The sequence below is a fragment of the Pipistrellus kuhlii genome, unplaced genomic scaffold, assembly GCF_014108245.1.
Source record: "Pipistrellus kuhlii isolate mPipKuh1 unplaced genomic scaffold, mPipKuh1.p scaffold_m20_p_17, whole genome shotgun sequence".
Lineage (NCBI taxonomy): Eukaryota > Metazoa > Chordata > Mammalia > Chiroptera > Vespertilionidae > Pipistrellus > Pipistrellus kuhlii.
Window position 1 is genome coordinate 10,575,174 of NW_023425482.1, and position 274,616 is coordinate 10,849,789.

Below are 274,616 nucleotides of genomic sequence, written 5' to 3' on the forward strand. Positions count from 1 at the left end.
CCCGTCATGGTCTGGGCTGGGGGCCCTCAAGCCCCGCTCCCCATCCTGGCACCAGGCCAGAGAACCTGAGGCTCCGCCCCCTGCCCGGCGGGGCTTGACAAGGGTGGGACTGGCCGGGTCTGGATCTAGCCCAATGGGGGGAGGGGGCGGCTGGGTCTGGGTCTCACATGATTTTGAGCTGCATGTGAGTAGGCAGAGACTTGACTCTGGGTCCCGTGGTGTGCCCCACTCTGACAGGAGGAAGGTTTTCATATACATTTTACTAATTTTCTTTCATCTCTGACACTTCTATTATAGAGAAAGGCAAATAGCTATATTAAATTATTCCCTCCTTATCGAAACCGCTTTGGCTCAATGGATAGAGCGTCAGCTTGGGAACTGAAAAGTCCCGGGTTCGATTCCGGTCAAGGGCATGTACCTTGGTTGCGGGCACATCCCCAGTAGGGGGTGTGCAAGAGGCAGCTGATCGATGACTCTCTCTCATCGATGTTTCTAACTCTCTATCTCTCTCCCTTCCTCTCTGTAAAAATCAATAAAATATATTTTAAAAAAAATTATTCCCTCCAATTACTCCCCTTTTAATGTGCACAAATTTTGTGCACTGGGCCACTAGGTCTAACATAAAACCACATTCTCATTAAGCAGTTACTCCCTGGCCTCTGGTAAACACCAATTTAAACCCCCCCCCCCCCCCCCCCCCCCCCATTTTGCCTACTCTGGACGTTTTATATGAATGACATCACTTACTATAGGGTTTCCAAGGTTCATCCACGTAGGAGCGTGTCCGTACTTCATTCCTTTTTATGGGTGGATAACAGTCCATTGTCTATTTATACCACTTTTAAGGGTCCGGCCGTTCGTTGATGGACATGTGGGTTATGTGTCCACATGAGCCGTACATGGCACCCATGTTCCGTGTGGGGCTCTAGGATGTGCACAGAGCACCAGCCAGCGGTTCCCTCCCACCGTCCCGCCATTCACACGCCCCCTCGCAGGTAACCGCCCCTGCGGCCTCTGTGATCCCAGACGGCTTGTGCCTGCTCTGAACTTTTACATAAACGGAATCAGACAGCAAACCCTCGTCTTGTCTGGCTCCTTTCACACAGCGTAACGTCTACCCAGCGAGCCCACGTCACTGCACGCCAGCCGGCTCCTTCTCTCCGCAGGATCCCATCCTGTGGGCGTGTCGCCCTGCGTGGCCTCCTGCTCCTGTTGACGGAGGCGCTTGCGTCGCTCCGCTGTGTGACTAGCCCGCGGTCTGTTGATTCATTCTCTTCTCAGTGGACTTCTGGGCCGGTTCCACTCCTTGGCTGCTGTGAGTAACGCGGCCGTAAACATTCCTGTGTCCCTCGGTGGCCGCGTGAGCTCCGTTCCCTCGGGCGCACGCTCGATCAGGAGAGGCTGTGCAGGGTCCCAGGGTGGGCGGAGGCTTCGCTTTAGGGGATCCGCTTTCCAAAGCAGCTGAGCCGATTTCTACTCCCTCCGCCACCCCCACCTCGGAGTGTGTGCCAGCTGATTCTCGGGGCCCAGGTGCAGAGCTTTCAGCTCCGCGGGGCTGTCCCTGTGGCTGAGGCTGGGCAGGAACACCCGCCTTGGGAGGGTTATCCCAGCCTGGCAGGGAAGCCTGGCAGCACCAGCCACTGTCTCCCCCCGAGGCAGGCAGCTTAGGTGGAAAGTGGTCCCAGGAAACACAGGAAAGTGCGTGCGGACGGCAGGGAGGCAGAGGAACCAGGGGGCAGTATTCCCACCCCAGCCCTGCCTGTCACTGTGGGAGAGGCTCATTCCAGGTGACGGCAGACCGCAGCGAGGAGGCAGAGACCTGCATGTCTCCCTGCCTCCTGTCGTCTCAAGCACCATGCTCTGCAGTCCTGACTCCTAGGCTTCTCTTGAATCTCTGTCTGTGCAACTGGTCCCTGCCCCAGCCACTCACCCAGCTTAGGGGAGGCCTTCCCATAGGCCTGGCTATCAGCCTGTCCTGGTCCCCTTGTTGACCTTGACCAAGAGACCCAGCCTTCTCCCGCCTTCCTCCCCATTCTCTTTTTGGACACATGGAGTCTGCCTCTTGGGAACATCCGGGGGAGGGAGATACATGGGTGAAACTTGGCGAGCCCTTCAGGAACCAGCCTGGAGCTCCTAGGACATGCGGAATCTCGGGCCCACAGAGACCTCCAGAACCAGCGCCTGCATGTTCGAGTGCCCAGGCGGAGAGAAGGTGTGTCCACCTGAGAGTGAGCAGCACCTGGGACATTTTTAGTTGTTACTCCTGGGGGCGGGTCCTACTGGCATCACGCGGCCGAGGTCAGAGGTCAGGAATGCTGCTCAGCACCCCACGATGCCCAGGATGCCCCCCACAAATGCCAGCAGTGCTGAGGATGAGGAGCCCTGGACACCCAGCAGGTGACTGGACTCTGCTGTGGCCCTGACTCCGGCCTGGGCTGTGCCCCATTCTGCCCACCCCCCACTCTTCCCGCAAGACCCTCGGGAAGCCACACAGAAAGGCCAGAGGTCAATGAGTCACTTACAGTTTATTTTTGCCTGAAAGTATTTCACATCTCTGAACACAGCTACGTGACAGTAGTATAACCATCAGGAAAAGCAACAGTGCGAAGGGGAAAGGTGGCATGTCTCAGGTCTTTTTTTTTTTCTTTTTAAATTTTTTAAATTTTTTTCTTTTTTTTTTTTTGCTTCTGCTTCTTTCTGCACCAGAGTGCTATAAAGTATGGGACCACGGGGAGAGGATAAAACCAAACAACAGAAAACAACAACAACAAAACAAAACACAAAACGGAACACTCACACGCACACGAAATAAAACCTGGCACGTAAAATGAATTAAGACTGAAACCCAATTTCTTTTTTATCCTTTTTTAAAAAAATGAGGGCATAGTCGGGGGGTAATAAAGTCTACCTAGCAAAGTATAAAAAGACAAAAGCATGGTTTCCATTGAATAAGATTAAATATATATAAAACAATTACATTGACTGGGGGTTAGGTCTGGAGGTGCTGGAGGGGGCGTATTTGTGCTAAAACAACAGAAAAAGGGGGCTTTGGGGAGAGGGGACCCCAGGTAAACTGTAAAGGGGCTGATCTGTACAGTGAAGGCTTGTTAAGAAAAAGCCGCCTGTTTATAAAAGAAAGGAGGTTGGCTGTCCGGGGGGTGAGACAAGGGTCTGTGCAGTGGTCACATTCAGGGGGGCTGGGCAGTCAGGCTGGCGGAGGCGACGTCTCGCTCTCCTCCCGAGACCATGCAGGGAGGCGCATGCACGAGGAGACCACGGGCACGGGAGGGTGGGAGGGAGGCCACAGGTGCAGAGTCTCAGTCAGGGACGGGACAGGGGGGAACGGGGAGAGGGAGAGGGCGGGCAGCTCCTCTCCGGGGGTGGGGGGACGGCAGGTTAGCACCCCCCTCCAAATGTGTAAAAGGGGCTGAGAGAAAGCCAGAGCCTTGGAGGAGCAAGACCACAATGTGGGGACCCCACTTTTCCTCCCCCAGCCTGAACCCCGCCCCGGGGGTGGGGGGGGGAAGGTGGAGACATCTGGGAAACGCACAGGGGTAGGCGGACGGATGGACGGACAGACGGACGGACGGAGGAGAGAGCATTAGCATACAGAGTCCATTACTACAAAGCAATCAATTTTCCAAGAAGGTTCTTTTTTTTGTTTGTTTCCTTTAAAAAAATAACAATAACACTACCACTACCCTGACAGCCAACTGGTTTGTACAGTCCTGCACGCCAGGGCGGGAGGGCGGGCGGCGGCAGGTGGGCGGGCGGGACAGAGACTTCATAAATAAGAGGCAGGTCCCAGACCTGCAGTTTGTCAACATTTCTTAAATAGGCGCATTATTTAAATCTTATGTACAACGAGAACCACTTTGCATAGCGATGGCGAGGACACAGGATGGGGTGGTGGGACTGGGCCTTCTGGTCCCAGGGGCGGGTGAGTTCTCCGCGGGACCTCTGAGGAGAAGCTCCTTCGCGGCCCGGAGGCCCCTGGATACGTGACGGTGGCCTCAGAGTTGCCTTCCCCCACACGGCATTAAACACAAAGGCAAAGAAAATCCACAAAGGGTCCCCCAGCCCCAACCCCCCTCCCACACCCTCCCCGACCCGCTGATGCTCCTCTGGTTGCTACAAAGTCCGTTTAGATCAGGTCAAGGTTCCAATTATGAAGCTAAGAGAATTAGACGGGGGCTGGGCGTGCTCATGACCCTCCCCTCCCCCTCCCCCAGCGCCCTCTGCCCCCAGAAAGACCCCCATCTATCGCACAGCCAGGAGCCGGTGGGACCCAGGCCTGGCGCTCTACGGCAATTAGTCAAGAGTTGTGTGTCGCGGCTGCAGACTCCCTCCTGCGCGCAGCTTCACCAGGCCTCCGTGTAGCGGACGTCCACCTCCTTCAGGTTGGGGAGCTTGGCCTGCGGAGAGGCAAGAAGGATCCGGTCCCTTCCGGAGCCTGGCCCTGCCCTCCCCACTTTGCTGCTCCCTGGAGGTCAGAGCGGCGTGACTTCAGAGGGAACAGAGCAAGTGGGGTGTCCCCGGCCCCAGAGGGGCTGTGGATCCCCTGCCGGCCACATGACCTTGGACAACCCCCTCCTAAACCTCCAGGAGCCTCAGTTTCCTCATCTGTGGAGCCAATCTGAATCCAGTCCCAGGCTCACGGGACGATGGAACAGGTGGCCCCTCCTGACAAGCCTGCCCGGCGCAGAGGCTGCAGACCCGCCTCCTGCCTTGACTCCCCCTTCCCACTCTCCGGGGCCAGGGAGCTCTTCTGTCACAGACACCTCCTCACGGCTCCCCTCCTGTGCTCCCTCGATGCCTGGGGCTGCAGTCACAGGACAGCACTGTCAACAATACTTAAGCCAACCTTTCAAAATTAGCAGACTGCACAGGACAAACTAGATTTCCAGGTTTTCTTAAAAAACAGGGAGATCTGGAGGTACTGGGTTGTGCACTCATGGCCTCCCCGAGTCCCGGAAACACAAAAGCTGGGAGGCACCAGGTGTCTCCCGAATGTTTGAAAACAAAAGCGACTTCCTCCCACGGCTTACTATAGCCCCTGCAACTCGGTCTGGGAGACCCTAAAGCAGCGCAGGGCTGAGGGCCCTAGCGTTGGCATTCCTGACAAGGGCCCGAGCGAGCTGAGTCTGAGTCTGAGTCCCGTGGGTGGGACCCAGGCTGGCTCCGCTCTGGCCCACCCTGTACCTCCTCCCCTCCCTGCGTGCCCCTCAGGACCCTGTGGATGGCCCTCTTTTCCGGCCGGCCTGGCTAACTGGCTTCTCAGGACTCCCTTTTGTGAAAGTCCTTCTACCCCGTGAGTGCAGCAGCCTGTCCCTCCCTGCTGCCCCTAAGTCCTGTCCTGTCTGTTAGCTGTGCTTCCTCCTGCCACTCTCAGTATCCCAACCCCCGCACGGGTCTGGCACACAAAGGCGTCTGGAGGCGAGGCCAGTGATCAAGGCCAGCTGCAGGTACGGCTGGGTCGGAGATGGGAGATGACAGGGGAGGCCCTGCCGAAGGGGGCCTCAGCCTCGGTCCCAGCAGCCTCCTGCCAGCGCCCTGGCTCTCTCGGCGGCCCTGCCTGCTCTTTCTGGGGTAGCTGGTACCGAGCCCAGGATAACGGGGTGGCAGGAGGCTGCTGAGGCCCAGGGCCTCCGACTCCCTACTCCCTACTCCCGAACAAAATTCCACTACCCCGATTCTCTTTCTTTCCCCAGTTTCATCTCTCCAATCTGGCTGCCGCCAGCTTTTACTGTGTGGCTGCACCAGCCTGTGAATGTTCCCCCTGCTTCTCCTCTTGCTCATACTCCCTCTCAAAAATATCTATTTTCCATGCAGCAGCCAGAACAAGCTTTAAGCAGCTCACGGCCCTGTCGGAGCCTCTGAAGCTGTCTCCTGCACGTGGATGGGATCCAGAGTCCTCTCGTGACCTACGTGGGCTTACTAGGTCCTGTTCTCTTTCTCACTTTCTAGTCACGTTTGCCACAAAGCCAGCTCCTGTGACCCTTCCGCCGTAGGACCTTCGCATGAGGCTTCCTCTGGCCTCCACACCCCTGGCGCCTCCCCCCTGGGGTCTCAGCTCAAGGACTGTCCCCACCATCCCCTGCCACACAGGCCCTCCCTGTTTTCACTCCATCAATTCCCTGCTGGCCTGCTCCTTATCAGTTCTTTCCATCGCCATTCTTTTCTCTCCAGGCTTATCGGCTGGGCCATACCCTTTTTTCCTTCATGAGGGCAAAGCACCGCTATCTAGATGCTGGCCAGAGGGAAGAGGAGGGAGGAGGAAGGAAGGAATTACCTTCAGATCTTCATAGGTGTCGGCTGAGAGCTTGGTGCTGTTCATGTTTAAACTGCAGAGACTCTTCATGGCTGTAAAAGGACAGACAGACATTAGGTCAGTAAGACCCCATGGGGCAGCTGCAGGTAAGAGATGTTTCCGGCATGTGCTGGTCTGAATTAGGCCCATGTTCTCTCCCTGCCCTCTGAACTGCCACCCCTCTGGTCTCCCGTCTTGTCCTTCTTCTGCCTGGACCAGAGTTGTTTTGCCCCAGACAAGCCCCGATGGAATGGGGCTGGCTCTCCCCAAGGGAACCCCAGAAGCTGGCCCAAGCCCTTGGTTCTCCAGAGCAACCCTCAAGCTTCAGTTTGCGTCACGAGGTACTCAGGGAGCCTGTCAAAGATCTGAATGTCCGATCCACTCCCAGAGATGTGAGGCGAGGGGCCAGAGCGGGGCCAGGGATCTGCACTGTTACCCAGGCCCCATCACACTGATACAGGCAATAATGCCATTTGCAGAGTGGCGCCAAATCTCCTCCCCTCTGCCTCCCATTGACCCTGCCGCTGCCCCACCCCCTCCTGAGCACCCCCACAACAACCCTGTAGAACTCATGGCCACTGTCCAGCACTCCTCCCTCTTGGCTGATTCCTACGTATGTCTTTCACACCCAGACCCAATCACCTCCCAGGGAAGCCTTCCTTGGTCCCTCCCTTCGGGGACCAAGGCGAGGGGCCGGGCCTCTCACGTACACCGATGGGCCTAAAATGGGAAATGCAGGTCCCCAGGCTCAGCACCCCCAGGCTCCTCATCAGTAGATGAGGACTGGGCTCAGAAAGTGCATTGTGAGGTTCCCTGAGTGTTGTGTGGCTCTTTGTATGAGGGCAGCGCCTCTCAAACGTCAGTGTGCCAGGACTCGCCCAGGCGTTTATTTATTTATTTTATTTATTTATTTATATTTTTTAAAATATATTTTATTGATTTTATACAGAGAGGAAGGGAGGGAGATAGAGAGTTAGAAACATCGATGAGAGAGAGTCATCGATCAGCTGCCTCTTGCACACCCCCTACTGGGTATATGCCCGCAACTAAGGTACATGCCCTTGACCGAAATCGAACCCGGGACCCTTCAGTCCCCAAGCCGACGCTCTATCCATTGAGCCAAACCGGTCCCGGCTCGCCCAGGCATTTATAAAAGCGCAATTTCTGAGCCAGCAGGGCTGGGGCGGGGCCCAAGAACCTGCCTTTCTGACCAGCTCAGGGGCTGACTCAGGTGGACTGGGAGCACAGCAGCAATGCCCTGGAACACTTTCCTTCAACATAACCCCCTGGGGCTATGACAGCATCAAGAGGGTGAGGGCTGGGCCTTACTCATCTTTACTTTTTCCCCTAAAATTTAAGTTCACGAGGGCAGGGAAATCCCCCTCTTCCCCCCCCCCCCCCGCCCCCATTTTGTTCCTAGCACCTAGAATGGTGCCTGGCACATGTAGGTGCTCAATAAATGCTTGTGCTACAGAGCACAGTGCATGGTGTCAAGTGGAATGAATGAATGAGTGAATGAATGAGTGAATGTAAGGGGGCCCACCAGCCCTGGCAGCCCCTCAGTACTCACAGCTGAGGGCCAACAGGCCGGCATCGGTGACAGGCGTCTCGCACAGGTTCAGCACCTGGAGCATGGTGAGGTGTTCCGACAGGAGGCGCAGGCCGGCGTCTCCAAACTGTGGGGCACAGAACCTCTCAGCCCTGGAGACCAACTCTGGCCCCCAAGGCAGCCCAGGAAATAACCCGAGGTTGGGGCAGCTGTGGAGGTAGGTGATGGGGACAGAGCCCAGCTCTGGGGCCCACAGCCCTCCCAGCCTCGGGGTCTGGGCTGTTCTCACTTTTCTCCAAAGACACAAATGCCTCTTCTGACCTCAGTTCCAATCCAGCTTTTGCTGGTGGGACAAGGGCCTGACCAGGGCCCTCCCTGCAAACTGGTTTGGCCCCCGTCAATGGGGGGCTGTGAATGGGCGTGAAGTGGCCTTTTCCTGGACAGGACAGGGGGTGGGCTAAGGAGGGGAATGTTGGGCCTGGAAGGCAGACTGATGGGTGTGCCAATTTTCATTCTGTACAATGTGGCGATGGCGGGGCTGGCAGGCTACCGGTGTGGACTGGAGACCACTTGTGCTGATCCACGCTAAGTGCTTACCAGTGCCATTGATGCTAGGCCCGGCAGCAAGTGTCGTGCTGCGGCCATTATTACTAGGAAAAGGCCTACAGGTACCCACACGCACAGGAGACCCTGCCCCTCAGCTCTGCCTGGCATGCCCTTGCCAAGGGCCTCAGCAACTCCAACTGTGAAATGGGCCACTAGGCTTCATGAGGTCCTGCACCTCCTCTGCCTCTGGGAAGTGGCTGCTGAGCCAGGGAGGGGGCATGGTAATCAAGTAGCTGGGCCATGGGCTCTGGGCAGAAAGGCCAGCCATGGAGGAGGGTACAGGGTATGAAGGAGGATATAGGGGGCAGGGACAGAGGGCACAAAAGCAGGGAGCAGGGTGCATGGAGGAGAAAGCAAGGCATTGGCACAGGGTGCATAGAGAATGCAGGGCATGGGCGCAGGGTGCAGCGGGGAGAACGCAGGCGTGGGCACAGGTGGCTGTGTGTACCTGAGTGGACCACAGGTTCAGCTGCTTGAGAGAAGGCAGTTTGATGAGGTGCTCAGCGCAGGCACTGGTGACATTGGTGAAGGCCAAGCTGAGGTTCTCCAGGTTCCCGAAGGAGCCAGAGCTCAGCAACCGAGCCAAGTCTGCGTCCTGCAAACAGATGGGCAGGTGGGGCCTCAGAGGCGGCCGGGAACTCCCTGTGGCCCTGAGCCATCCACCTCCTGCCCCCAGCTCCTTCCCCTGCTCCACAGAGAGCGGTTTCTGGGGGTAGCAAATCCCCAGGAGCGGAGGTGAGCATGGCCTGGCGGGCTGGGAGAGTCAGGGAGGGAGGGCTGTCCCTGTGGGTGGCAGTTGCCAGACGGAGGAAAGAGCCTTCAGTGCTGTGACTCACACCTGAGTCAGCACTGGGGTGTTCTAAGGCCACGTCCTCCGCACAGGTGTGTATGTGTGCAGACACACTTCCCTCCCGGGCAACGGCCCAGACCCGCTTGCCACGTGCTAACACAATGGCCCCCTCTCGACTCTCAGAACTGTGGAGGTTGACGAATACCTGAGGCCCAGACTGTGAGGTTGTTGAGGGTAATATCCATCCCCCCTTCCATGTTTGCAATAGAATGCTTGAGTTTTAGCTGCCACCTGGCAGTCCTGAATTAAAGCTGACTTTCAGCTGCTGGGGCCATGTGCGAAACCCAGACAATGATACACAAATTGATGTGTCAAGTGGGACTTCTATGAAGGGTCATGTTCATCTTTGCCTCTTCCTTCTTCCTGCTGGCCAGAATACAGACAAGTGGCTGGAGCTGGAGCAGCCTTTTAAGAATGGTGGGGCATCGGGATATAAGAAACTAAGATCCTTTGCAAAACGGGGATGGTAAGAGGGCCAACTAAGTGGATTGTTGTGAGGATAAAAGAACTTAATGGCACAGTATCTGTAATAATAAAAGCATAATATGCTAATTAGATCGGACATCCTTCCAGACCACTTTCCAGACAAAGCTGGGGCTGTGAGGGAAGCCCAGATCCCGGGTGCCAGGGGGAAGCCAGAGCCAGCAGCCAGGGGAAGGAAGGCCTACTCTTGCATGAATTTCATGCATCAGGCCTCTAGTCTGGTTTAAAAATGCTCAATGTATATTAGCTATTACCATTATTATTGGTAATAACGTAACATGTTTACATAAGTAAGCGATTATTTTTTGCATAATGTTTGGTTTCCTGTAACCTGGGTTCCCCTAAAAAAGCTGGCTGTTTAAGTCCTATGGGTCCTGGTTCACCTCCTCCCACCACGTCCAACAGACACAACCTGCCATCCCAGCAGGGAGGACCAGGCCGCCTCCTCCCTCCACCCGGCCCCACAGAGAGAACAAATCCTACTCACTGTGGACTTGGAGGGCAGTGTTAGCCTGGTGGGCCCGCCTTTCCTTTGCTGCAACAGAAACCACGCTGATTATGACCCATTCTCTCTCGAGCTTCCTCCCTGCGTCCTGCCTCTCTTATGCTCCCAGGGGCAGACCCGAGACAAGGTTTGAGCAAAGGCTGTTTATTCAAAAGGTGCTCCCAGAATCAGGGAGTTGGGAAGGGAGTCCATAAAGGCCCCTAATGGAAGGTGCTGCTATCAACCCAGCTGCCCCGGGGACCTCTGGGAAGCGGTGGAGGAGCCACGCCCCAGAGCCACCCCTCCTGAGCAGTGAGAGAAGGCCTTTGCATACCCTCTCCCACCAGTCACTGGCTGAGGGCTCCTCCAGGGGACAAGGGGGCATGACCACCCCTCCACTTCTGCTCTGCAGTGCAAACATGTGGACTGAGAGCTGTTTGGCCAAGAGATGTGCTGGCATTTGAAAGCCAAGGCCCAGTCCCTGAAGTGGGAGGTGGAGATGGGGTGGGGACCGGTGAGCAGATAGTGACTGCCATGCATGGCTCTGGGGATGAGACAGGAGGTTGTTGGGCCAGGATCTGAATATGCTGTGTGCCTTTGGGCACTGTCTTGACCTCTCTGTGCTCTCTGATGATCTGGAGAGTGGTGGGTGCTAATCATGATCTTTGGGTCTAGAGGGGGATCTGATGAGACAAGAGATCCCCACAGGTGCAGAGGTCCCTGTGCTCTGCCCCCTGCACCCCGCGATGTTGCTGGCCGGCCTAGCTATGGGCTCACCAGCTCCTTCAGCTCCCGCTGCCGGTCGCACAGCTGCTCATACATGCGCTTCCCCACACCGGTACTCTCCAGGGTTGAGATGATCTGCAGCTGGGTGTCGTTGTTGTCGATGATGTTGTACTCCAGCATCAAGCACAGGATCTGCCGAGAGATAGGGAGCATGTTACCATCGGCTGCAGCTCCGGACGGGCCCTCCCTGGAGGGGCAGAGGCAAGCAGCGAGCCCCAAAAGCCCAGTGTGCCCTGAAAAGGGGGCGTCTCTCAATAAGCTCAATACACCCCTTCTGCCCTAAGGGCCTTATTTTGAAAGTCAACAGCCCGCTCTCGCGCTGTGTGACACTGGAAATCGCCTGCCCCAGCTTCCCACCTGCACAATGGGTGCTGGTGTCCGCCCAGCTGAGCGCACAGCAGCAGGCTTTTAGTAAATGCACATGAAACAATGCACACCAGGCCCAAGCACAGGACACCTCTTTCTATCCCTGGATCCTGCCCCCGTGCTGAGCACACAGCAGGTGCTCAGACATGCACCCTGAGCTGGAGCCTGGGGACCTGTGCCTCGGGCAGCTGCACACCCACTTCCCCTCCCAGGCCCCCCTGCCCGGACCCACAGGCTGCAGTCCTGCCTGAGACCCCTTTCCTCTTTCACTCGCCCAGGAGAGCCAGCCCGGCCCTCAGGCCACTGCTCCTGCTCTTCCCTCTCCCCACACAAGGCACTCAGGACTAAGCTCCAAGCTCCTCACCAGGACCTGCGGGCATCAGGCTCTTCCCGCGTGTCCGCCCGTATCCCGAGCCCCTTGCCTGGGCTCATTCTGTTCTAGGGCCTGGCCTCCCCTCTTCTCCCACCGAGCCTCCTGCTGCGGGCCTTGGTGGGAGAAGAGGGGAGGAAGGCTCCGCTCCTGCCTCTTGCTAACTCCTCTTTGGTCCTCAAGTCTCACCATCCCTCCCCCTTGCCTGGGACGCTCTTCCTCTGAGTGAAGTCTAACCCCGTCCCCTTGACTGCAGCCCCGCCTTGGGGACTGACTACAGGGGTGTGAGTGGCAGTGATGCCGCCTGACTTCTGAGGCTGAGCTGGGAAGCGGCATGGCTCTGGCTGGCCTCTCTCTGTGCAGTGGCTCTGGGGACTTTGGGGGAGACAGAGGAGCAGGGAGGTGACATGGGGGCTGTGACTGGTGCGTGCTCCTTGGTGAGCAGGGCCCGGGAGCTGGGCCGGTGGAGTCCTATTAGGCCAGAGGCCTTGGAGGTGAGCCAGCCCCTGATCTGACTGTGACCCCATGAGAGGCGCAGAGTGAGAACAGCTGAGTCCAGTCACCCCAAGCTCAGTGAGCAATAGAAAGGTAATTATTGTTCGAGCCCCACTTGAGTTGGTTTGTTTCGCAGCAACGAACGGGGCAGACACTCCTGAGCCTCTGGGCGATGCCCAGCACAGGTGAAAGGAAGAAACAGGTGGACCAGGCCTTCTGCTCGCGGAGCTCCGAAGGCTGGGACTGCACCTGCTGGGCCTGCCCCTGTGTCCCCAGCTCCCGGAGTAGGTCCGTGCTCAGAGCTCCATCCACAAGGACAGGGCGGGATGGCTCCTCACCTCCACCATGGTCTGGTTGCCCCTCAGCGCCAGGAGCATGCAGGGTCCCAGCTTGTTTTCCGCCAGGGAGAGCAGGAATTTTTTGGTCTTGTAACAGGAGCCCATAAGGATGTGCACCTGTGGGGAGAGACGGCCCGGGTGAAGGGGCTGTGGCCTGAGGTGCCTGCTTCCGTGTGGGAAGGTTTGTGAAACGAGAAGACACTGATCAGACCACGTCCTGTCTGGACAGAGAGATCCAACCTGATCACCAGCCCCCCAGGGGCTTTCAAAAGACCCCTTCCTGGAACATGCTCCCACGTGGGTGAACCTCGAGGACACACAAGGACAAGCCGAGGGTTCCCCTCCCAGGAGGGACCCAGAGCAGTTAGAGACAGAAACGGATGGCAGGCCGGACTGGATGGGGCAGCAGCCCAGTGGGAAGATGGAAGCTCTGGAGAAGGATGGTGGTGACAGCTGCAGAACAGTGTGAATGCCTTCATGCCACTCAACAGTGCTCCTAAACATGGTCTAACAGCCAACTTCTGCTGACTTTCGGCCCTCTGGGTCAGCACTGGTGAACCTGGCGGAAGCCCCCGGGCAGCCCTCGCTCAGGGTGCCCGGCCTCACGGGACAGGGATGGTACAGAGCCCCACCTCCCCTTCCTAAGTCCTCTGGAAGCCCCAAAGGTACTGTGCATCATCACCTGCCCCAGGAATGCAATTGGCAAATTCTGCTCCACCCTGGGTTAGAGGCGGAGCAGCCATTAAGGAAACGGGTGCTTCTTTCTGGTTCCTGGAGACGGGGCCTAAGGGCTGGGCCCCAACACTCGTTTGCTCTCCCTGACTTCACACAACAGTCAGTGCCCATCATGGTTGGAAACGGTGGCCTAATCAAAGGGACAACCTTCTTTGCGTGTGTATCTGTGGAAATGACACCTTGCCATCCCAGGGGCTGCCTGCTTCCTTCCTTCTCAAGTATATTTTTTCCGCTCCATCATTAACAGCTCTGCCAGCTCCCTGAAGTCTCTCTCACACAGGGGTGGGGACCACGGGGTGTTGTCATGGTGAAGCTGTGACGTCAGAGGAGCCGCAGGGAGAGGTGAGAGGAGGTGCAGGCAGGCAGGGCCAGCACTTCCAGGATGCACAGGGCACTCCAAAGGGATGTAAGGAATGGAGAGAGTGCGTAAGAAAAATGACCTAAAGATAAGCCCTTTTCTAGAAAGTTCCAGGGGTGGCACCTGGCGGAGTTGTCACTGCAGGATCTCAGCTGGGCTCACTGTGAGCCTCATGAGCACTCGCCTGCGGAACTGTCGCCCAGCAGACATGGGACTAACCAGAGCCCTCCCTTCTGAGCACTGCTGCGCCCTGCCCCTGACCCCACTATCACACCCGATCCCCCGGGAAACCCCAAAAGACTACACCATACTCCCTGTTTCACAGACAATGAAGCTGAAGCCAGAGAGGCAGGTTAGTAGCCAAGGTCATCACGCTAATGCGTAGCAGCACTGCCTTCCAACCTGGCCTGGCTGACACTCTCACTGTCTCAGGCTTGGGAACAACTGAGGTGGCCAGTCACCCGAAGGAGCATCTGGCCTGGGAGATGGAGCCTGTGCTCCTCTCAGGAGCTGAACACTCTGCCACTTGGAGGGGCCGGCTCTGACAGCCTGGGCCTGGGTTAGGAGAGGACGAGAAGTCGGAAGGCCTGTGTGACCTCTGCACCTCTGAGCCTATCTCCACATGGATGTGACTAAGGGCTAGGGTTGCTGTGAGGATTAGGAGGCATGCATGTGAGGTGTCTGGCACAGTGCACAAAGGCACCAGTCACCACGGTGCAGTTCACGGTCTGGTGACCTCACACCCCGTCTCCTTCAGCTCCCAACCTGGGCCTCCACTGCAGGATGCGATGAGCTGGCGGACTTCGGTGCCTCCTACAACCCCCTGTGCTCAGGCCCTGGACTTAACATGGCAACCACGATGAACGCATGGGCCTGGGCTGCTAACCTCGTCTTCAGCCCCCTCGGCTGTAAATGGGGTAACAGCGTCACCTCGCACCACTGAGTGAGATGAGTGGGGCAGAGTTCAGGCCCCTAGCTGGTGCCGGCTTGGGCAGGAAAGGAGTGACAGCTGCTCCCCTGCCCCATTTTCACCAGCCTCATGCTAGCCTGGAAACCCCGGGGTGGCCCAGTGGCTCGGGCAGCTCTGCTTCACCGTGAAAGGTGACCCCCACATACCATGCTGGCGAACAGCTCCCCATCGTCGTCGCAGGCCACCCCTCCGGGGCTGTAGAGCTGAAACCAGCCGTCCTTGCCGGCCCGCACGCTCAGCAGGCAGGAGTGCACCTGTGGGAGGGAAGGCACAGGGTCAGTGCCACGCAGACCAACCCTAATGCTGAACCGCAATCTACACGCACGGGAAGGGCTTGGGCAAGTCCTGCAGTGACACTGTTCGGTCAGTGACCCGGCCTTCAACTAAATCCCAATCAGGCTCAGGACTGCTTTTGGATCAGGGCTTAGAATCATGGTGCTTTGGAACTAGATCTTTTCTAGATCCTTCTGGACCTAGGCTTTACAGCATGGCCTGAGGAGAGTATATTCAGGCTCCATCAATAGCTTGCTCTCTCCTCTGCAGCCGGAAACCGGTGTGCACAGAGGAGACAGACCACTCCACATTCGGAAACTCATGCACATGGAGGAGTGGCCTCAGCTTCTCTGGGTAGGGCCAGCACCCTGCTGTCTCCGCAGCCCTGTTTGGCCTAGTGTGCCTACTGCAGAGCTGATTACTGCACAGGCTCTACAGCCAGATTCCCTGGGTTCGAATCCTGCTCAGCCTGTACCAATTGCACGACCCTGGGGATGGAACTCAACCTCAGTTTTCTCACCTCCGAAAGGGGGTAATTTTGATGTAAAATGAGGATAAATAGAACCTACTGGCAGGGTTATGAGGATTAAGTGAGAACACGTGTGTCTGAGACAGGGTGAGCATGTTTATGTACAGGGCAAGGAGCCTTTGTCAACTGCTATGAATGCCCATGGGTGACAAGGAGGCCCTGGATGGAGCCTGTTGGAGCCCTGACGGCCGGGCTGGGAGGAGAAAGGAGGCCTTACCTCTTGTCGTGGGTCCTCGGCGAACCTCTGAATCACGTACTTCAGTTCCCTGGAAGAGACAGGTGGGGACAGTCATGCCCAGGGTCCGGGCTTAGGTGGACGAGGACGGGTCTGAGGGGAGCCAGCCCAGAGGAGCTGGCGGGAGGAGGAAACTCCTGGATGGGCCTGGACGGGTGTGGAAGAACTTCCCAGAGGAGCCTGGCTGCCTCCCAGAATGCGGGTGACGGAGGGAGGGCTGGCCGCTGGGATGACCTTGGGACAGAGGACACTCGCGCTAGAAGAAGGTAACGAGGGTGCTGCCCAAATACTCACTTGGTGAACTTCTCGTGCGCGAGGGCTCTGCAACAAAAACAAAGGGAGAGTGTGGTTAGCAGGGAGCTTCTGGAGCAGGGCAACCATCCAGAGTTCTTCCTCTGGGGATGGTAGGCCCTATGACTGACTCAAAGAATGGACAGGAAGCTGGAAGGAAGCTCCGACATATTGTCCCTACTTGAAGCTGCAAAGCAAAGCCTGCTTTGATGAGTGAGCAGACTGAGCCCCACGCCCCCCAGCCACTCCAGACCCTCCCTGTGAGCAGGAAGGCGCTGGCTGGATGCGTGTGGCTTGTGTGTCTGCACGTGGACACCAGGACCCAGGGGTGATCGTTAGGTGTTCGCACTAATTAAGGTGCGCACCAGGGCGGCGTTTGGGGATATTCTCCAGGCGAATTGCATCATGGGCCCACTGTCAAGTGTGTCCCTTGGGCTGCGGGGCCAGTGGATGCAGCCAATGACGCCACTGCTCTTGGAGACCAGCGGCTCTCAGGAGTCAGATTTCTCTGGTCTCAGGTCCCGGGGGCCCCTGGGGACCAGCCCAGCCAGCAAATGGGGCAATTACTGAGTGTAATGTCCCCCTCAGAGAGCCACATTTCATAAACACGGGCTCGCTAATCGGCTCCAGAGAGCCCGGTTGCCTCTGGAGGCCTGGCTCCTCCCCGCCGATTGAAAGAGACCTGGAGGCATTTCAGAGGCTGGTTATTCAACACTTCTCCTCTCAGGCCATCACCCTCAGCAGTTGTCTCCCCATTTTGCTGTGATAAATTCATTACAAGGAGTGGGGCAAGAGCCGGCTAGAGAGGCAGAGGGTCTGTTTCTGGACAACTCACTGCGGACATAATGGACATAAGAGAGCTTTTGGCATGTCACTGTATGACATGTAAAGTGACTCCACATGCTTTTTTATGTTTTTACCATGGCCTCAGAGAGACGAGGCAGGTATTACTGTTCCCATCTGATGCATAATCAAGATCATTAACTTTATTGCATGAAGGCACGGTGGGGACAGCTTTTTGCACTCTCAACTCAGTGAATCCTAACAATGCAATGAGGGGATCTCCCCATTTTCCAGGGGGGCCTCTCCAAGGGTCTGGAAGCTGAGAACCACAGCTCCATCTCCGCTGTCGTCCTCGGTGTTCCCAGAGGGCCTGTGGGAACAGGACTGGCCCGCTTAGGGACTCAGCGGATGGCACAGGGTTTCCTTACAGGCGGGCGGCGGGCGTGGGACTTACTCTTTGGGGAATGGAATGGGTTGAAGCAAGCTGGCCAGAGACGGTCTCCAGTCATCGTAGTCAGACCTAAAATGAAAAGGAGTGAGGTCAGGCTTGGTCTGGAAGGGCGAGGTTCGCAGCATGCTGTCATGGATGGCCACAGACCGGGCGAGAGTCTGGCAGAGGCTCAGATGGCACCAACTCTGCTCTGACATCTCAGTGAGCAGGGAGCTGGGACAGCAGCTGGTGGCTACAGCATGGCTGTGAAGCCTGGTGGACAGAACTGGTCCAGGGGCCTCTTTATGGCAGTCGAAGGGGCTGGCCATCCGCTCACCAGAATCTCCTCCCTCCTGGCTTGGGACTCAGGCCACGGGGTCACTGTACCATCTTTTGAACTATCAGGGGTGTTATGGGTTGAAATGTACCCTCTACACATTCATATGGTGAAGTCCTAATGCCCCAGGTCCTCAGAACCCAACTGTATTGGGAGACAGGGCCCTTAAAGAAGTGACTAAGAAATGAGGTCACAGGGTAGGTCCCTTATAAGAGGACGTGAGGACACAGACACTCGGGATGACCATCGACAGGCCAAGGAAAGAGGTCTCAGAGGAAACCAACCCTGCCCACACCTGGATTTCACAGCTCCAGCCTCCAGAACTGGGAGAAAATAAATACCTGTTGTTTAAGCCGCCAGTCTGTGTAATTTTGTTATGGAAGCTTGGGCAGACTAATACAGACTAATACAAGGGTGATTAGGTTGGGAATACAAAGTCATTCTCATCTTTGATTAACCAGAACTGACTGATTCACAAAAAGTAAAAATTATAGTCTATTTATTTGTTGTTTGGGTCAACCCTCCTGAAATATTGGATACTACTAGTCTGTGTCCAGATAACAACTTAAAAAACAGTTATTGCTAATAGCGATTATAACACCAATGGTAGTAGTAATAATAATAATACTGAAAAAATAAGAACAGCTACGACTTTGTCAATACATTGGACACGCACTTTGCATGTGCCAAAAGCTTTACCTCTGTTCGTTAACTCTTCACAAAATTATGATTATATGTAATTTATATATATTTATACAATTAATATGCTGTTATTATAGAGCAGTGTTTCCCAAACTTCTCTCATGATGAGAATCACCTGGTGGAGTTGTTAAAATACAGATTCCTGAATCCCAACTAAGAAGTGCTAAACTAGAATTTTTGGGAACATATAGGTAAAATTGTAGAGTTAACTTAGTGCTCTGTCTTAGAGGCTGCTCCCCTCCCACAGGAACAGCTTCTTAAAGAAGCGGCTCCTTCTGCCAACTCCCAGAGAAGCTGGGAGGGTCAGGAAACGTGGAGAACGGCAGCGCCTCAGCCTGAGGACAGATAGGCCTTCCCAGGCCCCAGAGCGTTTGCACTGCCAGGTTCTGACCCCATAACTCCTTCATGTTAACTTTAGTGTTTCTCAACCTTCTTTTCATCTGGTACCCTCTGTCTCCTGTCAAGCACCCCCCCCCCCCCCCCCCGCATCCCCCTCCCTAAGGAGCGCTCTCCCCCCCCACCCATAATCCTGACCTGAGGACATAATTTTTATTGATTTGAGAGAGAGATATTTCGATTGGTTGCCTCCTGTATTTGACCAGACAGGGAACCAAATCGGCAACCCTTTGGTGTATGGGACAACGCTCCAATCAACTGAGCCACCCAGTCAGGGCCCAAGGAGCTTTCTTGATGAATCCTCCCCTTTGTTCTCCAACACACTGTGTATGTTTATGTGGTATTTGTTCACCTGAGCTTTAGACCAAAGAAGAGTGAGAACTGGTATTTGCCCCCACCACCAAGGGATGGTTTCACTAACTCCCAAGAGCTTTCCCACCCCACCTTCTCCAAACACATGGTGATCAAGTGTCCACCTTCGGAACCCAGCCACACCCTGCAGGACTCGGAGGAAAGACTCAAACGCCGGACATGCAGGGGAGAATTCCTCCAAAAGCCTGTTTGCCTGAGCTGTGGCCCACAGTGCTGCTGGCTGGGGGGGTTACCAAGCGCCTACCAGGCTGTGTGCTGGGCAGGAACTTACTTGCTTAATCCTCACATCAGGCACTAAAGGATGAGGGAGAATCACATCTGCTTTACAGGTGAGAGAACGAGACCCTGAGCACCTCAGTGACCATCTGAGTTCAGGCAAAAAGGAAGCACGGGGCAAGGGTTCCGTGGATCCCAGTGCCCAAGGCTGGGCATACGCTCTGTGCCACCCATGGGTGGCTGGGCACAGGTGCTCAGAGGCCTGTCAGATGCACATCAGGACATAGAGCCTCCTTCTGGGGGAAGGGTCACATTTTTGCAGGAATCCCTTCCCTCGCAACACCCACCTGCCACTGACTGACTCTTGGTTTCCAGAAAACTTAAAGTAATAGCAAACATTGTGGATATACACATGGATCGGGCCAGGTGTTCCTCCCAGAGGCCTGGCCCCAGGCCACAGATAAGAAAACTGAGTCCCAGTGAGCTCAAGACCCTAGTCCCTGCATCTACCTGTGAAGAAAGGCATTTCCCATTATCAAAAAGGCACTCACTAGTTTTCCTTCTTTCTTTAAAATAATGAAATATGTTCTTTGCAAAATGCCATCAATGCAGAAAACTCGAAGGCCACGTTAATCCCTCGTCATCAGTGTGGGTGTGGTGCCAGTGTGTGGGCACACGCTGGGCTCCATCAGGGCGATGACACAGCCTGGCCCAGGGCTCACTTTGGAATGGAAAGGGATGTTGACAAGCCTGTCCCCTGTTCCCAGGTGCTAAGCTCAGTGGGAGGCGGAGGCCAGGGGTCTGGAAGGAAGCCCTCTCCCTCCTTCGTCTCTCCAGCCTGGAGCTTGGCCTCCTTATGGCTCACACGGGATCAGGAAAGAGTATAAGAGGAGGAAGAAAGGAGGAGGCAGACACTTCTTTCCTCGCCCCTGCCCAGCCCAGCCCAGCTCCAAGTCTGCTCCAAAGTCCGGGTCCGACCAGCTTGAGCATGTGCAATGGGTATGCTGGGCAGAGACTGGGAGGCTAGGTGCCCGGGGGCTGGCCAGGACCAAGGACTGGAGAGCAAAGCACCTGCCATGAGCATCTGGAGAGCAGCACCAGCCTCAGGCTTGGTGAGTTGGGCAGGCCGGAGATGGGAGGGAGAGCAGCAGGGCTATGAGCAGCCTGACCACCCACTCCCAGAAGTAGACAAGACAGTGAGGCCTTCCGACAGCTTCAGGCTCCAGGCACCCAACATTCACTCATGTTAATGGGGCCAGGCTAGCTCTAGATCCCCACTTACAGATGAGACAGGATTTCTAAGCTCTCAACCAACCCCCCTTCCCTGCACCGAACTCCTGGCGTCTCTTCTCAGCGGAGCTGCAGCATCTGGCTGGGGCGGTTCACGGAGCGGATTATGCTGGGTGATGTACCACGTTTCCCATGACCCCTCCTGGCACCTGCCTTCTACTTCTAGTTACACCTTCCGTCATTAGGAAACACCCCCCCCCCTTTATTTTTTCCCAACAGCCCCCAACGGCTGGGGCATCTCCCAGCTGACCTCTGGACTGCCAGGCATCTTTTAAAACCCAGGTTTTTGCAAAAATAACTATCCCGAGTTGAGCTGATCAAAAAGCGCAGACCTGTGCCCCTCTCCCTCACAATGGCTGCTCCCTGCTCTTCCTGTCTGTGGCCTCCGTGTGGCCAGCAGTTTCCCACTCCTTCTCACCGGCGGGCGGTGTCATTGCCTTCAGCAGCTGCTGCCACTAGATTCAGAGGGAGCAGCTGGGACCCCGGCATCTAGCAGAGCCTGGCCAGCTGAGGTGAGCAATAAATGCTCAATAAAGGAGTGCATAAACAGATGGATAAATACATGAATCGTATGCAGGTGCCCAGCCGGCTAAGAGCTGGACTCCAAACCACCAAAGACCCAGCTGCTCTGTCAGCTCACGAGTCCATGTTCTCTGTCAGACCACCCAGCCTGGGCCTCACAAGGGGATATTTTCAGGAGCAACCTTGACCTGCATGGGGAATAGTCCTCCTTTTCAAGGGTCTCCAGGGAACTTTTTGAGGCTTACGTTCCTTTCAGAGGTGTGAAATTCTAACCATGTGTGGGCTTTCCTACACATAACCAAGGCCGGGGCCTGTGTTATGTGTGAGTGAGGGGTAGTGGGGGAGGGAGAGGCGTGATACTCACACTTGGGGACCAGCAGTGCCTGGTCTGATGAATAGGGCTGACAAACTGGGCCAAGGTGCTAAGCCTGGCTTCCTTTGCCCCCACCATGCCCTCTTAAGACCTCTCAGTTCCAATTAGAGCCTCCTCTTTCATTTCTTACACGTAACTCTCATTCAGGGAGCACCTCTATTGGTAACAGCAGTCCTCTTTTATCAAGAACCAGCCGGCAAGGTCCCATGCCACTAAATTCTTAGAGCAGCTCCCGGAGAAAGATACCCATTTCACAGACCAGTACAATGAGGGCAAGAGGAGCCAAGAATGCTGCACAATCACCAGCAGATTGCCATGCATGCATTCCCTAAGTCCCCAGACGCATGCTTCTTGCCATCAATGAGCCTTGAATGCCACATTGGTATTTTTTTCCCTTTCAAAGTGTCGTTAAATCAACGATGCATCTTACTCTCAATAGTGTCTTAAAATAGAGGAAACCCAGCTGGACTCAGGAAGTGTAGTAACGCCCATCTGCCTGGTGTCTACACTTGCAAGGCGCCCAGAGCCATGCCCTCCACCCGTCTACTGCCCCGCGGCAGCTGTGACTCGGAGAAGAAGAGCTACTTGCCCAGGTCACAAGCTAATGCTGATATCTCTGTGGCCCTTGAGCCCAGCACACTGGCTCTGAACCTGCGCTCTTTCCCATGTTTCCCATGCTGTCGTGCTCTGGGGTGCTAGGGCGTGGGGGGGCCCAGCATGTCCCAGGCCCTCCAGGGGACCAGTGACTCAAGCAGGCAGCAGAGATGGAGAAGGCAAGCTGCTCGGGAAAAGTAAGCAAGCCCACCCTGAGTTCTGAACCCCCTCCCGCCCCATAGTAACCCTGTCTTGTGGAGACAGAAGGCGGAGGTAAGGCTGTTCTGTGCATCGGTCAGAACACCTCCGGCTCCCAGCGGGCAGCCCCTGACCGGGCCCCTGACCCCCGCCGCGCCTTGGCAGCTGGGCCATGCGGGCAGGCAGGAGGTCTGGAAGCAGATCAGGAAGAACAGAGTCCTCATTCATGAGCATGTTTACAAAAAAGGAAAAAAAATGTGTGTGAACTGCATGATGAAACTCAAACCCTTAGTGCTTAATGTGAGCCAGGGCCCGAGCCAGCAGAAGGCCTGGGAGTCCAGGTGCCTGTGGCAGCCAGCCAGAGGCAGGCCGGGCAGAGAGCAGGGCCATCTCTGGCCTGGGGGCCCTGCCTCAACCGGGCGAGGAGGATACGAGGGCCGTGACCGGCGAGTCTCTCGGAGGGCGGAACACACTCCTGCAAGAAAGTGGGGCATGTTCTAGGACAGTGGTCAGCAAACTCCTTAGTCAACAGAGCCAAATATCAACAGTACAACGACTGAAATTTCTTTGGAGAGCCAAATTTTTTAAACTTAAACTTCTTCTAATGCCACTTCTTCAAAATAGACTGGTCCAGGCCATGGTATTTTGTGGAAGAGCCACACTCAACGGGCCAAAGAGCTGCAGTTTGCCGATCACGGTTCCAGGAGATCTCTGAGCAGAATCTGGAAATTTCCTTCGACGTGTGTGTGTGTGTGTGTGTGTGTGTGTGTGTGTGTGTGTATTGTCGCTAGATGTGGCTGTGCCCTCACTGGCCCCTTCGGCTAGGACCACAGTGAGGCTGGAGCTGAGCTCAGGAGGCCTCACTCTCCTCTCTCAGGGCCTAGATAGGAGAGGAAGTGTCTGCGATGCAGCATCCACAGTCTCCTTTCCAACCACACGGAGCCTGATGTGTGTAGGTATGTACATGTGTGTGTGCATGTGTGTGCGTGTATTCACCTTCACAGACACAACAAGCCCTGCTTGGAGAGCTCGGGACACCTCCTAGGCCCCCCAGACTAGCTCTTGGCTCAGCAGGCATGGCAGGCTGCTTCCACCCTCTGGGCCCTGTGCACCCTCCAGGCAGCAATACGTTCACCAGAGGCTGAACCTGTGCTGCAGAGCCTGCAGCTGCCCTTAGAGACCCCGTCAGCCCTGACGAGCCCCCAGAGCCAGGGGCCTGGTGCCCAGACTTCAGACAGGTGCCATATGCCCTCCCCCAACCCCTTTGAAAAGCCCACCATCCCACTGACTGCACCTGGCAATGCCAACCTCTGGACTTGGTCCTGAGGGGCCGAGCTCTGTTCTGAGGGTCAGGGCTGTGGGAACGAGCAGTGAGGCATCTGCTGGATTCTCCCGCCAAGCTGGGCATGGGACCACAGAGCCAGGCCAGGTCCCTTCACCTGGGGACCGAGGAACTAGGGGCATGAATTTGAGAGGAGTCTGTGTGGTGGAACTAGAAAGACTCATAAGGGTCAAAGATACAGATCCCCACTGTAGAGTCACAGTGCTGAGGCTCAGGGAGGGTAGGGAGAGACCTGAAACATCCAGCACAGACCTGGTCCCTGGCTCCATCTGAGCTTTTCCCACCAGCCAGGACTGCACAGGGCCTGATCTGCAGGTGCCTCCCTGCCTGCTCATGAGAGCTCACGAGGAAGAGTGTGGTCCTCAGCACAACCCCAGGGGCGCTTCCCAAAGATATGCCCTTTACAGAAGACTGCTATGTATGCACACACACAACCATACCGACACCCACAGCCCCCCCACCCCCTAAAAAAAGCAGACAACTACACTGAGCACACAAGCATGCACAGATCACACAACACAAACACACGCTGGCTCATGGACACACCTGCATTAACACAGAGAAACACACACTGTAACTCGTGTACAAACACTCATACCCACATGTGTGCATTCAAAACCACTCATGCATAAAAGCAGCACAGTGACTAGATACACCCACACTGTACACTTAAATACACACAGTGAGCCCAACCTCATCGACTGCTCAGGCAATCACACAAATGCTGTCGCACTACACACCCAAAGCCATTCCCATATATAAAGACACACAAACTCAGAATGAGCGCACACCTTACACAATGTGCAGAGGTTCAGACTTACAGTCACACTTGGCACCCAGGTGCTCACGCACATGTATGTTTGTGCACGTACCTATTCATGTGCCCAGACACTCCAGCATACATGTATACATACCTAAAATGTGTTCCCTCATACTTTGCATATGTGCATCTACCCTCATACTTTGCATACTATGTGCACTCACGCTCATGTGTACCCACACCCCAACTCAAGTGTGCACACTAAGCATGCCCACACCTTGCACGCCTCGAGTCAGTAAATACAAACGACAAAAAGTCAAGTCCCCTCCCTCATCCCACCGGTGACACGTAGAAGGGACACTCACAGCAGCTTGAGGATTTCCACGTAGCAGCCGAGCGTGCGGTCAGCCTGGGGACCCAGCTCGATGCTCATGGTGCTGCAGGCAGGGCTGACCATGAGGCAGTCGATGAGGTTGGGCTCACTGTCGTTGCCCGCGCTGGCCGTCAGCGCCGGCTTGGCAGTGCTGGTGTGCTCCACCTCCACGTGGATCTCACTGGAGGCCACGACCACCGACTTGAGCCGTGCCTCGGACAGCGTGGCTTCCTGAGACACCAGGTCCGGGCTGGGGTGCAGAAGGCGCAGAGGTAAGGTGGGCTTCCGGTCGCAGGGCTGCTGGCAGCCGTTCCGGATCTCCTTCAGGCTTGGGGAATTGTCGCGGCTGTGGGGAGAGAGGAGAGGGTATGAGAGTGCAGGTGGTGTCACGTGGCCCTGGAGCCCTAACAGCTGTGAGCTACAAGACCAGCGAGCACTTCTGACCAGACAGCTCCAGCGAGCTCAGTGCCCCTGAGCCCCCACGGCCCCATCATGGGCCAGGAGAGAAAGCTCAGCCTCCACTCCTCACCTGGGAACCCTCTTCAAGGGGATCTCAAACCCCAGAATACCAAACTCCTGGGGCCTGCAGGTCCCTCCTATCTGCAGCAGGCCCCCTTGCAGCACCTTCAAACACCATGTGCAATGTGTTAACTGAGAAAGGGCTCTATGCATCACTGATGTAATTTGTTTGGAAAATGCTGGGCCAAACACAATGAAATCGGTGCCTTGAAGCGGGTGAAGCACCTCTTCCCTGGCAGCTTCCAAGCATGACCAGGAGGCACGCCTGATGGAAGGTAACTCCAGCAACGGGTTTCCATTGGTTCCCCTGGGCTGGCACAGTGCTAAGTGCAACCACAAAGACTGTGTCTGGCAATACAATCTCCATGTTACAGGTGAGAAAAGCGCCAGAGGTCAAATGACCTATGCTTGACCACAGGGCTTCTAAGTGGAAGGTGCTGGGATTTGACACCATGGTGGCTTCCAAGATCCCATATAATCCCGTGCAGGTCCTCCTTCTCCCTGAAGTTTTCTCTGATTTCTTCCACCTGCCACACCCACCCTGTCTTTGAATTAGAGCTTTCCATCCCTGGCTGGACACCAGTGTCCCTTGAGGCACATCTAAACATCCCGAAGCCCAATCAGATCAGAACTCCTTGAGCTTTTAGGCAGACTCAGAGCACAACGGTATGGTCACAAACAACCCGTGCAGTCCCTGCCTGAATGTGCCATGCGCCTGTGCCCCATACTTCCAAAGATGCATGTCCTCTTCGTGCACAAGGACTGGACTGAGCGCAGAACTCGAACCCGACACACACGGAGGGCCTGCACTTATCCAGCACGTGCCATGAGCCAGGCCTGAGCTGAGCCCACCAAGGATGCTTGATAAATGCACTGTAAACTTTGCTGGGGGAAAACAAACGCCATGGGCTGAAGTCCGAAAATTCTATGGTTGTTGGAAAACTGTGTGTGGTCTGTGTGGGGAGGGCAGCGTAACTATCTCTATGGGTTCAGGGCTAATTTGCTGCTCAAATGCGCAACACTCCATTTCCCTTGGTTTGCCTTTGCCGGGATTTAGGAGAAGATTTTCAAGGCTGTTGGCACAGAGGGTGATTTTCCAGTGAGCCATGCTAACCTGGGTCAAGTTGTCTGCTCTGTATGAGTACATCACGTACCACTGGGAGCACCGCGGATGGGCCCTGAGCACATCACGGAGTTTTATCTTCCAGGGACTGGCCCACAGGGTGGGATGGACCTGAGCCCGGAAAAGGTCTCCCAGGATTGTGACCCTTGGGTGGTTTCCTGGGGGAACTAATGACATCACTTGGAACCCAAACCACAGTGGGCTCTGAGGGGGTACGTGCGTTCTAATAACCCTGTGCCTCCACCCTGGGCACCTGGTTATAACCACCGTTCGTGACTCCTCCAAGGTCATGCTTGCCCCTCTCGTCCAAATTCCCCTCGTGCAGCCGCTGCCAGAGGGGAATTTGGAAGCTGACATCTCATCAAGCCCCTTCTTAACTGAAAGCCCATTAGCAATGCCAATGCTCCCTGAATAAAAACTCTGCAACTGAAATGCAGGCACAGCTCTGCCACTCAACAAGTGGTCCCCGGCCAGCAGCATCCGCATTACTGGGAGCCTGCTAGACAAGCTGAGTCTCAGGCCTGCCCCACGCCTGCTGCATCTGCACCTGCACTTGACACACAACTCCCAGGAGCAGCTCAGCACAGGAGGTTTGAGCAGCCAGCAGTCCATGGCCGGCCCCCTTCCCCAACATCATCTTTTGCTTCTCTTCCTTTCCCTTTCTCTGCTGCAGTCACAGTTCCCTTCTCTTCCTTCTCTGCTGTGGCCCTTCATCTTTAGGGTGGAGCAGGTCACCGGAGGAGCTAGCCAAGCAAGCAGATTCCTGGGCTCGAGCCCAAGGTGGGACATCAAGGCATCTGCTTTTTAAAGAAGCAGTTCATGGGATCCTGAAGCAGGTGGTTAACCACAGGTAGACAATGACTAATGACGACTTCACCTGCTCTGCCAGGCCTTTGCACGCTCTGTTCTCTCTGACTGCATCACCTCACCCTGCCTCTTACTTAGTTAACAGCTGGGAGGTCTCAACTTAAATATCACCTGCTGAAGGATCCCTTCCTCACCTCTCCTGGCGCGCGCACACATATACACACACACAGTGACCACTTCATGCTCTTCCTGCTTCCTGGGGTGGCCTGAGTTTGAAAAGCACGCAGATCAGATTGGGTCCAGAGCCAGGGCAGCGAGGTCAGGGTGAGCACCACTCATAGGGATGCTGGGACGTGCACTACCCTCTGGCCCTCTTCTTTACGTGATATAACATGTTGCAGGGTATACAAAGGCACTTGGGAATGGTCAGCATGGCATGTTCATGTTCGGATCTCAAGGGCACTGTCACCTTTTTCTGAACAAGGTGGACATGCTCCCCTTTAAATGTCAGGACCTGGGGCTGAGGACATTAAAAATAGCCGTCCTCCCTTAAGCCCTGCCATACAACACACCCCCTTACTGAGGTTCTTTTGCGGCCCTTTCCCCAAGAACTCCAGTACAGTGTTCGCTTAGAAGCCCATGGGCAGGTTTTCAGGGACAGAGGGTCTCCACTGCCTTTTCCTTAAGGGCTGAAATACATTCCTGCTGGATCCCGACACACTTGGTGCCCCTGGAGTGGTGCTGTGTGCCACCTGATCAACTAGACCAGGTGGCAGCAGCCAATGCCATTATCTGCCCTGCACATCGTACCCTCTCCAGTGACCTCAGAGGTCACTGTGAAAAGTTCTACACAAATGGATGGCATTTGCGTCATTGCACCCCAAGAGTGATCCTCACTTACGGAAGCCTGGGAGCTGGTAAATAACTGCAGTGGTGGCATCACCCCCAGAGGAGTAACTCTGAGGCTGTTCCCCGAAGTCTCCCAGGATGTCCAGTGGGGAATGCACAGGAGCCTGCAGTGGTCACCTGCTTACTAACACAGGTCTGGTTTCTACTATCTGTCCTCTCGCCAGTGCTTCCTGGGGTTCACAAACACTTGCACACATTCGCACAGGGGACACACAACTCCCCATGCACACCCCCACATGTGCGCACACATTCTCCCTCACACACGTACATGCATTCACACGCATGCTCCAATGTGTCACGCATGCCAGGTGGTGAGAAATATTCAGAATAAAACACTTGCTCCCAATGCCCAGTCAACACAACAGCCTTCAGATGCCGGTACTGAATCTCAGTGTTTGTTTTTCCAGCAAATCCCGGTTCTGGGCTCTGGAATCAGTGAGCACATGGGATCTGGCAAACTCCCTGGAGGCTGGCCTGGTGAAAGCCACTCCACCTCCCTGGGGTGGTCAGGTATGTACAGGCCACCGTCCTTGGTGACCCGCCCTCTCACTGTCCCCACCCTGAGGTGGTAACCCCAGCCCTTCCCGTGGCGACGGTGACTGACCTGTTGATGAACTCTTCATAGCAGGAGTAGATGGCAGCCAGGCACACGGCCACCAGGTTGGGCAGGACCCGGGGGTGAGGGCAGTGCCCTGTGGGGCCGTGCATGCTGGAAGAGAGCAGAGGGCAGGGTGAGAGGCGGCTGCAGGAGTGGTACCATGGCTGAGAGGCGGGGGGAGGCCAGGCACAGTTTGAGGCGGTCATGGGGGAGCACGCTGAGCCTTTTGCTGGGGAGCTGGCAATACCGGGATTGGGTTCTGGTTCTGCCATGTGCAGGCAGCAGAGAACCAAGGTCCAGCTGTGAGCTCTGGATCCCTGTGCCTGGGTTCAATCCAGCTGAGCGGTCTTGGCATATTGCTTAACTCTCCACTCTGTTTACTTAGCTATAAAGTGGGGACTACAGTCCCCTCTTTACTGGGTAACAACAAGAACCCAATTTTCGAAATCATGGGAAGACTTTGCATAAAGTGGCCATGCGGCCTGGTCAGGCACATTTATACCAGGGGGGGGGGGGGGGGTGTCCTGAAATCTTTATTCATAACACCTCACTTCACTCTCAGAAGAGTCCTGCTTTGGAAGAAAAATTAGAATGGTCACCCTGACCTGGCATGGGGTCTGAAACACAGTTGCTAAGGCCTCGGTAGATGCAGCAACTGTTTTTAATCATGGGTATCTCTGTGCCTCAGTTTTTTAACCTGTAAAATGGGACAGTTTGGGTCCTGGAGATAATACCTGTAACATTCCTGGAAAGTCACTGTGGCCACTGGGACTAACCTAAAAATCTCTGCAAATCTTAGCTGGATGCTTTAAAGGGACCCTGGAGTCACCCCTACTCTGGCAGAGGGAATGTCATTTGCGTTTTGAAATGCTTTGTGATGGCAGGTGAGTATATTTAGGAAGAATGCAACTTCAGAACTGGCTTACCCAGGATATTTTGATTTTCTTAAAAAATAAGAAGAGTCATGACAGTGGCCACTAATGGTCCCATCACATTTATGCCTTATTCTTAGTGTTTGCGTATTAGGTCACCAAAGCCCTCAACTGGATGGAGTGGGTATTGCGGTTCTCATTTACAGATTAGGAAACTGAGGCACAGAGAAAAATATTTAAGAATCAAAGCAAAACCCCAGAAGGGGGTAGGAATCAGAATACTTGGCTTCCCTTTAGCCAAGTTTGGGAGGAAGCTGTTCAAGTCCCCAGAGGGGCCGCAGGGGGTCATTTCCTACATGCCGGGCAGCGCAGCCCAGGGATGTGGGACCATGGAAACGCTCCTATTCCTCAGGACATTCCCACTTCCTGAGTTCCCACTGAGCAGCAGGCACACTAGGGGCTTCCGCATGCATCGTCCTATTTGATCACACAATCCCCGTGTGGAGGACACGGGATCATTGAGCAATTGGCTCAATGCCGCGCAGTAAGCGCGCGCCTGAGACCAGGTGGTCAGGAGGATCCAGGAGACCCTCGCAGAAGAGGAGACGCTCCCAGGGAGGGCCTGGTTCTGGACTGAAGGACAGCTGGCTCACAGGCCGGGGGAGGGGTCGGCTGGGAGACCCACCTCTGAATGAACTTCTTCACCACTTCCATCCCTGCGTTGAGCTCGTTCAAGGCAAGGATGTACTCCTGAGTAAACAGCCTTAGTCGCGGGCACTTCCCAAAGTCCTGCGAAGAACAGAGGATAGGATTGGGACTCGCTGAAGAAGAGGCAGGAGACCAGCAGGGGCAGTAGGAACCACTCTGCCTGGAGCCACTGGTGCAGAAAGCAGCTAGGAAATACCAGCCACCATCCCTTTCTAGAAAGCACATATATTCACATTTTTTCTTCAAAAACTTGTCCCCGTGACACTCATGCTTACACCTGTGATGGCTGACAATAGAGAACACGCCTGTCCTGTGATAGGCAGGTTACCAGCATGGGTAGTCACCCGTGTGGTGGGCAGGGTCAGCATGCCGCAGTCATGGTCGGCAAACAGCCACAGGGCCTCCCTGTGCAGGGCCACGAGGGACTGCAGACACGGAGCCAGGCCTCCCAGCACGCCCGGGAGGCAGCAGATGAGATGTCTCTCCTGCGGCCCCTGCCGGTTCTGTGCCTGCTTCCTCTGGGTTCCCACCCGACGCCACTCAGAACAGCAGAGTCAGGAGGTGCCCAATCTGGGGCCATCCATTTGGGGGTCGCTTTGGGACTTCTTGGGGTTAGGAAGGAGGCAAATGTGGTGTTCAGACATCCTCAGTGAGGAGACAGCTTCTCCTGTGTGAGAGGACAGAGGCGGCCCGGACACCAGGTGTGGCCCCCGGTGGGGAGGGTTGCAGTCCAGGGCTCCTCGGGGGGCTCCCTCTCCTCTTGGCTGACCCTAACCACCCACTGCGCTCCACACTAAACTTAAGAGTGACTGATGACTTTGGCTAAAAAAAGCCACCCTCAAAAGGCACATGGGATCCAAAAGGCAGATCACGCAGAAGGATGAGGTCAAAAAAGCTGATGGGACAAGTAAGTGTGTGTGTGGAATGGGGAGTGTGGGAGAGGTGTGTGTGTGAGAGACATAAGTGTGAGGAGATGTGTGTGTGAGAGACATAAGTGTGAGAAGAGGTGTGTGTGTGTGTGAGAGACATAAGTGTGAGAAGAGGTGTGTGTGTGAGAGAGATATAAGTGTGAGAGGAAGTGTGGGAGAGATGTGGGGTGTGAAAGAGATAAGTGTGAGAGAAGGTGTATGTGAGAGATATGGGGTGTGAGAGAAGGTGTGTGTGAGAGACATGAGATATGAGAGGGTGCGTGTGTGAGAGACGTGGGGTGTGAGAGGAGGTGTGTGTAAGAGACGTGAGTGTAGGAGTGGTCTGTGTGTGTGAGAGACGTGGGGTGTGAGAGGAGGTGTGTGTAAGAGACGTGAGTGTAGGAGTGGTCTGTGTGTGTGAGAGACGTGGAGTGTGAGTGGGGGTGTGTATGAGAGATGTGAGTGTAGGAGTGGTCTGTGTGTGTGAGAGACGTGGAGTGTGAGTGGGGGTGTGTATGAGAGATGTGAGTGTAGGAGTGGTCTGTGTGTGTGAGAGACGTGGGGTGTGAGAGAAGATGTGTGTGAGAGACGTGGAGTGTGAGAGGGGATGTGTGTGAGAGGAGGTGTGTGTAAGAGATGTGGAGTGTGAGAGGGGATGTGTGTGAGACATGAGGGTAGGAGTGGTCTGTGTGTGGGGGAGAGGAGGCCTGGTGGGAAGGTCTGTGTGCTGGGTGGTGAGTGGGAGCAGAGGGAAGGTGGCTGATACATGGGGCACAGGCTGGAGTAAGGAGGAGGAAGATGGGGAGGAGGAGGAGAAGGAGAGGGAGAGGAGGATGGGGAGGAGGAATAATCTGTTCAAGCTCAGCCCTGGGATTGGGGGGAAGGACACTCTGTCTCCACCAACCAGCTCAGGCCATGGGTGCCTGTCTTATCTCAGCTGAAGCCTAATTAAGGGGCACTGAGCACAGACACAGGGACCCTCCTACTTCAATGATGTTATTAGAGACGGACATCGTCTCAGCTCCCCAAGTGCCGCAAGTAACGTGGTGGGTGACGGGTGAGCTTGGAGAGGAAAGGCTGTCGGCTCCTGGACTCGTCAGGAGACAGCGGGAGAGAGGAGGTCAGCCAGGAGAGGCCTGGGGTCTGCAGTTAGGGATCCAGAGGCTTTGTTACTCCACGGCTAAAGCTGTGAGCTGCGTTTTGAACAGTTGGGAGGGGCAATCTGTGGTCACAAGACAGAGAGCAACTGGTGGTCTCCAAATGCATCTGTCCCTCCTAATGCCCCACTTTGTGAAACCCAATGAATAGCAAGCAACCTGAATCAGGGCTCTAATCTAAAACAAAGCCAGGAGACTTTCCTTAAGGACCCAACTGGTCCCCAGGACATTATGGGAGCTAAACAGAATGTCCCCCAGAGCCCGACCGTGCACAGGAGCATCTCTAGAGCTGCGACTGCTTCACCTGAGTCAGGGTCCTCAGGACAATCTGGGGCTCATCTGATGACACCCTGTCCACCAGGGCTGAGCCTTTACTTCAGGAGGGCAGCAGAAGCCATGGAGAAATACACGTGTATGCATACACTCATCCCTTATATGCATAGACATTCACACATATGGGCACACACATATACACAAATGTGTATACACATGCATGCACACACAAAGCACTGAGGTGGAAGATGAGGTCCATGCATGATCACAACGCTGAGCTTGATTGTGCTTTCAAGGTGAGAAAGATCCCTGAGACCCTGGAAATGGGTGACAGGAAAGCTGTGTGGCTTCTGGCTGCCGGTCCTCCCTGTGTCCCCACCGTAAAAAAGGGTTAAAAGAACCGATTTCTAAACGCTTCTACCTCTAAGGTTTTGTGATGCTATGTAAACTGCTTCAATTCAACCCTGCAAAGTAACTACTGCTATCTTTGCTATTAGATTTCTGGATAGCCAAGGCCATTTCCTTGGAAATGAACACTACAAATGGGTCTGGTGGCCTTTTGAAATGTGGATGCAGGCCCTGGCCTGTGTGGCTCAGTTGGCTGGGTATCATCCCATGCACTAAAAGGTTGCCAGTTCAATTCCCAGTCAGGCCTAGGTTGTGGGCTTGAACCAATCAATGCTATACTCTCACATCAATATTTCTCTCTCTCTTTCTAAAAATAAACAAACAAACCCCACCTCAACCCCCCCCCCCAAAAAAAAACCCCAAAAAAAACCCCCCAAAAAAACACCACACCAATAAACGATTCTTTAAAAAAACAAAAAAGAAAGTGAAGGACATTTTTCCTCTTTGGAAAAGTCAAATATGCTCCCCTTGGAAAGTAGGTCCGATCACTCCATGGTCCACTGGGGACCACAGTCACATCTTCTTGCCTCCTCTGCCAGAACAAGAACACTCCAATGAGCAGTGTGTGCACACAGGGACCATGGTCATTCTAGGAGACACAGTTTAACAAACTGTTCAGGATCTACAGGGGAACACACCAAAGGACTGCTTCCATTGGAATCGAGTGTTCATTTCTGTTCCATGAGTAATACTCTGAGACTCTTAACCTCTCTAAGATTCAGTTTGCTTATCTATGAAATTGGGCACATGATATATTTGCAGAAGATGTACCCCCAGAATAGAGGAAGCTCTGAAACTCCAGAACACCCCTGTGCAGTATGATGTCCCCCATTTCCCCAAATGCGCCCGTAATAAAACACACTGTACACAGAGAAGTCACACTATGCTGACAGGTATGTGGCTGGTGGCAGAGGAGGCACACTCACTAACTAACCAGTGACTAGACTCCCCACATCAGCTCAGAGGCCCAGCTCCAAAATGGTGCATGGGCCTACGACCAATTACTACTGCAGGAGAGTTACATGGTGACATGGAAGGTCTGCCGCGCTCTCTGCACCTGGTGTCAGCGGCAATCACTGCTTCTCACACACCTGTGCTGCAGGAGGGGTGCTCCCCTGTTCCGTCCTCAGTTCTCTCCCAACTTAGTGTGTCATTAGTAGTCGCTTTATAGCAGTTTCAGACTCCAGAGTCTCTTAGGGAAGTTCTTTAAAAGTGAAGCAAGAATTTGTGCCTGAGGGCTCTGATGCCTGCCAGGCCACAACAGAGCTATAAATTCTGGATCTGCCCTGTAGCTGTTCTGATTTTTATCCAGAAAATTATTACATGGTCAACACTCCAGGCCCATAAAATTAGCCAAATATAAGGGAGATGTTGTATGGTTAAGCTATGGGAGGCTGCCTGAATTTTGAAATTTTCCCCTTTGAAATCAGATGTCCTCAAAGAACCCTTATTAAAGTCTATTGACTACCATGAAATATGCAGAAGTGCTTATGTGCCTGGGGAGGTCTGGGCTGGCCCCAGTATGCCCTTGGTAAGGCTCTGTCACCGGTAAGTTGTGAAACTGCAGAACCTTTGCTTTGGACTCTGAAAGGGTGCTGCCCTCTTCTCACACCACATCTCTGATTTAAAATCAACAATCAGAGACCCTTTCCTCCTGAGGTAGCTGAAGCCAGAGTGCCTTTGAAACTATTAAAGCCCAAATCAAGGCAGAACAAAAAGATGAGTTTCTTTAGTCCTGGAGAAAGAATCAAATAGACTATCCTTCTCCTCTGTGCTCAGAAAATAAGAAATGCACTTATCTTAAACCAAGAAAGATCTCAGAAACAAGCAACAATTTAATTATGGTGAATCACCAGATTCAAACAGAATTCGTAATGGACCAACACGGTTCAACTGGTCACCACTGGGTAGAGAGTCTTAAGCCACCTCTGGGCCTGTGGGAAGAGTGCTGCATTTGATGAATGATGTCCGCCACCATGCATTGCCATTCCTGATTGGGGGAGGGGGTCATGTAATCTCCATTAGGGCATGTTGTGGAGGTGGAAAGCTACTTCACAAAGTAAACTGTTGGCAGGTTTTTTTTCAGAATTGTTTTCAACATGCTAAATCCTGACAGGGCCGGGCAGCAGTCACAGGCACCTCACAACATGGCTGATCTGCGCAGTGATGACAGAGATGGCTCTGGGTCATCGAGGTGAACCGCAGTTTGGGCTGGGAGCTGGCACACTGGACACAGGCCCTCACTTTAGTCTGCCTGCTCCTCAGCGCCAGAAGCCCTCACGGCTGCTCACAGGTTCCCTAAGGGACCTTCTGGTCTCAGCCCCTCATCTGTAAAGGAAGGTCATGGACCGTCACAAGGGTGAATGACAATACATTTAGGGTCACACTCTAAGGCTCTAAGGGGGTGTGATAAATGTTAGTTATGCTTTTGCCTCAGTTTCCCAGGTGTAATGTGGAGGAGATAATGATACCTGTTGTCTTCACTGGACCAATCAGAGATGAATGGGGCCACACAGACTTTGAGCACCTGGTCCATTGTAAGTGTGCAATTCTGCCACTGTTTTGTTTGTTTAAATATATTTTAGTTGATTCAAAGAGGAAGGGGAGAGAGAGATAGAAACATCAATGATGAGAGAGAATCATTGATTAGCTGCTTCATGCATGGCCCCCACTGGGGGATCGAGCTCACAACCTGGGAATGTGCCCTTGACCAGAATCAAACCTGGGACCCTTCAGTTCGCATAGGGTAATGCTCTATCCACTGAGCAAAACTGGCTATGGCTGGGCTGCCACTGTTTTTTTTTTATTTTTTTAAATCCTCACCAGAGGATATTTTTTCCCATTGATTTTCAGACAGTATGAAAGGGAGGGCAGAAGGGAGAGAGAGAAACATCAGTGTGAGAGAGACACATTGATTGGCTGCCTCCCACACATGCCCTGACCAATCCTGGAGATCGAACTTGCAACTGAAGTACATGCCCTTGATTGGGAACTGAACCCGCTACTCTTTGGTCTCCACTGAGCCACCCACTGAGCAAAACCAGCCAGGGTGTGTTTTTTTTTAAACTAACTAAAGCTCATACTTTATTCAGAGTTCTTCCGTTTTTCCCTAATGTCTTTTCTGTTTCAGGGTCCCATACAGGGCACATTACATGTAGTTGTCGTGTCTCCTTGGTTTCTCTGCAAGGGACAGTTCTCCGCCTGTCCTGTTTGTACTGACTGCACAGCTTTGAGGAGCACTGTCAGGGGTTTGCAGCATGTCCCTCAACTGGGACTGGTCTGACATTTTCCTCTTGATCAGACTGGGGTTGTGGGTTTGAGAGGCAGACTCCAGAGGTAAAGGCCCAACCATCACCGTTCCTATCACAGTTGGCTGACCTCAGTCACCTGTGGAGTCTGTCAGGTTTCCCCACAGTACGATCACTCTGTCCCCTCTCCATCCTGTATGCTCTGGAGGGTCCTCACTAGGAACAGCCCCCAGTGAAGGAGGGAGGCATTCTGCTCCTTCCTTGAGAGTGGAGTATCTCACAGACACCATATGGGACTGTACACGGGAGACCATCTCTTCTCCTCGAGCCATGCTATTTCTGTTATTCTTACCTCCTGTGAAGAGATTCTTCCTGTCGCCGGAACAGAAAAACAAAGAACCAAAGGGGACAGGCCACATGCAAACCCAACTTCAACAGAATCCCGGCCCCAGTCCCTGCTGTCAGGGCGGCCAATCCCAACCCAAAATCTTTGTGGAAGTGAAAGGCCGGGAAGGTGTGCCCACCCCCTGGCTCTGTGGTCGGTGCTGGGAGACTCACCATGTTATGCTTGAGGATTCTCTGGACCACGGGCGTGAACACCTCGATGACCACCATGGACCGGGGCCGCTCTCTGCAGTGCTGGGGAGACAGGAGGACATGGTTGGCGCTGAGCCTGCGGCCCCTGGCCCAGGAGCTCAGCACGGGGCCTGGGCTCCCTGCTGAACAGTGTTGCATAGCTCTTTGTTCATATTTTTGGAGGAAGAAAAGTGGGTGAGGAAGGAAGTTTAGTTTGCTTTTTATTCTGATATTGAAGTCTGAGTGTGTACCAGGTGGTGCGGGAAGGCGCGGTTCTGACTTGGCCCTTGCTTAGTGCGGTGAGACTGCAGCACTAAGACCCAGTGCAGGGCCTGGCACAGGAGCTCCACGTAACCACTGCAAGAACACTAGGGGTGTGGCTTTTCCATTGCCGGCTTTGACAACCTGCAGCAGTTTGCAGGCCAAATGCAGCTCTGAGTGTTCCGGGCATGGTGCTTTGATTTCAAACGGAAACTGAAGGCTTCGGGTGGAGCAGACCAGAGCCCACCCCTGCGGCACACGCTCAGCCTGCCTGGGCCTGAAGGTGCTGTTTCCCAGCCCTGGAGGAAGACGCCGTTCTTGGGATATTATTATAGAAATCAGGGCTTTCCTGGGGAATTAAGATCACTAACTTCCCTCAGCTCTTGAGGTCCCAGTTTGGAAGTCTGGCAGGAGAGACTGCCCGGCGTGTCCGGAGCTGGCCAGAGTGGACCTGGTGGGGTGGCTCTGTTCCCCTCAAGCTCTCTTCTCTGGAGGGCTGCCTGGTAGGTGAGGCATTGAGGCTATGCCTTTACCCTCCTCACCCTCCGGGGGAAAACAGCCAGAAGGCTTACAGGCCCCCCCTGGGCTGGGACCCCTTGCTCCAGGTGGGAGGGCAGCCTTCTGTTTTTAGAATCAATGGGGAGTCCTACCAGGTAGTGCCCAAAGCAGGGTTTGGTCTCATCACTGTTTTTAATCTGCGCTACCATTTACTCCATTGTGCTAGAACAAGTCTGTAAACCATGCGATCTGGGAGAAACCATACAGCTGAAAGGAGACAAAAGGCAGATCTGGATTAAACTGGACCAAATATCAAGAGAAGAGAGGACACCAGCTGTGACAGGTGAGAAGCCCACGCACTGGGTTATCTGACCCATCCTCTCAGGGGCAGGGAGGCCCATCCCATCTGCAGTCTCACCAAGCTGTTGCGGGGCCTGGATATAGCACAGGAGCCTGACGCCTGTGTGCAAGCATGCTCTTGTGCGCGCGCGCGCACACACACACGCACACACACACACGTATCACTGCAGAGTCGGGCACTCATTCACTTGGACCCCCCTTACCTGCTTGGACTGGAGGGCACACACTGGCACGTGCCCACATTAAGAAATGTACCCTGGGCATTTCCGGCCAGCAGTCTGGGCCCACCCTCTGCTCTGTGGGTCGCTGAAAAAGGTCTCCTGATGGAGAGATAGGGCCAAAAAGGATGACACAATCCTGTCTCTCTAAACCTCGTGTCACCTGACAAACACAGAGAGAGCGCACACTCCCTGAGTAAGGGCAGTAGGTGTACCCCAGTGTCCTTTCCTTCAGAACCATCAGGCCTCCCAAGGTCCGCTCTGCCAGGCCACGTGGGAGGAAAGGAACGCAGCGAGGTGAGTCACTAGGAGAGACCAGGGCAGGGCTGAGAAGCAGCAGACCTAGGCCCTCGCCTTTCCAAGGACATTAAATTATGACACAAAAAAATCACACAGCAAAGAACAAAAGCAGATTGTGTTCAGCCCCAGGCCGCTGCAGTGAGCTGGCAGGATGAGGGATGCCTGGTCCCCAGCGTGCCCTGGACATGTTCCGAGTAAATCCCACTGCGAGGCTGGCGCTGTGTCCCTGGGAGCGGGTGCCCTGCTCCGCGGCTCCTCTCAGCTAACCTGGCATCCCCTGACTGCTTTCCCTGCTCAGGAAAGCCCTACGGCCATGCCCCCACTGTGGGCCAGCTGGTGCTCAGAGGAGCCCTGGCTAAAAATAACCCAGCTGACGTCAGGAGCCCAGAAAATCTGCTGCAAACTTCTCCCAAGACAGCCACAAAGACATTCCAAGGAAAAGCTGGACACTCCTCCCGGACCCTGTGCCTCGATTATCACCTGTGTGACCGAGAGGGGGCTGCAATCCTAAGAACAGGGTACCTGGCTTGCCTTCCAGTTGTGTCCAAGGCAGGGCCCTGGGTTTTGAACAAACTGTGCCAAGCCAACCCCCAGCGCGCACACAGGGAGGCAGGCTGGTCCTGCAGACGCAGCCCACTTCTGCCATGCCATACCTTGCAAAAGAATTCACAGAGATCTGGTGGCGGATGGTTGTTTTCCAGCAAAGGGGCGATTGCCTGAAAGACAATGAACCAGCGTCAGTCGGAATCTCTAGAAGGAAGCGCACGGCGGGTGAGTCTACACAAGAGAGATGACTCATGATGGAAACCACAACCTCCCTATCACCCTCTCAGCAAAAAAACGCTCACTCTCTAACCTACATGCCGGGACTCCTAAACTGGGGGCACGTGGATCTCTTAGAGAAGGTGATACAAGCTCTGGGATGCCCCCCAGAAACATGCACATACAATGATGCATGTATCTTTAGGGTTTTGTGACCTGCTGGCATCCCCTTGGATTACAGTCCCTGACAATGAGGCAGGATTGTGGCTTCGAGCCAGGTTTTGGGGCAGAGTCCTGGGTGCGAGTCCTGATCCAGGTGCTCACTGCAGTGTAACCATTAGAGCGAGTTACTTCCTGTCTCTGAGCTCCCGGGCTCCCACCTGCAGAGTGGAGCAGAGCTGCTGTGAGGGTGAGAGGTCACATGTGCACCGCTGACATTTGGGCTGGTTGTTCCTACGGTGGCAGCTGCCCTGTGCACTGGGATGTCTAGCAGCATCCTTGTCCTCGACCCACTAGATGCCAGGAGTGACTCCTCAGGCAGTGGTGACAATAAAAACATCTCCAGAGATCTTTGCTTTATATTCAGGAAAAGTTGTGTTATTTACTGCCCCTTGAGTTCATTTCTCAGGAGCCTTCGTAAGCCAGCTGGACAGTAATTGCTGGTTCCAGTGCCATTCCTGTGCAAGGGTCACCTGGACAGCATGGTGTTTGATTCTCCATTTTTCTGTCCCTTTCATAATTCGTTTTAATGAGTTTGCTAAACTTCACATTCAAATAAATTTTTTGGACAATTAAAAGGTATGTCCTGACATTGCCAAAGATACAATGTTCACAGGAACTGGTCCCAGCTGAGAACCTCTGGTGCAAGTGCCTCTCGCAGAGCCTGCAACAGGCCAGTTCTCAGGAAATGTTACTAATGGTTAACAGCCACGTGCTTGCCGCACGGGGCACATTAGGAAACAGGAGGATCCTGGACCCAGCAATGGGAATGCCAGGCTGTGTGACAACTCAACTCAACTTCTCTGGGCATTAGACTCTAGTCCATAAAATGGGGGAAATGAGTGGCACTGCTTCACAGGGTTGCTGAGGGAATCTGATGAGAGAAAACTCTAGAAGCTTTGGAGTCTCAGGGTTGGTATAAGCCCACTGCCTGGAGCTCAGCATGTCACTGACACCATCCGCACAGCAGGAAGGGGTGACGATTTTGCCTGACTCCCCAGGGAGGCTCCGTGATGACATGGCCTCTCCACAGCTCAGACTCTGCCTGCTTGTTTCAGGGGGTCTCCCTGACCTGCCCCCTACAGTGATGCCCTTGGATATGGGTAGGGACCCTGAAGGAAGGACTTCTGCTTGTCTGGGACCATGAGGGAAAGAAAAGTATAACTGGCCCCAAGGAGAAGGGGACCGTGGCCCAGTCACATAGGTGAGAGCCCTTGGGTGAGGAAGGAGCCCCTGACAGGGAGGCCATGTCCTGCAGCACCAAGGATCAGGCCCATAGGAGCTGAAGACGAGGCTGGAGTCTTGTTTGTCCAGGGCTGTGCATGTGCCTATTCAGATTTAACTGCTATGAAATCAACAATTTTAACTGAAATAAAATGTAGAATGCATTCCTCAGTTGCACTAACCACACTTCAGTAGCCTCATGAGGCTGGTGGGTGCCAGTCTTGATGGTGTAGACAGAGAACATTTGCACACTGAACATTCTCCTGGACAGTGAGTCAGTGTCAGACACCGTGGGGGGGGGGGGGGGAGAGGGGTTCTGCTGTCCCCTCCAACGTGCTGGCTGGGAGGAGTGAGGTCATAGCAGAGACAGTAGGACAGGGAGCCTCTGCCTGGCCCATGGCTCTGCCACATGCAGGGTGCACCTCCTGGGTTGAGCCCCTTTAATCACATTGAGCCCCTCTTTCATGGGAATGAGGTAAGGAATAGAGGAGCGGGAACAAATTAAGCACCCATAGGTGTGGGTTCGGTGCTTCCATAGCAATTCTCTCATTTGACTGCCAAACTCAGTGAGGTCAAGCAGTAGTTACTTCCTTTTACACAGATAAAGAGACAAACTGTCAGGGAGGTTACAAAGCCTGCCCTAATCACAGATTGATAATTTTACAACATATAATTAATAAAAACGCTTATTTTTGTGTAGAATCTTTCTATGAGCTAAGCATAATAGGTGTATATTAGCTCATTTAACACTTTCAGCAGGCCCTATAGGAAAGGCCCAGTTGTCATACCCATTTCATAGACGGGAAGACTAAGGCTTAGAGCGTCAAGTTAACTGGAAGCTATCTGAATGGCTGCCTGGTTAATTAACAATATTCTTGAGCCAGTAGAAAGAATGGGGGTAGGCCAGTGGTCCTCAACTAGTGTGACTTTGCCCGCCAGGGGACATCAGCACGTGGTGACACTTTTTATTGTCACCACAGGGGAGTGCTACTGGCATCTAGAGGGCAGTGGCCAGGCGTGCTGCTCAACATCCTACAGTGCAAACAGGATATTCCTCACCACAAAGGATGACCCATCCCCAATGTCACCCCTGCTAAGAGTGAGAAACCCTGAGGTAGTGATGCACGAAAAGACTTGAGAGAATTTCTAGGATATTTGTTAAGGGAGAAAAAAAAAAAAAATGCAGAACAACACACCCAACATGACATCATCAATGTTAAAAACAAAAAGCAGCCAAAACCGGTTTGGCTCAGTGGATAGAGCACATGTGTCAAACACAAGGCCCGCGGGCCAAATCCGTCCCGCCAGGCCTTGCAATGTGGCCCGCACCGCGCTGTCATCACTGCACTCCGCTGCGTTTCCATCACAATGACAGTTTATGACTGTTCAGTAAACCATTCGGCCCGCGATTTAGGCTGGATTTTAGATTTTGGCCCCTTCTCTGATTGAGTTCGACACCCCTAGGATAGAGCTTCAGACTGCGGACTAAAAGGTCCCAGGTTTGATTCCGGTAAGGGCATGTACATTGGTTGTGGGCACATCCTGGTAGGGGGTGTGCAGGAGGCAGCTGGTCGATGTTTCTCTCTCATTGATATTTATAGCTCTCTATCCCTCTCTCTTCCTCTCTGTAAAAACCAATAAAATATATTTAAAAAACAAAACAAACAAATAAAACAAAAAGTAAAACCACAACCATATTTGTCTGTGTGACTCTGTCACCATTGGAAACCTCTAGGGCTATCTCTGAAGAGGATGCTGGGATGGGGTAAGTTTTTTTTTTTTTTTTTTTACTGTTAAAATATACTAATGAAATACTTGCAAAATCAAAGACAATTTTAATGAAATTAAATAAAATTTCAAGTTCTTCCATTACTCACCCAAGGTCACAGCTAGTATGGGGTGGGCCCTAGGTCTGCACTTGGCTCTGAACTTGAACCCACATTTGGCTTTAAACCCACTTTCTTCACCAGCCTGGGGGAAGGCAGCTGGCATTTGGCCTCCAGGTCCACATTCACCCAGTGACACTCCAGCTGTTACCAACCAACAGTTACCTATTGCACGGATGCCTGACTGACTGACTGAATAAAGCCAACTCAAGTTACTTGTAAAAGTACTCATAAAAAAATAAGTTCATAAAAAAATACCAGCCCCGTTGGGAGAAGACTAATTGCCAGTAAGCCAAATCAGATAGTGCAATTGCTGAAATGAAAGGAGCTGCAGAGGGCTTCATGGTAATGGACCCAACATCGGGAATGAAGAATGCTGAACGGAGGGCTGAGGGCCAGACCCTCAGATCAGATTCTTCCCTGTTCTCAGGCATCCCCGCTGAGCAGGAGAGCTCCAGCCAGGCCCAATTAAGGGGTCAGCCCAGCCAAATTAGCTGGCTAAATGCAGCCTGCATTTCTCGGACCAAAATGTCTTTCCCAGGCTTGTCCTAAGTCCAAAGCCCTTGCCCCTCCTTTCCAGGGCCAAGGCACATAGTGAGACCCACAGGTGTCAGAAGAGAGGAAGATGCCAACTGCTTGCCTGGCATATACTAATACATTTCTACCTGTTTCTCCGCTAGCCAGTCTCACCACTTTCCTTTGCATGGACTGGGCCACTGCCTGGACTGCCTTTCCTGGGAGATGCCTACCATTCTAAGACTCCGTCTGCTCACCTCCTCCTGGAAGACTCTGCCACCTTCCTCCCAGCACCCTCCCTGTCCTCTGTGCTCCTCTAACACCCGAACAAATTTGAACCTCTGACCAATACGTGATTATCTGTTGACCCGCCAGGTCCTCCTAGCTCATAATAAATCCCTCAATGGTAGCTTCATATCTATGGATTAGAGACTAGTGTCTGGCATATACTTGTATTCACATGTCAACAAATGTTTGTTAAATTATATTGTTAGTTAATAGTATACCAGAGAAAGGGGGTGGTGGGTGACTGGGGTGCCCAGGTGCATGCTCCCTGGTCTGGCCAGAGATGGAAATGGGTGGTCAGGGTGGAACATGGGAGAAACCTCTGTATTTTTAGCAAATACTCACTGAGGACCTACTATGTACCAGACACTGTATTGGTGCTCCACAGAAATTGCTGCTTTTACTCTCAGCAATAAAAGGCCTAGGGCTTATCTCCTTTGGTGCTGATAGGACCCAGCTGGGGCAAAGAGGATGACTGTCCAGACTGGGCTCATGAGGGCCAAGTAGTTGGGTATTCAAAGTCCTAATTCAACTCAGAGGGGTATGGTGCTGGGATGTTGCCCTTGTTTCAAAGGCTGCAGCCATGGGACCTCTTGGGCAGGTGAGTGTTCTGGGCCTGTCCCAGGCACACAAACCTCTGCCCTCACTTCCATTTCAAGTTCTGCCTCCCTGCTTTCCACTTCCTTATGCTTTATGCTTTGGTGATGTTGATGTTTCAAAAAGATACCACGTTGTTTTAAATCTCTGTTTACATTTTATTTCCTCTCTCTGGAATGCCTTTACTCTGTTTTGCCACCTGGCAAACTCCTATTGATCCTTCAAAACCCAGCTCAGACATCACTGTCTCCAGGAAGTTCTCTGGCTTCTTTCCCAGGTGATTTTGCCACTCTACTCTCTACACAACATGCCTCTATTTTTGCAGTGATCTCATTTGTCTTCCTACAATAGATGATGAATCCTTGGGAGCAGGGGGCTGTCTTAGTTATCTGTGGATTCATCATATGCTTTGCACCCAGTAGTTGAAATTTCATTTCTTCCCTCTCTCTAGTGAGAGTCATATTTCATAGCTTAACATCATCAAGGAAGATATTTTACCCCTGAGATGCTTACATCATAGACAAGTCCCAGAAAATATCATCTCACTTTTCGTACCAGAGGAAATTAAAACAGTTTCTATTTGTGGGTTAATTAGGAGACATGGCCTGTGCAAAAAAGAGACCGGCTACATTTCCACCAAGGGTTTTGCCTCTGAATATGTTACATGGTTTCTGCTATCTCCTGCCTTCAACCCCCTCTGCAGACTCAGGCCAGAGGAGGCGATTAAGGCACATTTGCTACAAACCTCAGAGACTGATAATTATATCCCCCCAAAATCAATTGGACCCTGAAATGTGCAAAAGCAGGAGCGAGACATGTCTGGCTTGAGAAAGAGACAGCTGAGCCAGGTCGCTGTGTTAGTGGGAAATGCTGGCGCCTTCAGAATTAACCCAAACTGGGAAAGAATTGTGGGCACCGGGAGAGGGATGGCGAGAGACTTACCACAATGATGTTTTCATGCTCCTGGGTCGTCAAGTTTGTGTTCTAAAGGATGGAACACAGAAAGCAGGAGGAAAACAAAAGAAAACAAACAAATATTAATAAAGTGGAACATTTGTATCCCGAAGGACCACACAGTTTCAACTGTTTTCAGCTTCTTAGTGCACTGCTGACGCCCGTTCTTTATTACACAGATCAGAAGCCCCTCACAGGCAGGGCTGGGACAGGAGGAAAGTACACCTTAGGGCAGGGGAATCAGGTTCCGAGTCCCTGTTCGCAGCCTGTGAGTCATGTGATGCGGACAGACCGCTTATGAGTGAGACTCAGTTTCTTCTTCAGTACATGGGATCCTCTTTGGGCTACAGGGACAGGATATATGCCACTTGGAAGCCAGAAGACAGGTTCATAATAAACACATGAAGAACACTTTTCAGTATTGACTCTCTGCTGGAGTCTACTAGGAGTGGCATATATATTATCTCAGAGGTTCTCCAAACTAGGTTCCTAGGGAACATTAGTGTTCTGTGCGTTGGCCCAAGATGTGTTAGCTAAATTTCAATTCTAACAGTTAATTTTCAAAAAATAATATTAAGTTGAAGGGATTAAACTTGCTTAATTTTTAGGCTTTCCCCTCAATCTGGATATTTCTTTCACAATTGGTAGCTGTACTGCCATCCTGTGAGCATGCAAATAAGGAAAGAAATGAATATGCAATAAATGAGAAACCATGAGAAAACTCAGAAATGGCCACTATTGTCTTTTTTGCTAGCTTCCGAGCACGTTCTGCTTTGTCTATCTTGATAGACACAGGCTCTCTTGGGTGTTAATTCACATTTTCTAACAGAATCACGTATGCTCTCATAAGATGCCTCATCACTGGACAGGAATGGCAAGATCGACTGTTCTAGGTTCTAGAAAGAGCCCACGACACCTACCGCCTGGACAGGTCCAAGCAGCGCTGGGATATCTAATGAGCTTACACCCGCTGAAGCAAAAGAAAAGCTAGCACACTGTGAATCTGCTTTTGTCCAGCTGCCGAGGGATGAAGGTGGACACAGAACTATGGTCATTGTCTGAGCTCCACGAGTCTCCTGGTTCCCATGGAGACAGCCTGATCCGAGATGCTTAGAACCAGGGAACATTTGGGAGGATGTTTTATGGATTCCAACGCCTTTTTCTTTTTGTGGATGTTGGAGTTTGAGCAGCCCATTGAGGGTAGATGATTAAACTTCAGTCATCGTTCAGCTCCGGGTAGATGAAAGCCCGGCTTTGGTCTGGGCTTTGTTTTTTCTTCCCTAAGACTAACTTCCTGTCAGTTTGCTATTGCCTCAGGCACTGTGTGAGAGCTTTGTAATACTCATGCCACCCATTTCTCTTTCTCGTGTCCATTCTCCTACTATTTCCTACTGTCCCAACAAATGAGCTACCTGAGTGAGACTCAAAGAGGTATGGCTGCTCACCAGGAACACAGCTAATAGTTGGTGGAGTGTGGAAATGTAAAAGTGAGCTCTAAATGCCTGATAGTGATTGTCACAGAGCGTGTGCCGAAAAGGTGCTAGTGTCACTCGGAGAGGTGGAAGCCTTACTGGAGGAGGTGCCACCGGGCTGCAGTCCTAGCTCTGTCCCTTACCAATGGCCGTGTCCCCTGGCATGTAAGCACATGAAACATCTGAGATGGGAAAGAAACCCCACCAAGCAGGTGGCCACAATGTCATCGGCCACCTCTGCCATCATCTTGACGATGAGCCTGACTTTATGCTGGTGGACAAGAATGGTGGGTAGAAGGGGTGGGCCATGCGGTCTTGCAGTAAGAACTACACAGCCCTAAGCTGGAATGGCATGTCCAGCCCCACTGCACGCTTGGCAGGCTGGTGTCTCTGGACCTCAGTTTCCTCAACTGTGAATGGAGACAGCAGGCTCTCCTCTCAGGGAGAAGGCATTAAAGGAGATGTTGAGTGCTGGCACCTGGCACCTGCCCAGCACAGAGCAGCTGCTTCCAAAAGATAAGCTGCCTTCCCTTCCCCACTGAGAAGCAGCCCCTGGCCTGCTACCCTTCTCCTGCTCAGGACGGAAGCCTGGACTTGAGATTGGGCACATGGCACCTGGCCTCCAGTTCCAGACCTTGACCCTCAATCCTTTCAGGGCCTGAGTTGTTATGCCTCTGTGGAACACAGCTGGTGTCCCACCCGAAGACACATCCTCTGCTCTTCTGCTTGCAACCGTCACTTCTTCTTGCCCCTACGCCCTCCCAGGATGAGGGACCCTCTCAAGGCAGTAGACAGGTAAGGCCTGGGCCAGTTTCCTGGACCGGCAGGCAGTGACCAGGCCAGGCCTGCAGAAAGAAGGCCAGTCTAGGCAGCAGGGAGCATGTGTGCAAGTCAAGAAGACTGTAGGCACTGCCCAGGGAACCAGGGCGTCAGAAGACAGGGACCACCCTGAAGAGGGGGGATGGGGGGGCACATAGAAAGAAGGGGACAGAAGCATCACTCTGGTGGCCATGCATAGTTTAAATCAGGACTCATCAACTCTATAGTGTCCCCAGAGGACCAGGCAGGCAAATAAACAAGAGTATTAATATTTGTGAAGTGCTTAGAATAGCGCCTGGACAGAGTAAACAGAAGTGTGTTTCCTAGCGCCCCTTGCCTTCTAACAAACAATGTGCCCAGCTCTCTGACTGAGTCTCCCGTGTCTGTCCCCTCCCAGGACGTAAGCTCCAGGAGGGCAGGGGCTTGTCTTCACTCAAATGCCCAGAATGGCGCCTGGCCCACAGCACACACTCAGAGCGCTGGCCGACTGGCAAAGCAGACGGCTCAGGTGGGTGGTGCTAAGCATCACCAGCTCTAAATAGCTGCCAAATTTCCTGATTGTTTTTAAAGAGAACTTAAAAATTCTCATTTTGGTGTATAATCTCCTGATTTTAAAAATCCTGTGCACGTTAAACAACGTATAGCTGTAGGCTGTGGGGGTGATTAGGGCAGAAAACCATTTGCTTGGACCACTGGAGCTGAGGTGGGCCAGTGCTGGGGGAGATGGAGACCGGCAGGGACTCACCAGCCCAGTACCATGGGGACAGGAAGCAAGGAGTGTGTGTGTGTGTGTGTGTGTGTGTGTGTGTGTGTGTGCGCGTGTGTGTTGTGGGGGGTTGGGGGGTGGGAGAGAAGGGGGAAGGGGGACTTTCCCAATGTGCTTCTGTGCTCCTTCTTAGAAATGAACTAGAGAATTCTGAAGTCAGCTATTACCACCACCACCAGCCCAGCCTCAGGACCACAACCATACCACCCTCTCTCCCCATCCCCAGTTCAGTCGTGGGGCATGGCAGGGGAGTGACAACTGTCCCTTCATCCCTGCCACAGCCTAGGACAGATCAGCTGGAAGCACTGGGCAAACCTTCTCAATACTTTTGGATGGCTGGGGGGAACCCCTCACTTCCTTAAAGCAACAGAAGATAAACTCAAATCCAATTCTGGTAGAGGGTTGGTATGCAAGCAAGTAAAAGGAAACAAAATAATTTAAATGGGGGTTCGGGAGGCACACAATCCAGCAGGGAGAAGTGTCTTACCTCTGAGAGCAGTTTTGAGACAATTTCCAGTGGGGCTTGGTTGATGGAGTCATCTTGCAGGGGGGATGTCAGGGCCATGTCCACCAGAGTTCGGATCTCCTTCAAGACAACCTCCCAGCGGCTTGGGTTACTCAGGACTTTCTTATATTTGTAAATCTTTTTCTGGTCAGGAGAAAAAGATACAAACCTGTTATTGATATGCTGAGGGAAGAAGATACAAGATGATCAAAGAATCAGTTAGGATGCAAAAGGCCCCAAGAAACTGTAGTGAGGGCCACGCTCTGCCCTGAGAAAGTGACAGGAAACAGGCAGTCTTGAGTCACCGGTGCATCTGCAGACATCCAGGCCTCCAGAACACAGAAGAGTAATTTCTATACTATTTCCAGTGACTTTAAAAAAGAAAAAGGGATTTCTCTTTGGATATTGAGCCCAAAACCTGCCAAACGCAATAGGAGTGGAAACATTCGTGGGTCCACAAAGGGACGTTCTTTGAGTTGGAAGCACTGCTTCTGCTCGTCCGATCCCAAGGGGTGCCCCTGAGGAGTGGGGTACAGCTAAGAAACAAGACGGATAGGGTGGGGGCAAAGAACTCCACTCCAGCCAAGTGGGCAGGGAGCCCACAATGGCCCCCAGGAAACGAAGGCCATCTTCGGCTCCCTCCTGGAGAGGCAGAGGGAGACAGGAGGGAGCATTCTCACCTTCCTTCAGGCGCTAATTGGAGGCTGAAGCCAAGGGCTGCTGCCTCCCTGGACTTGAGGCAGAGTTAGTTCCGCCTCTCTGACATCATGGAAACAGGAGCCCTCCCTCTGAAGGCGGAGGTCCCAGCCAAATCCCGCCCCTTCCCTGTCCCAGCTTGCTGGGGAGCCTCTGTCTAACTGGATGAACTCCTTCAATAGAAGCCCTGCTCCATGGGGAAAACCTCCTTCAGTGTCACTGTGCCAGCTGCCAGCTGGGTGACATGCCCCAAAGTCTGAGTTAGGAAAGGAAGCAAAAGAGATCAGAGTCCCCCATTGGCCCCTGAAGCTGACCACTTAGCTTCTGAGTTAAGAATGACAAGGTGAGCCCTAGCCCTAGCCCTAGCCAGATTGACTCAGTGGATAGAGTTTCAGCCTGTGAACTGAAGGGTTCTGGGTTCGATTCTGGTCAAGGGCACATGCCCAGGTTTTGGGCTCAATCTCCAGTGCAGGAGGCAGTCAATCAATGATGTTTCTGTCTCTCTCTCCCTTCCTCTCTGGAAAAAAAGAAAAGAATGACAAGGTAATTTTGGAACCCAACCCCTTACAGAAAGTATTTGGGAACACAGTCCATATCAAACCGAGTAGTAACTTGTGCTGAGCACTGTGGTTCCACCACAGTTTCAGTCCGGAGTCGGGCACACCTGACTCTTTCTATAAAGTCCTTCACTCACTGAGCCTCAGCTTCCTCTTTTGTAAGTTAGGCATGAAAATACCTTGCAGCCACTTGAACCATGCAACCTTAATAAATCCTGGACCCATATGGTCGAGTCTCTGTATGGAATTACTTTAGAGAACATTGTCCAAATTAGGACAGCCACCGTAACAAAAAGGGGAATCCGGATACTTAACCAGTCTCTTTTGTAAAACTTTAAAAGGATGAAATATACAACCTACAGCAACACAGCAAGTATCCCATTTTCTTCACACTCCATGATTTCGGGAGCTTCTCACTTGTTAATCATATCCCTATCACCACCAGCATAACCCACACAGTAAACTCACAAAGTTTACTGCCCCCTCAGCACCCAGATCTTTCCTGTGTTAAACCAGCTTAGCTTCTCTCTCCTACACACAGCATTCATCCCCCCTGTCCCCATCTCCTTCTCTTTGTCTCTGCCTTACCATTCTCTGCCCGGTCCCCATCAAGAAACAGAAAGGGCCAGAGGGCCAGAAGGGCAGAGGAAGACGGCATAGTTTTTATCAGGGTGGGAGAGGAAAAGCCCAGGAACATTTCCTTGCCAGTCATTTTGGACCCGAAGAGGCGGGGGAAGGGTGGTGGAGGAGAGAGAGACATGGGTATTTGGTGAGCAGTATATTTGTCCTTGATGAGGATGGTGAAATCCATGACGTTAATACAAGATGCACAATTTCTCTGAGGCTTTCCTAGACTGTAACCAGCTCAGTCCTAATTTCCATCAGCCGAGCCTCCCTGACTGATCTAAGCAAACACAGTGCCCGAAGCCTAATGCAGTGGAGACACTTCCCAAGGCAGAACCCAATCCATCCCAGGAGACAAATGCTCCTTTGAGTCCGGGACATTGCGGTTTCGCTCTGTAGCCAGAGAACTGCTTAATTTTTAAATGACCATTTAAACATGCCATATATTAAGCCCCAACAGAAAACCACAATGATGCACACCCGTGTCTTTCCACAGTAGATTCTAGGTTTAAACACGGTCTGAGCTTTAAGTGCATTCTCTTCTGATCACCTGCAAGCTATTTACTTTTGAAAGAATAAAGACTTCATCATTTTTTTTTTTAAATGATGAATGCTTATTGTAAGAAATTTAAACCATGCCGAAAGCACAAAGGGAGGATAAGTGAAAAAAGGCCTCAAAAATCCCACATCTTAGAATACAACCACCATTAATCTTTGGCGAGCATTATTCCAGCCAACCCTCATTTAAATCTAACTGCCTGCAGCCAGCCTGTGAGGTAGGTGGTCGTGAGTACAGTCCCCCACTGGCCACTCAGACATCACTGAGGTGCAGGGGCAGCAAGGCCCTGGCAGAGGGTTCAATGGGCGCCACCAGCCTCAGTGCAGTTTCCAAGGAGCCCCTCGTGGCTGCACTCAGCCCCGGTGCTCACTGACAGCCCCTCCTTACAGCGGGGAGGTCGACAGCTCTTCCACGAGTGTCTCTGGAACCCAAACCCTTGCTTAAGAGGCACCCCCAGAACAGTAGTCACAGAAGCTGTATTCAAACCAGAAAGTCCCAGGGGCTTTAACAAGGGCTAAGATTTAATGAGCACATACTATACGCCAGGCACTGTGCTGGGCACGTATAGGCGTCATCTCATTCCCTCTTCACAGTAACCCCAGGAGCTGGGGACCTGCCACAGGCAAAGCAGCCCTGGGAGCAAACGCAAAGACAAGGCCCAGGTGCAAATGGTTTATTTATCTGAGAGGCACTAGATACATCAGAGCATGATGGGGAAGAGAGACTGGGGGGAGAAGGCAGTAAATTAGCAGGGCATCATCAAGCATTATGACCAGACAACTGGCAACATTACCCACTGGGGAAAGGTGCTGAATCCACTAGGATCCCTAGGAGACGGTTAGATCGTGCATTAGAGATGACCCACCCAAGCAGCAACGAAGCTGTAGCACTTATCCACTAGTTTCCTGGACACCCCAGTGGCTGCCCTGTGCCCAGTGCCCTGTGCCGCAGTCGAAGTGCTTCCACGGCCAGAAACACTCATGCTCCTAACAGAGTTCACAGTGAGCATCCTTCAGAGCAGTGATGCTAAGGGGAGTCAGAGGGAGTGCTTGTAGCTTCTTCTATAGGACTCTAGCAACCTGCTCACACACAGGGTTACCATCATGGCCAGAGAGGTGACATGACTTGCCTAGGGTCACGCAGCTAGGAAGGGCAATTCAAGAGTCAAAATCGGCTTTGGTAGACTTCAGATGCCCCCTCTTTCTGGCACATCAGCCAGGGCTGGCACAGATGGTGGAAAGGGACAGATTCATCCAGGGTCACTGTGAAGAAGGGGTCAAGAATGATGGTGGCATGGGGTGAAGGCCAGAAAGTGCATGAGGCTCTGAGAGCCAGGGCCCAGGTGACCAAGGAACGGAGGAGCTGCAGGAAGGCTGACCAAGAAGCAGAGGAGCTGTGGGAAAGCAGGAGGACAGTAAGGCTGTAATGTCATGGTCATGGGTATGGGCAGGCCACTGGTCCCCAAAGAGGCTTTGAACATCAGGACAGGCTGCCACAAGCAGAGGGAGGCCTGTCCAGCACCACACAAGCCCAGTCACTGCCTTGGGTGACAAATTAGTTCATCTTAGGAACTCTGGTGAGCTCATCTGGTAGTGAATCACAGGGCTGGGATGGGGACACCTCCTAATGCTAGCTTCCAGGCTCTCAGGAGCCTAGCTCTCAGCTTTGCTGTATGGTCCTCCCACCGAGCCCGCTTCCCCAAAGGGGTGGGTTACCTCTTGTTACCCAGAGTGAATGGGCTGCTGGGATCCTTTGACAGGGGACTTCAAACTGTCTCCTGCTTGTTTTTGTGCTAAGAAGCCAAGAATGATCTTAAATTATTTAAGGGTTATGAAAACAAATGCAACAGAAACCAAATGTAGCCCACAAAGCCCCAAATATTTATTATCTGGCCCTTCAGAGAAAAAGTTTGCTAAGCCCCAGCTGAAAAGGTCAAACCCCAGCCTAGCGGTAAATGCATAGTGCTGCTCAACATTATGAGCCATTGGGGAAACACAGGTCCAAACCATAAAGGGACACTACTTCACTCCCAGCAGGCTGTTATTAACCAGAAAGACAGACGATACCAAGTGCTGGCGAGGAGGTGGAGAGACCAGGATCCTTGTGCAGTGCTGGTAGGAATGTAAATTAGCTCAGCATCACGGGAAAAAAGTTTGACAGCTGCTTAAATCATTAATCATGAATTTATCATGTGACCCAGCAATTCCATTCCTAGAAATCTACTCAAAAGAACTAGAAAGAGACTTTATATAAGACATGCATGAGTGTACACAGCAGCCTTATTCCCAAGCTGGAAACAACCCACATGTCCATCAACTGAGGAATGGATAAGCCAGATGTGGTCTATCCAGACAATGGAATAGTATTTGGTAGTAAAAAGGATGGAATTACTCATTCATGCTACAATATGGATGAACCTCACAAATGTCATGCTAAAGGAAAGAAGCCAGATACAAAAGACATACATAGATTCCTTTTATATGAAATGTCTGAAAGGACAAATTCACAGAGACAGAAAGTGGAATGGTCATTGCTGGGGAAAGGTGGAAGGCATGGAGATTAGGCTGCAAACAGACTTGAGCACTTCCAGGAGGATAGAGATGCTCTAAAACTGGATTGTAGCGATGGCTGCACACCTCCATAAATTTGCTAAAATCACTGAATCACACACTTAATCCAGGTGAATTCTATTGTATGCAAATTATACCTCAATTAAAGTATGTAAAGAAAATTCCAGCCTAGGCAGGCAGAGAGGGCACCAGACAAAGCTAGGGCAGTACGGTTTAGTGGTTGAGCACAAAGATTTTGCCATCAGCAGACTTAAATTCAATTCTACACTTTACTTCATCTATTCATCCATCCATCCATCCATCCATCCATCCACCCATCCATCCACCCATCCATCCATCCATCCACTCAACTACCTACCCATTCACCCATCCATTCACACTTACCCATTCATTCATCCACCACCTACCTACCCACCGATCCATCCATCCACTCATCTATCATCCATCCATCCATCTGTCCAACCATTCAAGCAACAAAAATTACAGGGAACCATCGACTATAATGTGCCAAGCACTGTGTTAAGTACTAAAGTGAACAAAACAGGCCGGTACTCATGGATTTTAATCTATTATTTGTACCTACTTTCCTCATCTGCAATGTGATATGAGAATAACCAAAATCAAAGGCATGCCATTCTACTTCATGAAATAATATATATAAAGCATCCAGTACCAATCCTGGCTAAACAGCAGCTCTCATTGTTAACACGTACCATGTCCTAGGAATGAATGGTCTAACGCAGGCAGGACTCAGGAGGCTCCCGGCATCTGTGACTAAGCCCTACCAGCTCCTGAGACAACAGCCAGCAGGAAGAGCCTGCTGCCTCCCAGGAGGAAGAGTCACTCCATTGCAGTTCTCACCCTCTTGTCAGGGAGGGAATGTTACCTTGGCAACATCGGTCATCTCTCCGGCAACAGCTCCTACAGCAGGCAACCAGACACCCGGGTTCTTTGGCCTGGGAGGGCAGAGCCTGCTGGCTCCTCCGGAGGAGACGAGCTGTCACTAGGAATGTTTCCCCCCAGGGAAGGCGTGACTCAGAATGTGCTGGAAGCATGCCTCCCAATGACCGGCTGCTGCTCCGCTGCTTGCCGCAGCCTCCCAGGCTCAGCTCACACCAGCACGCATGCTCCCACCCCATCATTAAAGGAAGGGCTGCATGGCGCTCCTGGAGCTGCAGAGAAAAACGAGCCCGGGAGGAACCGACTGGCTTTTAGGATTTCTTTACACCGAGATCCCAAAGCTTTGCTGCCACCAACCCCATGTGGCTACTTATATTTAACTTAATTAAAGTGATCTATGACTAAACATTAGTGCCTCAGTCCAACTAGCCATGTTTTAGCTGCTCAACAGCCACATGTGGCCAGGAGCTGCCATGGTGGATGGTGACACTTTCATCACCACAGAAGTTCTCTGGAGCGGTGCTGTCTTCAAGTGTCGGGGTCCCCTCTGTCATCTCGCCCACAGAGGACCAGCAATATGCTCATTACTTCCTCCCATTACTCAGGCAATGCTATTTGCTGGGGCCAGTATGTGAGCTGCACTCTGTCCATCTGCCCAGCCCTCCGTGCCCTCCAGGTGTACAGGCTGCTGTCCCAAATGTCCCTTGCTCAACTAGGGAGAATGACCGGTTGGCGATTCTCTGGATTTCCTTGATTCCTGCTCACATCTTCAAGGCTCTGATATTGCCAGGTAACTCACCATCCCGCCAACCCAGGGAGGGGGCAACATTTTTGGCTTTCTCTATAGTCCTCCTGAAGGGCTTCCCCTAAATCCTTTTGGCATAAAAGATAATCACTTTGTCTTCAGATACAACCTAGGCCTGTGAGCGGTCCATGTGTGTCAGCCCCAAACTGCCCACCTGGCCCTCAGGTCTTAATCATCGACCTCAGAGAAGCTCAGAGACTCTCAGCTTACCTTGTTGCCTCCCCACAGAACCCCTAATTTACCCAGTACAATTTCTCAACTATCACCTGCTGGCCTAACCAATGGACAGAGGCACTAATCAATGATTACCCTCTGAAGACTTGGGGTTTTCAAGATAAGCATAGGGACACTTGCTCTGGACACTTGACTCTATGGAGGGAAAAGAGGGGGAGAAGGAAACATCACAGAATGAGACCCAGCCCACCTGTCAGCTGGAGCATATGGCACAGCTCAGTTCACTCTAAGAAAGCCACTGATTACAGTAACAATGACGACCACTCATCCAGTGTTCACCGTGGTCCAGGCACAACCATAATGGATGCTGACAAGTGACACAAGAGCACAACTGTTAACACTTTTGGAGGGCTCTCCATAAGCAGGGCCCAATGCTAAGCACTTTGTACAAAATAATTTTCATAATCTCACAATGTGACTCACAATAAGAATGGTATAGTTAGCCCCATTTTACAGAAAAGAAAACTGAGGCTCAGAGAGTTTAAGTCATGCAGCAAGAGCCAGAGCTAGAATGAGGTCCCAGATCTAGTTTTCAATCCTGAGCACCCAAGTACTATGCCAGTCTGAGAGGCACACCGGAGTGCTTTCTCTGCCCCAAAAATGCTGCTGCCTCTTTCTGAAACAGCAAGAAGTCCTTTAATTGGAAAGTTGAACTCCAAATATGTATATTGAACCAAAAAAGATCCCAAATAGCCACAGCAATTTTAAGAAAGAAGAACAAAGTTGGAGGAATCAGAATACTAGATATCAAGTTATACTACAAAAAAAAAGCCATTATACTCAAAACAGCCTGGTCCTGGCACAAGAATAGGCCATACAGATAAATGGAACAGAATAGAGAACTCAGAAATTGACCCAGGCCATTATGTTCACTTAATATTTGATAAGGAAGCAAGAGCATACAATGGAGTAAAGACAGACTCTTCAATAAATGATGTTGGGAAAATTGGACAGGTACATGAAAAAAATGAAACTAGACTACCAACTTACATCATACACAATAATAAACTCAAAATGGATAAAAGACTTAAATGTAAGTCGTGAAACCATAAAAATCTTAGAAGAAACTATAGGCAGCAAAATCTGAGACATCTCTCATAGTAATATGTTTACTGATACATCTCACAGGGCAAAGGAAACTAAGGAGAAAATAAATGGGATACATCAAAATAAAAAGCTTCTGCACAGTAAAAGGAACCATCAGCAAGATGAAAAGGGAGCCCAGAGAATGGAGAACATATCTGCCTATGATACATCTGACAAAAGATTAATTTCCAAAATATACAGGGAGCTCATACAACTTAACAAAAGGAAGACAAACAATCCAATTAAAAAATGGACAAAGAATGGTAATAGATACTTCTCCAAAGTGGACATACAGAAGGCTAAGAGACATATGAAAAATGCTCAAAGTCACTAATCATTGGAGAGATGCAAATCAAAATGACAATGAGGTACTATCTCACACCTGTCAGAATGGCTACCATCAACAAATCAACAAGTGAATGACAAGTGCTGGCAAGGATGGGGGAGGGGAGGGAAAGGAACCCTGATGCACTGCTGGTGGGAATGCAGACTGGTGCAGACAAACAAAACAAACAAACAAACAAACAAATTGAAGAATTGAGCTTTGCCTCCCTGGCTGCCCAACTGTGGAGAACAATATGGAGTTTCCTCAAAAAATTAAATATGAAACTGCCATTTGACCCAGTGATCCCACTTCTAGGAATATATCCTAAGAAACCAGAAATACCAACCAGAAAGAATGTATGCACCCCTATGTTCATAGCAGCACAATTTACAATAGCTAAGATCTGGAAACAGCCTAAGTGCCCATCAGCAGATGAGTGGCTAAAAAAGTTGTGGCACATTTACACAATGGAATACTACACAGCTGTAAAAAGAACTCTTACCATCTGCCACACATTGATGGACCTGGAGAGCATTATGCTAAGTGAAATAAGCCAGACAGAGAAGGATAAGTATCACGTTATTTCACTCATATGCAGAATCTAATGAACAAAATAAACTGATAAACAAAATAGATCCAGAGACATAGAAGCATGGAACAGACTTTCGAACCCTAGAGGGAAGATGTGGGAAGGTGAGTGGGAGGGAACAGATCAACCAAAGAACTTGTATGCATATAATATATGCGTAATCCATGGACATAGGCAATAGGGTGGTAAAGCCTGGGCGGGGCAGGCTAGAAGAGGTCAATGAGGGAAAAAGAGGGACATAGTAATACTTTCAAGAATAAAGATTACTACTAAAACAAAACAAACAAACAAATTGAAAAATTGAGCTTTGCCTCCCTGGCTGCCCAGTGACAGTTCCAGACTGGCTGCAGCTGGGTGTCCACATGACATCTACCTGGAGAGCCTGGTCCTGGGGAGACAGGTAATTTGTCTGAAAGAGGGGAAAGTGCCTGAGCACTCAGCTCCCCAAGTGCCCACTAGAGGCGATATCACTGCAGTCATTACCACTTCCAAGGAAACAGCAGGAACTCAGCAGTGTCCATCTCTGGGCATCAGCTGGTTGCCCAGACAACTGTGCATCTGGCTGGTAACATGAACCGGCCTTGGTACCAGTCCCTCAGCTGGATGCCACATTCTACCTGGCACTTAGGGCCTGCTGCACCCTTGGCAAAATCGAATCACCACATGGTTCTGTTAGACCACATTTAAAAATTATATGTGATCGTTTTTCTCACTGACTTTCTGGGCTCCTTGGGGCCTTGTCTGCTTCTTTACTGTTTTGTGCAGTGACTGGAACTACTTAGTGCATAAGGAAGGTGCTTTCAGTGTTTGTAAAAGGGAGGAGAATAAAAATCAATAATAATGGCTAACATGTATGAAGTACTTGTGCTGTGTTAGGCACCGCACCAAGTCCTTTAGCCCTCCCAGCGCTCCTCAAAAGCTCCTGTGGACAGGAACCATGGCAGGGAGGGATGAAGGGAAGAGGAGCGAGATTCCAGCTCAGAGTCGGGGGGTGGGGGCCTGGGAGTCTTCATTATAAATAATGTCCGGATAAGAACGATTGGTCAGAATCCCATTTTCTTAGAAAGAGGTGGAGGGCAGCTGAGATCTTATTATTTTTGACTTTTCAGTGTTCTAGTAGATTATCTGTTTTTTGAAATAATACATGTTTATTGATAAACGAGGATGGTACAGAACAGGGGTAGGGAAGAGATAAAGGGCACAGGAACTATCATGTGAGCTTACAACCTGCACATTTGTATACTAGTGACTATCATGTCATAGATTCTCTTTCTGTGCGTACACACATACACAACCTGCATATTTATATGCTGGTGACCATCATGTCATAGATTCTCTTTCTGTGAGTACACACACACACACACACACACACACACACACACACACATATACGCACACCAGTATAAAAGTGTACATACATTTATTTAGCCCCTCTCATACATGTTGGCTTTCTTTAACTGCACCCCGGAATCCATGCTAACACTATGACATATATTGGGGTTCCACACACTTTTTCTCTGAAGGGCTAGGTAATAAATATTCCAGGCCTTTCCAGCCGCGCCCCGCTGTTGTGGCATGAACGGGTGGGGCCAGGTCCCCATAAAACCCTTCTTTAGAAAAGCAGGTGGTGGGCTAGACAGTTAGCTGACCCCTAGTACCTACCAGTTCAGATCTTTCTCCGTAGTCATATAGAGTATAATCAAACACAAGTGGACAGAGATTGATTTTGTCCTCAGCTTTGTGTCTTTGTTCTTCCTGCTTTACAAAATGGCCTCACATTATACCCAGGTCTCTGAATCTCTTTTTCTCTAAACCTGGTGGAAGTCCATCTGTATCAATTAATGTAGATTTCCCACGCTGTGTTTCTATAAAACACCTTAAATACCGTCTGGGCAACGGGAGCATATACATTTAGAAAATGAAAACAAAGCAAAAAGGAAACCTACCCCTGCCCTCAGCCTCTGTGCAAACCCTCTCAAAGGTCTTCCTGGCAGTCAGACGCTGAGGCCTTTAGATGCTGTGACCAAGATACTTCAGTGACCAGGTGCTCCCCTCCTGGGGAGCTCTTTCTCAGGGGTCATGTCTGCTGAGTTAGCCCATTAGCCCAGCACATACCTCCAGGGTCCCCAAGGACATGCACAGCCCACATGTCCTCCACAGTCTTTCAAACATCCAGAGACTTGCCCTGCCTCGCCTTAATGATCCATGCGACACAGTCACTCCACACCCAAGGCGTGGTGGAAATCCCACATTCAAAGCATCCTGTTTAAGAAGATCCTGTTATTTTCCAGTGAGGTACAGGGTTGGGAGCCCGTTCAGAACCCAAACCCAATACTGAAGACTGCAGTGCAGACCTCTCATTAATCATTAATAGGAAATACCATTTTCTGAAGAATCGTCCCCCTCCTAGTCCCCGAGTCATAGCAACCCACCAAATAAATTAAAAACACACAAATACTGTACCAGGGGCTGCTCTTCCTCTGCCATGTGGGAGGCATCAGCTCCTAGAGAGCTTCGCTGTCCTGAGCTGCAGACACCAGCTCAGGGCTGTCTCTTCTGGGCCAGATAAAAGGAAATCTCTATCCCAAATAAGGAGTTCCCGCTCGGCCTCAAGACGGTAGCACAGCGTATCAACGGGAGCCTCGGCTGTTTACTTGACTAAGAACTTTATCTAGTGCTTCCAGTACTTCCAAGGACATCCGACCTGTTCATCCCTGTGCTAGGGGAGCCTCCGTTCCTCGTTGGGCTGTCTCCTCTTGGCTGCAGCCATGGCTCCTCTACAAAGGGCCTTGGAAGAAGATCCAGTCCCCTGGCAAATTCATTTACAGCTGATCCCCAACGTGAGTGTTAGCACGGATTTGGGGTGCAGTTAAAGAGAGCCAACATGTAGGAGAGGGGCTAATCTGCGGTAAGGCGTACTCCGCCTTCCCGGGTGGGCCCAGGGATGGAAGAGATGCTCACAGAGTAATCTAAAAGCTACAGGTGCAACCAGCCACCTCTGCTTGACCACAGATCCAGAGGGACCCAGCAACAGGGCCTGCTGGACACGGAAGGAGGCTCAGGCCTGGGTTTGAATTCTGGCTCAGAAACATGGGAAAATTTAGTCTAAGAGTCAGTTTTCTCATCTATAAAATGGGAATACAATCGCCACCTCTCAGGGACATTGTATGGCCTAAATAAGATAACACAGATGAAAACCAATAGGAGCCCTATGAAGGTCTATTGCTCTTTCTTCAAACTATAATATTACAGTGTTCTTCATCTGGGCTGTGTATCAGAATCACCCCAGGGGCATGTAAAACACAGCTTGCTGCACTCTCCTCCCCTACCTTCAAGTTTATGAAACTAAGATTTATGTTTCTAGCAGGTTCCCAGATCCTGCAGAACCCATGTTGGAAACCACTCTCATTTCAGAACCCCTGGATCTATTATGGCGAGAGGCCTGGGAGAAGATGGGGACCATCCTGGATTGAAAGCTTAATGCAGATGTTGACAAAGGCTTCAAGAGTCAATAGATAGCCAAAACCGGTTTTGCTCAGTGGATAGAGCATTGGCCTGCGAACTGAAGGATCTCAGGTTCGATTCCGGTTAAAGGCATGCACCTTGATTGCGGGCACATCCACAGTAGGGGGTATGCAGGAGGCAGCTGATCAATGTTTCTCTCTCATTGATGTTTCTAACTCTCTATCCCTCTCTCTTCCTCTCTGTAAAAAAAAAATCAATAAGACATATATATATATATATTTTTTTTTAATTTTTAATTTAAAAAAATTTTTTTTAAATAGTCAATAGATAGATGTCAAAGGGCAGCTCAGGCTGAGATGGCCCCTGACCTTCCACGTGTGCTTTCTGGATCCCATGTGCTCACTCACTCCCAGACATCTGCTCTGGCCCAGAAATCAGATTTAGCTCATTCTGCCAAAGGGTCTTTTCCAAGCACCTGCCTGGCCCAGCCAGCCCGCACCCAAAACAAAACACCAGGCCTTACTGCCGCCATAGTCAGAAGGCTTAGTCAGAGGGAGCGTCAGGTCCCTCTAGAGGGGCTCTCTCTCCATTTCAGGGCTTTTGTAAAAGTAACAATTGGTTCTAAGAAGGCACCAGGGTCCCCTGGGAAGCAAGACTATGGTGGTTCTGCCTTTGTCTCCTGGTTGATTAGTGACTCTCCCAAATACCTTTCCACCCGGAGACTTGAGCTGGCTGCCCCACTGGGGATTTTCTCATCACTGGGTGCAGCGAGGACCTAACTCCTCTGTGGGGACAGGCACTGCTCTTTTTGGAGTCTCTGTTTGGCTTCGTCGCCAAGCCAACAGGAGGCAGGAGCCTCAGGACAAACACAGAAGGGCAGGCCACCTTCCCCTCCAAGGCTGGATCCCTGTCACGGCCCCACCCAAACACTGACCGCACCCCCATCTTAGGGGTGCACTGCCCACCACCCAGCTCCAAAAGGGACCCACTGCAGACTTATGTAGAAGAACAAAAGGTCTTGCTAGTCAAGATACTGCCTCATATTTAGGTTTTAAAGACTTCTTTAAAGAGAAAGAGAGAAAAAAATTCTGCCTTAAAGGGCAGAAAACAAGTTCACCCACAAACTGTTTACGTGAAAAAACTTCCTTGTATGGTTCATGACTCATCAGCCCCCACCAAGGCATGCGTGGGATGACACGCGAAAGCTCTGTCTGGAAAAAAAGCAACTACCCACAATGCACTTCTCTCCTGGCCGTTTGAAGAGCTGGCTGTCACACACCACTCCTGAGGCCCAGGAAGTCCTTCACACAGGAGGTGTGGGGGTGTCTGGGATATCCCCGAGCCCAATGCTGGCTTTCTGGTGCAGGCTGGAGAAGCCCTGGCTGGGGAAGGGGGGTGCAGGGAAAGGTTTGGGTCCCAATATCAGGGCACAGGCCCAGTTCCTCCGCTGTGTCTTGAGGCAGCTCATTCCTCCCCCCACCCTCCACTCCTGGCATCCTGGCTTCAAGTTCTTAACCTTTCAAATGGGGATGGTTAGAGGGACCCAAAGGGTGAGGATAAGGCAGCAAGGTGGTAGGTGTTCAATAAATGTCTGTCCTTTTTCTCAGAAACTTACGTTTCCCCATTTGGACAACAGTTTTTTTGTTTTATTGAATTCAGAGAGGAGGGGGAAAGAGAGAGAGACAGAAACACCAATGATGAGAGAGAATCATTGATTGGCTGCCTCCTGCACACCCTACACTGGGGATCGAGCCCAAAACCTGGGATGTGCCCTGACAGGGAATCAAACCATGACCTCCTGGTTCTTAGGTCGATGCTCAACCACTGAGCCGCCCCGGGTGGATTGGACAACAGTTTTACCGAAAGATCTAAAGTCCCATCCAGCTTGACCCCTGTCTGAATGGAACACTACAAAAGTGCAAAAAAGAAAGGAGCTCTGGTCAGTGTGGCTGGTTTGATTCCTGGTCAGGGCACATGACTGGGTTGCACATTCAATCCCTGGTAGGGGGCATGCAGGAGGCAGCCGATCAATGTTTCACACTCACAGCATGTTTTTCCCCTCTCCCTCTCCTTTCCTCTCTCTCTAAAAATCAATAAAAATTATTATTATTATTTTTTTTTAAAGAAACAAAGGAGACCTGTACTGGTTGTTATGGAAAGCTCGCCACTATATGTAATTCAAGGGTGAAGAAGCAAGAACCACAACAGTGTGGGAAATAACACCTTAGGAAAGGCCCCGTAGGATGCTTACAGGTCTGCCTTTGGGAAAATGGACTTGGGGGAGAAGCTTTGTACATCTTTCTGTACTTCTCAGAATTACCACATACATGCATAACTTTTTTACTTAAATGTTAACAGAGGATGCCTGGGGGAGGGAAGAGGGGTGACTGGAATGGGGGCATGAGGGAATTTTCTGTGATGATGGGAATTTGGGTGGTAGTGACACAGGTGAATACAATAGTCAAAACTCACCACACCCAACAGTTAAGATGTGTGCACGTTGTTACATGTAAATTATAGATTGATGTTTTAACACTAAAGTTTTAACAGAGGTTTATGGACAGTGGGAATTTTTAAAGTTCTCTTTGTCTTTTATACTATATTAAAAGAAAACCTTAACAAATGTAACTTTTTTTTAAATACCTGTGCCTTGCCATCCTAATACATGGCTGGTGTGTAAATTAGGATCATCACTTTGGAAAACCACTGGGCAGCATTCATTAAAAGGGATCCTCTGCCAGCCCAAGGGTCTATGCTCAGTAGGATGTGGATATATGTTCACCAGAAGGCATGTTTCTAATGGTTCTATTGGTAATAGCCAACTGGAAATATCTATCCATAACAGAATGAACAAATTAACAACCTAACCTATTCATTAAACAGAACACCATACAGGGAAGTGAATGAATAAATGTTTGCTACACACAACAGCATGGATAAATATTATAAACTTAATTTTGAGCCAAAGGAGTCCAGCATAAGAGTTCAGCCTGTATTATTCTATAATATTTGTACAAGGTTCAGACACATGAACACTAATCTGTGTAGCTAGAGGCAGGATCGTGGTTTCCTGTAGTGGGGGTTGGGTTGGGGGCCTAGGGACCAGAGAGTGAGGGAGCTCCTTGGAAGTGCTCTGTGTCTTAATCTGGGTGCTAGTTATCAATTCTGTGAGAATTCACCTAGCACTACTCTTTTGATCTGTGCACTCTTCTCTATGCATGCTATCCTTTAATGAAAATTTATTTTAAAAAAACACAGATAAAAATGTCCCATGTCTATTGCAGAGCGGGGGAAGTGGCGATTGCTGCAAAGGCTTGATGCTTGCCTCTGCCTCTGTGGGGACTCCATGCCTACACCCCCATTTCTCCAGGTCCACGGTGGTGCCACCTCCCATCAGCAGGAGGAGGCTGGACATACCTCGCTGCTTCTAGCTGTGCACCATGGACAAGCCCTTTGCCTCTCTGCTCCTCCTTCAAGATGAGTATCACTGAACTTTGACAAGGTTGCAAGAGACCACACATGAGAGCCCCCAGCATAGCACCGGGCATTAGTAGTAGTAACTGTTCTCTTCATCTGCAGTCAAGTAAGCCCACGAGAGCGTGAGCTCTGCTCCCCAGGCTGCCGGCCCTCTGCCACTTGTTAGTTTCAATCCCTGAAGCCTGCCTTGTTATTAGTTACAGGGTCCCTGATGATGCCCGGAAGGCCATGAGCTGTGGTGGGGAGTGGCTCAAGACGGTGGCCTTCCCAGGGGACCGGCAGCCTGGGCCCCCATGGCCTCCACTGGGTCCCATGAGCATCAGTGCTGATGGGGCCTGGCTGGACTCACCTCTGTGAGGCCTCCGCTTTCAGGCTCAGTGCCACCACCGGCTGTACCTCCTGCCGAGGCCCCTCCAGAAGTCTTGGACTGTGGCGGGCCCCCTGCCTCTGGGGTAAGGCCCTTCTTTCACAGGGCTCCACAGAATCCCTTGATCCCTTCTGAGGGGGTCACAAAGCCGTCTTTCACCAATCACCAGAAATTAATCTCAATGGGATTCCTGCCTTTCCACCTGGATGAAGCCAACCTGTGGCTGGGCCACCAAGAGCATTGAGGCCACCTCTCGTCTGTCCATCCTTTCTTGCTTCCCCTACTTTATCATCCTCCTCAGAGGCAGGACAGCTGACACTCATGACCACAGGACCAGGAGGTCACGAAAGCAGGGATGGTGGCAACTCTCACTCCCTCTATCAACTTCCTCTATCAGGTGCTGTGCTGAGAAAAGGTCTGTCTCAAGGAAAAGGAGTACAGTGATTGATTAGTGATGCCTGCCATGGGGTCCCTGGGGTGGAGGTGGGGGTGGCATGGATGCTATACATGTGCCCTTTCTCTAGAGCTGTTTCTGGAACCTTTCTACACAAAGGGAAACAGGGTCCTTAATAGTTAAAGAACAGGATTAATTAACATTGACCTAATACTTACATGGCAGGTGATGTCCTAAGTTCTTTACAACTATTAACCCATTTAATCATCACAAGAACATAATGAGCTTGGTCTTACTGTGAACCCCATTTTATTTAAGAGGAAAAGGAGGAACATAATTGGTCCAGGGTCGAGTTACCAGTATTTGTGGTGGAGCTGGGATTTGAACCCAGGCTGTGTGGTCCAGAGCCCTCACCATTAGGCATTACAAAAATTATTCTTTGGGAGCAAACTGGCACTATGTGGTAAGAGCCACCAGAAACTACCCCATCTCTGCCCATTGCTCACTGTTCTGGAAATAAATCTGCCCTAAAAATCTCCCAAAAGCCCTTGCTGGTTCGGTTCAGTGGACAGAGCAACAGCCAACTGATCAATGATTCTCTCTCGTTGATGTTTCTATCTCTCCCTCTTCATTCCTCTCTGAAATCAATATATATATATATATATATATATATATATATATATATATATATACACTTTTTTTTTTAATCTTTCAAAATAAGTAAAAGCTTCGATACAGGGTGGGATAGTCATGTCTGCATTATGTCTAATGAGAAAAATGGGAACAGCCCAAGTGCTCAACAAGGGCGAGTCCATGGAGGCTTGTGCTAAGGTGGACGGAACCTGGAAGGACATCTGAAAGAGTGAAGTCAAGCCTTCGGGTGGGGACTGGCAGGAACAGAGCGGTGTTGCCTTGATGTGGTTGTAAAGATGTTTTCAGGACTGTGTAAAAGGCAGCGGGGGAGCGGGAGACAGACAGAGGAAGGCTGTGGGCAGAGAGGGGCGAGGCCACCACGGAAGTGGTAGAAGGGGCCACCGTCTTCCTTCCAGGCACAGGGACATCCTGGCCACAGCACTGAGCCCAGCCAGGAGCTCACAGGAGGGCCAAGGGAAGTTAGAAGCAGGGCTAGGCCCGGCACACTGAGCCTTGATGCTGGAATCTGGGGACACCAACGACGCGGTGTGTTTGGGCAGATGTGGAAGCAGGGTGGTAAGCTTGACCCTCCCAGGTGGGGGACAGGTGGTTTGACAGTGTGCCACATGCACAATGGGTTAGGGCAATCAGCCCTCATCCAGGAAAAGCAGGGGATCGCCAAGTCAGATGTTAATTCACATAATCCCCAAGATGACATCTGTGAGACTTAGGGAAAAAATATAAAGCCCCCCTGTAATGTCTCCCCAAGCAAAAACACCCAGGCCCTAAACACGCAAATCACAAGAAAGGAAAGGCACCAAGGGGCTGGTCAGGGTATGAGGAACATCTGGTGTGTGCACATGTGGGCGCTCACACACGTATGCAGGTGGGAGCCGTGTTACCAGAGGTTAAGGTCTCAGGTTCTGGAATCAGTTGAACTTGTATTCAGACCCATGTTGTGTCTGGCTGGTGTGGCTCAGTAGCTGAGTCTCAACCCAGGTGGTCACGGATCGATTCCTGGTCAGGGCACAATGCCCGGGTTGTGGGCTAGATCCCCAGTAGGGGGTGAGCAGGAGGCAGCCGATCAATGATTCTTTCTCATCACTGATGTTTCTATCTCTCCATTTCCCTTCCTGTTTCTGAAATCAATAAAAACATATTTAAAAAACAAACAAACCCAAGCTCTGCCATGTAATAGCTGTGTGGCCTTGGGGTGTATGGCTTAACCTCTCAGCTTGTCTTCACACGTGTGAAATGGGGAAATGATTTCAGAAATTTAGTTTGCGTGTATATGGTCCCTCTTTAGGGTTTTGAGGATTCAACAGGGAGGCACCTTCTTGGCACACGAGTGAGCGCCCGTCAAGGCTGGTGATAGCCACCTCTGGCTTGTGCTGAGGGAGGGCTCCTGCAGACTCAGGGCATGTGCCCGGGGACATGTGCTCAGAGGGGCTTGCAGTTGGGTAGAGACAATTGTCTAGAGACCACAATTACATGACTAGAAGGAAAGGCCTTGGCTCAAGAAGGGATAGAGGGATAGGCCCATGAGGAAGGTAGGAGTTGGGGGTGACAGTACCCAGAGGGTCCCACCCTTCCTCCAATAGCTCCCCTCAGGGGAGGACATCAGCCTTTTGCTTTCTTGAATCCTGACACCAGCTGGGGCCCCTCCCCCTGCTGAATGGGAGTGAGGGGTCCAGCCCTCCTGAGGGGGTGGCCCGATGAGAAAGAACCTAGGCTGCCAGGCCCAAGGTCTTCGCCTCTGAGCGCTTGGTTCTTCACCTGCCCACTGGGGATGCTGATGGTTTCTGTGCCTCAGTGGGAGCTCAGGGCATAGGATGGGCTCACCCAGGGCCTGATGTGGGAACTAGATTGTGACATCCCGAGGAGCCAGCTGTCCTTGGCGATGTCCTCTGTCTCCTTAGATTCTTGGTCCCCTCATCTACGAGATGGGCAGCAAAGACGTTGCAGAGCTGTTATAAGACTGAGGTAGCTGACATGCCCGCAGTGCTCAAACCTGGTGAACACCCACAGCTGCCCTGAGCAGGGTCTCCTCAGGGTAGATTCCACCTTCTCAGTTCTTTCAGATGCCACAAGGGTCACAGGAGGGGCTGGGAAGGGGTTGGTCCCACCCACCAATGCCGCATAGGAGACCCACCAATAAGGATTCAACAGGGAGGCACCTTTCAAAATACTTCACAAGTAACAAAGCACCCAATGAGCAAGGTCCTAGTATTATCCCCATTTCACAGAGGAGAAAACCGAGGCCCAAATAAACACACTTCATACCCGATGCACTCTTAAAACAGTCGCGCGTGCGCACGCACTCGCACACACCTCACATTCTTTCACTCTCCTACTGGGTACAGAGGAAGGATGAGCTGGATTGGGGAGAGGGGACCACACCGGAGGCTGTGCTGCCCCAGGGACTTGGGAAACCCTGCTGGGGAGGAAGAGGCAGTGTGGCCCAGGCAGATGGCCAGGAGGGATGCAAACCTGGCTGGGGTTTTCCCAGAACCAAGGGCATTCCTCTGCCGGCAGCCTTGGGCCAGCCTTGTCTCACACAGTCTGCTCCTCTGCCCCCAGCACCCAGCCTCCGCCCCTGGGACTGTTCTCTGTGACCCAGCTCCCCCAGGGGATGAGATCTGTTTAGCTTTCATGACTTCTGGGCAATGGCTGAAGAAGCCCTTGACCAGGACAAGGCTGTTTTTCAGAACTGGAGGCACCAGAGGTGCTGAGGAGGCAGGCCATCAAAGCAGGTGCATCTTGCTATTTAGGGTTCCTCCATGGGCCTGGTACTGTCTCCTCCCAGCTGGTAGTCTGGTGGCCTCAAATCTTAGACAAAGAATTTGTCTTCCCACAGCTTTGTACACACACATCCAGCTCTCACAGCCTTGCACTCACTCTTGGTCTCATCACACAAACCAGGCTGTTCCCTCACGGTCTTTATACATGGATAGGCCTGCCCTTCATGGCCTTGCACACAGACAACCTGTCCCCTCATGGCCCTGTGTACATACAGAAATGCCTGCCCTTCATGGCCTTGTATACAGACAGGCCTGTCCCCTCGTGGCCCTGTGTACATACAGACATGCCTGCCCTCATGGCCTTGTATACAGACAGGCCTGTCCCCTCGTGGCCCTGTGTACATATAGACAGGCCTGCCTCTCATGGCCTTGTTCACAGACAGGCCTGTCCCCTCATGGCCCTGTGTACATATAGACAGGCCTGCCTCTCATGGCCTTGTTCAGACAGGCCTGTCCCCTCACAGCCCTGTGTATACATCGGCCTGTCCGCTTATGGCCTTGCACACAGATAGGCCTGTCTCCACAGGACCTGGCCTCCAAGGTACAGCTCTGAGTCAGAAATAAGGCCTCATTAACGCTGTACAACTGTTTATGCTTCCATACCCTCAGGAATTGGCCTCAGGGGCTAAACCACCCAAACTAAACAGGGCTGGCCTCCCCAAGGAACTTCAGGACACAGTGCCCTGCTCCACTGCATGCTGGGAGGGCTGGAGCTGCCATCACGCTGCCCAGAGTAACCTCATCCCACCCTCCTTCCTTGCACCAGAGATGGTGGTTACCCTGCAGAGCTCTGAGGTGGGAGGGTGGAAAGCTAAGAGGAAGAAAAGAACTGCTCAGAAGGGAGAGGGGTGCATAGATAAGGGGGTTCTGGGAACTGGGACATTGTGGGTCATATACCACTTCCTCTTCAGGCTGGCCTTGGGCAAGTGACACAAATGTCCTCACACTGAGACAAGATGATGCTCAAAGCATAGTGCCCCAAGCTGAGAAAACGCCCCGAATGGCCTGTGACTGTAGGTGAAGATAGGTGATGGCAGGTGAACATACTGGAATTCAGAGCTGCAGCCATTAAGACAGAAGGGTTTACCAGTACAGGGCAAGAATATTATATGGCTACTAGGGGCCTGGTGCACAAAATTCATGCACTGGGGGTGGGGGTCCCTCAGCCCAACCTGCCCCCTCTCGCATACTGGGAGCCCTCAGGGGATGTCCTACTAATGGCTTAGGCCCACTCCCCCCGGCTTCCCTTTGTGGGAGGCAACCAGGCTGATCAGGGGAAGGCACCAGCCCCATCACCCTGCTGCTGCAGCCACTGCCAGTCCCCAAGGTATTTTCATCAATACGGACTCTAGACCCTTCACCAGGAAAAAATGACAACTTTCTTTAGGCATTTACAAAATGCATCTTTCATAGGATATGAATTTCTTTATTATTATTTTTAATCCTCACCTGAGAAGAATGTGGAAGAGAAAGGGAAAAACAGAAAGAAACATCAAAGTGAGAGGAACACTTTGATTGGTTGCCTCCTGCATGAGCCCTAATCTGGGCCCTGGCCAGGGAGGACACTGCAACTTAGGTACATGCCTTTGATCAGAACGGAACCCAGATCAGAACAGAACCCAGATCCTGCTGTTGGCAGGCTGAGGCATTATCCACTGAGTCAAACCGGCTAGGGCAGGATATGACATTTCTTAGCCCTCCAGCAGCAGACCTTCGTTTTTTTCTCCAAAAGTGTGGTGGAAAAACCCTAGATCATCTTTTTGGATTTCTATTACCCAAGTTATTAAGAATATTACCAGTGGCATACCAGGAAGCTTAGCCAATGTGCAGTCAGAAAAGGTGTTTCCTCTATAGTTCACACCAATCTTGGGCTGGGCCCTGCCCAGGCCTAAAGCCTCTGGCCAAAGCTTTAGGTCTGGGCAGGGGCCCTCCAGCTCTCACTGATCACAGGCTCTGCCCCAGCCCAGGCCTGCCCAGGCCAAAAGCCTCTTCGGCAGGAGCAGACCCCCAGCTCCCTGCTATCAGAGCGGACCCCCCGCTCCCTGAGATCAGGAATGGACCCCCATCTCCCTGCGATTGATCGCAGGTGGTCCACTCCTGCCCAGGCCTTACCTCACAGTGACCTGGGTGCCAGGATGTTTCTGGATGCCACCTTTTCGGGGTTAATTTGCATAGTCACTCTGATTATCGATAGCTATGGGTGTAGTGAAGGTACGGTCAATTTATATGTTTGTCTATTATTAGGTAAGATTTTCTTTATTCCCAACACAGTGTGAGGTAGATGCCACAGAAGTGTTTCTCAACCTTTTTGTGTTATTGTCCCCTTAATGAGCCCTTTTGGACATTCCCACACTCTATATGCCCTCCTGCCTTTGAAATTAAATACGAAAAAATAAGATTTTGTTGAACAGAGCTGAACTTTGGAGGGCCCCATGCTACTGTAGTAACTTAAGGTTTTAAAGCCCCAAACAACCAGTTCTGGCTTCCTTGGGGGCAATGCCACCCCTTGTTGACAATGCCCTAGAGATACCAGTACTTCTTGATAAAAAAAACTTACCAATGGGAACACAGTAGTTAAGAAGTAACATTCTTTACACATGGAAGAATATATGCTCTATGTGAACTGCAGCTACAACATGCAAATGCATATTGGTGTAGGGAGAAAAAAAACAAAACAAAATTTTGGGAAATTTAAAAACTCAAGCTGAAGTTGCAGGATTTCTAAAGTCCTTAATTTTGATGTTCTATTGATTTTACTTTTTAAAGATATAGAAAAGGAAGAACAAAAAAAAACCAACCCAAAAATGGTTGATTGTGAAAACGAAGGAGAGAGTGGCTGCATGCAGAGAAGTAGGTCACATCCTAAGTGGCTGCAGAGTCCAAAGCTCAGACTCAGCCCCGCTGGGTAAGCAGAAGGCTGGACAGACCGACAGATCTGCACTGAAATCTGCTGTGTGACTATGGGCAGATCACTACACCTCTCTGAGCCTTGGATCCTTCATTTGCTGAATGACAGCAGCACCCAGAAAAGCACCCAGCCATGCTTGGCACATTGTAGGAACTCAGTAACTGCATCTGAATTAATGAATACTTGCTAGAATCTATGCAGACCACAAGGCAAGTATGCTACAGAACCTGGATTTGAACCCAGGTCTCCAAGTTCATTTGGCTAGCCAGCAGTGCCTCCAAAACACCTGTTTCTTTGCCATTTTAAAAGGAAGGAGAACTTGCCTCTTCCAATCTCACCAAAACTGGTGGCAAAGAGCCACAGGGATAAAATCAAGTTGTTGACACTGAGAGACACTGCCACCTGGTGGCAGCATACCTAAAGTAGTGAAGGGAGGGGAGATGGGGGGAGCAGGGGCAACTGTCAGAGGGAACAACCAGTATCTTACGCATGCTCAAGACACACTCAGACACTTACACAGTGAGAACTGAAGTCATTATCTACCACCACCTGCCAGGAAGGGCCACATTGCCAGATGCTTGCTGGTTCCCTGACACTTTGACTTGGGTTTCCTGGATACTTACTTCTTTTTATTTAAAAAAAAAAAAATAATTTAACTGATAAAATTTAACAACCATAAACAAACCAAGCACCATTAATTGAGAGCAGAACTTCATGGGCACTGCTAGAAGCCTGTACTCATTTAATCAATTATCTGAACCTCACATGTCATCCTTGACGGCTGAATGTGTCCATTTCAAGCTGCCACTTTCAGATCATCTTTCTAGCCAGTCAGTCTCCTGAAATCTGGCTTTCTATGCCCACCACCTCATTCATCTCTTGTAGCTGCATAACATTCGCAAATTTCACAAGCTCTGCCCTTTAGATGTTGACATAAGTCACTGCTGAAAAATATTCTGAGCAGGGCAGGGCAGAAAGCAGAGCTCTGTGAAATACACTAAAGACAGCCGCTCCCTCAACATTGATCTTGGCCACCTTTTCAATGAGGTGTTTTCCCAGCCTGTCAGGTAGGCTGGCTGTCTCTAAGTACGCTGTGCCCTGTCCTGAGCTAACAGAAAGCAAGGCAACCACTCAGTGAGGACTTACATGGAAAACACGCAGAGAATTAAAGAAGGGGAGACTGGCCGTTAAATGGCTTCCTCCTTCAGGGAACCCCCCAATCCCAACCCCCATCTTCCCTCCCTCTCACCTGTTCTGGCAATTAACTCCTAAGCTCCCCCCCACACACACACACACACACCCGCCGCCCCAGCATGCCCTGCCTGTCCTGGGACTGTGCGAAGGGCCAGGTCTTAGGGACACTCTCCCTGGGAAGTCGAGCTCTCAGCAGTACCTGTTGACTCTGTGAGCAGGCATGTACCACCTTTCCTTTTCAGCTACCACTCAGGTGCTTTCCACCTACATTCAGGCGCCTACAGGTACGGGAAAATGTGGGCTTGAGCCCTGCCTCACGGCCCCTAACTATGGGAGCTGGGCTCCGGCCTAGCCTCACCTTTCCCATACATGAAATGGAAGCAGTGATAGTAACTAGCCATATAAGGCTGAGGCAAGGGTGAAATGGACAGGATGGGCTTAGCTGCGAGTTCCTAGCACACAGTTGGTGCTCAATAAAATGCCAGTCCTTTCCCTAAGCAGCCCCAACGTGGAGATATGCTCAGCCTCTGAGGCTGCCCTATAGGCAACCAAGCGAGAGGACCTGCAGCTGTCCGGGGAACCGAGAGGAGGGGCCCTCTTTGGGACCAGGAATGTAATTTTCCGGGGTTGTATTTCCGTCCTCAGCCTCGCTGTGACGACAGCCCCTCAGAAGCACGAGAGGAATTCTGAGTGTTCGTTCCCTTGGTCATTCCAAGATGGCATATGGCCTTCAACCCTGCACCAGGCCAGCCACTCACCCTGTGGCTCTCCAGCTTACAGTACAACTGAAGCTCAGGGCATGCACCGGCCATTCCAGCCATTCCCTGCTGCCTCCGCCCTTGTGGCCATCACAGCTTGTTCTAAACTGAAAGATCAGAAGACGGGAGGGCCAGGGAGGCAGGGCACGAGGGGAAGCTGCCTGAGCCAATGCAGAACGGCAGGGCGGCAGGGCATGGACTCCCCAGAGCTTTGGGAGGACCTTCTTTGGCCGTTCAGGTCCCTGGGTCTTGAAAATGACCAGGAGAGGAGGAATTTCACTTATGTGCTGGAAGGTTCTGGGCTACTCTATGCAGAGACTGAACTGGGAAATCAGGCCAAAGAACCAGGCAACGGAAGTGAAGAATTCCTTATGGAAACGCAATTGGGCTTTTGAACCTCTGATAAATTTCACTTTGGTGCCACTTTTGGAAGTTCCTTTCAAGACAGAATCTTGAGGCCGGAAGTCCTGCCTTCCCCGGCCCTGTTCTGAGAACATCCCTTTGTAAGGCAATGAGCAAAGCCCAGGGCCCATGGGGCAGGGCTGGTACTCCTGTGCTGCAGGGGGAAAGGCATCAGAAGGCAGAGGGGCGGAGGAGAGCAGAGATCTCCGCCTTCATGCCTCTGGGTACAGACCAACATTGAGCCATGCCCAGAATAGAGGCGGCCGCCCCAAATGAGCAGCTGTGCCAGGACTTACCTTCCACTGCAGAGAATGGAACCACTGGTCCCGCAGGTAGCTGTTGGCAGCCTGCAACGATAAGAACAGGACAGCAAGGTCCGGTCACACACTTGTAGCATTTCAGAGCGTTTTTCAGGCCAGCACACAAGCCCAGCCTGTCTGTCCAACATGGTCTGCCCTGTGGTCCTAACAACCAAGCTGAACCCTTTGGGTACAAAACCACAATAGAAGTGATAAGCGGGTGACTTTTCTGAAATAAGACCTCACTGCCATTGTATGCTATTTTACTGGGTAGGAGTGACCTCAGACACTGGTGGCCGGGAGAGCTTTAACTGCACGTGTATCCTGACTTATTTAGGATCACGGGAGGGGCCCAGATGAAGGGGAAAGCACCATGGTGGTGGGATGATGATGGTGGGAGCTGTCTGGGTACCTCCTTTGTATCAAGCACTGCTCAGGCACCTGGAGATTATTATCCACATATTTCATCCTCAGCCTGCTCAACAGTTCTGCAAGGTGAGTGACACATGCCCATTTCACAGAGGGAAAACTGAGACCCTAAGATCTTACATCAGCTAAATATTATACATTCAAACCCAAGCAGCCTGTCTTCCAAGCCTGTGGGCTGAACCACTGTACCTCCTGCCAACTGTAGAAAGTCACAGGAGAAAGCAGCCAGCCAGCTTTGAACTCGGGCAGACCTGAGTTAGAAATCTCTGTGTGGAAAGCAAAACCTTCTTTTATCCACACCACTCTAGTCCAGAGACCCTAGGCAGCTCAGCCTCAATTTTCTCATCTGTAAAGACCCACAGACCCACAGAAATGTCAGGAAGACTGGGACCAATTCTTATAAAGCATCTAGAAGCATGCTGGGCACACAGCAGGTGGTCAAACAGAAATGCAGCCACTGTTGTTATTATCATCACCATCACAGACTCTTCTCAAATTAAATGCTGCCTGAAGATGGCCCTGTGAACTCTAGGATGTATTGTTGCTGCTCTCCAACCCAGTTCTAGCAGGTTTGCTGATGGTGAAAGCAGCATTTGTGGCATAGTTAACGCACTCCAGACCCAGACTAAGCCTTATGTGTGGACTAGCTTATTCAGTCCTTGCAAGTCTATCCTGAGAAACTGGTACTGTCAGTAGCTCATTCCTATGGTACAGATGAGGAGACTGAGGCTCACAGGCAGCCAGTGTGGGGCCAGGACTAGTAGGCCGGTGGTTGGATTCATGCTGTGGATCACGGTACTATGGCAGCCCAAGTTCTCCACTGACACCCCCAAAGGCAGAAAGGCAGCATCCAATCCCACAAGACCCCACAGCTCTGCACCAAGTGACCCTGACCCTGATGGTTAAGGGACTCTCGCAAAGGTCAGGGCCTCCCTCTAAAAGTCCACCTTTTGCCCGTACAGCATGTACAACTTTGGGTCTCTGTCAAGGAGTTCCAGGTCTCCCCACCTCCTCACCCTAATCACCATGGAAACATCAGCTCTCTGTCAGGGCAGAATTTGGGGAAATCTCTGGGCTTGAGTAAATGAACCAGTTTATTTATTCAAGCAATGGGGAATCAGGCTCAGAGACTCATTCATACCGCACCTGGAGGTAAGGTGAGCTGAATCTGCCCTGCATGGGAAGCAGACTGGGGCTCACTTGTGTGATGCAGGGACTTCTGCAGTAACTGAGTCTCCAACAGAGACTGGGTCAAGTCTGGGATCTACAATGGTCTATTGGTGTGACTGGAGCAAGTCCCCTGATGACATAGAGGCTGTGACAAAGGCTGATGGTGAAAGCAGAGTCTGCTGCAAGGAACAGCAGTATCCCGAAAGATCCGTGCTGGGTCACCTCCTGTCAGTGCTGACCTAGCTCTGTGCTCTCATGACAACTCTTGTTCATTAGGATGATAGAATACATCCCATGCTCGGGGACAGAGGCGCCAAGATCCCGCGCATGAGAAAATCTTTGTAAAACACTTACTTAGTGCAGTGCCCAGCCTGTGCAAACACACTACAGAGAGCAGCGATCAGTATCAGTGACAGCTGTGGCCAGTGATGTGCTGATAAATGTGTAACAACAGGCTCCCCGGGATAAAAAACACAACACACTACAGTGATCACAGCTTCTGCCGACTTCCATGCTGTGAGTGATGCCACCGTGGCTGATTCTGTCCCAGACCAGAACTGGAAAGAGGCACACGATGGGCTCTCAGGAGCCGGTATCAGATGGTACGAGTGGCTCTAGCATGCTCCCGGTCCAGTCATTTCTCTGCTTTTTAACAGTGGCCAGAGAAGGGAGCAGAGAAGGTGAGGAAGGCCAAATAAAGAATCCTCCAAAGACTGTCTGCATCCTAATCCCCTATGAATATGACATCTTAGGGGGCCAAGGAGCTTTGCGAATGTGATTTAGTTAATCTTGAGATGGGGAGGACATTCTGGATTATCTGAGTGAGCCATGAGGGTCCTTATGAGAGGGAGGCAAAAGGTCAGATAGTCACAGATGGAAGGAGAGGCTGGAGTGATGTGGCCACGAACCAAGGGATGTGGGTGGCTGCTAGAAGCTGGAAACGGCAAAGGAACGGATTCTCCTCTAGAGCTTCCAGAAGAACCAGCCCTGACAACACCTTGATGTTAGCCCACTGGGACACATGTTAAACTTCTGGCCTCCAGAACTGCGAACAATAAATTTGTGTTGCTTTTATCTACTAAATTTGAGGTCATCTGTCACAGCAGCAGCAGGAAATGAACCTGGGAGGTATGATCAAATTAGTTTAGTGTTGATGTGGGTCATTCCATTGCTTCTGAGGGTCCACAGAAGGCCAGGGCAATGCCCAGAAGGTGTCACTGGCTGGACTAAATGACCAAGTGAAGACAAAAAGAGAGAATTGGAGAGGAAGATGGAGAAGAAGGAGAAGGAAAGGGACCCTCGTCCCTCCCTCTTCTGTGCCACTGGCCCCACCATCTAGCACCTGCAACTGCCTGCACTGTGCTCGTTTGTTACACTGTTAGTGTGCAACCAACCCTGATGGTACCTGGTACTGCTAATCAGTGCTAGGAATTTGGGAGCTCACAGTCCACTCATCAGTCATTCATTCAGCAGGTCTCGCTTGGTCACCTGATAGCCAGATGGTGTGTGCTCTACCAGTCAAGCTCTCAGCTGACCCACCGTGGACAGGCAGCATGAGTGAGAAATAATTCTTTGCCGTCTTAAGCCACTTAGAATTTGGGGCTGCTTGTCCCTGTAGCATAACCTGGCTTGTTTTGTTTTGTTGTATGGCTTTCACACAGAGTGTACATCCCACCAACACTCCGCCTTCACCCCTCCCTCACTGCCTACTGAATTATTTACACTTCAGGTCCCACCTGAAATGCCATTCTCCAGAATACCTGTCTTCATGGTGACTTGACCCTCCCCATCCTTGACCCATCGGGTGAAAGCACCTCATCTAACATATCACACTATCTTGAGGTTGCTTGTTTCGTTCTTCTTCCTCTCCAGACTGTGGGTTCTGTGAGGTCAAGGACCATGTCTGATTTATTCACAAAACCCAGAGAAATCTTTGTTAAATGAAAGAATGGTTAGATAGATACATGGGTGGGTGGATGACTGGATGGATAAATAAATGGATGGGTGGGTGGATGGATGAATGAATGGATAAATCATCGTTATACCTATTCTGCTTATTTAAAAAATGTCACATGTAATATAATTTCAAACAAACTATTCATTCTTGATATCCCAAGCCAAATTTGACTAAGGCTCTAGAAATAATCATGGCAGCCCTTTCTCTGCACACCTACTGTGCATCAGGTACAGTGCTAAGTATTTCCCATGTAGTATTGATAATCCTCATGACATCCAGGGTCCAGTTCAGACAATTTAGATGCCCAGAGAGGTGATTCCTGCTGCCCAAGGTTACACAGGTAGAGCACATAGAGCTGGGCTGGGACTCAGGTCTGTCTGACCCGATAGCCCACTCTCTCTACTGTTCACCCCAACATGAGAGAGAGTGCCGCACCTCAGCTCCATTGGGCTCCAGGAACTGGGCTAGGAAATCTGAATCCATTACGCTGATGACGAGGGAGGAAGAAGGATTTGGCACCTGTTCCAATCAACAGGAGGCCCCGCCTGGCAAACAAGAGGGTGGGCACATAACTTTCCTCCAGACGTAGCAAGGGGTGCAGCCACTGCATCCTCACGCTACTTCCTCTTTCTCCGAAGGAGTCAGAGGTTGCAACAAGGGTGGGCTGTGAACTGCTTCTTCCTTCGGGCTGTCTGGTTTTAAAGAGACAGAAGCTGCTGGGGGACATCCAGAAGGGCTGTGCCGGTATCTCGGAGGGTCTGCCAAGACAGGGAGAGAGGACGGGGCTGTGCCTGGCCTGGAGGAGAGGTGTGTTTCTGCACAGAGTCCCAACACTGCAGTGTGGGCGGGTGGGCTGGGACGACCCAGACCTCCGGGACCCAAGTCTCCACTCAGAGTCCTGAGGGTCACTCAGGGGAGACCGACTTAAGCATGGGAAAGAGGTTCTAGGAGAGGCAGGCCTGCGCAGACCAGTGCCAACTGCTCCTAGTGATAAATCTTTCGAATACTGAAAGGGCCCCGTTCCAGGCAAATTCTGCTTAATTTCCTCTTCGAAAGTTGCCAAGTTCCCTCTCATTGTTGTATTGTCTCAAGAGGTGAGAAAAACAGCCAAGGGTGCACGGGGTAGCTGTTGCCAAGTCCTCCTTCCCCGGCCCAACTTCTTAGGGAAAAAACAGCACGTGATCGCCAGGCCGGAAAGGTCTTTCTCTCCAGCTTCCAGTAAGGAGGGAACCGCCCTGCCCCTGCCCCTGCCCCTGCCCCTGCTGCCAGTGTTTGGGGTAAACAGTTGCCCGGCCTCCTAGGGACTTTCCGGAAAGTCTGGGCGAGGAGTGGGTGTCGGAAGCCCTTCGGGAAGGAAGCAGACGCTCTCGGGGAAGAAGGTTCTCTTTGGTCTTGGCGGCCCGCAACCTTGCTTTCAGAGCACTGGGCCCTGGCCACTTCTCACGGAAACCCAACTGCGAGGCAGAAATCCCCAAAGATGGTCTGCCCCGCACAGCTCTAATGCCAGCCACCACCACCCCGCCCCGAGGGGGGGCGCACCCCACGGGCACTGTCACAGCACCGGTTATGTGCTTAAGCAGCTCCTCCTCACAGCGGAAAGCAGCAGAAAGGGCACCAGGAGAGAAGATAAACAGGTGCCTTCTGCACCGGGGATCCTAATGACATGACATTAGGGAGCTCACGCTGAAAATCAGAGCATCCAGGAGCACACCGACTGGACCCAGGCTGGGAGGCTGGCGCCTTTGTGTGGGACTCAGCCTGCTGGCAGACGGCGTGGCATCTCCAAGCTGGGGAGGAGGCGCATTTGCCCAAGAGCGTCTCTTAACCTTCCCTGAACTCAGATAGGTCAGCTCCCCGAGGTCCGAGGGAGACATGGAGAAAAGCATCAGAGAGACAGACAGGAAAAACGGGCACGCATGGATATGAAGAGCCTGATAAAGGGGAGCAGAGGTGGGGGGGGAGGGGGGAAGGAAAGGGGGATAAAAGCCAGGTAGGCGAGGGTAGGGACCCTGTGAGCCCCTGACATCGCCGCTATGCAGAGCTGTTGTACCACATGTAGCAGGAGGGACCCTCGGGGTTACAGGGGTGCTGTGACCTTGCAGACCCGCCTGCATGCTGAGGCTAGTCTCCCCAGGAGCGACCCGGAGCATGGAGCATGAGCCCAAAGGAAAAGTCTTCGAGCCAGCCTGCCACCAAAACTGTGGGTGGCGATGGCAACGTTCCTGATCTGCCCTGTCCAATACAGTGGCCACTGACTCCATGTGGTTATTGAGCATTCACAATGTATCTAGTGGATCAAGGAGCTGCATTCTTAACTTGATTTAATTAAGTTTAAATGCAGAGGCTCCTGTGTGGTGAGTGGCATCTGAAGGGACAGCGCTGCTCAAGGCATTGTCATCCTCTGATGACCCGAGCACCCCCATGAGGCTCTCCAGGCCAGCCTTGCCCTGAGCACCCCTGGCTGCTTCTGGCATCCCTTCCACCTGAAGCAGGGAAGACTGCTCTGTCACACCATGGCTCTGGGCCCTGTCATTTAAATGGACCCACTGATAGCCACAACGCAGGTGAGGAGGGCTTGGCCTGTACCTTGGGCCCACCACCCTGGGGCTCCAGGGCCTCCCAGGCTCCCAGCCTCCCCATAACCATTTGGACTCCTCCACCTGAAGCCTATCTTCAAGATGACTCAGAACCCGTTTATATAACATGACGGCCACACACCACCCATGAATCTCGGGAGAGAAGGCAGGAGGGTGGCAATAAAAAGGAAGCAAGGTAGCATGGAAATGACAGCGAGAGAGACCAAGGCAGGCAACGGCGAGGTGCACCCACCTGGGCTCCCCTGGGTGGCGGGGTGGAGGCTGTGTCTGCTTCCCCGTCCTAGCCGAGTCCAGCTCTGGATCCCAGGAGCTGCTGGCCGCCTCCTCCTCCTCCCTCTGCTCTCCTGCTCTAGCCTCTGGCCACTGGGCTGCACGGACTGTACTGTCCACCACAGCAGGGGGCAGTGAGCAGGGGCAGTGAGCAGCCACAGGCCCGCCCGTCTGTCAGCACAGTGGGAGAGCTCTGCATGAGGCCACTGCCGGGTGCAGCCTCAGCCAGGCAAGTCATTACAGCCGGCCTGCAGCCACGACCTCAGTTAAAGGGATATTCCAGGCATTGCACAGTGACCCACACCCCTCCAGACCTCACTGCCCTTCTATGCCCAGGGCAAGTGACACTCAGGGTACTTCCTTGGGAGAGGGGGGTATGTTGCCCCTTCCAGCTCCAGAAGCAATGATGCCCCTGTTGCTCCTACTGACACAGAGACCACTACACCAGGGCACTGGGTCAGGGCCTCCTTTCTCTAGCTAGACTATTTATAGGTTTTCCCCTCTCCAGCCTCCCTCTTACACTCACATATCAGCCCCCTCTGCCATGCAACAGGACTGATCCCTCTATTGGCCCCTTACTCCTTAGGGGCTTTCAATGGCTCCCTATTGTCCCCAGATTATAGCCACAGCTTCTTCATTCAGTTAGTAAGACTTATATGATCTGGCTGTGACCAAACAGCTGTAGACACATACATAGGGCTCTGAACCCTACTCTTCCCCTCTCTTACAAGGCAGCTAGTACCCCCTTGCCCTAAATTCATTCTTTGCTGAATTCCCTCTGCCCAGCACATGTGCCCCCCACCCTGGCACAGTCCTACTCATCCCTCAGTGGCCAGCTCTAATGTCACCATCCAGGAAGTTTTCTCTGGAACCCAAGGCTGAGTCACTCCCTACTCTGGGATCCTAGCCCTCCGGGAAGTGCCTCTATTTTAGCAGTTATATCTACAGCCATTTGTTTATGGATCGATCTCCCCAGAGGGCCTCAGAGTTCTTCAAGGATGGGGCCAAGAGGCTTACTGGCCTTCCTCTCCCTCCCCTCGCACGGGGGCCGGCCAGCTCAGCGCTCTGATTCAAACGGGATTCCCAGCACCCATCTCCTCCCAGCTCTCCACGGAACCTGCTGTGGCCTCCCTCCTCTGCCACCGCTGCTCCTCCCAGCCAAGGGGGCTGGAACTGACCCCCTTTCCTAGACTCTGCAGAAAGGCAAGCATGGCTTTGGTGTCCGCAAAGAGATAATAGTAAAGGACAGAATTTTTCTAAGGATGTCCAACTGTTCACTCATCTGTTGAGTTCAGCATTCCTCAGGGGCCTAACTGCATGGTGCCTTTTGGCTCCACTACTGCTTCACAACCTAGTGGTCACTCATGAATCGGGTTTTAGGGAGCATCTCTTTAGGCTCAGAGCTGGTCTCATTGGAGGGACAGAGTTGGAAAGAAAAGGCCCCTAAAAGAAAGGCCGAGGCAGACTGTTCTCCCAAAGAAGAGAGAGTGCCCTCTTTATAAATGAGGGGCGGCTGACTTGAAAACTGGGTATAGCTCTCTTTGAAATTATATAGAACACATCACATGTATGTCACATGCATGTACAGCAGCAGCCATGTTATCTTTTTTTTTGCCATAAGTTCCTTTTTGGTAACTCACCTCCCAGTCCACGAGTTTCAGTAGGGCTTTCAGAGTACACAGCTGCCTGTGGTCAAGGGTGGGTGTGTAATCCAGGCATGGCATTCCCTGGGGAGCATGGGGCTATACCAGAAAGATGCTGGAGGGAAATGGGCTTGCACATTTTTAAGGATGACAAGCTCCGAGAATGTAACTTGAGACTGCCAAAATTCCACCTTTCCCTCCATGGAGAGACACTGCCTGACAATGAAGCCAACAGAATGAGGCAGTGCCAGGAGAGGGACAGAGACATGGAGTATTAATGATACTATTTAACTCCTGGATGCAGCTATGCCTGAAGCCCTCTCTTAGACATCCCAGTTACTTTAAAACAGTTATAGCATCATCAACTTCTCTTTTTCCTCAGATAATTTGAATACTGTTTGCATCATTTCCAACCAACAGTCCTGACCAACACACACAGAATGCTCACTTTTCCAAGGGCACAGCTTATACTTCTATGAGTCTCAAAATACTTAGATCAACAAGAAACAAGAAACCACCTCAGTCAAAGTAGAACAAAAGGTGACATCTGCTGCTCACTTGCTTCTGATAGCCTTTTAAGGCCTAACAACTGCCTGTGTGCCTCAGTTTCCTCATCTGTAAAATGGAGATCAGCAAACCTATTTTTCAGGTTTATTAAGAGAAATGAAAGTACAATGCATAAAGCTTCTAGACTGGGGCAAGCAGGTAGCTGGAGCTCAAACTGCGTGCATTCCCTCTTTCATCCCCCAGTAAGCCCTGGTTTATAATTTTCTTTATTTGGAGGGAAAAAAAAATGCCTTAAACAACCTTCTCTTCTGATAGTTGGCCATCTCCTTCCAAGGGAAAAGAGAAGGGCGAGTGAGTGGGGCTGGGAGAGGAAAGTGCTTGTTCATGTTTATTTCTCCTACCTGCAGTAAGACAGTTCCCCCAGGAATTGTGAGCTGTAAACAGTACTTCGGGGCATTCTCCCAGGACAGCAGCTGAACGTCTTCAATAGCGCTGTAGGAGACGGAGTTTTCCATGTACCCAGTTGGCTGCAGCAAAAACAAAAAAGAGAAAGACATGCATTGGTTACAAGATCAGGCACAACGTCTGCGCCTCAGAAGAAGGTTCTGGAAAACATCCCCACTGTGGCAACAAGCAAACCTAGCTGGTTCAGACACCTGGAACCTCTAGGGACAAAGGAACTCCGTCTTTCCTCACTGGCAGCGTCCAGCTGGAGGGCAGGAGCCATTGGGGAAACTGCTCGTGTGTTTGTCTGGGTGTAGTTGGAACCAGACTGGGGGCACGTTGGGGGCAAGGCCTGTGCATTGTTCCTCTTGGCACAGCAGGGCACAGCACAGCGGAGCCACCACCCTCTCCTACCCAGAGAGCAGGCACAGCCCACCACTGGTCTCCCTGCCTCCTCTTTTCCCACAGATATGCCTTCTCCACTCAGTACCCAGGGCCACGTGTCACGTGGGAAAATCAATCCCCCTACTCTCCTGCTCAGCATCCTTCTGCGGCTCCCAGTGGTCCGACCACGAAATCGATGTTCCCATCCTCCACTGACAAGCCCGCAGGTCTGGTCTCACTTCCTCCTCCAAACCCACTCTGCGTCTTCTCTCCCTTTCCCGGCTCCCACATTGGCCTGCTGCCAGCACCACACTCTCACCCGCTCATTATCCCAGAAAGCCCGCGCCCACCCTGTCACTCTCCTCTTCTACTCGCCAAGTCTCAGCTCAACAGGCTTCTGGGGAGAGCCTGCCGACCCGATCACACCCTGGCCTGAGCCCTCCATGCTCACCGCCCGGGTTAACTACTGTGGACTGTTATTGTCTGTATTGTCTGATATTGTCTGAACTGCCAGGCTGCAGTTCAGGCCCGAGTCTGTCTTGGTGCCTGCTCTCACTCCCCAGGGCCTGGCACATGGCAAGCACGCAACAACTTGTGTTTATAGAAAAAATGATAAAGAGCATCATCAGTCCTGGCATGAGGGTGGGACAAGAGAAAATCACAGTCACTCACTGCTCTCTGAGTGAGTTCTCTATCACAGAGAGAAGGCACCAGGGTCAGGTGGGTGAACTAGCACTGGGTCCTTGCGATATTCTTGTTCCTCTGGCCCCTCAGAAGCCAGACTTCAGCACAGTCAGAGGTGAGGATAGCACAGCTGAAAATAACAGCTCCCAAACGCTGACATGCACCAAGCACCCCTGGGCACAGGGCAAGTGCTGTCTCCTTTAATCCTCACAGTAGTCCCTGGAGCAGGTGCAGGGCATCCCCATTGCACAGATGAGAAAGCTGAGGCTGAGGCAGACATATGATTTGCCAAAGGCCACCCAGCTGGGGAGGGGCATGGCCAGCTTTGAACTAAGCTGCTGACTTGGAATTGGCACCCTGCCTACTAAGCCATACTGCAACAAAGGGTCAGATGCAATTTAAAATGTGTGACCTAACAAATTAATTTTATTAGGAGGATTAAGGACCTCCATGAGGTTTTTAAATCTCAATTTCTGTCTGACAAAGTTGAGCTATGGTGGTGGTAATGAAGGAGAAGGCTGAAGGCTCAAGCTGCCTCATATCTCCGATTATCAGTCACCAGGCTCTGGAAGTAAGAATGATTGGTCAATTGACTTGCTCATTCATTTGTTCACTCATCCATTCATTCGTTCGTCTGACAGATATTGAGCACCTATGATGTTTCAGGCCCCAAATGGGGTGCTAGGAATACAGCAGCGAACGAGACAGGAGCCCAGTGGGGCAAAGAGACAACAAGCCAACAAAATTCCCAAGTATAATAAATAAACTATTGAGGAGCAACAGTGCTGCACCAAGAATCAAAATAGGATATGGGAACTCTGTACTGTCTTTGTAACCTTTTAAAATATTTTAAACTATTCTAAAATAAAATGTTTAGCAAGAAAACTTAACTGCTATCACTACCTCTGTTGTCACTATTATCATCATCATCAACATCGACAGAGCCTAGACAGAGCCCAAGAGGTCGGCCAGGGCAATGGGACAGATCGGGATCCAAAGCCCCCACACGTGGCTCTCTGGTGGAGGCACGAGCTGCTGCTGACCAATGACACCCTTCATCGGAGGTACTTTCACACTCTTGGGAGGACTTTACAGGTAACTGGTAATCCCCTGGTAATCTGAACCCGGCGGTCAGAGCCGCAGTGGACCGGATTCCTGTGCGGAGTGAAGGCTGAGTTAGACTCAAAAAAAAAAAAAAAATCATTTCTCTTGGGGAAGCTGGGAAATGCAGTTCTAAGAGGTACTTTGAGGCAAATAAGAAGATTAAAAGTTATTTCTACATGTAAAAACAATGCAAGAGGTACTGGGGTTCCGTTAAAGGATATCTCAGAATTAGCAAAACTGCAGGGATGGAAATCAAACCTGCAGTGGCCAGTGGCTGAGACAGTGGAGGAGACTTTACAGAGGGGCATGAGGGGATGTTTGGGGTGACTGGAATATTCTAGATCTCAATTGTGGTGGTGGTTACTTAACTGTATATGTTTGTCAAAACTCATAGATCTGCGCACTAAAATGGTACATTTCCCTGAATGTAAATCACAACTAAGAAAGGCAATGAGTGAATATTCAAGATAACTTGTAAGATGATTAATAGAATGAAATCTTTCATATAAAACCACTCATTAGCACTTGGGTATATTACCTTCCCGGTTATTTTTCATATGTAATATTTTTTTACAGAGTCCTAGTCATGCAGGATATATAATTTTGCACATTCCATGTTCTGAATAATCTCCAGAACGTCACCTTAATGACTATAAAATATCCGGCCACCATTTATCACCACTCCCCATCCTCCCCTATGGGAAGTGCGGTGGTTTCATTTTCTGCTGCTCTAAACAACTCCACAGTGAACATCCTTATGAAACATGTTTTTCTCCCTATATTTAGGATTTTTTTTTTTTAAGGCCAGATTCCCAGAAATGGAATTAATGGGACAAAGGGTAAGAGCATATTTCAGATCATTGCCAAATTGCTCTCATTAAAGAGATATTAACGAGAACTGGGAGCCCTGGCGAGGACTGGGGGCTTCATCCTGGGCCCCAGCTTGAGTGGGCCCTGCTAGCGCTACTTGACAGGCTGAGTTCAGTGTGACCACCTGGTAGCTGAGTGCCTGCAAGGTGACCGCAGCGCCAGGGAGCTGGAGTGGCAGAACTCCGCAAGTCAGGGTCCTGGCTCCGGGGACACTGCTCTCCCACAGGAGCCAGGAACAGGTCGGGGTGCCTTTGTCCTTTTGCTCTCAGGATCTGATGAGGGGCATTTTTGGGGTCTTGATATCTGTCAGAGCAGGAAGAGAATACCCTCTCTCTGCTTTTGTTTCTGAGATGAGCTTCTTCCCTGGGATCCCCTCAATCACTGGGTCTGGGCTACAGAAAGCAGGACCTAGAGGGGCTTCATCAGGTCCCCCAACAACCGCACAAAGCCTTCAGAGTTGACATTCCAACCTTCTTGGACTTCCCATGAGTCAGATGGACATGGAGTGGGGTCACCAAAGGCCCCTGAAACTGTCCCCTCCCCCAGTCTTCACTTCCCCTGCCTTTCTGGGGAGCCAGCTCTTCCTGTCCAAACCCGCCTGCTGGTTTCCATGGGGATTTCTCTAAAAGTGAATATGAATCATGACGTCAGAGGCCCCCAAGCTGAGGCTGCAGGCTGACTCAAGGCACATGCAAACAAGATGCTGGCACGCTTCCCAGGGAGGAGAGACTCTGGACCCCAAAAGGAAAAGCTGGTCTGGAAACCCCCTCCAAGCACTCGCTCTGGGGCGGGAGGCTGGGAAACCCTGGTCAGCTGGGGACCTGGCTGAGACCAGTGGGCTGTATCACGGGAGGGTTGCCACCCCGGCAGCCTGCTGAGTGTGCCTTACTATGGACACGTCTCCTCTCTTCACAAGTGGAAGTCACCTGAGCCATCACGCAGGGGGACCCACACTGCACAGACTGGCTCCACGAGGCCCGGCCTCATATGCATGAGGAAAGATGTGCTCCTGGCCCCACACACGAGGCCCCACACGTGAACCCCGGCCTCAAATGAGAAATGTCTGTCAGGTCAGAGGGCAGGGAGCCCCTGCCAGCCCCCCCTTGGACAGTCAACAGCAGCAATGACAGGAATAACAATGACGATGCCATGACCTCGGTGATGGTACAAGGGTGTGGCTCGTACCGGGGGAGTGGGTTTCAGCCCTCACCTCCCCCGGCTGCTTTTTAAAAAACTGAAATAAAAATCACGTGACATAAAATTAAACATTAACCCTTTAAAAATTCAGAGGCATTTAGTGCCTTCACAATGCTGTCAACCTTGCCCCAATTTAGTTCTCAGACACTTTCATCACCACGAAAGGAAACCCATATCTATGAAGGGACCTATCCCTGTGACCCCTGCCCCATCACCAGTCCCTGGTGGCCACAGTCCGCTGTCTGTCACTATGGACTTGCCTGTTCCGGAGATTTCCTCTCTATGGAATCAATCATAACGTGGTCCTTTCTATCTGACACCTTTCATTCAGTGTTTTCAGATTCATCCGCATGGCCACACATATCCGTACATCGTTTCTTTTCAGGGCTGATAATGTTCCGCTGAGTGGCCATCATGCCATGTATTACTTACCCATCCATCAGTTGATGGACACATGGGTTGTTTCTACCCTTTGGTGATTGAGAACACCTGCTGCATACTTTTTCAATGACAAGGAAGGACAGGGCTCTTCAAACACCCTTCAGAAAGTCCCTCCGACACCATGTGGCCAACACCACGCTGAGGCTGAGGGACTTGTAGTATTACCTCCTTTACCTGTACAACGCGCTGCGGGCACTGTATTTACCCCTGTTTATTCACATGTTAGAGAAGAAGACAGGGCACCACGGAGAGGTGCTGACGTGTCACAGGCCCTACTTTTTAGAGATAGATCTGGGGCTCAATCTGACAATCCTGAGCCTGAGATCTCCCTTCCCACGTTCTGCCAAACTCCAACGTGTGTACCTGTGCGCATGCACCCCACAAGTGCATTGTAGGCAATAGAGGACAGAGAGGACAGAGCCAGACCTGGCACAGTGTGGGGATGGGGGGTCCTCAGAATCTGCCTATCCACTGCCACTCAGCCACAGGTGACCCCAGACCACATACAACTCCATCCGGCCTCAAGGCAGAACCCACACATGCTCATTTGGGAAAGGCCTGTCAAACTATTTTGAGTGTTCTCTTTAATCCCTCAAAAGAAAGTCATATAGCAAAAGCAAGGTAGCAGGTAAATTCCATCTGCTGTGAAATGGGCCAGTCTGGGCCCAGTCCCAGAGCAAACCTCCTCAGATGCCTTTCACACTTCTCTTCCCCTTGTTTCCGTAAGCCAAAGACACTGAGCATAGGTTCACCTTCTCTGGTTGCCCAGAGCCCTGGTTGTCATTGCCACCTCCCACCCTCCCACTGGTGAGAGGTGCAGCCCAGCAATGCTCCTGGCGCGGCCAGGATGGAGAGCTGCTCACTGCTGCACTTACGGGTCTCTGGCGGGGAGACTGTTCTATGCTGCGTCTCCACTCATGAGTGACTGCTCCCTATGCTGCCAACGCACCTTCCCCTCAGAAGGTCACTGCTCCCTGTTGTGGCCTGTGACACCAGAGTGCCACCCTTGTGAGAATTATGTGTCAAGTAAAAATAACTTGGGTTTTGAGCAAGAAAAATCTCTTATGATAAAAATACATGCTTCTTGTGTTTTATGTTTTGTTTGAGCTTATCTTGGGGTGCGGTGATTACTCTAAGTTCTTCATAGCATAATAAGTGACAGCAACCCACAGGCAGCTACAGAGCACTTGCCATGTGGCTAATGCAACAGTCCCTCAGGACTGAATTCATGCAGCCACTCAACAAGAGGAACCTCTCCATGTGCAGCCAATGCCAGGGCCTGGGGACAAGACAGGGAAGGGGAGGGACATGTCTGTATAGTCCAGGGGCTGACGGGTAGAGGAGGAGACAGATGACCCAGGAAGATAAGAGGTTAGAGGACAGAGGCTGTGTCCTCAGAGCATGGGCACCTGGAAGGGGCCTGGATGGAGGCCCACTGGAGCACCTGCTGGCTCCCTTCGCCCACCCCCTGCCTCTGCATGGCCAGTCCTACCTCCACTCGCGCCCCCCCCCCCCCATCACCCACAGCCCATCCGGAGGCAGGTATTGCTATCAACCCTCAACAGACCAGAAATGGAGGCTCTGAGCTGGCAGCACCTTGACCAACTGCACACAGAGCTTTTCAGGTCAGACTAGAAAGTAAAGGCAGACCCTCAGATGCCATGTCCTGGCTCTGTCTATAACAGCCCAAAGGGGTTGAAAGTCAGGGGTCTGCACCTGACTTTCAACCACTGTCATCACACCATCCTCCAGCAAAACTGCTGACCACGCTGGTGACCCCTGGGCGGGCGGGACAGTGCTAAGAGAGGCAGCAGGAGCTTCTGGAGGCCTGCTGCTGTCCTAGGTCTTGATTCCGAGGGTAGTGACACAGCGTGTTCTCGCTGTTACAATGCATCAAGTGTGCACTTTCCAGTGTGTACGTCAGGCTTCAATAAAAAGATGTTAAAACCGTCAGAAGTTCTAGAGTCAAATCCAGCTCCACCACTTGCTGGCTGTGTGGCCTTAGGAATCACTTGGCCTCTGAGCCCATTTTCTCCCGTGTAAAAGTGAGATCATATTCACACTCACTAGGGTGGGCGTTGCTTTTAAAAAGACATTACCAAGTGTTGAAAAAGACCGGAATCCTCACCCTGGCTAGTGTGACTCAGTTGGCTGAGCACTGACCCATGCACCGAAAGGTCACCTGTTTGATTCCCAGTCAGGGCACATGCCCAGGTTGCAGGAGGCAGCCAATAGATGGTTTGGTTTTGTTTTCTCTTTCTCCCTCTCCCTTCTGCTTTCTCTAAAATCAAATAAATGTTTTTAAAAAGAAACTGGAGCCCAGCCAGTGATGCTCAGTGGTTGAGCATCAACCTATGAACCAGGAGGTCATGGTTCGATTCCGGTCAGGGCGCATGCCTGGGTTTCGAGCCCAGTGCCCAATAGATGATTCTCTTTCATCATTGATATTTCTGTCTCCCTCTCCTTTCCTCTCTGAAATCAATAAAAATATATATTTAAAAAATTAAATCATCATTAAAAAACCAAGGGAATCCTATACACTGCTGGTAGGAATGTGAAATGCAACCACTGTTTCCATGTGGGGAATTTTACAGTATGTGAATTAGATGCAATAAAAAAGGTATCAGTGTACCTATCTTAAGCGTGTTTGTGGAGAGTACTTAAATATGTAAGGCTCAGCACCTGGTAAGAACTTGATAATAAGTAACTGCTCTCCTGCGGTCACCCCAAGAGAGTGGGTGGCCTGGAAGAAGGCCAGGAGGGGGCTGCCTGCAGGTAGGAACCCGATGTAAGAGTTCAAATCCCAGCACGAAGCCAGGTGCTAAGTAGGAGCTCATTATACGCATGTGATTATTTTGAAAAAGCCACAAGAAGGAAGGGGCTTTCACACACTCTCAACGTTCCTCCATCACCCCACAGATTACTCCGAAAAGTCAGGTCAGAGAGGACTGCACTGGTTTGGAGTCATCCCAGGAGTTGACTACCCAGTACTAAGTGACCCATGACAAGAAAGGTCAAGCATTCCAGGAGCTTGGGGCCACACTCTGGCTTGCCCACCTCCTCTTGTCCCATCTCAACCAACCAAGCCCTGCCAACAGTCCCAGGCTGTTCTGGGATGGTCAGGAGGCAAGTTCTGGCTCATTAATCATGAGTCCAGCCATGGCAGCTGCCCCCTTTTATGGCCAAATGGCTCAAGAGGTTTAATAATAGAGCGAAGGGCTGAAGTTTCCACATGCAGACCCTTCCAGCCCCAGTCACCATCGCGGGCATGGGAGGATGAAACTCTGGGTCCCCAGTGTGCGGCGCTGGGCGTCTGTGCCTCCAGGCACTTCCACCATCGGAACAGCTGACTGGGGCTCTAAGAGCCATGACACAGACAGTACACTCCACCCACTGAGTCAGCAAATATTTCTAAGGACCCCAGCAGCCCACACGGATCAGGCAAATCCCACGTGCCAGGCCCCCGGGTAAGCAGTGCACAGGCACGCTCTCACTGCTTCCTCATAAGGAGCCAGGAAGCCCTGAGCTAGTCGAGGAAGAAAGGGAGGCTTGGGGCAGTTAAACAGTGAGTCCATCTACAGCTGGTCAGCAGGAAGACCATGCCATTGATGCAGAAGCCAGCTCACTATCCACTGGACCCTGTTCCCCACCTGTTCTGTAAGATACTGGCCTGCGAACCCCAAGATGACCAGGGTCTCAGGGGCCAGTGTGGGCCTGGTGGGGAGGGGTGAGGAGGGAGGGAACAGAAACTTTTAAATGAAAGGACAGCATGATGTAACACTGAGGTGTGGGTACAAAGGGCAAGGAGGGAAAGGAGAGGAGAACACTCTGGTACTTGGAGAAAGGCCTCCCAGAAGCAACCTTTGACCTGGGTTTTCAGAGGACAGGGGAGTGCCAGGCATTCCCAGGGCAGGGAAGGGAAAGCACACTGTGTAGGACCCTGGTGTGAGAACAGGGTGTTGCTAGATGAGACTGGAGTGCAAAGACTCTCCAGGAAGGCCTCACACCTGGGCAAAGCCCTCAACTGCCCAACCTTCTCAAATTCTTGGATTCTCTCTCCTTTCCTATCTTTTTTTTTTTTTTTAATTGAGATATACTATATAAACATATGGTACATAACATGCAGATGTCTTAAGCATTCAGCTGAATTTAATCTTTGCATATGCACAGATCTGTGTAACCACTACCCAGGTCAAGAGTGGACCGTCTCCAACACCACGAAGGCTCCCTGTGCCCCTCCCCAGCCTGTGCTGCCTGGAGGTGCCTGCTGTTTGGACATCCACCACTATGGGTCGGGTCCTGACCTCTTTACAAGTGGAAGCACACAGCAGCCATACCTTTGTGTCTGGCTCTTGTTTGGCATAGCATCTGTGAGGTGCATATGTCGGTAGCCACTCTTCTTTTAATTTTAGAGCAGTATTCCTTCCTTTCTACCACTGTTGTTTATGGGCCTTTGGTTGCTTCCAGTTTGGGGCCATTGTGTATAAAGCTGCTGTGAACATTTCTGTACTTATTTTTGGAGAGGGAGGACCAAGCACTCTTTTGGTTAAGTACCCAGGAGTAGGATTTTCCTGGGCCACGGGGTGAAATTGCTTACATTTAAGCCCAAGAGACACACATTTGTAAGAAATTCCAAGGAACTTTTATATAAAAATGAGCTCCTTTTTTAGGACCCACTCTTTCTCAGATACCTAGGCCTTTAGGAGAGCAAGGATTTCTGAGTTTGGGGGAAGCAATCAGGCCAGCGGGAGAGCTCAATTTTCTCAAAAGGTGGGTGCATTTTTCACCCAGGGGACGTTTGAGACCCACAAGAGAGGCAGCACCATTCTCAAAACTGGACTCAGAGAAAAGATGATGGCAAAACAGAAACCTTTTTCCTGGCTAATATGACAGAAGGGGACATCTCTGTTCCCCTTTGTGTTCAGCCTCCTTGCCATGCTCAGCACAGACGCTTCTACAAAAGGAAAGGGCGTGTTTGCTCAAGATTAGAGCTCCGAGTTAAAGGCTGGGAACAGCAACTATATTTTTGTTAGTATCAGTACTAATTTAACTCTAAGATCACATGCCCATGTCATGCGGGCCTGCATCCATTAGGTGTTCCAGACGTAAGGACACCAGCAGGGATCTAATGGCACATTTTCAGGTCTTTAAAAACATGCTAGTCAATGGTATAATTCAGCTGGGGGGAAAGTGCTGACCTATGACAGCCTACAAAGAAGGGCACCTGCCTCTGGGGGTTCACAGGTCAAGGTACACCTTAACCCTGTACCTTCTCAGGCACTGTTGTCAGCTGCCTGTGTGCCACGAACTCCTGAAACAGACTGTGTGATTTAAACTATCACCTCAGCCCATGTCCAGAGTACCTGTCTTTTTTTTTTTTTTAATCTTCAGCAGGCTGGGTATGGCCTGGGGGCCATAGCTTTCAAACTGCTGATTTAAACCATTCAAGAGGAATATAAATATGTGATGGATGAATGGATGAACAGATGGTTGAGAAAAAATAAGTGGACTGTTTCCTTGTTTTCTTTCTAAGGAGTTATTAGCATAGAGCATTCAAAAGAAGTTTCAATGGATGGGTAGGTGAATGGATAAATTTGCTATATGTCTAGGAAATACCAGGAGGGAGGGAGGAAAAGAATGAAACATTGTTTTAGTCCAACACTTATAAGGAAACAGGTTCAGAGAGGCGTGGTAACTCCCCAGGGTCACCCAGCTAGGTGTGGCAGACAGGAGACTGGATCCCAGAACTCTCTGAGATCGGAAGCCCAGCTGTAATGCTTCCTGAGGCGGGAACTAGACCTCAGGGTGGCTGAGTATCCTGGTGGTGAGTAAACAAGAGCTTTGGACTAATCACTCACCAGGCCCTGTGCTCCAAGGATGCTCTCTGCAACGGTCCCTCAGTGTCCATCCAGCCTTCACCAACCACTTCTCCCCGCAGACCCAAGTAGGATCCAGCACCTCATGGGATCACAGAAGCCCCAGGCAAATGCCTATCTATCATCACATAAGCTGTCACACGTGGCAATTGTCTTTTCATTTATATATATTTTAAAATATATATGTATATTTTACTGATATTTTACAGAGAAGAAGGGAGAGGGATAGAGAGTTAGAAACTTTGATGAGAGAGAAACAACAATGAGCTTCCTCCTGCACACTCCCTACTGGGTATGTATGTGACTACAACCAAGGTACTATTGTACAATACATGCCCTTGACTGGAATTGAATCTGGGACCCTTGAGTCCACAGGCCGATGCTCTATCCACTGAGCCAAACCGGTTAGGGCTTCACTAATATTTTTCATTGAAGAGATTCATTTGGTGCCTGGAGTTCACTCCACTCTCAAAGATAGACTGAGGGAGGAAAGGAGGAAGGGAGGAGGACTATTTGCATGAAGCCTAAATAAGCCTCAGCTTCTCTTCATTAGAGCATGCTAAGGTGTGCCCCACTGCTCTGCCCATTTTACAGATGAATTGATGAGACACCAAGAAGCACAGTCACTTACAAAGTAGCAGTGGAGCCCAGGCTGGAATCCTGATTGTCCGACTCTCATTCTTACTGCTAACCCTGCAGTAATGGTAACAACAGTGCTGATACCAACGAAAACCACTGAGCAAGCACTTGGCTGTGGAAAAGGGAGGAAGAAGGAAGAACGCAGAAAGGGGAAGGAGAGCTCCAGGGAATGCAGAGTGCAAGGTGTTACCAGGTTTTCCAGTCCCACAACCAGCCTCTGGCATTGGTCCGGCCAACCCAGAGCCCACTCGGGAATGTGCTGAGGCCGCCCAGAGTCTGTGTCTGTCAGCACAATGAACAAGTAGACGAAGAAAAAATCCTTAATTAAAAACAAAGTCAGTACACAGTATAAGTGCGTGGCTGGCTGCTGGCCTGAACACGCTGCAAGACCGAAGTGGCCACAGACAGGCAGGGCCGGGAGCATGAACCCTGCGGCACAGGCCTGGCCCAGCCCAGACACAGGTCCGGCACTGTTGAGCCCTCCTCTCCCGGTTGATTCATTATTTCCAGAAGGTGCCGCCCTGCACTAATTACACCAAATGGATGTGGCCATATATGGTCAGAGCGTCAAGGCTGGCCTTTCACAAGCCACTTACGAGGGGATGTGGTCAGTTCAAGGCTCCAGGGGCCACGTGGAGGTCACAGATAGCAGCAGTTTGTGCCTTGAGCCTGTTTTCAACTACTGCCATCTCTTCTATGAGACACAGAATTGGGGGTTCTGATCTGATACGGGACAAGAACTTGGGAAGGTAAATTTTCTTCTTGCAGAGAAATGCCAGTGTTCCTGAAGGTCTGGGCTACAGTCAGTGCCAGCCTCTGTTGAGGCAGGCATATATCTTAAGTTTCCACAACCCAAGGATGTTCTTTCTCCTCTAGAACCCCTGTACACGGATGTCACTCCCACCAGTAACTTAATTCAACTCAACAAGCATGTATTGAGCGCCTACTGTGTACTATCAGCACCACAATGATTAGAAGAGACACCAATGGGGATCCAGCCTCACCAACAACCTAGACAAAATAGTTAATATCTAGGGAAGATATCCAAACTCACTAAAACTGCATTCTCCTGAAGTCAAATTAAAACCACCATGTAATCATTACCAGAATGGCCTAAAAACATTTAAACGTATTAATTAAAATATAAATGTATATATTAAATCGACACCTTACACACATTAGGGTGGCCACAATCAGAACAAAAACAAAGGTCACAAAATAACAAGGAATGAAGAATTTGGAACCCTTGTGCACTGCTGGTCAGAATACAAATGTTGCAACTGTTATGGAAAACCGATGGAGGTGCCTCAATAAATTAAACACAGAAGTGCCATATGATCCAGCAATTCCATTTCTCGGTATATATCCCAAAGGAATGGAAAGTAGTGACTTGTGCAGATATCTATGCATCTGTGTTCATAGCAACATTATTCATAATAGCTAAAGTATCCATCGATGGGTGAATGAATACACAAAATATGGCACATACAGACAGTGGAGTATTATTCAGTCATTAAAAGGGAAGGACAGCCGAAACCGGTTTAGCTCAATGGATAGAGCGTCAGCTTGGGGACTGAAGGGACCCGGGTTCGATTCCGGTCAAGGGCATGTACCTTGGTTGCGGGCATATCCCCAGTAGGGGGTGTGCAAGAGGCAACTGATCGATGACTCTCTCTCATCGATGTTTCTAACTCTCTATCCCTCTCCCTTCCTCTCTGTAAAATATCAATTAAAAAAATATATTTAAAAAAAAAAGGGGGGCGGGGGGAAGGACAGTCTAATACATGCTACAAAATGAGTGAACCATGACAACATCATGCTAACTGAAATAAAAAAAGGCAAATACTGTATGATTCCACTTATATGAGGTAATTAGAGTAGTCAGATTCATGAAGACAAAGTAGAATGGTGAGTGCCAGGGGCTGGAAGGAAGTGGGGGGGGGGGGGTTATTATTTAATGGGGACAGTTTCATTTTGGAAGATGAAAAGGGTTCTGGAGATGGCTGGCTGGTGATGGTTTGCACCCTAATGTGTAGTACTTAATGCCACTGACCTGTTTATAAAAATTATGAAAATGGTAAATTCTATGCTGGTGTATTTTACCACAATAAAAAAACACTGGAGAAAAAATAGCAGTATCCAGTGAGGCGCAGATGTGGAGAAAGCTGAGCGCTCCTACATTGCTAGTGGGTGCGTGGCCTGGTGCAGCACTCAGGAAAGGGACCCAGGCAGCACCTGCTGAAGCTGACTGTACCCCTGCCCTCTCCAGCCCACCATCTCCGCTCTAGACGTCCCCAACAGGAAAGCGTACCCTTAGTCACCATGTCCCAACATTCACAGCAGCCTCCACACTGCCCATTGACAGTAAAATGCATAAACTATGGTGTGATCACCCAATGGGAAACTGCATAACAGGGAGAGTGAACAAACTACAAGTCTACATAACAATATGATGAGTTTCACTGACAAAGGACTGTATACTCATGGGTCCATTTATTTATTTAATAATTTTGTTGTCGTTAATTCTCATCCGAGGATATTTCTTTCCCATTGAATTTTTAGAGAGAAGGGGCGAGGGGACAAGAGGAGGAAAACATTGATGTGAGAGAGACATATTGTACCCTGACTGGGGCCAGAGACCGAATCTACAACCCAGGTGAAGTGGTGGCTGGTAGGGGACAAAGGAGGTTCTTGGGGTCTTAATCTGGGAAAAGGTTACAAGGACATATTCAATTTGTGCAAATTCACCGAGCATATACTTAGGATGTGTGCATTTCTGTAGGTGTTTTATTCAATTCAACAAAGTTTTCTTTGAAAAGATGACATTCCTCAGGATCAATGGTCACAGATCTACAGACACAGACCATGGCGGGTGCTCGCAGAATTATGCAGTGATTTTTGGCACCTTGCACGCCTGCATCATCAGATAGACAGAGCTCACATGTGCCAGGCTATGGGTATGCCAGGGTGTGTGAAACCCATCCCTGCCCACAAGCACAGCCTGTAAATGGAAAATACAGTATGTCTGTATATACATGTACAAGCATGTAAAAAGATGCTATTGCTATGAATATAAATTTGTTGAAAAGCAAGACTGAGTGCAGAATATCTTTATGGCATTTTACATATTTTTCAAAGTGTCATGGTAAAGGCTTGGGAGTCAGAAACCCTGAATTCATACCCCAGCTCTGCTTCTTACAGGCTATGGGCCCCAGGCTAGACAGGAAATTAGGTTTCTGGAACCTCAGTTTCCTTATTGGTGAAATGGGGATGGTAATAGAACCCAATTGATGGGTCACTCTAATACGGAATGAGAGGATGCCTATAGTTCACTCAGTATAGTGTCTAGCACATGGTGACTAATGTCAGCACATGCAGCACTGAAGACCTACTGTGTGCCATGAATGAACAACATCCCTGCTTCTCATGGAATTTCCTTTGTAGTGAGGGAGACAAACAGAAAACAGGATAAATAAAAAAAATACATAGAAAGTGAAAAGATAAGTTCAAGTAAAATAAATAAGAGGAGGTAGAGCAAAGGAAGTTGGGTTTTGGTATGGCCCAGTAACTTCACGGGAAAGTGGAGTATAATTTAACCACCACACAGAGCTAACACTGGGGAAATATAGGTGATACTCCCCAGGGTAAATTACCCCTGGCCTGAAATGAGACCCCGGTGCTGACATAATGGGACCAAGTTAACAAGCCCCTCAGAGCAAAGGAACCGCATTCATAGGAGAGAGAGAGAGAGAGAGAGAGAGAGAGAGAGAGAGAGAGAGAGAGAGAGAGAGAGAGAGAGAGAGAGAGGGAGAGAAAGAGAGAAAGGCAGGGACAGGAAGGCATCTATCCTAAAAGATAAACTAGTTTCTTTTCCTGGTCAGAAAACAAACACCACACAAACTGTGTTTCCCTCCTGCCTTCCTCACAGAGAGCTCTGAGCCGACAAACAAAGCCCAGGGTATACGCCCATCTCTGGGGACCCAGAGGGCTGCTCCGTGAGATCTTAATCGCCTCATTCCACAGGGTAGCTCAGCTCCGAGAAGCCAGCCGCAGTCCTCTTGGAGGCAGGCGGGGTATAAGCTTAGACAAATAAACACAATGGTTCTTGGGAAGCAAGTGCTGGCAACCATCACCAGGGCCTTTCAAATAAGAAGTGGGAAATCCCTGATGGTTCTTGGCTTAGATCTTGCCTGGGGGCTGTCGGCTTCCTTGGAACCAGGGAATTCTTTCAGGCTGGGTGTTCACACACAGACCACAGGCCTGGTGATCTTTCTCCAAGGACGCTGGGCTGAAGGACCAGAACCACCCCTAAGGCCCATGCAAGCTCTTGCTCACCATCCAGAGGCGGGGCATCTAGAATCGCCATTAAAATTCTGCTCCTGAAAACACTCCACACAAAAACCCACGCGTGAATGGTTAGAGCTGCTTCATTTCTAACTGCCAATAACTGGGAGGAAGCAACCAAGATGTCCTTCAGTAGGTGAATGGATAGATAAGGGTCGTTACCTCCAGACAGTGGAATATTATTCAGTGCTACAAAGAAATGAGCAATGAAACCATGAAAAACTAGAGAAACCTTAAATGCACGTTACTAAGCAAAGAAGCCAATCTGAAAAGGCTACTGTGTGATTCAAGCTATGACATTCTGAAAAAGGCAAACCTATGGAGACCGTGAAAGAGCAACGGTTGCTAGGGGTTAGAGGGTGGGAGAGATGAACAGGTGGAGCACAGAAGGTTTTTAGGGCATGGAAGCTATTTTGTACATGACTGTAATGGTGGATACATGCCATTATACATTTGCCCACACCTATGGGATATACAATACCAATACAATACCAGGTAAGCGGTGGGCATTGGGAGATAATGATGCATCTTTGTAGTTCATCGACTGTAATAAATGTAACACATGCTTGGTGAGGATGCTGTTATGGGAGCGGCTATGCATGGTGGGGAGTAAGGGTCTATGGAAAGCTTTGTGCCTTCCCCTCAATTTTGATGTGAACCTAAAACTGCTCTAGAAAAATAAAGTTAACAACAACAAACATCTGCTCCCCCAAGGCAGGAGAGGAGGAACACAGGCTCAATCACTTCAGGGAGCCAGCCATGACGGAGGAAAGTTCTGGAATGTCCCAGCTCTGCACCTCACTAATCAGTCAGCTGTAGACGGCTGCCCCACCTCTGGGCGCCTCGGTGTTGTCCCGGTCAAACAGGCGATAATTGTGATGGCTTTGACAATCTTGGTGGAAGCTTGGGTGGGAAGCCAAGTAGAGGCTCTGGGCGCCCAGAGGCGAAGCGAGCCTCCATGTCCAGGTGCCCAGGTGTGCACCGTGACATACATTAACCACCTCACTGCTCCTACCCACAGGCAACCCACTTTTTGAAATTCTGCTGCCAAACAAAATCTACCCATGACGTAATATGCAGAAGTGAGAGTGAAAATATTTACCATCTAATACAGCCTAGGAGCAGGCAGATCAGAATGGACGCCCGATGTACGGAGCTGGTCAGCCTCCAGGTACATCCCTCAGGGCCCTGCTCATGGCAACAAACCATGCACGTCCCTTCTCCGTGAACAAAAGACTCTCTGTCCCTGTCCACCAGCACTCCAGATCAGCGCCACGTAAATGGTACTGCCAAACTGAACTGAATAGATCGCACTGGAAACAAAAACAACCAACCACCCCTACAGAATTTATCTCACGAAGCCTGTTCTTTACACTTTTCAAAATCAGGAAAATAGCTCATGGGTCCCAGTATTTTGTGTGAAACCGAATAATTGTGGAAACCCCCAGGTTTGAATCCAGAGATCTCTCCTGTTTGACTTCTCTACCAGCTTGTCTCCTTTACCCAGCTTTACTAGTACATACCTACACAGATACCTCCTCACTCACTTGTCAAGCATGTGATCTAAGAAAATACATAGTCCAAAGTATCTTTCCTAAAGGACCTCGTAGTTAAATGGTGAGTCAAACATGCCTATAGAATGTTAGGATTTCAAGTGTATGATTCCTACAAATGTGGAGACATGGAAGTCCTGGGGAAGGTGGACTGTTGTTGGGTCATTCTGGAAGCTTTCAGAGTATGTGATGATTGAGTTGGGTTTTGAAGGGTGAATAGGAGTTCACCAAGCAGAAAGACAGAGGTTGAGGGACATTAATCAGAAAACTGTTTAGATCCAGATAATGGAGAACCTTCAATGCAACACTGTAATCTTAGATTTCCATTGGATAACTGAGGACAGTGCGGGCTCACAGGGATTCAGTTCCCCCAGTACACAAGACATTGTGAGTAAGCCAAACACAAGACATCGTGTGTGAGCAGGCCTTATAAGAGTGACTCAGGGTCTGCTCCCCCAAGGGTCACTGTTGCTCGGCGTCTTTACAACGAGGGGAGCCTAGAACAACCATCCCTTTCCATTACCAATATTTCTATTATCAGACATACAACAAGCCATCATCTCAAGCAAGGAAAAGCCACATTACAGCTCCATTGGCTCTTACTTCTCAGGGACACTGGCCACAGTGTGATTTCTGCCATGTCTACAGCAAGCATTTCTAAACCTTGTGTTATTAAAATGGAGGTATAAATGTTGCTTTTTCGACTTCAGCATCCCATTTATCCAATGGGCTCCAAAATCCCACCTCTAAGCAAGCCTAGCTGAGTTAGGACCTAAACCCGGAAGGCTGGGTGTGAGGCAACACCACTCTCTACAAGTAGTTGTTCAGACCCAAACACAACCCAAATCCCTTCTGGGAAAAAGATACCGTGTTTCCCCGAAAATAAGACATCCTCTGAAAATAAGACCTAGCGCATGGAAAGATAAGACATCCCTGAAAATAAGACCTAGCGCAACTTTGGGAGAAAAAATTAATATAAGACACTGTCTTATTTTCGGGGGAACAGGGTAGCACACATGATGACATGACAAAGCTCAGTAGTCGGCAAGAGGAAGCAATGAAGTCTGAGTGTGAGCATGCCACTCATTTATTCCGTGGATCACTTATTCACCCAACACTCACTCACTGGCAGTGCCCTGTACTCTGTCCTCCAGGCTCTCATGGAGAATGGGGGACATGGATGGCCCGAGACAAGGCAAGGGGCTGCAAGAAGATACTGACTGGCTCTCTCTGGTGACAAAGAAGAGAAACACTGATTCTGCTCAAAATGGGTTCTGGAGAAACGAGCAGGAGTTTGCTGGGCCACAGAAATGGAAAGGCATCCAGGGCAAGAGGAAAAACATGTTTGGGGAATGGTGGGAAGTGGGTGTGCACAGGGGAGAAGGTTGGGCGATGAGATCAGAGGGCTAGACTGGTTTGGGAAGAGCGGGGAAGGCCAAACTACAGGTGTGGGTTTTATCCTGTGGCTTTGGTCAGGCCGAGGGCAGGCTGGGGATCTGGGCACAGGAAGAGGACGGGTGGGGTGCTCCTCCAGTCAGGGCCTTGCAAAGGGACTGCCAAAGTCCAGGGAAGAAGACTAAGAGGTGCTATGTCATAGGGCGACCACAAATTCTGTGGTTTGACTTCTCTGAAAACTGGGATGAATTTGTACTGAACATGGATGAACCTCAGAAACATGCCAGACACAAAGGACTTCAAATTGTATGATTGCATTTCCATGAAACATTCAGAATAGGTAAATCCTTATAAACAAAGGAAATTAGTGGGCTGGGCAGGGGGACAGGGAATGACTGTTAATGGGCATGGGATGGTCCCTAGAGGTGATAAGAATATTTTGCAACTAGAGATCACAGTTGTATAACTCTGTAAAAGTACTAAAGTATTCTAATTATAGACTTTAAAATGGCTAAGTCTCCATCAGGTGAATTTCATCTCAATAAAGAAAAAATTCAAAATAAATGTAATGAATTCTGAGAATTTCAGACTTGAGGATGAGGTAAATGGAGTGGCTGGCTTGAAGTGTCTGTTCTTCCTTAACCAGGGGCCGGGGCTGTGAGAGATCACCCTCTTGTGCAGTGTCCGGGCCCAACAAGACTCCACCACAGCCAGCAAATGGCAGCATCCCTTCCCTGCACAGGGTGGGGGAGAGGAACCGGTGTCTCAGGGGACTCCTTCAGAGGCCATTTCACGAGCTGAAAATCATCTCCTGGCATCTAGTCATGTGTTGATAAATCAGATGATGGATGATACTGGGCTGGTCTGTACAGAATGCAACAGTTTATTTCCAAGATCACTGGCCTCCCCTGTAGGATAAGCCATGCCATTGTGTGTTGCTGCAATCAATCGATGTAGACATGCTCTTAACAACCAATCTATGGCCTCATCAATTTCCATGGAAAACTCTATGACCATTTCAGGTAAAAACAGCGTCATTCTTCTGGCACAGAGAAGGATGATTTTACACACACACACACACACACACACACACACTGGTACTCAGCTTGAAATAAATAATCTAAAACCTAGATTAAGAGTCTGTTTCCTAAACTTCAAAACTCACAGTTTATTCATTCATCAAATATTTATTGAGTGCTTCCTGTACACTATGAAAGGGCGCCCAGCATGTTCTAGGTGTTGGGGACACGACATCAAACAAAACATAGCTCCTCGCCTTCGTGGAGGGCTTACACTCTGGCGACTGCCTGCGGGGCACCACCACCTCGATGCCCTCCAGGTTCCTCAGATCACCACCCCAGATGAACCCACCCAATGGGTTCTCCCTGCTGTCTTCCCAAGTCTGGTTTGTGACCACCACATCTACCGGTTGGCTGCACACAAAGCCTCATTGTTTAGTCATATTCAAGAGCCTTAACCTCTGAATTCAGTTAGTCACTAGGGTCAGATCCAGTTGCTACTTGCCTCTTCAATGCATCGTGCTCTGCTACGCCCTCTGTTCTAGTTTCAACTCCTCTCATTTTCCTTCTAGAATATTGCAGAGGCCTCCTGTCTGGATTTCCTGCTTCCAGTCTTACTCTCTTCCCCTCTCAGTTTTCTTCCTGGAACACAACTCACTTGTTTAGTTCCTCTGCTCAATGACTGCTTTGCCTTCAGAGGAAAATCCAGCCCCTGTGCCCTTTATACAGGCTTCCATGAGGGTTCTCAGAGGCTCTGGTCTTTTCCAGAGCCCATGTGAGAACAGTGCACCCTGAATGAACTACCTGTGCAAATACAGAGGCTAGAGAAGAGCTTGGGTCCAAAGAAGAAGTACCCCCGTAAGCTTAATTTGGGGGTAACAGTGAAAGGAGGGGATGCTGAGACAATGGGCCTTCTCTGGGGACTCTACTGCTCCCTCCATATCTCTGACCCAACTGGCAAGCTCCCCTGACAACTCCCATTGAGTGCCCGACCCTCTCTCTGCCCAGAGACAAGTATTCCCAATGATTTATTTTTAAAAAGCAAAATTGGGCACTGATTGAGAAAGAATTCAGATTTAGCTCAGGACAGTTGCTCCACAAACAACAAGAATAGACTGGTGGCCGATCGCAGTCCGGGTCAAAGAACAGAGCCGCCTTTGCTGCCCGCCTGGGACCACAGCTGTATGAGGCCCACAGCCTGACCTTGGGGCCGTACTCGTGACATGGGGGGACATTCACACAGGCACGAGGCCCAGGCCTCTCCCAACGCTGCCTGCTGTCAGTGGGGAGACAAAGGGGCCAGGCAGCCCAGATGTTGGCAGGATCCCATTTGCAGCCCCAGCAACAATCCCCTCTTTCACCGCCTGGTCAGGCAGCCAAGGTCAAAGGCAATGCCAGCCAGAGCTTACCCTCTGAGAGCCAAGACTCTTTAGAAAATTTCAAATAATTTTATATAGAAATGTCTCCTTTTTCCTTGCTTTAAACAGACCATTCAGAATATCTGCCTTTCTCTGGATGGCACAATCATCATTCGAAGCATCCGTTACTGCACACTGCCACCATCAGGAGCTCCTGCGGCAGTGGAAAGCCACTGGCCCTGCAGGAATCGTCCCCATCGGCTGTGCATTTTGTATCTTTACTTTCTTCCCATCATTTCCCCCTCGTCCCCTTTAGGTGGCCAGGTGTTCCTGCTCGCCAAGGATAGCATGTCAGTTCAGGAAAGCCCCCTCCCTCTTTCTGATTCGCTGCTCCTAATTCCCTGGAAACCCAAGCAGCACACCTGCCAGGGTTGTGCCCGGGAGCAAATGAATAAAACCAGGAACTTAAGTTTGTGGCAGCTGCCACCTCTCAGAAAGCTTCCTCCTGGGGTTCTGGGCTGTTTGGGGTCAGTTGGAAAATGGCCTTGAAGTAAGTGGGGTGTCCTGTTTACTGGCAACAAGGTCCACCACTAACTCCAAGAGCAGAGGCCCCTGCAACTGACAAGCAGGACTTTCATTCTAAGAGGAACACGTCTTGGTCCCCACCTCTGGCCCTGCCTGCCTTTCTCAAGCCCAGTCTGATAAGTGTACTTATTTTTCATTATTATTTTTAATCCCCCCTTCCAGGATATGTTTTTTTAAGAAGAGAGAGGAAAAGAGAGTGAGAGAGACAGAGAGAAAGAAACTGAGCATACCCCCCAACCTGACATCGAATTTGCAACCTAGGCATGTGCCATGACCAGGAATCCAATCCATAACCTTTTGGTATATGGGACAACACTCCAACCAACTAAGTCACCTGGCCAGGGATGATAAGTGACTTTTCAAAGGATCGCCTTGGATTCTTTGGATCAGGGAGATGGTGCTGAGCTAGCAAGCTGGTAAACAAACTTACAGGAGGGAATTCTGAGGGCACTGAGCCGAGTGCTCCACAAACCCTTACATGGGGAACGGCCTCTCGGTTTCCAGGCCCTCCAGGCGGGAGGCAGAGAACTGGAGTGAAAGGCCCTGGGCTGTGGTGACCAGATTCCCTGGGTTCAAACCCCAGCTATGCCACTTTGGAGCTGCTTGATGTGAGGCAAGTGGTTCCATCACTCTATGCCTCAGTTTCCCCATCTGTATCCACTTCAAGGTGTTATTGTGAGGATTAAAGAAGACACTGTTACTAAAACTGCTAAGCTCAGCAATTCCTCTGCTAGGTATTTAGGCAAAAATAAATAAACAAACAAACAAACAAATAAATAAAAAGGAAACAGAGACTTAAACATAAATGTTCACAGCAGCTTCCTCAGAGTAGTCAAAAGGTGGAAACAACCTGAACATTCATCGATAAGACACCAAATGTGGTCTAGTCATAAAAAGGAATGAGGCACTGACACACGCTACAACACAGATGAATCCGGAAGACATGCTGAGTAAAAGAAGCAGTCACAAAGACCACACAGTGTAGGACTCCAGCTGTAGGAAGTGTCATGAATAGGTATCATTGGGACAGAGCACGGACTGGTGGACACAGACTGGCTGGAGGCAGGGAACAAGGAAAGATGACGAGTGGCTGCTAATAGACATCAATTTCCTTCCCGGTGTGTGTGTGTGTGTGTGTGTGTGTGTGTGTGTGTGTGTGTGAAAATGTTCCGGAACTAGATACAGGTGGTGGTGGCCCAACATTGTGAATATATTAAATACCACTGAAATCTTCACTTAACATGGTTAATTTCTTATGTGAATTTTATCTGAATTTATAGCCAGTGTGCTCAATGGTTAGAACATTGACCTGCACACCGAAGGTTGCACGTTTGATTCCTAGTCAAAGGCACATACCTGGGTTGCACGTTCTATTCTCGGCTCTGATGGGGGCACCTGTGGGAGATTAATAACAACAACAAAAGGTCTTAACTCAGTACCCGGCACACAGGCTCTGATGCCAGGACACCTGGGCACCTCCCTTCGCTAAGCCTCGGCTTCCTCATCTATGCACGAATGGATTTGATGTTGGCCATGCCCTCGTGGGGTTGCAGAGGTGATGAAATGCATATGCTGAACACGATGTCTGGGGCACGAGTAAAAATCCTCAGTGCATGATGGTGAGGGTAGAGATGAGAACCCCTGCCGGCTAGTGGGTTTAGACAGGTGGAAAGGGGTGGGGAAAGGTGCAGCAGCTGCAAAGACTGGGTGTGGGAGCTGAAAAAGCAGGTGCATCTGGGGGTAGGTGAGAAGGCCCCTCCCAGGTCCCCACCCTTCCTTGATTTATAAGGATCCTAAGAAAAGGAACTCTGTGGAGCTCAGACACTGGTTCACTTCTACAGGAAACATCTGCTCCTCAGCAAGACAACCTGGGCATAGCTACACTAACTTAGTGCTTTGCAAACCTGTCGTGTCTTCTTTTCTTTTCTTTTTTTTAAGTGGAGAACACTTTTTTCAAATGAAATCTTTGTTTGGAGTCCCGACACTCATGTAAAACCTAAGGCGGTGCCACTCAGGTGCTTAGGAGGCCTAGGCCAAGACCCTCCACCTCTCCGTGTCTGCTCTGGTTCAGGGACAATTTCCTTCCATCTTCCTCGTGAGACCCAAGAGCTAGCAGGTTTCTGCTGACTCCTCTAAGTAGAAGACTCAAGGTGCATCATTTTCACTAAGGGACTTAATTGCTTTTGAGTTAGAAACGGCCCTCCAATGACTACAGGGCTGCTGGGGGGCAAGGAGCAGGGAAGGGGTTAGTGGGGTGGCTCAAGTGAGCAAAGTGAGGTCCAAAGGGTGCAAGGTAGAGGGTGGATGTGGAGGTCTCTGGGCCCCTGAGAGCTGTCTGGTGGGCAAGGAGGCCCAGCCACTGCCCTCATCTCGTTTGTCCTCCACCAGCCCTTCATCCTTGTTAAGAGGTGACCCCTGCAATAGCTGTATAAGGCAGGCGATACCATCCCCATTTCCTGGCAGAGTAAATGGAGGCACAGAGAGGTGAGGGTGGTTCCCCATGGGCAGCTAGAATTCCTATCTAGGGATTCTAGCAAGGCAAAAAAAGGCTCAGGAGAGGGATGCTGCTTTCCTGAGCTGACGGGGCTGAGCAAATCGGAACAGTTGTCTACTAACTCTTAACCAGGAGCTCCTTCTACCTATCCCACCATCCAGCACAGAGAAAAGACACAACCGCAAAAGTCAGCTGACACCATGTGATGGGGCCTCGCAGGCCAGGGCAAGCGTGGATGACTCCAGGGCAGCAGGTGGCTTGAGCATGCCTCAGCTATCATCCCTCCCTGAGGACCAGTGGGGAGGGAGGTCTGGCTTGCATGCAATGGCATCTCTCTACAGCCAGTGCAGGCAAGGAGCAGGTGTTGCTGCTTCCAAGTCATGGTCCCCGGGGATGGCAACCAACCATGCCTGCTCACAGCCTTTTGTGACGTCTCCCACATGGGAAAGCCCAAGGTGTCCACATCCAGCTGGTCAGGAAAGATGCCCTGAAAAATACCCATCCATGAAAATTTCACACCTTCCGGGCTAAAGGGATCAGGAGAAGGAAGGGGGAAATCCACAAGATCTAATGTGGGTTCCAAGATGAGATTCTTTTTTGGACAAAAGAAGAAGGAAGAGAGGAAAGCAGGAAGGTAAGGAAGGAAGGGAAGAAGGGGTAGACAAATACACGTGGAGAACTGTCTCTCTTTTATTCCCCTCACTGAGGTTTACAATTCACAGTAATATATTAGAGGCACTGAAAAATCCTGCAACCAAGAAACCTACCTATACCTAGAAAAGGTAACATCTACATCACAGAACCTTTGGTTTTTGTTTTGTCACTGAGACTATGGTTATTCTTCCTTCTTGCTAGTGTACCTTTTAACATCACAGAAAAACTCATTTTAGGAAATGCCAGGCTAAGACATTTCTGGCACCATCGGAAGGCAGAGGCTGAGGTGAGTGTGGCAAGCTTCTTTATTTGGGAAGAAGGCCTTCTCAACTGCAAGGAAAGGTCGCTGCCCCTCTTAAAGAATTCTGGTGACAGCACCTTAGTTCTTGGGAAAAGTCCGAATCCCTCAGGATGGCATTTGAGGCTCTCGACAACTGGGTGCTGGGCTCCCTTTCAATCTCACCTCCTGTGCCTCTCCTCTCCCTTCACAGGGGAGGACTTGACTGGTCTCTTAGCTCTCCAAGCTCAGGATCCACTGTGCCTCTCACATCCCTTCAGAAAAAGCCCTGGTAACAATCACCTAAGCTCACCAGGCAGGGGAAAGTTTTCAGAGAAGAAAAATCATACATTTATTCCCCAAAAGTGTACAAGAAAGAGGAGGTGTGGTGAAGGAGGGAGGCAGCTTGGGAATTGTGAGTTTAGTGTCATAGTGCCCAGTTCACAAATTTGAACTGTCCTGGCCTATGAAGGGAACCCACAGGCTTGTTGTCAGGTCGGACTGAAGGCACATGCTGCATCCTATCTTGGTGCTCTGCAGAGTCCAACGAGTGGCTTTTCTTGCTCCTTCTCTGCACTCATGTAACTCTAAACACTATGGCCTGTTATGGCCTGTTATTCCCAGCATGGGGCTGAGCACATAAAACATTCCCCTCCTTTCCTTTCTGAAGACAGGCATGGTCAAGGCATTGTGTGGACAATGTGAAGGCTACATGCTAAGGAAGACCCAGAACTCACAGGACTCAGAGCTGAGATAGTCACCGAAGAGGCGGGACTCAAGTAAGCTGTACCCACTGTGACAGAGTCCCCAGGGAGAGCAGGGAAAAGACCTTACTAGTGATGTCTTTCTGAATGAAGTGGTGGTGGTAGTGAGAGTGGTGATGGTGATGGGGTGGTGATGGTGACAGTAGTGATGAAGAGGTGATAATGGTGGTGATAATGATGGTCCTGATGATGACAGCAGTGATAATGGTAGTATTGGTAGTGGTAGTGATGGTGATGGTGGTATGATGGTAGTGATAATGATGGTGGCAGTGGTGATAATGGTCATGGTGGTGGCAGTGATGATGATCACAGCCTCAGTGGAGAACAGCCTCCACTGTGGCCAAGTGCTTCTTAAACTTCACCAAACTTAACCCCTGCTATGACCTTTCCATTTTACAGTGGAGAATGCTAAAGCAGAGGTGTTGGGATATCTCAAAGCCCGTGGCTAGTAAGTCATGGGAGTGGGATCCATAATTTGATCTGCTCTTAACCACTGTCCCACACTAAGCTTAGTTCACATGGCTCTACAGCACACTGCAGGCTATGACATCAGGCATTGGTAACAGGCTGCTGGGGTCTGAATCCTGGCTCTGCCTCTCACTGGCTGTGTGTCCCTGAACAAGTTACTGAACCTCACTGTGCCTTGATTTCCTCATCCAGAATGCACCTAATAATACTGCATTTCATCAATTCAAAGATGCACAGTTAAATCTTTCTTAAAGTTGATTAGGTAAATAAACCTCTGGCCACATTCTTTCCTTTCTAGAGGTACGTAAGAAAATGGAATATCTTACAAGCAATGGGGGCCTCGAATCTAATGAAAGACTGTAGGGTTGTTATGGAGACTAGGTGAGATAATATATATGGAGTGTCCCAGGCATGAAGTGGGCTTTTACAAGCATTTCTTCTTATTCCAAAACATTTTAGAGTTCAGCCAGTCCACAAAATTTATGCAAGTGTTCATTAAGGGATCAATATGTTCAAACCTAAACCAGAACCTGTGCCAGAAACACGCCCCTCCCCTGAGAGACCATTACAGATCCCTACCCACACGCAGCCCTGTGAGAACCCAGGCTCACATGGCTAGGAAGGGCCAGAGGCAGGGCTTCAGCTCAGAACTGCTAACTGCTCTCACAAGGCTCCAAGCACGCTCTCACGCTGGCAGCAATTCAAGTACCCGGGGGGGGGGTGGGGGGGTAAAGGAGGGAGCAGTGTGGCATGTGCCGGCCCAGGCTGCAGCCTCCAGGGTGTCGTCTTGGTGTTTACTCTGCACTAATGGATGAGGTCAGCCTCCGGGTGGGACCTTCTTTCCTGGGGCCCAGCTCATCACTCTGGAGACCCGCTGGCTATGACTAGGGGAGAGTTTTCTGTTCCCGCAGCCTTGTATTGCCCCTGCTCTAAGCCTCCTAGAGTAGTTGGGCCAGCAATAGCTTTGGGCGAGGGCAAGGGAGTCAGTGCCAGGGTCAACTCAGTCCAAACTGGCTTCTCGGGAATGCTCTGAGCCTGGCACAGCTTCAGAGGTGGCCTGGAGACCCCCGTTCCATCACTGCACAACTTGGGCTAAACTGCCTAAATTTTCTGTGCCTCAGTTTCCTCTTCTATAAAATGGGATGATATAACAGGCCTCTCGGTATCTTTGTTGTGAAAGGTAAAGTGTTTAGCAAGTGGGTGGCATGTAGTAAGTGCTCAGTTAGTCTTTGTTATTATACTAGAGAACCAGTGCACTAATTCATGCACCAGTGGAGTCCCTCAGCCTGGGCTGATGGGTCAGGCCAAAACCGGCTCTTTGGCATCCCTCGAGGGGTCCCAGATTGTGAGAGGGCACAGGCCAGGCTGAGGGACCCCACTGGTGCACCATCAGGGCCGGGGAGGGACGTGGGAGGTTGTCCAGCTGGGGAAGGACCGCAGAGGGCTCCAGGGTGTGTCTGGCCCATCTTCCCCAGTCCCAAGCTAACCTATCAGTCAGAATATCTACCCCTTGGTGGGCAGTGCACATCATAGGGAGTGGTTGAGTGGCCTTAGGATACCATTAGCATATTATGTTTTGATTGATTAAATGGATGACTGGATAACCAGACACTTAGCATATTAGGCTTTTATTATATAGGATTATAAACAATTCTTCTTCAGTACATTCCAGAAGCAGCAGGATGTGATTCCTTGAACTCCATAAAATGAGGACTATGAATATTCCTCTCTAAGGACAAAATGAGACAGAAATGGGAACGATCCCAGAGATGACAACACCCTTTACAACTGTTCCTCCAGAAACCACTTAATGAACACCTACTGTGTGCCGGGCCCTGGGGACAACCAGGGCACAACACAGTCTTTGCCCACATGACCTCACATTTGGTCCTTTCTAATACTCAGTATTGGTGGCCTAAGCGCCACTGAAGTGTGACTGTTTACTCATGTGTCTGTCTCTCCCCTGGGTCTATGAACCCCTGAGAGCAGGACGGTGACCTGTCCCCAGAGGTCACCTATGTACTCCTGGCACCAAACACAGTCTCTGGCATATCAAACCTATTCACAGTTGGGAGGAAAAAATGAGCAAAGGTGAGGGACTATTTGAGGTCAAAATCAAAGCCTCTTTCTTACAGAACCACCACAGTCTTTCCCTGTCCCTACATTTCAGTGACTGAGAATTTCCCAATTTGTCCCATTTGAAAGTCTCCAGCAGCTTCCCAGTTTTTGCCAAACCACCTCCTTTTCCTGATGGATTACACAGACACCATGAGCCCAGGGCAGGGCCCACCCAGTCCATCTGGGCCAACAGTGCCTAGGGCCAAGCCTGGCGCACCCTCCCCCCTCCCGCCTCCAGGTCCTTCTGCTGTCAGAGGATAGACTTGGGAGCTGAGAAGGTTGTCAGGGCCAGGTAATGGGCAGCCTGGGATGGGACAGAAAGTGACAGGCTGGGTGGAGAGGGCGTCGAGGGGGCAGCTGGCAGTCTGGACAAAGGGGTTGAGGCGTTACAGGAAGACCTGCAGATGAAGGAAGATTTGCAGCCTGCAGCAGGAGGCTAAGCAGGGAAAGTAAGGCAGGTGGGCTCCTCAGGCTCTCGGCTGGGCAGCCCAGCAGTGTCAACCCTCTAGACCAGTGGGGTCCGACCGACCTTTCTGTGATGATAGAAATGTTTTCTACCTGCGCCATCTAATACATGGGCCCCCTGTGGCTACTCAGCACTTGAAATGCAGCTATGACTGAGGAACTGATTTTTTAAGTTGACTTAATTTTCATGTAAAATAGCCACATGTAGCTAGTAACTACTGTACTAGACAGCACAGATGTAGATCCTAGAGGTCAAAACTAGGATGTGGAGGTGAAGCTGCAGCCAGGGAATTAGCAGAGAATGGAGGGAAAAGAAAAGCCTGTCAGGGTCCTGCTCTCAGACACACGGTCGCCTGTTTTCTCAAGAGGCTCAGAACACTCGCTCGATTCACAACCCTGAACTCTGGGCCAAGCACTACATCAAGTGCTTTACTTACATTAACGCACTTTGGCTGGCACAACCCCCAGGGAGGTGAGCATGATTAGAGTGCCAACTTTACAGAAGAACAGACTGAGTTTGTGTTGCTTGAGGGGCACAGGATTTGAACTTGGGCTTGAGTATTTCAGAGCTTCAACCACTATCTTGTATTGTCCCAGTCTCTGCCCCCAGCACTGCCATCAGAGACACACAGGTGCTCCCTGGACAGGGCTGCCGGCCTGCCTCCCTCCTATAGCAGGAGGGGTGGGCAAGTTCCTGTCTATGCATCTGAAAAATGGGGTGCAGAGTAATTTGGGGGAGGGGGCTGGATGGTGAAGGCCTCTCTCTGGGGGTATCCACAGTTCCTCTCGGATAGCCCATTAGCTGCAGGAAAAGAAAGGATTGGCCAAAACAGGAGAGAAATCCCATCCACAATATGCCTCCTTCAACTGAAAGTGAATTTCTGATTCCCCATCTCCCCCCGAGTCCTCACTCCTGCCAGGAGAGAAAAGCCTCGGCCTCCCATTGGATGTGGGAGGCAGGTCTGTTTCTCTGACTTCTGGGAGCTGACCCCACTGAACCTCCTCATCTCCCTCCTCGCACTTCTGGAGCTCCCAACCCACAAAGCTATTTTTAATAAAATTAACAAATATATTATGCTTACTTAAAGAAACACACCCTCTTTTCAATTACGAAATTTGAGTCCTGGCAGCCCCATTCAGACGTCTAAGCCAACACTCAGATCCTTCACTGCTGCTTCCCCAACCCGGGAGGATGAAGAGGCAGGTGCAGCTTCCCAAGAAAGCGCTTGCCCTGTGGCTTCATTCTAAATCCTGGCTGTTCCTAGGGAGTGAAAAGACTTTTTTTTTTTTTTTTTACTTCTCTTTATAGCTCTGACATAAGGACAAGAGGTCATTTCATTTTATTCTTTTATATGTATTTTTCTGACTCTTGAAACTTGGATGGGAGGTGGGGTCACTGGCCATGCTTGGTGTGCCCAGGACTTGGGGCTTTCCAGAGAGAGAGCCTCCCAGTGCTGGGAGAGGGGAGTCCCAGGCAGATGAGGACAAGCTGGTCACCAACCTCCATCAATGGTGAGGCTGATTCTCCCAGCAGGATCATTTCACTTTCCATGAAAAACCAGAGCGATTTCACAACCACCGCCAGGGACCCTGGGCACCTCTGGCTGTGGGACTGTTAGCCACTAGGCAAGCAAGGGCCACTAAGGAAGAAGTGTGGAGCAGAAATCAGACAGAATCGGGTTTGAGATACCAACTTGAACACAGCGCTGGCACCCTGAGCAAGTTTTCCCTATCTGTAAAATAAGGACAGCAAGACTCCCCTCCCAGGGTAGTTGTGGGGAGAACAAATTAAAAATATCTGCATACAATAGGTGATCAACCAACACTGGTTCCTGCCTCTTCTTTGCTGTCACTATTAAAGGGCCTGAAGACCAAGCAACTGTTCTGAATAATCCCAAAAAGAACTCAAAATATCTTTTAGTTAACATTCCACATTCTAACTTCACCCCATGAAACTTGTGTATGTGTGTGTGTGGGGGGGGGCGGGGTAAGGGGGGGCTCTTCCATGACTGGCCTCCCAAATTCTACCTTGAAATGGGAGTTCATCCCATGGCCCAACATCCACAGGAAGGGGGGGGGGGGGGGGCCTCTTCCAGGACTGGCCTCCCAAATCCTACCTTGAAATGGGAGTTCATCCCATGGCCCAACATCCACAGGAAGGGGGGGGGCTCGGCTCTTCCAGGACTGGTCTCCCAAATCCTACCTTGAAATGGGAGTTTGTCCCATGGCCCAACATCCACAGGAAGAGTGGATGAGGGCTGTGTGCTGCTCCAAGCAGGGTCAGGGCAGACACCGCAGCCCAGTGAGAGGCCAGTTTGATGGACAGAAATGGGAAGTTCAAATGGTGCGCTCAAGGTCTACAGAGCCTTGGGAAGAAATGCAATAAAGCCCCGGGCAGAGAAGGAGGAGAACTGGCCCAAGGACTGGCCAAAGCACTACATCAAAGTGTCCTGGGCTGGTGCCCAGGGTCAGGGCCAAGGACATCCTGGTGAGTGAGTCCACCAAGAGTCTGATGGAGGAATGCTCTTCCCAACACCCTTCCTCCCACAAAATGAAGGCTGAGGGGGACTGGGTGCAGAGTATCAGAGAAGAGGTCTTCCAAGTTCAAGTCCACCTACCGGTAAAGAAGAGGCTGGGAATTTTCCTGGGCATCGAGGGAAGGCTCAAGCCTCGGGAAGCACTCCTGGCTTGGGGGGTAGAGGTAGGGAGGGGGGCAGGGCTGCCATGCAGTCACCAGTTGAGGCAGGGTGTGACCAGCCAAGGCGACGAATGGGGCCCGTGCCAGCCTAAGTTCTGCTAAGTTCTGTGGTTTTCCAAGGAGGGGCCTAGGTGAGCCCACACCTCTCTGGATGGCTTTTTCTTTCTTTAATGGATCCTATTTTATAGAACAGTTTCAGATTTACAGGAAAATGAGGATGATAGTACAGAATTCCCATTGACTCCCCACTCAGTTTCCTCTATTTACATTAGTGTAGTCATTTATTATAGCTAATGAAATAATATTGATGTTATTATAACCAACATCCATGTTTTGTTCTGATTGCTCCAGTTTTTACCTGATGTTCCTTTTCTGCCCCAGGATCCCACAGTGCATTTAGCTGTTGTGCCTCATTAGACTGCATGACTCTAATTTCCCAGGCATTCCATGTACCTGAATTGTTGAGTAGTGCTATCAGCTGCTTGTCCCATGTTTTTCTCATAAATAGACGGGGTCATGGGTTTGGGGAGGAAGACCCCAAAGCTAGAGTGCCCTTCTCATCCCATCATATCAAGGGCACATGCCTTCGCCCTGACTTATGTTGGTGTGGACCTCAAACACCTGTCAGGTTTCTCCACTGTAGTTACTTCTTTCCTTTCCATACTGAGCTCCTTGGCAGGAGGCCACTACCAGAGGCCTCTTAAGGTAGGGGGCAATACCATCCCTAGCTCTGTACCAAACAAACTGCACCAAGGCTGGGCTCAAAGGTGGGGGGAGGCGAGAGGAACTCAGCATCTGGTTCAACCAAGCCCCTGTAAGCAGGAGTGACCTCATCATGTGACCTCTGCTGCCATGCCCAAGACAGAAAACCATTATGAGCTTGTTTTCTCATTTGCAAAATAGAGCAAAAAGAACCTGCAAAGTGGTTGCAGGGCATCAGGGACCAGAAGTCTCACCTAAGCACCTGGCCCAGGGTAGGGCTCAGGAAATGTGTCCTGCTTACTGGTGGCTGTGGTGGGGGGCTGATGGCCAGAAGGCCTGAAAGTGGGTGCAAGGGGACTGGGACCCAGGGAAATCCAGATTGGAGAGCATGTGTTCTTCCTGCACCACATTCAGAGGACCCAGTTCAAACAGGCATTTCACCAGGGAAAGCCCTTCCCTCATTCCTCCTCGCTTCTCCGCCCACGCCTGCTGGAGCCTAAAGGAAGAAGGGGGTCCAGCTAGAGACTCTCAAAGCCCCCTGCACAGGGTCCAGTGCCTGCCCAGCTCAGGCCTGAGGCAGCAGTTTGGCTGAGTCCCTGAGAACACAACAAACCATGAAAAAAATTTCAGCATTGGCTCCTTTAACACTCCCAATTTAAGATGAGGAAACTGAGGCTCAGAGCAAGCATCACCAACAAGTAGCCAGCAAGCTCTCACACAACACTTGCTCAAACAACAATTGCACCTGAAGCAACAACCCATGTCCTCTGACCAACATGGAACACTAAGATCGGCTGTTGGAATATAGGAGGCTCGGTGACACACCTGGGCATCATGGGCCTTCTCAAACCCATCAGCCACCAGGTCAGGTGGCCACTCAGAGAGATTCCTAACCAGGTGAAAAACCTGGCTGCCCGTGCCTCAAATCATAGCAAATGAGGGTCAGGCCAAACCCCTCTGCAGAAGGGGTTCAGTTCTCCCCAACCCTTCCCCTCCACCCCCTCCACCCCCACTGCTAATTCTCTATGGAAGATTCCAGCACAGACATGGCACACAGCAGGCCCTCCAAGAGCAGATACTGATGTACCAAAAGACTGAGTGACTGAAAGCTAAGTGTAGGCACCATACCAAGCACTTTACATGTATTCACCCATTTACTCCTCACAGCAACCTTATAAAGTGATATTATTATATTATTTCCATTTTACAGATGAGGACACTGAGTCTGAGAGAGATCAAGTGATTTGACCAAGATCACCCACCTGGGACATGGAAGAGTTGTGACGGTGTGTGGTGGGGTTGGCTCTTCCTGGCTCGTAGGAGCCAACTGTGCACATCTCTTCCCAATCTGCCCTTGATGGTCTTGCTTTGGCCACAGTGGGAGAATTTACACTTTAGAAATTGGCAAACACTACAAATCAAGGCTTCCCCCAAGAAAATTCATCACTCCCCAGAAAGCAGATTCACATGCATACCACTGATTCTAACCCAGGTTCTCCACCACCAGGCTACACTGCTCCCTCTGAGTGTATATACGGTGTGTGTGTGGCGGGAGTGGGGGGGTGTGGGGGGGTGTTATTATAATGCAGGACTCCCAGACTTCAAGAGAAACCCACGGTCCCACACTGAGGGTTTAGATATTTATGGGATGATTTTCGTCCCAATGAGCAAAAACACCAACCATCACTTGGCCAACATATGGATACGCTTCTGTAACCCACTGACCTACTTGGCAGGATTGTCCTGTCCAATCAGCCCAAGCAGGCCACAGCTGCTGAAGGTCAATGTGAAAACCAGAGATGCCAGGACCACCTGGGACCCTGCCAGTGTCGTCTCCCCCAGAGAGCCAGCAGACAGCGGCCATCAGGGAGGTAGAAAGGTGGGGAGGATGCTCTTTGGGACTAGTTACCTCTGCTTCAAACTCCAGCTCTACTACCCACTGTGGGACCTCACCCAAGTCACTTAACCATTATGAGTCTGTTGTCTCATCTGCAAAATAAGGCAATAAGCCATCCCACAGAGGTTTTCCAGAATGAGACAACATGTGCAGAATGCCTGATCCGCAGAAGGTGCTCATAAGTGGTGGCTACTAACATTCTCAGTGGGTAGAGTATGATGTCGGGGTATCGCAGAATGAGGTCACCCAAAGAGTAACAATTTAGAGGAGGGGAATTATAGGCCAGAAAGAGAGGGGCCACAACAGTGCTACAGGCACACCTCTTTCTGGAGAAATGCATTATCATATCTAAACCTTCCCTAGTTTTCCAGGTGAAAATTGTATCACGTGTTCTTGTGAATTTTCTCCTTCTGATAACTGGGAGGTTGGGGTGCTTTTCATACCATTATTGACCTTTTGTTCTTTGTGCATTTCCTCCCCCCACCCCCCAGGTGGTTCCAGTTTCTTATTGATTTACATACACTTTTTGCATATTAACACTATTTAGCCCTTTATTTGTTAAATATGTTGCAACTGCATTATTTTTCCAGATCATCATTTGCCTTTCAAATTGGTTTAAGGTGAAGCTGATTTGTTTGTCTATTTTTCCACGCTGGAGGGTCACATTTTATGTAGCCAAATCCAGTCCTCCTTTTCCTTTGTGGTTTCTCGAACAAGAAAGAGCCAAAGTTCAGGGCTGCTGTTGATCTGTGAGGCTGATCCCCACTAACTGGCTTGAAAGCAAGAAACAAATATAAAAGTTTCCACTCTCCACCCTCCTGCCCCAGGAAGCCAAGGGCTGTGCCCAGGCCTCCGCTCTGGGGGTCACTCCCCTGTCCCCTAGAGCTCCTGCCTGGCACGGAGGGAGAATGACTCACTCCCAAGGCACGGTGCCCTCACCCGGGGACCCAGCTGTGCCAACACAGGAGACATGTGGCCCACATGCTACAGAGGTTTTGCTAAGCAGCCCCTCACTCTGCGGGTGGGGGCATAGCTTCCTTCTATTAATAGCACCCCCACTTCCAGTGGGCAGACATGTGGCCAGAGGAAGTGGGGGAAAGGGAGCTGAAGTCAGAGAGAAAGGCAGAGTCGACAGACCATGCCATGGCCCATGGTTAATGCCAACGAGTGAGTCCAGAGGTCTCCTCTTCTTCCCTTTGCTGTCAAAGCTGCCCTCCTGGGCCTCAGTCTTCATACCTGCAAAATGGACCTTCTTACTTATATGGTTACGTCCAGCTTAAAATCAAAATCTAATCTAGCACTGAACAATCCAGTCTGTTCAACTGTAAGCTTCCAGCATCCCTGGGTTAGTATATTGAGGTGTTATAGCCTCAATTTCACCCAAAAGAAAGCCTGGGGCATGAACACAGTAGGTGAACCTGCTAACAACTCAGTGCCAAACTAACAGCTACTTATTAAGCACCTACTATGTTCCAAGGGCTGGGGTTACAGTAGTGAACAAAATAGCAAACATCCCTGCCTTCAGGGAGCTGATAGAAAGCAATAAGTGAATAAAACAAATGTCCTTTGGACAGTGATGGATTCTGTGGAGGAAGCACAGAAGAAAGGGTGGGTCAAGGTGTGGCAGAGAAGGAAGGCCCTAATGGCCAAGTGGCAGTGGAATAAGAAAGAGAATTATAAGCCAAGCAAGGAGCTGTCACTTCATAAGGTCGTTACTGAGAGATTTTCTCATATCCCTTCAGCGCCATTGTTCACAGCACAAACAGGCCCAAGAGGTGACTGCCCTTGCCCACACCTGCACCATGAGATTTCCAATGCAAGTCTCTGTTTCCCTCCTCCAACTACAGGACTAGGGCTTCAGGGTAAGTAAATGCTCCTGAGGCCATGCTATTTTCTTGCCAGGAATGCCACATGCAAGCATGGAAAGAAGGGGGTCCCACCCTGCACCAACAGTGCCCCCACACTGGGCACAACATGCTGCAAAGACAATTAAGTAGTCCCTCAAGGGACTACAACAAGTTCAGCACAGCTTCCACAGGCCCTTCTTTGGCGGGTTCTCCCACCAGGCGACAAAGCCCAGGGCTGTACTTTGGGCTTCCTCCCAGTGAGCGTCCATAACACGGTTAGGGCTGCAGGATTCTTCCCTCGGGGGAGGGGGAAAAGGAAGGGCAGGGCGGTCGGAGGTGTTACTTTCATATGGTCACGTGCACTGATGGTGTGTGCAAGTCTGGTGATGGTTCATGTATAGACACACTTGTGTGACCACCATCTAAAAGCTGGAAGGCTCCCTCATGGCCCTTCCGACCTCTGTCACTACTGGCTAATCTGCCCTTGAACTATTGTACATATGTCTGGAACCATGCAGTACGTACTCATCTGTGTCTGGCTTTTCAAGCAATGCCTGCAAGATTCCCCTGTGACAATTGTTATTCTTCATTGCTGTATAGAATTCCACTGTGTGAGTAATTATACCACAATTTATCCATTTTACTGTTGATGGGATACTTGGGTTGTTTCCAAAATTTTGGCTATTATCATGACTAAGGCTGCTCTAAACACTCTTGCTTGTGTCTTTTGGTGGACTGAGCACTCAGTTGTTTTGAGAGAGAAAAAAATGAGAGTAGAATTGATGGGTTTTAGGAGAAGTAGAAATGAATACATAAGAGCTTCATCAAGACCTGGTAGGCAAGTAATATGAGCCTCATTGTACATATGAGGACACAAGAGGGTCAAATAAAGAACACAGCTAGATGGTAGCAGAGCCAGGACACAAACCCGGCTCCAGCTCCATGCCTCCTCTCCCAGCCTCGCCTCAGTGGGCGCCCTGAGTAGGACCTGCAGGATAATGAGATGAGGGAGAAAGGGAGCTCAGAGGAGGATAACACTCCTTCACTCCCTGGAAGAACAGTAAGGCCCCGATCTGTCCCCAGGAGGCTGGGAGACCAGGTACGGGGCCTGGCAGGCTGAGCAAACAGAGACGCATGAATGAGGCCTAAGTCCACCCAAACCCCAAGCACATAATTTCATCTGGAAGCCAACGCGTCCAGCCACCCCGGCGCGCCCTCCTTCTTGGGAAGGGGGCAGCCTCCGATCTGAAGCGCCTTTGTCTCCCCTGCAGTGTCCGAGACAGAGTGGCAGAAGCCTCGCTTGTCCAAACAAATGACAGTCAACGGTCCCCCGTGTCCCTCGCTGCCCGATTTTAGCCTCAAAGGGCCAACTATTTCCCCAGCCTCTCAAGTTTCTTGCCTGCAGTTTCTTTCCCGTTGGCGGTGAGTGCCCAGAGGACACACTCTGGTCCTAGTCCTAAAACCTGAAGGGGGGGCGTGCAAAGTGGCACGTACTCCTGTGTGGCATCTGTGTATGAGCCCCAGTACAGGGCTGGGAGAGACGATGGGGCCAGCACATCCTGAAGGAGCTCACAGTCTCCGAGGAGATAAACCTAACAGATAGATGTATGTTTAATGCTACCCTCCCACTGACAGGATGGATAGAGGGCTGAGGAATACGATTCTGAGGGAAGCGGCTGAACTCTTCCTGGGGTGAGGCCTGGGTAGCACAGCTACTGTCTCTGTCACTCTGCCCCCTTTAGAAACTAAATTTCCCCCTCAGAATGTCCTGCCCCCATTGGCTGTGGGGCTACCATAGGAAGCTGCCATGTGCACACTCTGATCCCTGTCCCTGGCCTGGTACCGATGGTGACTGGTCCAGAGGTCCCTAAGTCTGACTGTATGGGGTCCTTTCTTGGGAACCTGGAGACTGGAAGTGAGAAAGAGCAGACAGTCTCCTTGCCAGCGTAGAGCCTCGAAGTCTGAGCTGGACACATTGAAGGCCATGGTTTAGTGGGAGGGTGCAGAGGCAGAAATGCACAGAGAAAAGGAGGTAAAGGTGCTGACTGCTCCCTCACGATCTCTTGACTGTGATGCACCGGGAATGGAAAGATTATCTGGAAGCGGCGTGTTTCTGTGGGTCTTGGGAGATGTATAGGAGCTTATAGAGTGAAGACTAGGGATAAAGGCTCCTCTCCTCTGAGTAAGTCAATTGGCACCCAAAGGGGCACACGTCTCTTTGGGGTTGAGGGCGGTCGGCCATGCAGCCAAAGGCCATGCCCAACTGGGGAGTAGACTGTGGGCTAAAGTTCATAGTACTGCCCTGACCTTGTCCAAGTAGATATTCTCTGCAGACTCCATGGTAACCATCATATTTCTGCCTCGCTCCCAGAACTGAGCCTGTGAACAGCCAGAATGCCTGGAGCACCCTGGCCCTCACAAGGCATGCCCAAGCACCGCCCCTTCATTTACTCACTCTAGAGGCCCCTGTCCACCCCTGCTTCCCTGCACCCCAAGCCATATACATGTGCCCGGCACACATGTATCGAATATTTGCTGCTTTGAGATGCTCTCCTTTGTTGCATTCTCAGTTGCAAGCTCATTCTCAGCACATCCACCCATTAGCTTGTGCATGTTTTATTCATTTCTTCATATAAGTCTCTACTCATCAAATATTTATTGAGAACCTGTTACGTGCCTGACTTGCTGATTCTCTCCCCGATACCCACTCTCTAAAAGGATGGTCTGCAGGGCCCCCAACACCAGTGTCACCAGGCTTGCCTGTTCAAAATAAAGAGCAGCCCAGCCTTCTGCCACCATCACCCAAGGACTATGCCCTGGAACAGGCTCTGCACTGCCAGTGTGCACCTGAGTCTCAGAACTGCTGGCCTCAGGGTGCTGCATAGCCAGTGTTGCTCCTTTTCCTTGTCCTCATTATTCATGGAGCCTGAATTCCTCTCTTAATAGCTTTGTGGTTTTATTTCTGCTCTGAGCACATTAAATATATAATACACACAAAGATAGATAGATAGATAGATAGATAGATAGATAGATAGAGATAGATGACAGACAGATAGATGATAGATAGGTGTAATACACACACTTTTACATCTAAAGGTCTTCATGAGCACTTCTTAGAAAAGTTGCCCCAAGAAAGGGGACTTAAGTGGGGGTGCACAGGGCAATGCTGATAAAAGTCCCAGTGCAAACTAATCTTTATTCCCGGCCCCTCCTGGGCCACCTGAGTCCCTTGCATGTGTGAGCACTGCATTCTCCCCCCCCCCCCTCCCCAGGAGACTTATTTGGCCAATTAAAACCTGGGCTCCACAGTGACATAATAGCCATGTGCTTATCTCCCACCCACCTGGGGCTCTCTCAGACCACACTGATCAGTCCTAAAACTGCAGGTAAGAGAGGAAGAATGGCTGAATGGCCAGTCTCTGGGCCCTAGGCTGGCATCCTGCAGCTCTTCTGGCCTCATGGTGCGGGGCTCTGCTCCGGAGGCCAGGCACAAACACCACCCACTGGAGCCTGAGCCACACTGTTCCCAGCTTGCAGTCTATGCTGGAAGTGTGGCTCTCCAAGGCTCAGTAAATAGCCGGATAGCACTGACCGGCAGCAGGACCAGGGCCAGAGGCAGATGCTTTTCTAGGTATTGATCTGTTTTCCAAGGCTTCTCATCTCTGCACCATGAATCACCAAGTATGAGAAGGGCGGCCCGACCATACAGCTAATGAGAAGAGAGCATGCTGACCAAGAGCAGCCTACCACTGGTGCTCAGAGGTACTCGATTAACTTGAACTTCTTGCTTTAATGTGCACTCGGATCTCCTAGGGAGTTTTGTGAAAATTAGGTTACAATGCAGTAGGTTCGGTAGGGTCTGGGAGTTTGCATTTCTAACAATCTTATAGGTAAGGCTGGTGTGCTGGCCCATGAAACTTAAGTTGGATGGAAACGGGCTACCCTACTGAAAGGAGGAACTTATCGTCACTCCCATTTTCACAATAAAAAGAAACTGCAGCTGATGGAATTCGTGACCTGCAAGGAGTCCCGGAGGCAGAGCGGAGGCAGAGCAGGGGTCTGTACTCAGGACTGTTCTCAGGTGAGAACTCATGACCACAGAGCCAAGATGCCTGTCCCCATCACCCTCCAGGCCTTGCCACAATCTCGTTGTTTCTCTGTGTCTGCCATCACAGGTGCCAGCTGGGGCTGTGGGAAGACAAAATGAACCCCCCTCTTAGCCAGTGCAGGCCAGGGCCCGGCGAGCGGGGGAGCCTTTGCGCACAGAACAAGATGCCCTTTCCCTGGGTGGGTCAGCGCCTCTCCCGGGCACATAGAATTCCAGCCCACTCAACCCTTGACCATGACGATGCCTGAAATTAAAAGCGCACAGCCCTGCTTTCCAACGTTTCAGCAGGAGGTGGCGGATCCTAGAGTGAAGATTGGATTCAAACAGACCTGAGTTTAAATTCAGTGGCGACCTCAGGCAAGTGACTACATCTCTCTAAGCCTATTTCCACATCTGGAAAATGGGGAAATGCCCACCTGCCTCACAGAATTGTTGTGAAATATGGACTCAGAGTCCTTCGATGCTGGCACCTTTCTCTCACCAATGGTCTCTCCACCCAACCAATGAGCTGCCCTTGCTTGCTTCTCCCACACATCTACATCCAACCCATTAGCAAGTGCTGTCCTCTTGACCTTCAAACAGGTCCCGAGTCAGACCAATACTACCAAGTGGCCGAGGGTTAGCATCATCTCCCCTGGAGCATTACCACAGCCCCAGCAGATGCCCAGTGTGCACTCCCTTAGACTGCACTGGCCAAGGGAACTTTCTGTGAGGGTGGAAATATTCTGCACCTGCGCTGGCTAGTGAGTGCTTGAAATGTGACTATTGTGACCTACATTTTCAACGTTATTTCTTTGCAATTAATTTCTGTTTAAAGGGTCACACACGGCTAGTGGCTATCGGATTGGAGGTTTGGACTACTCTCCATCCAGCAGCTGAGGGATGCTTTCTAAAGCCAAAGTCAGATTGTGTCTGTTTGCTCACAAGCCTCCAATGGGTCTCTTCTCAGAAGAGAGTCGAGAGCCCTGGCCATGGCCTGAAAGCCCTGCCCCCAGCCTGTGACCTGCGGCCTCCTCTCTCTCCCAGCCTTAGCTCCTGCCACCCTCTTCCTTGCTTGCTCTGATCCAGCCCCACTGGCTTCTTTTTATTTGCTCAACCTGACAACTCCATCCTGCACAGGGCTGGGCATGTGCTGTACCCACCACACAAACTTTCCCTAAATATCTTGTCGGTTCCCCTAATTCAGTGGTTGGCAAACTGCGGCTCGAGAGCCACATGCGGCTCTTTGGCCCCTTGAGTGTGGCTCTTCCACAAAATACCACGTGCGGGCGCGCGCACACAGTGTGATCGAAACTTCGTGGCCCATGTGCAGAAGTCAATTTTCAGCTCTCAAAAGAAATTTTAATCGTTGTCCTGTTGATATTTGGCTCTGTTGACTAATGAGTTTGCCGACCACTGCCCTAATTTAAGACTCTGTTCAAATGTCTTCCTTGACGCCAGGAAATGACACTTTAGTCTCCTGTGCTTCGCCTCCCCATGCCTTGTTTCTCCAAAACACACATGGCCACCTAAAGTCTTATGTATGTGTTACGTGTTTATTCTCTCCTTCCTTACCAGAATGCAGGATCCATGGGAACAAAGCCTTTGCCTTTGTTCACCACTTTGTTCACGCTGACCACTGCTTCTCCCCGATAAAGACAAATGAAAGACCTGCCCAGTGCCCAGCAGGTGCTCCATAAAGGACAACTGTTGCTGCTGTAATAATCAGTTTTTATCATTATTCCCAACTCAGCCCCCACCAGTCGAAATTCAGAGCCTGATATCACATTGCCTGGCCTACACAGCCAGGCCTGGTGTTCTCTTTAAATAAAAAATAACAAAGGAACAGCCTCTCCTCTGCCCAGCATGCCCTGCCCCGGGTGCCAGGAAGGTGGAAGGCCCACACCAAAGAAGGAAGTCCTGGTGGCAGCTGGGCAGCAGGTGGGACTCAATGGCCTGGTTGCTGGGTAACCCCACCCCATCACTCACAAACATGGACAGCAAGGTTCCGCCGGAAAGGGCTGTGTGTTTTACATGGCCATCTTATCTGCTGGCCTGCCCGCCGTGGCTGTGCCTTGCTTTCAAAAGGACAAAGCACTGGAGGAGCAAAGCTGATGGGCATCAGTCACGATCCACAAGCCTGGCATCTGCAGGGGGGAGGGACAGCGAGCTCAGGTTCCTGAGGCCTACTGTGCATGGCCCACTGGCAGCAAGCTCGCGGCCACCTTGTGATGGTGTGGGTTTAAATGAGATAATGCAAGAGAGACGCTTCCTGTGGTGCCTGGTACCCTGAGAAGCACTCAGTAAACATTAGCTGCTGCTGTGGTTATTACTTCTATTCTTCTGGGATATGCCTGTCACAATTTCCAGGGCAGCCTGCCTGGCTGGCCCTGCCTCCACCTCTACAACCTCATTCCCTGTCTTTCCCTCCCTCCCTCAAATCCAGGTTTCTCCACCTCGGCACTGTTGGCATTCGGGGACGGATCATTCTTTGTGGGGATTGTCCTGTGTGTGGACGGCTGAGCAGCATCCCTGGCCTCTGACAGCTGCTGGTGCCTCTGCCCATGCTTGCCTACTCCCTTCCATAGAAGGCTGGCCTCACCCCATCCTCACATCTCCACTCAGAAATGACTTCCTAGGGAGATGCTCACCTCAGTGCACAAAGCAGAGCCCACACAACCTAGAGCCCTAGAAAGTTCCCCGAGTTTTTAGCACAATGAGAATTATTCAGAAAGACGACAGACAAATCTTCGAGGGATAAAAAGAAAGGCTAATGATGAAAAAGTGTGAAAAAATATACCACCCCTCAAAAAAAAACAAAAAACACATATACCATATTTTTCGGACCATAAGACGCACCAGTTTTTAGAGAAGGGAAATGAAGAAAAAAAGATTCTGAAACAAATAGTGTCCTAAAATATTTTATGTGCATTAAAACCCAACCTCACAGTCATAAACACATGTAATCAACCCTGTAAAGTAAACAGCAGCATTTAGAACCATTTTAGAGCCGGGCAAGCACACAGAGACCACACAGAGCCGGGCAAGTAAAAAAACTTTTTTTTAAAGTATATGTGTAGGCTATATTTGGACCATAAGACGCAGGGACTTTTTCCCCCCACTTCTGGGGGGAAAAAAGTGCTTCTTATGGTCCGAAAAATACGGTATATCTCTGAGAGCGGGGGGAGGGAAGAAGGGAAGGAGGGAAGAGAGGGAGGGAGGAAGGGAGGGAGGGAGGGAGGGAGGGAGGGAAAGGAAGAGAGAAAGACCTGCACAGAGCCCTAACCAGGGATCAAAACTGAAACCTAGCCATATCCCCTGACCAGGAATCGAACTGATGGCCTTTAATGCATGAGATGATGCTTCAACCAAATGAGCCGCACCAGCCAGGGCTACATCCAAAAATACTGACAGTACCATCTCTGGGTTGTGAAATTCCAAGTGATTCCTGTTTACTTTGTTTTTGCTGCAAAAGTTAGATTTTTAAAAATAATAATAAAAGGCATTTCACACAGAAAGAAAAACGCTAGTATTATTATTAAGAGCCCAGTGAAGTAAAAATAAAAATTGATTTGAAAAAAAAACAAAAACAAGCTACGGGTGAAGGCAGTCGGGATTGAGATCTTTCAGGATCTTCAGTGTGCCAAGACTGTACAGAACTCTGAGCCATCTTAGGTGCTGTTCCTTTTGCCCACACATTTCCCTTCCAGCAGGCCCTGACTTGCCTCAAGCCTCAGATTAACTAGCACTTTCTCCTGGAACCCTTCCCTGACCACTCCCACCCAGACCAGACATCTCCCCCCCCTCCTCAAAAACTCTTTAATTTAAAAATCACTTTAGATTTACAGAAAAGTTGCAAAGATAGTACAGTGAATTCCAGTGAATTCTGGTATACCTCTCACTCAATTTCCCCTAATGTTAATCTCTTCATAACCATGGAACATTGATCCCAACCAAGAAATCGGCATTGAAACACGACTGTTAACTGAAGTTCACACTTCATGTACTCCACTACTTCCCCAAAATGTCCCAGGGCCCCACGTTACACTGGGTGTCATGTCACCCTCTCCTCCTCTGGTCTGGAACAGCTTCTCGCACTTTCCTTGCCCTTAAAGATCTAGCCAGTTTTGAGGAGCACTGCTCAGGTGGTTTACAGAATGTCCTTCAATTTGCATTCCTCCTTTAAAAAGAAAAAACAACCTGTGATAAAATATATATAACAGGATGTGTGAATTTAACCATTTTAAGTGCACAGTTCAGTAGCATTAAATTCATCCACACTGTTGTGCAACCATCACCACCATCTGTCTCTAGAACTTTTTCATCTTCCTCAAATGTCCCATTAAACAGGAACTCCCCATTCACCACTCCCCTCCCCCAGGTAACCACTATTCTACCTTCTGTTTCTAAGAATGCAAATCAAAACCACAACCAGACAACACGTCTATACCCGTCAGAATGGCTATTATCAAAACAACAGAAAATAGCAAGTGCTGGTGAGGGTGTGGAGGGACGGGAGCCAGGCCCTGCTGGTGGGGAAGGAAAATGGTGCAGCTGCTGTGGAAGACAGCTTGGCTGTTCCAGAAAAATTACACACAGAATTCCTCTGTATATGCACAAAGAAATCGACAGTGGGGACTTGAACGAATATTTGTACAGCCATATTCAGATCAGCATTATTCAGAATAGCCAAAAGATGGAAGCAACCCAAATGCACAGATATCACCTTTTAAAATAGACATCTCCTTGAAACAACCAGTTCAATACCTGTCTGCTCCCACCCCCACCCCCAGAGCTGGGTCTCCTTGGTCCCTGGGGCACCCAGTCTTACGGGTGTCCAGCATGTAGAATGAGCCCCAGGAGGTGAGCTGTGGCCAAGGGAGGGCCCGCTCCACTCTGACCTAGGTTGCATCAGAAGGCAGTGCCATGTCAAAAATGCCAAGCAGGGCATTCCTGGCCCCAGGGCAGCTGCTGCCTCCCTGGAAGCCACGACTCAGTGGCTGCACTGGGCTGGGCCCACACCTTCCTGACCCTCTGGGCTGCCTCACAGGCTACTGACACCACCTGGTGGCTCTGGGGAAAAGGCGCTCTTGGGGCAAAAGTGGAAAAGGGGGGCTCCCTTCCCAGAGGAGAGCTCTGGCAAGCAACCCCTCCCTCCCCAGCGTGAGCACACACCCGAAAAGTAGCAGCATCACCCACGAAGACAGCAGGGATAATCTGCTAACAGTGGTCCTCCCTGGGTACCCACAGTGTGCTGAGCGCTGGGCTACATTCACACTCGAGAAGCTTTCTGTCAGACTTTGAAACAAACTGCAAGATTGATATACTAATCCCCCATTCTACAGCAGGGAAACGGGCTTTGGCAAGGGATATGCCTCATCCAAGGTCACAGAGGTATCAGTATCAACCTGGTCAGCATGGCTTTGGACCCCAAGTCTGACTCCAATGCAATGCTCCTCCCCCTTGGGGGCCCCAGGAGTTAAGGGAGCCTATGGGCACTTCTTCCTGTTCATCACTGGGTCTGCATTTTCAAGGGAACAAAGGCTACAGACACAAAAGTTGGTGATTCAACCTAGTGGGGGAACTGTACTCAAGTTTCAAGAGAAGTGAATGACAACCACAAGGAAGTCCCCATTACTTATAACAAGGTTTACCTCCAATTGCCATCTTCACAGCTCCAACTGGTAGGTATTATTATTGACCCATTTTAGAGATAAGGAAAACTAAGGTTCAGGGAGAACAATCACTTGCCAGGAAGCTTGCCCCCTCCGTGAGGGTAGACTGTGAACATCCCAATGGCAGTAACTGGCACTGGGAGTTCATGGTCGGAAGAATTAGGGCACAAGGGTGGGGGTGGGGGATCATGGGGTCTTTGAGGTGGAGACAGCCGTCCTAAGGCCCTGGGGCTGGAAGGAAGGGCCAGAAAAGCAGCCCTTCTTTTAAAACTGATCCACATCAAAACTTCCTCCTGGATTCCACATTTGTCTCTTAATTTTTGAGTTTCTTCCCTACCACCAGTTTTATTTATTCATCCACGGAAAGTTCCAGCAACAGTCCACCATGTGCTCCAAGGAGGCAACACAGCCCCATTGTACACACACCAGAACTGGAGGTGCTATGTGACCTTGGGCAAGTTGCTTCACCCTGCTGAGCGCCAGTCTCAGCAATGTAGGCATCGTATGCGCTGCCATGGTCGCTGTGTTCCTTAAATGCAATTGTGGCTCTGTAGCACCAGGAGCGATGTCAGCATGAGTGGCTATGTGGAAAGCTCGGGGGATCTCAACTGGTGGGCAGATCAGGCGAGGAGGCTGCAGCACACCCAATAAGCTACACACGTGGCGGCTGAACCACGGAAGGGCCCAGGCCTTGTTCCCAGCGCGGTGCCCTGTCCACACTCCCTATCTGGCAGGCCCTTTCCTTTCAGGTGATGTGGGGCCTGCAGGATCCCACTCAGATGTGCCTGGGACCATCACACCCCAGGAGGTCTGTTCATGATTTTAGCTAGGTCTGAGGGCTCATCATCTTAGTGTGTCTCCCACCAGAGCGGAGGTCTGTTCCCCAGAGCCACATCAGAAGGAAAAAGTGTTGTCACCTAGGCCCAGGGGAACCTTGCTTTCCGCTGAGCCGCTCTGGTCTGGCCGCTCTGGAGAAAAGGGAACCGCGGCTATTTTTTTTCCGTGTTGCTCCGTCACGTTTTCCTCTCCCTGGGTGATGCCTGCTGCTTATTATAACTGTGATAACACGGGAAATATCCCTTGTGGGTTTCTACAGAGGGGAAATGACAGGCTCTCTTCTTCCCTGTGTGGAATGCTGCAGACCTGAGATGAGGTCTTTCGGTGTGGGTGGATCCCTGGGGTGGGGAAGCAGGAATGCAGGGGTGAGGCACCCTCCCACTACAGTGGTGTGCTGAGGAGGGCTTGTCAGAGACTGGGGAAGGCACAATGCTGCCGGCTGTTGGGCTTCAATCTGCTGAGTGTTTGGGGGAAATGCAAATGTATTTCTAAACTGCTCTCATTTCTGGAGTGCCCAGTAGGTGCTAGCAGTACTAAGTAAGCACTCTATGCTTTGGTTGGGTCTCCGAGTCTTGCCACATATTACAATTATCTCCACTCTACAGACAAGGAACTAAGTAAGGCCTTGCGGAATATAAATTGTCCTGACCAGGGTCAAACGGCCATGAGGTGGCCACAGAAAGAAATATACCTGTTGGTGCTGGTGACGGGGAAGTAGATGAGAATGTGCAGTGACCACCCTGAGTCAGAGAGTAGACATTGGGAGGTCAGGGTGAGATGAATTAGATCAGATGGAGCTATTTGCAAACCACATCTCAAGCACCTAGAAGTGTATTGTGAAGAATTCTGCAGCTGCATCTGGGCTCGACAGGAAAGTGTGGTGATTGATTACTGATGTCTGTCCTGAACACAGTTGTGGAAGTGGTAGAACAGAAGCCACATTTATCATCACTCATCTACCGTGCCTCCTCCTAACGCAGGTTTCTGCGAATCTTCCTGCTCCTTAGCTTCCCCTTGCACTAAATGAGCTCCGACGTAGAATAGGTAGAAATGCCTTTTAAAGAGGAAGATATTTTCTCTGAATGTTAAGCTAGGTAGTGGCATTTGTTAATTCAGAGGTAAAGCATAATTCTTACAGGAAAATTAGTTTCATTAGCCTATACTTATTAGGCACTGATTGTCTCTGTCCTCACTTAGGAAGGGGACAATTAACTTAATAGTCATTTAACATGGTTGCTGGGAATGCATGGAGCGAAAAGTACAGGAGCCACATCATACCCACCAGTGAGGACTTGATTCTGATGTGGAAAATTACCTTCCTGTCCACAGCCCACTGCACACACTTGCACAGTGGCTCCGGTGCCGGGGGGGGGGGGGGGGGGGGGGACGCTGAGGAATGTGGGCCTAAGGCATAAAGGGGACTTTGGGAGGCTGCAGCACACGAAGCCAAGGGTGGTCCCTCTGTCAGCGATTTGTCTCTCTTTGCTAATTAGAAGCTCATGCCTCGTTCTTTGATTTTTCTACCCCAAAGAGGAATCTTGGCCATGCTGCCTATAGCTTTTGGCAAGGGGTGACAACACAGGAAAGAGAAGACGCAAATGGCATCTCCAGGGCTGAGAGGGAAGGTGTGTTTGAAGCCGACAGAGTGTGCCCAGCTTTTATCTCTAGGCTGTACTTAGAGGTCTCACTCTCCCCTTGAGTGAGCAACCTCACCCACCGCCTTAGGGGGGCCATGGTGTGTGACAGTCGCCTCCCCTGTTTGAGGCTGGCACCAGGACCTGCAGTGGGGTTTGTTTGGACTATATGTTCTTCATCAGGACGAGTCTGAGACAATCTCCCTTTCTGGCCAGAGGAGGAGGAAGGCATCTCTGAGGCCAGCGCTTCCCCCAGTGCAAACAGCTGTACCCAGCCTGTCCAGCCCGGCTTTCAACTTTGTTGCTTTTGCAAATACAGTCCCAGGTCCTATTTCCCACATCCCTGCAGCCAAGTCCAGCCAGCCTCCGGGAGGCATGGCCGGCTCCCGAGCCAGAAACCAGGGAGACCAAGGTGAGGAGAAAGCTGATCCCTCCCAATTCTAGAAAAGCAGCAGGAGAAGGGGTGGGGAACAGAGAAGGTGCAATCAGGACAAACAAAGCAAGGAGTCACTGTCAGAAATAGAGGGAGTTTGGCCTGGGTTCTAGGACTAAGTGGTGAAGCAATTGATGTTTATAACTGTGATTCCTCGGTTCACTTCCCTAACACCTCCTCATTCCTCAGTCACAGCTGACAAGTCACTCCTTGTCTCCCTGAGGAGACTGGGCCACCCGATAAATGTACCCATGAAGCTCCTGTTGACCATCGGTCTTCCCTCTGGAATAGACCGGCAGCTCCATAAACACAGACTTCATCATCCCCAAACTCCACACAACGTCTGGCTGGAAATGAGGGACAATGGAGGTAAAAGGGTGGCTGGGGGGAAGGGCAAACAGAGAGATAGGAAGAGAGAGGGGGAAGAAGGGAAGTCACTTGGTTTCTCGTTTTAGGGCTGGTAGTTGCAGCCCCCCCAAAATGTCATCATCCTAATCCCGGGGCCTGTGCATATGTGACCTTACCTGGACAAAAGTCTCTGCAGATGTGATTAAGTTAAGGGCCTTGAAATGGGGAGATGATCCTGGGTTACCCACGTGGCCCATGTCATCGCAAGGTCCTTATAAGAGGGAGGCAGGAGGGTCAGAGGCAGAGGAGGACATGTGACCACAGGAGCAGAGGTCAAAGTGATTCCACCACAAGCCAAAGAATGCAAGTACCTCCAGCTGCTGGAAAAAGCAATGGACCAGATTCCCCCTGTAGCCTGAAGAGGGAACTCGGCCCTGCAGATACCTTGCTTTTAGCCCCGGGGACCCATTTTGGACGCCTGACCTCTAGAACTATGAGATGCTAAATCTGCGTGGTTTTAAGCCACCAATTTTGTGGGAATTCGTCACAGCAGCCACAGGAAACTAAAACACCCATGCACCACACTCTTGGTATCTCTAATCAGTGATTATCAGCCCCACTGAACCCATGTTCGAGGTACGACAGACATTACTAACAGCCACAGGGCACTGGTTTCATCATTTCCAAGTACATGAAGGCCACGCCATAGCAACATGACTGGTTCTGGCCGGTCAAGTGTGAGGCTGAAGGACTGCTTGCCAGCACTGGGCTCAGTCCTCCACCCCTGCCCCAGAGACCCCTGAAGCCTTGGGTGGAGGTGACAGCATCACCAGGTGGGAACCTCCGCTGGCGGCCCCCTGCACACGGCTCGTATGGAGCAGGTGCCTGTTGACCCTCCATGAACATGATGGACATGTCGACCAAGCCAGGGGAAACCTACTAAGCCCTTGGGACTGGGGTCATTTTACGGCAGCACAACCTGCCTGTCCTGATGAGGGACCCATCTAGGGAAGCAGCAGCTGCCACCCACACGCATGTGGTAGACATGACCACTTGAGGGGTCTCAGCATCTCTGGAAGCAGACGGCCCCTTGGCCACAGACCCTGAATGTTCCCAGGGTCCCCTGGCAATTTCTACCTCAGACGGGGGAAGTTCTCCTTAGTCATGGGATGACCATGAAGTGAAATCACTTCTCCCAGACACATAGGAGGAAAGGGGAAGATGGCCCAGCTTCCCAAACCTCCCACTCATACCCACAGCCACCGGCAGCCACCTGCCGGCATGTTCAGGGTGGCCCGGTCCTTTGTGCCTCCCTCCTGGGGACCCACAAATGTCTCCTCATCTCTCTCATCTCTGCCAGGCCCTCTGCCATGTCTGTGGCTGAGATTCCAGGAAGCCAATGGGTATTTTCAGAGCTTTATTGTCCCATTTGTCTCTTGCTAATTAGCTAGGAGTGACTAATCAGAAAACAGTGGGGAGGCAGAGAAAATACTCCCATTTTCTTGGCTTTTAGTTGCCTGTGGTTACTGAGAATGCTCTGGATTTATTTGATGGAGCTGTGGTGTGGGATTTTCTTTGTCCTGTCCTGGGCAAACACGGAGAACCCTGAGGGCTGCCACTCAGGAAAAGGGCAGCAGCTTCACATAAGAATGACAGTGCTGTGGTCACCAGTGGGCAAGCCAGGGTCTCCAGAATCCCTGACCTCAGCCTTCTAGTAATTTCTAACACTGACCAGGCGAGCTGTGGAAGCACAAATAGCCCTAGTGAGTTCTGGCCTCTCCTGGCCCTGGAGGCCACATGACTGGGCCTTGCCAAGACCATGGAGGGTGGTATAAGATCTGTACCCGTGGTCCTACTCAAGGCTGCCAAGGTTTCAGAACCAAGAAACTAAAGTCCCCATTGCTCTCCCAAACCCCCAATGGCAAGGCCACATCTCCCCAAACCTGAAAGGACATGTCACCCATTGACTGCCCTTCTCCCAACCAGGCTCCCAGCCACACACAAATATGTTACTCATAATCCTCAGCAAACCCCTCAAAGTTCCTGTCTTCTTATCCTCCCATTTCGTGAATACTGAGGCATGACTAGCCTGGGGTTAGACAACAAATAACTAGAAAAGCTGGTTGTCAAACCTAGGTCTCTCTGTATCCACCGTGTTGGGGGAGGGGAGGAGAAGGGCTAACACTGGCATGTGCCAGATGCCTGGCATGTATTATTTCTGTCCTACAACAATGGTGGGGAGTGAGGTACATAAGTGTACAACACATATGCATGCCACAGGCATACATGTTATAGGCACACACAGAGATGCACATATACATATGCACGTATGTATACAGATGTTTAAGTAGTCACATGGGCACACAGGCACAGGCATGCACTCACTTAAATGCACATGTGTACACGCATACACAAGGGCATATGCTAATACATGTATGTGTGCACATACATACACATATAGACACAGTTTCTCAACACCGAGGGGGATGAGGACACAGTCACCCTCGAGGGAGGCAGCCAGCACCCTGTGACCAGCTGGCGCACAGGCCCTGCTCCAGCGCCGTCAGCCCAGACCGCCAGGTTTAGCAAAGTCCTGTCCTTGCCACCTCTGCCCTTTGGGGGTAATTTCATCACCGACGGTGATTTCCAAAAATAATAAATAAACAAGGCGGCCTTAGTCCTGCCTCTCAACACCCCCATCCCACGCCCACATACACGCAAGTGTGTGTACACACATTCTGCAAAGCCCAGCCCTGAAAGTGCCCCAGGTGGGACAGTTTCTCAGGGGGCACACAGCAGACCGGGGCTGGCCAGGAAAAGAGGGAGGAATCCGCTGGAGAATAATTTCCCAAAGGTCCTCCGCATGGCTCCTGACCCCTTAGTAATAAAAGTCCGATGGAGAAAGAGCAGATGTGAAACAAACGGCCCCGCGTTTGCAAGGCTGGTGTTTTCCAGGGTAAAGTTCTGACTATCGGATGATTTACCAGCTCAGCCAGGTTAATCATTGCCTAAGAAGTACAAATGCCTCCCTCCAGCCCTCTCGCTGGTACCCTGGTGCTACTGCAGGTCAAGCATGTCAGGCACGCCAGGTACCAGCTGGGGGTCAGAGACCCTGCCCTCCCACCTCTGTTTCCAGCATGGAGGGTCTGGTTTGTGGACTGAATAGGCCCATGGTCAATCATCAAACCAGTTTTTTTCACTGACCGTCTACTTTGCGCTCAGCCTTGGGCTAGGCCCTTTCCATCTAGGTCAATAATAACACCGAGTTAATGCTGAGTGCCCAGGCCCAAGTAGACAGGCCTGGGTTCAAATCCCTGACACCAGGTGGTTCTTCATCTGTAAAATGGGTTGCTACTAGAACAAAATGAGACAATGTGTAAAACACGGGTTCCCAGTTGTGTGCATTTAGCAATGTCTGGAGACTTTTTGGGGGGTCACAATGCAGGCAGGAGCTGCTAACATCCTACCATGCCCAGGACAGTCCCCACCACAGAGAATGATCGAGCCTTACGTGTCTGTGCGGAGGGTGAGAGAGTCTGGTGTAAAGGATGGAACAGTGCCTGGCTCAAGGTACCGTATTTTGATAAGCCCTCCTTAACAATGTTAGCTGCTATGCTTATCTCAAAACTGTCCCAGCAGCCCTAGAAGTTCCTGACGCTAGACTGCGGAGTAGGAAGTTGGGATTAGAGAGGCTGCGACTTGCTCAGGTGACAGGAAAGAGCAGAGAGGACCGGGTCGCCTAAATCCACCTAAATTTCTTTGCCTTCCTTCTTTCCCATGACACTCGGGAGCTGGGGCACAAGCTGGTCCCAGGCCTGAGACCCTCAGCCTCATGGAGATGCAAATTCTCCTTGCTGTCCCAGAATCACAAGCCGGCCCCTCTGCTCCCCTCCCTCTGATGCTCCACAGAGGGAAGGGGGCTGTTTCCTGAATTGTTTCCTTGGGCTCCGAATGGACGGACACCAGTGTCTGGACCCTGCAAATAGCTTAAAGCAGATACTTCCTTCTCCTTCGTCCTCCCCCTCTTGCCCCCCTTACCTATTACCTCCAGCTCTTGCCCAAGGCCCACCTTGTCCCCTAAGAGAAAGATGTCCACCCAGGCCCTGCAAACCAGACCGTCCTCTGAGCAGACTGTCCCTGGCTGTGGGATCCTCCACCCGCACATCCAGGGAGGGGGTTGCTCTTGAGAGGTGGCAAAGGATCCTTCAAGAGCCTGTATGGTCTACCTCCGGCACACACACCCCACTCACAGCCAAAACACACTCACAAAGTCTGCGACCAGCCACAATGAACACCTTCTGTCTCTTCAGCCTCTTCTAGAGGCCAAGCCTGGACACATGCTCCTCCTCCTTCCCAGGGAGCTGTGCCCCTGCCCTCTGCCACATACCTCTTCATGCAACTTAGACTTTGCTGAAACATCCCTGCCTCTGGGGACCAGGCTTGGCTGCCCTGCTCTGTGTGCCCACATCTCAGAACACATTGCCCAGTATGTGATAGAATATGCACTGGTCTTCGCCCATTACTGAGAGACAGTGGACTCCAAGGGCAAAGAGGCTTTCTGAGCACTTCTCGTTGCCAGCCTAGAGCAGCACTACCCACAGAACCTTCCGCAATGAGAGAAACAGTCTGCATCTGTGCTGTGACATGGGAACCACTACCCATACGTGGCTATGGAGCATTTGAAATGTGGCTTGTGCGCTTGAAGAATTGAATTTTTCATTTTAATTAAATTTGAATCACATGTGGCTAGTTGCCACCATATTGTTCAGCTAAGATCCAGAACAATACCTGGGGCAGTGGTCGGCAAACTCATTAGTCAACAGAGCGGCACAGGGCTCACAACCCACTGGATGAATGAATGAATAAATCAATGAATGAGTGATGTTAACTTCCCAACTTTATTTCCCCACATTATACCTGTCTGACATCAATCTTCTCCAGTAGGGTGAGCTTCCTGAGGTCAGGATGCAGTTCATTTTTTTATCATCACTATATTCCCACCGTTTTATATGGTTCTGGGGAGACTGGCCCTCAGTAAATATTAATTGAATAAATGAATGCAAAAGTTTTTCTATGCCCTCAAAATAAATAAATGCATGAATGAGGGAGTGAATGATCTGGACTCTTTTCTCCTTGCCCATGAAACCTAAAGAAAACTGTGACACAAAGAAAAGCAGTCCTGTTCTGGGCTGATTTCTGAACATATTTCCAGTCCATTTCCTCCTTGCTAAAGTGACCATCCATCCCCCACATCCTGGATTCTGTCTCTCCTGGTGTCAGCAGTGAGCCTCTGCTGCTAGCCAAGGAGGCATCCTTTCTCCACTGTCCCCTCCCCCCCATGCTGTGCTTCAAGACACAGGGAGAGTCTATTTGTTCTAGACTCAGAGGAAAGGACTGGGGCTCTTCATTCTTCTGGGGCTGCCATTCCCTGCCTCTCTGCTCAGGTAGCAGGGCCCCCAGGAGATTTCAGGGAAAATTATAACTCATCAGAATGAGGATGAACATGAGATTCTATTATAAATCAAATGCCTTTCTTCCCAGGCTGCTGGCTGCGATGTTCTCTTAACACTGTTATTCACTGCAAGCGTCATCTGTGCTGCTCCCCCCTCCACCCGACCCACTTCCTTCCGATGTAGGTCACGGTGGAATCTCCCTGCGTTCCCCAGGTATGCCTCCAGTGAGCGGGGTGGCACCACTTAAAACAAAATTAGGAATTCTCTTACAAGCATATAAGGACACTGCGCTCTCTCATGCAGCTGAGACCCAGACTTGCAATCGTATGTGGAAATCCTGTGCAAAGATCCTGAGGCACATCGGATGGGAGGAGGCAGGCAGGGTAGCGCCCAAGAAAGTTGGGCAGCTGGAGCCTGAAAGCCATCATCGCATGGAAACACTGCCAAGGAGGGTTTGGTGTCCAGAACAGAAGCAAATCAGTCAAGTGGGAACTGGCCGTACTTCATGGTGAACATCCTGGGCCCACCACATAGTAACTGTGCGTGATCTGGGGCAAGTTGCCTCTCCTCCCCGGGCCTCATTTTCCACCTCTAAATGAGGTGATAAAGCCAGCATCCACATCACAGAGCGGTGTGGATTAAATGCATTCATAGAGGAAAAGTGCTTAGCATGAGGCCTAGCACAGAAAAAGCACTCAATACACAATATTATTATTGATGTTCTTTGCCAGAGCCTCTTTTAGCCAAATACATAAGCATCTCACTATGAGCCTGAGCTTCCACTCCTTCATTCTGATGAGCACTGAGCATGGAGCCCCTGTCAGGCACTGGGCCAGGTGCTGGTGATTGGCCAGACTCTGCACCTACTCTCAGGGCCAGAACATTTGCTGGGATGACTGATGCATGAAAGCAAACACAGCAATGCATGTGGGAAGTGTGTCTCGCAGGGGTAGGGAGGCAGGGGAGGGAGCCCAGGGGAGGGAGAACTCGGTCTGGGCTGTCCTGGGAGGTTTCACACTGTGGGAGCAGGCTGGGAAAGAGGAAAGAAAGGGGATCCTGGCTGTGGGCCTGGCATCTTCAAAGGTCTAGAAGTGTATAAGATCATGGGCTTTTGGGGCAAGCACAAAAGGCTGTTTGTGGCTGGGGCAGAGGGTGCCTGGTAAGGAACTGGCAGGAGATGAAAATGAAAAGATTGAGTTGGGGCCAAACCTGGCCTTTTCTGCCAGGAAAATAAGGAGTTGAACTTTGTCCTGTGGATGATACAGGGTTTTCAGTACCATTCATAAAGTTACTCAACTCTGGAGACAGAGACCACACCCCCTTCACACATAAACAAATATACATGTACACACTCAGGGAGGCCTGGCTTTCTGCATAAAACCCAGAGCAGAAATGGGAACCCCTAGACTCCAAGATACAGCAAAGAGGATGTGTTCTGAGAGCCACGTAGAGGCCTGGGAGGCCAGTTTCAGGCTGTTGGGAGGAGGAGATGTTTACATACAAGAGGTTTCCTGCATATGCACGCGTGTGCATACACACATAGACTCACATACACACATACCCCTTGAGGACAGGATAGTTCTACAGGTAATCCTTTCAAAGCACTGTCTTCTCAGTCTTGTCTATCACATGTGCACCGAAGAGACTTTGAAATAAAAACCCAGTATGTTTCAGTTTCACAACTTTCCAGCCTGGGCCTCGATTCAAAAAGAAATGCCCTCCCTTCTCCATCACCCACATTTGAAAAGGAAGCGTGGGTCTGTCTCCAGGAATCAGAGCCTTGGTGCAGGAAATGGAAGTGATCCGGGAACCCTGGGAAGGATGGAATCATCGGGGTGGGTAACTTCACATGGTGATGCCAACACATCTCTCTCTCCTTCCTCCCTCTGCTGAGCTGATGGGCTGCTTTTTGTTTGTTTGCTAATCCTCCCCTGAGGTTATTTTTTTCATTGATTTTTAGAGAATGGAAAGGAGGGGAAGAAAGAAAGAGAAACATCAATGTGAGAGAGGATATATGAATTGGTTGCTTCCCACACACACACCAACCAAGGCAAGAATCAAACCTGCAACCCAGAAATGTGCCCTAGATTGGGAATCGAACCTGTAACCCTATGATGCACAGGCTGATGCTCTAACCACTGAGAACACCAGCCAAGGCTGATAAGCTGTTTCCCAAGGAGACTTTCACAATGATGTTTTATGACAAGTGGATGTAAATAAAAATCTGCTAAGCTGCAGTCCCAGTGAGAGAACCTTTTCCCCTGAAACACGGTTCATACCAGCAATTAGTTCAGCAAACCCTTTTCCTGGAGAGAAAGTAGAAGTTGAAATGGAAGGGACTTCGGTGGTCACAGCTGGACTGGAGGAAGTCAATTTTTTAACAATGAATTCAAACTTAGCTATTTCCTTGGAAGGAGAGACTGACTGAGCCAAATAAGGATTTCTCTTTGTCCCAGAGAATTAAACCCCATTTTTGTTAGGCCTGATATAGATGTCAGTAACTGTTCTAAAATAATGGTTTGTTTTATCCTCACACCAATTCTAGATGGGGAAACTGAGGCACAGAGCCAAAGCCAGAATGTGAGCGCCGGCCATCTAGTTCCAAGGGTCAGACTCTTTCCCCATGACCCACCTCCCTCTCAGCACATTCAGCCCTATTGCTGTGCTAAGACAAGGCAGGACCACACGCACACTCAGTAGGGCCCAGGACATCGGCCCAGTCCTGAGCGGCCCTGAACTTTAACATGGAGATGGCTGGCCAACGCAATGTCTTAGCAGTAAGCAGCAATCTATGGGGGTGGATTGATTGTTTCCAAACATTCTCATGGGGCCAACCAAGAAGGCACTCCAGCTGTCGTGTGGCCTTGGATGTGATGGAGAAGGGCAAGGGAGGACATCAGGGCAAGACGGACACAAAGCTTGGCCTCAGGTGCCACTCTGTACCATCTCAGAACAATACTGTCTTCAGACCCTCCCCCCCCTCCCAGGCCTGACCCAGCCATCTATAAGGTGGGTACATGAGGGCCAAAGTGGTGAAGCAAGGCCACACAGCAAGCAGTGACATGTGGTCCATGACACCAGGCCTGTGTCTCCCAACCTCATAAATCCAAGTCAGCGGGGATCAGAAAAACACTCTTAGGAATGACCCATGAATTTACCTTTCACTAGACCTGGAACAGAAAATACACCCCACTCCCCATCCTCCAAAGAGTCAAGCCACAATCTGCCCTGTTGTAAAACACTCCTCCTGTTCTTCCACATTGGGGGTGGTGTTAGGACTGAATGTCTATGCACACTCCTCCCACCCTCACCCCCAGTTTATAATGTTGAAACCCTAACCCTGAAGTGGGGCCTTTCAGAAGATGTTAGGTTTAGATGAGGTCATAAGGATGGGAGCCCCCATGATGGGATTAGTGCCCTTATAGAAGAAGAGGGAAAAAGCTCACTCTCTCCACCACATGAGGACGCAGAAAGAAGGCAGCCATCTGCAAGCCAGGAAAAGGGCCCTCCCCGGAAACCAGCCCTGCTGGCACTCTGCTCCTGGACTTCCAGCCTCCAGAACTGTGAGAAATAATGTCTGCCTTTTGTAAGTTTCCCAGTCTAGGCATTTTGTTATGGCAGCCCCAGCACACTGAGACAGATAGAGAATATTATTCTCAAACTAAGGCCCAGAAAACCACACTCATGCAATCTACTCTCCCATGGAATAATTCTTCCTGCTTCTCAAGGCCCAGGCACCCCACGCTGGGACTCTCCCCCTCTCCCAGGGCCTACACGACCCCTGGCACACAAGTGGGGCTTGAGAAATGCTTGGTGAACAAACAGGCCTAAGCGCTGAGTGAATATCTGTGCACTTATCATCTGGCCTCGGTATAGCCCTCATTCACAGATAAAAGACTGTTCCTGCCATCACAAAGCTCCGAGCCTGGAAGTCTGCAACTCCAAAACCACCCAGCACCAGCCTCCGTTAGAATGAATAATGCCCACACAAGTAATTCTGCATCTCAACATCTTCCCACAACTGATCTGGGCACAGGAATCTCAGATAAGATGTCTGCTCCTGCGCTGTTTAAGAGTGAAAAACGAGAAATAACTTTCGAGTCCATCAAGGCGGGTGGGGTTGGGGAAAGAACCATTTTATGGGATTTGATGTAGCAACCACAGCATGAGCTAGATCCACAACTATCAGAACCACTGGTTGGGTGCTGAACCCCAAATAAGGCAATCCTCCTTACAAAATGAAACAGACACGTTATTTTTATAGAAAACATGTATCTGCTCTTCATCTTTCATGGTTGGGTCAGGGCCTTTTCCTAGAAGATGACCCCTATCTCTGAGGTTTCCTCTGTCTTTCTCACATAAACCCCAAGCATGTCGCAAATGTCAATTTATAATTCCGGTTTCTTTAAAGACCTTCACAGGACCTTTAACGCCATCTGACTATTATGGCTTTCCCCCACTCCCTCAGTTCTCTCGCCACAACAGCTCCTGTTTTCTAGCGGCACTCAGCTGAGCCTTTCCTACGCATTCCACTGGTTTTCATAAAAAGAACCACTCTCTTTTCAAACGCATATTTCATAAGTTGACGTAATCTTCGCGGAAACTGTGTAATTACAGGAACACCTGTACAGTCAGGCTTGGGAGAAGACACCACTGGCTCTTTACCGAAACACGGGGCAGAGGTTTCCTGCAGCAGCCCGTGCACCAGCCTGCGTCTCGGCCACAGGGACTTGCAGAGGGAGTGGAGAGTAGGGTGCAATGTCCCCGCCCATCTATTAAATAAGCCCACCGTTTAAAGTCAGAGGAGTGAGTTCAGGTAGCACAATGTATAAGGTCTTTTGAACGAACATGGTCACATTTCCAAAAAGTCTTAATTGAAAAACAGGTAGATTACAGAAAGATATGTACACTGTGATTCCTTTTATGTTTAAATAACTCTTATATAAAATTTTATATATATATATGTGTATATATATATATATATATATATATATATATATATACTTCTATAGAACCATCTGTTTGAATATAAATATATAGAAAAAAGACTAGAAATATGGAATGTGAGGTAGGAACAGGACTGGTGGTGGAGAAAAGGGAACTTGACACTTTTCTGTAAGGTATTTTTCACAAGAATATATGGATATAGAAAGTATATAACTGTTTTATTTTTTTAATCAACAAGACTTAGCTCAGTACATAAAACCAATAAGCCCAGAGCCCAACAAGTATGCAGTTTTTAAAAAATCAAAATAACACTGGAAATAAGAAACATTTAACTGGCTTCAAAGAAAGAGCTGTCTACCTCAGCCAGGGTTAGCAAGGCATTCATGGGCTGGACATCTTCAATGAGTAGAACTACACACAGTCGGTGAATTCATCAAACCTGCATGTTCTGACCAGATACCAAGGTCAATGTACACACTAAGCTGCCACAGCGACCAACTGTTTTTGGACCTTGATTTGTTTCTCCATTTAGCTGGATATGCTGTACCTCTGACAAATTCAATGAGAAGCAGCACTCAAATGGAGCCTTCCAGGTGGCTGAGATTATTCTGTAAATCATACAACTACTTTCAGCCTCATTCACTGCAAATGCTGGTTTCCATCATTCATTCACCTATGATTTAGTGCAGTGGTCAGCAAACTTATTAGTCAACAGAGACAAATATCAACAGTACAACAATTGAAATTTCTTTTGAGAGCTGAAAACGGACTTCTGCACATGGGCCTCAGTTTTAATCGCACTGTATGTGTGCACTCGCACGTGGTATTTTGTGGAAGAGCCACACTCACGGGGCCAAAGAGCCACATGTGGCTCTCGAGCCAAAATTTTCCAACCACAGATTTAGTGGGTCCCCAGAACATTCTAGCCACCGTGCTTAGAGCTGGGGACAGAGCTGTGAACTAGGAGCTGATGACCTAGCATATGAGGACCCAAAATCATCAACAGAAAAATCATTGTTTCATGTGAATTGTGTTCGTGCTAAAGCCCTCAAAGAGTACTGCTGTCCTATTCCAGGTGGGGAGGGCGGCAGAGAGGACAACGAAAAGTCCCCTGTGGAGGTGCCACTGAAGCTGAGAACTAACTGGAGGGGAATTAGGAGGGAGGGAGTGAAGGTGGGAGAGAAGATTAATCTTTGCAAGGAGTACCATGCGTCTGAGGTGGTCAGAAGGTTGGCTGGGTGAGCAAAGGAAATGGACTGGCTGGTTGGAGCTGGTGGTGCCTGAAGAGGTGGGAGAGACAGGTCCTCGTGGAATCAGACCTAGCCCTGAGGCTCAAGTTAAAGATTATGAGCGTCTCCTAAAAGCAATGAGGAATCATGACAGGATCCTCGAGCAGAAGAGTGGGTTTTTATTATGCAGGTGCCTTTCATGCCCAGCTGAAAACATTGATTTTGCAGCATGTGCTTCCAAAATGGCTTTCATTTTCTTCCATCACCGTGGCTTCCAGAAACATTTGTGTGAGGCCCCCTAGAACAGCAGACACTCTGCAGCTGTCCCCACCCATCATCAACCCTCCCCCACCCCCGCCCCGGCCACCCTGGTTAGAAGCTTTTCACCATTCGGCACAAACCCTCAGAGTGCCGGGCTTATGGAAACATTCCCAAAACGTTTTGTTCTGTGCAATCGAGACGCCTGCTTGGAAAATCCCGGCTGCAAGCATTTCTCTTCCCCCGGCAGAAACACCCAACTGTTTTTGCTGCAAGATTCTGCATCACGAAAGGGATACCCCAGCTAATGTGACATTCTCACGAGCTGGAGGATCTGGGCTGCTTGCATTCAGGGCAATCACGTCCCATCAGTGTGTGTCCTTCCTCTGAGTTATCTAATCGAATTTCCTGAGTGCATGAATATAAACACTGTTGTTCTGACCCATGATGAACTTGTAAACAGACTGATTATATCAGCTCTCATAGATTAAGGTTTCCAAACAGATGGGCATCATTACTTTTTATTTTAACTTAAAATGAACACAATTTCCACTGGCTATAGATGAAATTAATGACCTCAGAAGGAATCAACTTGTCTGTGAAAATAAAAATCAGATAATCACTACCCAAGATGGTAGCACAGTCTTCTGAGATGTCACATGCTGTTTCCACCTTCATGCCTCTTTCCATTTTCTCGGAATGGGGCTATTCTAATGCATTCTCTGGGTGCACTGAACTTCAGTGCGACTAGGCTAAAATGGCAGGGGATAGATCATCACCCGAAATTACTGAAACCAAGAGAAATCCACAGGATCAAGACCAGACCAAGAAAAGCTTATAAAATGGTAATCAAATCAACTTCCTACCCAAACCAGGCTCTTCTTAAATTGCAGTTATCAACTTACTCAGCTTATGAAGTAAGAATATGGAGACATATGCCAGCCTTAAGCAAATCCACTGAAAAAACTCCAGCTAGCCCACAGTACATTCATTAATGATGATGAAATCAGTTTCCAGCCTATTTCCACTTTGTTCCAACAACCCCATGTAGAAAGATAGGGCAGCCTTTTCTCTGTGTTTATACTACTCAGCTCCTGGCAGCAGGAGACCCCATCGTTGGCTCCCTATTTGTGGGTATCTTGATTCCATAGTTCCCATGGGATTATGGGTGGACCACAGAGGGTAGTGGACCATAGAAGGTAGTGGCTATGGGTGAAGTCCACCCATGGAACTATGGGTAGTGGCTATGGGTGAAGTTCTGAGAATGAGACTACTGAATCCCACCCTCCTGCCTCTCTCTAGGCACCAATCTAGGGTGAGTCACTGCACCGACAGAGCCTCAGTTTTACCATGTACAAGTGGGTACAATGGTAGTGCCTACTTCATAGGGTTCTGGTAGGGATGCAATGAGTTATACAATGTGGGCACAATGTCAAGCGTCAATCATCACAGTGATTGTTCTATCCAGAACACCTGGGCTCTTTGTTGGACTCACCCCGACTTCCACAGGCACCCTATGCTCCCTAATGCCCAAGACTGTACCCAGGGTTCCTCTCTCTGAGAAGCTTCATTCACCCCTTTAGCTGACCTTGACTCTGTACTCCATGAAGTCATCTGTGACCACCAATATCTCACTGTCACTGAGAACACTGCAGGTCACTTCACTGCTAAAAGGGAGTCACTCCTGAAACACCCAAGCCTAATTCCTCTCCTCAGCGTTCACAAAGCCCCTCCTCTGGCCCTTGCCATCCAACTTTACTTCCCTAAATCCCCACCACAGCCCAGGCCAGCTCGACTCTCACGTGCGTGCATCTGGCTTCTGCCTCTGACTGGCTCTGGGTGCTCCAGCAAGTTACCTGCAAAGTCACACAAGCATCATGTCTACAAAAGGCCCCAAAAATCACACATGCTGAAAGACTGCACCTGTGAGACACTCAAAGACAGGCAAGACCACCGATGCAAACAGAAGTCAGAAGAGCAGTTTTCCCTGGAGTGGGGGATGCAAGGCAGAGGGTAGGAGGGCTGGTCATTATATTGTTTCTTGATTTGGGTGCTGGTTACGTGTGTGTGTAGTTGGCAAAAATTCACTGAGCTGGATGCATGCTACGCTTCAATAACATTTACACACACACAGACTCACACACACAAAAGCAATAAAACTCAATGCCTCAGTTTCACCATTTGTAAAGTGTGACATACTGGGGAGGCAATCATGCGTATTGCTAAGGTCTCTGTCCATGCTGTTTCTCCCTTAGCCTCCTGCCCTAAATTCTGCCCCCCCCTCATCTAAAGGTCATAAACCAGGCCCCATCCTGGGGTCGACTCCAGGACTCTGTTTAAGATGAATTATATAGAGTTCTGGATATCAGCTGCATAACAATGAAGACACTTAACACTACTGAGCTATACATTTAAAAATGGTTATGATGGTAAATTTTACATTATGTGTACTTTACCCCAATTGGGGGAGGGGGTAAACTACATGGGAATATTCTAACCATGGAGAGCCATTTGAAATGCCCCAGAGTTAATGACTGGTGAGAAAGGCACCGACATTGCCTTTGGGCTTATGTTTTTCATATCTTGCCTTAAGGCATGGAAACATGAATAAATAGCAAAAGCTGTTAAAAGAGAACACAAAATATAAAATTTTATGTATTTGGAAAAATACATTACAACGCGCAGGGATTTAGATAAAGACAAAGAAAAATCGCCACAAGTAACAGGACTTATTGTTCTAGATAGCAGAATTCCTAATGATTTTTTTTTCCCCTATTTTTCTACATTGCAAATATTTTACATTCATATTTCTCAGCCATAAAATTAAATGAAAATAAATAACTCTCATCTGTTTCGTGATCTAGCTCCTCCCTGTGTAAAGTGTCTTTTTAGCCCAGTTTTGTACCTCTAAAGATGCCTATATGCTATATCTCAGAGACATTGCTGCCTAGCTCCTCCTGAAAATAGGTTTTAGCCCCCTTTCCTGCTGAGCTCAAATCCAGTCTCAGAATCTTTCTCAACACAGTGGTCCAGGCAGTCCCACCTGATGAAGCACACCTGCCATGCCCAATCATACTTGCTCTTTCTCCTCTTTTTCTCTTATTTCCCAGCATTATCCAAATCCCCCAATGCAAATGTAGGGCCCTGGGGAACAGAGGCTGAGATTTATCCTTATTCTCCCCATCTCAGTTCTAAGCAGAGGCAACAAGAAGCCCCACAATCGCATTTGTGCTTGACCACCTCTCAAGCTAACACAACACCTCTGCCTACAGCTGAAAGCTCACTCCTGACTTAGTTCCTAATCAAGAGCAGGTATTTCCAAGTCAAGGAAGCATCAAGCATAGGTTTCCACAGAGCATGACGAAGGATGGTATCAACCTGACGGTTAACATGAACATGACCTGGGCTCGCCTCCCCACATTCAAGTTTCCAGGAATGCAGAGGGGACACTCCTCTGCCCTCATGCCTGACATGTAATGGTCATGTCTGGTTTCAGCAGCAAGCATGAAGGGCACTTCCAAGAGCCTTGGCTCATCAGCCTCCAAATGGGTTCAAGAAATCCGTTATTAGCTCTCACAGCAGCCAGTTCTCTCATTGTGTGATTTTTAAGTAATTAAATTGTGTTTGATTTCAAGTTAATCTGTATGTTGGCCAGTTGTGGCAACCTGGCAGACCTGGAGTGGGGTGCTTTGGGTCCCTGTTTATGAGTTGATACTGCATCTGGTTCAGCTGACTCAGAAGTGCACACACCACAACATTGACTGCAGACATGAGGTCCCTCCTCACTGAAGTTCTCTAGGGCCTTGGGTGACACGACTCTCAGGGGGAGATCCTAGATGCTCTTACCACCTTGATGTTAGAGTGGACAATTTCCTCCAAAAGCCAAAGACATGTGAATTGAACTAGCATCCTTGTAGCTCACAGGAATGTTCAGGTCTATAATTTTTATTACTGTAATAGCTTGTCAGCCCTTTAGAGTTTGAGGCTATCTCAATAATTCATAGGATGAAGGGAGAGGTGGGCATCACAGTCAAATAGCTGCCACTGGCATCATCCTGAATATTGACGGACTAATATTACTACAGTGAGGATGAACCTTACAGAAAGGCAATAACTACAGCAAGACTGTGCACACAGCCCACAAAGGGGTGCACCAAGAGTGTCCACCTCAGGTAAATGGGGAGGCTGAGTCACTGGGCCCTATAGGACACCTAGGACACAAAGCTATTCTACCAACTTAGGGAAGCAGTGAAAATCCGGAGACAAAGAAACAGATCACAAATGAAGAAATGGAGGAAAGCAAAAGACTGGATATAGAGTTCAAAACCATGGTTATAAGGTTTTTCAATAATTTTCTAGAAAAGGTCGATAAATTTAGCTAGACCCTCAAGGATATGAAAAAGGACCAACTAGAAATTAAACATACACTGACTGAAATAAAAAATATTATATAGAGACCCAACAGCAAACACAAGAATCAAATCAAGATTTGAAATACAAAGAAGCAAAAAACACTCAACCGGAAAAGAAAAAAGAATCCAAAAATATGAAGATAGTGTAAGGAGCCTCTGGGACAACCTCAAGCATACCAACATCCGAATTATGGGGTGCCAGAAAAAGAGAGAGAACAAGATACTGAAAACATATTTGAAGAAAAAAATAGATTTACAAGTCCAGGAAGTGCAGAGAACCCCAAACAAAAGGAATCCAAAGAGGACCACACCAAGACATCATCTTTAAAAAAACACCATAATTAAAATGCCAAGAGCAAAAGACAAAGAGAAAATATTAAAAGCAGCAAGAAAAAAAAATGGTTAATAAGCTACAAGGAAGCATCCATACGACTTTCAGCTGATTTCTTAACAGAAACTATGCAGGCCAGAAGGGAGTGGCAAGAAATAGTCAAAGTGATGAATAGCAAGAACCTATAACCAAGATTATTCTACCCAGCAAAGCTATCATTCAGAATTGAAGGTCAGATAAAGAGCTTCACAGATAAGAAAAAGCTAAAGGAGTTCATCAACACCAAACCAATATTATATGAAATGCTGAAAGGTATTCTTTAAGAAGAGAAAGAAGAAGAAAAAGGTAAAGATAAAAATTATGAACAACAAATACATATCTATCAATAAGTGAATCTAAAAATCAAGTGAATGAAAAATCTGATGTACAGAATAAACTAGTGAATATAATAAAATCAGGGGCATAGAAAGGGAGTGGAATGACAACTCTCAGAGGGAAAGGGGTGTGGGGAGTGCGGGAAGAGACTGGACAAAAATTGTACACCTATGCCGAAGCCGGTTTGGCAGTGGTAGAGCGTTGGTCTGCGGACTAAAAGGTCCCAGGTTCGATTCCAATCAAGGGCATGTACATTGGTTGCGGGCACATCCCCGGTAGGGGGTGTGCAAGAGGCAGCTGGTCGATGTTTCTCTCTCATCGACGTTTCTAGCTCTCTATCTCTCTCCCTTCCTTCTCTCTGTGAAATATCAATAAAAAAATATATTAAAAAAAAATTGTACACCTATGGATGAGGACAGTGGGGGGAGGTAAGGGAAGAGGTGGGATGGGAACCAGGTGGAGAGGAGTTATTGGGGGGGAGGGGGGGGGGCGGGGAGAAACAACTGTAATAATCTGAACAATAAAGATTTATTAAATTAAAAAAATAAAAGACACATACCCCAATTAAAAATAAAACACACAAATTCTGAACAATATGCAAAAGAAATGCAAATAGTTAATGAACCCACAAAGCGAGGGGAATAAATAGGATTTAGGATAACAAATCTCTACTGAGGGTACCACTGGAGTTTCACAATGCTTCAAAGAGTTCAGAGTTTACTACAACTGGGCATGTGTGGTCAAAAGGGTTTATTACTGAAAGTCCTGGCCATGAGATGCAACCTGACCCCAGGCTGCCCAGGACATGCCCAGGTACAGAAACCTCAACAGAGACAAGCACCCCAGTCGCAGTGTGGTGGAGAGATACAAACCCAACACACTCATGGCAGTGTCTGTAAGCAGGAATCAGGCAGCAGGAAAAAGAAAACATTAGTCTCCGGGATCTTCCCCATCTGAGGCCCCACTGGCTGCCCAAAGGATGCTCAATGCTGATGGGCAGAGGAGGCTGCCTCCTTCAGACTAGCACTTGCTGCTACCCTGAACCGACTATGGCCCTGCTCATGCTCATGCAGCCCCTAGGTTTTAAAGATAAAGCATCTCTATATATCTCTCTATATAAAGGCTAATATGCAAAGTGTCCCCTCGGGAGTTTGACTGGGCGACCAGGTGTTCAACTGCTCGCTATGGTACATGATCACCAGGGGGTGGCACAGAATGAAGGCAGGCCCCGACGGCAGCCAGCAGCCAGGGAAGGAGGGCCCCAGCTGGCGGCCGGAAGGCCCCCATAGGCCCTGATCACCGGCCAGGCCTAGGGACCCTACCCATGAACAATTTCGTGCACCAGACCTTAAGTATAATAATCTACACTAATAAAAGAGAAACATGAAAATTGACCATCACTCCACTACGACCACCAGCCAATCAGAGTGAGTATGCAAATTAACCCAACAAATATGGTGGCTAATTTGCATACAAAGATATGCAGTGAAGACTGAAGACAGCATAAAAGGAAGAAGGAGAGAAGGAGGAAAAGCAGAAAGCGGGCAGTGGTGGCAGCGAGATGGAAACCACAGGGCAGCAGCAGTGGCAGCAGCGGCTGCAGGATGGAAAGTACAGGAGGGGGCAGGGGTAGCAGCAGAGGGAGGAAAAGCATGGAGTGATGGCAGCTGCAGGAGGGAAAGCACTGGGTGAGGGCAGTGGCAGTGGGAGGAAAGGAAAAACACAGGGCGGCCGTGGGAGGGAATCCCACCTGGGCGGGCTCCGCTCAGGCGCAAGAAGCCCTGTTCTTATAGGAATCTTCCTGCAACGGGCCTCTAGAAAAATAAATAATAACCAAAGTATCACTTAGTGAGTATCATTTAGTGAGTGTCTACTACACATTTAGCAGGCAGACTTCACTTCAATGAGCAAAGTGAGGCTCTGTGAAGCTCAATTTATTCATCATTCACTTACTCGAGAACTATTTATTGAGAATGCACATGTACCAGCCCTGTTGTAAATGCTGGGGATACAGTAGAGGGGGACAGAAAACAAACAAAAATCCCTGCCTTTCTAGCATGAGGAAACAGTCAACAAAATAAACATATAGTCTGTTAGTCTATGGTAAGTGCAAGAAGAAAAATAAGCCAGGGAAAGAGAAATAAAACATTGAGGGAGGGGGAAATGTCAACATTGTAGATGGAATAGTCAAGGAAACGTCATTAGTAACTTTTGAGTAAGGATAAAAGAAGTGAGGGAGTGGGCAGTGTGACTATTTGGGCAGAGACACCCTAGACAGAGAAGCCAGTCAGGGTAAAGGCCCTCAGGTGCAGCGTCAGGAATGTCCAAGCAGGCACCCCAGGCCACCACCTGTAAGCACGTTGGTGACCTCCCGCTGAGCCACACTGCCTTTGTAGTGGGCCCAGGAAGCAATGCAGGTGCCTAGTCACAGGTTAATCATTGACAACACCTTGGGAAAAGGGCACAGAGACCCACACTGGATGCCGAGCTTCTGCCCTCCTTTGGGGCTGGTGAAGAAAAGGCCTGGATCCCACTGATCCACTGCCAGGCATCAAGTCCCACAGCTCCACCTCTGGCCCCAGGAACCTTCTCCTGACTTGGCCACTGAACAAGCCAAGGAGAGGACAACCAGCCCCGGTCCCTGGGGAACAACAGACTATCGGCAGCATTTAAAAGGTACTTGAAGAGACTGCAAATAATCTCAGTGATTTATCTGTTGTGCTCAATTTATTGGCCTGGCAAGAGAGGTTGTTTAGGACATTTTTCAAAATTAGTGATAGTCAAGGTTTTTGAAGTCAGTTATACATATGCATAGGCCTTCGGCATAAGCATATGCGTACACACGAGTACACACACACACACACGCAAATCCAAACATGAACAGTGAACTTGTTTTTCTCTGCCATCTAATTGTGAAACTGTTGGCAGCATGAACACTAGCAGAGATGAGCAATCTTATGTAAAAAAAAAAAATAACTGCAGTTTGAAAGCCAGTTTGCACGCATATGAGCTGTGTGACCTTGGGCACCTAACTTCTTCAGCTGTCCTCAGCCTCAACTTCCTCATCTGTAAAATGGAACCCCCACCAAATTACTGTGAAAACTACAGACAATGTAGGTCAATACCCTACTCAGTGCCTGACAGTCGGAGCGAGCGCCATAAAATGGAAGCTATCAAATCACAATATGATTTAGAACTATTTGCAAAGCAATCATTTAGTTTTTAGAAGACAAACTAAACCCACGTAAGCAAATTTATGAGCCATTTCTAAATACAAATGGCAACAGAGGTGAGATAATCAACAACTAGCCCCAACTAGTCATTTGCAACAGAAATGAATGTTTCTTAGTCAAGAATTTCTCTCTCTCCCTCTCTCTCTTTTTTCTGGCTGTGGCATGGCTTGAATCATCCAGTCTGGGAAAAGCCACAATACACGGTTTGACCTCTTGAAATTTAACCATAAACTGGATGCCAGGGGAATGATTCTTGAACCCAATGAACCCAGTTCTCCAAGCAAAGGTCATTCAATAAATCTGGGTTTGACTATATCTGCTAAGATCCTATTTCTAAATAAGGTCATGTTTCCAGGTTAGGACTTGAGCATATCTTTTGGGGGCACCCAATTCAGCCCACAGTAGGGACCATCCCAGATAAGCTAGAAGGGCAGTGAATGGGTTAATGTGCTGGGTGCTAGGTTTAGCTTTTTCAATGATTAGCCCTGGGATGTTAGGAGAAAAAGTGTTTCCAATGCAGGGGTTGTTGTGATCAAATAAGATAATCTACGTAAGGAAGAGCACAGTGCCACTTAGGATGCCACCACCGTGGATGGTGTCTGGAGGAGGCACACGGTTCCCTCACTTGGTGATATTTCCATTTCCCGGTGACACAGAAGCTGTAGAGGTAGCAGTCACACGGGCCCCCAGCTACGGGAGAGACGTGGGAGGGGGGCGGAGAGTCTCCACTCTGCTTTGAGGGAGGATGGGGAGCTGAATAATGAAGCAGGCTTTTGTGAGCGGGAGGCAGCAGATTCAAGTGAATTGTCAAGCGTGTCAACTGCAAAGGGTGCTGGGTGAGTCGCTGAGTCAGACGGGCTACACCGATCCCATAAAAGACGAATACTCCCACCAGTAGAAATCTGTTTGACTTTAGAAAAGTACAGGTTACAGTGATACTCACTAAACACCCCACCTTCCCGCTCCACAGACGGGAGGAATGAGTAATGGGAAATCCATCAAGGTCCCTGAGGGATCTGCCATTGTCCCTGGGGTTCCACCCCCAAACCCCAAAAAAGAAGCTGGGCCCTTTTCACCTGACATTTGCCTGGGATGACATACCAGAATCCCCAGGCAAAAAGGCTCAGTCGTCATCACACAGGGGACCCAGGTTCAGGACTGGTGAGTTTCCTTGATCCTACATGAGGTTAATGTCCCCTGGTCTTAATCGTAACAATTGAACTACATAGGAAACCACTTATAGTTGCCTGATTGGAAAATGAACTCTCTAGGATGGTTTTCAAGTAATGATGATGGCCTTACCATTTCTGGCCAAAATTTCCACCCCCCTTAATCCTGACCCTGTACAAAGGTTTTCTGGTGACTCTGCACTTAGCCAATATTTGTTTCCTAGGTTTGCTGTTAACAAATGACCACAACTTAGTGGCTTAAAACGACAAATCTATTCTCTCACAGTCTGGAGATCAGAGGTCCAAAATATGGTATTAACAGGGCCACAGGGGCGAAATCCGATTCTGTGCCTTGTCCAGCTCCTAGAGGCCTCCTGCATCCCTTGCCTTGTGGCCCCTTCCTCCATCATCAAAGCCGGCAACAGCATCACTGTCACCTCTGTCTCTTCTGCCTCCCCTTCCTCTTTTAAAGACACTTGTAACTACGTGGGACCGACGTGGATAACCCAAGATCATCTTCCCATCTCAAGGTCCTTAACTCAACCACATCTAGAGTCCCCTTTGCATGTCAGGTCACACATTCACATTCTGGGAATTAGGATGTGGCATCTTTGGTGGGCCACTAGTCTGCACACTACACAAAAGCCATCCCTGTGTCCCACAGCTTCACAGCCCACACTCTATGGATAGCCCACAGACCACCTCATCTGCCCTGCTGACCTCGCCCACCTGAACCCACACTCCACCACCCACACTTGGTGAATGTGCCAGGCATTGCCCACCACTGGGTCTCCCTCCATCAGAGAAAGCAGCTGCCACTCTAGCCCTAACCCACCCTCCGTGGGCTGTCTCAAGACATCCCTAAAACAGCTTCAACATCACGCCCTCAAGGCCTGATCCTCCTAATCTGGCCTACATACCTCTTTTTCCTGATCCTCCTAACCTGGCCTAGATATCTTCCCGCCCCCACCCCTTACTTACCCACCCCTAAGTATCACACTGTATTATGAATATCTACTTACTCATTTGTCTTCTCCAATAGGGGGTATTAGGAGAACCTCAAAGGCTACAGTTCATTTGTCTGTGTTTATCTAAACCAAGGCCTAATTTACAATATGTGCTCAGTAAGGGCTGTGTGAGTGGGAGGGTGGGTGGGTGGGTGTGTAGGTGGACCAACAGACAGAAGGAAAGGAGAAAAGGAGAGTGGGAGGGAGAATGAGTGAGGGCTTGGCATAAAAGTACATGTTCAATAAGTACTTACTGAGTGAAGGGCATGAATTAGGGCCACCATCTATGCTGGGAGAACTCAGCTAAGCAGTGGCCAACCTGAGGAAGAAGCTCAAGACCTGAGCATCATCTGTGCTATGTCAGAGAGGGAGGTCCTGGTGACTAGGTAGCCGTGACCAGGAAGATGACAGGAACAGGTACACAATCAACTAGAATTAGCCAGCAGGCAATGAGCCATTTTAATTTCCCACTGACTCAAAAACACATCTCTCTGCGAAACACAGGAAGTGTCAGGACTTCCTTCCAGGTCAGAGCCAGCTCTGAGCCCACATCCACGTCATAGTAACTCAATGCCAGAACACAGCTTTAAGGTACTTCAGCCTCACTCAGGACCCCAGGTTCTGTCTACACCCAACTTTTAAACTTTACTCAGGGCTTATCAGCATGGGCCCATGGCAGAGGGGGAACCATAGGGTCGCGGAATTGGCTGGCCTTAGAGCTGTCCATACTGAAGAGGCCAGGCAAGTGCCAATTTTAACCATTTTCCTTTAAAATCTGTTTTCTATAAAGTCATTATGTAAGTTTGAGTGACATTTTTCAAAATGTTATTATCAGAATTTTTCAAACATAAAGCTGAATGGCCAAAATTTTTAAAAAGACTAACATGAACAAATATTGGCACAGATATGAAGCAATCGGAAATCTGCTCCTGGGCATGTAAGCTGGTACAACCACTTTGGAAAAGTGTCTGGTATTATCTACAAAAGCAGAATCAACATACACCATGTGACTACCAACTCCTCCCTAACTCTAAGCCAGTAGCACTTCATGCACACACTCCCCAAGAGATGTAGGCAAGAGTTATTCATAGAAACCTAGCAGTATTTTCCATAGAAACAAAGAGATACAATCCGAATGCCCACCATCAATAGAATGGGTGTATTCTTTTTTTTTTCTTTTTGTTTAATATTTTTTATTGATTTTTTTTTTACAGAGAGGAAGGATGAGAAAGGGATAGAGAGTTAAAAACATTTATGAGAGAGAATGCCCCCTACTGGGGATGTGCCCGAAACCAAGGTACATGCCCTTGACTAGAATCGAACTCAGGACCTCTCAGTCCACAGGCAGACGCTCTATCCACTGAGGCAAACCGGTTTGGGCAGAATGGGTATATTCTTAAGATAAAATATTATCTAACAAGAAAAATGAATAACCTTTAGCAATATACAAAATATGAATAAATCTTAGAAATGTAATATTGAGCCAAAGAACCCAGATATGAAAGAATACACACTGTGTGATTTCCTTTCTATAAAGTAGAAACTGTCCTACCCGGTTTGGCTCAGAGGATAGTGTGTCAGCCTGTGGACCAAAAGGTCCCAGGTTTGATTCCAGTCAAGGGCACGCACCTTCATTGCAGGCTCCTTCCCAGCCCAAGCCCAGGCCCAGGCCCTGCTCAGGGCTTGTGCAGGAGGCAATCAATCTATGTGTTTCTCTCACATAGATGTTTCTCTCTGTCTTTCCTTCTCTCTTTCACTCTCCCTAAAAATCAATGGAAACATATCCTTGGGTGAGGATTAACAAACAAAAAACAAAAGTAATAATATAAAGCAGAGACCTAAGAACAATTATAAACATAGACAGTTAACTGTGGGGGTAGCAAGAGGTGGTTAATAAAAGGGGCCTGAGGGTGGCTTCTGGGGATGCAAGTGATGCTCTAAGCGACATTCGTTCTAATCGATGGCCTGAGGCATAGGCAGAGGAGATGTGAGAACTCATGGATTCAGTTGTGTACCTCTGTAAATAAGTGATGCGTCAATAAAAAGAACGAAGAAAAAAGTTGAAATGATCTTATGGTGGGTACCATACACTCATCACCCAGAAGCTACAAAGAACATTTTATGATTCTTGCTTCTTCAGCTACCTATCCGTCCCTCAAGCATTATTATTATTATTGACGAGAAATGATATTTGACATGCTGGCTATGAAGGCAGTTTCTCACACACCTTAGCCTGGCCATCCCCACCAGGGCTTTTTGCCACACCCCAGATAACCTTGTTCTCTGGCACCTGCTTCTCTGTCCCATTTGGGCAGAAGAGCTGGAGAGTGGAGATTTCCTGAAGTGGGTGAAAACCAAGGAAACACATTCTTCTTCGGGTTCAGACCTGTCTGGCTGAGTACTGTCTAAGCTGCAACGTCACTCTACATGCTGCCTCCTTCAGTGAAACTAGCCCTGAAACTGCAAAGTTCACGCCCTTGTGAGCTCACTCCTGGGAGCCCAGATGACCTCAAAACATGGCCAAAGCCATCCCCAAAACAGAGAAGATTCCTGATAGTTCAGTGAAATTTCTCTTTTTATCTTGGGAGGGGGTGGGGGGGATGGGAGCAGCTGTAAGGCAGTGAAGGCCCAGGACCCCCTATTATCCCATGGAAGAAACTGGTTCTCCTCCTTGGAGCTGCCTGGAAGTGATGAGGCAACCCTGCAGTGGCAGCTAGTTCCTGCACTGGCCTCCAGGGGCACACTGAGGACACAGGCAGCCTGTCTGCACTTGAGAGGTGTGGGGAAGATGACGCCTTCCTAACCTTGGAGTCCTAGGCTGTCTGGTAAAGAATCTGGACCCCTTCTTAGAGTATCTATAAAAGCATAAAATAAACTCATAGGCTTGCAAAGGAAACCAATCATATGGAAATATTTTGCAAGATCTAGCTGTGGGTCTGATAATTACCCTAACTTTGGAATAGTGACAAATGTTATGACATTCCAAGATATCTACAATGACAGACACATCTGTGACTTCCACTGGTGACCGAGTCACAAGTACTGCTAATACCACTGCAGTACTGCGCCTACAGTCGTCACTGAAGGCAATGCCACATTGCAGGTATAGGTTAATGACCCTAAAGATGCCATTTATGTCCTCACATCCAAGTTCACAAATGCCCTGAATTCTATCTATGGACCTGACAATGAAAACGCCTGGAAGTCTGGACCTTTCATTTTATTCCCTTTATCTTCTTCCTAGTGATAAAATGCTCCCTACACTTTCAAGGTATATAACCAAATAAACTGAAAGTTGAAAGCAGAGGCTTAAACAGATACATGCATACAAATGTACATAGCAGAAAAATTCACAACAGCCAAAAAGCAGAAACAACCTGAATGCCCATCAGCAGTGAATGGATGAATAACATGTACACACACACACACACACACACACACACACACACTAATATGGAATATTATTCAGCCATGTAAAGGAAGAAAAGTGTGACCCATGCTACAGCATGGATGAACCTTGAAGACATTATGGTAAAAGAAACAAGCCAATCACAAAAAGACAAATACTGTATGATTCGAGGGACCGAGAGTAGTCAAATTTAGAGACAGAAAGTAGGATGCAGAGTAGTGGGAAGTAGGGGGAAGAGAAATGGGGAGTTAGTGTTTAATGGGGACAGAAGGGAAAGTTCTGGAGATGATGGTAGAGATGGTTGCACAACAATATGAATGTACTTGACGCACTGAACTGTGCACTTAAAGATGGTTAAAATGGTAAACTTTATGTTAATATATTTGACTATGATAAATATCAGTAAATAAAGCCATTCCTTGGAAAACACGGAAGGCACTGTCACTGGTAAGAAGAGGAACAGAAAAGACTCCCTTTGGCTGGGGCAGATTTGCCTGCTGGCCCTAAGGTTGGCTGGGTTGCCAAGTACTCTGGGCTTGAGAGCTACTGTGCCACCACGGGCAGGTCACTTCACCTTTCTGGCTTCATTTCTTGCTCTACAAATGATGTTCTGGGCAGGGCGATGAGCACTGAGATTTCCCTGTGAGATAACCCTGTGAGGTTAGCAGTATTGTGACTATGCTTTCCCAATGACTCAGTTCACTCACCCAGGCCACCCAGCTGGGTCTGGCAGGCGGGCTGACGGAGGAGCCGGGCAGCTCTGTGTGCATCTGTCTGTTTACTGTCGCTCTCCCACAAGCTGCAGGCTCCAGCATGACAGGCACCGTCTCTGTTTCATTTGCCATGCAATCCCCAGAGCAGGTCGAGTGGAAGGCCCAACAAATACTGCTCAGTGACTGAAAGAGCTAAGGTCTGTCTGATCTCAAACTGGCTTCCCTCAGAAGCAAGGGGTGGTGGTACTGAGAGCCCTAGTTGTTCAGGTGTCTATGCGATGTTGTGATAACCGCCCCCCCACCTCCGTCCTGGGTCACAGGTCAGTGATCTCCAAGGAGCCATTGACAGATGGGATGGGCGGGGGCCACAGTTAAAGGGGCAGAAAAATAAATCTACCCCACGGTGGAACGCCCACACACCCACACGTCACAGGTACACACACAAACACACCTGGTGAAAACACTGATGACTCAGGAACCAGTAGTGGCGAGTTTCTGCCAGTGAGCAGGCTAGCTTTTGGTTCCAGAGGCCCCGACGCTGGGAGAAAGCCGAGGGATGAGGTCAGCCTCACATCCGAGCTCTGGGTGAGGAAGCTGTGCCTGAGCTACCGTTGAAGGTTACCTATGTACCCTGGTGTGACCCAGCTCAAGACAGCTCAGGGTGCTCAGCTGAGTGACACTAGTGCCCAAAACTGCTTTTCCAATCCTCCTCCCAAGGAGCTGAGGGTGGTGTGAGAAATGGGCACAGCACTCTCCTAACAAGAGCATTGTCACACGTTTCCCTTCAGACAGAGTTCTAGGCCACAGTGCCCTTTGCGGGGAGCGGGAGTTGGCAGTGGCCTGAATTAGGCAAACATGGCTAGGCTGGGTGACTCGGGAACCTGGATTCACCAGCTGGATTAGTCAGCTGTTTGCCCAGGGACCAGGCAGACCTGAGGTGCCACGAGGGATGCCCGACCTCTGGAGTCCGGTCAAAATAGGGGTGGTGTGGGGTAATGAACCCACCTTGCAGCTGAGTGACCATGAGCTCCGGATCCCCACCTACAAGACAGGGTAAACCTGTCCCCCATCTGGGTCCAGCACCCTGATAGAACAAGAGGGCAGAGAGAAAGTAGTCTGCAGCAGTGAACAAAAATGAACTAGCTCTGTATGAATCAACAGAAACAGATCCCAAACACAGGAGCACCTTTTCTGCAGAGCAGAAAAGCCAGGTTGTAAGGGCGTTTTAGAAACATAGGTATCGTTTATAGTTGTGTGTGTGAGTGTGTGTGTGTGTGTGTGTGTGTGTGTGTGTGTAAGAGTGTTTAAAATCTAATGGAAAGATCCACCCCAAATTTATGTGAAAGGGAACCCGGAAGCAGGTGGTGACCTAGAGGTGACTGTTAAGGTAATTATAACTTCTCCAACAATGTTTTATTCCTTTCACTTACAAAGGCAAAGCAAAGAGGACAAAATATTAACAATAGTGGATACCGGGTAGTAGAAGTGTGAGGTTTTGACATGGGTCTTTGTTGCCTTCCATTTGTCTATTGGCTAACCTGAATATCATCTTGCCATCTGTATGTAGCCAAGCGCAAACCTACTGATCAGGTATGTCTCCTGAAGTGTGTATTTATTTAATTTTTATTCTCAAAATTCAAAAAGGAAAAGCCTCTCAGAGCGTGCAGTGTTCAAAGTGCATTCCTCGCCACAGGAATCTATAGTTTGGCACCCGAGGGCTTTGCTAGAAGCCACTCTTCTGACCTCTGGCTGCTTCAGGTGCAAAAGAAAAGTCTGCTTGGCCCTGGGCCCTGCCACTGGCCCACCTGCCCTAGGACAGGCGCTTGAGGAATCCTGTCTTTCCAGTAGTGGAGGCACCAGCACTAGGAGTCCAGAGGGCTCTCCAGCCCACCTGTTTCAGCCCAGGTATGACTAGAATATGGTTCTGCTGGCAGGGCCCAATCCACCAATTACATGCCAGGAAACCTAGTGACGTCACCAACCACCAATCGAAGGGCCAGACCTGATTGAGCAAATCGTGTTGCCACACTGGGTTGACAGTATTTCAGCTAGAGGCAAAAACAATTGACAATTCCTCTCTCTTCCACAGCCTCCTCAAGTCTAAACCAGACAGCAGCCCTACTACATCTACTCACACAGAGCGCCTACATGTCAGATTTACTCTTAAATTTTAACAATGTCTCTTGAATCTTGTTACACTTTCCCTCCCTCATTTCTAAATAAAAAAGAAATAACATTCTGTGCACTACATTTCACTGTATTTACACTTGCCTTTCTACTGAGAAATTTGATCTGTGTGATTTCAGATGCTTTCTACAGAGAAATTCGATCTGTTAAGATTTTGGATGCCAAAAAGGAAAAGAAACATTCGGGATACTTTTTTCCTTTCCCTGATCTCAGCCAATCCCAATCCGAAGAAAAACATCACATGATTGAACACCCCACCCTCCTACCCCCACAAATGGTGCCATTTTGAAATCTGGATGCAAGGAATAAAAGAAGTTTTAAAAATCATTTGATTCTTCTTGTTAGTCCACCACCCCACACCTGCCTGCAAACAGAGGCGAACCTGAGAGTGTCTGCGGAAGGGGCTTTTGGGGGCAGTTCCTGCAGACCCTGCTGCTGGATTCAGGGTCCACATAAAGCCCAGCTGAGGTGCTCCTGGAGACACTCAGGCCCTGCCCTCTCCCAGAAGCAAAACTGCCTCTGCACAGCCCAGTCTTTCCAAGAAGCAACAGTGGCATTTCGGGGAGGTGGCAACCTCAGTAGTCACCATTTTACAGAGCAAAGCAGCAGTGGGGGCAGCTTGTGTTGTGCTGTTTCGGGGGGGATTGGGGGTGGGAGGAGAGAGGCAGCAAATGCAGAGCCACCAGATAACTAAAACCTCTGCTGTCTTCCTGCTGCTGCCGACCATCACCATAGGAACCACATCCTGCTGCTACCATGGCAACCACACAGTACCATCCGCTCAGTTAGCAATGATGCAGAGGCCACTCAAGAAGGCTTGTTGCAGGCCTTAGGGCTGACAGGGTCCTGCAGTCCACAGTCGCAGGGATTGTGAAGAGACAAAGAGAAGCCTTCCAAAGCAATTAATTTTTTAGTTTAAAAGCCCTCCTCCTGCTCCTCATGAATTAATTTACCCCAAAATTAAATCTTTTCTAAAGTACATTCCTGTTTCTAGACTGCAAAAATCTCCAGGGCAAAACACATCAGATAAGACCCAGTGGGTACTTCTTTCAACACATGGCTGCCGTTCAAATGGAGAGATCAGGAGGTGACCCCTAAAGGACTCCCACAGTAAAACCACAGCTCACTATGACTGCCACTACAGAGGCCAGGCACTGGGCGAAGTTTTCCCAGAAATAGCATTTGATTTCCATCCTCATAACCCTACTTATAAATCTAATTCCCACTTCCTTCCTACATTTTACAGAAGAATGAGGCTCAGAGAGGTGAAGTGACCTGTCCAAGGTCACACAGCACACTGTTTGTCACTCTGGCCCTTGGACACGGAGAAATTCTGGTCAGCAGGCAAAGAGACAGACCTGGGATTCAAACTTGGCCAGCTGGACTCCAGCTGGGCTCTTGGCCACCAACTATGCTGCTTCCCAACTACATGAAACACAAACATTAGACCCTGGCCACCTAGCACAGCCTCCGAAAGCCCCCACCCCGCACAGCTGGGCTTGTCACCCCACGACTCTGTTGGAAATAATCCTGCTTGGCCACACAGGAGCATCTGCGTCAGCACCATGCCGCGTCCCTGCAGCTCTCGCCACACATCCGGCAAATGACAGCCTTGGTTAATGGCCCCCTTCAGTGCAGACAGGACCTTCCAGGGAGGCACAATTTCAATGCTCCTTCTTCACACTGAGGCGCTGATTTCAGAACTCACTTCCTGTTCACCACAATCCAGAACAACTGAGCCCTCAACACCAAGGGCTTGCAGGGAGGAGATGAGTCTAGTAGCCCCCGCAGCTCATGAAGACGTCTTCAGGGTGTACAGATTTGGTGGAGCCACAAGAAACTGCCGTTTTGTAGGATAAAAGTAGTCAAATGCTGGTATTCTCACATGGTTTATCCTGCCCAAGATCACAGAGAGAGGAAGTATCGATAATAGACAAGAACTAGAGACAAGTCTGCTGGAGAAGGGGGTTCAAAGTCAATGTAAATCCTCCCCTCCACCATGCAGTGAGTGCTCTTTCCCTGCCACCCTCAGGACACAGAACCCCGACCAGGGTGTGACTAGAGTGGGAAACAGACCAGAGAAGCCACTTCCTGTACTGCATGAGCTTCGAGTTAGGGGGTCAGGGACTAGCACTCTCTCTAGGGTACAGGCTCTGCTGTCCAGTAAAAGCAGGCCTGGTATAGTGGTGAGATTAGTAATCACGAGGGTTTTGTTTTATATTTTTAAATCAATATCAACAGACACAGAACACAGGATGCAGGTAGACAGTTAATCAGTTTGAACCCAGCTGGCAAGTGTGTAAGGGAAGATGCTGACACCTCCTGCAAAGGGCTGGTTGAGAAAACAATACAGTTATGTGAGCTAAGGGCCCAGCACCAGGCCTAGCACATACATTACTGCCCTCGTCCACGCCTGGTCTAGACCTTTTGCCAAGCTGGGGTGCAGCCCAGTCTCTGGTCCCTCCAGGGACTTTAGTAGAAAGCCTCTCCCAGGCCTGTCCCCTCCTTCTTCCCCAGACAGGTCTGGGATTCCTGTAGTCCAGCCAACATCAGATGGCCATTGTTTTTATTTGCAATGCTAACACCTCTCTCCACTTCCCAACTCCATGGTATCAACAAACCCAAAGGACAGTCAGTGGGCCAGGTGAGCTGACCCGTTAGCAGATGGCAGGTCATGCTTTCAAAATCGTGACAGATTTTCTGTGCTCAGCTATCTTTTGACCAAAGAGAGAGCCAAATAGGAAATGGAGCAATGAGATAATCCATAGGCTTTAGCCATGGGGGTTTCAAAGGTGATTCAGGAAATAGCACCTCATTGGCTCAAGCCCTCCAAAAAACTGAGAATCCTCAAATAGCTGCATTATCCATTCTCTCTCTCTCTCTCTCTCTCTCTCTCTCTCTCTCTCTCTCTCTCTCTCTCTCTCTCACACACACACACACACACACACACACACACACAATTAAGCATGGTAGGTAAGGGTGGGGATCACTCAAAGGGACTCCTTTTATTTACTTTGCCTGCAAAGAAATTCCATAAATCCACTGGTATCCATTTTCCTAGAAAATCTAAGAACTATATAAGGTTCCAATTGTTGTGGCAGGAGGTCAATGTTGAAAATAGATGTTTTAAGCACTGCCAACTTTGTGCCATGGCTGTATCTTCCAAGCCTCCAGAGAATATCTAACTCCAAAAGTGGCGCTCCCAAAGGACAGGATCGTTTCCGACACATTCCTAAGAGAGCTGCCACTGCTCTGAGTTTCTTCTGGAGAAAATGACCCAGCTTCCCTGGTGTTCTAAGGAGAGATTCCTAGGACACACCAGCTTAAATATGGGGGTTTCTTTCCCTTGATAGACAATTTTTTATTTAGCAATTGCACAGATAACACACAAATGAAGCATTGTCACAAAAACTGGAACAGAATGACGGAAGCTCAAAAAGCATCAGAGTCCCTGCACCTGGATTCAATCTCACTCACTTTCCAGAGGGAATCCCTTTTCCGGTTTGGGATGTTTCCTTGGAGTCATTCTTCTAGGCCTTTATATACACGTAAGAAAAAAAATTCTTGTTTTATAATTTTGCATCAAAATGTGTCTCAAGTAACATCTTGAACATCCTTCCACAGCAATACATTTTCTATTTACCTCATTCTTCTCCGTTGCTGTATTAAATCTAGTAATAATTAATGTCGTTTTCTAATACTTTTTTAAATCGAATTTATTTAAACAATATAACAAAATTTAATCAACAATATAGTTGCCGTTGTTTTCTACTACTTGTGCCCAACGCTCAGGAAGCATTTTAATCCCTCTGTTGTAAAATTCTTGTGATTTTGATGCAAAAAATTCGGTCAATGCATTTTTAAGACATTCTTCATTATTAAATTTTTTTCCAAGAAGAAAGTTTTGCAAAGAACGAAACAAATGGTAATCGGAAGGGGCAATATCAAGAGAATATGCAGGTTGAGGGAGAACTTCCCATTCCAACTGGCGCAGTTTTTCAGCAGTGATTCTTGCAGTATGCGGTCGTGCGTTATCGTGGTGAAGAATTACGCCCTTCCGATTAATCAGCGCGGGTTCTTTTTCTCTTAAAGCTTGGGCTAACCTTTCCAATTGGGCACTATACACTGCACTTGTAATGGTTTGGTTAGATAGTAAAAGTTCATAATGAAGAATTCCTTTAAAATTCCACCAAACACACAACATCACTTTTTTCGCATGCAAGTCAGGTTTTGGCGTGGGCTGCGGAGCCTCATTTTTGTCCAACCATTGAGGCCGCCTTTTCAAATTAACATACAGCACCCATTCTTCATCTCCGGTAACGATTTGCTCTAAAAACGGCAAAAGGTTTTGATGAGAGAGGCGCGAACTGCAAATTGTGACTCTTTGATTACGGTTGTTGTCGGTCAACTCATGAGGAACCCATTTTCCAAACTTTTAGACTTTGCCAAGTGCACGCAATTGATTGGAAATTGTTTTTTTGTGAACAATTTAAAGTTGTCGCAAGCTCTTGTTGGGTAATTTGAGGATTTTGCACCAAAAGAGCTTGAAGAGCTTCTTGATCAAAATTGGACACACGGCCTCGACCACTCTTGTCATCTAACGAAAAATTTCCCTCGCGAAATTTCTCAAACCAACGCTGGCATTTTCTGGCGCTAACTGCATCTTGACCAAGAGCACTACAGATGTTTTTTGCAGCCCAGCCTCACTTGCTTTTCTTCCTAATTGGAACTCGTAAAGCATGCAGTGCCGAATATGCTCTTCATCCGCCATCTTCTTAGCCCTAGTTTTGCAACAAAAACCAAACCAAACACAAACTTTTTCAAGCAAAACTTGTTAATTGCACTTCACACGTTCTGTAGATACCACGTGTTTGAAGGTTATATCAATACAAGTCAACGCCAAGCAAGATTTTAAACGAATGTTTAAAAACGACATTAATTATTACTAGACCCGATATTATATTCCACACAATAAATGTACTAAAATGTGTTGACCTAGTCCTTCATTGATGAACTTGGACGCCATCTCTAGCTTTCACTCTGCTTCATTATATGTCTTTGAGTATGTCTCTGGGAACATGAGGGAGAATTTCTTTAGTTGCTTTGGTATCTATTGTCAGGCCCCTGGACTCAGTGGTTACATAGCCAGACCTAGTCGCAGGCCCCATGAAGACATGAGCACAAAGTGAGCACATGGTACCTGGCCATGAGACACCCAGACTAGGGGAGGTGGCTGGCTTCCTCCACTGGGAACATGTGAGCTGAGTCCTGAGACAGAGCTGGCCGAGAGAGTACAGTTGTTAGAGTGTCCAGGGTAGGGTACTGGGAAGAGATTCCAAGCCTAGCAAGAGCACATGCCTGCAAAAGAAAAAAATAACTTATGGCCTTAACCTAAAGTCAAGTGATGAGACTGGAAATCATGCAGAAGTTAGAACTGCAACAGTTCGGGTCTAACAAAGACACTGAAGCACCTGGAGTGTATGCACTGAGGGGCTCTAATTCAGGGCAATGAGTGCATAGGGATGGCAGAGCTGAGAAGTCAAATGAGGCAACCTAAAGTCCAGCGCCAGCAGGAAACTAGACCAGAGGACTAGAGGGAAGGGTGGAGATCCTGAAGCCCAGGGTTAGGGATAGCACCCAGGCCCTGGGGGAAGGCAGCTGCTGTCAGAGAGACCTCCCGGAGAAAACCTTCAGGGATGGGGAGAAAACCTTCAGCCTCCTCCCACTGGCTGAACCCAGCAACATGGGCACTTGGTACACCCAGCCTGCAGGGGTCACCTTCCCCCCCACCCCCCCAACCTTTCCTACCGAGCAGAGCAGAAGGGCCCAGGGGCAAGCAGGCCCAGCTGTGGGAGCAAACCTCCAGTACCTGGAATAGCGCCTGGTGCAAGAAACATGTTTGCTAAAAGAATAAATAAAGCCAGGGATGGCTTAAGAGCCCTCCCAGGCCTACAATTGATTTCCTAAGAGCTATGGAAGCTGTTCTCAGACTGACGAAATGCATCTCTCATATCCCTGACCCTGGCCGTGCACTGCCAAACACTCAATAGTAAATCAATACTGTGTTCTCTGAAACAGCAGCCAAGTGGTGCCCGCCTGCCAGTCCTCAAAGCCAGGACCAGGCATGCTCCACGCCTCATGTCCCCGCACATGTTGGCACCACCCAACCCAGGCTCATTTCCACATTTTAAAGCAGGAGGGACCCCAAAGTTTCAAGGACAAAAACCAGTAGGCCAATGGCTCTGTTCAGCCGTGAGTCACTTTGAGGCCTCCAAGCACAGGTGAGAGGATTTAGCCTCACCTGCGCAGTCAATCCTGAAATCCTGGTCAGGTTCTTTGGCATGTCCTGGCACAGAATAAAGGCTGGTGGCCAGTATGTTTCTACTAGACTCCAGCTTCGGTCTAGCTGGGAGAAGGCACAGAGAAAATGCTGAGGATTCTGGGGCTGCCCGGCTCTGCCAGGAACTGGCTGTGGGTAGCCTCCAGATCTGAGAATAGAAAGGCTATGACCCTCCAGGGCTATTGGGAAATTTAGTAAGATAGGGCCTGGTCCTCACATGATGATGTTCTGGTGACTGTTCCCTGAATTTCTGTCACTGGAGCAAAGGGCCCATTCTGAGTCCGCGGCAGCCACATATTCATATTAATGTTACTTAGAGTGACAATGCCTAGCACTGCCCCAGCACCTACAGTGTCAGGCATTATCCTAAGGATTCACATCTATTAAATCACTTAACCTTCATAAACCTGGGAGGCAGGAAATATTATGATGCCCATTTTACAGATGCAGAGTAAAGCACAGAGAAATTTGGAAACTAACCCTTGGATGCAGTTAGTTTATAAGTAATGGAACCAAAACTCTCTCCTGGGCACTCAGGCTCCAGAGCCTACACCATGATCACTACGCTAGTGCTCTCCATTGTGGTGTGCTCACCATGTGCCCGGAAGTATGCTAAGGGCTCCAGGTGGGCTTTCCCATTTAATCCTCACACTATCCCCACTGAGTGAATGAAGATATGGTCAAGCCACTTGTCTAAGGTCACAGAACAACAAGTGCCTACCTGGGTTAGAACATAGGTGATCTCACTCCAGAATCATACTTCTGACCCCCAGGGTTAGCCTTGTTTTAAAGTCGAGTTGAGTTGCCCCTTCTTCTTGCCTTGTGCTATTTTGGGAAACTTCTCTCACCCTGATCCTCTGGGGGGTGGTCACATGCCCCCCAAATAGGAAGCTTTCTTGGTCACTCTCCTCCTCTCCACCTGCCCCACCCCCAACTGCAGGGGCTGGAACACCTGGCCTCCTCGAAACAGATCCAGACACAAATCCACCCCTCAAATAGACCAGGAGTGTCACCGGATTCTAGCCTCTTATAGAGTAAATACATGAAGTCATTCTCCATAAACAAACACATTATTTTGGGGATGAAGATTCTCTGGGTATCAACAAAGCTGAGAGTGGTTTTCTTGTTTTGTTTTGTTTTTAAAACTAGCAGTAGCAACCAGAACAGATGCCCCACGGTCCCTTTTGGGGCCAAATCATAAAGCCATCCTTTAGCCCGTGATTGTGCTTGGCATTGGAGATAAGAATGGGCTTAGGTAGCAAAGCAAATATTGTTGGAGCAAAGACAACAGGGCAAAGGCTGCAAGTAAGTGGAGGGAAAACCAAGACGGAGGTTCCAATAGTTGGAATTTTAAAAATTAATAGACCTGGAAGGAATAGAACTAATGAGTCAGGGGCCAGCTCAAGCTACGTCTACTGTAGAGCAGCTCGGCCTGAAGAGCGGCTGGCTCCCCTCTGGGAAGTGTCCAGACCCCATGCTTGCCTCCCTGCCTGTGCCCCACAGGTCTGTACCCAGCCAGGCAGGAGGATGGGCCGCTCCCTTGGCAGCACCCTCAGCATGACCCTGGAGGTTTAATTCCCGCTCCACACACACTCAGCCCTGGAAAGGTGTCCTGTCGCTGCAGAGAATCAAAGGCCAGCTCTATTTGCAAGCTGGCGTCCCCGGAGAATCCCGGGGTGGAGAGGAACCCAATCGAGCCAGGTGGTGTGACAGATCAGCTTTCCATCCCTTCATTCACCCGACAGCCATTTCCGGAACACCTACTATGCGTGGGGCCCGAGCCAGCAGTGCTGGACTGCAGCCTCTGGCTGGGACCTTGGCAATGAGTCCAGAGAGAAAGGTGGCACCTATGAATAGCCCATTGGCAGGAAGCCCCCACATCCTGGGTCTGGTGAGCATGATGAATGCAGGCAGGCTCCGCTCTAAGAAGATTCCATCTAGAAGGGGAGTCTTCTGACAGCTACAAAGAGGAAAGGACTTAGAGACTCACAAAGGTTTTAAGTGAGGAAACAAAATCAGAGTAAAAGACTACACTGGCCAAAGGCAGGACAATCTGAACATCAAAAAGAAGAGTAAGTGCCTGGGATTCACACTCATCAAATACAACTTTAAGTCCATAAAATCATACTTAGTGAAAAAAAATAAAATAAACCTCTAGAAGATCCTACAAAATCAGCTCATTTCTCTAAAACTTGGGAAAAAGGGAAAAAATGAAGCTTTTCCCCCTATCTTTCCTGTATATACTGAGCAGCAGAACAACCAAGTAGCTGAAAAAGTGAAGCCCTTTTTACAATAATCTCACCTAAGAAATGAAGACGGAAAAGTAAACTTAAAATGTCTCACTTTGCATCTCCGATGAAAACATGGACCTGAGCAATGATCGCTGGTCACTAAGACAGCAGAAAAGCTGGTAATGGGTCAGGTCAGGTGGCCAGCACCTGCACCTGCTCATGAGTCACACCCAGGGTGTGGACCCCAGGTAAAAGGGGCCCTTAGATAAGGCAACAGGAAGTGCCCAGGGCCACCTAGAAAGAATATATTTAACTCAATATATTCAACATATTATTATTCCAACATGTAATCGATATAAGGCACATTAGTAAGATATTTTACGTTCTTTTTCTTTTCTTTTCTTTTTTTTTCATTCAAAGTCTTCAAACCCCAGTATGTATTTTACACTCACAGAACATTTCACTTCGGACCAGTCACATTTCAAGCGCTCAGTGGCAGGAGCACAGGCACCAAGGAACACGCTCAATGCCACCACAAGGAAGCCATCAGCAGAACTGGGAGTAAGGAAAATTCCATAGGACAGATGATCTGATTCAAAAAGAGATTTAAAAACCCTTCAGGACATAATTAAGCAAACACAATGCAGAGACCACGTTTGGATTCGTATTTGAACAAATCAACAGAAGTTATTTAGAAAATAATTGGAAGAACATGAGAATGGCATTGCATTTATATTTCTTTTTTAGAGATACCTATTTCAGTAATGTCTAATAAAAAGGCAGGCTGCCAGGGATCTGCTTCCAGATAATTCAGTGGCTGGGGAGGGGCGCGGGGGGGGGATATGTTATTCTTCTCTGTTGTCAGTACATGTATTCAGATTTCCCCAAATAAAGATTTGGCTTCTTTTTTCTTTTTTTCCCCCCCAAAGAAAAAAAGCCATCCAAAGTTTTTTTTGTTTTTTTTTTGTTTTGTTTTGTTTTTTTATATATTTTATTGATTTTTTTACAGAGAGGAAGGGAGAGAAATAGAGAGCTAGAAACGTCAATGAGAGAGAAACATCAACCAGCTGCCTCCTGCACACCCCCCACTGGGGATGTGCCCGCAACCAATGTATATGCCCTTGACCGGAATCGAACCCGGGACCTTTCAGTCTGCAGACCGACACTCTACCACTGAGCCAAACCGGTTTCGGCACCATCCAAAGTTTTACGCTGGCCTGACACAGACGCAGCGAATCGTGGTAGAGGAGTGTCATTTTGAAGAGAGCCGGCTCTGGAACCACACATCCAGGATTTAAATTCTGGCATTGTCTCTGGCTAGTTGTGTGACTGCCTATGTCCCTTTGATTGTTAAACCTCTCTGCTAAGTGGAGCTAATCATAATAGTGTGTCCTTACAAGACTGCTATGAAAATTTTTAAAAATAATACAAGCTAAGTGCTTAACCATGGGTCCATCATGTTAGGCGGTAATATCGTTATCATTACTGGTTTCATCACCATCTTTAGAAAGAACATCGGAGACAAGGTGTTTCCAACCTCAGCTCTGGTGTCCTGGTTCAGGAAAATGGAGACCCTGATACCTGGACTGTGTAGCTCTCAAAGTCTGCTAATACTGATTGTACCTGGAGAGCCATAAATCACAGAGGAAGGAGCAAGCACGTGGTGGAAGGACCCTGATGACCATCAGAGATGCCATGACAGGGCCTTCACAGTAGGGCTTTGTCAAATGCTCCATCAGGGATACAAGAAAAGCATCCTCACCTGAAAGTATAATAAAATTTGAATGAAAAATGAGGTTCCATTTGTCAGTCAGATCCGACCAGGCACAATTCCTCTGGAACTTCTAGGCAGAGAAGATGCCTTGCATTCCAGACAAAGGCCCTCATCTCAGAGAAGGCCCAATGGTTCCTGCCCACCTGGTTAGAGGAGACTGGATGACAGCAGTTTAGGGGTCCTGGGTCCCAGATGAGACCCAGCACGAGGCCCCAAAAAATGGTTGGTCAGGCCATGCCCTTGGGTGGCCCAGACAGTATTTCAGAGCCATCCTGAGAGTTGCCTGTACCCTAACTCAAGGGAAGAGCTCAGGATGACCTGCTCAGGATGACCTGAGGGAAATGGATAAACAGGGCAGGAGGGAAAGATGGCCAGACCATAACTCCCTGAGATCCCACCCTATCATGAATGCCATTCCCATTCTTAGCACTGAAAGACCTCAGGCTCAGGAAGGCACTGGAGGAGGTTCAGGCAGGAAGCAGAGGCGCCTCTATTGAAACCCAGTGACTATTTCCAAAACCCCGCTCCCCCCACTGTGGCCTGAGGACAGGGATTAAACCCGGAGGCAGCCAGGCCTGCAGGCCAGGGTCATGCACTCTGGGTGGTCCTGCCTCGGCGCTCCTCTCTGAGGGCTCTGGCTCCTCTCATAGGAGGCCGCAGTATGAGGGTAACTCCCGGGAATGCAGGAAGGGGACCTGCAGGTGAGAAGCACATTTCACCTTCAGAGACTTGTCATGAACCTGCTCTTCATTGCGGTGTGCTGGCTTTTCTCCCTGAAGAGTGACCTTTATTTGAAAAACAATTTTAAAAAAAAGATAAAAGCAGTAAATGATTCCCTTCAGGCTAAAGCAAAGTGAAAAGGAACTTGAAATTCATTCAAGAGTTCATTCCTGGGAGTGGGGGGGACTGCACACTAAGCAAGAACAGGCTTTGTAGTCCAAATATCCAAATTCCGCTTCTTTAGTTTTAATGCATCATGTGCTTAATTCTGCAAGTGGCCGGCCAGAAGGGCCAAAGGAGGCTAGTTCTCCTAAGCATTTCTGGGCTTGTTCTCCTAAGCATTTCCCAGCCCGCATTGCACAGCTGACAAAGCACATGTCACAGAAGGCTCCGGGATATGATGACAATCCCTGTCCCGGCACCTGCTCAGTCTGCATGCCATCCCAGGCTTCCGCAAGCTGCCCTGAGACCTTTCTCAGAGGGCACCTTCTCAGGGCAATTCAGTTAGAAAATATTTATCAATATTCCGAAGATGCCTAACCTTCCACCCAGCTATTCCACTTCTAGGAATTTATCCCAGAGACACCACTGCATGTCTCAAAGACACATGTAACATTACTTGAAAGAAACACACCCATCCTAAGAGAATGATTACACAGTCCACACAGCAGAATATTCTATAGCCACAAAGAGAAAATGAGGAAGCTGTACTGACAGGGAACAATCCCTTATTATTGTTCTGTGAAAAATAATACGGAAGGTGTGTGTGTAAAATTCTGTCATTTGTTTAAACAAATAAAAAGGGAAATCAAAATATGCATGCATTTGCCTGTGTGAACCTAGATTCTCTATGGAAATGAGATGACTTTGTCCTTCAAAGACCCTCGAGGCTGGCCTGGTGTCTTGGCAGCAATAGGACGCCAGCTCCCTGCACTGTTGGCGCTGCCATTGCTAATCTTTCCTAGAACCAGGCATCTTGTTCCTCCAAGAAGTCCAGACGTAAAGAAAGGTAGGGCGTCAGTGATGTGCAACCAACCGCCAGGCCATCTCGCTCAGGAAGCCGTGTGAAGTTTGCTTTCCACTCCACATCTGCGCCACCTCTAACAGCAAAATAATATTTTAAATGACTCCCTAGTTAGACCGTTCAACCTTCCCCACCCCCTCACCATATCTTCTTCTAAGATGGAAGCTTCCAGAAAGGAGCACCATGTTATAAGTTGCACAACAGTTAAATTACTTAACCTTTCCACCCCGCAAGTAAAATTTTCATTTTTAGAGGATGAGCCATGTTTTAGATTACATATTAGTTAAATGACTTAACCTTTTCCCTCTGAAACAAGTTAAACAGATAGCTGGGGATGATATGACGGTTAGCCTATGGTTCCTGGAATTCCTGACTCTCTGTGGGCTGCATGGACCCTCAGTATCTGCAGAGGGTGGGTACCCGGGACCCCCAGAGAGCCAGGGCTGGGCCAACAGCCATACCTTAGGGCACATTTAGAAAAAAGGCTTTTGAGCCATTTCAACTTCAAAGGCCCATTTTCTTTTCCTCCCACTTAATAATCTTTATGGTTAAAAAACATTTTCCCCCATCAAACTAGTGTTCTTAAGCCATTTCTAATTTTGTATTTCCCTATATTCCATTTTCCAGTGTTATTTTCATAACACAAGGGCAGTTTTTTAAGAAACAGTAACTATCAATAAAAGCAAGGATGAGGTTTCCATGTGTAATAAAATGCCTTAACTGAGCCAGGATCCATTTCTCAAGGATAACTGTCAAGATTCCACTGGGCTTTTGGAAGAGTTGAAAATTTATCTGGGGCCTTTTCTCTTTACTATCTCCTCAGACCCACCTCAGTAAGTACCATCAGAACTATTCGGAGCACAAGCTCATAATCACTCAGACCTGGATCCAACCCCAGCTCAGCCAGTATCCAGCATGTGCCCTCCAGAGAAAGTTCCTTAACCTCTCTAAGTCATGGTTTCCTCATCCATAAAATAAGGCTAAGAATAGCCCCACCTGCAGGGGTTGCAAGAGGATGAGTCAAGATAATGTGTAAATTGCTCAGCTCGGTGCAGCCCAGCACATAGTAAGCACTCAATACATGACAGTTCATCTTATTCCTGACTTAAATCAGCCACTGTTCACCAAAAGAGACCTGAGGTCCGGGAGGGGAAATTTATCTTGGCCAAAGTTTCAGAGCAGTTTCCTGACACTGCTCATAATTTCTTCCTTCACACAGCCTGACGGAAGTAGACAAGACTCAGTTCCCAAACCAAGAAAGCACTAAAGCTATGCTCTAAATGGAACCAGAAAACTAGTCCAGAGGTTCCCATCTGATGCTCTGGGGCCCACAGACTCTGCCACCTTAAAAAACTGGAATGCAGATCAGCAGCCCTAAGACCAAGAGAGCCCGTCCTGGCCCAGAGACCAGCCACACCTGGGGGCAAGAACAGGCATGAGTGTAGCAGTGCAGCTGTTCCCAAACAGGCATGGTCTCCTCCTTTTTCTGGGCACAGGGCAGGATTCCATTTCTTTCCCCCTCCACACCCATCCCCTTAAATCACAGGTGAGGCTTTGTGACTTGAGAAAAGTGATGTGTCACTTGCAGGCCCATGTACAAGTTTGCCTTTGCCTTCATGATGGTGCAAGCACAGGTTGAATGGGATCTTCATCAGCCAGAGCTGAGCAAGATACCCTGCTGAAGTGCCCTGGACTTTCAGCTTAAAAAAGAAATTAGCGCCGAAACCGGTTTGGCTCAGTGGATAAAGCGTTGGCCTGGGGACTCAAAGGTCCGGGGTTCGATTCCGGTCAAGGGCATGTACCTTGGTTGCGGGCATATCCCCAGTAGGGGGTGTGCAAGAGGCAGCTGATCGATGACTCTCTCATTGAGGTTTCTAACTATCTCTCTCCCTTCCTCTCTGTAAAAATTCAATAAAATATATATATTTTTTAAAAACTAGCTTCAGTTGTGAAAAGTTACTGATGGGTGGGACTGTTTGTTACTGAAGCATAACCTAACTTGACTGGCTGATAAAAGGGGTTAAAAAGCACAGGCCAAGGCGGCAGTTTTTAGTCTACTGGTAAAAAAAAAAATGACCAGTTTTTACTTTTATTTTTAATATCTAATCCAGTGCAGATCAATACTTCTGAAAAATAGATTAAAAATATCCTTGCAATGTCAAATTCCTAGAAAAGTTTCTCTACCCTTACCCTTACTCTCACTCTCTGTGCTTATCTTTTCACTGATCAGCACGAATCACTGGACAACATTGCAGTAGCACAATCTGTGGAGTGAGACAAGGACAGGCTCAAGACGCAACTCTGCCATTTTCTAATGAGGGGGAGATAATTTAACCTTTCCAAGTCTCAACTTCCATTTGGAAGGTTAGGGTTTTCATGCATATAACTAAATATAACACACCCAGGTGTGAAGAAGGTGCTCAATAAATGCCAGCTAATCATAGACAGCCTGTCCTATTCCCAGGTGACCATGTCTATGTCACAGGCCTAACCATTAGCACAGGATCTAGAGCAGGAACACAGGTTTCAAGCAACCTCAGAGAACAAGGAAGTGGGTTGAGATTTGGAATTCACTGGCCCTGCAATGAAGTGGCCAGGCTGACATCTAAAGGAGGCAGACATACCTGGCAGACTGCCTGTGATCCACTGAGACCAGAGGATAACATCTACTGCCTCAATCCCATGGAGAAAATCTTAGGATAATTTATAACCGTTATGAATCCATTATTGCCATTTCCGAGGTACCTCTGTGCTGGACTCTTCCCATAAATTATTAACACTCACAATTACCATTAAAACTATTCAGAGGCTCAGTGTGGCTAAGTAATGAACTGCAGTCACACAGCAGAGCTGGATATGGTAGTGTAGAACTGGCTTCACTTCAGAGTCGGGTAACCAGCTGTCCAGTTTTCCTGCGACTTGGGATTTTCGGTTTTAAAATGGAGTCTTGGGCAAGCTAGTTACCTACTCCAGAGCCAGTGCTCTTTAGCCACCTTATTTAGTGCATGCTGAACTAGGGCAGGTCTTTAATAAAACATCACTGGGAGGCCAAAGAAGATCTTTGGCTGCTTCGCCATCTGCCTGGGAAAGCCACAGCCCACAGCACCCTGCAAACATATCTAAGGACAGAGAGACAGGGCAAGAGGGATGCGACCAACGATAAACCAATTACCCGGCCTCCACAGGGCAGCAATGGCTCCACACAGACAGGGGCTGGCCGCCGCGCCCTGAGGTCTTTCAGAAATGGAAACTTCTAAATACCAGTCATACTACCAGAAGCCTTTTCTTACTTGCGTGTTTATTTTTTAATTCAAACAATAGATAATCAGAATGTGCTCCTTAGTAACATATTACTATAATTTGCCAAACAAAGCAACGGGAATAAGGTCTTAGGTATGACTCCACTTCCCAGAGCTGCTGGCTGGGAAGTGGAATCTTGTCTCCCTCTCCCTCCTTATCACCCCCACCCCAGCATGACAGCCCTAATGCCTGGGAAGTGAGATGTGCCAGGGAAGGCTGGCGAGTGAGCTAATGGAGGAGGACACCTCCTGCACCCTAGGCTATACAAGCTGGGTCCTCTTCACAGCTCCCACGGATCCAGTGTCCATGATGTTCCCGGGACTTTCCTCAGTGCTCCACACAAAAGAGGGCCATGTAATCTACCTCCAAACTGGGAGAGTTTTAGAATGAAATGAAATGGGGCTCAACTGACATGTATACCAGGACAAGTGTAAACAGAGCCTGTCCTAGGTACAAGTGGTCACCCTGCTGAGGTACAGCATCTCATCTAACCCTATCTAGAGAGGCAAGCCCATACACTGGGGCCAGACCCCTCATCTAAAGCCACCTACCAGCTGGGCAAGCTACTTAACCTCTCTGGGCCTCAGTTTCCTCATCTGTAGATGGGGCTAGGTAATGGATGCCTCTCAGGGCTACTGGTAAGATTATACTAGTTAATATCTGTAAAGCCTTAGTATAGGGCTTTCTCATATGATAGGTATACTATATGTGTTTATGGAATAAAAAAAGTCCTCTGCCATCCCAAGGGAGTACTAGAATCATCATTGTTTTAAGAAAACGAAGGCACAGAGAGGTTATGTAACTCGCTAGTTAGTAGCTAGTTAGGTGTCTTAACCACCTGCAGTTCTGCCCCGCCCTCCACCTTCTGAATAGCAGACCACTCCGAATGGGAGCTACAGATTCTCTGTCCCCATCCTTCAGGCGTTCAGGACACAGCTCAAGTAAGAAGGGCAAGGCACCCTGAGCTCCACCTGGGCCCTAAGAGGCTGACTCACAGGAAGGGGTCGGGGTCCCCTGAAGCTGTGTGGCATCTGCAAAACCAAGAGGCAGCTGCCCCAGAGGAAGAGCATTGCTGCCTGCGTCACAAGCCAAAGTTCCCTTTCTCTGGCTCGCCAAATTACTCGATCTCCGAAATTCCTTCGCAAGACAAGACTGAAATGCAATCTCCAACCCCATCGGGCCCAGTGGAATTTCACCAACACAAACTGCCGAGTTCTCCAGGAAAACGGAGGGAGCCTGCCTGAAGTTTCAGTTTCTTGGTAGGTCTTAGAAAGCTCAGGCACTCGAGTGGCTCCTGGAAGTGGCAGGAAGTGGTTGGTCTTTGCTTATTTTCTGAAGGATAACCACCAGATTTGCTCATAACAACTTTTTAACCAATTGGCAGAGGGCACCTGCACAATCAAGTGATTTCTCATCTCCTTAGGGTTTTCTTCTCGTTAGTTCAATTTGTGGGGCTTTAAAGAAGCCAGTGCTAGGGCTTGACACAGCACTAGGATAGAAGGAAGGAAAGGAAGAAGGAAGGAAAGGGAAAGAGAGAAAGGGAGGAGGGGAGGGAGGGTGTTACAAAAGGTGGGAGAGAAGAAGGGAGGAAAAAAGGGAGGAAAGAAGAGAATTTTGATGAAGAAGCAAAATTCACCAAAAGAAAAGCTACAAGAGTTCCATCAAAGCTTCTGGCTCAATACCCAGCAGTGCTCACATAGCACTGACAGTGAATTCTAACAGCGGTCAGGGCCTGAGGCTGGTACACACAGGGAGGGAGGGGAGGAGGAGCAGGGACAAGGAATGGCTGAAGATGGTTGGATGCAAAGGGAAGACTGGGTTCCTCCCTGGAGACAAGTATGTTTTCAAGAAGAAAAGAAGGGGTTCCTCCCGAGGGGAAGCCAAGCAAGGCTGGGAGACAGGTAAGGCCAGAACTCGCTGGGGAGCCTAGCGCGTGAGGTCCAAGCCAAGGACACAGGAGGACCTGGCCCAGGATGCTTCTGATGAGGCCAAAATAGGAGAGAGTCTCGCCCAAGCCAACAAGCCCAGACTTGAATCTGAAAGCAGCGGTGACAACTGCAGGCCCTGGGCAGGACTGAGAGACACTGATGCTGACATGGTTCAGATTCAGAGGTTCCTGCCACGGTGGGGGTGGGTGGATGCGTTAGGAGGGACTCGAGTGGCAAGGAGGGTTGCCAGGAAATGAAGGCCTCGAAGGAGGAAACGAGGTTTCTGCCGTCGGCTCATGGGAAGCCTTGGACCAGTCCCTTCTGCTCCCTGTGATGTGGCCAAGTCCCCAGTCCAGTCCAGCATAATGTCCCCAGGTCCTGAGGGTGGGGCTGAGGACCTGTGCCAGCCAAGAAGATGCATGGGAAGGAAACCAAGTGGGGACTCTGGCAGAGCTGTGGGATGCGGGGAAGGCAGCTTGGTCAGGGCTGCCTCCCACACGGAAGCCACAAACCAAGGACAGGGTGAGCATGGGTGGCCCTGGTGGGCGAGTCCAGACCTTCGGAATCACTTCCCTCTCTAACCTGGTGAGTGTGAGGAAACAGAGCAACCTAGAGAAACTCTCTGAGAGGGAGCTAAAGACTGGAGCAAGGGCTGGGATAGAGATGCATGACATGGTGAGTATGTGTGAGTGTGTGTGAGTGTGTGTGTGTGTGTGTGTGTGTGTGTGTGTGTGACAGGAGTGTGCACAAAGACATAGTAGGTTTCAAGCATATGTGCCGTGTGTCCCTCCATACATATGTATGAGGTTGTGTGCATCTGTGATTCTGAGAATGAATGCTCTGTGGTCACATGTGCACACTGTGAGGGGCAGAGGCCACACTCGAACACACTGGTGCATGCATACTCACATTCACAGGAAACAGCATTGTGTCAGGGTCCAGAACCTGGACTGGAGCAGGCTGGGAATGAATCTTGGCCATGGCCTGTACTAACATGAGACCTTGAGCAAGTAACCTAACTGCTCAGCTTCCCCAGCTGGAGAATGGACTAAATAGTAGCCACACCTCAAGTGTTGTTGGGAGGTTAAACAAATTGGTATTTGTAAAGCACTTAGATTGGGCCATAGTAAATGCTACATATGTGTATTTTTAAAAAATACACGAGTGTAGGTGAGTGGTTACCCAGATGGGCCTGGAACCTGTATACATCTGGAGAAGTATACACACATAGAATAAATGGGAGCGTGTACACATGCAGGGGCAGGAAAACATAGGTTGGGTGTGCATGGATGTACAAGAGTGAGGTGTATTGGTCCATTCACACATGTGTGTGCTATGTGTAACCATAATGCCTGGTGGAGGAAGTGTGAGTGCCCAAGACAGATGTTGCTCATGGGTGAATGTTCATGTGAGTAGATATGTGTACAGGCATGTTCTGAGAGCATGCATGCATATGGGTTGGGCCCACTTAGAGCGAATCATGGTGACATGGGCCTAATAACCACAGTGGGAAAGGCAGCTCTGAGAGCCTGGGCAATCTGTGGCCAGATGCCCAGAGGATCGCCCAGAGCTGCTCCAAGCCTTAGGCAGACTTTAAGTGGAGAAAGGTCGGGGAGAAAAACATAGACCAGCAAGGCTGGGGACATGGGCCACATGTGACTCAACCCTGTGCCTCAGCAAGATGTATAGGAAGGATGGAAAGAGAAAACATGAATGGGCAAGGGAGGGGCACAGACACACAACATTACATATAACTGGACACACTTGTGCCAGGGGCTCCACACATGTTATTTCACTTAACCCTCTCCACACCTCTAGGAGCAGTACCATCCCCCCTTTTCCAGACAAGGAAACTGAGAGGTTAATTTGCTCACAGGCCCCCCCACTGGGAACAGGGCTGCAAGCCAGCTTTGTCTGACCGTTAATGTCCTCAGTAACTGCACTGTTCTGAATGAAGGAAGGAAGGAATGGAAGAACATGAATAACGAGCGAATAAACAAAGAACAATGAAAGGAAACTGAAAGTTAGTGCTCAGAATCAGGATTTAAAAAGGCAAGTGCTGGTGCAGTATTGGAAAAACTTTTTGGGGGATCGGGCCCATTCCCTTAGGTGGTGTGAGGAGGACTCAGGACCCCACGCCATGCAGGCAAACGCCGCCTACATGAGCCCTGGAAGCAGCCCGGATGTGGGTCAGAGCCTCCAGGCTGGCCCGCATCAGCCTGGAGTCAGAGTGCAGGCCTGGCAGCTTCACAGCAGGGCCTTCGGTGTAAACGCTGAAAACTGGCATTCTGAGCTCCACTCAAGTCCCATGGGATTCTGGATTAGCTAGATCCCAGCTGCCAAGGCCTGGGCACTCGGGAACCCAGCCTGCCGAGGTTGGATGTCACCACCAGGATGAGTGATCACCGTGATTTCTCAAAGCTGGCTGTGTCGTAAGGCCCTATAGTGCTCAAGCTAATGACAGTGAGAGAAAGTCCGCCACCCCCTGTCCCCCGAGAACCTTCCAAAGCTGCCAGCAGGTCTAGAAGCTCTTTGGAAATGGTTCCTTGAGCCCTCAGACTGCCATGCTTAACAGTCCCGAACTTTAACTTGGCAGCTCCAACGGCCTTGGACAAGTGATTCAACCTAGGCCAGCTCTTCCTCTAGGGTTTATGAGTAAAAAGAACCCCAATCAAGGTTGAAAGCACGTCTCATAAGACACGTAGCAGGTCCTCCCACATGGTGGCTGTTCTCACAAATGGCAGCCATCACAAGTCTACAGCAACCTGGGCAAACAGGAGCCCCTGGCTGCTGGACCCCACAATTATGTGTGGCTAGGAGTGACCTCAGGGTGGGCACAGTGAGTTCTGCTTGCTGTACCTAAGAAGCCTTCCTCTACACTGTCACCTCCCACAGGCCCAGATAAGGGGCCCAGCGCCCAGTGCATCTTTGCAATTCATGGGGTGAGCACATGACCCCACTGTCAGGCTGCATGCGGGTGTCCCCACGGCCTTCCAATGGTGGCCCTGGTCTTCCCTCTTAAGCCTGCCCTTTGGTCCCTTCCCCATTCTGTTTAAAAGAATATTCTTAGAGTCAGATCATTTGAAGTGGGAAGAGGCCCAAGAGATGGAGTGTCACTTTACAAAGTGTGTTGTTTCCCTGGGCCTCCGAATGAGTTGCAGGGGGCCCCATGGGGACTGATCCCCACCTCAGCCTGGACAGCGTGTCTTTATAAACCTTCCTGCAATGGCATCTGAGGAGAGTTGTGACACCAAAAACACTGAGAGCCTGTGCACAAAAGTTCACCAATTAACATTGCAAATCCCTTCCGTTCAGAATGCCTGCCCTGCCCCCATAAGATCCTACAGGTTTTACTCACTTAGCCATTTCCTGTCTGTCTCCAAGTAAGGCCCATGGAGGCACAGGCTTTCTGTTTTGTTCGCTGCTGTATCCTCAGCACAATAGCAGGCACAACACGTTGGTTTAGCATTTATTTTTTAATAGCTAAATGCAATGATTAGTAACAAGAACCAGAGTACTCACTATGGACCAGGTTCTGTTTATGTGTTTCATGTGTTAACTCACCCACTGCTCACATCAACCCTTTGAAGTAGGAACCATTATTATTCCCATTTTATATGTGAGAAAGTGAGGCACAGCTGAGCTTTCAATCCCAGATTTACAATATCTTCAAGGCCCCTACCCTCAGTCACTGCTCTCCTGCTCACCTGAGCCTGGAACTAGACCCTGCTGCCTGCATTCCTCCCCATTTGGTCACTGTTTCCGCTCCTGCAAGTCTCAGAGCTGGGAGATTTATCTCCAAAATATGCACATTTCAGAGATGAGGAGATTGGGACTAAGAACCTCCAGTCTAAGTGTGGGAATAAGGAAGAAAGAAAAAAAAATAGCCAACAGCAAATTAGATGGCTGGGGTGAACTGACATTCCAGGAAGGATGGGTGCCGGCCACTGAGCATCAGGTAGGGTCTGAGGAGGAGGTGACAGCTCTCAGAAATGCCTGGTTAGGACTTGTCTCCTCCATCAGAAGCCCAAAATGTCTCCAGGCCTCCCAATGAGAGGCCTTGGGGTCTTTGGAGCCTCTGCCATTCCTGACACAAAAATCAAAGAAGGAAGGGCACAGACTACCTCAGAGTAGGGAACACACCTTCCCAGCCTCCACTAAACTGGCCTGTGACTTCAGACAGCTCTGTGTACAGCCCCCAAGATAGGCAGATATTCCCCACACCAAGAGTAGATCACAGATAGCTAGCTGGCTTCCCCTCCCTGCTCCTCCTTGAGCGGATGACACCTGAGCATTCTTCCCATTCTTCCCTGGACACCGGAGCGGAAATCCATTACTTCCCTCCTCAGGGAAACGGAGCAGCAGGCCCGGTTTTCCGGTTCTCCTGCAGGTACCTCCGCCACCCACTCTCCCAGGCTGCTCCTCTACATGTCCATGCCTCCATCTGCCTCCCTTGGAAAAGCCTCACCCCTTTGAGTCTGCCTGGCTCCCACCTACCATCGCACCCAACCTGGCTGGGGTCTCATCCATGGGGGCTCCTCCTCTGCTTCCCCCAAGCCAGAAAGTTCCCCTCTGAACTGTGCTCCTCATAAGGCCCTGTGTTGTGATGAAAATGATGATGGTGGTGGTGGTGGTGGTGGTGTTGGTGATGACAGCTGACACTGTGCCAGGCACTTAGGTTATTAATTCACACAACTCAAACCTTTCCCTTAGGGAGCATGATTAGGTCCATGTGTAGAAGAAGAAACTCAAGTTCAGAGAGGTCACCTAACTTGTCAAAACCTTTAGAGTGCCCAGGTATAAAGCTTTAGTCACCAGAACCAGTGAAGTCCCATCTCTGACATAGACTCTACAATATAAACTGGCTATGCAACTATTCTGTGCCTTAGTTTCCTCAGCTCTAAAGAGGGGGTAATAGTGGCCACTGTCACAGGCTTCTTTAGCAGGCTAAACAAGATAATGTGGGTACCTAGAGGCTCTCAATAAGTTGCCGTTACTATCGCTTACTCTTATTAAGAATATTAATAATAAAATGCCGAAACCGGTTTGGCTCAATGGATAGAGTGTAGGCTTGGGGACTGAAAGGTCCCGGGTTCGATTCCAGTCAAGGGCATGTACCTTGGTTGTGGGCATATCCCCAGTAGGGGGTGTGCAAGAGGCAGCTGATCAATGACTCTCTCTCATCGACATTTCTAACTCTCTATCTCTCTCCCTTCCTCTCTGTACAAAATCAATAAAATATATATTTTTTTAAAAAGAATATTAATAATAAAAGTCGATTTTGTCTTGTTTGGGGACAAAAATATCAAGTACCCAGAGGCACCTGGGCAACACGAGACTCAAAGGAGCTCATGATCGGGAGTCTGAATGCTGGCCACACCACTCTGAACATGTGGCCCTGGGCATCGCGGGCAGGTAAGGACAGCAGCCCCTCTGGTCACAATGTGACCATCCAGAACCGGGCAGAGAAATGTATGCAGTGCTTGGTAAAGGCGCTGCCCTGGATGCCAGTCCCGGGAAAGGAACCAGCCAGCACTCCTCTCTAACTCTCTCTTTTGATGTCAGCTTCCTGTGGGAAGTGTATCCTGTTCCATTTCCTCCCAAGGTGAAAGGAGGGCTGTTTGGCCTTTCCTTGGAAAGTTCCTAAGAAGGCCCAGCCCAGTTCCAGGCTGTGAGAGGAGGCCCACCCTCTCCCAGGGCAGCCACGTGGCTCCTTTCCCACCCTTTGCGTCAATAAAGGCCGATTGTGGAGAAACTTCCGCCCCTGCATCTGCTCCGTTCTCAGCACACGTCTGGAATCACCCTCAGCTGACGGGGACCTGCTCTGGGTGCCCCCTCCCAGGGCTGGGGACACAGAGGAACAACACTGTAGTCAGCGAGCGGGTGTACGCAAGCTGCAAGGCTGATGTCGGAGGTGGCACACACTGCCCTCCTGCAACGACACAGATGAAACCAGGGCCTGCCGAGGCCTAGAGACCCAGGAAGAGACAGCTCCAACTGCCTGATGCCAACCTAATCTTGCCCTTGCTTCCCCAGGTGACTGGTCAATGGGCAAGGATGGCGCCTGGAGGCAAACTCCTAGAACATTCCTCACCCAGGTGGACATGGCTGTCACCTTTGATCCAGGGACTCTGGCTCCAACCTGTCAGATCACATATGGAAATCACATTTCTACACCCACACTAATTTTTTTTTTTTTTTTAATAAAAAGATTTTTAAAAAAACAACTAACAAGTAAAGCATCTTTCCTAAGACTCCCTGAAAAGCTCCAGTTCACAGGTTGGGCCTGAAGAATCCTATCTAATAAAGAGGGAATATGCTAATTGACCATCATGCCCTCACAAATATGGCAGTGCCCACAGCCAATAAGGAGGGAATGTGCTGATTGACTGCCATGCCCTCAAAGATGGCGGCACCCAAAGCCAAAAGATGTCGGTGCCCAGTCTCCTCAGCTCCAATGGGGCGGCAGGTGCGCAGCACGGGCGGGCCTGCCCCTAGGTGGGTCCAGCCACTCCACACGCCTGCCTCTGGAATCTCCCAATCTTCTCAGCCCTCTAGCCACCCAGCACCAGCCTGATGTCAGCTGCCCAGCTGCCCAGGGCTGCCTGAGGCTCAGGCAACCAGAGTCAGCCGAGGCTTGCACTGCCGGAAGTGGCAGCAGCAGAGGTGTCATGTGGGCGTTGCCTTCCCCTGATCACCAGGTTGCCTTCTGCCCCTGAGGGCTCCTAGACTGTGAGAGGGGACAGTCCAGGCTTAGGGACCACCCCTCCAGTGCATTAATTTTCATGCACCAAGCCTCTAGTAAAACAAATAAAATGTTGCATGGATCCACCTTCCACCTGGTTCTATCACTTTGTGGCTATGTGGCCCCAGCAGTTCACTCCTCTTTGAGGCCCCAGCAGTTCACTCCTCTTTGAGCTTCAGTTGCCTCATCTGTCAGTTCTACTTTTTGGAGGACCACATATAGCACACATGCCTTGTGCATAGTAGGCCCTCAAAAACAGTTTGTTGTAGCCATTGTTACTATTTTCATTATTACACTGACACTCGCCCTCAGAATCATCGTGTGTGAGGTGGGCACAATCGACCTAGCTGCCCGTGCTGCCGGAGGACCTGGTGGGGTGGCTTCTTCACTCTGTGGGGGCACTGCCACCACTAGAGGTGGAACTGGGCCACATGGCTAGGAAGGGGCAGCGCTGGAGCAGAAACTCAGGTCCCAGCTACAACCCACGTGCTTTACTTCTTGTTCAGATTTCAAATAAACAGCACAGTTTGCCGACTCCCTTCCCTCCTGCTCACCCAGGTCCCACAGGGTTCAGAAGTCTTTCAAACCCCCCGAGATAGTAATGACTTCAGGCAAACTGTGCTTATTCATCCCCACCCTTCTCCCATTTCCTTTCCTTCTCTTTACTTTTTCTCTCTTCATCCCCTGCCGTCTCTCCATCTCTCTCTCTGTCACCCTTCCTATCTGACTCTCTCTCCCCCTCCCCTGGTCTCTCTGTCTCTCCCTCTGTTTCTCTGTCTCTCTGTCTCTCCATCTTTGTCTCTCTTCCTAGCTGATTTCTCCCTCAACCCCCCATCTCTCTTTCCCGGTCTCTCTGTGACTCAGTCTGTCTCTCTGTCTCTCCTTCTCTACCTTCTCTCTGTGTTTCTCTCACAGGCACACACCCACCTCACTCAGACCACTAATCCCCCTGGCGTCCCTTTTCTCTGTCTCCATCTCTGCTCCCACCCCCTGCAGCAACTTCCTATCTCTCCTCTGCCACATCCTGCCTCTCAGCAGCGGTTCTCCTTTCTCCTTTCCTCGCTGCATTTCCGGGGTCTATTTTTGCAGCTTTGTCTTTGCATCTCCCTCCTGTGTTTCTGCATTGCCCTCATTTCCCTTCCCCCCTTGCCGTATGCTCCCCAGGCACCTCTGTCCCAGGCCCAATTCCTGCAGGAGCCCCTCTTTTAAGCTTCCCCCACCCCTTGCTCAGCAGCCAGAGAGGAGGGGAATCCTGGTTGGTGGGGACACTGTTTCATCTTTGTTGCTAACAGCAGTGCTAATGGCTGAGTGATGAGGGACAGAAGGAGAGAAAATACAACCCGGGCTGAAAACACCAGGGTATGTGTCTCAAAGCCAATTGTTGATTAACAACACTCAACACTGCACCATTTTCAACCCACGAAGTTAATTTAAGAAAAAACAATGACACCCAGACTTGACTGGGCTGCATTAAAATGAGGTTATTCGCGCTGCCGATGGCATTACAAATGGGCTCGACTCTTTTGGAAAGCAATATAGCCTCATCGATATCAAAAGTCATCAAAATGTTCATACTCCTTTGACCAACTAATCTCCCTTCTGGGAATTTTTCCAAACAATTATTCATCATCACAGGAACAGGGAGGAAAAGCTACAAGCACACAGATATTCACCATGGCATACTCTATTGAAGAAGAAAGGCTAGAAAAGGCCTTACTATCTAACCAAAGGGAGACAGTTTCATAATACGGTGCAAAGACTATCAGGAAGACACTAAAAGCACTGATTGTAAAGACTGTGCAAAGCATGATCTATGCTGAGGACAGCAGAGGAAACAAGAAAAAGGAGCCTGTGTGTTCACACTGTAATGACATAAAAATATGTGCACATATGGACAAAAACCAAGAGGACAACTACAATAGAAAAGCAATACAAGAAACTCTCGGTAGCCAAATCCATTCAGCTCCTGAGTCCAGATGCGGAAGGGTAGAGTTTGGAATAGCAAGTAGCACCCATTCTGAAAGTGCGGAATTAATCTGAAGATTTGTCCAAATCTATTCAGCTAGTGTGGGTTTAGGTAGGATAGGATGTTCATGGTTATGCTAAGGTGGTAAAATTGAAAAAAAAAAAAAAAAAAAAAAAAAAAAAAAAAAAAAGATTTTTCTTACTTTTTAAAATTCTCTTTAATGTTCCTTTGATACTGATTTCACAATTAAACAAAGTGAAATCAAGGCTCTCGGGTTCAGTGCTTTAGAGCGGACAAAAGGCTTTCTTATATATAATCTTACTTGATCCTCACAAAATCTCAGGAAGGAAAAGAAGGTAGGGCAGGGAGTTTCACTGACCCCATTTTCACTGAGATGAAAATTTGGAATCAGAAAGGAAGGGTGATTTCCTCCATGTCACACACGTGGTGTCAGAGATGGGACTCAAACCAGGTCTTCCAGGAAGATCCCGGGTCCCACACAGAGCCCTCTAGGCCCATCCTCACTGGACTCTGTGAAGCCAACACCAGACAACAGCGCTCCAGCCCCTTGGATGTCTCTAACCACAACTGTCTGCCCCTGTGACACCTGACACAGCTCCAGGCCATGTTGCACATTAGCCCCCAGGGCTGCCAGCAGAGCCTCTGAAAGGTAACATCCCTGACCTGCAATTGACCCAATGCGACGTTCCACACATGGTTCAGGACTGAACCACAAGCAAAAACCTCCACCACTGTCACTCACCTACGCCTGCAGCCAAATGAGGACGACAGCAGAAACGCACATGCTGAGGCTGTGCAGGCAGCCTCTCCACGTTCAAATACCGACTCCTGCCCTCACTGGCTGTGCTGAATCACTTTGAGCCCCAACAGGACCAATCAGTAAAATAGGAATGATAGCAGAGCTCCAACCCCTTAGGGATACTGAATAAAAGGGGATGGTGTGTGTCATGCATTCAGTGTCCAGCCAGAGCCAGCGCTCCGCTGAGCCTCTTGCTCCCACCCCGTGTTCTTCCTTGGGCCTTGGCTCTTGCTCCCTGTCTGGAACATTCTACCCAGATATCCATCCAGGTGGCTCACCCTTTACTTCTTTCCATCTCAGCTCAAGTCTTCTCCTGGCTGAGCTTACCTGTTCACATTCCTAAACCCTTGCCCTGCTTTGGTCATCTTCCTGGCCTTGCCCACACCCATGTATTCATCAGGGTAGTGTCAGCCCTCCCCGCAGCCACCGCCATGAGAACAGGGACTGTGGTTACTGTAGAGCTGTATTCTCAGCACATAGCAGGAGCTCAGGAAATGTTGAACTCATTAATTAATGAGTGGTGGTGATTTTTCCTGAGGAACAGGAACCTTTAGCCACACTTAACTAAGGGCCAATTCGGCCTTTACAGCCCTCAAGGGGCATCAGACTCCCCGGGACACTGTAGGCCTCTGGCCAGGCCACCTCGGCATCCATGAGATCCATGCCCTCTCTGCTTCCCTGCCCATTCCGCAGGGACCCAAAGGGCACTGGACCAAAGGCTGGCACTGAGAAAATATCAAGAATCCTGCTGCCCAGAAACATGACAAATCACCTTGCCACAGGCAGGAACTAAACATTTCAGCACATCGCTGGATTCTGGAGCCCCTGGAGGAAGCCAAAGCCCAATTCCTAGTGCTGGATGGCTGGGGAAGTCCCTTAGGTCTCTCCCGCCTCATGACTCCTCCTGCCAGGAGGACTCAACCAGCCAGGAAGGTAACATCCTGCAGGAAACTCTCCTGTGCTGGGCACTTTACACACATCACAGATGGGCTTTCCCCACTCCCTGAGCAAGGCTGCAGTGCCATTTCAGAGAAGAGGATGAAGGCTCCAAAAACCCAGATGAGTAAGTCAATGCCACTCCAGGGACTGGGTCCAGGGGAAATGGCAACCAGATGGGTCATTGGTAAAAACATGTACAGGGTCCCAACGCATACCAAAGGGCTTCCAGACTTCCAGGTCAGTGGCATTTGGAATGGGATACTCAAAAATGAGCCCTCTAATGCTCGTCCCCCACCTAAGCCCCTGCATCTCACCATAGACATTAGAAAGCATGACCCTGCCAGCGGTGTGGAAGCCTATTCTTTGCCTTGGGGACCACAAGCCTTTGCAAGTAAGGTCCCTTCTACAGGGAACAAGCACCACTTTACTCGGCTGACTACAGTTCCCTCCCCAGGTGTCCACTAAGATCTTACTTCCTCCAGGAAGCCTTCCCTGACTCCTCAAGTCAGCCACCAAAAGCCCTGTGCCTAAGAATGAGACTAGGACATAGCAGACGCTCAATAAACTGAAAAATGAATGAATGAATGACAAAGAATGAATAAAGAGAATAAATGAAAGCAATGAACTGAAACAGAATGAATGAAGCATGAATGAAACATGCAAGAATTACTGAGAGGCCGGCTCTCTGTGACTGCCCAGAGTCAGAAGTCAAAGTCAACTATAAAAGGACAGTAGTATGCACCTAGCTTTACAGTCTCACCTCATTGCCATGCAGGTCTTTATTCCTTGTCCCTCAAGATTACATTGGGTCTTACCCTGGCTACTGTGGCTCAGCTAGATGGAGCTTCATCCCATATATCAAAAGGTGGCAGGTTCGATTCTTGGTCAGGGCACATACCCAGATGGTGGGTTCAATCCCCAGTGGGGCGTGTGCGAGAGGCAACAGATCGATGTTTCTCTCTCTCTTTCACAAAGGTGCTCTCTTTCTCCCTTCCTCTCTCTAAATCAGTAAAATAAAATAAAATGTCCCAGGGTGAGGATTTTTAAAATATTACATAAAAAAGAAAAGATCACACTGGGTCTTAAGACAACAGAGTGAGTCAAAGGCAAGGCGAGAGTTCCCAGAATGGGTGTGGAGGCTCCATGCTGGGGCTGGGATACAGCGAGGGAAGATGATGATCCCTGGGGTAGAGGGGGCCACCAAGGGGAAAGAACTGCTTATCACCCTTACAGCAATCCCAGGAGATTTCCCACTGTCCTGCTGGAGAGAACCAGACACATGATCAATACACCAATAGCTAACACAGCAGTCCCTCTGTGTATCAGGCCCTTTTCCAAGCACTTTACACCCATTACCTCATTCAATCCTCAAAACAACCCTATTAGGTAGACAGTATTATCTCCACTTTCGAGGTTGGGAAACTGAGGCATAGAGACTCTGAATAAGTGGCCCAAGGTCACACACCTAGTAAGTGGAGGACCGGGAATTAAAACTCATGCAGACCGATTTGAGAATCTGAACTCTTAATCACTATGGTTAATGTCACTCGCTTTCAAGTGCTTTGGTCATATAGCCAATAATAATAATAATGATGATGATGAAAATAATAGTAATACAGCTCTCACATTTTTTTGTATAAAGGTCATAGTACCAAAGACAGTTATAATACACAGGGCAGACTAAAGGCCCCTCCAGATTTGTACAGAAGGGCTGGGGCAGCAACTCAATGAAACAAGGAATACAGGCAGATTGTCTAACAACTCTTGGCAGAACAGCCCATTTTTTATTTACTAAGTGTGTCAATGCAGGTGGGGTGGCCATACAGTGATGCTAGGGCTAAGCCCTCCCAAAACTACTGTTTGGTACCATTCAATCTTCGGATCCAGTCACCAAGCTAATCATTTCATAGATTTCCTCCTTTGGTCCTCACGTGGACCCTCCGAAGAAGTGGAAGAATGCCCCCGGTTTGCAGATGAAGCAAGCTGAGGCCCAGAGAACACTGACTTGCCCAAGATCACATGGCTAGGAAGTGCCATTTGAACTCAGCCTCTCTCTGACCTTCAAACCCAGGCCCTTGACCTCTGCTTCCTTGGCCTCCGAGAGGAGGAACTGCCCGGAAGCTAAGTGTATGGACAAGCCTGTCTGCCTGCCCATTCCCGCCAAGTCGGCTCCCTTGGCCTGCCACAGGCCCCAGAACCCCACACTTCAAAGTGATTCACCCTCGAGGACTGTGTGGTTTGGTCTGGACCTTAGGGGTGGAGGAGTCAGTGCCATGCTCACCCCTGACCACCCAGGTTTGAGCCGGCCTCCCCGGGACCTCAGGAATCCAGGTGCAGCTCTCATTAACCACCCAGGGGAAAAGGCCCTCCTCGGAGATGCCCACCAGCGCTCAGGAAGTTGGGTTTGGGCTGAGATGCTGAGGGGATAGAGGTGCCCCAAATCAGTGTCCGCCAACCCCTTCCTCCACCCAGCTGCTTAGCAAGTATTACCTCCTTGTTCCCAGCAGGCCTGGACCCCCCACAGGTTGGAGGCCAGCCTCAGCCCAGCAGGAGCCCCTTCTGTTTCTGCAAGGCCTGGTGCATGGAGGAATGCAGCTGCTTCAGCTGCCCCAGCCTCATGTCCCATTCTCCCTCCAGAACACTTCTCTTGTCTGCTCAGGGGCCCCCAACTCAGTCATCTCCTGCCTTATGTCCTGGAACCCCAGGAGGCTGGGGGAACACTGGAATGTGCGATGCCTGAGGTCAGAGCCCGAGTTTGATTTAAGTTGGGTTGAGATGAGGGGAAAATGGCCAAGAACAACTCGCTCATTTACTTCATTTCCAGACTTAGCGGCTGCCAGGGCTGGGCTTCCAAACCAAGCTGGCTTTGGCCAGGACATCTGCAGCAGTGCCAGCCACAAGGCACATCTGGATCCGCTTAGGGAGTTAAGAGCCATAAAGTTCCCTTAAGAAATTAGTTCCTGGGGAGCCTGGGTCTCTCTGGGGACGGGTGAGAGGCCTCCTTGGGCTAAGGACACCTGGAAACTGTCTGACTGGAGGTGGGGGACTTCCTGGTCTTGGAACCGCCCTGTACATTCAAATGCAAAATGGCTCAGGAGGCCACACAGGCCCAGCCCTGGCACTTCCTGGCTGTGTGGCCTTTGGCATCTCCCCTGACTTCTCACTTCACCCCTCGTGGAGGACAGTGAACTCCAGTAAGGACTCAGTGCAACTTCCTAACTTGCCACTGTGTCTTGGAGCCTAGATCATATCTGGCCCGATTGAGGTAAATGAGAGAAGAAACACAAGGATGAATGAATGAGCCTTGGTTTTCTCATCTGTCAGATGGGGATAATAATTATCTTCTTCCCAGGGCTGTTCTGAGCACTGGCTGGTAGAAAAGACGGAAGGCCCTGGAACAGTGTATGTATACCTGTCCCTTAATTTTTAATCACATATCTCACAACCAGGGTTGTGGGAACTTGAACATCCCTAAGAAAGCCCCACTGTGGTAGAACTGCCTCATCTTCTTCCCCTAAGCGCACTCATGAAAAGGCTGACATGTGACTCACTCTGATCAAGCAGATGACAAGTATACAAACCAATATGCAAAGGACACAGGGTGACAGCCTGGAGCATGACCTTCATTGAGCCCATCTCAGATGGCCATGCTCACACCTAATGCCTTATCACTCAGCAGCAGGCTCAGAGCAGCTAAGTGACTTAGTGAAGGAAGCATCTGGGACCAGATGAGACCCCAGGGCACCTACCTCCATAGGGTGGCACGAGCAACATAACCCCCAGCAACTTCTCTGGCCTCAACTTCCCCATCTGCATGGGGGGAATATTAAGAGTTCCTATTACATCAGGTTGTTTCTGAAATGGCACCCACATTATAATATCAAAAATTCTCAAAAAAGTATCTGGTATATTACATAAGTGTTCAGTAATTGTTAGCTCTTATTATTATTATTTCCAATGGGCTGTCTAAGCATACAGCTAAATAAATAAGCCTTCAGTTCCCACTGAGTCCAGAAGGACTAGAGACTGTGTTTAGAAATCACCTACAATCTTCTAAGCCCGAGATCTCCTGACTCCACCTGATAACCACCTGGGGAGAGATTGGACAATCTCTGGTGTCCCAAGATAATCAGCTACATTCCACAGGCACAGAAAATTGGCATTTCAATGGATAAGAATCAGGTACGTTATTATCAGCTTTCCACAATTAGAGTTGTAAAATAGCTCAAAGACAATGAGAGGCAGAAATAGCTCTGATGGGTGAGCCAGACAAAACACCCAGGAATCTTTTCCCACCCATTTCAAAGTCATTTACGATTTTTCTTGACAGACAAGATCTCACAAAAAGATGGATATAGACTGTACTACAGTCGGAAAATCTGAAACAGCTCCAATGTCTGTCACAGGAACGATTCTGGTACACACATGCTCTGCAGCGAGGACAGCAGATGCTGTCGTAATAAAAAATGATGCCTGGGCCCCACCACACATCCAATGAATCCCAACTTCTGGGTGGAGCCCAGGGATCAGTATATTATTTTTAGCTTCCAAGCGATTCTAATGCGCAGCCCAAATTGCTGCTAAACCCCACTAGAGAGAACTTCAGGGGCTGCCTGCAGGCAGGCCTGGCGGGAAGAGGATGAACCTGAACAGAACGTATGCCCAGGAGGGAACAGAGGAATAAGGAAGCTGAAAGCCAACCTAAGACAGACTAATGGCTGAGTAGCTAATTCCACACTTGATCCAGAAGCCACCTGGTGTCTTCCAGGCCTGGCCAGAACTTCCAAGCATTGGATCTTCCCAATATCTCCATAGTCTGCAGAAGTCTGATCAATGGTCCTTAACTAGCCAGGTCTGTGCATATGCCCTGAGTTCCACTCCTGACTCTGGACCAAGGGAAAGAAGAAATGGTTTTTACTGATGGAAGGAAGGGTGTCCATAACCAGGGAACCTTTCTTCATTAGAGTCAAGATGGAGCTTGACCTACACTCCCTTCAGGCTCCTTAAGGAGGCAGGTAGCTGTGGCAACCAACCCCAAAACCCTGGCCCAGGCTGGGGGCCACTAAGTGCACAGGGCTCCTGCACAGGCAGTTTTTGCTTCTCGCACCTCCCAGAACTCTTCTCCAGGCTGGCTAGTGATACTCCCCGATTGCTGTGACTTTTTCACCAAAACCCACTTTGCCAGAAGGAGGGTGGACCCTCACAAGGGAAGAACAGCTTCTACCAAGGGGGCCTCCAAGCTGATCTGGAGTGATTTGTGGAAAAGGATAATGTTGAAACACATCTGAAATTATTTCACCGACTTGTTTTCTTGCTTTCTGTAAAGTTACATAGGAGAGGGTATTAAGGGTAGCTGCTTTGTTCACCACCAAACCTCACATCTAGCAGAAAACCCCCCACATGATAAGAGTTCAATAAATATTAACGAATTCAGTAACTTTAAATAATTAAATATGTAACTGAGCTAAAAAGGATGCTACTTTACACAAGATTCCAATGGGAGTCAAAAGTTTAAGTAAAAATATAATGGACAGGAAACATGAAATGCAGACAATCCTATCTACAGCCTTAATTTCTGTCCTCTGATTTGAATAAAGATTGCCATTATTTGCCTGGGGAGATAATGTACTGCAGAAGAGACTGCAAAATTCTAGAAGCAGAGTTTGTAAATCACTTTGTTGTATAAATAGCAAAAGCCATATCATGACGCTGGCTGGAGGAAGGGATGCCTGAGTAAAGTCCCCAGACTTCGGAGGAGGCTGAACCCTGGGCTCGATCAGTGGGCCTTGATGGGCCAGTCGTTCCCAAAAACAGAGTAGGCAGCAGAGAAAGGGGAGGGGAGAACAGTCAGCCCCTAAGTTCATGGTAATTTGTTACAGAAGCCATAGAAAACTAGCACTCTTTCCTTCTGCACCCTCAGCTCAAGGGGGCCTGCCCTGGCTTCAGTATGGTCAAAACACACGCAGATGCTCCCAAAACTTCCTCTTTCATAATTATCTGTAACTGGTTAGGAGCTTGCACTCTGAAACCAAGCAGCCCCATTCAACTTCAGCATAGGCTGTGGAACCTTGGAAATGTTTCCCACCTTCTCTGTGCTGCCTTTTTTTCCATCCCTCACACAGGGCTACAAGGGCCTAACTTCTACAACTGCTGTGAGGCTGGAATGAGAGAACTCATACAGAGACAGGGCCTGTTACGCTCAACTAAGGGTTTGTCTCTATGACCTGTAGCCTTGGCAATACCTCAGGATTATGAAGAATGGAGACTATGTCTGTCTTGTCCATCACATATCCCCAGAGTCCAAACAGTGTGGGCTATGAGGCCTATGTGATATTTATCCCTCAAACACAAAGGTGTGAGTGATAAACCATGTGATTTATCATAAACCATGGTAAACTCCTGAAGAAAACCAATAGCCAAACCATAGCCCTGGGCTTCTCCTGGGTCCTTTCCATTGGCCCCCCAAATATTTCAAAGTGGACAAAGGGAGTACTGACCACAGCCAAAGCCTTCCTGTAAAACACCATGTCCAGCTTCAATCCTGGCCCTCAGACCAACACCACATTGGCCAACCTTCCCTCACCATGCTGCTGTGGTTGAGCCTTCCACAATAATGGCTGATGAGAGAACTCTGCATGACGCTAACAGAGCCCCACCTGTCTTTCCCCATTAATGTCTGAGCAAATCACATCCCTTCTAGTGCCTACTCATAGGGGAACTTATACCATTATGGGAATCCCCCTGCACAAGGTTCCCATAAAAGTAAAATGAGAAAAGGCAAATGAAGTGTCAGTGCCTGGCATACAGGTAGCACTCCATAAATGCTAGTGAGATCGAGTGTAATCATTTTATCCCATAACATATATGAAATAACACACAACAGAACTAATTAATTAGGGGAGAACAGGACAACAGAAAGAGTCAGGTCAGGGCTCTGGATGGACTCAAAGATTTGAAGTTGAATGAGTTTGGGTAAGTTGCTTAACCCCCTGAACCAGTTTCCTCACCTATAAAAGGTAGGTACTATTAACTGCCCCAAAGGAGTATTACAACACAATGAAATAGTGCATAGAGTTATTCTCATATCAGAATCACTTCAGGGGCCGTTTGAAAAAGGCCAGTGCCCACACCTGGCCTAGACCAATGCAATCAGCATCCTCAGGCTGGGCTCTGAGCATCAAGGATAATGAAGGTCACCAAGGTGATTCCATAGTACAACAAAGCAGAGAAACATGAATACTAAGCCGGGATCAGTTTGGCTCAATGGCTAGAGCGATGGCTTGGGGACTGAAAGGTCACGGGTTCGATTCCGGTCAAGGGCATGTACCTTGGTTGCGGGCATATCCCCAGTAGGGGGTGTGCAAGAGGCAGCTGATTGATGACTCTCCCTCATCGATGTTTCTAACTCTCTATCTCTCTCTCTTCCTCTCTGTACAAAATCAATAAAATATAAAAATAAATAAATAAACATGGATACTGATATGGAGCTGGCACATAATAGGTGCTCAGGAAACCCAAGCTTTCATCAACTGACAAGGATTTTCTTTCACTCATTCAACACACATTTGTAGAATGCCTAGTATATGCAAATTCACAGGTTTATAAACCCTATGCTGGTTGCTGGGGGAGGGGGGTAAGGGTTGGGAGTAACTGTTAATGGGTATGGGGTTTCATTTTGGGGTGACAAAATATTTTGGAACTTGAAAGAGATGGTGGTTGTACAACATTGTGAATGTATTAAATACCACTGAATTGTGCACTTTAAAACGGTTGATGTTACCGTGTTTCCCTGAAAATAAGACATCCTCTGAAAATAAGACCTACTTACAGGTTTCCTTCTGAGTGAAATATAAGGCATCCTCCGAAAATAAGCCCCCCCTCCCCAGGCTCTGTCTCAGAATGCTATTGTTAAACATGAGAGATATGGTCCACTGATTCTGAAAGAAATGGAGTCACAAGAAATTCACCAGGAAATTCAGGAATTGGATTGTTATGATGATGTTCCATAAGATGACATGATTGTCATTGAATAAATGAGTAAATTCTTGATACTGGAGGATTCACAGTTTGTCTGGTTTGTGTTGACAACTACCGTACTACCGTACCATATACAGGTAATAAATTTCCTTTATTTTCATTTAACAATAAATCTGTACTGTATTCTTCATGGAAAAATAAGACATCCCCTGAAAATAAGACCTAGCGCATCTCTGGGAGCAAAAATTAATATAAGACACTGTCTAATTTTCAGGGAAACAGGGTATATTACATGAATCTCACCTCAATAAATAAAAGAAAAAATCATAATCCACCCATAAAAGTAAAGTACAAACACTGTATGATTCTACTTTTACGAGGTCCCTAGAGCAGTCAAATTCAGAGGGACAGAAGTAGACTGTGGGTGCTAAGGGTTGGGATGAGAGGACAGAATGAGGAGTTATGGTTAATGGGCACAGTTCTGGTTTGGGAAGATGAGAAAGTCCTGGAGACGGATGATGGTGATGTTTGCACAACATTTAAAAATTGTTAAAATAGTAAAATTTTATGTTATGTGTATTCCACCACAATAAAAAAGGTCATATGCTGACAGACCAGAGACACCATCACCACCACACATGAAGCTGCCTGGTTCCCCTGAGCTGTCCCTGGCACAGACTTCCCTTCTTGGAGATGACACTGTCCCCATTTTCCAGGCGGGCAACTTCGAGTAACTGAACGCCCTCTTTGCAAACAGGATGGAGACTGCATGTGTTTTCTCTCTGGGGCAAGGCCAGATTAAGCAAAGAAAACAAAGCAGATTCCTCCCCTCCCCCCAGGAAAAACCCTGCCGGGTCAATAGCAGAACTAACAGGGCTGCCGTACACTTTCACTTCCCACTGGCTCATGTCCCCCAGCTTCTCTGGATGTCCAGCAAAGCCCAGACTTGGGGAGGCAGGTGCTGCCCTCTCAGCCTGCTCCGGGAGGACTTGTTTGCAGAGCTCCAGTAAACAAGGCACAGCCACGCCCGCTTCAGGAGGCAATGTCTGTAGCTCTGGTTCGGGAGGTGAAGGACCCACAGGAGGGACCCTGGGTGGCTACGAGGACCCTGAATCTCAGAGCCCTAGGTCTGCTGCCAGTGCACCTCTCGGCATGTCACTTCCCTGTCTGGCCCTTAATGTCCTCAATGTCGAAGTGAGAGAACTGGGCTCATGAAGGAAAGGTGAATGGGTTTATCTCATGAGCCACCCTCTATCAATAAGGGAGGCTCTAGGAAGGTTTCTCAAATGGCATTTGGGTTCAGCGAGACACCAGGATGAGCTGGTGATGTCCACCACTGGTGGGACAGGGGAGGGAGGTGACTGAACTCAAAGCCCATGTATTTGCCACCCCTGGAGGAGATCCTTGGAGAGCAACTCTTTGATGGGGTTCCATGAACCTTCATCCCAGATCTGGAACATACTCAGTGGCCTCCCTGACTGACACATGTCCATTCAACCTCCGCTCGCACACCTCCTTTCTCAGAGCTCACAAGCTCATCTGGCAGCCTATTCCTCCATGTACAGGAAGTAAAAATCTCTGCCCTCAACTCTTTCCCAGGGACCATGGCTCCAACTCTGGTACCATAGTGAAAAAAAAGCCAGTTCTTTGTTCTACTTTACCCCCTTGCTAGAGAAAACTAACTCCTTATCTTGGTTCCTGTTAAAGACTTTGTCCTTCCACTGTTTGCATGTGAGCAGGTTTCCAAAGGATGGTCTGTTCTAGAAACGTGAGGGGATGGGATGTCTGTGCTCCTCTCACAGTGTGTGGCCCTGACTACATTTCCCAGACTCTCTTGCAGCTAGGAGATGCCATGTGATGTGATCTGGCCAATAAAAACAGAAGTCTCCATAAAAGGGTAGAAATTATTCTCCATTCTCTCTCCCACTCCCAGCTTCTGCTAACTGGAATGTAGATGTGATCCCACTAACCAGAATACAGATGCAATAGCAGGAACTTTAACAGGTACTTGAACCATGAGTCAAGATGCTAAAAACAGTGAAGCAACAAAATAGAACCAGCATGGGTCTGTGCTCTGGCTGGTTTACTCAGTGGTTAGAGAGTCGGCCTGCAGACGAACAGATCTCAGGTTTGATTCCAGTCAAGGGCATGGACCTCGGTTGCAGATTTTATCCCTGGTCCCAGTCAGGGTGCGTGCCTTCTACTCACTAAAGATCAATGGAAAAAAAATATCCTCAGTGAGGATTAAAAAAAAAAACACAGACCAATCATACTTTGTCCTGATATGAGAGCCTATACCCTAGACTAGTGGTAGGCAATCTCATTAGTCAACAGAGCCAAGCATCAACAGTACAATGATTGAAATTTCTTTTGAGAGCCAAATTTTTTAAACTTAAATTTCTAATGCCGCTTCTTCAAAACAGACTTGCCCAGGCCGTGGTATTCTGTGGAAGAGCCACACTCCAGGGACCAAAGAGCTGCATGTGGCTCGTGAGTCGTAGTTTGCCAACCACGGCCCTAGACTTCCTTTATGTGAGAGAACAAACAAACTTCTACTGTTATTAAGTTGCTGTTTTTGTTTTTTGTTTTAATATTATATGAACACTGAACCTAAAAATGCAAGATAAATCAAGTCTAATTCCAGATACTGCAAGAGCTTGACCATCTTCACACAAAGCAGAGCACCCTGCCATCTGCAATTGGAAAGAAGGTAACCCCAGTTGCTAGGCACAGATGATTTCAACATACAGATCACAGCATGTCCTAATATCTGCCCCTAAGATATTCAGGGCCAACATTCTCAACTTTGATGTGTTCCTGCAAAATCAGTGCATGCACTGGTTATACCAGTGGATGAAAATACAACTGGCCACCATTTATCAAGCATCTACTATATGTCTCAAGTGCTCAGCTCAATTCTGCAGGAATTATTTTAGCCCAAGTTAGAAACAGCCCTATTACAGAGGAAGCCCAAAGACATGCAGCACATTGAGGCTAAAACCCAGGACTCCAGCCTTGAGGTTCTTTCCATTATTCTTCAGTGTCTCCTGGAGAGTCTCAGGAGGCTCAATGGACTGACCTTGGCTGCCCCTGGGAAGGGAGGAAAAGAGGAAGGGAGGAGTGGGGAGAGGATAAGTACAGGAAGGAGAGGGAGGTGACAAGGGGGAGAAATTCTCCCACTTCTGCAAACGGAGGTGTTTATAAAGAACTCGGGGCAGAGAGAAAGGCAAGGGGTGAAATCCAAGAGGGGCACATGTAAGAACATGAGGAATTGCAGCTGAAATGTTTTATTTCCTGCATTGGTGGTTATATTTACATATTATTTTATATACTGCTTTGAACAGCTGAAATCGTTCAGCATTTTAAAAGGAAAGGGAGAATATGCAGTTTATTTTACGTCAATTACATCTCAATAAATAGGGTGTCTTTTAATGCACCCAAAAAGAAAGAGAGAGGAGGGAGGAAACGGTTAAGGCCTCTGAGCACCATGGCTTCTCATCACAGCCCACGCTCCTCCCTGCCACAGGGAAAGCCAGTCATACTGACCACAGCAGCTCCATCCACGAAGCCACAAGTCTTCTGTGAAAAGGGCCACTTCACCTCCATGTTGTTGAAGTCTCCTTAGGTGAAATGACGTCTCAAAGCTTCCAAAATGAGTCACCCTCAAGCCTGACCACCCCAGAACCATGTTCCGCCCACCAGCAGTTTCAATAAAGACAAGTAGTGGCCATACACCCCGCTGCTTCCTCACAGTGGGACGCAGGACAGCCAGGCTGGCAGGGCCACGAGACAGACACCATCCTGGGCTTGTTCCCTGAGTGAAGGTGAGCAACCCCAATAAGAGGAGCCCCATAGGGAAGGTGCCTCGGGCACAGTGCCCTCTGCAGTTCCCTCCATGTGTGGGCCATGGATTCTCTGCCTCCCCACTGCGTCCCTCCCACGGAAGTATGGCTGGCACTGGACAGAAGGCTGGGATCACCCTTCTCCTGTGGCCTGATTCAGCTCTCTGCCTGAGAGCCTTACATTGCACCCTCTGGACAGAAACCAATTCTATGCAGAGAAGTATGTGGGATCTGCCTGGTCCGGGTGGGCTCTGGGTGACCATGGCAGCATGAGAGGGAGAGGTAAATAGGTGATAAATATCTCAGCGCGCGAAGAACAGCAGTTTTACTCCTATCACCCAACCTGACCTCTCCACAATCCTAGTCCCGAGGCCCAGGCCAGACAGGTAATGAACCTGATTACAATGGGCCAGATATAGCTGGGGTGAAGTGGAAAGCAGGTGCCCAGCCTAGAGGGGGCAGCCACTACCAGCTCCCACCCACGGCTGCCACGCAGGAATGGGGGCAGAGCCAGGAGCAAACTGGTACCCAGTCTGCCTCATTCCCCCTGCTGTAGAATGGCTATAGCAGTAAAGATACCTGCTCCTTAGAACTGTTCTGAGGATCAGAGGACAGACAGATATGTCACTTAGAAAGTGCCAGGCATACAGTAAGTGACACTGAGTGTTTGCTTTTGTTGTTATTATTAGAAAATGGAAATTCGGACTTTTTTTTAGGGGAACTCTCCCGATTTTTAAATTCAGACAACTTACTGAAGTATTTTTTTCAAAAACATCATGTAGGCCAAGGAAAATACATCGGCAGACTGGCCTTGGTCCGTGGGTCACTGCTTGTGACCTCTGCTCAGCATGTTCCCTGCTTCCCTCTAAGGCAAGCCCAAGTCCTACAGGCATCACAACCACCAGTTGGGCCTTGCAATCACCCCACTTCCAACGCCAGCTTCCAAGCCCATGAATCTCTTAATGGGAAATAAATGTTTAAATCAACCCCCACTCAACTCCCACACCAAAAGGACGAGAACTACTAATTCTTACCCACCACATCCAAATTGCCAGTTTTATTTCATAGCAAAGGGGGGGGGGGGGGAGACTTATTTAAGAAGAAGAAGAAGAAGAAGAAGAACAACAACAACAACAACAACAACAAGAAAAGGAAAGGAAAGGAAAGAAAAGAAAAGAAAAGAAAAGAAAAGAAAAGAAAAGAAAAGAAAAGAAAAGAAAAGAAAAAGAAAAAGAAAAGAAAAGAAAAGAAAAAGGAAAACCAACAAAGGCAAACTCGAAAATGTGCCGCTGTTGATTTGGGCAACAGCCCTGCCTGTCAGAGAGGAAAACAGCTCAGTTCTGAAACCCGTCCCAGACATGAAAATTATAGAGCAGCGTCGATGACATACCCCTGCCCTTTCTGTGTCATTCACTCATGAGGAATGCAATTAAATACCCCTCCCCCACAACAAACAAGAAAGACAGAAACGTCAGCGCTGTGGGAGCTGAAAGGGACTGACCTCAGAGAAGGACATGGGGGAGGCAAGGCCACAAGGCAGGGTGGTAGGGGGAGGTTAGGGCTCCCATATCCATGCCCACTGAACAGATCAGGACAGAGGGCACACACAGCACACGGGATGTAAGCCTGGCCCATTGGATGCAAGGGGCATGGTTGCCCTCACACCCTCACAGAAAGCAATTCAACAGACCAGCCCCTAACACCCACTGTGTGGCTGAGCTCAGGCAGGTTCAAAGGGACAAGAGAAGAACAGGACACACAGTCCGTCCTTGATGCCTCTCTCTCCAACCTTAGTAAAAGGTCATCAGATTTCATCTTCCCCTGCTTCCCAAGGCGCTCAATAAAACCCAAGCTCCTTGCTGGTGCTGTGGGACACTCATGGCCAGCCCCTGCTTCCCACCTCAGGGCCTTTGCACTTGCTGTACCCACTCCTGACATGTTCTTTCCCATTTCCCCACAGGACCAGCTCCTCATCAGTGTTGCCTCCTCTGAGAGGCCCTCCTTGACTGCTCTATCTAATGTATGCTCCCACCAGACTCTCTGCTGCTTCACCCCCATCCCATTTTCATCCTAGCACTTGTGTCACCTCTAAAGGGGCCCTGGTGATTGCTAGCTTGTTTACTGTCAACATCCCCTCCAGTTACCTCTAAGATTAGTCTGTGGCACAGAGTTAACCCTCGGGAGTATGGAATGGGTAAAAGAATTCACTATCTACACTAATCAGGGGAACCACAGACAGACAGGCCAAATCCTGTACTCCTGGGCAAACAGGTGCTGTCGGAAAAGCACAGAGGGTGGGCCCGAGGCTACACCATAAAGAATGCCAAAAATCAGCCAAAACCGGTTTGGCTCAGTGGTAGAGCATCGGTCTGTGGACTGAAGGGTCCCGGGTTCGATTCCGGTCAAGGGCATGTACATTGGTTGCGGGCACATCCCCGGCAGGGGGTGTGCAGGAGGCAGCTGGTCGATGTTTCTCTCCCATCGACGTTTCTAGCTCTCTATCCCTCTTCCTTCCTCTCTGTGGAAAATCAATAAAAAATATATTTAAAAAAAAAAAAGAATGCCAAAAATCAGAAGAGATTGTCTTAAGCACTCTGGTCCTGGGCCTTGTGGCTAGGCTTATTTCTTTCTTTCTTTCTTTCTTTTTTAATATATTTTATTGATTTTTTACAGAGAGGAAGAGAGAGGGATAGAGAGTTAGAAACATCGATGAGAGAGAATCATCGATCAGCTGCCTCCTGCACACCCCCTACCGGGGATGTGCCTGCAACCAATGTATTAATACATGCCCTTGACCAGAATCGAACCCGGACCTTTCAGTCCCCAAGGCTAGGCTTATTTCATGCATTCTTTCACTGTGTCCAGCCAGACCATAATCCTAGGCCATAAATAATACTGATCTCAACCTAGAGATGAGGAAACTGAGGCAGAGGTTACAGAACATGCCCCAAGTCACACATACACCTAGTAAATTTGAATGCAAGGAGTGAAATGCCAAAGATGACCTCTGAAGATGTACACATAAGTACATGTGTATGTGTGTAGAGTATTCCATGTATGCTTATATATGCATGTGTCCACCCATACGTATGTGTACTGTATACGTGTGTATATCTATATATGTACACATGTGTGTATATGTGTGTGTGTGTGTGCATATATGCATACCAGTCATTATGTTCCTTTTTCCTCTTCAAGAAAGGCTTTCTTTTTGTCCTGATCTTAGTCTAAGAGCTAACACCAAGAAGTTAGGAATTGTGTTTACTTACAAACTAGTAGGTCGACCTATGTGAAACCAATATTTACTTATTTTGACTTATAAAATCCCAGTTCCTTTCCTATGGTCCCATGTCTCAGCAGGCAGCGCCCTTTGTGCGGTGTCTTAACAGGCAGGTGGGTGGAAGGGAGAGCCCAGGCAAGACTGTCCGGGTGGCCGGCAGGCACTGCACCGCAGGTCCGGCCTTATCTTCAGCACTTTCTCCAGACACACCAAGGGGCAAAGAAAACGGCTCTGAGGTCAAATTTCTGAAACATCTGCCTCTGTGAACTGGCCTCTGTGTGCAGATGCCATAGCATACGGGACAGGAAACGGCAGGCGGTGGGTGAGTGGCCTGGCAGCCCAGCCTCTCAGCCAGCAGCCTGGCCGTGAAGAAAGCTCTGAACATCAGCCATCTCTCAAACCCGAACCCGCTGGCCCCCCTCCCTTCCCCGCATCCCACAGGACCCAGAGGTGGCCTGTCTGAACCATGGAAACAGCCGAGAGCAGAGGTGAAAGGTCGATTTATTTATCTAACGATTCTCAACATTTTTCTTTTTAAAAAAATTCTTTTCAAACTGAAACTTGACAAAAGTTATGCCTGATAAATCTGAAGGCTGTAGAGGAAGTGGTTTGTCCTTCCCCCTCCCCCACCCTACCCCCTTTCACGACTTCTACAAAAGATAACAGTCGGGCAGGTGAACTGTCAGGCCCAGCCAGGGCTCCCAAATGCTTTTCACCTGAGGATGGCTGTCTGCCAGTCTCTGGGCGGGGTTATGGGTACAGGCTCCCGGGGTTCCCTGTCCCACACCTGTCTGCTGGAGCTACACAGAGAAGGAGGAGCACAAAGAAAGCTCTGCCCCTCCCAGACCCTGCAAAGACTTCCAGGAAACTTGATTCAAATAAAGCCTCGACCTGGCAGCTCTTACACCCACAGCAGCCTGGGAGTTCAGCATAATCATCCCATTTTCCAGGTGTGACATCTAAGGGGGAAGAGGGTTACAATGTAAATAACATGCACAGTTTAATCTCAACAACTTGCCCAATATCACAGCTAGCGACTGGCAGACCTGAGCTTGGAAATATCATGCCACCTGCCCTAGGAAGCCCTTTCTGGTCCCTCCCACCCTGGGCTCGGTCAGGCCCCCTCCTATGTAATCCTGGTAACAGCAGCAGCAGCAATAGGAGTAATATCAATAATAAGCGCTCTCTCCTTTCCGTGGGCACCTCTCTGTGCTGGGCACAGAGCTAGCACTAGGCAGGCACTGGCTCACTGAATCCTTTCTCCCAATTCTAATGATGAGAAACAAGAGCTCAAAGAGGGTAGGCCACTTGCCCAGGTCACACAGCTGGCAAGTGGCAGACCCCAGGGGTTCTTTTCACCATGGAAGACTGACCCCAGCACTTCCAACACCAGAGAGTTCTCTCCACCCTCTTGGTCTAGACTCTTCTGGTCCAGAATGACCTCAAGGGCCAGCCCCTGCGAGTCTCTCCCCCAACACCACAGGTTGAGGGAGTCCATCTGCTCACGGACAATAAACTCAGCCCCACTCTGGTCACCAGCTCGGCCTTTCCCAGGTTCTCAGGCCTAAGAATGACCAAGAATTGGGGGGGGGAAACAAGGTGTTTTCAAGGCTGAGAAGGAAGGAACTAGCCAGGGGCGTTCCAGGGACTCAGCTACCATGTTCAAGTCCAAAGTCCTAAACCCAGCATGCAGGATAGCTCACCCGGGCCCACCCCCCTCAACACACTCCTGATGCAAATAGTGTTTCCCTCCCCACAAAGTGCCATACCTCCAGGCTCTGCCAATCCCCCACAGCCCAGAATACTGTTCCCTGCATTCTCCATCTGGCCCCAGTCCACCACTTCTCTCATCAGCAGCTTTCTCCTAGGGAACCCTGGTGCTTCATACAAGCTCCCCGTCACCTTGTTTATGTCAGTCACATGACACATCAGATCCAACCGTCCACAGCTCTCTCTCTTCTAGTTATCTCTGTATTCCCAACCCTTGGCACAATGCCTGGCACCCAGGAGGTGCTCTGTAAGTGCATGCTTCAGGCACAATGCCTAAACACTGAGCGAGAGCCCCCGACACGCCTGGAGGAGGCAGCACACAGGCACCTGGTCCATTTCCTCGCTGCATTCCCACCCTACCTTGTGCAGAAGGCTCCATACCAGAGGAAGCAGGGCAGGCCTGGGACAGGAAGCAAGGCCTGTGTGTGTCCTATTTACTTCTAGGACACAGACATCACCTGAGGGTGTGAGTGGGTGGGCAAGTAAGGGTACCAGCCCACTTTAGTTCATTTCAGACCCAGGAGCCAAGCTGACCCTGGGGAAAGGAGAAATTATGACTCTCCCCACCCCCAAGCCCCACCCAGCCTTTCCTTGTCATATCATCCTCCAGAGAGCCCCGAAGTACCCCCAGTTGTGTACATCAGAGTCTTGCTCACCTGGTCCCAGGCCCACAGGAGCAAAAAGGAAACACCAAGAAAGATAAAACACTAACTTCCTATTCTTCCCAGACCTGAGCCTGGGTAGAAATGGCTTTTTGAGGGGACAACATTCAAATCTTCCCACCTTCTCTCTAGGGTGAGGGGGGGCACCCATGCTGAGAGGTAGCATCCTTGTTGGGGGGCAGCGTTGTTGAGCTGCTGTGCAGTAAGCCCAGCTCGCATGTGCTTGCCCTGGCCCCCACCTCCCTGACAAGGCCGGGGTTGCCATGTGCCTCATTTGCAGGTGGACCCAAGGCCTGGCACTCATAGACATGGAGGGACTCACCTGGGCCCCATGGTGAGTGGCAAGGACAGGCCCAAGTCCAACAGTCACCCTCAGGCAAGGTCACATGGGCCAGGCAGCACCACACAACCCCACCAAACGCAACCTCACCAAGCCCGTTGCCTGACAAACTGGAAACATGTTCCATTAAAGAAACTCTCTGTGCCCACGAAGGTCCCTTTCCCTGTCCTGGGAGGACACATGTGGGGCTTCTGTCTCTGTTTAATTTCCTTTCTGTTCAGGTCATTTCAAATGGCTAACCAGAAGACTGGCCCCAAAGAGGCACAGGAAAAGGGAAGAGCCGGCCCTGCCACAGAACTGCTGGAACTGGCTGCGGACACTCGCCCTGACTTTCCCAGAGCTGGGTGAGGGAACAAGGGCCTCTTTCAGAGCCGGGCTCTTTTGTTCCCCTTCCCAGGGAGGAGACAATCTGACACAGGGAGGGGGTGCTGAACAAATTCAGTTCAGCCACAGAATCGGGGAAAGGATGCTGTGTGGAGTATACACACTCGACACCCTACTAGTCCCTCTCAAGTGAACCAACCCATTGGATGGGGCCTGTTTTGTCACTTTAAAACCTGCACAAGCAGCCTCATTACTCAGTGATTACAACAAGAGCAGCAAGCATTGAGCACTCTCGGTGTGCCAGGCACTGTGTTCCATGAGCAATGTCACTGTGAAGCCTCATCAGAACCCCAGGAAGCAGGCACACCACTATCTTTCGTATACAGACAAGAAAACTAAGGCTCACGTAGCTCAAGTTCATTGCTAAGATCACTGCTAGCAAGCAGCAGAATAGGAGTCAAACCCTGTAACTGCACATACATCCCTGGCCGCCAATTGACCAAGAAACAGCCAACTGGATTTCTTTCTATCTTCCTTCCTTCCTTCCTTCCTTCCTTCCTTCCTTCCTTCCTTTCTTTCTTTTTAATATAGAAAGAGAGAAACTTTAAAAAGAGAAAAGAAAAAGAAAGAAAAACATGTATTTTTCTTCATCACATTTATTACTACACTAAATTACCATGTACTTTGTGCAAGGGTGTCTCCCCACTGGAATGTAAGATCCTTCAGGGGAGGAACTCACCCCACAGCCCAGCCCCTCGCCAAGCCTCTGACACACATGATACCCTGTGCAAACGTCCGTGCAGTGAAACATGCACAGCCCTCTGCTGGGAGCAAACTGGACAGCTTCTCAGGGACAAGCCTCCGCTGCCGGACAGGCTCTGCCTCCCGCAGATGTAAGCGAGGCTAGGAGGGCAACTCACTGCGCCGGGTACTCTGCCCAATGTGCCCGCTCAGGCTGTGGCCAAAAGGGTCTAGTCCAAGAGGACCCCATGCTACTCACCCACCTCACTTGTTCATTTCACTCGTTCATTTATCCAGCCATTTCCTTATTCACTCATTCAACAAGTATTTAGTGAGTGCCAACCACTAACAGGCACTGTGCTGGGCAGCCCTCCCAGGACTTAGAAAGTCTAAGTAGAGGGCAGATAATAGGAAAGAAAACAGGCAAAGCAGGACACAGCAGCCACAGACGGGGACGGACACGTCCTGCACCCACAGGGACGCTTCCTGGAGGTAGTGAATATTCAGCTGGGAGGCCAAGACCAAGTAGCTCCTCCTCCCTCTACCCCGGTGCCTCACACAAAGAATTTTACATTTCTAAGTGAAGGTCCTTCTCACACTATCAAAGACTGTACGTGAACAACATAATGCCATGTGAATAGGGAAAACAGTGCATGCAAAGGAATGTCCTAGAAAATCTCGAGTGTTAACATTTTGGAAATTTTTCTTTTCTTCTTTTATGTGCATTTTCTAATTATTCTATGAGAAACCCGAGTTCCCAATGTAGTGGGCATGAGGGAGATGAACATCTTTGAAAATAAATGTCTACTCTTAGGTATATATCCAAAAGGACTGAAAGCAGGAACTCTAACAGATATTTGCCCTCAGGTTCATGGCAGCAGTAATCAAAGAGCCACAAGTTTCATAGAAACAACCCAGTGTCTCTGAACAGATGAATGGATAAACAAAATGTGGTCTACTCATACAATGGAATACTCTTCAGCCATAAAAAGGAATGAAGTTTTGATATATGCTGCAAGTGGGTGGACCTTGAAAACACTATGCTAGCTAAGTGACATAAGCCAGACATAGCAAGACAGTACTGTCTGATTCCACTTGCATGAGGTGCCTAGAATAGGCAAATTCACAGGGACAGAAAGGAGAATATAGGTAGCCAGGGGCTGGGGGAGTGGAGAAGGGGGGGCTAGTGTTTAATAGTACAGAGTTTATGTTGCGGATGACAAGTTTTGGGTATAGGCAGTGGGAATGGTAACACAATACTGTGAATGTACTTAATGCCAGTAAATCGTACAACTACATGTGGTTAAAATGGTAAATGTTATGTATATTTTACCACAACAAATAAAAAACATTCAGAATCTCCAATTCCTAAATAAATAAGTAGACTGTGGTACCACGTGGTACATAAAGTGAGAAAACCAGAAGCTTTCCTGGGGGAGGGATGATGACTGGGGCAGTCTCTCTCCCTGAGACTCAGATGATCTCAAAAGTCTCACCAGACCAGACGAGGATTCAGTGCCTGGATCTATTCTTTAGTCTCCTGACACGGAGCTGATTCTAGGATGATGCTGGCAGGTGTATTCCTCCAGCTTATTACACCAACTCGAAACACTCCTCTTCCAAGTAAACGGGCTATAAACAACTACTAGGAACAGCTCAGGCTCAGCCTGGCTACTCCTCTCATGATCTAAGTGGCCAGGGCCAAGCCACCCTCCACCTGGAGCTTTGGTTTTCTCACCTGTGAAATAGAGAGACTGATAGATTTAAAAAAAAAAAACAAAAACAAAAACAAAAAAAACCTACCTTCTCTGTACTCCCCTTCCTTTACATACTGGCCAGGGCTGTCGTGGAATGCCACATGGTATAGCGGCCAGAGCTGACAGCCTAGAGAAGACCACCCTAACCAGTGACCAGGGAGGCTGCTGAGCTGAAGAAACAGAACTCGCTAGGCCTTTCACTGTCATCCAACCAACACCTACTTCTTTTTCCTTAAGTGGAATCTTACAAGGGCTGGGACATAAAGAACACCCAGGAAGTCCCTTGAGATCACAGGAGAAGCGTGGGGCTTAGAACAAAGCACATGGGCTCAGGTCAGCCTGACCTGTGTGTGAATCACAGCCTATGGCCTGCAGCCATGTGATCCTAAAGCCAAGGGTCTGTCCCCAAACCAGTAACATGGGAGCACTACCTAGCCCAGGAGACTGTTGTGAGGATAAGATGAGACACATAAATCTCTGGCACCTAGTAGGTACTCAAGAAGTAGTAGATTCATTATTTCGCCCAACCTAGCCCTTGACAACACATCTTCAGGAAGGGGAAAAGCCTCCATGCTCACAGCACACTTTTAAAAACAAAGTTGAGAGTCACACACACACAAAACAACACAAATGCATCCCACCAAACTGCCAAAAGTGGTGGGAGTAATGAAGCAAACAAAAGGGCAAGTTCAACTCCTTTTTTTTGGCTTAAGAACACACAAATGCAAAATTCAGAGGCAAAGAAATGATTCCAACAAAATTCCATGTCTAAACTTGAAATGGTTCCATGGAACACTTTCTCTCTTGTCATTAAAATCATGCTTTATTCCAGGGCAGGTACAGAAGTGTACCTGGCAAATGTCAGAAGAGTCAAAGACAAGAAAGGAACTCATTTATTGGGCTCTTTTATATGCTACCACCCAAGGAAGACGCTCGGTTTCTTTAGCAATGCTGGTCAGCCTCCTTAAAGTCTTCTGTATCCAAGAGTAAGAAGGACCTCACACAGGACCTCTACTCACTTAACCTGATATGCCAGGCAAACACCAACCTCTTACAGCGCAAAGAATCCGTACTTCTGAGTCATATTCAAGGCAATCACATTCAAAATCCACCATGGCCTTATACAATATTCTTGGGACCATGTGTGTTTGTGTGTGTGTATTGACTATTCTTTAATCCTTGACCACAAGGGGTTTCTGTCTCACAGCTTTACATACAGCTCAGGGAGGTGAGGTGGCCCATGGTCACTTTGCGTGCTCGGCAGGGCTGAGCGCTGAGCCACCATCTGCAATGCGCCTGAGCTCTACCCACAGCGAGCCTGCAGTAATGCACTCTGTCTTATCAAAAAGTGAAGAACTGTTCTAAAATCTTAAAATAAACATTTTAGAAGCAAAAAGTGCCAACCTTGAAACTCCAGACTAGGATAAAAGAAAAAATATTTTACCATAACCAAGAAGACTAAACACAGCTCAACAAGCATTAGAAAATGCTACATGGGCAAATCCACTTGCCCGGCCAAAGGAGCCGAACTCTGAATAAAAACCTTGATCTTTCATACTTAATGAAACATTTTTTAATCATTTACGTGTTTATTTCCATGCAAAGTTCCATTTCCTGCTAGTAAAGTGTTACAGGGCCCCAGATTGGTTTATAACCTGTGAAGTTGGGGGAGGGTGGCATGAATCTATCCTTAGAATAGCAGATGTTGCATTTTTTGAGCCCGGCATCTTACCATTTGCCAGCAGAAGGGTCCACGGCTTTCATTAAATCAAAAGGAGTATGTCATTCTAAAAAAGTCTAAGACCCAGTGTCCTGGCACATCCATTTCGTAAAGAAAATTTTGTCACTTTGATTGTGACTGACAAACTGGTGCACTGACCAACTGCCCTGATATGAGAATGGAAACGAGACCAGGAATAAAAGAAAAAATAAATTGCTTCCCAAAGCAAGTCATGAGAAGCATAAACAAGCTAAAATTTAAGTGGATGAGACAATAAAGTTGTTAAAAAATGTATATTTTTCAACTTCGAAAAGATAATAATACAATTTAGTAGGCCTCTAAGCAGGAAAGAGAAAGAAAACCAGCATTTCTTGGATTAGGCCTTGTCTTCTTCATGAGGACTGCAAGCTCCCTGAGGATGCCTTGTCTACAAAGCTTCTCCACCACATGCCAGGCTAGTGGCCCACCAAACCTGGATCAGTATCTGCTGGATGCTGAATAAACACTCCATGCCATTGATTCCTCATAATCCAGGGATGTACATATTATAAGTTTCAGTTTCACAGACCAGATTCCAATAAGTCAGGTGACTAGCCTGAAGTTACAACCTGTAAGAGGCAGATCTGCGATTTAAACCCAGATTCATGCACTACTATGTTAAACCCAGGAGGCCCCCTAAACCACTCTTTATTTAGACACCAGACTTTTAACCCAAAGTCATCTCTCAACAGAGAACGCCCTGGTGTGGAGCAGGCTCCACAACCCCACTGGCTCCCTTGAGAGTCATTTAACTGCTCATAGTCTCAGTTTCCTCCTAATCTACACATGGGGGAGAAGTGTTACATGCCAACAACGATTGATTAGCAGTGCCTGTCTCCAGCTCACAGGGAAGGATTGATTATGCCAGGGTTGATTAGTAATGTCTACTCTGGGTAAAGCAATTAGGAGTGGCAGCACCTATGTCATGTATTTGCCATCCCAGAACTAGATGACCTGCAGGTTCTTTTCCAATTCTACCAGCCTCTGATTCTAATTATAAAAATTTTAAAGGGGGAGGGATGGAAAAAGGAAAGAACATACTAACATTTTCCAATACTGGCCATAGCTGCATTCAGCAAAGCCAAACCTGGCCGCACAGCCAGTCCTACATGCACACAACACAACCCTGCCACATGGGAGGAAGTAGACTCTGGAAAACATCAGATCCGCTGCCTGCGCACACAATACGACACCCGTCCAAGCCAGTGGCAGAAAAAGTGTGAGTTTTGTCTGCCTTGGCCTAGGTTGTAAAACACCTCATCAGGAAGTACAGTAAGCTCCCAGGGAGCCCCATCAGGGTTCAGACCCTGGCCTGACCACTCGGCCATCCTGGGCCTTAGGCAAATTACTCCACCTCAGTAAGCCTCAGTTTCCTCATCTTAGAAAATCTTCCTAGAATTGTTCTAATAATTAAACCTAGTAGTTATCAAAGTTCTTAACAAAACAAGCACATAGTAAGTGAGCAAATAAAGGGCCACTGCTACCATCATTGTCGTCATTGTCATCATCACATGTCTTTCAAGGGGATATATTTTCAGAAAAGAGTTCAAGTGCAAGAGATTAATTTATGTTTCCCACGTTTAGCATCACGGCCCATTTGATTACTATAAACTCTAAAAGAGACTCTGAAAATAATTTCATCCTGAAGCTCCTGGTGTATCAGCCAGGGCCCTGGGAAAAAACAGATGGCAGACACAAAATGGTGTCATTTGAAGAAATTGTAACAAAAGGACAACATAACAAGATGTGGGTAGAGCACAGTGAAAGTACATGAGATGGTTTTTCTACCTAGGGTGACCAACTGTCCCATTTTGCCTGGGACTGGGGGTTTCCTAGAACACAGATCTTGAATGCAAACACCTGGAACGGTCCTAGGCAAGCCTAGACAGTTGGTCACCCCATTCCTAGCTCATATGTTCAACCCCATTCCTAGCTCATATGTTCCTACCCCTAGGCTTGAAGGGACAAGAAGCCTTGATTGGGGTAAAAGAACAGGAACTGTGGCCAAGAGATGCTGCCCACCCCACTCAAGGCATCTCTGAAGGAAGCTAACCCCCCCCCCCCACCCAATGATCTCCACTGGCCACAGGGCAGAGAGATGGGCAGACAAGAATGGAGTGCTAATCCTTCCTGGGATGGCCAGTGGCTAGACTTCACCTCTTAGAAGGCTCCACAGGGAGCCTGAGGGGACTCCGAGCTTCCAGGCCTCAGCCAACAGGAAGGAGAGACCTCCGCCTCCTTTGGGACAGGAACATTGGGAAGAAACAACCAGGCTCAAGCTCCAAGAAGCCACCTGTCAATGGGTTTAAATCTTGACTTTCGGGGCTCTGAGGAAGAGGCCTCATTCCCTGGAAACAGTGTCTGCCGATGCTGTAAGGCCAAGACAACCAAGTGAGCTGCCTCCAAAGAAGAGGCTTCCTGGGCTCTGTCGTCCAAGGTGGAAAGCCCACTCTGGAGCGGGGGGACTCTGAAATATCCACACGTGTGCCTCCTGGAAGGGCTCTGGGTGGTGCCCCCACTGGCACGCTCAGACCAGACGCCACCATTCAGGCGCTGTGCATGTGTCAGGGACAATATCGTTGAGCAAATAAATGCAACTTTCAATTCTGTTTTTAAATCATATTTTCCAAGATCAAAATCTTATTTCCCAAGCCCTGCTGCTGAAAGCTGAGATGAAAACCACCACTAATATTTTAAGCCTTCCATCTGTGGATTTCTTTCTTGCTTGAGTCCAGTCAGGGAAGCTGGGTTTGGGACCAGGACTGAGGGGCCGTTCCAGATCTTGGTGACCAAGATACCTAAGATCACTCCCTGGAGGTTCTCCCAACAGGACAGCTTCAAAGTCCCCCGAGGGTTTCCAAGAAAACTAGAGACACTTTTTCATCCTTCCAAAGACTGCAATGCCCAGGGCCCTGAGATGCCCCCTATAAGCAACCATACAATCATCCCTCAGTATCCACAGGGGATTGGTTCCAGAACCCCTGAAGATATCAAACTCAAGGATACTCAAGTCCCCTATATAAAAGTAGTGGCCCGGTGCACAAAATTCATGCATGGCGAGGGGGGGTGCGCCTCAACCTGGCCTTCACCCTCTCCAATCTGGGGCCCCTCGGGGGATGTCCAACTGCCGGTTTAGGCCTGATCCCTGGGACATCCCTCTCACAATCTAGGACTGCTGCCTCCTAACCGCTCACCTGCCTGCTTACCTGCCTTCTTACTTCTAACCACTCTGCCTGCTTGGCTGCTTGCCCCCAACTGCGGGTCCCTTCCCCCGGCCCCGCGCCCCCCCCCCCCCCCACAGCCTGCTTGCACCCAACTGCCCTCTCTCACCAGCCTGCTCATCCCTAACTGGTCCCCTCAATGGCCTGCTTACCCCCAACTGCCCTCCCCTTCTGGCTTGATCACCCTAACCATCTCTGCCTTGGCCCCAACACCACGGCTTTGTCCAGAAGGATGTCCAGAAGGTCTCCCAGTCTAATTAGCATATCACCCCTTTATTAGTATAAGTATAGAAGATAAGAGGCCTGGTGCACGGATGGGGGCCAGCTGGTCTGCCCTGAAGGGGGTCCCGGATCAGGATGGGGGTCCCCTTGGGGGGCAGGGCTGGCCTGTGCAAGGGGCCTGGGGTGGTTTGCAGGTCAGCCACGCCCCCATCGGGGTGAGAGTCCCTGCTGGGGGGAGCGTGGCCGGTCTGGGCGAGGGATTGAGGGCCTTTTGGGAGTGGTTTGCAGGCCAGCCAAGCCCCTGGCTTTGTCCGGAAGGATGTCCGGAAGGTCATCTATATATTATCTCTCTCTCTCTCTCTCTCTCTCTCTCTCTCTCTCTCTCTCTCTCTCTATATATATATATATATATATATACACACACATCCTCCAATATATTTTAAATCATTTCTAGACTACTTAAAATACCTAATACAATGTAAATAGTTGTTATACTACATTGTTTAAGGAATAATGACAGGAAAAGGAATCTGTACATGTTTAGCACAGGTTCAACCATCACAACCATGGTAGGCCTAACTACACAGAACACATCAGCAACAATGTAAGATTTTTTTGTCACGTATTTTCCATGAGTGGTTGGTTGAATCCATGGATATGGATGCGGGACCCAGGGATATGGAGGGCAGAGTATATTCAGCCAACGGCTTTAGTGACATCAGGTAAACTTGGGTAAAAAGGACCCTGCCGTCAAGAATTTCAACATAGGTGGGCAGAGTCAATGGTAAAATTCCTGGTGATGACCGAGTGGGCACTACTGAGCACTGATCCTAGGGCTGGCACTCTACTAAATAGAGTGTCCATGCCTCGTCTCCTCTATTCTTAGAACAGTCTTGGGAGGTGGCTACTATTACCCCCAGCCTGCAGATGAAGAGGCTGAGAGCTGGATCCCACTGCTGGTTACCTGGCCTAATAGGAAGTGTCAGAATCTGAAAGCACAGGAAGCACACCCCCCCCCCCCCAAGGGAAAGGCTGACCTGGGAAGGCAGGGTCTTTAGCACCTCCACCTCCACCTCCACCCAGGAGTTTCAAAGTGGGGGAAGGGTGTTTGCTGCTCCCCACTGTACAGCCCAGACCCTTTTAAGCAAGACTGCCCTGCATGCTGATCGGGTGTGTCCTACAAGAGCACATACCCATGGCTCAGTCCCCGCCCCTCCCATTCCCCCCACCTCTTACCCCCCCCCCCCGGGGTCAGAGGGCACCCTGCTTACCACTGACGCATTAAAAGAGCCCCAGCCCTCTGCTCTTTGCAACACTATCTGGCCCAAGACCCTCGCCCCTTCACTGCATCTGCTGGCAGGACCCACACATACTTCAGAAGCTTCCTTTCTATATCTTTCTTGGTTTAACTAGCTCCGAAAAGAAGAAGGGCTCAATGACAGCCCTGGGTGGGGCAATTAAAGGTCTTCCTAGAAGAGCCACATAGCCAGGTCACCTACCCCAGCCCACTCCCTCTCTTCACAGTACTCCCCCTTGCCCCCCCCCCCAAATGCTTTAATTCAGACAGGATGCAAGAAGCAGGTTTCAAAGTCATTTTCCACACATCATAACTTTCTAATGCTGATTTTTCTCTTTTTATTGGCATGATGCAATTCCCCTTTCAACAATCCAGATCTCTGAAGTCCTGAGTCATCAGACAAAGGCAGGGACAGCAAGGGGGCCAATCGGAGGTATCAAAGTGTGGGGAGCTTGTAATGCCCTGGCCAGTGGGATTTCCTTCCAAGGTCCCTGCTGGCTCTCAGCTCCACACCACGCCAGACACAGAGATCAGGGCTCCTGCAGCCCCCGCGTACTTCCTGGTTACCGCCTCCGTGCCACTCTCCAAAGAAACACAGTGAAGGCAGGCAGGAGCTTGAGCTCCATGCTCTGCCCAGCCCTTAGCCAGTGCCACTCTGTCCAGCAGGACCTCTCGGGTAAGTGGGCTGTTAAATGAGCTACCACAGGGGTTCTCAATTGTGATGATGTGCGCCCCCCCCCCCCCACCGGGGGACACGTGGCAATGTCTATGAGCAAATTTTTTTGCTATTACAACTGCAGAAAGCAGTGTATGAACATCTTTCCTTTATGTAAGCTGGAGCCTCAGGAGTTGGTGTGAAGATTAAATGCACAAATATTCCCAAGGACTCGGGGTGGCTGGAGGAAATGACCATTATTGCACTGCAGTCACCCCTGATCTGTCTGAACCCACAGGATGACCCTACTTTGATCCCCAAGCCCCGCAGCCACCTAACTACTGGAACAGATCAAACTCATTTTCCCAACCTCAAAGCAAGCCTCCGTCACAGGGTCATGAAACACAGCCAACAAGAGCAACAAACAGACGTCACAAGTCTTCGTTCCGCTTTCCAACAGGGCCCCCGAAACCCCACAGCTACCCGCCTCGGACCCCACTGCAGACACAAAGCAGAGCCCTACTCCAGCCCTGGCCTTGGCCTGATGGCCCCACCTTCTGAAGAGCCCAAGGGCCAATTGGACCTTCTCACGAGGCCTCCATCAAAGAAGGTTCCATAAGGGGAGCCCTTTGAGCCAAAGCTCACAGTGGAGGTTTCCGGCCCGGGATTTGGAAAGTATCGAAGGCCTCTGGGAAAAGCTCCTCAGGAGCTCCCCACCGGCTGGCCGGGCCCAGCAGCCTCACAGCCACGGTAACTGGGCCAGGACCTCTGGGGCCTGTGTCCACCCCAAGGTTGGCGATGTGTTCCATGTGCCTGGCAATGCACATGTCTACTGCACACACTCTCTCCTTTGGCCTCAGCAACCCTGGAGAAGGGAGAGGTGTGACATACTTGGCACATGGTGGGCCAGAGACATGCAGGAAAGTGGCAGGTGAAGGTCTGGATGTGGCTCTTCCTTCTCCCCTTTCAACAGGAAGGACCTCCCAACTAGACACCTGCAAAAGCCTCATTCGTTCATTCATCTTGCATTCCTCTTTCATTCATCCATTCATTCAGCCAAAGAATATCTGCTGAAAGGAAGCCTCAGTGTCCCCAAATGTAAAATGGGGAGAGTAGTAGGTTGTTGCAGGAATCACCATGTGACCACCTAGCACAGCTTCTAGAAAAAAGGACACTCATATAACAAAAAGAAAAAGGACACTCGTGAGTGGCTGCTGCAGTGGTCACTATTGTGACTAACAGCTGGCCCTGGGAACTCTGCACTGCCAAAGCTTCCATTCAGGGGTATCCCAGGCTCCCAGCTGCCGGCTGCTCCCCGTCCCTACGCATCATGACCAGGGTCCTCCTGACTCTAACATGCTTTGGTGAGCCCAGCACTAACCTCACCCTGACTTGTGGTCCCCACTCTGTGAAGAGATTCTACCTCCATCTTTATCTCCTACACGCTCTATGGTGCCCAGGTGCCCACCGCTCTGGAAGAATGTCACAGACCATCTGGAGCATGCCAGTTGCTCTGGCCCCATCTCTTCACGTCTCAAACTACCTGTCTGTCCAGGTGTGTCTCTCCTATGAAGTCCTTCTTGAAATCACCTGCCCCCATAATAGCACCTTTTCCTCCCTCCAGACAGCAGACAAGACATATGTACCCCAATGTAACTGTAAGCCTTTGGGGGGCAAAGAGTATGCCTGACTTTGAAGTGAAGCACCTGGGAGCACTCACTTTGTAAGCACAGTGTCTGGGAGCACTCTAGTTGCAAGCCCAGTACCTGGGGTACTCACTTTATAAGTGCAGTACCTGAGCCCTGGCTGGGTAGGTCAGTTGGTTAGAATGTTGTCCCCATACACCAAGGTTGCAGGTTCGATTCCCAGTCAGGACACATACAAGAATCAACCAATGAATGCATAAATAAGTGTAACAACAAACCAATGTTTCTCTATCTCTCTCCCTTCCTCTCTCTGTCTCTAAAATCAATAAATAAAATAATAAATATACTTAAAAAAATAAAAGTAAGTGCAGTATCTAAGAGCACTCATTTGCAAATACACCGTACCTTGGAGCACCCCCTTTGCAAATGCAGTACCTGGGGAACTCCATTTGCACATACAGTATCTGTTGCTCAACTCACAAACTAGTGCCTGGTGCTTACCCTTTACAAATACTTGGCATTCACTTTCCCACACCAGTTCCCTGAACTCACTTGACAAATTCACAAAGGAATGTCTGCCAAACATTGGCAAACACTAAACTGATAAGCCCTCTGATTTTCAATTAAGATGTTTCTGCAAGAGGCTGAAATCATTTATGAATATCCAACAAACGCACATACATCCGTGGTCACACATTCGAGCATGGAGCAGACCTGCCTTTGCATCTGAACTCTACCTACTCTCAATCCAATCCTTCTTGTCTCCACCGCAGCATCTGTAAATGAAGATAAGAAGACCTACCTCATAGGACTGTATAGAAAAGTAAAGGAGCACTATGCCTGGCACATAGCGGGTAGACAATAAATGTCATGGTAATCTGGAGTGCAATGCTCCATCCCCTGCAAAAGGTTCACTTATCCTATTCTATTCCCCACCAGAGAGAAGATGGCAAACTCTCCTGACCTGCCACCAAACTCAAACCCAGGAACCAGAAGAGACCACGTCATTTGAATGCCCTTTCCTATAGCTTGGAGATCTCCAGACCTCTGCGGCATCACCCCTGTCCTCAGCAGGAGTCGTCATCAGGCCATGGTCTCCTTTGTCCTGGGCACAGCTCACCCTATAGAACTGAGCTGTGGCCAAGGGACCAGCCACACTCACAAATGGCTCTGCCTGGTGCTTGCTTCCTCTCCTCATCCCCCACTCAGTGAGGCCCTACAGGGAGCAGAAACCCAGACTGGGCGGTGACAAGAGCAAGCAAGACGTAAATGTGTTGCGTGAAGACAGCCAGCTGTGGGGGCTGGTTGTTACAGCAGTTAGCCTGCCCTGACTACCCAGCCCTGTCCACACAGATAGCGCCACTGTCCAGCTCGGTCCCACCCTGGCACGTGCCGGCGATCAGATTCACTGGTCTGGAGAGTGAGCCATAACCAGAGGCAGTGGACTCTCTCAGACTGTGTGCTCCCGTTGGCGAACTCTGTGCTCCAAAAGCTCGGGGCTGGCCCAGGACATCCAGGAAACTACTGCCAGCTCCAATGTTATCTCCCCTCCCAATGACCCCATCTGAGCCAGCCCAGCCTCAGGGAAGCATCAGCAGCCCTGCCTCAGTCTTCACATCACCCCCCTGGGGACTGGAGAATCCAGCTCTTCAGCTTCCCTCCAAAGTGAGTTTACTCAGCCTAATCTGCTTATATGCTTCTGATAACCACTGAAACTAAGAGAGCCACTGACAAAGGAAGGCACTGGAAGGTGCTGGGAGGCAGGAGTCCTGGGTGTGAGCCCTGCTGCTGAGTCATTGTAAGAGTGTATGGGCTACACACTTCCCCTTACCTCTCCCCTGGAGGCAATTTTTTTGGTCCTGTGTTCTAGATCCTGGGACCCTTGCAAAGGACAAAAGGAGCTGGTTTTTTTAACGTTTTGCTGGGCTTTGTAATTTAAGAGTCTCTTAAAGCACTGCTCCAATGCTGTTCTTCACTATTTACTGGGAGGGAGCTGGGTTAAGCACACTCATACATCAGTAGCACTAGAATGAAAGCTCGATGGGACAGGGAACTGCCTGAACACCCAGCCAGCACCTGGCACATTCTGGGTGCTCATGAGTATTTTTTAATAGATACTCACAGCTCCTGGAAAGCAGGGTAATGACAATTGTAAAGCATTTATTCAGTATCAGCCACTTTAGTGTGTGATTTCTAGGTACCAGCTGGCCTCAGGGCCTTTGCACTTGCCATTCTCTCTGCCTGGAATCCTCTCCCCCTCCAGATTATCGCCGTCTTCCCTTCCCTGACCACCACTGCAAAGCCACAAGGCTCCCAGTCCCCAAGCCCCGAGCATGTCACGTGCCTGCCTGCTTTCTTTTCTCTAGGTCCCCTGTCACCACCAGTCAGATTCACATTTACTTGTTTAGTGGCTTACTGTCTATCACCCATACCACCAACACAAGGTCCAGGAGAACAGGGACTGGTTTTCTTCCAATTGTCTAGAACAGTGATATTAATACTGAATGAACTGTCATGCCTTACTTACCTCACCTAAACCCTGAGGTCAATGCCAAAAGGAAGTTCCATAATCTGAACTTCACAGATAAGGACAGAGGTTAGGAGACTGGCCCAAGGTCACCCACCAGCTAGGAAGTTGCAGGGGTGGGACTCTAGCTTGCTGAGTTCTCTGTCCCCCTACAGCAAACCCCAGGCTTGGTAAAAACCTTTCCGTACATCACAGGCACAAATGGTGACTAAACACAGGGACCAATGTCAACACCAGAAATATTTTCTCTGCTGTCCCCTTTGCCTCAATATATACCGACACCCCCCCCCCCCCATATACATGCACACACATGCACACACGCCTCATCACTCTCTGGTAGGACTCCGCTAATGTCAGCAAAGTTTCCTTTCCAATGCATCTGGCCTCCCTCACTGCCCTGTTGAATGCACTAGGTGCCCTATCACCAGAGCCAAGAGCTGGGAAAAGGCATTCTCACTTCCTCCCTTTCTCTACCCAGGGCCACTCGGGCTTGGCTTCCATCCTGGGGAAGCAGGAAGTCTGGAGACAAAAATGATGCTCTCAGGTGGAGCAGGAAACAGCTGTCCTGGGCTATGCAGACCCTTGTCCTTGGGGCAGAGGTCAGTATGACTGGTCAGAGCCGCCTGCTCATTTGTATTCAGCTCCTAGGAGGCCAGGTAGCCAGACCCTCCAATGGGGCTCCCTGACCAGTGACATTCAGCCAGGCTGAAGCATGACTCCAGGCAGCAGTGATCTCAGACAAGGCTCTCTGAGGGAGGGTCAGCTTGCCCTTGCAAATCAACTCCGGGACTAAATATTTTAACACCCACCAAAAAAGTAAGCAAAAAACATTCAAATTATCAAAACAGAAACAACAACTCAACTGAATAAAAATGGAAAGCTTAAAATAGAAAAAGTTTGGGACTGATCTAAATGCCCAGCAGCAGGGAATGGTCTGCCTCCACTACTGTAGTGCCCTCTACAACGGAGCACTATGCATCAGTGAAAAAGAACAGGGCAGCTGCATACGCACAGATCTAGAATAACCTCCAAAATACATTGTCCAATGAGAAACAATGGCTTGGGTCTGTGTGTAAATGATCAGCAAGGATACCCAGGAATGGGTAAAGGGCTTGTCTATAGGAGAACTAGGAGCTGTGGGGACATGAAATAAGAGACAAAAATTGTTTTTCCTTAAATGCCTTGTTGTACTCTCTGAATTTATTTGATGTGTGCATCACTTTTTCAACTTTCAAAAAAAGAAAAGAGTTATGTGGTGTGTATTTTTAAAGACATAAGACTGTGCCCCCTGAGGAATTTTTCTTCAGCTGCTTTCAACAATTTCTTGCCTCCATGCATACCAGATCTGCTAAAGAGCCCTAACTTTCCCAAATGCACTGCTCATCTCAAGAGACTTTTCTCTGGAGACTGGCCGTTTTTAAATAGCAATAACCCCTTCCACTTGTGTAGTTCCACACAAGCTCTCTCAGGGCAATTAGGAAAACATGAATTGGAATACTGGCCTCTTGTCACACCCCTACTCTGTGCTGGTCACCCTACTAGGTGCTAAACTGAATTCTTTCCAATGCTTATGGCAACCCTGCCAACGACGTAGCATTGTCCCACCCTCCGCAAGAAGAAGAAGGAAGGCCAGCAATGGAAAGCATGTGCCGAAAGTCACACAGCCAGGAAGTCATAACCTCAGAATCCAGACCCAGGGCCAACAGACCGCAACCCCGGAGTTTGCTCTGCCCCTTGGTGGAGGCTCCTTAAACCATTAGGCTGCCTCACTTAATCTCACCGAATCCTTTAAATCCTTTAATCAAAGGCATAACTCGGCTATCTCACAGATTCATAGTGCCAAAACACCAAGGGGCACCACCCGCATGGCTGGCCTGGAGGGAGATTGCCCTTCTGCCCCAGACAGCTTTGGTCATGCGGCCACCAAGCTCCCCCTAGCCTTGCTGGGCATGGTGCCCCAGAAATGCCCTCCCTCTCTCACTGCCACCTGAGTCAGCGGGCCCCGTGGAGAAGCCACCTGTGGGCCCTGGAGCCCAAGCCGGAGGCACACATCCGCCTCGCTCACCTCCATCGCCAGCTCAGCAGCAAAGCCCAGCCACATGCAGTGAAACCCCTTCCACCTGGACCGGCACAATTCTGCCCGTGGCCAGAAAGGGCATCTCAGATTGCACCAGGCGAGTGAATGGCAGCATCAAAACATACTCCCTCCTTAAAATGCACTTATTTACCACAGCCTGGGGAAGGCAGGCCACATTTGTTGTTTACAGAGAATTTAGATTGTTTTCTCCTCCGTCTCTGCCCCTCCCCTCCACCATCTTCAATCAGACAAGTTATCCAGAAACAAATTTGATATATTGTGACTAATGGCATTGAAAATAAAAATTCCTTGTGTTTACTGACTGCCACAATAAACATCACATAAATTAAAGGCGGGAAGTGGTGCATGATACAAAGTGAGAAAAGTCAACACACACACACACACACACACACACACACACACAGACGTGTCCCCATGGGGCACAAACTTTAATTCTTGAGTGTAAATCACACCGTTAGGATGAACTCTCCGCTCCGCAGTTGACACCTAGATGCTTAGGAGCTGCAAGTTCAGAAGAAGGCTCTCCCCATGGAAACACCGGACTAAAGGAACCTAATGAGAATTAAGGTCACTTCTTGCCTCCATGCATACCAGATCAACCACTGTTCCTCTCCGTGACAAGAAGGCCAGAAACATTTCAACCAGGGCAGCAGAGTGGTGAGAATTTAAGAACAAGTCGCTGATGAATTAAGGCCTGAGAATAAAGAACACTGCTGTCACTTGTGCCCCCATCCCTGTTGGGTCCATGAATAAAAGACTTTTCAGACCGGATCCACCACGAGATGCCAGGTGATGCGTGCACAAAATTAGGTGAAATAGAATGTAAGCAGCGTGTCTGTACTTCTTCGGTGCAGAGGAAACAAAGCACACAGACAAAGCCCTCTTCCAGTGGACAAACATGTCTAGCAGGTGATCAAATTCAACCTAGACACAGAATAGCAAAATGGATTCTGGTCTCTCCGGACCTGGCTGCTTATGCTGAATGCCTGGCCGTGGGATCCGACCGACAGCCACCACGAAGCCCCAGGGAAGCCCAGGGACTGGGAAGCCTGGATGCCAAAGGGGAAGGAGGCGCCAGGGCCGGGCTGTGGCCCCGGCAAGCAGGCCCTTCCCCCACAAGGTGTGGTCCTGTGTACCCCAGGGAAGGAAGGTGTGGATGCCTCCCAGTCACCCCTACTCGCCAGCCAGGTCACTGTCGCCTTTGTGTTTCCTTCTTTGTTTATGAGCTTTCTGGATCCAAAGTCTCAAGCACAAAGTGCATCAGGCCCGGCACTGTCACAGGCCACGTCAGGCTTACTCTTGGCTCTGTGAGGACTTAATCAGTAACTGGCTCAGGAGACAGGCACAGGGCAAGCGCCAACCTGACCCCACACAAGGCAAAGTTTACAGCCAGGCCGGGGAGTGAGGCTGCCAGTCCTGGGGTCCCCAGTCTGAGCCCATCTCCCCAGCAGGGGCTCAGAGAGGTCCACCGGAGGGGCGAAGCCAGCAGGAACTGCCACCCAGGTGGGCCTGGGAGCCCCATATGCTTCCACCCTGCTCAAGACAGCTGTGATCCTGGTCTTTACCTCTGACAACAATCCAATTTATTGGATCAGTGTAGACAGACTCCAAAGACAATTTGGGCAAAAGAGTGTATTTAGTTTGTTTATTCATTTGGATCCAGATCAATCACTGACTCTTGTTCCTGAAGCCCACACAATTAACCATATAATTACCAAACGGTTCTGAGTTGAGCTGGATATACCAACGATATACATTTCAAGAAAGGACATGAAACATACTTGATGTATCGGCAGCGTGAGACTGGGCAAGGGACACTACAAAGCCACCGGGCTACACAGGGCCTGTTGTAGTGAGCTGCACTCTAATTCACCTTTGTTTCATTTGGACTAATATTTCTCAATAGAGTGCTTGGGCCGCACTATAAAATGCAGACAGATTACATAACGCCCAGGCCTCAGAAAAACCCCTCGGGGCTGCTTTGTTTCCTTGGGCCTGGACACCAACCAGGTATCTCGGGATGAGGCAAGGTCCCCAGTAGCAGTGCCAACCCCACCCTCTGCCCTGGAGGCAGCCGTTCTACCAGGCCTACTCAGCAGCCCCCCTCCATGCTCACAAGCCCTGGCACAGAGAGCCATGTATCCCCCTGGAATCTCCCATGGGGAGATTTAAGGACACCCCTGCCCTACCCGAGGGGCTTGGTGATGACAGGCAGAGGAAGGGGAATTATGCCAGTTCACTGGACACTTGCTCAGAGTTCCTCCTTCCACATTTCCCAACGCCAGAGCAAGGCTCTGCTGAGACAAACCTTGTTCCACGGTTAGTGCTCAGTCCCCAGCCCTGAAAACCAGGGCTCCTCTCCGGAAAGGCCCAGGCTACAAAAGTGCCACCCGCCTTGGCTGGTGACGGTGGGGCAGGGCCTCTTAAGAAACCAGCACCCCGCTACAGCCTTTCCTCCTTTCCTCTCTCGCTCACGTACACATCTTGAGCAATCAGAGGTGAGTCTGGGGCCTCGAGCCTCCAAAGCTGGCTTCCCCCAGACTGTGGCCAGCAGCAGCAGAGGACACACTCCTGGCTCAGCCTGTCCTTCCCACAGAGGGTCACTGTGCCTCTCAACCATTTCTACACACACACACACTCCCCTTCACTTTGAGGGGTAGCAGAAAAAAAAATAGAGCCCCCCGTCTCCCTCATGAGCCAGGGGACGATTCTGAAGCCAGATTTGGGAGCTCCGGGTAGGTCCCAGGCAAGGAATGACTGAGGACACCAGTTCCTCCCCAATCTGAAATGGTGTGTGAGGGCAAATTTTCCGAGGCTTTCCCTCCATCAAGTAAAAAGCCAAACGCTAAGCCCTGTGGTTCTCAAACATGCATGAGCCTGAAATTGGGCCTGGGCCGCCTCTCCACAGCCAGTGATCCACCCTGAGAGAGCAGCCTTTGCAGACATTGCACCAACGTGCCCACAGGAAAGAAAAAATAGGTGTTCTCAGCACGTAGGACCCAAAATTCAGAATAAAAGTCCTCGGGTACTTCAAGGCTCTCAGGAGGGGGAAGTTGTGTCGAGGAGTGAGGTTTCTCTGCTAACTTTTCCCCCTCCCCATTCCTTGGAGCATGTGTCACAGGCCGTGACACACTGCCAAGGGAACATGGATGCCGGGGAAATGTCTACACACGCTACACGTTTGTGACATGCCATGTAAGCGACACCCTGTTTCCTGGCTGGGTTTTCTTGGCACAGGTGTGGGCAGGCGGTGGATTCGGCCCCCCCTCCCCCTTAGTAAACAGGCCCACGGTGGCCCCAGAGGGGAGTGTACATTCTGGGGAAGACCTGTCACCTCTCCATAGAGGAAGGAACCCTCTCAGCAAGGCTCGGGCCCAAGCAGATCTGGTGCTTTAAAAACTGTCCTTGTTTCAAAACACAAAGCATCCTGTTCAGGCTCCTGCCCGCCACCCCCGCCCTGCGACCCCACCGCAGCTTTCTCCCTCCACCTTGCAGATTTGATTTCAGAAACAGATCAATGCCTTTTCTTCTCCCTCCCACCTGGCTGACCCAGTCTCAGCCACATATTTAAAAAACAATAACAGTAACAACATAAAAAAAAAAAAAAAACAGTATGCAAATACGCGTCTACACACACTTCACAGACAATGCAAGACCAGAGAGGCCCACAGGAGAACTTGACCCTCGGCCCTGGGCGGGGAGGACATAGTCCCGGACCCCTGCCCCCTCTCCCTTCACGTCCAGCCTCCCAATGTGCCAGAGGGATTTTTCTGAAAGGGAAGCACCCAGTTTTGCCTGCCAACCCCGGGCAGGAAAAAGAAAGAAAAGGAAAAAGAAAAGAAAGAAAAAAAAAAAGATGAATACAGCAAAGATAGGAATTGGTTTCTGGAAATTCTTCGGGTTTGTCGGGTTTTGGGGTTGCTGGGGGTTTGGAGCTTGGGGGGAGGTGTTTTATTACAATTATTATTATTATTATTATTATTATCATTATTATTATTATTGGTTGTTTTGTTTTCTCCGTCCACCGCAGGCTTTTTCGGAAAGGGAACCCTCACCACCATCAGGGCCCAGCCGGTCGATCCCACGGTCCCCCCGTAAGAAACCCAAGTGCTGGGCCTGAGGTCCCCCAATAGCTCGGCTTGGGGTGGGCCAGATCCACCCCAGAATTCTCAGGGGGTCTCCCCGAAACCGCCGGCCCGGGCAGACAGGCTTCAGATTCTATACAAGCCAGCGCCGAGCCCAGGCCGGGAGCGGGGGGCCGGGCTCTCCCCGCCCCGGACGCCCCCGGGCGCACGGCGGCCGGGGCTCCGGGGGCTCCGGGGGCTCCCGGTGCGGCCCCGGAAGGGGCGCCCCGCGGTCCCGGGGGGAGGCGCCGGGGCGGGGGGGTGCCGGCGCGCGGCCACGCGGAGCGGACTCACCGTGGCGGACGCCAGGCTGTGGTCGGCCAGCGTTAGGTGGTGCGGCTCCCAGCGCCTCAGGAACTTCGAGGTGAGGATCTTGCTGAGAAAGGTCCGCGGGTGCCGGATGACACAGACCTGGATGTCGCCCTCCTGCAGCAGTTTGTACCTCATCCCGTTGCACAGGAGGAGGGCCCGGCGGCAGGGCACGGCGCCCATCTTCGCGGTGCCCTCGGGGGCCGGCACGTCGCCCCCCAGCAGCGGCTTGGTCTCCTCGATCTGCCGGGGGTCGCCGCCGCCGCCGCCGCCCGAGCTGCTGGTCAGATCCATGGCCGGCCGGGCCGGGGAGGGGGCCGGGGCCGGGGGCGGGGAAAGGGGCTGTCCCGGCTGCGGGGCGGCGGGGCCCCCGGTCGGCGGCCCGCACCCCCCCACCGCTCAGGAAGGTGGGGGGGTGTGGGGCTGGGGGCGCCCGCAGGGGAGGGGCCGGCGGGAGGGAGGCGGCGGGCGCGGCGGCGGTGGCGGCGCGGTCCTTCTTCCTGCGGAGCTCGGCTTCCTCCTAGCTCGTCGGGTGCATGCTCGCGCGGCCGGACCGGCGGGGCGGCGGGCGGCGGGCGGCGGGCGGGGGCCGGCGGCGGCGGCAGCAGCGGCGGCGGGAGCGGGGGCCGCGCGGCGGGCGTGTCTCGGCCCCGCCGCCCGCTCGCTCGTGTGTACAGTACGTGTGTCTGGGCGGCCGTCCGCGGGCGAATGTGCGGCGGGGGCCGCGGGGGCCGGCGCTGTGGAGAGATTGCAGAAGCCGCTCGGCGCCCGCGCGATTGGTCCCCGCGGGGTCATGTGCCCGCCCCTCTGACGTCAATGGCGGCAACGGCGGCGGCCGCCGCGGCGGCTTCGGCCTCTCGCAGGCGGAGCCGGCGGGCCGGGCGGGGACGCGAGGGGCCGAGGCAGGCGCGGCCCGACGGGAGGGGCGGCCCCTGGGGAGGGGGCTGCGGCCAGCCGGCCCCTGCCGGTCCCGCCCGGAGTGGGAGGGGGCTGCGGCCGCGGGGGCGGGGCGAGTGACGTCACGCCCAGCCGCGCCCCCGCCGGTGCCCAGGCCGGTGCCCAGGCCGGTGCGGAGCCGCGAGGCTCCGCGGGCGGGACCTGATCTGGGACCAGCCGTGTGGTCCCTGCACCCCCACCGCTCCCCATCCCGGCGGCCCCGATCGGAAACATGTCAACGCCCGGAAACATGCCAACGCCCCGAAACATGTCACCGCGGACGGCCAAGGTGCGGCCAGGTGCAAACTCGAGGGACCGGGGCGGGGCGGGGCGGGGCGGGGCCGGGCCGGGCCGGGCCGGGCCGGGCCGGGCTGGGCTGGGCTGGGCTGGGCCTGGCAAGAAGGGTTGGGGGCTGGACCGCCTGACCTCTGACACCCCTCCACAGCTCAGGCTGCACATCTGGCTGGCCAGATGAGGCCATAAAACAGGGATGTTTCCTGGCATTGAAAATGCCCCCTCAATTATCTGGATAATGAGCCCACACTGCCCGTGTCAGCCCAGCAGACCCTGGGCCTTTGCCAGATGTCTACCAGCCTTGGCTTTTTGGGTTTAGAGCTGCCTTCGGGGAGGGGACAGGCTCGCCAACACCCTCCTTTTTTCTGCCCCTAGAGTCTGGCCCCTTCTAGGAACCTATACAACAAAGCCTCCCCCCTTTCTACCCCACCCCACACCCCCACAAAGATACTGGACTGCCCCCTCCTCTTCCTGCACCCAGTAACTCCAGCTTCTTTACCTCTCCCCTCAGACCAGGACCTGGCCATTCATCTCTGCTTTACTCTCGGGGAAGCAACTCCTACTGGAAGAGCTTTGTGGTATGAACCGCAGTGTCACTCAGGACTAGAACTGAAAGGAAACTGTTCCCTTTCTGCCATCAGGAGACACCTAAGGCCACCCAGCAAACACTCCACTCCCTCAGGCTTTCTCAGGTCCACAGGCTTCTGCAGTTAATACCTTCAAAACGCCCAGATTTTTCCCTTTTAAGTGAAGGAGCCCTGCAGTGAACACACAGGTGTGTGAGCGTGTGTTGAATCTTATCGTGAATGTGTGTAGAATCTTATCACGAATGCCGCAGTTTATCCTCAGAGCCCCTGTGGTGGGATTATCTCCTCCCTGTTCTCTCCCAGAACAGACAAGATGGAGGGGCTCCACCCCCTGAGCTTGGGTTGGGGAAGGGCGTGGAAGGGAGGGCCCAGTCCCTCACAGAAATGACTCAAAGGTCCAGGCTGCCCAGGGGATGGGCAGAGCTGTCCCTCCTGGTGCATGTTGAGGGAGGCACAGTTTAGTAAGAAAGTGAGGTATTCAGCATCTCCCCACAATTGGCTGGCATTTCATTCAAGCTCTAAGCTTCAACAGCCTTGAGAAAACCATCAAACAAGAAAAGCCTGGTGGGGGGAGGACATGTACGGGAGTAGGGGGGGGGGCGCAATGGTAAGATATGTACACATATAATACCTTAATAAGAAAAGAGAAGAAAAGAAAAGAAAAGAGAAAAGAAAAGGGGCAAACTGAGCCCTCACCTCATGCTGTAATTGTGGGTGCAAGGGATGGGTTTATTGAGCTCCTGCTCTGTTGTCGTAGGAGTAATTCCTACAATAGCCACACTATCCTAAGCACTTCCAGTGTGCTACTCGTTGTACACACATGCACCTTTCCTTTGTCACAGCAACCTTAGGACACACTGCCATCGCCCTCCTCTCTTGCAGATGAGAGTACAGAGAGGCTGAGCTACTTGCCCAGGCTCACGTAGCTAGTCAGGATTGACCCAGGAATGGAGATCAGATAAAGGATGGATGATAAAGACAATGACCAACCACACTTGAGCTCCAGGAACAGAGAGGGAACACATAACCCAGCAGGTGCTGGGGTACATGTCCTGACTTCAGAAGGTCTTTAGGAATCAGGTAAACAGTGGAAAGGTGTGTGTGGGGGGGGGGGGGGGATATAAGATGGGGAGAGAAGGCCTTGGACACATACAAAGATGGAATGGCACAAACAAAGAGGTGGGAGGATGCTTGGCCTGTGCAGGAAACTAGCTGTTTTGCCAAGGCACACAGAGCAGAGGCCTTAGAGAGTTGAGAGTATTGAATTCAATCGGTCATCTTTAAATAATTGTTTTAAAATGTCTTTATTGATTGCAGAGAGAGGAGAGATAGAAACATCAATGATGAGAAATAATTATTGATCGGCTGCCTCCTGCATGCCCCCTACTAGGTATTGAGCCCTCAACCCCGGGCATATGCCCTGAGTGGGAATCCAACTGTGACTTCCTTGTTTGTGGGTTGGTGCTCAACCACTGAGCCACACTGGCCGGTCTAAATGATTAAATTTTAGTTTGAAAGCAGTGGCATGGAGCCCCCAAGATGCTGTAAGAAGAAAAGCTCTTTGGGGAAGAAATCAGGAGTTCCTGGTTGACAACAGAGCTGGCTCAGGGCCACATGGGGTCAGGGCTCAACAGACAAAGACTGATGGTCACACTCACCTATTCCCTGGTGCTTCAGAATGTGCCGACCATGGGACCACGTCAGTGAGCTGAGACATAATGAGAAGGCATGTTATTAGTGTTCACATGGCGATAGCTGAATCCCCAGCCTCCTAGACTGGGACTCATGTAACTCATTGCAGAGCCCCTCGCTCCCACTGTTCCAGGTTCCTGACCTAGAAATAAATCTGAGTCCGGCTGTCAGAGTCCATCAGAAGCCCCCTCCCCACAGGACCCCAGCCTCCGTAGGAGACACAAGGATATGTACCCAAGGGATATGGATGGATATGTACCCAAGTCATCTTCAATGCCATGGGAATCCAGACTCTCAAAAAAAAAAAAAAAAAGAAAGAAAGAAAGAAAGAAAGAAAGAAAGAAAGAAAAGGTCCCAGCCCCTTAGAGCTCATCTTCCTGGCATTGAACTTGAGGAGTTTACGGAGCAGCAGAGAAGACACTGAAGTTCACAAACCCTTCACACTCCTTGAGCTCCCCTAGGGCCAGTTCATTCAACAAGGTCACCAGACACACCTGTCCTTTTCTGCATCCTTTGCTGGCGGTCCCTCCTCGTTTGATGGAGCTCGCTGCATCACTTGAGTTCCGCAACCACTAGGGTTCTCCCCTGGGCCGCATTGGCGGAGAACCTACCCTGTGTCAGGTGCCGTGCTGGGAGCTGGGGTTGCAGTGACCAGTAGTAAACTGCCCTCGTGAGCTCAAATCTCGATTCCCACATCCCTGAAGTCTCCCCGGGAGCTAGCTCAGAGGGGAAAGACAGGCCTGCTGCCTTGCTGCCCACAGAGGAATCTGATGGAGTGGGGGAGAGGAGCGTTGTGGATGGCCAGCCCAAGGAGAGGGCCACCCAAGCACCCTCTTCTAGCAGCCCTGCCCTTTGGGCAGACACACCACGCCTGGGTGTCCTCCTCCTCAGAATGCTCTCTAGTGGAGACCCTCACTAGCCTTTCTCCGTTCCCTCCTTGCCCCGCCCAACACGAAATGGTGCAAGAACCCGACTGTGCCCTCCACAAGGGCAGAGCTCATTCCATTTTGGCGCATCACTGGGTCCAGTGGTGTGCTGGTAAATGTTTAACAATCAGTGTGTTGAAAAAAAAAAAAAATAGGAAAGCCCTGATTCACAGCCTTTGACAATTTCCAGGGTGTAAATATTCCCACCGTGGCCGATTCCAAGCTACCAACATGCATGCCTGGACGTGGAGTTGGAAAGAGCTGGGCCCCATTAGAGTGCATTTCTGCTCTCCAGACAGTAGCCCGGGGGACAGCGCACAGTGGCGGGAGGGCCGGATTCAGCTCCCGGCCTGCGGAGCCTGAAACACTTACTCTCTGGCCCTTGTACAGGAAAAGCTTGGCGACCCCTGCAATAGACATAAATAACCTCCAGAACAGAGATACTAGTAAAACATAGAAGAATAATTAGGAAGTGATGCGTTTTATTACCTTTTAAAAAATATAATTTATTTCGTGGTAACCGTAATTTACTCCTGTTTAATGGCTCTTTGACAAGCAGCTTGCAAGCTTCCTGAAGAAGGAACAGTCGGCTCTCATGAGCCAGTCGAGGTTAGTTAGCTCCAGCATGCCACTACCTGTTTCCCTGAGGCCTGGCCCCGGGTCGGTGTACAGTGCTTATCTGCTGAAATCTAACTGCAATGCCAATGGTCTAAGCACTAGGCTACACTGCCCTGACCCTTCAGTTTGCCATTCTATTCCATTACACACCTTTTTTGCACCTGCTGAGTGCAGGACTTCGTTGAGTGTTACAGATCCAGATGACACAACATCTTCTCCCCTTGGAGCTCAGGATTGAGTGTGGGGGGGGGGGGGGGGCGGCGGGGACCAGACACCCTCTCCCCACAAAAATCATCGCTCTCCACCACCCCCACACACACACACACAAAAAGCATGCCAAGAAGAAAATAGCCTCTTCCCTTTCCCAACTGTGTATATCTTCGCTTGGTTTCCTATAAAGGGGGGTCCTAGCGGTGCCTTTTTCCAGAGTTGAAGACATTGAGGTAATCGATGCCAAGCCCACAGCCTGGCCCAGAGCGAGCACTTGGAATAAGCTTCTGCTGCTTCGCGTCACCTCGGTCATTTTAGAACCCATGTTTATGCGGCCTTGGGTATGGGCCCTCCAGCCAGCCCATTTCCCTGGCTTTTCCCATTGCCCAGCAGCTGGCGTGCAGACACTCCCGATCAACATCTGGACAGGGCTTCCAACCTTCATGCTACTGACATTTGCCGCTAGGTAATTCTTGGTGGCAGGCAGCTGACCTGGGCATTAAAGGACATTTAGCAGCGTCCCGGCACTGCCCACAGATACGAGTGCCATCCCTGATTTGTGATGACAAAATTGTCCCATAATTTGCCACCTGTCACCTGGGAGGCCAGACCGTTGCTGGTTAGACACCGGGTTTGAAGGAAGATGTTTCCCCGCCCTCAGTGGGTCCAGGCTGCTCCCAGCCATCCTGTGGGCTGCAGTCTGGGGGAGATGATATTGCTCACACTCATGCAACAGCTTGTTCCTCCTCAGACGCCACTTCTGAGTGTGACAAAGCACACTCACCGCCGGCTTCATCAGATTGTCCAGGAGCACGGGGACACGCAGGATGGAATCAGATACAACCTCCTTTAAGTCCTGTTTTTGGAGCCTTCTTAACAAAAGGCCACACTTGTTATAAAATGCCAAGCACCAAAAGCAGGCATTGTTTGTTCTCAAGTGGTCCCCATTTCCCAGCTACTCATGGAGCTATTATTGCTTTGGGGGAACTCCATCTGAAAACTCAGTCTCAGAATGACATCAGCTAGGAGATCGTTCCCGAACCTCACGTTTACCAGGCATGAGACACCACCATAACGGAACACACACTCTGTACTAATGGCATCTGATGTGCTGGTCATGTCATAAAATGTGCTCCTCTATAAAGAGAGAAGTTATGTTTTTATCCTAAAGTTGAACATCTTCCTCTTCTGAGCTGAGGTGAAGTCAGTGCATTTTCTAGGCTCCTCAGCAGGGAGGAGGGCGGGGCGGGAGCCCCATTCTGTTCATCAGCCTGCGGAGCCTGTAGCTGAGAGATCACTGCCACTCACGCGCCCGCTCTGGTTTCGGGGACAAGAGAACACATTAAAGGAACATGAAGCACCACCCTCTCCCCCTTTCCATCTCATTTTCACCAGATGATTAAGTCTGAGGTTAATTTTTTTTTAAGTATTACAAAGAATTTGTAGTTTATCTGGAACTAATATTTTAAACACAGCTGATTAAGTTACATACATGCACCAAAACCTGAATAACAGTTAGATCTGGATAACCAAGCTCAAAGGAACCAAGGCAAGATCGAGGGTTTGTCTAAGATCCCACAGCAGGAGAGTGGAATACAGGTCATTCTCCCACCTACATACCCCCCACTTATAAACCAATGTTATTGAAGTATAATTTACATTAAATAAAGTTTTTAAAGAACAAGTTGACAAATGTTGATGAACGTACACCCCCATGTAACTGCCACTGATACCAATGATACCAATACCAATAACTTAATCAAGATATTGGTATAGAACATTCCCACACCCCAATAGTGTCTTCTGGACCCAGCACCCCCTGATCTGCTGCTGTCACTATAGATGGTTCTTACTCCTCCTTGACCATCATACAAATAGAATCAAATGTTGGGTCCTTTTGCCCTGGCCCAGTGGCTCAGTTAGATGGAGCAACATCCCATACTCAAAAAAGGTTGTGGGTCCAATTCCCCGTCAGGGCCCATACCTAGGTGGCAGGTTCCATCTGGGAGGCAACTAGTCAATGTTTCTCTCTCCCTCTCTCTCTTCACCCCCCCCTTCCCCACCCACTTCCTCTCTCTAAAATCAGTAAACATATCCTCAGGTAAAGATTAAAAAAAAAAAAGTTGTGTACTTTTGGGGGTGTCTGAGTTCTTTGCACATAACAGTTTTTGAGATGTATCCATGTGGGTGCTGACTAATACATCCAACATGGCTGTCACCCTGTTTGGGTAAATTTGGTGTTCTTTTTTATGCCACCCCCAAAGTTCCTACCATGAGCATGTATTGATTTGTTTTAATTAAAAAAAAAAAAAAAAAAAAAAGATCAATGCAGCCGAAACCGGTTTGGCTCAGTGGTAGAGCATCGGTCTGCAGACTGAAAGGTCCCAGGTTCGATTCCAGTCAAAGGCATGTACATTGGTGCGGTCACATCCCCGGTAGAGGGTGTGCAAGAGGCAGCTGGTCGATGTTTCTCTCTCATCGACGTTTCTAGCTCTCTATCCCTCTCTCTTCCTCTCTGTAAAAAAATCAATAAAATATATTTAAAAAAAAAAAAAGATCAATGCCATTGTTTAAAAATTTGCAGGGACTTAATGGAGAGCCCAAATGCCAAGCTGCTGCCGAATCATAGGAATGATGCCTAGCGCAGCCACACGGAGGACTGAAGGCCATGGATCACATTTAAAAAAACAAACAACAACAAAAAAAAACACTTTTTCAGATTGATTGCATCTCTCTCCCACACCAGCCTTTGCAGTGAGCAGCTCAAATTGACCAATTTAAATGTGACCTCCTTTCTTCTCCTCCATCCACTCTGAGTCAGTTGCTAAAGAGCAGTGAAAGGAAGCGTGTGTGGGGTTAGGGAACGTGTGTGGGGAGCGTGAAGCTCTCCTGAAACTTACCCTTACCTCCCTGTGCATTGGCCACTTCGACAACCTTCAGATGGGCAAATCCCATTTCACAGATTAGGAAACTGAGGCAAAAATCTAAGATCTTACAAAGGAGAGTGGGAAGATGCTGCCCAGCAGCCCCTGGTAGGATGTAGAAGAGCTTGAAGGCACAAACTTCAAATTTAGATCCCAGTTGTCCACCTTCCTTAGCTGGGTTACACTCCCTAAATCACTTAACCTCTCTGAACCTCATCTCTTCATCTGAGAAGAAGAGATCCAATCATGTTATTCCCAGTGGAGCTAATGAGATAATGCATGGAAAGTGCTCAGAACAAGGCTTAGGAAGAAGTCGGTGCTCAATGAGTGGTAGGGGAAAAATGGTTTCTCAGCTCCTGGTCTCTTCTTTCTTCCACAGAGCAAACCAATTGCAGCCTGCCTGAGCTGACGGGAAAGGAGTGGACATTATCCTATAACTCCAGGAAAATCAGTCTCACAGATGCAGAGACACGAGAAGGCAGGCCCCAGCGTCCAGGTATTGACCAAGACACCTTGATTGCAACAGAAACCAACTAGAGTACCTTCAACAAAGAGTGGAGCCGGGTCCTAAGGAGCGCTCTGAGGGCATCCGAGGTGTCCAGGATCCAGAAAGGGCCAGAAACCAGGGGCCCAGGGCCCTTCTGTCTGCTTCCTGTGTTTGCCTCTCTCTGATCATCCTTCCCCACATCCTGGCTTTCTCTGTATCATCCTTCCCCACATCCTGGCTTTCTCTGTGATGTCACTTCAGCACGACAGAGGTGGCCTTTTGAGAGACCAGCCGAGATAAAACTAGGCTCTATTTGGCCCAGTTCCAAGAAAAGGACTTGAATGGCTCAGCTTGGGGCAGATGCCCAACCCAGCCAGTATCCAAGCCAAGTTATACCAATATGGCAACCATTCCCTAGAGGTGAGGAGCAGGTCATTGTGAGGGGCGGGCCATCCGCAGAAATGTCTTCTTACAAATAATAACCACTTCTTTCCTTGTGTTCCCCAACATTGTGTGTTTCTTTATTAATAATAAGAGCCAATGTCCACCAAGGGCTTACTGTGTGCTGGTCACTGGTATAAGCACTTTGCATACGTTAACTCCTTTACATGAATCCCCCACAAATCGCTATGACTTTATCTTGTCCATTGTACAGGCGAGAAAACTGGGGTGTGAAGAGGTTAAACAATTTGCCTAGGATCCCACTTGAACTCAGCCAACCTGGCACCAAGTCCATTCTCTCTTAGCTGCCAGGCTATGTTGCTTTATTTTAGCTCCAATCATGCATTCTTTAAAAAATATTTTTAATTGATTTTTAGAGAGAGAAGAACAGAGAGGGAAAGAGAGAGAAGAACAGAGAGGGAAAGAGAGAGAAGCATTGATGTGAGAGACAAACATCTGCCTCCTGCACGTGCCCAACCGGGTACTGAGCCCACATCCGGGCACGTGCCCTGACCAGGAAGGAAACCAGGAACCTTTCAGGGCAAAGGACAACGCCCAACCAACTGAGCCACACTGGCCAGGGCCCAATCATGCGTTTTATGTTTCTTCTGTTAGCCCATGTCTCTCAAAATGGAAAGAAAAAAAAAAGAAAAAGAAAAAAAAGATGAGGAAGGGGAAGAATGTGATTGCTGACATTTCACAACAGCATTTAACAGTTCACAGTGGGAAGTGCTGGGACTCTGCTGGCTGACCTCACTGTTTCATTTTGAACTGGAGTCCAGGGAGCAGGTTCATCCCCCATGACCCTCCCTGGGCCTGGGACGCCTGAGCAGACCTGGAGCCTCTTTGCCTCAGGCCCTGCACCTGTACCCAGCGGGCACTCAGTAAGATTTGGTGTTGCTGAGAAAATGTGTCCTCACTTTGTTAAAATCTGGTCCCTGTGAGAACACAAGAAGGGGGGTACGAGGAAACAGTATACACGTGAGAACCCAGACATCGCTCGCCAGCCGGCCTGGGAGGAGCTGGGATCACGCCAAGCCCCCTCCCCCCTCGGCCTTGTCTCCAGGTCTCTCTGGGAGTCTGTGTGTGCACCTGGCGCCGGGCCCACAATGGACTCCTCGGCCAAACCGCAGGCTAAGTGGTCACCGTTGCCCAGTTTCTCAACGCCACACGTCCAGGTAAGGGGTCCGATGGATCCGATCAGTATTGGTCCAGCCAGGCCTCCGAATTCTGGTTCCGGGACTCAGGCTCAAAGAAGGGAAGTATGGTAAGCTGCCCATGTCTCCCAGCGAGAAGGCGGCCAAGCGGATTCTGGACAGCCAGCCCCTGAATGAGTGACCTGGGGCTGCTGCAACAAAGCACTACAGACCGGGAGCGCTGACAACAGAAATTATCCTCTCAGAGCTCTGGAGCCAGAGTTCAGAATCCAGGTGGCAATGGGGTTGGCGCCTTCTGGGGGCTGAGAGGAGGGCCTGCTCTGGCTCCGGCTCAGGCTGGTTTGCGGGCCATCTCCAGCTTCCCTTGGCGTGGACACAGATGTCTCGCCCCAATCTCTGCCTTCATGCTCCAGGCGTCTCCCTGAGTGTGGATGTGTCCAGCGTCCTCCTTTTATAAGGACAAGTCATCCTGGCTCAGGGGCCCACCCTACTGCAGCATGACCTCATCTTCACTGACCACATCTGCAACAACCCAATCTCCAAATAAGGTCACGCCAAAACCAGTTTGGCTCAGTGGACAAAGTGTCCTGAAGGGTCCCAGGCTCGATTCCGGTCAGGGGCATGTACATTGGTTGCAGGCACATCCCCGGTAGGAGGTGTGCAGGAGGCAGCTGGTCGATGTTTCTCTCTCATCAATGTTTCTAGTTCTCTGTCCCTCTCCCTTCCTCTCTGTAAAAAATCAATAAAATATATTTTTAAAAATTAAAAAAATAAGATCACATTCTGATGTACTGGGGGCTAGGTCTTTGACATATTTTTTTCCTTTTTCTCTTTTTAAAAGTCTTTTAAAATTTATTTTTAGGGAGATGAGAAGGGAGAGAGAGAGAGGGAGAAGGAAACACTGATGTGAAAGCACATTGATCTGCTGTCCCCCTCCCCCCACCCACATGCATCGAGTCTGCAACCTGGGTATGTGCCCTGACCGGGAATTGAACCTTTCAGTACGCGGGATGATGCCCAACCAACTGAGCCACACTGGCCAGGGATTTGGCTTTTTTTTTTTTTTTAAATATGTTTTTATTAATTTCAGAGAGGAAGAGCAAGGGAGAAAGATAAAAATGTCAATGATGAGAGAGAATCATTGATGGGCTGCCTCCTGCACGCCCCCTACTGGGGATCAAGCTGCAACCAGGCATGTGCCCTGACTGGGAATCCAACCACGAGCTTCTGGTCCATAGCTTGATGCTCAACCACTGAGCCACACCTGCCAGGCTGACATCTTTTTGAGGGACGTAATTCAATCCATTGCACAGCCCGAGGGGTGCCACAGGAGTGCCCCTCAGGCAGTCCTCACCACAGCACACCCCATCCCAGGCCTCCTTTTGACCCCAGAGGGTGTCGCTCATCTTGCTTTCTGTGGGACAGGCCTGGACGCAGGTCTGCCCTCCTGCCCCCATGCTCACACAGGGCACTCATAGGGAGCAGGTGTGATTCCAGAGGACGCACTATTAAGGTGACCAGATCATCCTGCTTTTGGCGGGACAGTCCCGATTTTTAACAATTTTTTAATCTTTCCAAAAATCGGGACTTGTTAAATTAATTTATTTTTATTTTTTTTTATTTTTAAAATATATTTTATTGATTATGGAGGTTCCCTTCAGATGGACAGCCAGCTGTCTGTGGTGACCGTGCTCCAGGTTCATGGGCGGTTCCAGAGGCATCACCCCGAACAGCTCACAGCGGGCTAAGGAATTCCATTCAGTGCAGTGACAGAGGCCCAGGAATAGAAGCCGGCTAGTGGAACCCTGGCCAGGTGGTTGCATGGTGGCGGTGGTTGGCAGGTGGCTGGGTCCTGGGCCAGGGGTTCAGGCAGGTGGCTCATTTCTGTATTTATTCACTTTTCCCTTTGGTTGGGCTCAAATTGTTAAGCATATTTTACTCAGAAGTTAACTAGCCAAGTCTGGCCTGAGGATCTGTCTTGAAAACCCTGGATCTGGGTTCCTAATGGGAAGCCAGCCCAGCCCTTGAGTCAGCCACGGTGGGCATTACTGGTCCATCCTGCAACGCTCCCTGAGAGCCCAAGTCAGAAGGTGGCAGGGTGGGGCCTGGAACCCAGAACCACATGCCCTGGAGTTTGCATTCACTGTCTGCTTTGATTCTGTGAGCCACAGTTTTGAGCCTGTTGCTGGATGTGCCTTTTTTTTTTTTTTTTTTAACTTGATATAATCTTTTATTCTCACAAGTTGGGATGGAATATTTTCTAAACTAAATTACATTTCCATGTCTTAAAATAAGCCATATTGAACCAAATTAGTACTTGGTGCTACAATATGAACTGGGATACAGGATCATCATGATAACTGGTAAGATTTCTTAGCGAGCCTCCAAGGACTAGTCTTTGCTCGCGGGTCCTGAAAAAGTAAGAAAGCAGACACATAAAAGAAGGACCAGGAAACTAACCAGATGGCTCAGTGGATAAAGCGTCCCAGGTTCGATTTCAGTCAAGGGCATGTACCTTGGTTGTGGGCACATCCCCAGTAGGGGGTGTGCAGGAGGCAGCTGATTGATGTTTCTCTCTTATCGTTGTTTCTAACTCTCTATCCCTCATATATATATATATATTTTTTTTTCTTCTTTTTTTAAAGGAGAAGAAGGGCTGGGATACTAACCTGATGACTGATCACTGCTGAAACACACGATGGGACTTTGTGTGAGATCCATCGGACCTGTTCTCTGAAGCCCAGGATCCGCTTGTGTTCGCCATCTTAAAAGGAAAAGTGCTAAAGGGGCCACCAACACATTCACATCCCAGCAACCCTGACCCTTCTTGCAACCCCAGGGGGCAATGACAGGACCATTTGCCTTGCCAGAGCTAGACCAAAACCCTAGGGGCCTTCTGAGCCACCTTCCTATTTTGCAGATGGGGGAAACTAAGGTTCAAAGAAAGATCCTTTCCCAAGACCACACAAGCAACGGGTGGCCCCACCCCAACCCAGAGTCCCCCTCCCCCCCATCTCCTGCTTTTCTCTCGGCAGCTGACGGAAGACGCCTGTACGTGTGCATTTCTCATCTGTCCGCGGCTGTCCGAACCTGTGCTGTCGGTCCCCAGGGAGGTTCCCCTTTCTCTTGCTCCATCTGCCCCAGCCCCGGGAGCTGGGCTGTGTGCTCCCCTCCATCCCTAATGACTTGTGTGTCGCTTGTGCCCTTTGTTAGGATTTCTGTTGCTTTTCACACCTTCCCCAACAGGCAGCCAATTGATATCTCTCATGGATATCTCTCTTAAAAAAAAAAAAAAGTCATTAAAATAATCAGCAGGGAGAGGGTTGGGGAGGTAGAGATGAAACAGGATTGGCAAATACGAAGCTGGGTAACAGGCTCATTAGACTATTCCTTCTTCTTTTGTGACGGTTTGAAACATCTCATCATGAAGAGTTTATTTTTTGAAACCCACCCTTTGGGCCGATACCGTTAATCTTGCAGTGGAGGAAGGGTACATGTCAGGTTATTTGCCCGCGATGACCCTGCGGGTAGATCCCGAAGTAGGGATTGTTTTTTTAAAAGTTCCTATCTGACATCTCATCACCCACAAATTTATTTTTGATGAATATCCTTCTAGATTCTCTCTGCAGAGAAAAGGATTTTGAAATTAAAAGATAAAAAGATTTTTGAATGACTTAGAAACATATATACTGCCTGACTCCATCCCTGCACAACACAAATTACGTGTGTCCCCAAACATACCTCCACGGAAAAGGAGCTAATGCACACGAGCCCGGTCTGAGCTAAGCGCTCTCACCTGGGCGATTTGGGGGGACGCGCATTAATCCTCTGGCATTACTATTAGGTCATCATTGTCCCCACGGGTATAGAGGAGGAAACAAACTCGGAAAGGAGAGGTGGCGTGTGGGAGGGCACACACCAGTAACTGACGGGAAACCCGTGCACGTATTAGATGACGTGGCTTCATTGAGTCCGCTTGCCCCTTGGCTGCAGCCTCCAGGCATCTGCCTGCGTCTCTCAGCAGCGCACCTGCCCCGGGAAGCAGAGCGCACAGAATGGACAAAGGACTATGTGTGCAAAGAGGCATGGCTGGGATTTGTTTTTTTTGTTTGTTTGTTTGTTTGTTTTTAAAATATATTTTATTGATTTTTGTACAGAGTGGAAGGGAGAGAGATAGAGAGTTCGAAACATCAATGAGAGAGAGTCATCGATCAGCTGCCTCTTGCACACCCCCTACTGGGGATATGCCCGCAACCAAGGTACATGCCCTTGACCGGAATCGAACCCGGGGCCCTTCAGTCCCAAGCCGATTCTGCATCCATTGAGCCAAATCGGTTCCAGCTTGGCTGGGATTTGAACCCCCTCCTTCCTCCTCACACCCTCTCCTTTTCCCCACCCCACCCCCTCAGTACCAATCAGCTACCATACTAGGCAACCTTCTTGAAAAAAAAATTGTGGTAAAATACACATAACATAAAACTTACCATTTGGACCACTTTTAGGTGTCCAGTTCTATGGCGTTAAGTATACTCACATTGCTGTACAACCATCACCACCATCTTTAGAACTTTTCGTCTCCCAAACTGAAACTCTGTCCCCATCAAACACTAATTCCCCATTTCCCTCCCTCGCTCCCACCATCTGCTTTCCGTCTCTATGAAGTGGAGTACTCTGGGTACCTTCTGTGAGTGCAACCCACAGTACTCGTCCTTTTGTGACTGGCTTATTTCACCTGGCATCGTGTCCTCAAGGCTCACCCTTGTAACATTTCATTGTATATACAGGGGAGAGCAAAAGTAAGTTTACAGTTGTTCACATGGAAAATATGTAATCGAAAAAATAATGATACAAAAATAAACTCTGTTTCATGTACTCCCAAGTATAAACCTACTTTTGCCCTACCTCTTTATATAAATCACGTCTTGTTTACCCATTTATCTATCGATGGATATTCGGGTTCTTTCTACCTTTTCACTATTGCAAGTAACACTGCCGTGAACAGACACACACACACACACACACACACACACACACACACAAGCGCACACACCCCTCTTTGTTTGAATCCCTGTTTGCTTGTTTAAGGGGTATATGCCCAGATGTAGGATTGCTGGAGCACATGGCAATTCTCTTTTTCGCCCTTCTGAATCATACCTTATGCTATTTTATTTTATTTTTTGCCTAAGTCTAAGCCTTTCTGTGTGGCCATGTTTTTGTAATTTGAATGGCTACTCATGGGTCCGAGAGAGACAGAGTGGTTCCTGCAGATCTCATGCAGGCTGCCTCCTCCTGCACCTCCCCACTCCTGTCTCTGCCTGGTCCACCGAGTCAGCTCATGCCAGGGCTCCGAGTCAAGGACCCAGACCAGCTGAAGGCCCCGGGTCACACCCAAGAGTTCCCTTCATGCCTTCGTCTGCACTGTGTGGCCTGTGGTCCCCACCTGCGGCACGTTCCCCTCCTGTTCCCTGCTCTCTCCCCCGGAGCCCACGTCTCCATCTCTCGGTGAGGTTGCATGAATGAATGTTGTTGAAGTAATTAAGTCATTGCCTCCTCTCCTGGGGGTTGTTTCCAACTTTTCAGTATTATTAACAAAGCAACCACAAAGAGAGGACGTTCTTCATGCTATTGAATCAGTTCCTGAAGACATATTTCCCAAGAGTGGGACAGCCTGTCTGTGGATTTAGGAGCAGGGGTGGGAAATGAAAGGAAAAGGAGGGTTGGGTGCCATTCACTGAGCCTGGGAATCCGGAGGAAGTGCCTGCTACTGAGGGAAGGATGGTTGAGGAGGGCTCCTTTCCCACCCATTTCACACCTGGTCCCAGGTTGAATGGTGATCCCAAAAGATATGTCCATATGTCCATCTACCCTGAACCTGGGAATGTGACCTGGTTCAAAAAAACAAAACAAAACAACAAAAAAACCACGAGTTCTGGCCAATGTGATTAAGGATCTCAAGATGAGCTCATCCTGGATTGAGGGGACCCTCAATCCAATGGCAAATCCTCAGGAGAGAACAGAAGGGGAACAGACACAAGAGGAGGCCATGTGGGGATGGAGCCGGAGACTGGAGTGATGCGCCCACAAGCCAAGGAATGCCAAGGTCACTGACTGCCTCTGGGAACTAAGAGAGAGGCCGGGCAGGAATCAGTCCTGCTGATACCTGGACTCCAGATGTCTAACCCCGAATTGTGAGAATACAATTCTGTTATTCTAAGGCACCAAGGCTGTGGCAATCTGTTATGGTAGCCACAGGTGGCTAACACCGTCCCCGTCTCCGCAGCCCCTGCCAGAAGGACACAGCCCCAGCTGCAGGCTCCCACCCACACCACTGTGCCGAGGGCTCAGGCCTTTCAGAGGGGAGCCTGGGGCACAGTGGTGTTGATGCCGTGGGACGGGATGTCCAGGCCGAAGCCCACAGGGGAAGCGGAGCATGGATTGGGGTGGGTGCTCCCAGTGACACGCCAGGTGGGAAAACAAGATTAGATTCTTCTCATGCATCACACACTCCAATAATTCCTGGTGGACCGAAGCCAAGATGTGAGAAACAAAACTTGAGCTAATTTAGTAGAAAACATCAGAGAGCATTTCCATGGCCTTGGTGTAGGGGAGGATTTCTTAAACAAGATAAGCCCCGGTGCCCAGTGCGTTTGAGTACATTCGAATTGGAAAGCCTCTGAGTCAAGGATACCGACACTCTGGTGTAAAGATGAGATATGTCTTAATGCAGGTAAGAATCCAGGCTTTACAAAGAATTCCTACAAAGTGATATGAAGGATATACTTAACCCCAACTGAAAAAAAATAAAAAAGAGCCAAGGTAAATAGGGAATTCCCTGAGGCAGAAGCAAAACATATAAACTCAATCTCACTAAAACACTGGGGTGGTGGGGGGGGAGGGTGCACATTAAATGACGTCCTGCTGGCAGGTGTGAGATGGTGCCACCAGGTTGGAAAGCAATGGCCTCACTTGGTGTTGAAGGACGAAGTGTGTCCCAACCTCATTCACATGTTGAGGCACTTGCCCCAGCACCTCAGAATGTGACTTGCTTGGAGACAGGGCCTGTAAAGAGGTAGTTCAGATAAGAAGAGGTCATAATGGGGAGCCCTGACCCAATATCTGGTGTCCTTTTAAGAAGGGGAGATGAATGCCCTAACCAGTTTGACTCAGTGGATAGAGCGTCGGCTTGTGGACTTAAGGGTCCCTGGTTCGATTCCAATCAAGGGCATGTACCTTGGTTGTGGGCACATCCCCAGGAGGGAGAATGCAGGAGGCAGCTGATGGATGTTTCTCTCTCATTTATGTTTCTAACTCTCTATCCTTTTCCCTTTCTCTCTGTAAAAAAATCAAATAAAATATATTTTTTTAAAAAGAAGGGGAGATGAAGATAGACACACACACACACACACACACGCACACACACACACACACACACACGTGAGGACACAGGGAGAAGATGCCGTCTATAAGCCAAGGAGAGAGGCCCCAGGAACAGCCTGTAGACACTTTGACCTTGGCTTTCCAGTCTCCAGAACCATGAGAAAAGACTTTCTGTTGCTGAAGCCACCTGGTCGGTAGTATTCTGTTACGTCGGCCCTGGGACACTAATACACCTGATAAAGTTCAAGATGCCCAGGCATCCTCGGGCAGTTTAACTGCTGGGTATACATCCTAGTGTGGTCCCTGGACCAGCAACACCGGCTTCACCTGGGGTTTGTCAGAAAGGCAGGAGAATCTTGATCCCACCTGAGACCCTCTGGATTGCAATGTGCGCTTTTAACTTTGACTTGTAACTAGTGCTGCCTCTCAAGCTTTTCTGTGCACACAGGTCCCCTGGGATCTCGTCACAATATAGATCTGGGAACCTGAGACTCTTTCTTTTAAAATATATTTTTATTGATTTCAGAGAGGAAGGGAGAGGAGAGAGAGATACAAACATCAATGCCTCCTCTCCCAGCCAATAAAATTGGGGTCTCTGGGTTGGAGCTTGAGCATTGTTATTCCTTAAAGCTTGCAATGACCACACAGTGCTGCCAGGATTGAGAGCATGGCCCTGGGGCAGGGGATCCTCTGGGAGCCACAGAAGGGCAGAGGCCGGACGCCAGTTCCCAGGTGTCTCACTGCCTGGAACCACCCACCCGAGGGCAGCAGCTCTCCAGCTTGAGTGTGATCAGAACCCCCTAGAGCCGTGGGGTTCGGGCAGGAGATTTGGGCTCCAGTCCAACCGTCTCTCTCTAAAAATAATGGGAAAAAGAGATCCTTGGGTGAGGATTAACAAACAACAATAACAACAAAAAGACTGTTGTGGTTCTTTAAAAGGATGGAAAGAAATGAGATAAAGTTCATGCATTCAATAAATATTGAGTGTCCACTAGGTGAGGGACAGGGGTGGAATTCACGCAAAGGAGCCCTCAAGAGTCTGGGTGCTTCTTCTTTTTTAAAATATATTTTTATTGATTTCAGAGAGGAAAAGAGAGAGAGAAGGAAACATCAATGATGAGAATCATTGATTAGCTGCCTCCTGCACTCCCCCTACTGGGGATTGAACCTGAAACTCAGGCATGTGCCCTTGACCGGAATTGAACTCAGGACCCTTCAGGGCAGTGTTCTATCCACTGAGCCAAACCAGCTAGGGCTGAGTGAGTGCATCTTAATTCACCGGCTATCCCTGGGCATACCTCACCCCCTCTCTCTGCCCCACACTACAAGCATTTCTCCACACACAGGTGCATTTCAGAAAGCAGCATTTTACCCATATTTGCCAGCATGGGCATGCGCGCACACACACTCCCTCACACACACACACACACACACACACACACACACATACACACACACTTCAAAAGAACAACACAGCATGGCAATTTTCTCTTCCTGTTTTTTTGTTCATAAAGAAACAGAAAAATTCATCTTTCACATCATGGCAATAGAAAAGAACAAAAACATGGCAAGAAAGAAGCTGCCAGTGAGACACATGAACCCAGTTTCCAGCAAAAAAAGTGTGCAACTCCCAGAGCCTGGAAACTCGCAGGAGGAAAATCAAAGAGTAAATAAATTTATAGGAAATGTTCAGCCTCGGGCTCACTTCAGCAGCACGTACGCTAAAATTAGAATGATACCGAGAAGATTAGCACGGCCCAGCGCAAGGATGACACGCAAATTCATGAAGCGTTCCATAATTTTAAAAAAAGGAAAAGGAAACATTCAACCTCAGGAGGGGCCAAAATCCCCACCTGCACCTGCACACATCGGGGGTCTTGGGGGATGGGGGGTGCGGGAACTGAGCGGGGTCCGGGAGTTCTCACCTGGACAACCCATGAAGTCCTGAAAACGACAGGGAGCAAGTGTTCTTGAGAGGGGGTCTGCTGGGTGTGACAGGGACCAGGGCCATGATGGGGAGGCCATGTGATGGCCCTTCATTATTATTATTATTATTATTATTGTTATTATTATTATTATTTAAGTGGTTTGTGTTCTGTGATGTTTATCTCCATAAAAAGGGAGAGATATTTTATTGATGTTTTACAGAAAGGAAGCGAGAGGGATAGAGAGTTAGAAACATCGAAGACAGAGAATCATTGATCAGCTGCCTCTTGCACACCCCCTACCAGGGATGTGCCCACAACCAAGGTACATGCCCTTTACCGGAATCAAACCTGGGATCTTCCAGTCCCCAGGCTGACGCTCTATCCACTGAGCCAAACCAGTTTCGGCAATTATTATTATTAATACTAGGAGCCCTGCGTACGAATCCGTCTGCCAGTAACTCTCTGCGGGGCCAGGCCTCTCCACACCTGCTGCCCAGAGGCCCATCCGCAACTGGGAGCCAAACGCTTGCCTCATCGCTGGGGCGACGAAGCAAGCATTCCGCCAGGCCACTCACTGCCGGCTCTCAGCAGCCACCCCTCCAGGACTGGGGGAATCCCGTGGGGCTGAGAGGACTGGGTGCCACCATCTTGTGGTTATGGGTGCCACCACCTTTGTGACAGAGTGATGGTTAATTTGCATATCACCCTTTTATTAGCCAGGATACTTTTATTGATTTCAGAGGGGAAGGAAGAGGGAGATATATTGAAACAGGCTCCTGTGATGGTCTTAAACACAGACAGCTGGTGACTGCCTCTGCCCTGGGGCAGCTGACTAACTGTCCAAGGAACTATGATGAGGCCTGGCCTGTTTGCTCAGTGGTTAGAGAGTCGGCCCATGCACCGAAGGGTTGCAGGTTCAATTCCTAGTCAAGGGCATGCACCTGGGTTGCAAGTTTGATAAGTTTGATCCCTGGCCCCAGTCAAGGCAAGTGGGGGTGTGTCTTTCTTCCTTTCTTCCTTTTATCCTTCCTTCCTCTTCTTTTCTTCCTTCCTTCCTCCCTTTCTCTCTCTCTCCCCCCCTTTCCCTCTCTCTCCCTCTCTTTTTCCCTTCCCCTGTCTCTTCCTTCTCTCCCTTCTACTCTCTCTAAAAACCAATGGAAAAATATCCTTGGGTAAGAATTGACAACAACAGAAAGAAACTATGATGAAAGTGCCATTTTACCCCATGTACACTAGACCAGGAGAGCAGCGGATGTGCGAGCAGGATCAGACCAGCCATGAGTTCACGAGCACCTATTTGGTGAGCACCTACTGCGTGTGGCCCAATTCTGGCACTGGGGTGCCCCTTCGTGTCAGTGTGTCACCGGGGGTGAGGTCCCCAGTATTTGACGAGCAGACGATCCCCACCCCCCACTTCTAGCAGCAGTGGGTCAGGAGGAGAGGACAGGCCCTGGTGCTGGAGCCCCTGCACTCAGCTCCTTCTCTCCTCACAGGCCTCTGAGGGCAAAATGCCGCCCGCCTCTCACCAAGCTGACCACCTCCCCCCCCCCCTCCCCCGTCTGCCTGGGTCAGGCTTGGCTCTGCACCAAACGCCCCACATCCTGGGGATCCAGGGCTCCCCGCCGGGTCCCGCAGAGTCCATGGTGGCTGGGAGGGGCAGATAGAGAAGTCAAAGGCAGCCAGGTCACAGCCCCCTGATGTGTCTTTTTGATAAGAGTGGCTGGTCCTCCACCCTGGGTTGGTATGCCACCGTCTTCTTGGAAAAGCGACGTGGCAATTTGTACTGAGCTGTGAAATTGCTCCTCGCCTGTGACTGACGAGTGCTATGCTTAGACATCTATCCTAAGGAAATTATCCTATCTTTTATTATTAAAAAGCTTTTGCAGAGGAGATGTTCTCTGCAGCACTATCTGGAGAGAAAATACACCTGCGGAGCCCACATAGGGCGACGGCTCTGTACACGGCGGCCCAGCTGCTGGGGACATCGTCGCTCAGGCACGACGCGCTGCGGGTGCATGACTGTAGCCACACGGAACGCCCTCCCCGGTGAGGAGCGGCTCCGGGGCAGGATAGAGATGATGTGTGCCTTCTGCCGGCAGTTTTGCAAAATGCTCCTGATTGAGGACAAGGCTAGAAAGGGATAGGCAGTGAGGTAGGGGTGCTGCAAATAAGGAACAATTTTTAAAAATTAAAGGTGGTTTTTCATTCCCCCCTCCCCATTGTCTTTATTTATTTATTTATTTAAAAAATATATATTTTATTGATTTTTTTTTTTTTTCCACAGGGAGGAAGGGAGAGGGATAGAGAGCTAGAAACATCTATGAGAAAGAAACATCGACCAGCTGCCTCCTGCACACCCCCCACCGGGGATGTGCCCGCAACCAATGTACATACCCTTGACCAAAATCGAACCCGGGACCTTCCAGTCCACAGACAGATGCTCTATCCACTGAGCCAAACCGGTTTTGGTTGTCTTTTATTTTTTTAAGACATATATTTTATTAATTTTTCACAGAGAGGAAGGGAGAGGGACAGAGAGCTAGAAACATCAATGATAGAGAAACATTGATCAGCTGCCTCCTGCACACCCCCCACCGGGGATGTGGCCGCAACCAAGGAACATGCCCTCGACCGGAATCGAACCCAGGACCTTTGAGTCCGCAGGCTGATGCTCTATCCACCGAGCCAAACCTGTTTCAGCCCTCTATTGTCTTTTAAAAAGCAAAGAAGGGAAGCTTGGAATTTGCTGCCCAGATAGGCTCGTGCACGTGGACAAAGACAGCACGTGCGACGATGGTCTTTGAGGCGGCGCTGGCGGAGACAGCAAGTGCTGAGAAGCAAGCTGAATGCCCTGCGAGAGGGGACGGGTTACAGAGAGAGCGGGCACACCCACGCAGCCGAGTACCACGCGGCTGCTAGGAAGAACGAGGCAGCCATCCAGCTCTGAGATGATCATTAAGATACAATAAGAAAGAAAGGCCAAGAGCAGAGAATGCTGCTATTTGTGTAAACATGACACATGCACATACGCACGCACCTAGATTCCTACATAAGCACAGCTGACTGTGGAAGGACACCCTGGGACTCTTAGAGGGGTGCCGGGGACCTGGGAGACAACGATGGGAGGGCATGTCCCTCCTCCCCCTGCATTCAGTACCTGTGGTGGGTTAAATGGTGTCCCTCCCCACCCCAATATATGCCTGGGTCCTAATTCCCAAAACCTGTGAATGTGACCTTATTTGGGGAGAGGGGTGTGTGTGCAGATGTGATCAAGTTAAGGATCTGCAGATGAGACCATTCTGGATTCCCTGGGTGGGCCCCAAAGGGACACAGAGGTAAGACGCAGCGAGAAGAGGCTGTGTGGAGACAGAGGCAGAGATGGCAGGGATGTGGCCACAAGCCCAGGACCCCCTGGGGCCACCAGGAGCTGCATGAGGCATCTCCGTCTCAGATTCCTAGGCTCCAGAACCCTGAGAAGATAAGTTTCTGTTGTCTTATTTACTTTTTAATATATTCTTACTGATTTCAGAGAAGAAGGGATAGAAACATCAACGATGAGAGAGAATCATTGATTGGCTACCTCCTGCATGCCCCTCCCCCCAACTAGGGGATGGAGCCCACAACCTGGGCATGTGCCCTGACCCGGAATTGATTTGGGACCTTTTGTTACACACGTCAACGCTCAACACTGAGCCACACCGGCTGGGCCATTTCTGTTGTTTTAAACGCCCTAGCTTGTGATAATTTGTTACAATTACCCTAGAAAATGAACACAGCACCTTTTGGAATTGGGGCGGGGATGGGGGTGGGGCGGAGGAGGACATAGGATCACCTTACCTGTTCAAAATAAATGTAACATATACAAAAATATTCACAAAAGCTTTACTCATAAGCACACCAAACTGCAAACAACCTAGAGGTTTGGCAAGAGCAGAGGGAAAGAATCTAGCTGTGGCACCGAATACAACGGGACCCTCAGACTCGGTGATGTGGCAGAACAGACGGATGGACTAGTCACCTGCGGCATGCGGAGTCACACAGCCAGCATGACCACCGAGTGAAAGGAGCCGACACAGACACACCCTGTGTGGTTCCGTTTGCCCGAAGCTCACCGGCAGACCTGCCGGTGCAGGCCAGCGCAGGGCTACCTGGGAGGGTGCGGGCTGGGACGGGATTCGGGCAGGAGATTTGGGCTCAAGTCCCACCTCTTTTTTAAAAAAATAATATATATTTTATTGATTTTTACAGAGAGGAAGTGAGAGAGATAGAGTTAGAAACATCGATGAAAGAGAAACATCGACCAGCTGCCTCCTGCATACCCCCTACTGGGGATGTGCCCGCAACCAAGGCACATGCCCTTGACCGGAATCGAACGTGGACCTGTCAGTCCTCAGGCTGACGCTCTATCCACTGAGCCAAACCGGTCGGGGCTCAAGTCCCACATCTTGATCTCCATGGTAATTTCTCTGAATAAACACGTACAAAACATCACGGAGCTGGACACTCAAGATCTGTTCATGTTAAGGCACATATGCTATACCTTAATTTTAAACAAGGAACAATGCTGGTGGGGCAGGAGATCCCCTTCGAAGAGCTAGAGCCCTCATTTTAGAATGCTCTGGCCTGGGACGAATCCCAAACTACGAAAGGCAAGGGGCTTGAGGATCATCTGCTTCCGGATCCTCAGCTCACAGAGGAGGCAGCCGAGGCTCAGGGAGGCCATGTCACCAGGCACACGTCCCCGCAGCTACGGAGCGGCCCAGCGAGGGGACAGCAGGCCGCCTGCTCAGGACACAGCCCCTCCGCCATCACAGCCGGGCAGGGCCCGTGGCTGGGAGCGAGGGAAGCTGTGGAGCAGACCCTGCCCTGGGTGAGGGGATCGGGGCAGCGCAGTGCTGGCGCTGGACACCGGGCCTGTCAGCCGTCAGCAGCTTCCTCGCCGTCTCAGGGAAGTTGTGTTCACGCCTTCTCCTCTGCTCCCCGCGGTGTGTCTTCAGCTACTTGGTTCCACAGAGCCCAGCCACGTGTGGGGCTCAGACATGTGGTCACCAATGGGCCACAGGTCGAGCTGGCACTCCAGGGAGGGGCTTGGGAGCAAATAAGGGAGTAACGTGGACACCAGCCTCGAAAGTCCGCCATTGGAGGAGGCCTGAAGCCAGGCTCAAACACTGCAGCCTGCAGGGCAGGGGCAGGGAGCAGAGCCTGGGGCTCAGGATGGGGGAAGTGGGATGGAGTGAGGGAGCAGTATCGGAGGAGAACGCCTGGAGGATGGGTCAGGGCGTGGTGGTGGGGGTGGGAGAGGGGAAGGCCGGGAGGAGGGAACACGGTCATTCTCAGGAACTGGGGGGGGTGGGGGGTGGGGAGGGGAGGGCGGGGGTTAGGGGGGAAAGGGGAAGGCTGGAGTCCTCAAAGGGCAGGGCATGGCTGTGGCTGGTGGGGCCTGTGGTTGAGACTGAGGGGAAGGGCTGGGGGTGCTGGGAGGGTGGTAGGGAGAACGGAAAATGCTTCTCTAGAGGATTAAGTTCCACGTTTGTATCCCAGCTCCCCGAGTGACCTTGGGCATGCCCCCAGCCTCTCTGAGCCTCTGCTTCCTCATGAAACATGGGAATAAGAACACGCCTGGGCTGATGAGAGGACCCAGTGAGCTCAGCACAGAGCCAGGAGCCACCACGAGGAAGCCAGTCTTTGACAGACATTGACTGAGGGCCTACTGTGTGCCAGGCGCTGAGGAGGACCTGGGGGTCGGTGGGAGGGGTGACGGTTTCTGGCTTTCTGGAGAGAGATGGACAAGCTAAGGAGGCTCTTGACGTGTGGTGGGCGGGATCAGGGTGGGCTTCCCGGAGGAATGACGGGTGCTTGGAGATCCCAGAAAGAGAAGCTGCTCCCTTGAGGAGGAGAGAGGGAACAGCACTGAGTCAAGACGGGGCATGGGGACGGCCTGACCCCCAAGCCCGTGCTCTCCTGGGGGCAGCAGAGCCCCTGAGGGTCTGGGCTCGATCTCAGGAACGTGTGCGGGAGCCATGGCGGTGGTGATGGCCGTGGGCGGGAAGGCTAGACATCCCGCAATGGGCCGGCCGGTCCCCCAGGACAGAAAGCCAGCCCACGTCCTATGTGACAGTCTGACGTCTCACCGGGCGATCACGTAGGCGAAACCCTGTCAGAGAGTATCTGCACTTGGAATCTCCCTTCATTTCACATAAAAACATTTCCTGGCCAGCTTTAATAGTCACTTCATTCCCGGGAGGGCAGCCACTGTGTCTGCGGCGGGAAGGCTGCTCTTGGTTTCGTTTGGACGGTAACCAAGAGCCGGTCACCATTTCGGAAAATGACGTCACCCACGGCCTCACCCACGGGCACACCTGTGACCGTCCGCACTGGTGGCCGGGGCCTGCCTGTGCCTCCTGGATTTCTCCAAGGGGGTCCAGTGTTCCCGCCTACCATTCCATGCACGTTTCCTTCCTTTCAATCCTCGTCCTTTCTATTTTGATGAGGGCATTATATCAATGTTTTGGGAATCACATGGACTCATGAATTATATATTTATGACTTCAACTTAATAGAATAGAAAGTCATATTATAAAGTATCAGTTTTATTAAACAAAAAAACAAAAACAAAAACAAAAAACACACTGGGTCTGAATGTTTGTGAGCCCCCCAGTCAGGAGGTGGGAAAAGGGTTCAGGATGCTGAGCCAGGAACAGAGGGACCAGCCAGCCCTGGGCCCACCAAGCAGCGTGCATTCCTCAGGGAGGAGCCAGAGAGGGGACCCGGATGTCACACTCCAGAGCAGCGCCCTCAGGGGGAGCTTATGCCCCTGGCCTGCTGCTGATCCCCCTGGGCGGGTCCTGGTGGGGACAGCAGTTCTGGGAGCAGCATGCGGCTACCCTGCTGGGTCAGGAATGGGGAGGTTCTTTTTGGGAAAAAGACTTTGAAGCTGAACCTCCCCCTCCCCCCCAAGATGAAGCCAGTCTTAAAGGCCTGTGAGTGGCCGACGCCCCCCCTCCGAGGAGGGGGCGGGACGAGGAATGTCAGATGAAAGACTTCCAGATGGTCTGGCAGGCCACCCGGACAGAGGGCATGTTCTAAAGCCCTCGTGTCCACCACGATAGGGACGGCCTCTACATGAATAAGAACGTCGTTTCCTGCTTGATAAACGGGAAAGTATTTTAAAACTATCAAGAGGAGTGTGAGCCGAGGCCAGTTTGCCTCAGTGGATAGAGCATCTGTCTGCGGACTGAGGGGTCCCAGGTTCAATTCTGGTCAAGGGCATGTGCATTGGTTTTGGGCACTTCCCCGGTGGGGGGTGTGCAGGAGGCGGCTGGTCGATGATTCTCTCTCATTGCTGTTTCTGGCTATCTATCCCTCTCCCTTCCTCTCTGTGAAAAATCAATAAAATATATTATTATTTTTTTTTTTTTTAAAAAAGAGGAATGTGACATTCCCAACCTGCTTGGACCCCCCTGGCTGTGGCTTAGAGGCTTAGAGGATGAGCCAGCCAGGCACTGGCCCGCTGACTGGAGGCCCCATCCATCACGTCACGAAGCTGGAACTTTAGCCCACATTTAATGGGAAGCAGTTGGTCAACGCTGAGCAGGGAGCAACGCAACCAGATTTGCATTTTAGAAAGTCGATCCGGCTTCAGGGTGGGCAAGGACAGGAGGGGCCAAGATCGGAGGCCGGGAGGGAGCCAGTTGGGAGCCTGCCGGTGTCCTGCAGGGGGAGGGACAGCGGCCCAGATCCTCTAAGAGGCAGGAGGTGACAGCAGGGCCCCTGTCAAAGGAAGATGCAGGTGGCCCGACTTGTCTGGGGGTTCAGGGGGCCAGAGGAGGTCTGGATCGTCCAGGGGAGAGATGACAATGGCCTGGATGGACAAACGGGCATCGAGGAAAAGAGTCCTGTGCCAGGCACCGCTGGGTGAAATGCTCGCAGAACCCACTGGCCTGGGAGCAGAGAAACCCTCCGCCCAGTGGGTGTGGGGCGCCCTCTGCTGGCCACTTCCATCGCCCGCAGCCTGATGCCGGATCTGCCTCTCAGCCAGATAATTGTATGTTTGTGGCAGGGAGGGAGGGAGGGGCGGGTGGGGAGAAGGATCCTTCCTCCGCAATTGGGCAGGGGGAGGCAGTCCCAAGAAGATGGCCAGTCCCCAGCGGAAGAGAAAGAAGCCACAGAGCACAGGAATCAATGTTTTTCACTTCAATGCTCTGTCCCCATCACTAGGGGTCTGCCCTGTTCACCCCCCCCCCCCCTCTCCCTCACCCTCCCAGCCCACAGGCATTCTTTATGGCATCTACCTGGGATTCACAGTAACCTCCATGAGCACAGTATTAAAATTACTTTAATGGATATAACTGCCACTTCCATTTATTTACTAGATATTATTTAAATGGGTGTACCTACTACACATTATGAATATTTTATTGATATTGGGTATTATTTATTAGATATTGAATTCACAGTAGCCCACCATAATCACAGTATTAAATATTTAGTGACTAGAATTACTCCTACTTAAGCCTATTTTTCTGATGAGAAAACCGAGGTTCCCAAAGATGAACGCCCTTGCCTAACGCCGCACAGTTCTGCAGGTGCACACCCGGTGACCCTGGGCTGGACCCGGAGGCCAGTGCTATCTCTCCTTTGCTTTCCTGGTCCCTCAGCTGAGCCAGAGCACAGCCCCCCTAACACAGTGGTCGGCAACTCATTAGTCAACGGAGCCAAATATCAACAGTACAACGATTGAAATTTCTTTTGAGAGCCGAAAACCGACCTCTGTGCATGGGCCACGAAGTTTCAATCGCACTGTACGTGCATGCCCACATGTGGTATTTTGTGGAAGAGCCACATTCAAGGGGCCAAAGAGCCACATGTGGCTCGCGAGCTGCAGTTTACTGACCACTGCTCTAGCACATGGGCCCCTCGCAGATCCTGGAGCAGAGGGAAAGTTCTAACCGGGCTCGAATGCTCTCGGACAGCGAGCAGAGGGGAGCCACTTACCTTCTGCCATCATGAAGCTCAGCAGGTGGCTCCTCGCTTGAGCAGCAGCGAAAGTGGTTGATGCCAAAGGCCTAGGGCCTGGCACGTGTGCACCCCGAGTTCCTGCGTGGCCTCCAGGGCTGCGGGGCGGACCCTCGGGGATCCCTAGGTGTCCTGGAGCCTGCCACTCCCGTCAGAGGAACACAGGACTTGGTGGAAGGGAGGAGGTTTGGGCAAATCCGTCTGTGCGGCAGGGCTGCTGATGAAAGGAATGCCTTTTGTTGGTTGGGGAAGAACAGCCTTTTCCAATAAACATCCTTTCAAAACAGACCCCTTTCAGCTGTGGGCCGGTCCCGGACTAAAGGCGCTCCCTGAAGACCCAGCAGGTCTGGGGGAGTCCCTGCAGGTGGTCTCTCTGGAGACACACCTGAGGGACAGTCACAGGAGGTGAGGAAGGAAGGGCAGGCGCAGGATCAATCCTCACCGAACACCCGCGATCCCGTTTGCCTGGCCCTGAGCTGGGTGTGTTCCATTTGCTCTCACCAGCTCTCTTCCTTGCTGAGGAATGTCAAACAACGTCCTCGCTCGGGGTCACGTGGCTGGGGAGGGACAGGTCTGGGATTTGAACTCAAGACTGTTCGCACTCGAAAAACCTCATCATTTCCCCCATAATGACATTTGTGCTTGGCCTGTGGCCCACTTTGTCAGGTCGTCTTCTCCTCCCTTTGGGCACGAGGCCAGTCCTACCCCACCTGGCAGCAATGTGTGGCACAGGTTCTGGATTCAATCCCAGGCCTGCCACTCGATAGCAACGGGGAAAAGACTTTACCACCCTGCGCCTCAGTTTCCTCATCTGTAAAATAGGGAGAGAGATCACAGCACCTACCTTCAGAGGACCCTGTGAGGATACGTGAATTAATATTTATGTAGATGGAATCTGAGAGCCGCGCTACAAGGTAAGTGCTCAACAAACTCGGGCTTTTAAACACAGGGGCTCACCTTGCACTGGTCTTGGGCGGAGGTCGGGTGGGGCTGGTTGCCAGAGCGCCCCAGGTGCATGCAATACTCGAGCGAAGCTGAGCTGCACGGGGCCAGCGCTTCCAGCAGGCACGTGTCCCGGGCCCCAGGACAGTGGGCGGCACCCAGCGGGGCCGGGAAGTGCTGGGGTGCTGCTCAGGTGGCCTTTGGGTCCATGTCACTCTATTCGGCGTCGAGGGAGGAGGGAGGTCACCCACTCTGACTAAGGTCAGCAGTCCCGAAATAAAGACAAGCCTTGTCCCATCCCGAGAGTCCCTAATGCAAACATGAAGTCATCCCGGCCCGGCCTCTGCCAAGGGCTGTGGCAGCTCCGCCCGGACTGACCGGCGGGGCCGAGTCCCTGAGAATTCCCGGGAAGGGGCCCGCCCGGTTCTTTCTAAGTCACGTGCTGGGCCCTGGCTTCCCAGGGACACGCAGGAGAAAGCCAGCTCCTGGGAGGATGCGGGGGGCTCCTGTCTCTGGTCCAGGCCCAGCCCTTCCAAGTCACTCCCATTCCCCTCCCACAAAAGAGGACACACCAGGGCTCTTTATTCCATTTTACAAACGACTCCAGCTCTCTGGCTCTTTGTTTCCTCATCTGAAAATACCCCCCAGGTTGTTGTGAGGATTCAAATGATGGAAGGCAGAGTGGGGCTGTAAGAAGTGGTGGCTCCACCACAACAGTCCTGCTGCTGTGGTGACGGGTGCACTCTCTGGGAGGGGGCGCTGCCATGGCCCTCGCCCCTGGCGAGGGGCAGCTGGCAGTGCTGGGGGGAGAGGTGAAGGGAAAGGGGCACCTGCAGAGGCTTGAGGCCTGGGCCTGGCGAGAGGAAGAGTTAGAGGCTGACAGGCAGCAGACAGAGGAAGTGCGTCAGCATCAGCCAGACCGTCCTCTGCTCTCTGAAAGACAAGCATTTCCTCCCCACATCGAGGGACCACATTCCCGCGCTCCTCCACGGGCCAGGCACAGAGCGGGATGCACCACAGGCAGCCGCCAGGACCAGCCTCTGTTCCCCTGCGAAGGCAGCTGGGCTCGGAGGGGTGGAGGGCTCCAGAACCCACGCCAGCCTGCCCACGTGTGAGGCCAGACCTCTTCTCTGTTTGCAATGGGATGCGGCTGACATAACGTACCGTCCGCAGGCCACCGGTAGTCTGTGAGGTCCGAAAGGTTGGCGACCGCTCTTCTAAGACACCTCCCTAAATTTAAAATAACGTGATGGCCCTAGTCAGTTTGGCTCAGTGAACAGAGTGTTGGCCTCAGACCGAAGGTCTGGGTTTGCTCCCAGCCAAGGGCATGGACCTCGGTTGCAGGCTCCTCACCAGCCCAGCTCCAGGTCGGGGTTCTTGCAGGAGGCAGCCAATTGATGTTTCTCTCACACCGATGTTTTGCTCTGTCTTTCTCCCTCTCTCTTCCACTCACCCTGAAAATCAGTAAAAAAAATATCCCCAGGCGGTGATTATCAATCAATCATCAATTAAAAAATCACGATGGGAAGAGGAGCCATAAGTCTAGGACGCTGGTTCCCGTCACCACTCATTTACAACATCCTTTCAAAAGATATTTACTGAGCACCCACTGGTCATTGTATGAGGTACTGGGAACCCAACCGGGAACCAGACAGACAAGGTCCGTGGGTTAATGGAGCCAGCATTCCAGGAAGTGTGTGGGGAGTGGGATGAGCAGGGGAGAGAGATAAAAGTAAACAAATAAAGATGATGAAAGATTATGAGCTATGTATTAGTTATCTATTGCTGCATAACCAACACCCCACACATACAGCTTAAAAGAACCATCGTTGATTTCCTCACAATTCTGCAATGTGAGCTGGGCTCAGCTGGGCGGTTGTTTTGCTGGTCTTACCTGGGGTCATTCGTAGCTTCAATTGTCACGTTGGAGGCTCAACTGGTCCCGGAGGGTTTCAGAGGCCAAATGGCAAAGGCCATTTGGGGCCCAGCTTTGGTACAAGGTCACTTCCGGCACATTCTCTTGGGATGGTGAGTCACAAGACCAGCCCGGATTCAGGAGATGGGAAAATGAACTCCCCTATGGCCATGCTTTTCAAGCCACCCTGGGTCGGAGGCACATTGTGATCAATAGGGCAGAAGTCAGAAGTCAGGCCCACAGACATATATGCTGGTCTGAACAGTGTAATACTTTTTCTAAAAAGTTAAACTAACTTTAAATACAGAAGCCAGAGCAGTTCACATAAAATCCCAGCTTTGGGGGGGAAAAATCAGGTCTGGTCATCCGGGGCCCACACTTCCACAGGGCAGCAGAGTATGTGCTGCCTCCGCCAGATGGGTGTCACTCCCCAGTGTCACAGTTCTGCCTCTCCCTGTTGATTCCTACCCCTGAGGCTGAGTGTCCGTTGCCATTTAGGATAAGGTGACCAGATGTCCCGATTTTTAACAATTTTAAAACACCTCGGGACACGGGACAAATTGTTAAAAATCGGGACTGTCCCGCCAAAAGCGGGATGTCTGGTCACCTTAATTTAGGACTGACCCTTCAGCTGTTGTTCTGACAGGAGCCCTCAGAGAAGTGAACCATCCCTCTTCCTTGGAAAGCGGAAAAGTGAAAGATGAGCTGAGAAGAGCCCATGTTCGGTTACTAATGTTGTATGTTACTTGTATGTGTAGAGAATCAGCAGTTGACTCTCTAAGCCTGTGGTTCTCAACCTTCCTAATGCCGTGACCCTTTAATACAGTTCCTCCTGTTGTGGTGACCCCCAACCATAAAATTATTTCCATTGCTACTTCATAACTGTGATTTTGCTACTGTTATGAATCGTAATGTAAATATCTGTGTTTTCCGATGGTCTTAGGCTCTACATCAGCGGTTCTCAACCTGTTGGTCTCCACCCACAGGTCAGAACTGTTAGCAGGGTGGCCTAAGACCATCGGAAAATCACAGTTATGAAGTAGCAATGAAAATAATTTAATGGTTGGGGGTCACCACAACATGAGGAACTGGATTAAAGGGTCGCAGCATTGGAAAGGTTGAGAACCACTGCTCTAAGCTCTTCATCCCTCTGGAACCTCAGCCCTTTTCGGCATCTCCAGCCTTTCTGATACAGAGTTGGGGAGAAGAGCAGAGAAATCCCCTGGAACCAGGTGCCACTGACACTTCACTCTGAAGGATGTTAGGCGAAGAGACACAGCACGTGCCAATGTCCTGTGGTCACAGGAGGCCCTGAGGCTGGAGGATGCAGTGTCCAGTGGCACAGAAATAGAAGCTGGAGCGGTGGGTAAAACGTTTGGCAGAGGTTCAGAGGCCATAGTGCAAGGGCTGGGTTTCATTTTTTTAAAAAATATATATTTTATTGATTTTTTACAGAGAGGAAGGGAGAGAGAGAGTTAGAAACATCGATGAGAGAGAAATATCCATTAGCTGCCTCCCGCACACTCCCCACTGGGGATGTGCCCGCAACCAAAGCACATGCCCTTTACCGGAATCGAACCTGGGACCCTTCAGTCCACAGGCCGACACTCTATCCACTGAGCCAAACCAGTTTCAGCTGGGTTTCATTCTTAAGATGGCGGGACAGAAGCAAAGGGTCCTTAAGCTGCGGAGTGATGTCGTGGGGGTTCCACAAACTGAGAAAGCAGACTGTGAAGGGAGGGGCTGGGTTTGGGGGGGAAGGGCTTTTAGAAAGGTTGAGAGGCATCTGCAGAGACTGCCCGTAAAGACAGCAAGTTCCTTGCCCTGGCTGCTGTCTGAAGGAAGCTGGGTCGAAGCAGGAAGGCAGCTGGGCCCAGGGACTTCCGCCGCCGCCTCTGTAGGTACAAAGTTTGAGTGGCTCAGATCAAGGGCAAAGCAGCACCAGTGAGTCCCGGCTTCCGAAAGCTGTGGCAATGCCCCGCCAACCGGGGAGCCAGGTGTCTGAGATGTGGACGGTTCTGCACCGTGGCTGCTCGTTAGAATCACCGGGTCCTGTTCCTGGCCCTTCTAGGCTACTCAGATTCAAACTTCTGCTGGGTGAGGCTCAGTGTCCTGCGGCTGCTATAACAAATGACCACAAACTGGGTGGCTTAAAACAACACACATTTGCCGTAACCGGTTTGGCTCAGTGGCTAGAGCGTCGGCCTGCAGACTGAAGGGTCCCAGGTTCAATTCCAGTCAAGGGCATGTACATTGGTTGGGGGCACATCCCCAATGGGGGTGTGTGCAGGAGGCAGCTGGTTGATGTCTCTCTCTCATCGATGTTTCTAACTCTCTATCCCTCTCCTTTCCTCTCAGAAAAAAAAAAATCAATAAAATACATATTTTTTAAAAAACAACACACATTCTCTTACAGTCCGGAGGTCAGCAGTCCCATGTGGGTTACACGGGGCTACACCACGGCTTGGTGGGCTGTGTTCCTCCTGCAGGCTCAGGGAGAACAGTTTCCCGGCCTTCTCCGCTTCCAGGGGCTGCCCACATTCCCCGGCCTGTGGCCCTGCACCCCTCCAACCTCTGCGTCTGTTGTCACATCCTCTCTTTGACCTTCCTGACTCCCTATTGCAAGAACCTTGTGATGACACTGAGCCCACCTGGGTCACCCAGGATCGTTTCCCCATCTTTAACCACACCTGCCAAGTCCCTTTGGCCACGTCAGGGGACAGATTCACTGATTCTGGGATTAGGACATCGGATATTTATTAGGATATTTGGGGGGAGAGGGAGTCATCACTCCGTCTACTAAGGGGTAGGGGTGTCGAACTCAATCAGAGAAGGGGCCAAAATCTAAAATCCAGCCTAAATCGCGGGCCAAATGGTTTACTGAACAGTCATAAACTGTCATTGTGATGGAAACGCAGCGGAGTGCAGTGATGACAGCGCGGTGCGGGCCACATTGCAAGGCCTGGCGGGACGGATTTGGCCCGAGGGCCTTGTGTTTGACACATGTGGGTTAGGGCATATCAAGTTTTTTCCTGCAGAATGAGAATAAGGGAGTTAGTTCCCTGAGCACAGCTGGCTCCTCTGGCCGGGGCTGGGAGCTCTGGGAATCTGAAAAACAAACTTAGTTACTGCCCATCCCACCACAGAGATTGCCTAAAGGTGCAAGGACACTTGTATCCCACAGACCGGGGTCCACCCCCCAGCTCTGCCTCGGACCAGCCATGTGACTTGGAGCAAGTGACTTAATGGTTCCTGCTTCTTTCATCTGTTAAGTGAGGGTCATCATGACCTCACAGGCATGCTGTGAGGATGACAATCGGCAGCAGAGGACCCATCTTGGAGCCTGGGATGTTAAGTGTTAGGATGGGCGGAAAGACAGCCGACACCAGTTCCTCCTCTCCCCCAGCCCTCCAGCTGCCTTGGGGAATTGACAGCTACAGCAGAGCTGGCGGGCAAGAATTGTTTGTCAGTTTCCCCTTTCCTGGCCATAGCTGATAAGTATATCCTGCTGGATAAAAATACACCCACCCTTACGGTAAGATCCCCAGGCTGGGAATTCTCTCAGCGCCCGCCTCCAGCCGGGGGAGCCTTGCCCTGCACACAGTTTAGGAGTGGCTGTGGTTCCTGGGCAGCACCATGCCGTGCCCCCTGCCATGCCTGGGACGGAGAGGAGGCTGTGATGCTCCTGGCGAAGCAGCAGCCTGGGCGAGGCAGTGGGCACAAACACCGCTCCCTTCAGCCCCGTGTACAGTGGGGCCGAGACAAAAGCTGTGACCAGCACAGGCCTTACCGTGTGCCGGCCTTAGTTCTCGGTACCACATGGCAGCTCATTTATTTCTCACCACACCCCTGTGTCCGAAGGGCTGTCATTGTCCCCAGGAGACTGGGGTCTAGGGGGTAAGGAACCACAAAGAACGAGTTGGTGGTGGAGGCTGGATGTGAACTCAGCAGACGGGCATTGAACTGCTGGGCTGGGTCCTCTTGAATGTAATTTAGAAAAGTAGTTCCAAAGGTTCTTTCTGTTTCCTGATGGTGTGGAGAGCTGCCGATCCCCCAAACACTGGCTGATCCCCCCAAACACATAGTGGCCGCACAGAGAGCAACCTGCTGGCAAACACAAACCTTGGCCCCCCTCCAGCCTGAATCTCGCCACCCAGGGCCGTCTCCAGTACACAGCACCTGGGATATGAAGGTGGATTCCCGTTTCCTCCATCTTCCCAACCACGTGGCATGCAGCATTGATCTTTTTTTTATAAGTCTTCACCCAAGGACATGTTCATTGATTTTGGGGTGGAGGGCTGGGAGAGAGGGAAGGACATTGATGTGAGAAGCATGGATTAGTTGCCTCCAGCACGCGACTCGACCAGGGCTGGGGACTGAACCTGATACCCAGGTATGTGCGCTGACTGGGTATCGAACCTCAAACCTTTCAAAGCTCCAACCAGCCACACTGGCCAGGGCCCGGGTGTGAATCTTTTTTTTATTTGCTCCCTTTGTTGATCCCTCCTTTTTTATGGAGATAAACGTCACAGAACACAAACCACTTACGGGTGTACAATTCGGTGGCATCTGGCACATTCAGTGTGTGCGAGCATCTCTTCATCACCCCCAAGGACACCCAGTGCCCATCAGCAGTCACTCCCCAATGCCCCCTCCCTTCTGGCCCTGGCAACCCCTCACCGGCTGTCTCTGCATCTTTGCTCATTCTGGTCACTTCACATAAACGGAACCCTCCACTGTGTGGTCCTTCGGGCCTGGCTTTTCACTGTGGTCTGTGTCAATGCCTCCTTTTCCAGGAATGAACAATAGTCCATTGCATGGATCTACCACATTTTGTGAATCCACTCACCACCGCTGCATTTGTAGTGCTGGTTCTACCTGTGGCTAATGTGAACAGGGCTGCTGTGAACGTTCACGTACTGGTATTTGAGTCCGTTTTCATGTCTCCTGGGTATATGCACCTGGGATTGCAACTGCTGGGTGACATGGTGACCCTTAACTCGCTGAGGAGCTGCCTCTGGGTGCAACAGTGGCTGCACCGTCTCACATTCCCACCAGCGATGCACACGGGTTCCAATTTCTCCACATCCTTGGCAGCACTTAGTTTCTGTTGTATTATTATTGTTGCTGAATTATTATATGGTTGTGGCCTTATTTTATTAGAGCCATCCTAGTGTGTGTGCTGCTCTACCCCTCCCTTTGAAAGCGCTGGCTCAATACAATGAGGACTCCCTACTTTTGTCCTCCAGACGAGGAAACCTAGGGATTCAGTCTCATTTTAGAGACGAGAAAGGGAGGCGCTGAGGTTTTGCAGTGGGTGAGGGGGGCCGGCCAGGACTCCTCGGCGCTGCTGGAGGGCGGCCTGGGCACCTCGGGGCAGAGCTTCAGGCTCCCGACTGCTCCAACTCCACCTTCCACATCCAGCTGGTTTCTGGCTAAGACTTTGTGTAAAGAAAGTTCCACAGCAATCCTCCCACTCCCCCGTGATAAAAAGGCTGAGACACCTTGCACGCTTGCTGTGGAAGGTAGGAGTAAATGAAAACCAACTTCCAAAACTGTATTACGCCCTGCCATACGACAGAAGCTGACTACCCCGTTTCTTCTATTATAGTTTCCTGTGGTTTGGGAATGAGTCCAGGGTGCTTTCTTGCTGTAATTGGGCATCGCTGGGCGACTCTAGGCTCCTTGCCCTTTGCCTACAGTGGAGGCCGGCCTCTGACATCTGTCTTGGTGCCACTGTTCTTGGCAGGTTACAGTCTCTGGCAGGGCGGCCAGAGGAGATGAGAGAGAATTCTATAATACTTTCCACAACGGAATTCTCCAACGTGTAACTCCACCCTTGACACTGAGATTCTCTACTGCTTTAAGTCTAATTTCTCTTTCTTCGAAGGAAGGAATGTGACCCTGTTCTGTGGGAAGGCAGTGTGGAGATGGAGTCTGACGGGTGGAGGACACCCAGGCAATGACCGGAGTGTGGCTGCCAAGGATCCAGGGGGCCGACACCAAACTGTTTGAGTTGTGACGTAAAAAAAGGGGCAACATTCCGTTCATAAATCACATCGAGCTGTATGGAGAATGCCGAGTTAGCAGGAACCACCGTAAAAATTAGAGCCAATTAGAACGCCTTCCCCATCAAATTGTTTTATTGGGTGAGTTAAACAGCTTAAGAGACAATTCATTTTGTTCTGTAACCTTCTAGAAAATATTTCAAGTTTTAATGAACTTCCAATACATAAAACAAAGTACTTTACCATACACAAATTTCAGGTCAAAATACAACACTCTTGTTCTGTTTTCTTACAGTTATAAAATCCAGGCAATACAAACCACATAAAAAAGAGAAAACACTTTCACTGATCCTCAGTACAAGAGAACAGCACAATGGCAATTTGTTCCCAGAGCACAGAGTCCCGTGCTCAGAAGAGGGACCGACCCCACAGTCACCCCACGACAGACGGAAGCATGTAAACAAAGCACGTGCTAGGCATCGGAGAAAGTTAAATTGTCCTTTTTGCATCAGTGTTACTTGAGAACCACAAAGCACTTTGTAAGAAAGGCTACTAACTCAAAATCACTTCGGCTTCGCTAAATTTCACACCAGCAAAGAAACAGAAAATTACTCCACAGAACAAGGAAGTAGGTTTGGACCCCAGGATGTCCGAGACACGACGTTTCACTGAATCACATCAGCACGATTTCTCTACTGCGCTACTGAAGTAGGGGAATGCAACTGTGCGAGTGTCAACTTCCTGGTACTTCAAATACTCTGAACTCCCTGTACAACGTCTTTCATTTAGCTTACCTATTTCTCATGGCAAATCCTGTTTTTCAGTAATGGGAGTTTCTTTAAAGACCAGGATACCTTATCACACACATTGCAACCTAATCTGAACACATGCCTAAGTAGACTTCTCAACTTGGAATCTTACTAGATAATAAAAGCTGCAGGATTTAAATGTAAAACTATTCTGTTTATACCCCATCAGAAGATATAGATATGTTCATTAAAAAAAAGGTTTGTGTTTAACAGGATGAATTTTGAGATGGCATTTTGGGAATTGGGTATTTATGTGATATTTATAGAATTTTCCTTATGGCATTAAAAGCAACAAAATGACAAATCAAGAGGGTGCTAAAAATTGGTTCTTGACAAAGATACATATTTGGCACTTGGTCCTGCAGAGGCACCAGCCAAGAGGAGGGACCCCGGCCACTCAGCCGGACCAGGGTCCCCTGGGAAGATCGGTCCTAAATCTGGGAGAGTCACATTGGATTAACAAGCCTGTTTTCAGGAATTCTGTTGCTAGTTTCCTCCCAGAACAGAAGGCCGACATCAGTGCTAGAAAACATGAGCTATGGCTGGGTCCCATTCACAGCCCGACACAAGCACGTCTGTCACCAGGCACGCACAGCGATGGAAAGGAGGCTGCCCGAGCCTGTTCGAGGCGCTTCTGCAGTGGCTCCGGATGAGGATGAGAGCAAATGGGGAGAGAAGGGAGGCGCTTTCCTAAGTCTGCGGATCACTCCCAGTTCTAGGAATACAAACTGCAGGATTGGCTGCAATGGTCGTTCAACATTTCTGCCAAAGCCGTGATTATTTTTGTGAGATCGTCACGGTTCACAAATGGTGCGATTCAAAACAAAATGAGCATCCCCACGCCACTGGTGACTTGCAGGGGTCCAGGGGCGAGGAACCAAACAAAGGCTGTGTTACAGAGGAGTCCAAACGCGAAGATCCCGCCAGCAGAAGACACCACGGATTAATTAAGCAAGTTTTTCAAACAGCCTGTGCTTTTCCTAACTAAAGGCCACCAGACACAGTTCCCGCCATAAGACTACCTGCCCTATGGATTGGGGGTGATCTGTTTTCATGCAGAATGTGAATTTTGAGCCCCCCCACCCCCGCCACAAGAAGAAGATGCTATGAACCCACATGAACTGAAGTTTGTTTTTAAACTGATGCTACCCCTCTGTTCCATGTACTACAGCCTACATAATTTTTACAAAGCATAAGAGTCCAATTCAATGAGCACATGCTAGATTAATAATAATACACTTACTTTCTAGAGTTTGTTCTAAAGCAAAAATTCCTTTTGAGAAAATAGAAAAAGGCCTCTCTTACTGTACATAATTCTAATTTCTGACTCTACACAACCTGGAGCGCGTGCCTTTCAGCCGGAGCTCAAGAAAAGGAAGCCCTGGCCCCACTCTGCCCGGACGAAGCCAGCTGCAGTGGAGCAGAACAGCAGCCACACGGACGTCCTGCTTGGGCTGCAGACGCGTGGTGGAGCTTGTTTACGCCCGTTTCCAAGAGCTGCCGGCCCTCAGCACGCCTCTTGGACAATTGGGGCCCGCACAGGGCCTCTGGGGGGTGCTGAGGTAGTACGTGTGGCATTGGAGCCCCTTCTCCTGCCCAGGGAGGCTGTCCTAGTCTACAGCTGCCTAAGGAGCAGATACATAGTTGGTGATACTGCAGGAGGCTCTGGGCAGGTTCTAACCTGCTGCAGACTCGGGCAGCACAAGGCCTGGGCGCCAGGGCTGGCTTTTCAGCCAGGATGTGCTGGCTGTGAAAAGTGAGAGTCACAAAGCCCAACAAATATTTCCAGGTTAATGGTCAGGGGAACTAGAAGATTCTCCCCCACCCCTTTTTTTGAATACATAATTCAAGCAGTTAAAACATCAAGTAAGAGAGGCATGGGATGTGGGACAGAGGGCAGGGTGGCGTGCGATTGCCAAGAAAAGGGTGTGAGGAGAGGACTCTTAATGTGACCACAATAGCCTCTTTCACCTTGGAAGTCCCTACACTGGCACAGACAGAAGTGCCAACTGGTGGGAGAGTCGGTTTTCTGAGTCCACCCAGCAGTATCTTGGGGTTGCCACGACAGGACATGGAAGAAAAACAACATGGGTTCAAACCTAAGGCTATTACTAAGTGAAGACGGCTTAAGAAACGGGGAGAAAACACGAATAAGAAAAAACAAAAAACAAAACCAGATGGCTCCCTCCCGAGAACAGGGGTGGGTGCCACAGTCTGCTTGCTCCCTCTGATTTGGGGCAGATCTTTCGTTAGGTCACAGGGTCAGGAGAGACACAGCGCTGGGCCCTCCCTCCCTCCATAGCCGAGAGTGGACGGCACTGTGCCTTCACAGAAGAGGGAGAGACAAACCGGGTCCTGTGGAAATTCTTCTCAAAGGATAGAACGCAATTTTTACTTATCAGCTTCTGAAATCTGCAGAGATGCTAAGAGATTTAAAACAAAACACAGAGAAAAAGAATCACTGCTCTAGTTGACAATATGGTTTAAGAGAAATCTCTAGAAATACATTTTTGAAAGTTCTGTTGAAGATACCTTAGCTGTAACTGTTGGTCAGTGGTTGCAATCAAGAGATGGTGAACTGGGGGTAGAGAGGAATGGAGAGGAGCAAAGAACAGGGGAGAGAGGGCTGAATAAAGGAAACAAGACTCCTCCTCAAAGACAATATGAAAGTTAAAAATACGAACATTATTTTTTTCTTTTTTACTGTTTACAGAATCTCTGTTTGCAAGGAGTGTTAGAGATGGTAACCAATATCCTGCCACAATGCAGGAATTTCTCACTGACCTAGTCATAGCTGTGGAAATCCCCTCGGGAGCACTTTCAGAGTACCCATTTTATCACAAGGTGATTCTATTTGAAAGTTCTAAAACTGACAAACTTCTGCCCATTAGCTTGAGCCAGGCATTCTGGAGCACACTCATCGGTCTTTCTAAAGACTTCCCTGCAGCCTGACTGGCGTGGCTCAGTGGTTGAGCATTGACCTATAAACCAGGAGGTCACGGTTTGATTCCTGATCAGGGCACATGCCCGGGTTGTGGACTTGACCCCCAAGTGGGGGGCACGTAGGAGGCAACCGATCATTGATTTTCTCATCATTGATGTTTCCATCTCTCTCTCCTTCTTCCTTCCTCTTTGAAATACACACACACACAGACACACACACACACACACACACACACGTAAACTGAGTGGCCAGATTATGATTATCTCTGAATGCATAATAATCTGGCCACTCAGTGTGTGTGTGTGTGTGTGTGTGTGTGTGTGTGTGTGTGTGTATGCAGGTGTATATATGTATATATGTGTATACACACACACACACAAACACACATATGCGCATGCTCACACGCATATATATATTAGAGGTCTGGTGCATGAATTCATGCATGGGTGGGGATGGGATCCGGCCAGCCTGGCCAGGGGGAGGGGACAATTTGCATATTAGCCTTTTATTATATAGGATATACACTGAGTGGCCAGATCACTATGCATTCAGAGATCATTAATAATCTGGCCACTCAGTGCATATGACTTCCCTGCAGCCAGAGCCTCAGGCTTTCAAAGGTTCTGGTTGTGGTTTCCAGAGTGCCCACCACTCTGGCTGCTATCCTTGGGGTTGGGAGTAGGTGTGGGGGCTCCAGACTTGCTCAGGTTTCCCAAACGGTGGTTCCTGGAACGGCAACTACCGTATTTTTCGGACCATAAGACGCACCAGTTTTTAGAGAAGGGAAATGAAGAAAAAAAGATTCTGAAACAAATAGTGTCCTAAAATATTTTATGTGCATTAAAACCCAACATCACAGTCATAAACACATGTAATCAACCCTGTAAAGTAAACAGCAGCATTTAGAACCATTTTAGAGCCGGGCAAGCACACAGAGACCACACAGAGCCGGGCAAGTAAAAAAACTTTTTTTTTAAAGTATATGTGTAGGCTATATTTGGACCATAAGACGCAGGGACTCCCCCCCCCCCCCCCCTACTTCTGGGGGAAAAAAAGTGCGTCTTATGGTCCAAAAAATACGGTAAATGCAGCGGTCCAGGGGGTAGCAATGCAGCCTGTGGGCGGATGGAAAGCAGAACAGACTTCCTTTTCTAGCTACCAGCCCCCACACAAACATGTGTGGTTATTTTTTAAAACAATTTGGCTTATTTTCAAATTATCAATGATCTGCCCCCTTCCCACCTCACCATTTTCTTTCTTTTTCAATGAGGAACTATCTTTTCTGAACCCAGACAGAAGACTTTATATTCAGCCATTTTAATAGACTATAAAGAGCACTACAGACCCTAACACCTAATACTTAATCTCTCCCAGTATTTTTGTCTGCCTTTTTTTAATACGAGTAATAAAAATGTTAAAATTGGACACTGTTAGTGTAGCTCATTCCACGCAAACAAAGATCCATTCTTCTCAACACTGTCTGGGTGTGGCTAGTCAATCCATTTCTCAGCCCTTTCAACCCTATTTCTTTTTTTTCCCCAACCCTATTTCTACTTCCTTTTCTCCTCCACAAAGATATTAAGAATGACTTTATCAAATGTCTTATTGAAATAACGATAAGCTGGGCATGTCACATACTAATAAATCTACCAGTCCCACAATCTGAACTGAAAAGAAAGTTTTATTGTAAAAGGATAAAAGGCTTAAGTAGCTCACTGTTGTATCTCTGTTAAATATCCTTTATTTTTAAGGTACAGAAGTTCTACACACGCACGAACTCACACTCACACTGGTAACAAATTTTGTTTGTTTGCTTGTTTTTAAGTTTTGCACTGCGTCCAAGTTACGAGAGCATAGTTTAGGTCTACTGATCCCAGACAGAGACCTAAAAAAAATCCAGTTTATTTGACCAATAGAGTCTACTATTTTTGATATTTTGGGGAGGAAAAAAAAAATTCAAGTTTGGTAAAAAAGTTTTAAGTATTATTAGAGGGCTTCATGAGGCAAATTCTGAATCGAGAGTTATTCATAACAACTCTAAATATTCCAAACACACATTTTGGGATGTTTCCGCTACCCAGAATCACCTTAAACTTAAATATTGGAGAAGTAGGAGAGTGGCAGCATGGGTCTGGAAAGTAAACACTCTTACTGACACAAATACATTTACTTGTAGGTCATGCGGCAGCAAGACCTGAGAATGAAGGATGCACTAAAGCAGGGATATACAGCGAGCGCAGGGCAGCCCTGCCCCACAGGAGTGACAGAACCAGACCAGAGGCTGAGGTGAGTGGCAACAGCAGCCACAGCCGCCACAACCACCACCACCACCACCACCACCACCACCACCACCACCACCACCATTTGTGTGCCGGGCCCCAGGAGCCCAAGTTCTCACCTTCCCACTTCACTTCATCCTCACGGCAGCCCTGCCAGTGACCCCACTTCCAGGAAGGGAACCAAGCCTCAGGGTTAAAGGGCTCGGAAGTCACAGCCACCAGTGGTGGGCGTCTTCACACCCCACGCACCTGGCACCACAAGTTTGCTCAGGAAACTATGTCAATGCTTGTGGATGTTTTCCTCAAAGTCATTACAATAAAATGTGGGGCTTGAGAGGGGTGAGCCTTGGTTCTCTTGGAAACCACTAAGGAAACGTCTCAGTCTGCTGCCGACCCTCGGGTGTTGACCTGGTGTCGGCTGAGGAGCAACGGCCACTCTACAGTGGGAAGCAGGCCTGCGGAAAGCCTCTAAAAAGCACAAGTGTAAAAAGGAAACCTTAACGTTATCCCTCGTATGCGTGTTTTTCAGGAACGGACATCACGCTTCTGAGCACGAGGGATAGCGGGCCATTCCCATAACAAACAGCTCCCGGAGGGAGGGTCTGTCTACAGAATGGATGAGCCTCGCAGGCAGCTGGCAGGGCCCAGCGTGAGCCACGTGGGAAGGCACAAAAGAGGAAGGTGGGGACATCTCACTGGCACAGCAACAAATCTGATCACGCAGTTTTGAGGATAATGCAGCTCTATGTTGTTCGGCCCGTCTCAACCTGCACCTGGGAAACACTTTCAGAGCTGCCAGTTAAGGCCCAGGTTATCAAAACTAAAAGAGTAGAATCCAGTAATGAGCCTAGATTTTCATCGAAAGTTCAGATTCTTGGGAAAAAAATTTATGAAAATAATGTAATAGATCCTTAAACTGCTCATGATAGCACCTTATAGAAAATGAAAAACAGTAGCCCCGAGCATCTAAGTTCCAAACAATGGGTCAAATTACAGATAGACACATTTCCTGTCTGATCCTAACAAGGATGGAAATGAAGCTCTCATTTCCCACAGAGTGTTGTTTAAATATACTACTTTTCTACGTTATGGAAACATAGTCTTTTTGACCTTAAAGTTCAAGCTGAGTTTCAAGTAATCGCTTTGCAGCAGCTCTAGCAGAATTATTGTTCCTCCTGATTAGAAGCGCCTATTTTAATAAAAACAGTAAAATGGAAAAGACGCCTTAGAGAATTGTGTTCCTCAAGGCCGCTGACTGCTTGCTTCCAGGCTTTTGTCAAAGGACAGAATGTGTTGAATTCTTCTAAACTGGCAGGGGATCAAGCACAACATCACATAATGAGGTAGCCGAGAACAGAGTTTTCCTATAAACACGAAGATCAAGGGAATAAGTGCATGTAATTCTCATCCGATTCAACAGGAAACATGATAAAGCAAGCTTCACGTAGTTATATTTAAACCAAATTCGTTGGTTTAATTTAAGAGAGTATGATCCAAGGTTTTTAGGTACATCTATTTGTAATAAAAATAAAGTACTTGAAACCTGTGATTTGTTCTGAAATGCTAAAAATAAAGTTCTAATAAATATAATTCACCAAACAGAAAGCAAGATGAACCTACACAGACTTGGGATCTGAGTGACTGGAAGTGGCCGTTGATTACCAGGGTCTGACGGACTGGCTCATGTCTTCCCACCTCTGCAGTGGGAGCCCAAAGTCCTGGCTGTCAATTTCCTCTTACTTGGCCCTTCTCTAATTCACATCATAGTGACTGAAGAATTTACAACTTGGTTGGGCCATGAGGACATTAATATAAAAAAATTTATAATTAGCCCAAATTTCAGTTGAGTGGCAATTTAAAATGATTTGTTTTTATTTCAAAATAAAAGAGAAGGCTCCCTAGCCGGTTTGGCTCACGATTTGGATAGAGCACTGGCCCATGGACTGAAGGACTGTAGGTTTGATCCAGGTTAAGGACACGTACCTCGGTTGTAGGCTCGATCCCCAGATCCAGTAGGTCAGGGTGCATGTGGGAGGCAACCAATAGATGTGTCTCTCCCACATGGATGTTTCTCCCTCTCTGTATCTCCTCTTCCCTTCCACTCTCTCAAAAATCAATGGAAACTTAGATGAGGATTAAAAAGAGAAAGAGAGAGAGAGACAGAGAAGGCAAGAGACATTTCTCACTAGATAATTATGCAACATTGTTTTAGGTATTTGATTATCTAAAACTTTGTTATTAGATATTTAAAAGAGACAGAATTTAAAAATACAATTCCATAGAAAACTTTAATGACAGAATTAAGAAAGAACAAGCTTTCTTAATATAGTCAGAACTGAGCGCCTCAGAGGTCACAGAAATGGGACTTTTGCAACAAGACCAAGTTGGTATGCTTAAAAGGAAAACAACAATAGAGTTCCTTCTGAAAAATACATTTTTAAAAGATATCAGCTGGCCTGCAAAAAATAAAATAAAATAAAAAAAAAATAAAAAGTAAAGAAAAAAAATCTATAGGTCAATACTACTGAGATTTCACTGCCAACAGCCAGGACAAACTCTCTGCCTGAGCTCATGTTCTCAAATACGGGCAAGTGGGCTATTGCTCACCTTACACCAGACATTTCTATAATTTCTGAACTGGCTAGAAAGAATACTTCAGGGATTATTAACAAACTAGCAAAATACTTTCCTCCACATGCTAAAACACCATTTCTTTTCCCTTATTGATTACATGTGGTAAGAAAGGAAAGTATAAATGAAGCTTCAGCTCTTTAATGCAAAAGTAGCTACTCTGTCAAACGCACTTATTATTTATTTTAGTAAATTCTGAAATTTCCTATAGCTAACTGACAAAGAAAACCCAAGATCTTTCATGTTATATCTGTACAACTTGCAAAAACTATAGTTGGGGGTTTCATGGTTACTCTATGATTATGAAAATCCTTGTAGGCCTAGAAAATTAAGTGATAGTCTACTAGGCTGAGGAGTGAAATGCTAATCCCAAGGCCTGGATTCTGCTGCTCTGCAGGGGAGTGAAGCTGCACCCACTGGAGAGCACTGCCCTTTCACACAGATGCCAGGATTGGAGTCCCATATAAAGAGCAGTAAATATAACCCAACAGCAAATGGGATAAGCATTACCAGGTGTGCCAAGCAGAGGGTCTCAAAAATCCTACAGAGCATGTGGAGACCATAGAGTTGTGCATCGAATGTCAGGCACTTGGCATTTTTTATTCTGCTCTAGTCTCCCACTTCATAAGACCAGCCATATGTGCACAAACTTCCTCATTTAAACTCAGAAAAATTTTAAGTCACTCTCGGAGGGTACTTTTCCATCCGGTGAAGAACATCACTTTGATCACAGCATACTATATTCACCTGTCAAACTGCCTACTGTGTGCACGCACTGGGATGCTCAGATGATTAAGGGAGGGCCCTGCCCACAGGACTCTACAATCCAGAGGAAGGGCAGTGTTACATCTGCCTCACTCCTGTGCTCCCCAGAAATCCAAGCAGAATTGTTAGTGGGTGCTCAATAATTTGTTGAAAAAAACCCAGAGCAGGGTTTCTGCACTATCAGAGCCTCCTCCCTCACCAGTTCCCCCAAGGCTTGGAGGCTCGAGGGGCAGCCACTGAACAAGGACAACCTCGCCCTTCCCTTCCACCGGGTGCTTTTTAAGGGGGTCCCAGCACTCTTTAAATCGATGCAATGTGCAGTGTAAGTGCATCTTATTCTCTCCCCAAATAATCAAATGTCTTCATCTGTCCACAGGAGGCCTCCTCTTGAGTCAAGAAAGCCAACGTTCTAGAAAGTAATACTGCAGTGTTTTTAGTGGTTGCTGAAAAACATTCTGGGATCCTGGTTTGGTATGCTGAAGTAGGAACGCTTCAAATGGAACCCCACTGGACCAAGGCAGCTAACATGTTTCTCTAAAAACCTAACTTACTGCCATGAGTAAGGGAGGTAACCACAGGAGAGAGCCCTATTTTTACCATGTCAGCATAAAGAATGTATTTCCTGCACATTACCTAGGGAACCCCGCACACTTACGATTAAAAAGGCACTTCTAAAGCACCACTGAAGAAAGTGCCATA

At 49.8% G+C, this 274,616-nt stretch overlaps 2 protein-coding genes, 1 long non-coding RNA gene and 1 other non-coding gene across 15 annotated transcripts; 2 read left to right on the forward strand and 2 right to left on the reverse strand.

Moving 5' to 3' along the window:
* Positions 1-2,506: 2,506 nt before the first annotated feature.
* LOC118720734 (c-Maf inducing protein) lies at positions 2,507-227,741 on the reverse strand. Of its 6 annotated transcripts, none has more exons than XM_036441001.2 (21): positions 227,018-227,741; positions 83,082-83,207; positions 74,105-74,155; positions 48,447-48,608; positions 44,891-44,932; positions 39,113-39,175; positions 36,805-36,885; positions 30,230-30,333; positions 28,679-28,783; positions 24,709-25,062; positions 17,266-17,331; positions 16,032-16,058; positions 15,720-15,768; positions 14,847-14,954; positions 12,638-12,754; positions 11,060-11,200; positions 10,286-10,333; positions 8,914-9,060; positions 7,881-7,986; positions 6,293-6,363; positions 2,507-4,415 (listed from the first exon to the last, which is right to left on the reverse strand). In XM_036441001.2, exons 1-21 carry the CDS (start codon positions 227,324-227,326, stop codon positions 4,362-4,364), a joined length of 2,331 nt encoding a protein of 776 aa, XP_036296894.1. In that variant the 5' UTR covers positions 227,327-227,741; the 3' UTR covers positions 2,507-4,361. The 6 variants fall into 6 exon arrangements, with proteins under 6 accessions (XP_036296894.1, XP_036296895.1, XP_045438613.1 ...); XM_036441002.1 differs by lacking the exon at positions 227,018-227,741 and adding an exon at positions 85,096-85,134; XM_045582657.1 differs by lacking the exon at positions 74,105-74,155 and having other exon boundaries at positions 227,018-227,459.
* LOC118720735 lies at positions 190,096-207,691 on the reverse strand. The gene is made up of 4 exons (XR_004988525.2): positions 207,681-207,691; positions 206,057-206,065; positions 197,770-197,778; positions 190,096-193,207 (listed from the first exon to the last, which is right to left on the reverse strand). It is a non-coding gene; the product is annotated as an uncharacterized LOC118720735 (long non-coding RNA).
* On the forward strand, positions 227,569-236,211 carry LOC118720729 (translation initiation factor IF-2-like). 7 transcript variants are annotated; one of them, XR_006741843.1, is made up of 3 exons: positions 227,945-228,257; positions 228,774-229,929; positions 230,360-233,465. XR_006741843.1 is itself a non-coding variant. In XM_045582661.1 (2 exons), exons 1-2 carry the CDS (start codon positions 227,569-227,571, stop codon positions 235,621-235,623), a joined length of 714 nt encoding a protein of 237 aa, XP_045438617.1. In that variant the 3' UTR covers positions 235,624-236,211. The 7 variants fall into 7 exon arrangements, 3 of the variants coding, with proteins under 3 accessions (XP_045438617.1, XP_045438616.1, XP_045438618.1); XR_006741844.1 differs by having other exon boundaries at positions 231,658-233,465; XR_006741845.1 differs by lacking the exon at positions 230,360-233,465 and adding an exon at positions 235,599-236,211 and having other exon boundaries at positions 227,966-228,267; positions 228,774-229,037.
* A 10,167-nt stretch (positions 236,212-246,378) lies between these two features.
* On the forward strand, positions 246,379-246,484 carry LOC118721022. The gene has a single exon (XR_004988597.1). It is a non-coding gene; the product is annotated as a U6 spliceosomal RNA (small nuclear RNA).
* The last annotated feature ends 28,132 nt before the right edge of the window (positions 246,485-274,616 follow it).

Excerpts from the sequence above, each read along its gene's own strand:
- LOC118720734 (XM_036441001.2), bottom strand. The coding sequence starts at position 227,326 with ATGGATCTGACCAGCAGCTCGGGCGGCGGCGGCGGCGGCGACCCCCGG. Across the intron at positions 74,156-83,081 it reads GGGGAACTGTCTTACTGCAG|GCTGCCAACAGCTACCTGCG; the intron begins GTAGGAGAAATA and ends TTATCGTTGCAG. Across the intron at positions 28,784-30,229 it reads GTGAAGAAGTTCATTCAGAG|CATGCACGGCCCCACAGGGC; the intron begins GTGGGTCTCCCA and ends GCTCTCTTCCAG.
- LOC118720729 (XM_045582660.1), top strand. The coding sequence starts at position 227,569 with ATGCTCGCGCGGCCGGACCGGCGGGGCGGCGGGCGGCGGGCGGCGGGC. Across the intron at positions 228,258-234,879 it reads TGTCACCGCGGACGGCCAAG|GGACTTAATGGAGAGCCCAA; the intron begins GTGCGGCCAGGT and ends AAAAATTTGCAG.